This window comes from Taudactylus pleione, unplaced genomic scaffold (genome assembly GCF_031769625.1).
Source record: "Taudactylus pleione unplaced genomic scaffold, aTauple2 ptg000349l, whole genome shotgun sequence".
Taxonomy (NCBI): Eukaryota; Metazoa; Chordata; class Amphibia; order Anura; family Myobatrachidae; genus Taudactylus; species Taudactylus pleione.
Genome location: NW_028284750.1, coordinates 1,488,135 through 1,776,492, shown reverse-complemented (window position 1 = coordinate 1,776,492; position 288,358 = coordinate 1,488,135). Strand labels below are relative to the sequence as shown.

At 43.7% G+C, this 288,358-nt stretch overlaps 1 protein-coding gene across 1 annotated transcript; it reads right to left on the bottom strand.

Moving 5' to 3' along the window:
• Positions 1–101,692: 101,692 nt before the first annotated feature.
• On the bottom strand, positions 101,693–282,894 carry FGF1 (fibroblast growth factor 1). Its single transcript, XM_088444102.1, has 4 exons — positions 282,812–282,894; positions 122,398–122,602; positions 106,770–106,873; positions 101,693–101,887 (listed from the first exon to the last, which is right to left on the bottom strand). Exons 2-4 carry the CDS (start codon positions 122,564–122,566, stop codon positions 101,693–101,695), a joined length of 468 nt encoding a protein of 155 aa, XP_088300228.1. The 5' UTR covers positions 122,567–122,602; positions 282,812–282,894.
• Between the last annotated feature and the right edge of the window lie 5,464 nt (positions 282,895–288,358).

Below are 288,358 nucleotides of genomic sequence, written 5' to 3'. Positions count from 1 at the left end.
ATTGATGCCAAAGCACTTGCATAATGCTCTCCAGAATCTAGAGGTAAACTGTACCCCTCGATCAGAAACAATATCTTTGGGAAACCCATGCAACCTAAAGATTTCTCCAATAAACACTTCCACCAACATAGGTGCTGAGGGTAGTCCTTTTAATGGAACAAAGTGAGCCACCTTGGAGAATCTATCCACCACCACCAGAATAGTATTGAACCCTTGGAATGAAGGTAGATCTGTCACGAAGTCCATGGAAATGTGAGTCCAAGGACAATCAGGCACTGGAAGTAACAACAAAGGGCCTGATGGAGAGTGTGGAGGGATCTTGTGCTGAGCACATATAGGACAGGCTGCCACAAAATCCTTAACATCTTGACGGACCGTCATCCACCAATGCCCCCATAGGATTAATTTCAGAGTTCTGTTGACTCCTGCATGCCCACTAAAACGTGAAGAATGTGCCCACTGAAGCAACTTGGACCGGAATTCAGGTGCTACAAATGTTTTCCCCGGCTGAATCTTGACCTTGTTGGTAAATTCTACAAAGCAAGCAGCGTTTTGAATGGCCTTGTCTTCCTTTAATTCCTCCATTTCAGCAGAACTGAATGCTCGAGTGCATCGACCTTGACATTCTTATTACCCGGCCGGTAGGTAATCACGAGATTAAACCGATCAAAAAATAACGACCACCTAGACTGACGGTAATTTAGACCGGGGTCCGGCACACTGTGACAGGGCCCCTCTCACCTCGAATAAGTGTAGAGAGTAATTTCCCAGATTTGTTCCCCAATCTATGAAACTTATAACTACTGTTTGCTAATCACTTTTCAGAGGTCTGAGGCCCTGATTCACATCCGGAAGCTCTGACAGAGCGCTCACTCTGAATCAGGGCCGTCCCTCTGTTTTTTTTAGAGCGGCCTCCTGGCCGCTCGTATAGCTGTGGGTGACCACCCACAGCTATAGCGAGTGGCCATGATGATGGTCGCGATGGTCAAGACCATCGTGACCATCAGGCTTGCGACGAGACCCTTGTGGTAGGGTCTCATTGCCACAAGCCCTGGAGTGCTTTTGGCTCTAACAGAGCCAAAAGCACTCCCACTGACATCACTTGTGATGTCAGTGGGGCCTGCCCCAGACGGTAGGCGTTCCCATGGGAATGCCTCCGACAGGCCAGCCACGCCCCCGGCCCGCCCACCAAAGGGAGGCGTGCTGTCACTCAACATTGACAGCATGCCCACTTTGGTACGAGACCCAGAGCGACGGTTTGCCCGTCGCTATCTGGGTCTCGCGCATGCGTATCGACCCGCTTGCGAGCGCTCAACGCTTGCGAGCGGGTCTGAATCAGGCCCTGAGTCAGCAAAGCATCAAATTGAGCTTTGCTTTGAAGATAAACTAATCTAAGATGGGAATCAGCAGGGGAAGATTTGTATGTCTGATAGGCAGTCGTTAGGGCCATTTGAGTAGTTTTGTATAACGTAGAGATATCTTTATTATGTTGAGCTACATAGGAGATAATAGCCCCTCGAAGAACAGTCTTGGAGGTTTGCCATAAAAGTAGTGGGTCTGCGATATGCTCTTGATTAGTGAACAAGAAGGTGTTCCACGCAGATTCCAACATCGTACGAAAAGAACGGGAGTTAGACAGATACGCAAGGAATCGCCACAATTTATAGGGCCCCTGAGATGAGTTGAGGGGGAAAGTGACCCATATGAGGGCATGGTCAGATAGATTGATTCAATGTCAGCCCCGTTATCATCAGGGACGAGGGAGTCCGATACCAATAAATAGTCTATCCTGGACAGGGTGTTATGAGCTGCAGAAAGACATGTAAATTGCCTATTTGTGGGATGCAACACTCTCCAAACATCTGCTAAATGCAATTGTTGGGAAATAAAGGGAACCCCTTTAGGGTAATTACGAGTTGAAATTGCATAAGAGGATTCCCTATCCATTGTAGGAGAGGCTACAATATTAAAGTCTCCTCCAATTATTAAACAGGCATCAACATGCATATATAATTTAGTAAGCAGACCTCGAAAAAATGCCCTACTATAAATATTGGGGACATATAAATTGCAAAAAACAGCAAATACCTTCAACAGACACTTCGAATATCACAAAACGACCTTCAGGGTCAGTCACCTCAGAATGAATCATATATTGTAGAGACTTATGTATAAGAGTAACTACACCCCTAGCCTTCGAGTTGTAGGAGGCAAATGAAAGAACACAAAATTGGGACATGTTAAGTTTATCTACTTCTTTTGGAACCAATTGGGTTTCTTGCAATAAGGAAATATCACATCGTAATTTCTTAATGTATGTAAGAATCTTCCGTTTAATGGGTGAATTGATATCACCCACGTTCCATGAGGCTACTTTAAGGTCACCCATATATTAATAGAAGGTTGATAAGAGAAGAAAAGGACAATTCACACCAAGGTGGAAAGTGAAGTCAATAACAAGGGCATATAGCCAAAACCCAATAAGATGGGGGTGGTAGCTATATTGAGAGCCAGGGATAATAATAAAAGCAATAGTAATTGAGAGACAGAGGCAAAAAGACCTCTGTTTGCCATAATGGCCAATAATGGACTTCCAAACAGTTGTATACAATTGTATATTTAGTATACAATAAGTATAAATGTATATTTTTATAAAGATAAGAGAAAAATAAGCATACATAATTCCAATTCGCCCAAACGGGATCAATGACGAATAATATAATATAGTGACGGCACCCCTTACAATAACTACTAGAATGTACAAGAATCTACAAATTACAAACTGTAAGGGGGAAATAGGGAAAAGATGTGGGAGGGGTGGGAAAGGAGGAAGGACAACAAGGAGAAATATTGCAGGCATTTAGATACCGAGACCCCTGGTAATTATCTGGTAATGAGGATCGTATGTAAAGGTAATACCAGGTTTCCCAGTAGCGAATTAGGCCAAGGCATCCTCAAACAATCAGTAGATTACTGCAGTCACAGGATTAGTGTGAAGAGCAATCAGATAAAGGAAGCAAGACATCATATGGGACCAGTCATATCACAAGGGGTTTTCTAGAGAAGAGGCTTGAGCAAGTTCATCGAGGAAGGCAGAAGCATCGTCGACCGCAGTAAAGTCCATAGAACCAGAGTCACCGAAAATCCGAAGACGGGCTGGATACAGTAAGGCAAATTTCCGACCATCATGAATCAGCCTAGCACAAATAGGGGAGAACTGATGTCTAGCTTTAGATAATTTAGCTGAATAATCTTGGAAAAGTCGAAGATGGTGTCCCTCCCACTCCAAATGCTTGACCTTCCTAGATGCAGACCACAAAGCGACTTTGTGCAAAAAGTTTAGGCATCTGAAAATTACAACTCTAGGTCTCTTAGCAAGATTGGCTCGGGTAGGACCGATGCGATGGGCTCTCTCAATAACCATATTAGTGCAGTCGTCAGTGAGCTCCAAAACCACAGGTAAGGTGTCACTAAGAAATTTATATAAGGAGACCCCATGTAATGATTCTGGAATGCCCACAATGTGTAAATTGTTCCTCCTGGAACGATTTTCCAAATCATCCAGCGTGTTGATTATAGGATTTATATAGAGTGGAATACTGTTGTTTAACAGAATGCAGGTCATGAAAACACTCACCCAGCCTTGCTTCAACTGTATCAGTTCTGGTGGAGACCTGAGAGAGCTGTGCCTTGAACTCCTGAACTGCTTCTGCAATCTGTTTTGATTGCTTAGCAGGAAGAGGACGCATGGTGACCTGTATAGCCTGCACAACATCTCCATAGGTGAGAAAGGTAGATGGAGACCCCGGGGGCTGTTGATCATCACTTCCAGGGTTGGTAACAGGAGCAGCAGAAGAGCTGACTGCCGGGGTATCAGCCGCAGCGGCCATATTGGAATCCGCCCTTTCATTCTTTTTTTTTTTCCGGTCATGGTGGGGGAAAAATACCATTCCATGCAGCGGTACAGTGTCCGGAGAGGTTGGGAAGCAGAAGCCGTAAAACAGCTAGAGAAGGGAGATCCCGGCGGAGCTCAGTGTAGCTAGCGTGGGCTGCGGCTGTACATGCAGCTGCTGGAACCGGAAGTCCACAAACACATCTTTAATAAATTTTAAACCCTTTTCACACCATGCCCCACTAACTGCCATCACTGCTCAAGAGCTTGCTTTCTACTTTGAGGACAAGATTAACAAGGTTTATTCTAAAATATTATCCTCTTGCCTAAATATAAAATCCCTTTTTTGCACCCTCTTTATTTGAGCCCACAAATGGAAAGGATGTTTCTCTCCTCTCTTCCCATCCTATGATGTGTTTTATCGCCACCATCCTCTAACAAATCACTTGGTTGCTGCCTTATGTGCACATACTGGCTCCAAGTAATATGTGACATCTCTCTCTTTCTGCTAGTATCTTTCCATTATTATTCAAGTATGTGCTAAATACTTATGTCCTGAAAAAAAAAAAAATTTCCGTCTCTTACTTTTTTATACAGGTTAGCATCTTAGTCAGAAAAAAAAATATAGGTAGAGCGCTGGACAAAAGTGTAATATTTAATATCACTTATAAAAATCACATATAATGAAATAAATGAATACAATAATAATACAATAAAATTATATCACAATAATGGACAAGGAATAAAAATGTATTAAATGCTCAAATCCAGGATCAACTGATTCATATAAATGCTCTAAAATATCAATAAAAGTTCAGAGCTTCTCATATGGTCAAAAGATGGTCTGTTAGTGCAAAGCAGATCAAATGACGGAAATAGCAGTGATTGTTAGTACAAGCAGAGATATATGTAAAAAGCATCTCATATACTTAAGAGTCCACAGTCAGCCAAAAAGCATGTGTATAGCTGCATAAGCACAGTAGGCAAGAGTCCCACACATGTACCTAAACCCAGCAGGTGAGTGAATGGAAATGGCTCATATAGTCAGTCAGGGAACTATATATGGGAACTAAGGGGCTGATCCCAGTAAGTAACTTCAATCCACAACTGTGGATAATCAGGCACTGAAAATATCCAATCCTCATTTATAAGTGCGCCTTTACTCACAGTTCTTCCGGGAGAGAAAAAAATCAACCAGCTGGTTAAAGATCACAAGCTGTCTCTTTACGCGTTTCTCCGCCTCCGTGACAGTCAGCGGCTTCCTCAGAAGTAACTGCACAGTCTGACTTACCCGGTTTTATCATAGGAGTCGGCGCTGTGCTCATGCACCGTAAGTAACAATCCAAGCCTCGTTTTAGAGAGGAATCACATGACTGCTTTCACAAAGCTTTATGCGTCTTCTTCACTCGGGGTTCCTTATATTATTTTAGCACACATGAATAGTTTACTATATATGTTTCAGTGAAACATTCCCGAGGGACACTAAGGTCTAAGGGAACTTAATACAATCAAGTAAATATTATGATGTAAATAATCCATTATAATTCATCATTCCATATGTCCGAATATATTGGACACTATAATATAATGTCAAACATAAGACATACATATATTTGGGCTCAATATACCATCAAAAACTGTTTTTACATGGAGAGGCCTAAACAATTTTATTATAAGAATAAAAGAAAAAATAATAAAAAGTAATAAAAATATATAAATAAATATAATAATAAATAAAAAATAAAAAAAGTTTTTTGAAAAAAATGAATAATTCAATATAAATATTAATATTCAATAATAATAATAGTGAAGACAATATATATATATATATATATATATATAGTATAAACTCAGAAAATTGGAAGAGGGAAATACAATTATATTATAGATATAAAAAAATACATATATAAATAGATAATTAAAGTAAAGTTCAACTCCGACAATATCATTATTAAAAATAAGTTTGATATATAACTAATAAAAAACAATTTTATACTAGTCTTAAAAAAATATATATATATTGAATATAAACTCAATACCATAATTCGACCAATATTTAATTAGTATAATTGTTTTAAAGAACAATAATATAAAAAAAGGGAGAGAGAAGAGAAAGAGGGAGCATATTCATTACATCTGTTATAATATTAGGTCAAACCGGATAGGTAAATATGACATATGAGCAGAGTATAATTATATCTTCAGTATATCCTATAAAAGACACACTAAGGTAATACTATAGATTAGAACCATATCTGGTGAAAAATCATATAGATCAAACATTAACGTCAGATAGACAGTGTCCTCCATCTGAATATCCAAATCTGCAGAAACTATCAACCAATATATGAGCGAAGTGAGGAGGGAAACATAATTTTCTTTAGTCTTTCAGCGTAAACAGTAAGAATTAGTATGGGCATAATACCCTGGCCTAAAGGGACCTTTAGTTAATCATGACATATACCCAAAACTTCCAATCAAATAAGCTACTGTCCAAAGACCAAGCATATCTTCCAAAAGTTTAATTATACATTATTCAACTCCACAGTATCATTCAGACCACCTGGTATCAATGTGCCTAACCTGTAAATCCAGTAAGCTTCTCTTTTACAAAGAGTTCTAAATCTGTCTCCTCCACAACACGTATATTAATCTGTTCTATGGCTTTCACTCTTAGATCTTTCAAATTTAGTTGTTGACACTGTGCCACATATTTAGAGAGAGGATGAGTTTTAATACCTTTAAGAATGTTCCTGCCATGTTCCATGAATCGTGTATGTAATGTCCTAGTAGTTCTTCCCACATATTGTCTGCCAAAGCCACACGTAATGATGTAGACAACATAAGAAGATGAACAATTCATAAATTCTTTGATTTTAAAACATTCTTTAATAATACTAGATGTGAATTCTGTGCTCTTCCTCTGTCTGTAAACATGTGCCACAGGTGGACTTGCCACATCAATGAAAACCTGCTGGTCTCCTGGGGAGCCAAGAATTATCCCCAATTTGATATTTGGTTCTCTTTTAAAATGACTGGAAACTAATTTGGATTTCATATTTTCGGATCTTCTATAGATGATCTGTTCTGTGGGATTGATGTCTTGTTTAAGAAAATCATCAAGTAGAAGGAGTGGAGTATTTTTCTTGATGATTTTCTTAATTTCCCAGGCATGACTATTGTATTGAGTAAAAAAGGATATGGAGTGTTTATTATATTCAGTGGTATCATTATTTCTTTTATTTTCTTGAAGCAGTGTGTATCTATCTACCTTACTTACTTCGATATATGCTTTTTCCTAAATATTTTTAGGATATCCCTGTTCTAACAATGACATCATAAGCTCAGCAGCTTGTTTCTCAAAATTTGCCATTGTTGAACAATTACGTCTGATTTGTAGAAGTTGGCTCTTTGGGATGTTATTTTTCCATCCCTTATTATGCGAACCTCTATAGTTAAGATACTTACTCTGGTACACTGGTTTAACAAAAGTTTCCGTAACCAATATATGATCTCTGACAGAGATGGCAACATCCAAATAACTAATAAAACTTGTGCTGTGAGAAAAGGTGAATTTTAAACCAAAATGATTGTGATTTAAACTATTTGTGAAGGCATGCAGTGATTCTAAGTCCCCTTTCCAAATTATAAAAAGGTCATCTATATAACTGCCATAGAGGACAAGGCTCTCCCCGAACCCCCCCCCCCCCCCACACATGTTGCTCTTCATAGAGCCCCATGTATAGGTTGGCAAAGCTCGGAGCGAACCTCGTCCCCATGGCAGTCCCCAGTGTTTGAAGATAAAACTGTTGATCAAATAGAAAATAATTATGTGATAAAATACATTTAATGAAGTTCAATATAAAGACTCTCAGGTTCTCTTACAATGTATCGTCTTTTCTTAGATAGTAATCCACAGCATTGATGCCCAAATCATGTGGAATATTAGAATAAAGTGATTCTACATCACATGTTAACAGGTGATACTCTGGTTGCCACGTTATTGTATTTATCAGAGTCCTTTATATATGATTCCAATTTAACCACATAGTTCTGTAAAAAATTATCCACAAAAAAGGACAAATTATTAGTAAGTGAACCCACTCCCGAAATGATAGGACGACCTGGGGGTGCAACGAGTGACTTGTGTATTTTCGGTAAAAAATAAAAAGTAGGTGTGATAGGATGCAAATTATACAAAAAGTGAAAAGTTTCCTTAGTTATTACCCTCTGCTCTAGAGCTTCCTCCAACAACATTCTTAGTTGTTTTTGGAAAAGGGCGGTGGGATTGTCACACAACTTCCTATAGACTTGTTCATTATTAAGTTGTCTCAAAGCTTCCGTAACATAATCGACGGTATTAAGAATGACAATCCCACCGCCCTTATCTGCAGGTTTGATGACAGCATCAGACACTTCACAGCCTTTCTCTCTCCAAAATTTAAATTATCTCTTATATGTTTCCTTTCCGCCTGCTCACACATTTCTTTAAACTGGTCCAATGTATCTTTGTCTCAAACAGAGGAGATATAGACACACACATCCAATTTCTTTAGCTGCTAATGGAACAACCCGCACTGCGGTGTACAGGTCCCGGCGGCTGGGGGAGCAGGACAGCGTCTCCGTCTGTGACGGAATAGAGCGAGACTCAATGTGCCAGATAGTGTGACCAATCGGGTGCTCTTTTAGTCAGGATCCTGGGAGTGCCCTCTGACACGTTTCTCGGCCAATTGGAAGGGCCATTTCATCAGAGGCCTTGGTCGCACACGGTAGCTGTATCCAATGCCAGTGTCCAGGGCACCCGTGCATTGTCATTTTGTTGCACTAGCAATGTGATATAGATGCATGTTTTGTGGAAAACTTTGTGGTGAGAAGCATGGTGCGGCTTAGTCGCACAGTTTGTGGATAGGTGTAAGTGGACACACCTGTACTGCTCACAGAAACTTTGTATTCCCTGGGTCATCCTATACTGATTCTCATTCTACCAATCAAACTGTTTCTTCATTTGTTTATCTGGATTTACTTGCTTTCTGCTTCCTCTATTATAGGCCTGTCCAACCTGTGGCTCTCCAGCTGCTTTGTAGCTACAGTACAAGTTCCAGCATGATTTACCAGCTGATCAGTGGGAGGGTATGTTGGGACTTGTAGTTCTGCTATTGGAGGCTGAGTCTACAGCCTCTATACCACATAGAAACAAATACGTTCCTATGGGTTTTAGTATCCTCTCTATGTTCATAGCACACACATTTATCTTCCCCCTTCTGTGTTGGCCTGTACTAACGGAGGTATTTCTGCGGTATCATTTGTATGTCCTCCCAAACTCAATCTTTCAGACACTAATGTGTCTATTCATCAATTATTTTTTGACAAAAAATTTCGAAATCATAATTTCCACATGTAAATCCCCTATTCAGCAATGCATGCACAGTAGCATTAACAGAAGGTATTGTTTTCAGAAACCGATAACAATTCCTCCTTAACATCACTGGGACAGCATGTTACTACTGCGGGCACTATATAAGGGGCACTGCATGATGGGGGACCACTACTGGGTCTGGGGGCACTATATAAGGGGCACTACTGAGGGCACTGTATAGGGGGACCACTACTGGGGAGTTATATAAGGGGCACTGCATAGGGGGGACCACTATTGGGTCTGGGGGCACTACTGGGGGCACTGTATAGGGGGACCACTACTGGGGCATTATATAAGGGGCACTGCATAGGGGGGACCACTACTGGGTCTGGGGGCACTATATAAGGGGCACTACTGGGGGCACTGCATAAGGGGCACTACTACAGGGGACGGTGGTATATAGGGGCCCCCACAAGTTTGTTGCCCAGGGGCCCCCACAGACCTCAATCCGGCCCTGTTTACACCAACCAACAGAAGCTACAGTTCTTTCTGTAGAATTGTCCTGTGTTCCCCATAACCAATCTGTTTTCAAATACTGGTACAGTACATGCATCTAAATACAATATGCACATATCTCAAAGAAGACACAGCAAAAACATTAATTGAACCAATCCTAATCTCCTGATTTTACTATTGCAATTATCTCCTTACTGGTCTGTCCTTAATTACATTTCTATTCCTACAACCATTTTGAATACTTTGCCACTCCCTATATAGTATATATATATACTTTACAGAATCTGATATAAAATACTTCTAACATAGGAAGCCACTAACACAACTGTACCAACATATATAAATTAATTTATTCTCTCTTCCTATCCCTTTGCTCTGCTTCAGATCTGTGCTTCCCATCCTCACTCTCATTCTAATGGTGCGTGCACACGGTACAATATCTATGAACGATATTAACGATAACGATATCGTTCAACGATAAATCATTAATATCGTACATTTTTATGCAGTGAACGACCAACGATGCGCATTCCTGCATGGACGATAACAATATCTATGGCCGTCCGTACATGTTCAGAGATGTGGCAGGATGACTTCACTGAAAGATATCTATCATGGATATCTATCAGTGTGTACACCCAATATCGTTTGTCCTGCACTACAGAAATTTCAAGGGAAATCGTCTAGCGATATCGTTGGTTGTGTACTAAGCCTTGGAGAGTAATAACATCAGGAGGGATAAAGTACAAACCAATCAGCTCCTAACTGTCACTTTACAGGTTGTGTTTGAAAAAAGACAGTTAGGAGCTGATTGGCTGGTACTTTTTCTCTCTCCACTTTATCACTTCCCAAGCCTTAGTACATCTCCCCCTAAGGGGCTTTTTTCATGCTACCTTCAATCTGTTTAATCCCTAATTTATACAACTAAACTAACTTAGCTTCCAAACCCAATACTACCTGATTATGGGCCGTATTCAATTTGAAGCCGATGACGTAATTTTCGCCTGTTTGGATTTTACTCCGTATTCAATTTGGAAGACTTTCCGCCTAGGCGGAAAGTCAATGCAATGTAATAGGCGGAAAAGTTTCGCCTATGAATAGCAGGCGGAAAAAAGTGCAGAATTGGGGTTTTGGGGTGCAGCATTGCGGGAACCCCCGTGCAGCCTTCAGACAGTCCCCCAAAGGTAAACTGTGTCAAAAAAGAAAAACTCTGGGGGGGGTCCCCAAGTATGCCCCAAGTATACCCCAAGTGTTTTTTTGATTGCAGGGGCTTGCGGCAGGTGGATTTTTCACGATTATTAAAACTTAACTTTAGCAACTTTTAAATATGCTGACCCCCATTTTCAAGTACCCCAAATTTGTTGGGATAACTTATTTTCTGGAAAAAATACTCCTGAATACTATTCTGCACCACTTATACAAAAACGCTATTTAGCAGCTATTGAGCTGGTTTAAAAACACCAAATACCTTCAGCAAGCCAAATCGGGGAGTATCATAGTGAACCCCCATGTCAGAGCATCTTTTGGGGGGTGTCAGGCTGATTTCCATAAATCTGACATGACTTTCCGCATGTTCAAGTTTCGCCGGGTCCCGTTTTCGCGTACTTCCATATTGAATATGGGGTAAAGCGGGGCCGGCCGCGATACTTTTCCGCCTACAAAATACGCGATGTAGGCGAAATGTCTGGGAGGCGAAAAAGTATTGCGGATCCGCTGTAATTGAATACGGCTCTATCATTCTTCTACACAGTAGCAAAATGTATTTTTTTTTATTTTTCTATACTCAAACAACCTAATGACCTCATTGCTGTCGAACTAGATTCCACTAAGCACAATGTACAATGTTGGTGCTATATATAAATATTAATGTAACCACGTACAGTTGTTGCCTTCACCCGGATCTCTTGGGAAACATCTCATCAGGGAGCAGATATGTATCTAGAAAAAAACTTTGCTTGTCTCATTCACAGCATATAATAAGAACACAGGTTATATTATGGAAAACCAAGGCAGTATATTTATTTGCAGATGGGGAAAAAAGAGGATAGACAGAAGGGTATGTATGGGGCAGTAAATATTGGCAAAGTCAAGAATGACCGATGATATATAACAGTATTTATAAATACTAATCAGATTCTATGGGGTATATTTACTAAAGTGAGTTTTTAGAAGTGGAGATGCTGCCCATAGCAACCAATCAGATTCTACTTAACATTTAACTAGCACCTTCTGGAAGATAATAGCTAAAATCTAATTGGTTGCTTTGGGCAACATCTCCACTTCTAGAAACTCTCACTTTAGTAAATATACCCCTATGACTTCTTGCTGGCCTCACAACCCAAGAATATGGGACTAGTATAATCATACTTGCCCTACCCTCCCGATTCAGCCGGGAGCCTCTCAAATATCGGGTGCTGCTCCCGGCCACCCGGAAAGGCAAGCAAGCCTCCCGGCGACCCGTCCGCTTCCCCCCATTACAGTGTAAATCCCTGACAGCAGAAGGCCGATGACGCAATTCACGCTGAGTCGCGTCATTGTGGCCTTTCCCCTGCTTCACAATGCCATTAAAAACAGCATTGTGAAGAGGGGGTGGGCCACTATCGCACTGTCATGCCCCAAGCTCCGCCCCCAAAATTGCATCATTTGCCGGCCATGCCCCCTTTCTACCACGACCCGCCCCCCCGCCGAGAATGCCCGACAGCTCCCTCCCGGAAGGAGGGAGCGAGAAGTCGGCAAGTATGAGTATAATATATAAATCTTACATAATTCCACTGAGCTTTATTCAGATGTGTCCACATACATTTATCCTGCTCCGTGCACTACAAGTCGCATTAAGCGTTACACATAATGCGTGAGCGCCATGCAAGTCGGTAGCGTCAAACATCTTTTCATGCAATTTTTTCTCTTAAAATGTGTGTTCGCAAAGCAATGTGAGTAGGCCTTAGATCATCAGAGGTACCCAAACTCCGCCATTACAGTCCAGGATTTAAGGACACAGTATCCATGATTAAATCCAGAGTCACCTGTGATCAAGCATGGATATCTTAAAAGTAAAACGTGAACTGTAATGGTGTAGTTTAGGAACCTCTGCCTTAGATGGATGATACAGAAAGGAGTGATAAATAATCAGAGCACTTTCCAGTCAGGTCTTCATGGGTGATGTCTTGTGAGAAATTCCTGTTCATTAGGTTCCACCCCAGACTGGTCCATTTTTGTGGTCCCTTTCTCCTTCAGCAGGTGAATCCTCGCTGTCCTGGGAACTTGTATTCCCCTAACTATTGCTTGTAGTGCTTGCAGTGATGAAGGCGTCAGCCTCAGCCTCCACTAGAAAGGGAACTACTCTACCCTGCTCATTCAGCAGCAATACAGTAAGATGACGGTTGACTACAGGTTTTATTTTATCTTCCACTATCAATCCTTAAATGCAGGGATGATGGGATACATAAAAATTTTTTCTACAATCAATCACTGGGCATTGTCTCAGACACAAACAGGCTGCCTGACTGTATATGCCTGTCTACTAATCTCCAGATATATGTAACTGGGACTGCCAGAGCTGCATAATAGTTATTATTATTATGACAATTATTATTTATATAGTGCTAACACATTACAGAGCATTATACAGGGAATAGTAAATCATTCATATTAGTCCCCATCTTAAAGGAGTTTATAGTCTTAACACAAACATACTGTACTATGCTGCTAGATTTAAGTGCATTAGCAGATAACAGCACTTCAAAAAGTCCATTCATCTTCATAGGACTGCACTGTGGGCCTGATTCAGAGCCGGACGCTCTGAGCAGAGCGCTCGCTCTGAATCAAGGCCCTCCTACCTAAAAATGGAGCGGCCTCCTGGCCGCTCGCATAGCTGTGGGTGACCACCCACAGCTTATGCGAGCGGCCAAAAAGATGGTCGCGATGGTCAAGACCATCGCGACCATCGGGCTTGCGTCGAGACCCTGCGCTAGGGTCTCGCTGCCGCAAGCCCAGGAGTGTTTTTGCCTCTATCAGAGCCAAAAGCACTCCCACTTACATCACTAGTGATGTCAGTGGGGCCGGCCCCAGACGGTAGGCGTTCCCATGGGAACGCCTCCGTCTGGGCAGCAACGCCCCCGGTACGCCCACCAAAGGGGGCGTGCTGTCACTCACCATCGACAGCACGCCCCCTTTGGTGCGAGACCCATAGCGACAGCTTGGAGCTCCCTCCGTCGTGCGCATGCGCATTAGGGCACCATCGACCCGCTTGCAAGCACTTAGCGCTCGCGAGCGGGTCTGAATTAGGCCCTGTGTACATACTTACTAGGGTTTAAAACACTAGCTTTGTGCCTTTTTTATTTATCATTCATGTGTGCTACATGTAGAAACATCATTGAAATTAATATGCCATTCCTCTGAATAGAGATTCACAGCATAGCTATGGTTTCACAGCAATTAAGTGATCTGTATAGATAACAGTACCTCAGGCTCCTCTTACATCAAGCCAATAACATTGCAGTTAGTGTCTGAAGCTGTTTATAATTGGCTAGGAGCAAAAGGGAATCACAGTCAACACGGTGCACTTTGTTTTCCATAGTTTGGAAGAAAATTGTCGTATGTACAGTATTATATAATAATAGCATTCGATTGCAAGAAATCCCTTTGTTTACAATCATTTCTCGTGGATTACAAATTATGTAATCCGAATGCAGATTGAGTATACCAACTGCTGTTATATTGCATGTGAACCGCATATAAAACGGGATAATACATAGCGTCATAGCGTTTAGATGTGCTTTCGCATTCCATTTGCATATAAAAAGGATATTATGACTGACAAAATGTAGACTAAAATAATAAGAAACCCCTTTCAAAGAGTCCATCGAAGGTGATTACTTACATTAGATTATTATTATTATTATTATTATCCTTTATTTATATGGCGCCACAAGTGTTCCGCAGCGCCTTACATAGTACATAGAACTAATAAGTGAACAAGAAACAAGTAACTTACAGTACATTACAGTGCAGGACAGGGACACAACTTATATACATTGCTGAAATAGTGATTAAAGCACTCACAATAAGCTGCCGGGAGTTGGCGGTCCCGTGTTAGGTGCCCTAATGGGGAGTAGAGAGTAGAAGAAAATGTAAAGAGAAGCACATGAGGGAAGAGGTCCCTGCTCATGAGAGCTTACATTCTAAGGGGAGGGGCAGACAGACAGGCGTGACACAGAAGGGGAAGATAGGAAGGAAAGAGCATGAGGTGGGTTAGGAGGAGTGCTGGAAGGCCTTGATGAAGTAGTGGGTCTTGAGAGCCCGTTTGAAGATTTGTAGAGAGGTGGAGAGTCTGATAGGGAGAGGGAGAGCATTCCAAAGGTAGGGAGCAGCACGGGCAAAATCTCGGATGCGGGAGTGGGAGGAAGTAATCAGTTGGCAAGAGAGGCGGCATGCATTAGTTGAGCGAAGTGGGCGGGTGGGATTGTGAAGGGAGAGAAGGTCAGAAATGTATGCGGGAGAGGATTTGGTGAGGGCTTTGTAGGTGAATGTAAGAACCTTGAATTGGCATCTGAAGGGGAAGGGGAGCCAGTGTAGGGCTTGAAGGAGAGGGGAAGCAGATATAGAACGTCTGGAGAGGAAGATGAGCCGAGCAGCAGCATTGAGAACAGATTGTAGTGGAGAGAGGTGAGAGACTGGGAGGCCAGCTAGGAGAAGGTTACAGTAGTCCAATCTGGATATGACCAGTGAGTGGATGAGGGTTTTAGTGGCATCCTGGGTGAGGAAGGGTCTAATCCTGGAGATATTTTTTAGGTGAAAACGGCAGGACTGCGAGATGTGCTGAATGTGCGGTTTAAAGGAGAGGGAGGAGTCTAGGATAACTCCAAGACAGCGCACTTTGGGGCTAGAGGAGATAGTTGTGCCATCAATAGATAACGAAATTGTGGAAAGTGATGTAGTGGAAGAGGGTGGGAAGATGATCAGCTCAGTCTTAGACATGTTAAGTTTAAGAAAGCGCTGGGACATCCACGAAGAGACAGCAGAGAGACAGTTGGAGATACGGGTAAGGAGCTCAGGGGTGAGCTCAGGGGTGGAAAGGTAAATTTGAGTATCATCTGCATAGAGATGATATTGGAGGTCAAAGGAGTTAATGAGTTCACCTAAAGAGGATGTATATAGGGAGAAAAGGAGAGGTCCAAGAACAGAACCTTGGGGAACTCCTACCTTTAGTGGAAGTGGAGGGGAAGAGGAGTCATGAGAGGACACAGCGAAGGAACGATCAGAGAGGTAGGAGGAAAGCCAGGAGAGGGCAGTTTCACGTAAACCGAGAGAGTAAAGGATTTGCAGGAGGAGAGGGTGGTCTACAGTGTCAAATGCAGCAGAGAGGTCAAGGAGAATGAGCAGAGAGTAGTGACCCTTGGATTTGGCAGCAAGGAGGTCGTTGCTGACTTTCGTGAGGGCAGTTTCCGTGGAGTGGAGAGATCGGAAGCCAGATTGAAATGAGTCAAGGAGGGAGTGGGAGGAAAGAAAGGTGGTAAGGCGGTTGTAGACAATACGCTCAAGGAGTTTGGAAGCAAAAGGGAGAAGAGAGATGGGTCGATAGTTTGAAAGTATGTTAGGATCAAGGGTAGGTTTTTTAAGAATGGGGGAGACAAGAGCATGTTTGAATGCAGAAGGGACAGTGCCAGATGATAGGGAAAGATTAAGGAGGTGAGCCAGATGGGAACAGGCAGAAGGAGACAAGTGGGAGAGGAGACGGGAAGGGATAGGGTCAAGAGGGGAGGTGGAAGGAGGGGAGGACCGGATGAGGGCCAAGACTTCCTCTCCAGAAGCAGGGGAGAAGGATGTCAGAGTTGGTGAGACAGAAGGGGAGGGGTGGTAAGGGCAAGGAGGGAGAGGAGTGCTAAGGGTCTGATGGGATATGATGTCCTCACGTATGGAGTCAATTTTAGATGTAAAGTAGGTGGCAAAGTCGAGGGCAGAGAGCGAGGAGGGAAGGCGAGGAGGGGAAGGGCAGAGTAGGGAGTTGAAAGTGGCAAAGAGACGCCGGGGGTTTGAGGACTGGGAGGAGATGAGGTTCTTGAAATATGTTTGTTTGGAGAGAGACAGGGAAGCACTGTAGGAGGAGAGAATAAATTTGAAATGGAGGAAGTCAGCCTTAGAGCGTGACTTTCTCCACTGACGCTCCGCAATTCTTGAACACTTTTGTAGGTATCTGGTGCATTTGGAATGCCAGGGTTGTGGTGTGGATCTGCGAGGGTGAGTGGTTATTGCTGGAGCAACAGAATCAAGAGCAGAAGTAAGGGAGGAATTGTACAGGGAAGTAGCTTGTTCAGGACAGGAGAGAGAAATGATAGGGGAGAGAAGAGAGTCCAGCAGGGAGGAAAAAGCAACAGTGTCAATAGCCTCAATATTACGCTTAGTAATGGTAGCCTTAGGAGTTAGAGGAGGGCAAGGAGAGAGGGATAGGTTAAAAGAGAGAAGGTGATGGTCAGAGAGGGGGAATGGGCAATTGGAGTAATCAGAAATATCACAACGGTGCGTAAAGACCAGGTCAAGTGAGTGCCCACTCACATGTGAGGGTGAGGAGGTCCATTGGGCGAGACCAAATGAAGAGGTGAGGGTAAGGAGTTTAGCTGCAGAGGATTCTGTGGGAATGTCAATAGGAATATTAAAATCACCTAGGATAATGGAGGGAAGATCTGAGGAGAGAAAGTGAGGGAGCCAGGAAGCGAAGTTGTCAAGGAATTTGGAGGGAGAGCCAGGGGGACGGTAAATGACAGCTACTCTGAGGTTTACTGGTTGGAAGAGTCGTATAGCATGAACCTCAAATGTGGGGAATGTAAGGGATGGTTCAGAGGGTATTAGCTGGTATGAGTAACTGGTGGATAGAAGGACCCCAACTCCACCACCATGGCGACCCCCAGGCCGGGGGGTGTGGGAGAAGGCAAAGCCCCCAGAGGATAGAGCAGCAGGAGAAGTGGTGTCAGAGGGTGAGATCCAAGTTTCAGTGATGGCTAGGAGATTCAGAGAGTTGGAGATAAAAAGGTCATGGGTGGGGACCAGTTTATTACAGACTGACCTGGCGTTCCAGAGGGCACAGGATAGAGAGATAGCATTTGTGGGGGAGATGTGAATGAGATTGTCCGGGTTGCTGTAACGTGGAGGTGAGATTAATTTGGGGGACCGATATGAATAGAGTTTAGTGATGGTGCGGGCACCTGAGCTGGAAAGGGAACCAATAGGAGGTGGGCAGGGAGGGAGATGTGGATGGCAGTGGGGTGAAGTGACAGGGAGAGGAGTGTAGGAGGAGGGTTTGGTGGTGGGGTAGTAGGACAGAGGGGGGGTAGAACAGGAAGAAAGTGGAGTAATGGGTGAGGAGTGAAGAGTAGGCAGACAGAGGAGGGGGGAGAAGGGGAGGAGGAGGTGGAAGAGATAAGGGGGAAAGGATAAAGGTGGAAGCAGGGGGCAGAACAGAGGATTAGGTAGAGACAGAGGGAAGGAGGGAGTTGACGAAAACCTTGTCATGGTGTTTATAAGTAAACAAGAGGAAAGAAATTTGGAAATTTAAATGAGATATGAGTGCAAGAGATTTGTAGGAATGCAAGTAAGAAAACAGTGACGTATCAAAGAACAGTGTATCAATATGTATGCAGATTAACAAGATTGTTATAGGGAGAAATAAAAGTGGGGTTCTAAAGTGTGCAGAATGTGAAAAATAACGCAGATTGTAAGCAGACAGAGGATGTGAGGCTAGGCAAGAGAGCTGAGATAAAGGACAGTGTTTCAAAGTTGATAGATATAAACTGACATGGGGAAAAGTACGATAAGCATTGAATTGTATGCTAGAATCAGTAGGCCAGCATTATTAATAGCATTAGAAGTGTTCTTGCCGTGATTGTACAGGGAGTCCAGTTGTAGTCTGAGTCTTTAGATTGTTGGGGTTTGTTGCGTGATGGACCTTTTTTTCTCCTTCTGTTTTTCCTCGGTTTAACGCAGGTCTAACGCTAGTTATGCACTTAAAAAACTGCACTTAGAAAAAAAAGCTGCACCCAGCCAAGGCTTCCCCAGCCAAACTACTGACACTTATACAGGGAAGCAGGCAAGTGTGGACACTAATTAATGAAAACCCCCAATTGGCCAGCCAGAGAAAGCTAGCAATAAAAATGGCTTAAGTCAACAATGACCACATACCATACATCTAAGGCTACAAATAAATCAAGCATTCACTTTAGTCAATAAACTGAGAGAATCCTTAAAACAATGTAACTATTACAAATCATAAGGCATTAGAAACAAAAGCATAAGGATTCAGTAAAGAATAAGCTAGTTACCTATGATTATAATTAATAAAGGAGGCACAGGAGGTGAAACACTTTGCAGTCACAGTCAACTTCAGTTACCTATGATTATAATTAATAAAGGAGGCACAGGAGGTGAAACACTTTGCAGTCACAGTCAACTTCAGTTACCTATGATTATAATTAATAAAGGAGGCACAGGAGGTGAAACACTTTGCAGTCACAGTCAACTTCAGTTACCTATGATTATAATTAATAAAGGAGGCACAGGAGGTGAAACACTTTGCAGTCACAGTCAACTTCAGTTACCTATGATTATAATTAATAAAGGAGGCACAGGAGGTGAAACACTTTGCAGTCACAGTCAACTTCAGTTACCTATGATTATAATTAATAAAGGAGGCACAGGAGGTGAAACACTTTGCAGTCACAGTCAACTTCAGTTACCTGTAGATTGGGAGAGAGGCGGTGTCAATTCATTCAGGATCAGCAGAAGAATTAACTAATAAAAAATAACGCAGGTCTAACGCTAGTTATGCACTTAAAAAACTGCACTTAGAAAAAAAAGCTGCACCCAGCCAAGGCTTCCCCAGCCAAACTACTGACACTTATACAGGGAAGCAGGCAAGTGTGGACACTAATTAATGAAAACCCCCAATTGGCCAGCCAGAGAAAGCTAGCAATAAAAATGGCTTAAGTCAACAATGACCACATACCATACATCTAAGGCTACAAATAAATCAAGCATTCACTTTAGTCAATAAACTGAGAGAATCCTTAAAACAATGTAACTATTACAAATCATAAGGCATTAGAAACAAAAGCATAAGGATTCAGTAAAGAATAAGCTAGTTACCTATGATTATAATTAATAAAGGAGGCACAGGAGGTGAAACACTTTGCAGTCACAGTCAACTTCAGTTACCTATGATTATAATTAATAAAGGAGGCACAGGAGGTGAAACACTTTGCAGTCACAGTCAACTTCAGTTACCTATGATTATAATTAATAAAGGAGGCACAGGAGGTGAAACACTTTGCAGTCACAGTCAACTTCAGTTACCTATGATTATAATTAATAAAGGAGGCACAGGAGGTGAAACACTTTGCAGTCACAGTCAACTTCAGTTACCTATGATTATAATTAATAAAGGAGGCACAGGAGGTGAAACACTTTGCAGTCACAGTCAACTTCAGTTACCTATGATTATAATTAATAAAGGAGGCACAGGAGGTGAAACACTTTGCAGTCACAGTCAACTTCAGTTACCTATGATTATAATTAATAAAGGAGGCACAGGAGGTGAAACACTTTGCAGTCACAGTCAACTTCAGTTACCTATGATTATAATTAATAAAGGAGGCACAGGAGGTGAAACACTTTGCAGTCACAGTCAACTTCAGTTACCTATGATTATAATTAATAAAGGAGGCACAGGAGGTGAAACACTTTGCAGTCACAGTCAACTTCAGTTACCTATGATTATAATTAATAAAGGAGGCACAGGAGGTGAAACACTTTGCAGTCACAGTCAACTTCAGTTACCTGTAGATTGGGAGAGAGGCGGTGTCAATTCATTCAGGATCAGCAGAAGAATTAACTAATAAAAAATAACGCAGGTCTAACGCTAGTTATGCACTTAAAAAACTGCACTTAGAAAAAAAAGCTGCACCCAGCCAAGGCTTCCCCAGCCAAACTACTGACACTTATACAGGGAAGCAGGCAAGTGTGGACACTAATTAATGAAAACCCCCAATTGGCCAGCCAGAGAAAGCTAGCAATAAAAATGGCTTAAGTCAACAATGACCACATACCATACATCTAAGGCTACAAATAAATCAAGCATTCACTTTAGTCAATAAACTGAGAGAATCCTTAAAACAATGTAACTATTACAAATCATAAGGCATTAGAAACAAAAGCATAAGGATTCAGTAAAGAATAAGCTAGTTACCTATGATTATAATTAATAAAGGAGGCACAGGAGGTGAAACACTTTGCAGTCACAGTCAACTTCAGTTACCTATGATTATAATTAATAAAGGAGGCACAGGAGGTGAAACACTTTGCAGTCACAGTCAACTTCAGTTACCTATGATTATAATTAATAAAGGAGGCACAGGAGGTGAAACACTTTGCAGTCACAGTCAACTTCAGTTACCTATGATTATAATTAATAAAGGAGGCACAGGAGGTGAAACACTTTGCAGTCACAGTCAACTTCAGTTACCTATGATTATAATTAATAAAGGAGGCACAGGAGGTGAAACACTTTGCAGTCACAGTCAACTTCAGTTACCTGTAGATTGGGAGAGAGGCGGTGTCAATTCATTCAGGATCAGCAGAAGAATTAACTAATAAAAAATAACGCAGGTCTAACGCTAGTTATGCACTTAAAAAACTGCACTTAGAAAAAAAAGCTGCACCCAGCCAAGGCTTCCCCAGCCAAACTACTGACACTTATACAGGGAAGCAGGCAAGTGTGGACACTAATTAATGAAAACCCCCAATTGGCCAGCCAGAGAAAGCTAGCAATAAAAATGGCTTAAGTCAACAATGACCACATACCATACATCTAAGGCTACAAATAAATCAAGCATTCACTTTAGTCAATAAACTGAGAGAATCCTTAAAACAATGTAACTATTACAAATCATAAGGCATTAGAAACAAAAGCATAAGGATTCAGTAAAGAATAAGCTAGTTACCTATGATTATAATTAATAAAGGAGGCACAGGAGGTGAAACACTTTGCAGTCACAGTCAACTTCAGTTACCTATGATTATAATTAATAAAGGAGGCACAGGAGGTGAAACACTTTGCAGTCACAGTCAACTTCAGTTACCTATGATTATAATTAATAAAGGAGGCACAGGAGGTGAAACACTTTGCAGTCACAGTCAACTTCAGTTACCTATGATTATAATTAATAAAGGAGGCACAGGAGGTGAAACACTTTGCAGTCACAGTCAACTTCAGTTACCTATGATTATAATTAATAAAGGAGGCACAGGAGGTGAAACACTTTGCAGTCACAGTCAACTTCAGTTACCTATGATTATAATTAATAAAGGAGGCACAGGAGGTGAAACACTTTGCAGTCACAGTCAACTTCAGTTACCTATGATTATAATTAATAAAGGAGGCACAGGAGGTGAAACACTTTGCAGTCACAGTCAACTTCAGTTACCTATGATTATAATTAATAAAGGAGGCACAGGAGGTGAAACACTTTGCAGTCACAGTCAACTTCAGTTACCTGTAGATTGGGAGAGAGGCGGTGTCAATTCATTCAGGATCAGCAGAAGAATTAACTAATAAAAAATAACGCAGGTCTAACGCTAGTTATGCACTTAAAAAACTGCACTTAGAAAAAAAAGCTGCACCCAGCCAAGGCTTCCCCAGCCAAACTACTGACACTTATACAGGGAAGCAGGCAAGTGTGGACACTAATTAATGAAAACCCCCAATTGGCCAGCCAGAGAAAGCTAGCAATAAAAATGGCTTAAGTCAACAATGACCACATACCATACATCTAAGGCTACAAATAAATCAAGCATTCACTTTAGTCAATAAACTGAGAGAATCCTTAAAACAATGTAACTATTACAAATCATAAGGCATTAGAAACAAAAGCATAAGGATTCAGTAAAGAATAAGCTAGTTACCTATGATTATAATTAATAAAGGAGGCACAGGAGGTGAAACACTTTGCAGTCACAGTCAACTTCAGTTACCTATGATTATAATTAATAAAGGAGGCACAGGAGGTGAAACACTTTGCAGTCACAGTCAACTTCAGTTACCTATGATTATAATTAATAAAGGAGGCACAGGAGGTGAAACACTTTGCAGTCACAGTCAACTTCAGTTACCTATGATTATAATTAATAAAGGAGGCACAGGAGGTGAAACACTTTGCAGTCACAGTCAACTTCAGTTACCTATGATTATAATTAATAAAGGAGGCACAGGAGGTGAAACACTTTGCAGTCACAGTCAACTTCAGTTACCTATGATTATAATTAATAAAGGAGGCACAGGAGGTGAAACACTTTGCAGTCACAGTCAACTTCAGTTACCTGTAGATTGGGAGAGAGGCGGTGTCAATTCATTCAGGATCAGCAGAAGAATTAACTAATAAAAAATAACGCAGGTCTAACGCTAGTTATGCACTTAAAAAACTGCACTTAGAAAAAAAAGCTGCACCCAGCCAAGGCTTCCCCAGCCAAACTACTGACACTTATACAGGGAAGCAGGCAAGTGTGGACACTAATTAATGAAAACCCCCAATTGGCCAGCCAGAGAAAGCTAGCAATAAAAATGGCTTAAGTCAACAATGACCACATACCATACATCTAAGGCTACAAATAAATCAAGCATTCACTTTAGTCAATAAACTGAGAGAATCCTTAAAACAATGTAACTATTACAAATCATAAGGCATTAGAAACAAAAGCATAAGGATTCAGTAAAGAATAAGCTAGTTACCTATGATTATAATTAATAAAGGAGGCACAGGAGGTGAAACACTTTGCAGTCACAGTCAACTTCAGTTACCTATGATTATAATTAATAAAGGAGGCACAGGAGGTGAAACACTTTGCAGTCACAGTCAACTTCAGTTACCTATGATTATAATTAATAAAGGAGGCACAGGAGGTGAAACACTTTGCAGTCACAGTCAACTTCAGTTACCTATGATTATAATTAATAAAGGAGGCACAGGAGGTGAAACACTTTGCAGTCACAGTCAACTTCAGTTACCTATGATTATAATTAATAAAGGAGGCACAGGAGGTGAAACACTTTGCAGTCACAGTCAACTTCAGTTACCTATGATTATAATTAATAAAGGAGGCACAGGAGGTGAAACACTTTGCAGTCACAGTCAACTTCAGTTACCTATGATTATAATTAATAAAGGAGGCACAGGAGGTGAAACACTTTGCAGTCACAGTCAACTTCAGTTACCTATGATTATAATTAATAAAGGAGGCACAGGAGGTGAAACACTTTGCAGTCACAGTCAACTTCAGTTACCTATGATTATAATTAATAAAGGAGGCACAGGAGGTGAAACACTTTGCAGTCACAGTCAACTTCAGTTACCTGTAGATTGGGAGAGAGGCGGTGTCAATTCATTCAGGATCAGCAGAAGAATTAACTAATAAAAAATAACGCAGGTCTAACGCTAGTTATGCACTTAAAAAACTGCACTTAGAAAAAAAAGCTGCACCCAGCCAAGGCTTCCCCAGCCAAACTACTGACACTTATACAGGGAAGCAGGCAAGTGTGGACACTAATTAATGAAAACCCCCAATTGGCCAGCCAGAGAAAGCTAGCAATAAAAATGGCTTAAGTCAACAATGACCACATACCATACATCTAAGGCTACAAATAAATCAAGCATTCACTTTAGTCAATAAACTGAGAGAATCCTTAAAACAATGTAACTATTACAAATCATAAGGCATTAGAAACAAAAGCATAAGGATTCAGTAAAGAATAAGCTAGTTACCTATGATTATAATTAATAAAGGAGGCACAGGAGGTGAAACACTTTGCAGTCACAGTCAACTTCAGTTACCTATGATTATAATTAATAAAGGAGGCACAGGAGGTGAAACACTTTGCAGTCACAGTCAACTTCAGTTACCTATGATTATAATTAATAAAGGAGGCACAGGAGGTGAAACACTTTGCAGTCACAGTCAACTTCAGTTACCTATGATTATAATTAATAAAGGAGGCACAGGAGGTGAAACACTTTGCAGTCACAGTCAACTTCAGTTACCTATGATTATAATTAATAAAGGAGGCACAGGAGGTGAAACACTTTGCAGTCACAGTCAACTTCAGTTACCTATGATTATAATTAATAAAGGAGGCACAGGAGGTGAAACACTTTGCAGTCACAGTCAACTTCAGTTACCTATGATTATAATTAATAAAGGAGGCACAGGAGGTGAAACACTTTGCAGTCACAGTCAACTTCAGTTACCTATGATTATAATTAATAAAGGAGGCACAGGAGGTGAAACACTTTGCAGTCACAGTCAACTTCAGTTACCTATGATTATAATTAATAAAGGAGGCACAGGAGGTGAAACACTTTGCAGTCACAGTCAACTTCAGTTACCTATGATTATAATTAATAAAGGAGGCACAGGAGGTGAAACACTTTGCAGTCACAGTCAACTTCAGTTACCTATGATTATAATTAATAAAGGAGGCACAGGAGGTGAAACACTTTGCAGTCACAGTCAACTTCAGTTACCTATGATTATAATTAATAAAGGAGGCACAGGAGGTGAAACACTTTGCAGTCACAGTCAACTTCAGTTACCTATGATTATAATTAATAAAGGAGGCACAGGAGGTGAAACACTTTGCAGTCACAGTCAACTTCAGTTACCTATGATTATAATTAATAAAGGAGGCACAGGAGGTGAAACACTTTGCAGTCACAGTCAACTTCAGTTACCTATGATTATAATTAATAAAGGAGGCACAGGAGGTGAAACACTTTGCAGTCACAGTCAACTTCAGTTACCTATGATTATAATTAATAAAGGAGGCACAGGAGGTGAAACACTTTGCAGTCACAGTCAACTTCAGTTACCTATGATTATAATTAATAAAGGAGGCACAGGAGGTGAAACACTTTGCAGTCACAGTCAACTTCAGTTACCTATGATTATAATTAATAAAGGAGGCACAGGAGGTGAAACACTTTGCAGTCACAGTCAACTTCAGTTACCTGTAGATTGGGAGAGAGGCGGTGTCAATTCATTCAGGATCAGCAGAAGAATTAACTAATAAAAAATAACGCAGGTCTAACGCTAGTTATGCACTTAAAAAACTGCACTTAGAAAAAAAAGCTGCACCCAGCCAAGGCTTCCCAATATTGGGCCTACCCTTTGGCTATTTGTCCATGCTAACCAGCAGTGAGTGTAGTCAAAGATTACTTGAAACAACTTCAAATGTATCCCAGTACGTGTATGTGTATATTTTCATACATAAGCAAATACAGTACACTTAAATAAATAATTTGGGTGGGATGTACTAAGCATCGCATCCGCTATGCGGTACATCCTGCCTCTCATCGGGTACATACCACGGTTGATTACCATGGGGGGGTGATGGGAGGGATCCGATTAGATCCCTTTCAGGGGGAGTATCCCAAAAAGATGCCCATAGGCTTCTATTGGGTAATGCTACCTGAAGATGGCAGTACCCACCGGAACGAACGTGATGCATTCTGGTGCTTAGAACAAATGGGTTATGAGGTAAAACCCCTGAAACTGACATTTTTGGGGGTTTTACCGCATTTTCCCCTTTAGTAATCCCACCTTGGGTCTCACACATTCACCAAATAAGCCATAACACAAGCACTCATTATGAACCAGTAATCAATAATGCTTTGAAATTATACTACTATAGAAAAAGGTATTTTAACTTCAAAAACACCATGTTTATCAAGCTAGCCCTTGGGGTAACCTTGTTGTGTACAGTTTAGGGGTTCAATTCTTCTTGATATTTTTCTTCCAGCAAGGTACCAGTTTAGAGTAGGCATATTTCTGAATGCAGTTTTCACAATCCTTATGTTTCCTAACCTCATCATTCAATACTCAGAATTCCAGAGGACCAATATTTATTCACCGGCCAAGTTTGTCTCTAAAGCTGGGTATATACCTATACAATCCTCAAACTGATCACCTGATTGGGGGAAGGAGCAGGGGAGTGGCTATCCTCCGCTCCCTATAACAGGGGTGTGTTGCCCCAGGTTTCTGTGAGGGACGCCTGTTTCGGAGGACTCAGATTTCCTGGCCTCACAAGTGACTAGGCACCAGCCAGGCTGAAGTAAGGGATTGGTATGATTTGCCGCCCGGCAGAGGTGAAGATCCCGACTGCGCTAAATGTAAACTAACCTAACCCCCCCTAACCCTCCCTTAGGGGTGCCTAACCCTAACCTCCCCCCCGTGCCTAACCCTAACCCCCCTCTAAGTGCCTAAACCTAACCCCCCCTTCCCCGCTGCCTAAACCTAAGTCTATCGGGGGGGTGCCTAACCCTAACCTCCCCCCGGGGGTGCCTAACCCCCCTTCCCCTAGCCTAACCCTCCCGGGGGGCTGCCTAACCCTAATTCTCCCCTGGGAGCCCCTAACCTAACCCTCGCCCGCGGCTGAACGCACCCGGCGCCCGGCTTACCTTCAGTCGTAGGTAAAATGACAGGCGTCAGGATTTCGACGCCTGTCATTAGACCCTTGCCGGAATTAGACAGTCGGGATGCCGATGGTCGGGATTTAGACCATCCGCATCCCGACTGCATACCTGAAGTAAGCTCCAGCTTACACAGCCTGGTCAATGGAGCAATCTCAATGGTTGCAATGGTGATCCGATGTAACGTCTACGGACATATTGTTGAATGGTATTCTACAGCTGCTTCTTTGCAGCTATGCAATACCGTCCATCTCTGAATCAGGCCGTAGGTGTGCTTCCATTCAAAAAGGAAATTCTCTGGTTATAATGGGGGAAATTTAGAAAAAAAATATTCCTGAGTTAATGTAATTAGGTTCTGTCTTTCAGTACGTTGTTTCCAATTTTATAAATGTTCTTTTTATGCTTCCTGCTCTCTTAGCTGGGACAGTCCTGAATCAATGCCGTCTCATGTATCATTGCTAATGCAACTGCAGCTGCTTTGATAGACATGAAAAGCAAAAAGCAGCTATTATTTTAAATACATAGGCCCTCATTCAGAGCCACTCGCTAACGGCAGTACGCTCGTTCCGAGCGATGTTCGCACATCTGCGCATGCGTACAGATCGTTATACGCATGCGCGAACCAGTCAGTGCGGCCGAAATTCATGTGCTCGCAATATAGCGAATGCCTGCTATTTTGAGTGACAGAATGAGGCGTATGTGGGTGGTAACAGGGGAAGGTGCTTGAAAACGGGGAGTGGAGATCAGAACGCAGGCGTGCTTAAAGGTCAAAACGGGCGTTTTATGGGTGTGCATAATTAATACAGCAGCGTCATTGACCACGTCACTGGGTTATTTTATAGCCAGAACTGCTCGCAAGATTGTGGTAGCAAAAACCAACCACAAGAATAGCGAGCAGTTCATACGCTGGTCGATGTACTCGATTAATCTAATAAATAGCGGACATGACGTATGGTGCGAGCGGCCAGGGGGCGTTTTTAACAAATAAACGAGCGTATGTTTTGCTCGCTCGTTCAGACTTAGAGGTGTGAACAGACTGCAATTTGCGAACGGATCATTTGAATAGCCACCCCTTGTTTTTGAACGAACGACCGCAAATAGCGAACGGCTCTGAATCAGGCCCATAGTACTTTTAAATACCATTTAACAATCAATTTGACAAAATGTTAACCAGGTGCATAAGAAGCCATCATTTTTCAGCACTCCATGGATGAAATGAGTTCTCCCTCAGATAAAGCATCTTCTTCCTGTGTCCCCTCTCCCCCTCCTAAGTGACCCTTGTACAGTAACAGCTGCCTCACAGGTGCAAATTATTTGTTACCGACCTGCTCATTCCTACAATGCTTCAAATCTCTGCTTTTGTCCATATGTGTACGTTTTTCTTCCAAAAAGAAACTCTCATTCCTATTTAGAAGCATGTTCAACATCTGGAAGTTATTGGAGCAATATTGAATCTATTCAGTTCAGTACACTAGTGATACTTTGACTGCAAGCTCTTGTAGGCATGTGCGTTTTCATTCCGCCTATTGCACAACACTGTAAACTGGTATATACCATGTGGCACAACTGAACGAAACGTATGCATGGGACCAAACTTGACTGTGACATGTCTCCCAGCTGTGGTGAGCTGGCAGTGATTTGCTATGTTTTAGCTTTAGAAAAGGAAAGACAAATTTCCTGGGTTGTCATTCGCCAGGAAATAAAATGAGACACCAGAAAATTTCAAATTGCTAATATGTCATGGATTATCACACAGCGCACACAGTATTATAACCGATTTTCCTGGAAATCAGATTTATACAGGTACAATAAATCAAATTTTGAAAGACGCATGGGATTTTAATTCTGGTCACTTGTTTTGCAAGTTAAGTGTTATTGTTATTGTGTCACAGGGTCATACTGTAGCTTGTACTTCTACACAGGTTTTATGAAATATTATTTTGTTAATAGAGATGTGTGCGCCCCCTGTGTTTTGGTTTTGCCAAAACCACCTTCGAGTGTTTTGGATTTCTTTAAAAATGTATAAAAACAGCTAAACTCATGTAACTTGTTTGTGTTCCTATAGTATTTAATAACATCAATAACATTCCAGTAACATTTTGACCACCTTACAGCACCTGAAATCATGAGGGAGAGACTTACATGCAATCCAAAACACCAATTTTTAGATCCGAGTTCCAAATTGCGAGAAGAGTCGGAACCAAAGTGACTCCGAACCGGGATTCTAGAACCCCTAAGTTTAACTTGGAACCCCTAAGGTCAGTGTGGTCAGTTTTCTCAAAAACCTAACCCCTCATCTCTCTTGGTTTTTGTTGTGCTTGTGACCCTTTTCTACATTAATAATGACCATATTTACAGCAGGCTTGCCTGCCCTCCCGATTTGGCCGGAAGCCTCCCGATTATCGGGTGCCGTTCCCGGCCCCCCAGGAAGGCAGGCAAGCCTCCCGCAAGCCGCCATCCCTCCCTACCCCCCTGCAGAGCAACTTATAAAGGCACGTGCAGAAGCAGAGACTACCAAAATACAAGCTGACTTTGCACAAAAAAAGGCAGAATTGGAAGCCAGAGCAGCGCACAAAAAGGCAGAAATAGGAGCTTTAGAGAAACAATGTGAGCACGCCACAGCAGTGGTATGGTTAAAGGTTTTGGAACAAGCTGCCAGTGGAAGTGAAGTGGATGCAGAGGATTCTTTTAAGCGCACAAGAGACTACGTCCTAAGCCAAAACAGTGAACCCCTGATTGCTACAAACATTCCTGACAGTGCGGACATTTGTCCAGAACAAAGGGACTCAGATCCCTATGCAACACGCCACATCCAAGGTCAGTACAATGCTCAACCATTTCGTCATCCTGACCCATTTTCACACACCATAGTGCACCAAGGCCCAACACCTCAACAAGCCCAATATACAAATGCCTGGTCACAAACCAATATGCCAGTAAGTCACCAGGTCCCTGGCAACCACATAGTTCCACATGCAGTGAGACCTATGTACTTCAAACTAGCACTTAGGCTGAATGCCTATGCAGCCCCATATCTCCCTATGTGTCTTACCCAGAACACCACAAATAATATGAACAGCACTAGTCAGCCATCAATTCCTTGCCCAAAGTCAGAGAAAACAGACATGTCAGGCTTTGCAAGATACATTGTTCATCGTGAACTTACTAAGACTGGCCTCACTAGGTTTGACGACCAGCCTGAGATCTACAGAGGTTGGAAATGTGCCTTCAGAACCACAATTAGTGATCTTGGCATTACTGCTTCTGAAGAACTAAATCTGCTGATCGTGTGGCTCGGCCCACAGTCTACAGAACGTGTCAAGAGACTCAGATCTGTTCACATTGATAATCCTGCGGCAGGCCTCATTGCTGCTTGGGAAAGGTTAGAATAAAGCTTTGGAAGTCCTGAAGCCATAGAGAATGCTCTGTTAAAACAGCTGCGAGATTTTCCAAAAATATCTGGCAAGGACAATGAGAAATTCCAAGAGCTCAGTGACCTACTCTTTGAGATCCAGCTAGCCAAAACGTATACGCACTTACCTGGCCTCAGTTACCTGGACACAGCTCATGGGGCTTCCAAGCTGCCATATGGTATTCAAGAAAAGTGGACTACACTTGGGTCAAGATACAAAAGGGAAAATTGAGTCTCCTTTCCTCCCTTTTCCTATTTCTGTGAGTTTGTTAGGAACATCGCAGAATCCAAGAATGATCCAAGCTTCTCCTACAGTGAATCAAGTCATCCTGGTTCACCTACTCCCAATTATGACAGTCCATGCTATAACTACAAAAACCACAGAGGTCCAGTGTCAGTGAAAAAGACTGAAATCCTTCCCACACCTGCTTCAGCTTCTGATAAGAGCAGCCAAGGTGAAAGGATTGAAAACCCCAATCACCTGTGTTCCATTCATAAGAAGCCTCATCCCCTCAAGAAATGCAATAGTTTCAGAAATAAACCACTCCAGGAATGCAGGGAGCATCTAAGGAAATTTGGAGTATATTTCAGATGTTGTGCCTCTACTGAGGATTTTGCTAAGGACTGTAAAACCACTTAAGTGCATAGAGTGCTACTGTGAGGACCACATGCAGGCACTTCACCCATCTCAATCCAATCCTACATTGCCTGCACATTTCCCTTCTGCACCAAAGCATGGCGGGGAGAATGCAGATCAAACAGCAAGTCCTACTAATGTATCTTCTTCATGCACTAAAGTCTGTGGGGAAGATCTTTTGACAAGTCTTGTGCAAAGATATGTCTAGTCAATGTATACCCCAAGGGACAGCCAGAAAAGTTTCTAAAGGTGTACTCCATCTTGGATGACCAGAGCAACCGATCACTCACAAGACCAGAACTCTTTGATCTGTTAAACTTAAAGGGAGATGCTTACCCTTACACCTTGGGTTCCTGTAGTGGAATTGCAGAGGTCTCTAGTAGAAGAGCCAGTGGACTGGTTGTAGCTTCTCTCAAGGACAATCTTGAGATACCCTTACCCACACTTGTAACCAGAGTGTAACCAGATACCACCCAACAAAGAGGAGATTTTTACACCAGAGGTCGCTCTTCATCACACTCACCTAAGGCCTATATCCAATGAAATACCAGCCCTCGATAAAAAAGCAGAGATCTTACTTCTGCTCGGTAGAGACATCCTCAGGGTTCATAAAGTACGCCAGCAGATCAATGGACCAAATGATGCTCCGTTTGCCCAACGTCTTGATCTAGGCTGGGTTATTATAGGCAATGTCTGTGTAGACAAGATGAAAATTACCAGGATTTCCTCATTTAAGACAAACATCTTGCCTAATGGTCATTTTCAGCCATGCCCACATCATTACTGGGTGAAAGAAAAGCTGATAAATTGCAGCATGACCGTCAAGATAACATGAACATGGTCCTGTCTTGGGATGACAGTTTTGGATCGACAGTGTTCAGTTCAATGAGTGAGGACAACAAGTTAGCATCTGCAAGAGATGATAAAGAATTTCTCAAGATTTCACTCAGGACGATTCCAACAGCTTGGTAGCACCTTTATCCTTTGGCTTTACAAGAGTGAAACTACCAAACAATCTACAGCAAGCAGTTGCTACATTTTCAACTTTAAAACAAACCCTAAAGAGGAAACCAGAGATGGAGAAACATTTTGTGGATTTCATGCAAAACATATTTGACAGAGATCACGCAGAACCTGCACCACCAGTGAAGGAAGAAGAAGAATGCTGGTACCTTCCATCCTTTGGAGTGTATCACCTGCGGAAACCCAACCAAATTAGAATGGTTTTTGATTCCAGTGCTCAGTATGATGGTGTCTCCCTCAACAACCTGCTCCTTACTGGGCCAAAACTAAACAACAGCCTCATATGAGTGCTAATTTGTTTTAGACAAGAACCTGTTGCAGTAGTAGCTGACATCCAGCAAATGTTCCATTGCTTCATAGTCAGGGAAGACAATCGGAACTACCTGAGGTTCCTGTGACACAAAAACAACAACATTATCAATGAAGTCATAGATTATCGGATGAAGGTGCATGTATTTGACAGTAGCCCCTCTCCTCCAGTAGCAATCTATGGACTCAGGAGAACAGCCCAGGAAGGTTAGAAGGACTATGGATCTGATGCTCGTCATTTTGTTGAAAATAACTTTTATGTTGATGACGGACTAAAATCCTTACCCACAAGTGATGAGGCAATTGATCTTCTTACCAGAACAGAAGAAATGCTTTCTATAGCAAACCTCAGGCTCCACAAGATTATCTCCAACAGCCAGAAGGTAATGGAAGCATTTCCCTCTGATGATCATGCCACCAACTTAAAGGATCTTAATCTTGGTTCTGATGTTCCTCCCATACAATGCAGCCTAGGCTTACTCTGGGACATTAAACAAGACATATTTACATTCCAAGTATCAGCCTATGACAAATCTTTCACCGAATGAGGAGTTTTATCTGTCATAAACAGTATCTATGATCCTCTTGGGTTTGTAGCCCCAGTCACCATCCACGGCAAGATGTTGCTGGACCACAAGTCATCTCTCACCCATGAAGTTTTAGTTACCTTTCTTGCAGAAGTATCTGCTATAATCAATGCAAGACCACTTGTCCCGGTATCCTCAGACCCTGATTCTCCAACCATTCTTACTCCAGCCACTCTTCTTACCCAGAAGATTGGAGCTGCTTCAATTTCTCCTGAAATCTTAGACCACAGTGACATTTATAGGCATCAGTGGAAACAGGTTCAACACCTGTCCAATGTGTTCTGGCATCGCTGGAAGACAGAGTATTTACACATGCTTCAAAGTTGTCACAAATGGCAGATGTCAAAACCCAACCTCCAGATCGGGGACCTTGTTCTTTTGAAGAATAAGGAGGCCCATCGCAATGAATGGCCAATGGGACTTATCACTGAGGTTGTTCCCAGTGACGATGGATAGTTTCATTAGGTGGAGGTCAGAGTGACCAAAGGAGGCTCTCCCCGAGTTTTCCTCCATCCAGTCACTGAACTAGTGCTTCTTCTTCCAAAGAAGATATCATGAAAAGAAGGACTTGGCCACCAGATTCAGCTCATGATGGGAGCATTCTACCACAAACTTCCAGTTATGATATACCATCGACACTTTATTATTTGGATTATACTGTGGGTTGGTGGAAGTGTTTGCAAGTTGCGACTTCCTCAATCCGAAGATGGGTCATTACTTGGATGATGTGATCTACATTTCCCTACTGTTATAGATTACAGGTCCCAAGACCAATTCTGGACTTCATCTAAGGACATTATTATAATGTTTGATTTATTGTGAAAATCTAAAGATTTCAGACGGGGAGTGTCAATGTAAGATCCACCGTCCTTATAATATAGTAAGGGGGGGGAGTTAGGCTCTGATCTGCTTACACATAAAATGCATAGTCTGACAAGCTGTACGTATGATAATAGTAGCGGTCAGTCAATCCCTTTTAAGGTTGTCATACGCAACATATATTAATATTATTGACATATAATTTCTGTGATCCTCCATCCCTCTAGTATGACACGAAGAGGGGGAGAGAAATGCAGAACAAGGGAACTGATTGGGATGTCATATTGCATTTCTATCCCCCTCATTGTGTCTGAAATTTGAATTTCTGCCACTCAAACTTCAAAAAGCAATTAAATTACGATCGTTCAGGATGACACCTTAATGGACTCGTTCCTTGCATAATACAGATATGGTATGCCATCACACCCTGTGGTTAACTGCAGATTCAGCACTCTCACAGAATGAGATTGCTGTCACTCACAAAATGGTGGAGCTGCTAATTCACAGAATTGTGTGCTCATTGGAATACACACATGCAGTCTATGCAACTGAGGTCTGAGCAGTTATGTGGCACACACATATCGTTAAGTGCCCACAATCTTCCCATTCAGTCACCACAATAATCCCACTGGGTTCCAGTATCCTTCTCACTCAATACATCCATCTCATTCATTATACACATTCAGCTCCCTAATTTCTAAAACTATCATACTCTGTCTATGCATGTACACTATCTTCACCTCCATGCTGCTATAACTACCCCAATCCCTACAGCTGTGTGTTCTACCAACTGTGCTAGTCTGCATTCCCTCATTCACACCAATATGTCTTTCCCCATGTGCACCGCCCTGTCTTCCTGCATCAATGCCATTATGTTTCCTTTCATCTGCACCACTGCATTGCCCCCAGCTATGTCATTCTGTATTCCCCTAATCTCTGCCACTCTTTCTTCCTCCATCTGCACCATTCTGTCCCCCCCCAAACCATGCCACTCTGTCCCCTCACAACACACCACTCTGTCTTCCAACCCATCCGCACCAATCTGTCTTCCCCAATCCCTAATGTTGTCTGTTGTCACATTTTCGAGTCAGTATTTCTCATCCAGGCCAATCTGTCTTTACCCATCTGTGCTGCTCTGTCTTCCCGCATCCATGCCACTCTGTACCCCCCATTCATGTAGCTCTGTTCCCCCAAACTGTGCCACTATGTTTCCCCCCCCATGTTTTCTACCAATCTGCATCACTTTGGCTCGCCCCATCTGTACTGCTTAATCTTCCTCTCTCCTCGCCTTTCTAACTGCCCCATCCATACCACTCTGTCTTCTCCCCCCATCCACCATACTCTTGTGTGCATGTGTGTATTCCAATGAGTACACAATTCTGAGAATTAGCAGCTCCACCATTTTGTGAGTGACAGCAATCTCACTCTGTGAGAGTGCTGAATCTGCAGTTAACCACATGGTGTCATGGCATACTATATTTGTATTACGCAAGGAACACGTCCATTAAGGTGTCAGCCTTAATGATTGTAATTTCATTGCTTTTTGAAGTTTGAGTGGCAGAAATTCAATAGGTTTTGTGAAATTTCATGTCTAAGAAGCCTTAATGGGACATGTGAAAACCGTAAGGTTTTTTGTCTATGGAATTTCATTTTGCTTTTTAAAAATGTATTAACTATCAGGGTTTGGAGGAGCAAACCGGGCCACCTGCAGGGGAGAAGGGCTACAAAATGGTACTTTAGCACAGGTGTAGGAAGGCCGGCACGCAGGAGGTGTTTTGGGGATGCACAGGGAGAGACGGCAAAGGGGGCGGGCTGCAGGAGCGCGGGGCAGTGGCAGCAGCAGGGTGCGGACCAGTGGAGCAGTACACAGGGAAATCAGCGGTGCTCACTGGTGCTGGGCATGCATCTGAGAAAATAAGACAGCTGCATGGATGAATCAGTGAGATCCATCTATGCATCTGTGTTAAAATTTGAATTTGTGCAAAAATATAAATTAAAAAAGGGAAATGCCCCCCTCCCCCCATCCTCTAAACACAACCAGCCCCAGGCATTTCACCACCGGTCCTGGTTGTGAAAATACGGAGGACAAATGACGTATGAGTCCCCCTTATTAAGCACAACCAGCACCAGGCAAATCAGAACCAGTCCTGGTTTCCAAAATAAGGGGAACAAACGACGTAGGGGTCCCCCATATTTAGCGCAACAAGCACTGGGCTCTGAGTCGGTCCTGGTTCTGGAAATACATGGGAAAAAATTAGTAGGGTTCCTCTGAAAAAGAGCTTAAAGGCTGCCACCCCCCAGGTGAAGGTTCAGTACAATAAAATAATAAAACAAACGGTCTGTTGTTGTTTTTTTTATATATCTTTTTTACAGGGGTACTATAGGTACCAGCGGGCCATTAATGCCCCTCTTGCTGGTCCTTGTGGTTCTCCAAGTACAAGCATGCGAGGGAGGCTTGCTGGGACCTGTAATACTACTGCAAAAGACAATATTATACTTCTATTTTTTTACACCACATTACACCCAACCTCCAGATCGGGGACCTTGTTCTTTTGAAGAATAAGGAGGCCCATCGCAATGAATGGCCAATGGGACTTATCACTGAGGTTGTTCCCAGTGACGATGGATAGTTTCATTAGGTGGAGGTCAGAGTGACCAAAGGAGGCTCTCCCCGAGTTTTCCTCCATCCAGTCACTGAACTAGTGCTTCTTCTTCCAAAGAAGATATCATGAAAAGAAGGACTTGGCCACCAGATTCAGCTCATGATGGGAGCATTCTACCACAAACTTCCAGTTATGATATACCATCGACACTTTATTATTTGGATTATACTGTGGGTTGGTGGAAGTGTTTGCAAGTTGCGACTTCCTCAATCCGAAGATGGGTCATTACTTGGATGATGTGATCTACATTTCCCTACTGTTATAGATTACAGGTCCCAAGACCAATTCTGGACTTCATCTAAGGACATTATTATAATGTTTGATTTATTGTGAAAATCTAAAGATTTCAGACGGGGAGTGTCAATGTAAGATCCACCGTCCTTATAATATAGTAAGGGGGGGGAGTTAGGCTCTGATCTGCTTACACATAAAATGCATAGTCTGACAAGCTGTACGTATGATAATAGTAGCGGTCAGTCAATCCCTTTTAAGGTTGTCATACGCAACATATATTAATATTATTGACATATAATTTCTGTGATCCTCCATCCCTCTAGTATGACACGAAGAGGGGGAGAGAAATGCAGAACAAGGGAACTGATTGGGATGTCATATTGCATTTCTATCCCCCTCATTGTGTCTGAAATTTGAATTTCTGCCACTCAAACTTCAAAAAGCAATTAAATTACGATCGTTCAGGATGACACCTTAATGGACTCGTTCCTTGCATAATACAGATATGGTATGCCATCACACCCTGTGGTTAACTGCAGATTCAGCACTCTCACAGAATGAGATTGCTGTCACTCACAAAATGGTGGAGCTGCTAATTCACAGAATTGTGTGCTCATTGGAATACACACATGCAGTCTATGCAACTGAGGTCTGAGCAGTTATGTGGCACACACATATCGTTAAGTGCCCACAATCTTCCCATTCAGTCACCACAATAATCCCACTGGGTTCCAGTATCCTTCTCACTCAATACATCCATCTCATTCATTATACACATTCAGCTCCCTAATTTCTAAAACTATCATACTCTGTCTATGCATGTACACTATCTTCACCTCCATGCTGCTATAACTACCCCAATCCCTACAGCTGTGTGTTCTACCAACTGTGCTAGTCTGCATTCCCTCATTCACACCAATATGTCTTTCCCCATGTGCACCGCCCTGTCTTCCTGCATCAATGCCATTATGTTTCCTTTCATCTGCACCACTGCATTGCCCCCAGCTATGTCATTCTGTATTCCCCTAATCTCTGCCACTCTTTCTTCCTCCATCTGCACCATTCTGTCCCCCCCCAAACCATGCCACTCTGTCCCCTCACAACACACCACTCTGTCTTCCAACCCATCCGCACCAATCTGTCTTCCCCAATCCCTACTGTTGTCTGTTCTCACATTTTCGAGTCAGTATTTCTCATCCAGGCCAATCTGTCTTTACCCATCTGTGCTGCTCTGTCTTCCCGCATCCATGCCACTCTGTACCCCCCATTCATGTAGCTCTGTTCCCCCAAACTGTGCCACTATGTTTCCCCCCCCATGTTTTCTACCAATCTGCATCACTTTGGCTCGCCCCATCTGTACTGCTTAATCTTCCTCTCTCCTCGCCTTTCTAACTGCCCCATCCATACCACTCTGTCTTCTCCCCCCATCCACCATACTCTTGTGTGCATGTGTGTATTCCAATGAGCACACAATTCTGAGAATTAGCAGCTCCACCATTTTGTGAGTGACAGCAATCTCACTCTGTGAGAGTGCTGAATCTGCAGTTAACCACATGGTGTCATGGCATACTATATTTGTATTACGCAAGGAACACGTCCATTAAGGTGTCAGCCTTAATGATTGTAATTTCATTGCTTTTTGAAGTTTGAGTGGCAGAAATTCAATAGGTTTTGTGAAATTTCATGTCTAAGAAGCCTTAATGGGACATGTGAAAACCGTAAGGTTTTTTGTCTATGGAATTTCATTTTGCTTTTTAAAAATGTATTAACTATCAGGGTTTGGAGGAGCAAACCGGGCCACCTGCAGGGGAGAAGGGCTACAAAATGGTACTTTAGCACAGGTGTAGGAAGGCCGGCACGCAGGAGGTGTTTTGGGGATGCACAGGGAGAGACGACAAAGGGGGCGGGCTGCAGGAGCGCGGGGCAGTGGCAGCAGCAGGGTGCGGACCAGTGGAGCAGTACACAGGGAAATCAGCGGTGCTCACTGGTGCTGGGCATGCATCTGAGAAAATAAGACAGCTGCATGGATGAATCAGTGAGATCCATCTATGCATCTGTGTTAAAATTTGAATTTGTGCAAAAATATAAATTAAAAAAGGGAAATGCCCCCCTCCCCCCATCCTCTAAACACAACCAGCCCCAGGCATTTCACCACCGGTCCTGGTTGTGAAAATACGGAGGACAAATGACGTATGAGTCCCCCTTATTAAGCACAACCAGCACCAGGCAAATCAGAACCAGTCCTGGTTTCCAAAATAAGGGGAACAAACGACGTAGGGGTCCCCCATATTTAGCGCAACAAGCACTGGGCTCTGAGTCGGTCCTGGTTCTGGAAATACATGGGAAAAAATTAGTAGGGTTCCTCTGAAAAAGAGCTTAAAGGCTGCCACCCCCCAGGTGAAGGTTCAGTACAATAAAATAATAAAACAAACGGTCTGTTGTTGTTTTTTTTATATATCTTTTTTACAGGGGTACTATAGGTACCAGCGGGCCATTAATGCCCCTCTTGCTGGTCCTTGTGGTTCTCCAAGTACAAGCATGCGAGGGAGGCTTGCTGGGACCTGTAATACTACTGCAAAAGACAATATTATACTTCTATTTTTTTACACCACATTACACTATCAACCCAGCACCCACCCCCCTAGGGTTGCCAGGCATAGCCCCGGGCTATCAGCCCTGGAGATGGGGACCCTTTTATTAGCTCCCCAGGGATCCCTGGCCTGGGCCTACTAGCGGTCAGGGTTGATGATTTGGCTACGGGGGCCTGTTGAAAAGACTCCCCTGGCTGTGGCATCAGCCCACCACTAGAAAAAGTCCCGTGCTGGTTCTGGAAAATACAGGAGAACCCTACTTATTTTTTTCCCTGTATTTGCAGAGCCAGGACCGGCTCAGAGCCCAGTGCTGGTTGAGCTGAATACAGGGGAACCCAATGTCATCTGTCCTCCATATTCTGTACAACCAGCACTGGATCACTAAAAGCCCGATGCTGGTTGCTCTTTTTTTTTGGGGGGGGGGGGAAGCATGCTGTTTTTTTTTTACACATGTTAAAAAAAAATATTTACACACAGATGCAAGCTTCACGAGCCTGTATCTGTCGCTGGTGCCAGCTACCTCCCGCAGGTCCTACTGCCTGCTGCTCGCCCCTCCTAGGCCACTAATGGCCGCACTGCCACCTGCTTTCTCCCCCAGAGATATTGAGGGACAGGAATTAAACCACACGAGGAAATATGAGCTTCAGCCCCTCGTAAGAAGGTACTATCTAAATATACCTATTGTGTGATGAACCCTTCTAAGACTGATACTGACACTGGGGTGAGTAAAATGCTTTAGGTGTATCACCATCAGGCAAATTGGCACTTTACTTATATGACTGAGGATTATACGTTTATATTTGGAACAAACAGCTGTTTCTAAAAAACTTTGGGACTTCCATACTTGTTACATGTGATACCAAACGTGGCATTTTTTATGTCGTTTCTGATTTTGTGTGACATACATCTTGTATACCAGTATTAGGTGTTTATATATATATATATATATATATATATATATATATATATTACTTACCTATCACATAACTATATCTTTCTCTATTTATCAACATATTCTAATTTTTATCATACTTATTTTGCTAAATTAATAAATAATATTTTATCCTAAATATTTAGAAGTCCAGGTCATTTTTCCTATATTATTGAGCATGCGCTGGGATTAACCTATTTTTCATATTTGCAATTTGGGTTTGTGTAGTGCCCCCACCCACCTACATTCCTATAACAGTAAATCAGTGTATAGTCTTATATATGCAATAGGACTAGCGCAGCCTCTTCAAATCTTTTTTTTACCCTAAAACAAACACAATATGGCCATGCTCAGATACAGGATGAATGAATAGGAAGAGCCGTAAGTAGACTTTTTGGTGCCCTGTGCCAGAAAGAGCATTGGCGCCCCCCCTATTGTTTAACTAGGGAGATAACAAACCCAAAAAAGGGCCATGTCCTCATGGGGAAGGGCAAGGGAAGATATAGGGGAGGCCAGGAGATGCTGGGGATAAAAATAAGAGGAAGCTACAAGTGAGAATGATATTAAACAGAAAATAGACAGGCCCAAACAGCACCCCCTGCCCTGCGGTGCCCTATGCCATGGCACTAGTTGCACTACCCTAGTTACGGCCCTGTGAAGAGGTGCTGTTTAAATTAAGTAGAGGGAATAGATCTAAAAAAACTACTGCAAGTAGAGGCTAAGTGGATTTCTACTTTAGATACTGTTAGTCCTTGTGGTTTAAATGAAGCATTGAGTCTTAGTTGCTTTTTATAAGCTGAAGCTTCCCGCAGCCTGGCCGGTGCCTGGTCGTGAAAGAGGCCAGGAATCTGCAACCACCGCCCCCTTTTTCGGAAATGGCGACCATGCACACCCCATACTTAACGCCACATGCATCTTGGCCAAGCACATTATAGAATTGTCAATTGTCTGGAGGACTACTACTCCCAGCACAATCAGCTTCCACTTAATAGTGACAGTCTACTATGCTATCAGGTCAGATCCAGCCTGCTGTCACCCCGATACTCTGCTAATATATAGCAAGGTGTAACATAATCCAGTACCAGTGCATCAATGAGTGAAACAAAAGCTGGTAGGAAGTAGATTGTTGTCCATTTAGTTTGAGTGCTCAGCAGTTGTGGAGCCATTCTGCCAAGCGGTAACTGAAAACAGTCATTGATATACAATATGCTCCCCTGGATTATGCCTTCCTTCCTGCTGGAGTTAAAAGATGACATTGTACAGAGACTGCAGCAGATGGGGAACTTGGGAAGTATTCATTTCTACAGCCATTGTGATAATGTAATGTCAAAGCACAGCAAACACTGGTAAAATGAACCCTGAAATAAGAGTGATATAAAATAAAAAGATCACTTAACAGGTAGAACAATGTACATTTTGCTTTAACCTCTTCAGTTTTGGTGCCTGATGTAGTATTGCAATTTCCAGCAGTTATACTATAATTCTACGGATATAAATTTCAAAGGATTTATGATATCAGCTATATTTCCAAAATATGACTTACATCTAGGATGGGGCAGAGGCGTGCAGTAGCTTTTTTTTTTTTTTTTAGTATTCAAGGCTAAAGAGTGCCTTCATCTACTCCCAATAACCATTGCCCTCTAGAAGATTGGTCAGTGTCATGTCAGATGTTACCCTATGTACCTGAGAAGTGAGTGCACTTAATTGCAATTTAATGTCATGTTGGACATATATGTGAGTGTAGGAACTTGCAAAGAATTTGGATCCCTTGACCATATGCAGCAAGCTTAAATGTTTTGATCAAATTCTGAACAAAATCGCCATGCTTTTATTTACTAGTTGCACCCAGATTTGCAATATATTATTGTTACCACCAATAACAAAAGTGTATTTGTTGTGAGAGAGAGAGAGAGAGAGAGTGTGTGTGTGTGTGTGTGTGAGAGAGAGAGAGAGAGAGAGAGAGAGAGAGAGAGAGAGAGAGAGAGAGAGAGAGAGACCACAATTACTTGCTGAGGAGGGAGCCAACTTGTTTGGTGTTATTTATGCATCTCTGGTTATTTTGTTGAGGACAACAGTGGAATCAGCCCCATTCCCCTTCACAATATATTCCCATGTATAGGCAGCATATGGCCATTAGTCTGTCTATACAGGGGGCACAACATCTTCATATGCACCACTGACCCCACTTTGGCTTTTACTGGGTGCCTGATCCATCATGGTCTCACTATCTGCATTATCTCCCCCCCGTGTCTCTCTGTATCTATCACCTTCTGTCTCTGGGGCCTATTCATGATGTTAATGATCGGGGTCCGATCAGACCCAGACAATTAACATTCTGACTCGCCGCGGGAACTGGAGCTATTCATAATTGCTCCGGCGAGGTGACAGCTGATGCGAAATCAGCTGTCCCAGCGAGCGGCTTCACTACTCCTTTTCAGAGCAGTGATGGGACTGCGCATGCGCAACCTGCAGGTCACGCATGCGCACAAGAGCCCCGATGTCTGGCAGAAGGAGCTAGACAGGGGCGGAAGGATCCTAAAGGATGCGATACCGGAGCAGGAGCATTTGCCATCTGAAGAGAAGTCAAGCAGTCAAGCTCCAAAAATATTATATTTTTGGAGCTTGATGAATCCTGTCCCCATGCTAGTGTATAGGGACAGCGGGCCATTCCGCAAAAGGAAAGTAAGAAGGAAATATCTGTGATATCTCCTGCTTTACCTTCTGGATGAATGGCCCGATAACTGTGCATTTTCACCTGCTTTTGTGAAAATTAAGTGATGATGAATAGGCCCCTCTATCTCTGTACTGGACAGTAATTGCTTTTCACAGAAATAAAATTAAAAATAAATCAAGCTTCCTGGCCATCTTGATAATGATAGTTTAGACATGTGTTATCAACAATTCTAATGCAATAAAAATAGAAATTATCAATATTTTTAAAAACAATGTATTTCATGTGACAGATGTTATATCCAATAATTACATAGAATATTTAACTTGTACAGCAGTGTCCCATGTGTATGGACTCAACTCCCGTTCACTACTCCAGAGAAGCTATAGAGGAGACACGGAGAGGCCAGATTGCCAGCCACAAGTTATCTGGCCTTAAGTTAATGATGCTCTTTTATCAGTATCTGTTTCTTCAGTATTATCATACTTCGCAACATTGATAAATAAAAGATCGGGAAAAGGTGCATGGTATCAGTGCCACTGGTCCACAACCCCTGTAACATGAAGTTTTGGGGTGTGGCCACATGCAGGGCAAGGCATTGGAAACAAGAGTGTCCCCAACCTCCCAACCGCCCTCTGGACACTGTGGCCAGGGGCGTATCTGCACCCATATTATCTAATACTTACCTTACCAAGGTCCCGCGTCGGGTGTCTCATCCCTGCACAAAACACCATTAAATGGCCGCTGCTGCCATTTTTCCAGCGTTTTCTGCATGCACAGTGAGGAAATCGACGGGTAAATGGTGGCAGTGCCATTTCCCCGGCAACCTGCACATGCGTAGTAGACTCTGGGCACACTCCAGTGCCCAGAGTCTACTGATGCTGTGTTCGGCGGTCAGACGCGTCAGTCTGTTGCTGGCCGCTGGGGAGACAGGAGGGGGCCCTGGATGGGGAATGAACACAGGCCACCTCCTCTGTAATACACCCCTGACCAGAGCCGGCTCCAGGACTAATAGCGCCCTGTGTTGGCCGAGAGCTCTGTGCTCCTTATCGCGCACGGCGAAATTGGGGGCATGTCCTAATTACCATAGGCCATGCCTCCTTACGTGACATTATCTGAGGGGCGTACCCACATGGCACGCTTCCAAATAACATCAGGCTGGGGGGAGCCTCACTAGCTGGGCTTCCCCAGCCCTCTCATGGCACTGAATGGATGCAACGTGCATGCGCGCAGCATCCATTCAGACTCTGGGTTCCCCAACCCCCCAATTTGAAAACCCGCGGGCCACTTTGGGCCACTGAAATCGGGATGCTGGGGAAGGGTGACCCTCTATGGGTGGCGCCCCTGTTCGACCACTCAGGTCGAACACCCCTAGAGCCGACCCTGCCCCTGACTGTGGCCCATGGGTGGGACAGCAGGCCTGTGGCCGAAAATCAGGACTGTCCTGAGGGAATCAAGACAGTTGGGAGGTATGGTGTTATGGAACTACAAAGCCAAGAGGTCAAGCTGAAATGTATTGCTCCAAAACTGTTGGAAAGCCATAGGTTACAATGGTATATAGCCAGCCATGTTACTGTAAAACACGTGAAACAGTTATCAAAGGGAAAGGCCGTTACTTGTTCTCTATGGCCCAGTGCTGTGTTCTTCTCAGCCCGTTTTAACATTTGCCAGCCATCTCCTGATTACAAGGACTGTATATGCGGGTGATTCAGCAGAGGACGCAGCAGCTATTGCAGCTGCTAACATGTTAGCAGCTGCGAAAGCTGTAATATGGTAATGCAGCAGGAGGCGTCATGCCTCCTGCATGCATTACTTATCCGAGCTGCGTCCAAGGATGCAGCATCAGATAATCTGCAATACCATTGGCCGGCTGAGTGACCCATGAGGTCACACAAGCTGACAGACGGAGATACAACAAAGAGGCCAGGAAATCTCCATCAGCCAATGGAGATCCTGGCCTCTTCCCTCCCCACCAACGGCGGCAACACACCGCCATTTTGGGAAACGGAGGCCTTCGCCACCCACTCCCCGCCCACAAATGGCAGCAGACTGTCAATCACTGACAGTCTTCTGCCGCTGTGTGTGCATTCACGCAGTACCCGTACTGCACATGTTCAGGTCCCGTACATGTCCCGGTTCCGCACATGTCCCGGTCCCGCACATGTACAGGTCCTGCACCTGCGCAGATTCCCGACCATCGGGAATCTGCATTGAGCACTGCACATACTGTACGTGCACTGCTGAATAAGGCCCTATGGGCTCTATTTACTACAATCTGCATTGGTAATGCAGATTGTAGTGTGATATTACCGACCGAATTCGCATTGCGAATTCAGGCAATATCACAGGGATTTACTACAAATCCCTTGCAGGGACAGAGCTTGCGATAAAGCTCTGTCCCTGCGAATCCCCCTCGGAGCCTTATCACGGTATTTTTCACAAAAAATGCCATGATTAAGTGCCCGCGCATGCGTCGACCGGTCGCCGCTGCTACCCCCCACCGGTGCTAAGCCCCGCCCCTGGTACTAAGCCCCACCCCCCGCGATCGCGGACCCCCCAAACAGCCGCTAACTGTTAGTCTATTCCTATCACCATATGCAGCATATGGCCATCCATCCTATGTTTAAAGAATTTTCCTGCAACTGATGTAATATGATTTTTATCCAGCAATTAATCTAACACTACAGCTACAAGTTATTTGACTGAGGTTTACCACTTCTCACTAAGCGCCCGATTCTGGCAACACTCAAGTTGTCTGTACATCCCAAAGGGAATTGTAATACTGAATAATTCCAAATTGTCCTCTAGTTTATAGCTGGATGCTGAAAGCAGATTCCAGTATTCTATATTGTTTCACATTACCAGTAAATCAGCCGAGGAGGATTCCGAAACCCACACTGCTGGTTTTGGAACAGATGGTCCACGGGCTACAGAATGTCCCATTTGGATTCATGTTTATCTAGGAACAAAGCACGCCTTTCAAAGTATGAAAGTAATGACAGGAAGTCCATCGATGAAATGAAACGCCTCATTTCTGGAAGGAAGACATCCCTCTTGGCTATTTTAATAATAAAGCGAGATTGTAGATAGAAAACAGTTCACTAAAACACAACAGACTTTGCTTTCTTTATGGTCATCATGATGCATGGCAGTCGGTAATTACAAATTTTACAACTGCTGCAGAAGAATACACTAAAAAAAAGTATAGAACCATTGAACTGTCGATCTCAACACATATAACCAGTGGCTGCAATATATTCACATTCTGTTAATAAGTGATTAATTGCATCTAGCAGCGGCTTCTATCCTCTTGCATGAGAATGGCTTCTGTTGCCCAAGCTGCACTGCAGTCCGGAGGAGACATTCCCGGGCTGGCTGGGCGCTGGCTAGGAGCCAGGTAGGGCAGACCAATAGGCAGAGGAGCGGTTTCCCACTGGAAACACACTCTCTGCTAATGGCAATCTGGACTGGCAGTCCTAGGGGGAGAGAACACCTGCCACTGGGACTGCCTGTTCTGTGTGTGATTGGCAGGTAGTGCTTCCAATGGAAAGCTACTGCCAGTGAAGCCAGTGCACGAAATCACAGGGGGTGTCAGATTTTACTGGGGAGTTGCAGCCCTGTTGCCCCTAGGTAAAATCTGCAACTGATCACAACCACTGAGTAGTGATTAACAGCACATTCATAATTACACATCCTCATAAAATATACTGAACTGTTTATAATATACATCTTATAAGTTCTATAGCCACAAACATTTAAAATGGGGTTTTTTTGCATAAGCATGTGTTTGAATTTGATAAATTATTCAATTAGTCCGTGTTTTAAATTATAAACCCTATGATGATAGTGGTACATTTTTATTTATTTTAATTCAGCAGTTTATCACAGTGCTTTTGTTTATTTTCTTTTGTGTGTCCATTGAACAGCTACGTATTACTGATGTCTATTAACATTAGGTGGAGAAATACACAAACCTTTTTCCCGCAAAATCTACAAAGTGCAATGTGTACAAATGATTGGTAATCGCGACCATCGCCAGGCCGCACACGCACATGCTGTGGGTGGTCACCGACAGCTGTGCGAGTGGCCTGGAGTCCGGTTAAAAAAAAATAGGGCGCCCTGATTCAGAGCGAGCGCACGCAAATAGAGTGCGCCTCTGAATCAGGGCCTATGTTTGTAACTTTTATATATTTGCTATATTTCTATTACTATATTTATTTCTTTGCTTTGTTATTGTATATAATATGTTCACAATACAATATTTTATAAATGAGAAATATTTTTTTCTCTATTAGTTGTTGAGTTTTGTTATACCTGACAACTGTTCCACAAAACATTTGGCTCTTTCTGAATTTGTTGACTGAATTTCGCATGTTTCATTGGTGGAATTTGATCTTTTGTGTTTCCACATGTGTGTGGCATAATTTCTGTGGGGGTTAATATGTGTTTGGGAGGAGGATTTAGCTGGATTTTTTGTAGGGGGGAGGTGTGGGGCCTAACAAAAATTCTCACACAGGGTGCTAGTAGACCTGGGGCCAATCCAGATTATTAGACTGCCTTTCATTGTTTTGTCCAGTTTGTCCAGTTTGATCAACTAGGAAAGCAGTCGGCTTCACATTGTATGATGTTTTCTGTGGTCCTAGAGCGAGGCTCAGTGAACCTTAGCGATATGTTCCTAAGCCTATGCCAAACGACAAAGCCCGGCAGCACGTGGGTAATGATCCTCCTTCTCTCCCTGGTTGCTGGTTGGATAACTTGTAGAGGGACATGCTATTGGCTGCATGTGTTCCCGCAACTGCGCAGTAGTGTTGTGTCAGTGTTGTGTCTGTGAGTGAGAAGACTGGGAAAGAGTCCGCATACAGAGGCTAAATCAGAAAAAGCAAAGACCAATCAGGCTTACTGGTATATCATCAGTTAAATGGTGTGGCATGTTACTCAAGTGCCCCTGAGGCAATGACATTCAGCATTTTAGGGGTGCCAAAATGAAATTATATCATGCCCCTCAGGGATGTAACTTCATGCCAGGTCCCTGGAAGCAAAATAGATACCGGTGCCCCTCCTTCTGTCTCTCCAGCCCCCCAGTGTCGCTCTAGCTCTAGCCAGCCACCTTCTGTCTCTCCAGCCTCCCAGTATCTCTCCAGCTCTAGCCAGCCACCTTCTGTCTTTACATCCCCCCAGTGTATATCAGCTCTAGCTAGCCCCCTTCTGCCTCTCCAGCCTCCCAGTGTCTTTTTAGCTCGAGCCAGCCCTCTATTATTTCTCCAGCCCCTTAGTGTCTCTTTAGCAGAAGCCAGTCCCCTTCTGTCTCTCCAGTTCTAGACACACTACTTCTGTCTCTCCAGCCCCCTTTTGTCTGTCCAGCCTCCAGTGTCTCTTTAGCTGAAGCCAGCCCCTTTCTGTCTCTCCAGCTCTAGACACACTTTTTTATCTCTCCAGCCCCCTTATGTCTCTCCTGCTCCCCCTGTGTCTCTTTAGCTCTAGCCAGCCTTCTCTTTAGCTCTAGCCAGCCTCAGTCTGTCCAACCCCCCATTTTTTCTCCAGCTCTAGCCAGCCCCTTTTTGTCTCTCCAGCTCCCCCAGTGTCTCTTTAGCTCTAGCCAGCCCCCTTCTATCTACAGCCCCTCAGTGTTACTCCAGCCAGACTCACATTGTCTCTGCAGCTCCAGCCCATGCGTTCCTCCAACTCCATCCTACAAACACTTACCTTGTCCGGTCTTCTCGCTGTACCTGCTTCTTTTGGCGACATGGCTCCGCTGTCTTTCAGCAGTGTGGCACTGCGTGACATCATGACATTGCATCATAAATCTTCAGGCACCGCCTACGGTTGATGCAATAAAGTGTTTTTTGTTTTTATTGCAACTCGCAATAAACAGGACAAACTTTATTGTACCAGCCACCGCTGGTGAACATAGCCCAGTTGGTCTCAGCCTAAGGCTACAGATGACATACCCTCTCTCAGGTGTTACTACAAACCTCCAGCACTGATGACTCATGTTGGGAATCACCCATCAGCTAGCCATTATAAGATCCTGCTCAGTGCACTTTATAGCTATACCTATTTTGGTGTGTTCCCCCTGTAGAAGCAAAATCCCAAAGCTTCAAATTCAGTTTGTTTAACATAATCATCTTTAATTAACAGATCTGCAACATTTTGTTTAATGCTGCAAAGGGACGTACATCTGTAACCCACTGCTAAACATGATAATTTCGCGAAAGGTGCACATAAAGACTCCCTTTAGTAATCCGGGTTACACAAAATGTCATGCAGACTTTAGTATTGTCTGCAAGACATTAATTTAAAGTAAAGAGTTTATATAATTAAATAGGAGTCTAATTGATAATGAAAAGGGTTACAGATTGAAAATTTTTCATATGGTGTACTAATTTATATTTGCATGGATATATATTGTTACTTCAGTAACCTACTGTATGTATTAAGCTAGAATTTAGTTAGATTCACAACTTACATACTCTGATGATAATATTGATTTCTGGGATAGGCCTGCTATGTTTTGGGGTGCTTCTAAAGCCACTATGAGGGGACACATTATTGACTATGTTTCTCAAACAACAAAAAACCTCCTCTCAATATCATAAGTCTGCATAATTCCCTGACTAGTGCAATGCGTGCTTATTTGGAGACTCCTTCTCATGACATGCAGTTGGCATATACCCAAGGTGAGGCAATTGTTAGACAACTTTTTGCTGACACAGGCGCAGCGTGGTTTGACTTTCTCAAAGTTTAAGTACTTTCGTTGGGGCAATAAAACAGGTCAACTATTGGCCAGTATGTCTAAAACAGGGACTCAGAGGAGATTAATCAAAGCAATTAAAGATCCAAATTCCACCCTTGTCGATAGCTCTACCTCCCATATTCTTCAGCACTTTCAGGCCTATTATTATAATTTATTTGATGCCCGTCCATTTGACCAAACTCTTCATGACCGTTTGATGTCTGAAGCGGCCCTCCCCCATTGTCCTTTTCAGATAGTGAAACATTTCAACAAGAAATCACATCACACGAATTAACGCACACAATTTCTAATTTAAAATTACACAAATCACGGGGTCCTGATGGACTCTCCAATGAATACTACAATATACTGCAAGGACATATTGCTCCTGCTTTACTTGAATTATTCAACAATATTCTAAACGGTAACACGGCTCTCCCATACTTTAAATACGCATGTACAGTACTGATCCCTAAGCCGCATCCGGATCTCAAATTAATAGACTCATACAGACCCATAACATTGCTAAATATGGACATTAAGATACTTGACAAAATCATGGCTGTTAGGCTCAAACTTTTGTTGCCTCAGCTACTCACAGAACACCACCTTAGATTTGTCAAAAATGAACAACTGGTGAAAGGGATTAGAACGGCTGTGGTGGCGGTAGTCACTAGCGCATGAAGGGGGGGTTACTAGAGTACCTAGAAACCCCCCCTTCCCGCTGATACATCACAGTAGCTGACCGATATGAGGAGGCAGCTGTGTCAGTAATGCGGCATCTGCCTCCTCATAGCCACACTAAGAGGCTGCCTGGCTCAATCTAGGGGGAGTGCAGCTCCTCCCAAGCAGTTTCCTTGGGGCTTAGAGCTAGACGGGTGATACTGACGCATGCCACTCACTGTCTTCCGCCATTCCACGCTCTCCGAATCTAGCAGCAGGTGTGTACACTGTCAGTGTAAGTGTGTTGCATGTGCGGGGGTGCCGGGGTGGGGAGGGGGAGGTCACGTCTTTAACAAAATTATGTCAGCAGTGTTTATATGCAGAGTTGTGTGTGTTTGTGCATGTGTCTGGGGGTGCTCTAAGGGTTTTAAAGACTCTGGCACACTAGGTAACCATCTAGGTTCACTAATGGCTGTGCCTGGCCTATGCATATCCAATCTACTACATTGAAACAAAAATAAATCCCAACAGACAGTATGTGTCAGGATTCAGCCTGGGATCAGCTGTTACTTACTGTAGCACCGGCATCCCCTCACTAATGGGCGCAGAGAGAAGTCAGGTGCGGCAGTGGGTGACGTGCTGCGTTTTCTCCCCGGGGCCCAGGTGACTTCCACGCAATCCTTCATATTGGAGTTCCTGTGGCAGTGGTCATGGGCCCAGCCATCTTGACTGTATCACCTGATAGGATCCAGGGACGGTTCTTGGGGCGGGCTAACAGGGCCGTCGCCCGGAGCGCTGGCCCCTAGAAGGCGCCGCTGAGTCCCCTCCCCATCAGTGAGCTGGAGGAACCTGTGGTTTCCACTTCTTGCCACAGCTCTCACCCGCGGATGGTGCTTTCTGGAGCGGAGAAAGAAGAAGGCTGCCATTCGGAGGTTGCGCCTGAGCCCACCGCGGCAGTTCCCCACTTCCCTTCCCTCCCCTCCCACAGTGCAGTACCCTTGTGGCATTCTGGGAGTCCCAGAATGCCAGGTGCGGCTGTCGGCCACGACGACGTCACTGAGCGCACAGTGGAGATGGAGGCAACACGCCGGGACATGGAGAGTAGCAGCAGCTTGGCGGCGGTGAGTGTCGGGGAACTTGGATCATTAGATCTAGGGGCGGCGGCGTGCGTAGTACTGCAGGATACACCACCTCCACTCGCTCATCAGCTCCCTCCAATCCCTACTTGTTCAGCAGCCTTGGTTGTGATTACTGCTGCAGCCCCTGGCCCCGCCTGTGCCTGACTCTGATCTTTGGCCCCTGCTGTCAGACTGTGCAAAAAGTATGTATATCTTATCAATCATATCACATTGTATGGGGGCATTACTCTGTGTGGCATATTATGCAAGGGGCATTACTCTGTGTGGCATTACTCTGTGTGGCATATTATGTATGGGGCATTACTCTGTGTGGCATATTATGTATGGGGCATTACTCTGTGTGGCATATGTATGGGGCATTACTCTGTGTAATATATTATGTAAGAGGCATTATCCTGTGTGGCATAATGTGTAAGGGGCATTACCCTGTGCGGCATAATGTGTAAGGGGCATTACCCTGTGCAGCATAATGTGTTATAAGGGGCACTACTACAGAATTGGTATGAAATCCCGGCAGTTGGGATGCCTGCTGTCAATATACCGACAGCAGCATCCCGATGCTCAGGATCATGACAAGGCACAGGTAAGTGTGGTAACAGTCCCCCATTGTGCCCCTAACCCTAACTCTCTGTTGTTGCAACCTAACACTAACTCTCCTCACCCCTTGGTGCCTAAACCTAACCCTCCCCCCTTAGTGTCTAACCCTAACCTCACTCCCCCATGGTGCCTAACCGACCCCCGGGGGTACCTAACCCTAACCTCCCCCTTCCGTACCCTAACCCCCATGATGCCTACATTTAACCCTCCCCCTGCGGCTAAGACCTAACAAACCCTGCTATTCTTATGATCAGCATCCCAGCTGTCGGGATTCCAGCTTTGGCATGTCAACTACTGTTGGTATTACGGTGCCTGTCTTCTGGTTGGGTAGTGGCATTCCGGCGCCAGGATTTCGTCAGCTGGGATGCCGGCTGTATGATTAATAACTACATCCCACTCTACAGAGTGCCATAATGTGTATAAGGAGTACTACTGTATGGAATAACGTGAATGGGCTCTGTGTGGCATGACATACAAACGCTGGTGGTGCCATATTCACAAACTGTGCTGCTGTTCCCAATCACTCCCAGTCTCCCAGAATGCCGGTGGTGCCGGGCGTGACGTCGTCCCCTTCTGCTGGGCATGTTTCCTAAAGTGATGAACAGGGGGAGCATCACAAAGCCACACCCCCTATTGGAGAACGCACTCAGAAAAACACCCTCTTTTGTTTCTGCTGGATTTTTTTTTTTGGGGGGAGGGGGCGCCAATGGGAACTCTCGCCCTGAGCTCCACAAGGTCTAGAACTGGCCCTGATAGGATCTTTATCCAATGGTAGCATTGTCAGTTATCAGCTGACTCTTTCATCCAATGGACAGCTACATAAACAGGACTCCAAGTAACAGGAAGTTGCCTGATCAACTTCACTATTTCCTTAAGGTAAAAAATATCTCTGCGCTAATTATATACAGCTACTCTGTAAAATTCAGGTTAAACTTATAATAGAATGAGCGCTAAAAGTAGTAAATATCGTGTATCACTATATAATTGTGTCACCTGAAAAAAAGAAAGGTTAAACACTTAGGATCGTGGCCAACCTCCACAGGGGGTGTGGCCAGCCTCCACAGAGGCTTGGCTAACTATTGGCTAACTATTAGAGAGTGTATTGGCTGGGCCCCTTTAAAAAAATATATATATGGTACTGCTGTTGCATGCATGATAATGTACCAGATTAATTACAACACTGCATTATAAAATATACACCTTAGTCCTGTGCAGTATAATGTAACCTGATCCCTAGAGGAGGGGGTGGGCCCCCAGGCAGTGGGGCCCACCAGGGGTTTCCCATGTACCCCTGTGGGCCAGTCCGACCCTGTGTACAGGTTGAGTCTCCCATATCCAAATATTCAGAAATATGGAATATTCCGAAATACAGAATTTTTTAGCATGACTGAGATAGTGAAACCTTTGCTCTTTGATGGTTCAATGTACATAAACCTCGTTTAAAGCACAAATTATTAAAAATATTGTATACAATTACCTTCAGGCTTTGCGTATAAGGTGTATATGAAACATAAATGAATTTCATGTATGTACACAAACTTTGTTTGAGCCGCAAAATTATTGGAAATATTGTATAAAATGACCTGCAGGCTGTGTGTATAAGGTGTATATAACACATAAATGCATTCTGTGCTTAGATGTGGGTCCCTTTCCCAAGATATTTCCCCTTCTGCTCCACGGGAGGTTTCTGTCCTCCCTGAGCTCGCCTCAGGACACCTGCGTTATAGTTTGACAGGTGTACCGCCCCAGTCAAACTCCCCACCTGCCACTGTCCCCGGAGCGGGTCCAAATGCAGGGCAATTATTCCAAAATATAGAATATTCAGATATTTTGGATATGGGAAACTCAACCTGTATATATATATATATATATCTATATATACACACACGTACTGTAATGTATGGAAACCCCCCTTTAAAAATCCTGTGTTTGCCCCTAGTAGTGGCGTCCCACAAAGCGTACTTCTCATTCTTCTTGATACAACAAATACCTTTCATACGGTTCTGTGGCTGCATTTGTTTGCCATTCTTCATGTGAGACAATTATATCCCTCTTTTATTGATTTTATCAAGAATCTTTATGCTAGTCCCTCCACTTCCTTATTGATTAATGGCTGCTGTAGCAATCCCATTACTATGTATAGAGGTACTCGACAGGGGTTGCCCCTCCTGCCCCTTTTATTTAACCTTGATCTTTTCCCCTTGCTCAAACTTTTACAGTCTGGTATCTTTTTCCAAGGTATCAAAATTGGCAACAAGGATATTAAGCTCACTGCTTTTGCAGGTGATATTCTGAAATATGTGTCGGATCCCTCGTTGTCCCTTGATCGTATATTTGCTGCTTTAGCCAACTTTGGCTCCATATCAGGTTTCATGGTCAATATTGCTAAGTCGGTAGCGCTTCGCCCGCTTTGGCCCTCTTCTCATGTCACTTTTTCTTATAGCATACCAATTACTTGGGCTATGCAAAATTTCACGTATTTAGGTGTCCAGATTTCAAGGAACCCACATCTTCTCTACAATTTAAAGTTTTCCTCAGTAATCCGATCTTTTTCGGTGGAGTTGGAGGTTGGAAGAATTTATTATTATCTTACTTAGGCAGGGCCGACCTGATTAAAATGGTATCATTCCCAAAACGAATGTATCCTATTCAAGTTCTTCCCTTCCTTCTGTCTAATAAAGACGCACAATTTATTTATTATATTTTTAGGAAATTCATCTGGAACGGGGAGCTCCCACAAATTGGTTTAAATAAGTTACAACAACTCAGGTCTCATGGGGGAAATAATTTTGCTAGTGTACAATTGTATTCTTACGCTGCTCACTTTAGATATGTTAATGACTGGCTGTGGGACCGAGATCTACATGCAATTTTTAGTGGGTAGTGGTCTCATAAGGTTTCTGCACACTCACGATCAGGAAGTCTGGATGGTGTTGCGGGATAACCCTTTGCTTTGGCAAACTAGGGGAACGTGGTGCATTTTTTGGCACAAATTTGGGCTGAACGCGCATAAGTCTTTATACCTCCCCTTTCTTTCCAACTCGGACTTTCAAAATGGTAGGGACTCTTATCTGTTTAACATATGGCGTGCTCAGAGGATGGGTGATATAGGAACACTTGTTAATAAATCCACCAAAAAGCCCCTCACGTTCCAGGAGGCTAGGGAGAGTCATCCCACGTTAGCAGCATACCCTCTTGCATTTTTGCAAGCACAGCACTATATTAGCTCAGATGAGCGGGTATTTTCAACCTTGAATTGGATAACCCACTGGATACATTCGTACGCACCCTATCTCTGACAACAAAAGTAATTTCCATAACTTATACCCTTCTTCATCCCGTATTTATACTTGATAATTCTCTTACAAACCTTGCTCCTTGGCTCTCCCGATTTTCTAATTTAACAGCGGATGATTTTGATCTCATGACAAAGCCTGCACATTGATGCCTTACTCCTCATTTACTGCAATGTTTTTAAATATTCTCCATAGATCCTATTTAGTTTTTTGATAGGGGCCTCGCCAAATTTGAATTAGTTATAAATGCCGTGCTCAATCAGCAGACTTGTACCATTGCCTTTGGGCATGTCCTATGATTTCAGGTTCTTGGCTTCAAGTATGTGCCCACTACATTGCTAACTTGGTTAATTATGTTCCTTATACGCCAGAATGGGCCTTGTTTGGAATACTTCTCCCCCCCAAGCTCGTATTACTCAAGGTAGCAGATGCCTCTCTTATTGGCAATAAGTGAAGCAGCTTGTGAGGCTATTCTACAAACTTGGATAAACCCCCTCCCACCCTCACTTTCTCTTTTTAAAGCCAAGTTACATTACTTGTTTAGAATGAATTGGGTTGAAGTAATTTTGGATAAAAAAAACTGAGAGATTCTTCCTCTAATTCTACCTCTATGCGTTCCCAAATCCATTATAGTTCCAGAACTTGACCTGGTATTTGTTACAACTTGCAGCTAATGACTTTCCAATATGATTCTAACATTGGATCTTTCCTATCAATTATTTTTCACATGTAAATTTGGTGGGCTGTAGAGGAGACGGGGGATGGTGGCAAGCTATCTAGTTTATTTTTTGCTGTCTCTGCAATGATCTGTTGTATCATTTTAATTTTCCCTTGTACGGTAATGATTTAATATATGAAAGAAGACTATCGGTTCATCCCTTTAATATTTGGATGATGTTATAAACCATTTGTACTATTGTACAACTATTTATGATCATTATTTCCATTTTTGTTTTTCTTTTCCATGAACATCTGTAGTTTTGTTCATTACGATGTCTCTAAATGTGACACTTGATGCTTCAATAAAAAAAATGTTTTAAAAAAAATAAATTGTTAGATGTTTGCCGTATACAGTATATTATGACCTTAAATGCATATAGTGTATATGATTGTATTAGGCTGTGTATTTAAGTTCCACAAATTCATTATTTCCTTTCCCTACTTTAACCAATTCCTAATACTATTATTCTTTTATGCAAAACACTGTCTGCCTTTCTTTGTGTCTGTCTGGTAAAACCTTGCCTCTCTGCTGGGGTAAGGTATAGGTAAGAGCTGCTGCTTAAGGACGAATGCCCCACCAAGGTAACTCCAACTTGTACCTACACCACAATATTTTCACCCTTACCACACCGGTCTATTACAAGTGCACTTGTAAGATCCCAAATCTTCATTCAGAATTTGCTCTGCTTTTTTGACCATTCATACAGTAGCTCTTATAATTTGGTGCCTGTTCCTGTTACAGAATTATGTTACCCTCTCTTGTGCCTCGGTATTTACTTTCATTATGTTGGCTCCAACTTATGTTATTAGCTCCTGAACTGTCTGTAGCTGGCCTGCTATGATCCAGATTCATTCCTGCATTGCTGGTCCTGCCATCTTCCAGCTAGAATCCTGAGGAGCTGGCCTGCTACAAACTTACTTCATATCCTGTTTTGCTGGCCTTGTCGTTATTCAGCAAGTGTCCTGCATAACAACACCTGAACTGTCTCATTCTCTGCTCCTGCCTGTCGGATGCCGCAAAGACCAAACTTCCTTGCGGGGATCTCTGGCAAACACTCAGCGCTAGCTTGTGAGTCCACATCCTCCTACACATTGGGGACACCCAACATATTAACCTGGCCTAAAAAAGGGTCTCTTGGAGATTCCTTCGGGTGTTCATAACACATTTTCACATTAAAGTTATCACCAACAAAAAGCCACATTTCTTTGCTTTCAAAACTGTAATACTGTATCTTCATGCAATTTTCTAATTATTTAGCAAAAAGTCAGGGTTTTTGCTGTGACAATAACTTGTGATACCTAATTTGTGGCTAAATGAATCTGCTGCTAAGTATATGGTGAGACTTTGGGCCTGGACGCAGTGTCGATGTTTTCAGTCTGAGCATGTGTCTGCGTCGAGCAGCGCAGACATCCCAGACATCCCAAATTACTGCGCTCAGAGACGCAGTGTAGAAATGGTCGCAGGGTCTGGACATTTCAGTGGGCATTCCTCGGAGGTAACAGAGGGGTGGTGAAATGGACGTGCGCATTAGCATAAGACGCAGCCACATCTGTATACAACTGAGAATCAGGCCCTTTGTATTCTTGAGCTGCTAGAGGAACTTTTGTGTTTCCGTTTGCATATCTCACCTGACCTACTAAATGTTTCTCTCTCCCATTGATCCTATATTTATTAGAGACCTAGGGGTAAATTTACTAAGGTTTGAGTTTGGTCAAGATGACAATCTCGGGTGAGTTTATGCATGTTTTTCATCTCGCAAATTTACTAAAGGCAAACTCTGGTGAGTTTGGGAGAGAGTTCTTTAATCTTACTCTTAAAACTCGTGTGAGATCGCAAACTCGAATCTTCTCACCATCGGGCAAACTCGGAATTACTTTTCATGAAAAAGATGCAGTTTTCAAATTTACAGTACTAAGATTCGAGATTTCAATCAAACTCGGGTGAGATTACAGCCAGTCCTAGTTCCAAAAATTACGGGGAACAAAACGAGTAGGGTTCCCCCATAATTTAGGAACCTGCACCTGGTTTTAAATGTAGGGGGGGAAAAAATGCGTAGGGGTCACCCTATTTTTAAAACCAGCACTGGACCCAAACCGACCGGGGTGTAATGCAACAGCCAGGAGACCCTATTACCGGGTCTCCATGGCCAAAGCATTCTTACCCCAAGCCGGTCAGGCCAAGCCGGGATCTCAGGGGAGGTGGGGACCCCCAAAAAACTGGGTCCCCCTCTCCCAAAACCCCAGGCTTGGTCTGAAACCTGGGGCTCTTACCCACACCCCTAGGCTGTTGGTACGGGGGTAATAAAGTGTAAAATAGTAGAAAACTATTGTATTTAAAGTGGAACTACAGGTGCCAGCATGCCTGACCTTTTGCATTTGTGGAACTACAAGTGCAAGCAAGCGGGCAGGACCCGTACCCCCACTGTAAAATAAATAGTTAAAAAATTACAGTGCACACACATCGCATCTAGTAAAACTTTAATGCATACACCTAACCCACTCACACATACTTATCTCTGTCCACTTCTCCATGAAGCTTCCACAGATGTACCTGGAAAAAAGATCCCGTACTCACCTCAATCCTGGCGCCACTCTCCGTAGCATCCACGGCGGGGTTGGTTATACTTTTTGGGGGGGACCCTATGTCATTTTTTTTAAAAACATGTAACCTTTTTTTTTTACAGGTACAGCACACAGGCAGCCTTTACATATCTCACTGTTATATGCAGGCTGCTAGCTCGGGAAAGTTTTGCAGAGAGAAAACACTGCAATCTCGGGTGAGTAATCTCATCTAAACTTGTAACTCGGGGGAGATATCTCGATGTGCTTCACTTTCAGCTAAACTCACTAAATTTGCAAGATAAAAAATGGGAAAATCACGAAAGACTCGGTGATGCAAATCGAGATAAAAAAAAAAACTCGACCAAACTCGAATCTTAGTAAATTTACCCCTTATACTATTTCTTTACTGATATTTAACAGTTGCATGTTAATTTCTACATGTCATTTGCTATCGTAATGAGCTGTTTTATATTGGTGCAATTGATGTTACACTATATTTAAAAAATAATTGTTGTATAATTAAGGTTCTGTGACAGTTACTCGTTTTCTATTTTTTTAAAATCGCTTCGCTTGCATGAATTTCCTTAGTGCCTATGATCTTCACCTCACCTGTCACCTCCAAGATTTCAATCTGGCTTTGCAGCCTGATTGTATATTTTAAACAGTTATTAATGTCTGTTTTGTTTTTATTTGTATGTGCATTATATTACATTTGTTATATTATGGGCGGAATTCAATTCTCTCCAGCCCCTATCGCGCCCGACGGAGCTATTCTATTCTTGCTCCTGTCGGGTGCGATCAGCTGCCAAGCGCTACACTTCAGCTCGCAGCCCCTGGGGGATGAGAGCTGAAATGTGCGAAAAGTGACATGTTTGGGCACCCAAACATCACTTTTCGCGATCGCACCCAGCACTTTGGTCGGGTTTAGCTGCTTTACGCGGCTAAACCTGACCTCTATGGGCCTGATCAGCGCGAAATTCTGGCACAATTGAATAGCAGCCCGCGATCTCCTGTCACTTTAGACGGGAGATGCGGGCCGCAAAATCAATTCAATTCCGCCCTATGAGTTGGTGCTTAGGTTAGTCAGCGCTCCTATAGTATTTTGTATTTTCTTTTGTTGCTCCATTTAGGTAGCAGCAGATAGGCTGTACTGTACTTTCTTATTCAAAATAGCACCCTTTCTTTGTATGTTTACTGCATAGGGTTCAGTCCTTGTGTACCCATACATATTTTCCGAGGTAAACCTTTCCTCTACCAGTCACTCAGCAGAACCCACCTTGATTGTCTATATTACTCTCATCTGGTACTACCCTCCCTATCCTACTGTTTTAGCTTTGCCATCTCACTCTAGATTGTAAGCTCTGATGTCTCATGTTTACACCCACTTAATCAACCTTATATGTAACATTTTTTAGGCCTTATTATACTGACTGTTCAGCACTGAGACAACTAAGACTGCACTAACACTAATATGTACATTTGCAGGATATTTTTTTTTATTATTTATTTGACATCACATTTAAAAAAAATCATGGTATCAGTACAAATATGGTCACTCAGAAATACAGAGGGGCTGATCATCAGCCGCTGATGCACCGTTGAAGGCAAGTCAGCCACGATTGTGCCTACAACATTGCGTGCACAGAACTAAGGGCCTGATTCAGAGATGTACGCTAACCCGATGGTTAGCTTACATCTCCGATAGTGAGTTGTCTGGGCATGCACAGGACCCATTCTGCGCATGCAATCTCACTCAAAACACCCTCCCAAGCTGCAGCATAATTGACATATCGCCCCCATTTTCTGAGAGGGATGAGGCCAGAGTATGCGCCGGTGGATGCAGATTTCATGACCTCGCAGCTGCCAGTACCAGATCAGGCTTCGGTAAGCTTCAGCTACCGCAGCCTGGCCAAAGGGGCATCCATCGCGACCGATGGCAGTGGCAAACGCAGGATTTTGAAAGGGGGGTTTCCAAATAATTGGTTACAGAACCAGTGACAAAAAAGTCTAACTAGAATAAGTCTGCAACATACACTTTATTGTGTACTGCAAGTGTTTTAATATAAATAACATTAAAGGCATCTGGGCATAAAACTTGCTTATGCACAATGTGTAACAGTATGTACGAACAAAATTTAAAGTACCAGTTTACGCCACACAGTAGTTCCTTATTCATGTTATGACACACATTCGTGCCCCCATATACACAATGCCCAGAGTAGTAGTGCCCCTTGTACAATGCCCACAGTAGTAGTGCCCCTTATACAATGCCCACAGCAGTGATGACCCTTACACAATGCCCCTGGTAGTGATGCCCCCAGTAGTGGTGCCCTTTATGTGGTGCCCACAGTAGCGGCGCCCCTTATCCAAGGCCCCCATTAGTAGTGCCCCCAGTAGTAATGCACCCTATAGTAGTGCCATTAGTAATGCCCCCTGTAGTATTGCCCCCTGTAGTAGTGCCCCATTAGTAGTGCCCCAGTAGTTGTGCCCCCTTTAGTAGTGCCCCAGTAGTAATGTAACCATTATTAATGAACCCAGTAGTAGTGCCCCCTGTAGTAGTACCCCCGGTAGTAATGCCTCCAGTAGTTGTGCTCCCAGTAATAATGCTCCCATTAGTAGTGCCCCGAGTGGTAATGCCCCCTATAGTAGTGCCACAAGTAGTAATGCCCCCCCAGTGGTAGTGCCTCTAAAAAAAAATACAATTACAAATACAAACACAATACTTACCTTAAGCCCCGCTCATGCGTCCGCTGCCGTCCGGTCCAACTGCTCCTTGGATCTATGGGAGAGACGTCATGATGTCTCTCCCATAGTGCTCAATGCGGGAGCTGAAAGCCGGAGCTCAGGAGTGAGCTCGAGCCTCCGACTGCCACTGAGGGGAAGGAGCCGGGTTCCCGCTGGTAACAAAATCTCAGCGGCACATGGAAATAGAGTCTCCCTGCAGCGGCTAAAGGGGGGGTGCAGGTAGATGGAGCAACGGGAAGAGGGGGTTTCTAGGTACTCGGAAACCCCCCTGCATGCGCATATGGATGGTTGCGATGGTGATCCCAGGCTGTGACCTCGGTCGCACCGCTGTGATTGCAGATACAGCAAGGCGGTGTTCGTTTCCTACAGACTCCTCCTTCTGCATTTGAATTAAAGATTGGTGGATGTGCGGCTCTGCAATTCCATCCATCTCTGAATCAGGCCCTAAATAAACAGAGATGTACGAATCTTTCCAAGTAGATTGCCCTTATCCAAATGCATGGTTTGGTACCTGTCATCATCATCATCATCATCATTATCATTAGTTTTTTGCTGGATTTGGATTTGGCTTTGATTTGTCGTCCGGCTTTGGATTTGCCAAACCTGCCGTGACTGGCTTTGGATTTGGATTTTTTACAAAAATTTACCAAAAAAGATAAAATCACATAATTTGGGCTTTTTTTATGTTCCTAGAGTATTATCAACCTCAATAACATTAATTTCCAGTAATTTACAGTCAATTTAGACCACCTCACAGCTTATAATATTGTTTTCACCATTATTGGCCAAAGGTTTCAGTGAGCTGACTGGTTACTAAGCGACAGAGCAAGGCGCAGCGGCACAGACACCACAGTTTAAAGCACATCTATGAAACATTGCCACACAGCAGTGGCAGAAATGAAAAGTAGTGCAAGATGGAATTGTCCTTGGGAAGTGGGGTATGGCCAGCAGAATCACAGTACTTGTATACACAGTGGGCTATGGCCCAAGGAGTCACAGTACTGTATACACAGAGGGGTACTGCCCTAGGAGTCACTATGCTTGTATACACAGTGGGCTAAGGCCCAAGGAGTTACGGTGCTTGTATACATATACATAGAGGGCTACGGCCCAAGGAGTCACGTTGCTTTTATAGACAGTGGGCTACTTCCCAAGGAGTCATGGTGCTTGTATACACTATGGATACCTAATGATCTATACACCCTAAATGTCGCTATTTAGATTTATAAGTCGCACAATAAATAATTGCTTTCCAGACTTTGTGGTTCCAAAGCACAAAAAGATATTATTCAGTAAAAAGCATATAGTTACACGCTGTGATCTAAATACAATTAGTGCAAACAAATTATACAATCACTAGGTACAGTCGAATACATACGCATACGCTCTGGATCCAGATTTCCGGCATCAAAGGTGAAGCCTCCGTCAATAGCAAGAAAATTATGACTAACTATCAGATTCAGAGTGCCTGTTTATGTACCCTTACAGAGATAGGCAATACAATAGAACAAGTTGGCATAATCCCATTGGTTCTTCTTCCTGGTTCTTCTTCCTGGTTCCTCCGTTACAACACAGTTCATAAGTCAGTTTGTATTGTAATAGTTCAGCCTCCAACAGCTGTTTGTGTCTGTTTTCCCACCCAAGAACAAGTCTAAACTGGCTAATAACATTACATTTACAGGGTACATTTCGATGCCTATCTCTCTATGATCCATAATTTGCAGATGCATGTTGCGATTTCCTCGCCGATGGAACCGGAAATCTGCAAATAAACAGTGGTTCAGAATGGCACCAAACACGGTATGTTTATCATGTACTAAACCCTAGATATCAAAATACCTGCATTTCACAATAGATTTGATAACATATAAAACCTTTAATATTTACCTTAATGCTAGGGAACCTTTCTCTGTAAATTTGCAATATGTAAGTGTAAGGATATTAAGAAAAGTCGCTAGTTAGCGTTGTGCATCTACGTGTTTGTGGAGTGCACCGTAGCACGTGTTTTGCAGGGTTGTTCATATTATATGTTTTAGTAAATGTATGTATTTATGTAATGAGGACTTTTAATAGTGTTCTATTGCGTGGGAATCGCACAACGCTAAATAATAACATCGCCGTATGTACTGCTATTGTGTGAGATTCGCTAAAATGGCGCTGGGCGGCCATTCGCAGAATGGCGTCTTGTTGCCATTCGCAACATGGCGTCGTGCAGATTTTAATTTTAACAAATTCTGTCTCAGCCAATCATCTGGCTTCGACAGTCCATCCTTTGATAGCAAACAATACGCTATTACACGCTGGTCTTAAATTTAATTTAGGCTTACACTATGACATAATATTTAATGTTATATTATGGGATGGCGCAAGGTGGTTCTTAAACCATCAATAATGTGTCTCTGGGAGGGACATAAAACTACCCTTATACGCACACCGCGGATCTTGGGAGATCATGGGAAAGATGTGGGGATGCACCTATCCTATAAAGGAAGTATTGAGGGGGAATAGGGACTTACATTATTTAAGATGTTTTAAAATAACATTTAATAACACATTTCATGCATGGCTAAATTTATACATCATCTGATGGTATATTCTAGTTCAGGGTTGTAACGCAGTCCTTCATTTACCTCAGTATTCATATTGTTACTACTGACCACCATCATAATTACTCCCATTCTGAAAAAACAAAATTCTGACCCTAATACTCTCTCAAATTACCATCCTATCTCCCAGCTCCCATGCCCCTCCAAGCTACTTGAGAGACTGTGGCTTTATGTACATCACCAGGTATCATGTTTCTCTTGTCACGGTGTTCATACTGTGTGTGAAGATATGGTGATGGTGTGTTTTTATGAATACCAAGCATTTCACCATGTGTAAGGTCATAACTTCTGGAACTACTCTTCCCAGGTAAAACAAACCTTCAGAACTCGGAGAGAGCCACTATACGCTTTTCTGCCACATATAAAATATACATTATCTACTACACCCGCCTCACACACTTTCTTAACTCACACAACTTATTGGACCCACTTCAGTCCGGCTTTCATTCCCAACACTCCACAGAGACAGCACTGTCTAAGGTAGTAAATGATCTTGTCACTGCCAAGGCTAAAGGCCATTACTCACTCCTAATTCTTCTAGATCTCTCTGCTGCTTTTGACACTGTTGACCACTCTCTTCTTATACAAACACTGCATTCCCTAGGTCTTAAGGACACAGTTCTTTCTTGGTTTTCTTCCTACCTATCTGATTGCTCTTTTACTGTTCGTTTTTCTGATTCTGCCTCCTCTTCGCTACCTCTATCAGTTGGAGTACCGCAAGGCTCTGTCTTAGGTCCTTTACTATTCTCAATCTATACCACCTCTCTTGGAAAACTAATCTGCTCTTTTGGATTTCAGTACCATCTGATGATACTCAAATCTACCTATCCTCTCCAGATTTATCTCCATCTGTATTGGTCCGTGTCACTGAATGTCTTTCTGCATTTCATCTTGGATGTCATCTCGCCACCTGAAAATTAATATTTCTAAAACAGAATTAATTATATTTCCACCGGCCAATAACAGTTACCAACCTGATCTCTCTATCACTGTTGATACCTCAACCATCCACCCCGCCCCACAATCTCGCTGCCTTGGTGTCATCCTTGATTCTGAACTGTCCTTTGTTCCCCATATTCAATCTATCTCAAAATCATGTTACATACATTTAAAAAACATATCCAAAATTCGACCATATCTCACACAAGATACTGCAAAAACTCAAATCCATGCACTTATTATTTCCCGCATTGACTATTGCAATAGCCTCCTTACTGGTCTTCCCAAAAACAGGCTATCACCATTACAATCCATTATGAATGCAGCTGCAAGGCTTATCTTCCTTGCGAAACGTTCTTCTTATGCTGCCCCGCTCTGTCAGTCCCTCCATTGGTTGCCGGTTTTCTACCGTATTCAATAAAAAATACTTTCACTTACACATAAGGCTATTAACCAAACTACACCAACATACATCTCTTCACTCATCTCAAAATATCTCCCAACCCGACCTCTCCGCTCAGCACAAGATCTACGTCTCTCATCCCCATGCATTACTTACTCCCATTCACGGTTACAGGACTTTCTTCGCGCTGCACCCACTCTATGGAATAACCTACCTCGCACAATAAGACTTTCCTCTAGTCTCCAATCCTTCAAGCATTCCCTGAAAACTCACCTCTTCAGGCAAGCTTATCAGATTCCAGAACCTCCTACATAACCTTCATAGCTTCCATATCTAATCACATCCCCTTTTACAGTCCACACACAATCTCACACATCGTCTTTCTCTCACATCTTCATGACATTTGGTCGACATTCCGGTTTGACTGGATCATGCAGCCAACCAAGAAACTGTGCATTCTAGCTGGACCAAAATGCAATATATAGCACCTATCCTTGTGTATCAATGCCTATTTCCCTATAGATTGTAAGCTTGCGAGCAGGGCCTTCCTACCTATATATCTGTCTGTTATTATTCAGTTTTGTTCTATTAATGCTTACAATTGTAAAGCGCAACGGAATATGCTGCGCTATATAAGAAACTGTTAATAAATAAATAAAATAATTTCATTCCTTTGATGTACCTTTTCCTTACATTTTCCACATTTCAACACAGTAGGAACACATTTGGCACATAAGCCAATTACTATGATGACAACCAATATGAGGATCAGGAGTTTACCTATACTAGCAATATTTCCTTGACCCACTCTTCTAGACCGGAGAACCATTTCACTGGGTTCAACCAAGAAACCCATTCTTCTACCTTTTCCTCTACTTCACTGAGGCATTATGGTTCTTCTGAAATTCCCATTTTAACTGCAGAGTTTCATCCATCTTCCGGTCTATCACCTCCTTGGGGTCACTAGTATTGTTTGTGATGAAGGTGCAACACTTTACACCAAATTGGGTGGCCAAAGTTACACAATACCCTCCAGTGACAGCTGTTAAATAATTTAACACTAGTCTATGTTGCATAAGTTCTTACTTATAAGCTTGCAACTCCCTACCTGTATACCTAAACGTGTCATCATACATCTCGGTGATATTATCTATTAATTTAGCAAGATCTTGAATATATCTGAAATTTAGAGTACCCCGAGCACTCCTGGTGGGATCCAATGCTACCAAAACTTGAAAGCCAGTTGTTTCACTAATTAACTCTGTGGCTTTATGTACATCACCAGGTATCATGTTTCTCTTGTCACGGTGTTCATACTGTGTGTGAAGATATGGTGATGGTGTGTTTTTATGAATACCAAGCATTTCACCATGTGTAAGGGTCATAACTTCTGGAACTACTCTTCCCAGGTAAAACAAACCTTCAGAACTCGGAGAGAGCCACTATACGCTTTTCTGCCACATATAAAATATACATTATCGGGGAGAACATAAGGAATAGAATGCATCATGATCATCCAACACATTTCCCTAACAAATGATCCTATCTCAGGCTCTCCCATCTGGCTAACACACGTTTCTGGTTGTATAACCCTGGCACAGCACCCTTCTGGTACTCTACCAACCATTTCTTTGATGTCACTTAGTGTGTACCGATACTGGAAGTGCCTCCCATTTGACCTAATTGTGCGTAACAGTTCAAAATTTATAGACTCATAATCAGCTCTTAGTGAGAAGGTCATCGTCTGGTTATTCCCAGTCACCTCCCAACTTCCTGGTTTATTGGAGTTGGTGATGTTCAAACATAAAAGTGATTTATCCAGTTGGTACTGGTGGAGTTTAAAATGAGGTGGTTTGGTGTTAAGAAATTTTCCATCCAGCTTCTTCCCTTGTTGCAATTCTAAGACCTCAGAGACATTTAATGGAAATGGCACTAACCCTACATTATGCTGTCCTTGGGGCATGTGACAGCACACCCAACAATCAGTTTGGTTTAAAACTTTGCCCACCATGGTATGATAATCCTCTAAAGGATACCCACCCCAATACTGGTTATACTTAGGTTGGCACCGTTGGATGCAATTCTCATCAATTTGGGACCCACAAAACTCACACATACAATAATCCTCAGATGATAGACCTTCACACTGCCTCCGAGATTCCAAAATAACAGATCTCTTAACAGTTACTGTACTGGGTTTGGTCAGATACCGCCCTTGGTGTATGGTTCTCCGATCATGTCATACACGCAGAGGAAACAGAGCAGGCTTTCCTTAATCTTAAGGATAGCCTGACAAGAGCACCTGCCTTAGGAATACCTGATTATGAAAAACCATGTGATTTGTACTGTACGGAAGCTAATGGTTGCGCAGTAAGTGTCCTCACACAAAAACATGGTGATGCCAGTAGGCCCGTAGCATACTACAGTGCACAATTGGACACTGTGGCAAGATCACTCCCAACGTGTTTAAGAAGTGTAGCAGCAATTGCTCTATTGGTCAGTAAGAGTGAGGATGTAGTATTAGGCCATGATATGATTGTCTATACACCCCATGCTGTATCTGCTTTGCTAAATTCTGCCCAAACCAGACATGTCTCCTCAGCTAGATTAACCAAATGGGAACTAGCCCTAATAGCACCTGCAAACATCACCATTAAGCGTTGCAGTACGTTAAACCCAGCAACGTATTTGCCATATGTGCCTCAGGATGCACAAAGGGTGGAGAGAGGTGAGTCGCTGGCGAAAGGTGAGTTCTGCAGGTATATTGATACACATGATTGTATGGAATATTTGAATCTGCGGTCTGAGGGCGCGATCACAGTGTCCCCGCAGGCGCCGTCTAAATAGACGGCACCCGCCCGTGATTGCCCGTCCATTTGTCTTCCCCATTCCCACAGTGCGCTGTTACTCACTTGTTCCCTCCCACCTTACTCCCAGAATGCCGATGCAGCTCCTCCGTGGCATTCTGGGAGTCCCAGAATGCTATGCGCGGCAGCCGCAGACGTCACTGAGTGCAGGATAGAGAAGACCTCTGGGACGGAGCACCGAGAGAAGTGCGGGAAGCAGCAGAGCAGCGCTTGGCGTTGGGTGTGGCGTGTACGACCTCTGAGTCCTCACTGTTCCCCACACCATGGTCAGCAGTCACCAGCTCACTCCCAGCCAGATTCATCTGTCTGCTTAAGCCTTTTCCCAGCCCCAGCAGCAGGCAGCGTTGGGCGTGGTGGTGCCCGAGGTAAGTACATCTATGCGGTTATTTGCTCAGCCACTGCAGTCCCTGACTGACCTCTGCTAAGTTCTGCCACTGCTATGTTTTTTTTTCCCCTACAGAAATTAGCAATAGTGATTGAGTGACAAAGATACAAGATTTAAGGCAGGTGGGAGGAGGGGAGGAGCGGTCAGTGGATTTCATATAGTCATCAATAAAAAAAATATAAATATAACAATAATATAAATGTTTTTATACATTAATAATTTATGTTTAAAAATTCATCTTACGGTTATGCTTATTTTTCCTTTATCAGTGTTTTTTTTCTTAATTGTGTTTTATAAATAATTTAAAAATCAGAATAGATATATAATATGAGGATAATGTGCAAAGAAGTTAGAGAAATAAAAATGGAAGTGGTCCTGGAGTGCAATCTTTTAGAGGAAGTATTGGATAAAATTGTCCTATAGCAACTTAAGTTAGATAGAGGTTAATGCAAGCACAACAAAGCTGGGGAGTATGGAGTTAGTTTCTAATCCTAGACATAAGTATTTTACTTTATTTATTGCATAAACCTCTAACTAACTTGATATAGGAGGACCTATATTTTATATAAAACATAATAAATATTTTTACTTTATATAGGAGTGCACTAAAACAGAGTATAATTTCTTTTTTTTACGTATGATATGCACACTGACTTCATGGTGTGCTGCCAATTGGATATTGTATGTAGATTAGGTCATACTTAGTTTTTTTGTAACTATTTATTTAAATGGTGTTCTTAATGTTACTCCCTTTTTCATTTCTGTTTCCTCCTATAAATCTGATATAAATAAAGTAAACACAGAAATTAAATCTGCAAAGCTGTATTTTTATTTACACAGAAAAAATAAAGCTGCAATTTTAACTTCAAAAATAAATAGAATTGTTAGAATTTAACGAACATTGGTGTACAATATTGCTGCTGTGACGTGAGCTATATAATACACAATGTAAAAATGGAAGGGGGGGGTGCGCCAAAGTATACTTTCGCCCTGAGCTCCACAAAGTCCAGAACCGGCCCTGTGTAGACTACAGGTGTGACCTGACCCCTAGAGCTGACTACCTTCTTCCATCAAAGCATTCACTGCTGCGACGTGAGCAGGTGATGGCTGGAATTGTCCCTCCTGTTGTGGGTGTCCCTTCTGTGGGTATGTCGGTGTTCCCTGGTTTGGCGTTTCCCATTTCCTAGCCTTACAGAACTTACTTATGTGGCCCTCCTGGTTACATCTATAACACCTTCGTAGTTGACGTGTTGTAAAAGGTGGTTGTTGTGTGGATTGGGGAATGATGAAAGATTGTGGTTGTGTATAGGGATAAGGTTTTGGAGGTTGTATGGGATGAGTGTATTGTGTCTGTGTGTTGTAAGAATGCTGCGGTGGTATTTGCATTCCTTCCAGAGCTTGAATACAGACAGCCATTAGTTTCTCGCTCTGCATTTCTCTCTTCCTCAAGATGTTTTTATCATGTTCAGTTGTAGATGCCCTGAGTGTGTCTACTGTAACTCCCCTCCACCCAGGAAGTGAGGTCTGAATCCTGGCTTTTAGAGTGTCCTTAAGACCATCCATAAGCACTGTGATTGTCATTTCTCTGTGATGGGTGTTGTCTTTTATATCCTCTATACCTGTGTATTGGGTAATAGTCTGCAGCGCCCTGGTAAAATAATCTGCTGTAGACTCACTCTCTTTCTGCCTAATCGTGAAGATTTTACTCCAGTTAACAATTAATGGGAAAATACAGCCAATTGGGTGACAATGTGGGTTACATTGTCCTGATTACCTTCATCAGTTATGGGACTATCTCCATCCAATACACAAGCCGTGATAAATTTTTTCACATCGGTATTGTGTGGAAGACATGCCCATAATACCACTCGCCAATCTTTATTGGTTGGCTCATGAGCATTACCTAAATCCTTTACAAATCTCTGGCACTCTGCTAGTTATTTCCTAGGGTTGGGGAAATCTGTAATTATAGAATGTAGTTCTGCTCTTGTCCATGGACAATTCATCGCTACATCCCTTGTGGCCACTACACCATGCGCGTCCGGATTCCCATTGGGAACAGTTATTGTCCGGATGGGATGGATGCCTGCCATAATGCTACCTTTGGCCTGGTCACCTAGTTGAGGGTTCAGCCTACTGCTACTACGTACAGTATGGTAGTAGTAATCTCTGCTACTGTTAAAGCGGGTGTTAATACTTCCTGTACTGGTGGGGCTACCTCCATTTCTGGTACTAGAGGGGCAGCTACCTGTGCTTGCTGTGGTGGTACATTTAACATTTGTGCAACATGGGAAAGAGCGGACATCACAACAAATTCATCATCTGCATCATAAACATGTTCCTTATAGTTACTTAGAAGAGGGTACAAGTTGCATGTTACATTTTTATGGGTTTTTAGATCGACTGTACCTACACCCCCATCCGCATTGGGCGGTGGTGGTGCGCGTGCTCTACTGACATTGCCTTCCACAACACTACATTGCTGTGCATGCGTGCTACTTTGCGGTGCGCACGCAACACTATTTGCGTGCACGCTCCCTTGCATCGTGCATGAGATGCTAGTTTGCATCGCGTGCACATCGCTAAGCCACATGTTCCCTCGTGCTGCCACAACTTCAAGCAATCGTTAAACTTTACCCTTTTCTTCAGAGACTTCACTAAACATATACTGTCTCTGAGATTATTCAGGACCTCCAAATCAAAGCTACCAATCTTAGGAAAAGGTGTTCTACTTTTCTTGGTCATTTTGACCCATATGTCACAGTACGCTGTAGCGTACGCACCATACTTTTTAAACATAACATACCTGGGCAATCATAATGGCCCTTCCATCTGCATGCACATCATCGACCATTACTAGAGATGGCTTTGCACCCATCTGGGAAAAAGCTTAGCAATTTATAGAGAATTTCGACTAGTGAACGATTTTCAGAGAGTAACATCACTCCCTCCCGTTATACCCAGCTGACCCACCTGGCATTACAGTCAGCCTGCACAATGAGGAGCAGACTAACCACCTATTGTAAATTATTCTACATGCGGCCGTAGTAAACCAAGCTTCAGCTGCTCGCACCTTCCCGCTATACCCCACTTTACCACTACGTTATGATCCGTGTGTATACACGAGGAGTAAAGTAACCGCCTAGCGAATTATTTTACTTGTGGTAAATTTAACCCAAGCTTCACCACTAGCTTCCTACTTTGAGTTTACTCCCACTGGTAGCATCTAGAAGTTCCAATAACCCCTAACCTTGCCAGCAGTTTCACTCCCATGACACCCACTTCACAATCACAGTTTATATAACCATGCGGTCCGATCGCAAAGAACCTAACTAATCAATGGACTTTGTGATTAATGGATGTTCAGACCAAGAAACCCCTTAGTTTCTCAATAACCTAAACCACAATGTACCTGCTTTGTACACCCGCCCAGTAGTTTGAGCTGCCCCATCGGGCACCTACTGAGTTTACACTGAGGTTTAACAGACAGTTACCTCCACTTACACTTAGGCTTAACAGACAGTAGCCTCTAATTTGCAATCACACGTTTCAGTTTTTTTTTCCCTTAATATGGCAGTATAATTCAGAGGTTTTAACAAGCAATCACGCTATACATACAATGACCGTTGAAAACGTGGCAGCAATACAGGAAATATGCGTACGCTATTGTGCGACTTCCCCTTTTAATACTAACCTGTATAAATCAAGGAAAACAAACTTTTTTCTTCCTTGTCCCTGAATTCTAATCAGCGCTCCTTGAACTCACACAATAACGGATATCAGTCTCTCAGCATCAAGTGGTAGCAAGTTTTCGAAGGCACAATGCGTTCTTTCCAGCGTATGGTGCCTCCACCCTTTGCTGAGAGATCGACAACTGTGTGTTACCGTGTGAAATGACAGCGTGATCTCACTCTGCAAGCCATCAAATATGAACACCTAATTATCTATACACCCTAAATGTCGCTATTTAGCGATATAAGTCCCACAATAAATAATTGCTTTCCAGACTTTGATTGTGGTTCCAAAGCACAAAAAGATATTATTCACTAAAAAGCATATAGTTACATGCTGCGATCTAAATACAATTAGCGCAAACAAATTATACAAGCGCTAGGTACAGTCGAATACATATGCATACGCTCTGGATCCAGATTTCCAGCATCAAAGGTGAAGCCTCCGTCAATAGCAAGAAAATGATGACTAACTATCAGATTCAGAGTGCCTGTTTATGTACCCTTACAGAGATAGGCAATACAATAGAACAAGTTGGCATAATCCCATTGGTTCTTCTTCCTGGTTCCTCCGTTACAACACAGTTCATAGGTCAGTTTGTTTTGTAATAGTTCAGCCTCCAACAGCTGTTTGTGTCCGCTTTCCCACCCAAGAACAAGTCTAAACTGGCTAATAACATTACATTTACAGGGTACATTTCAATGCCTATCTCTCTATGATCCATAATTTGCAGACGTATGTTTTGCGATTTCCTCGCCGATGGAACCGGAAATCTGCAAATAAACAGTGGTTCAGAATGGCACCAAACACGGTCTGTTTATCATGTACTAAACCCTAGATATCAAAATACCTGCATTTCACAATAGATTTGATAACATATAAAACCTTTAATATTAACCTTAATGCTAGGGAACCTTTCTATGTAAATGTGCAATATGTAAGTGTAAGGATATAAGAAAAGATGCTAGTTAGCGTTGTGTGTCTACGTGTTTGTGGAGTGCACCGTGCACATGTTTTGCAGGGTTGTTCATATTATATGTTTTAAATGTATGTATTTATGTAATGAGGACTTTTAATAGTGTTCTATTGTGTGGGAATCGTATGACACATATAACATAGCCGTATGTACTGATATTGTGTGAGATTCGCTAAAATGGCGCTGGGCGGCCATTCACAAAATGGCGTCTTGTTGCTATTCACAACATGGCGTTGTGCAGATTTTAATTTTAACAGATTCTATCTCAGCCAATCATCTGGCTTCGACAGTCCATCCTTTGATAGCAAACAATACGCTATTACACTCTGGTCTTAAATTTAATTTAGGCTTACACTGTGACATAATATTTAATGTTATATTATGGGATGGCGCAAGGTGGTTCTTAAACCATCAATAATGTGTCTCTGGGAGGAACATAAAACTACTTATATGCACACCGTGGATCTTGGGAGATCATGGGAAAGATGTGGGGATGCACCTAACCTATAAAGGAAGCCTTGTAGGGCATAGAGACTTACATTATTTAAGATGTTGTAAAATAACATTTAATAACACATTTCATGCATGGCTAAATTTATACATCATCTGATGGTATATTCTAGTTCAGGGTTATAACGCAGTCCTTCATTTACCTCAGTATTCATATTGTTACTACTGACCACCATCATAATTTCATTCCTTCGACAACACAGAGGACTAAGGCCCTGATTCAGAGCCGGACGCTCTGACAGAGCGCTCGCTCTGAATCAGAGCCGTCCCTGCTCCTTTTTGGAGTGGCCTCCTGGCCGCTCGCATAGCTGTGGGTGACCACCCACAGCTATAGCGAGCGGCCAAAATGATGGTCGCAATGGTCAAGACCATCGCGACCATCAGGCTTGCGACGAGACCCTTGCGGTAGGGTCTTGCTGCCATAAGCCCTGGAATGCTCTTGGCTCTATCAGAGCCAAAAGCACTCCCACTGACATCACTAATGATGTCAGTGGGGCCGGCCCCAGATGGTAGGCATTCCCATGGGAATGCCTCCGTCTGGGCAGCCACGCCCCCGGCATGCCCACCAAAGGGGGCGTGCTGTCAATCACCATCGACAGCACGCCCCCCTTTAGTGCAAGACTCATAACGACGGCTTCGCCATCATTGTTCGGGTCTCGCGCATGCGCACGACGGAGCCACCTCCATCGTGCGCATGCGCACTTGGGCAACATCGACCCGCTTGTGAGTGCTCAGCGCTCGCGAGCGGGTCTGAATTAAGCCCTAAGGCCCAAAGAGTCACGGTGCTTGTATACACAGAGGGCTAAGGCCCAAGAAGTCACGGTGCTTTTATACACAGAGGGTTACTGCCCAAGGAGTCACAGTGCTTTTAAACACAGAGGGCTACTGCCCAAGGAGTCACAATGCTTGTAGAGTAATAAATAATGTAGTGCTCCACTTATGGTTGAGGCTGCTCCCAAGAGAAATTGCCAATTCTTTTTTTTAGCTGAAAACAGCTACAAACACAACATCTAATTTAATTGGAGCACCGGTACTAAAAAGCTAAATACAACTCGTGATTTTTGTACAAATAAATGTAATATCCATTAATAATTACATAACATGTAGAATATAAAGTTAAAAAAAGCCTTCAATCAAAAGGACATAAATATGGACATATTTTTCAGCAATAACTGTGCAAAATCAACTCACACGGATGAATATCCAATTTAATATTGTTAATTAAAGCAGCTGACTTGATGTAAATGTATCACTAGAAAAAATATTCCAGTAAACCTACAAATGTCACTGGTAGGTATGTACTTACGTTGGCCAGAAACGTATAAATGGGAGCTTGGGAAGATGTATAGTGACTAATTGCTGTGCTCCTGGTCATGTAGGACAGAAGAAATTACCTGACTGCAGCTCCACTTCCAGCTATTCTCCACGTCCTTAGCTCACTGCAAACTTACATTCCCCACATTCGTCAGTGCTATAGGGTACTCACATAAGTCCAGAGACGTGCCACTTGCAGTTGGCCGCCGTAAGATGCAATTAGGGCGGCTGCTCCATCACTGCTGTGTCCTGTTTGTGAGCAAAATAAGATGCAGTAGCCAGCAAAGTTCTTTTTCACCTGCTCCAAAGCAGATGCACAATTTGGCCACCTCAGCCTTGATGTGGAGTGCAAAGGCTGGCAAAATAATATATCAGCTGCTCCAAATGAAAATGCACAGTATAGCCACCTCAGCCTTAACTAGTTTCTCTGTACAGCAAAGTTTCTTCTGAAGAAGCTCCCATTTATACTTTCTGGGCCAAAGCAAGTACATACCTACCAGTGATATTTGTAGGTTTGCCGGAATATTTTTTCTAGTGATACATTTACATCAAGTTAGCTGCTCTAATTAACAATATTAAATTGGATATTCATCCGTGTGAGTTGATTTTGCACAGTTATTGATGAAACATATCATGTCCATATTTATGTCCTTTTGATTGAAGGCTTTTTTAATTTAATATTCTACATGTTATGAAATTATTAATGGATATTAAATTTATTTGTACAAAAACCATGAGTTGTATTTAGCTTTTTGTATCCATAGAGGGCTAAGGCCCAAGGAGTCACGGTGCTTTTATACACAGAGGGCTACTGCCCAAGCAGTCACGGTGCTTGTATACACAGATGGCTATTGCCCAAGGAGTCACAGTGCTTTTATACACAGAGGGCTACTGCCCAAGGAGTCACGGTGCTTGTATACACAGTGGGCTATGGCCCAAGAAGTCACAGTGCTTTTATACACAGAGGGCTACGGCCCAAGGAGTCATGGTGCTTTTATACACAGAGGGCTACTGCCCAAGGAGTCACAGTGTCTGTATATACAGTGAGGTACAGCACCAAAAAATATGATTTTTTAAAATTATTTTAAACTTTTAACTTTCTTGAAAGTTTTGCTTATTTTTTAAACTTTTTTTCTTTGTTTATTTTTTTTTACTTTTTTTTGTACACACAGCCACTTGTGAGTCTCGACACTTTAATCAGCAGAGTTTAGCGCAGCATACATCAGTGTGCAGTGTGCCCCCTATACACAGTCACTTTGCCAGCACAGCCACTTCTACTGTAAGTCTGGACAAAGTCCCTTTAATCAGCAGAGTATAGCGCAGCATACATTAGCGTGCAGTGTGTCCCCTATACAGTCACTTTACCAGCACAGCTACTTGTGAGTCTCTGGACACAGCCACTTAGTCAGCAGAGTATAGCGCAGCATACATGAGCGTGCAGTGTGCTCCCTTATACAATCACTTTGCCAGCACAGCCACTTGTGAGTCCCTATACACAGCCAGTATCACTATCAGCAGAGCAGTGCGCAGCGTGCGGAACGTGGGTGTGAAATTGCGCTGAGTCCCAGTCTCGGCGCCTTATGTAGAGGCGAACTCTCACTGGAATCTGACGTCAGGAGGATGACATTCGGCCTCGCAGTGGGATCCGAGTCAGGTGGGAACACCAGAGCCGCGGCTTGGGTGGACTCGGATCCCCGCTGTTCGGAGCGGTTTGGATTCCACAGAATCCGAACCGCTCATCCCTAATACCAATCCAGTCCTGATGCAGAGATACTTCGTAAATGAGGTGTATTTGCCAGCTCTGCATAGCTTGCAATTCCGTGACATGCAATTACTGAACCCTGTCTATGTGAGAATGCCCCATTACTGCATGGTTATGCCCCCCAGTCGAATATATGACTGTATCCTCCGTACTTCTGTATGCTAAGCTCTGAAGCAAATGCATGTAGTGCAAAAACACACAGGACACGCTCTGCAAGCCAGTGTGCATTCAGCTCTACATCAGCCACAATATTATTAATGTATTCAAACCCATTTATAAGGTTTTTCAGTTTCATATGGGAATTTGCAACTTTCTTATTATAAAACAGCATTCTGGCAGCTGTAAAATAATACTTGCAGAAAACCATAAAGCTGTGTGGCACTGAAAGATCCAACAGGGCTTGATTCACTACTGTACGCAACTGCTATTCCGCACGCAATTGGGTGATTGTTGCATACTGCGCATGCATATGCATCTTAGTGCGCATGTACGAGCTATCTATTGCGATCGGGACTGCGATTGCAGTGCCACGCAGACCCCTCGCAGATTGATTGACAGGAAGCACCATTTGTGGGTGGTGACGGGGGGGGGTTGGTCAGGGAAACGCAGGCGTGCCAGGTGCAGGGGCGTGCATAAATTATCCACTGCGATGCCATATGCAGTGTGAGGTCTCATAGTAGGGATGCAGTTTACATCCCGGCGGACGAGATGCCGGCGGTCGATATAACAACGCCGGCATCCTGCCGCCGTGCAAAATACTGATGCCAGTATCTCCTTACGCATCAGGATACTGGCTTCGGAATCCCGACAGCCGGCACCACGATTATAAGACACCAGACGCAGATAAGTATTAGCCGAGGGGGAGGAGGGGGTTAGACTTAGGCACCCACGGGGGGGGACGACTAATGGTTATGCACCTCCAGGGGGAACTTATGGTTTTGCACCCCACCAGGAGTGTTAGGGTTAGGCACCCCCCAGGGATACTTAGGTTTAGGGTGCGGGGATGGGAGGTTAGGGTTAGGCACCACCGGTATTTCATACCCAGTCCCTCATAGTGTGCATGGTTGTTAGCATTTTCTGAGTAAGATCTGAACTTGTGTAAGTGTGCGTGAGGCTGCGATGGTACCCAGTTTCGCTATTCTGCCTGATTCAGAGCCGCTCGTAAGCGGCCGCTCGTTCGCTCCGAGCGATGTTTGCCCAACTGCGCATGCGTACGGATCGTTATACGCATGCGCGAACCAGTCAGTGCGGCCGAAAATCGTTTGTTCGCTAAATAGCGAATGCCTGCTATTATGAGTGACAGGAGGAGGCGTATGTGGGTGGTAACAGGGGAAGGTGCTTGAAAACGGGGAGTGGAAATCAGAACGCAGGCGTGCCTAAAGGTCAAAACGGGCATTTTAAGGGTGTGCATAATTACTACTGGAGTGTCATTGACCACGTCACTGGGTTATTTTATAGCCAGAACTGCTCGCAAACTTGTGGTAGCAAACACCAGCCCCAAGAATAGCGAGCAGTTCATACGCTGTTCGATGTACTCGATTAATCTAATAAATAGCGGACATGACGTATGGTGCGAGCGGCCAGGGGGCGTCTTTTTCAAAATTACAACCGCAAATTTTGTTCGCTCGTTCAGACATAGAGGTGTCAACAGACCGCAAAGAGCGAACGGTTCATTTGAATAGCCACCCCTTTTCGTTGAATGAACGACTGCAAATAGCGACCGGCTCTGAATCAGGCCCTATGTGTTCTGCTAAGGATGTGTGCAATGTAAAGTGGGCGTCCTTATGTAGTGCTGAGTTTGCTTTGCGATCGCAATGGATTAGCATACTATCGCAGTTGAACTGCGTGTGTACGCAAAATTTCAAACCGTAGTGAATAAGGCCCACATAGACGTTTCCAAGTTTCATTAAAAAATAGAAAAATGCTGCTCTAGGCTGAAATGATAAATCTGTGAAAATATAGATTCAGGCTAGTATATTTTACAATGTTCTTTACATATACAGGTTCAGTTTCTATTTAGATTTGAATGGATATGTTTCAGGAAATGATATACTGTATTATTATAACTTTAGAACTAAACACAATCTAAAAGACATCCTATCATCAAAACATTGCTTATTGAATTACCCTACGTGAAATTGTGGCAGTAAATTTTGGAAATCTCTTTTTCAGTTTTACAAATTAAACAAATAAAAATTTCAGTCTTTGCAAAAGTCTGTATGAATCTTTTTTTTTTTTTACTTTTTCCTTTTGAAAAAAAACAGTTGTAAGCTCTCCCTCCAAACTTACAGAAGATCTCCATTCATTTATTTTTTTACATCAACCCTCTTGTTCCTAATTGGCAGACATGCCAATGTGGGTGACCTCCACATCTTATGAGAAACTCACCCCTGCCTTCGCTGGTAGTGGTAATGTTTCTAGCTTCAACACCCAGGAGACCTTTGCAATTTGAATGAACCCACTGCTCCAACTGGATTACTGTCTTGTGTTGTTCCAAAAACAGGAACCTCAATGGCAGAATATTGCAAATGTTAGCAGGGAAGCAGTATGATGCCCAGAGTTCCCATCATCACTGTCCGAGATGGAAATTATGAAAATGGTATTTCCAAAATAGACTAACATATTATTTTTTACCGGCTGCAAGAGGAGATAGAATGTTGAATAAATACTGTATGTTAGTTGACTACTCTTTTTAATTGCACTTGGCAGAGGGAAATGTATACATTATACATGGTTTCAATTTATCTCTTTGGGCGGGCTGAAAACTAGGCAAATGTAAGTTAGTGCTGTAATAGAGTATGATTAAAAAAACTGTATAGAAGCAATGTAAAGCCAAGCATCCAGAAATATTACTGCACTATACATCCATCTTGTATCATCATCATCATTGTTTACTAAAAATTCCGAAAATCTCACAGTACAGAACACTGGGGAGATTCACATATTCAGAAGCTAAACATACGAAAAGCACATTTTTGCACAAGATTTGATACACCCCCCTCACGTATCTTTTTTTTTTTTTACTGTGATTTAAGCATGTTAGATAAAAGTAAAAAAGTGTACATGAATATTGTACTGACATGTCTGTAACTGTGCTCATGCAAATTAGAAAAATATTAACACACTAGCTGTTGCCTGCAGCTTTGCTTCTGCCAACATTGTTTCTATTTGAGGTGTTCTAGTTGTATTGCTTTGCATAGGGGCTCTGTGGCAGGAGTGGCCCATGTGACCAGCAGCGCTATACAGAATGGTGGCAGCAACACCTTCAGCCATCACTCACACCAATGTCACTATGTGCCCTGTGCACAGACTGCTATGTAGCCTATGCTATTCACCCACCACTCACACCAATGTCACTGTGTGCCCTGTGCACAGACTGCTATGTAGCCTATGTTATTCACCCACCACTCACACCAATGTCACTGTGTGCCCTGTGCACAGACTGCTATGTAGCCTATGTTATTCACCCACCACTCACACCAATGTCACTGTGTGCCCTGTGCACAGACTGCTATGTACCCTATCCTATTCACCCACCACTCACACCAATGTCTCTGTGTGCCCTGTGCACAGACTGCTATGTACCCTATCCTATTCACCCACCACTCACACCAATGTCACTGTGTGCTCTGTGCACAGACTGCTATGTAGCCTATCCTATTCACCCACCACTCACACCAATGTCACTGTGTGCCCTGCGCACAGACTGCTATGTAGCCTATTCTATTCAGCCACCACTCACACCAATGTCACTGTGTGCCCTGCGCACAGACTGCTATGTAGCCTATCCTTTTCACCCACCACTCACACCAATGTCACTGTGTGCCCTGTGCACAAACTGCTATGTAGCCTATGTTATTCACCCACCACTCACACCAATGTCACTGTGTGCCCTGTGCACAGACTGCTATGTAGCCTATCATATTCACCCACCACTCACACCAATGTCACTGTGTGCCCTGTGCACAGACTGCTATGTAGCCTATTCTATTCACCCACCACTCACACCAATGTCACTGTGTGCTCTGTGCACAGACTGCTATGTAGCCTATTCTATTCACCCACCACTCACACCAATGTCACTGTGTGCTCTGTGCACAGACTGCTATGTAGCCTATTCTATTCACCCACCACTCACACCAATGTCACTGTGTGCCCTGTGCACAGACTGCTATGTACCCTATCCTATTCACCCACCACTCACACCAATGTCACTGTGTGCCCTGTGCACAGACTGCTATGTACCCTATCCTATTCACCCACCACTCACACCAATGTCACTGTGTGCTCTGTGCACAGACTGCTATGTAGCCTATCCTATTCACCCACCACTCACACCAATGTCACTGTGTGCCCTGCGCACAGACTGCTATGTAGCCTATTCTATTCACCCACCACTCACACCAATGTCACTGTGTGCCCTGCGCACAGACTGCTATGTAGCCTATCCTATTCACCCACCACTCACACCAATGTCACTGTGTGTTCTGTGCACAGACTGCTATGTACCCTATCCTATTCACCCACTACTCACACCAATGTCACTGTGTGCTCTGTGCACAGACTGCTATGTAGCCTATTCTATTCACCCACCACTCACACCAATGTCACTGTGTGCCCTGTGCACAGACTGCTATGTAGCCTATTCTATTCACCCACCACTCACACCAATGTCACTGTGTGCCCTGTGCACATACTGCTATGTAGCCTATCATATTCACCCACCACTCACACCAATGTCACTGTGTGCCCTGTGCACAGACTGCTATGTAGCCTATTCTATTCACCCACCACTCACACCAATGTCACTGTGTTCTCTGTGCACAGACTGCTATGTAGCCTATTCTATTCACCCACCACTCACACCAATGTCACTGTGTGCCCTGTGCACAGACTGCTATGTAGCCTATTCTATTCACCCACCACTCACACCAATGTCACTGTGTGCCCTGTGCACAGACTGCTATGTAGCCTGTCCTATTCACCCACCACTCACACCAATGTCACTGTGTGCCCTGTGCACAGACTGCTATGTAGCCTATCCTATTCACCCACCACTCACACCAATGTCACTGTGTGCTCTGTGCACAGACTGCTATGTACCCTATCCTATTCACCGACCACTCACACCAATGTCACTGTGTGCCCTGTGCACAGACTGCTATGTAGCCTATCCTATTCACCCACCACTCACACCAATGTCACTGTGTGCCCTGTGCACATACTGCTATGTAGCCTATCCTATTCACCCACCACTCACACCAATGTCACTGTGTGCCCTGCGCACAGACTGCTATGTACCCTATCCTATTCACCCACCACTCACACCAATGTCAATATGTGCCCTGTGCACAGACTACTATGTAGCCTATCTTATTCAAGTGACTGTGGGCCCAAACCACCTCTCCCCCCCACCCCTTACCGGTCACGTGCATGGTGCCAAATCTGTCTCCTGCATTGATGATGTCAATAAATTGTTTTTGTTATTGCTCAGATTTAAAATGACGAATCAATGTTATGTCCACTACAAAATGATGCAGTTTTCATGAAAATCGGTTCAGTAGTTTTTGCGCCAACTTGGAACAAACATAAAAACACAACATTCTTATTTTATTAGTATAGATTATACAATTCTATATAGCTGTTCTGAGCCTTTAATTCCCACCAAGTAAAATTTACCAGTCGTACAGATTGTAATCATTATATTCAGTACTATTACAATCATAGAACAATTCATAATTCAGGATATGACTAATATCCTCATCTCTTACTTTAAAATAATAGTTTCTCCCCTCACTTTCTCCATTATTCCAAAAAAGTGTTCGACTCCCACTTAAATTGATTTAAACCGCTCACTCACAATGCTTTGGTTGGCAACTTTTTCTAACCACCCTATGTGTAAAGAAATTTCTGGCTGCACACAGGCTGTTCCAGTCCCCAGCCGCCTCCTCTCTACCACTCCATGCTAACAGTGATAAAAGTTTGAAATCCAGTTTCCACAATAAAGATCCAAAGACCAATTATTATTTTTTCCAAGCCTAATTTTTTTTTTTTACACAGGTTGCTGCAACATAACTAAGGAAATGGTAATCCCTGTTTCATGATGGGAAAGGTATTTCTGGGATTATTAACAATATAAGTGCCTAAGGTTGGTTTTCGTTGGCACATGAGTAATTCAAAATACATTTTGCCCAGGTTTATTACTAGGATAAAGTTATTGAAAAAAGCATCATGATAAAACAAAGACCTCTCCGGAATTTAATGTGAAGTTTCAAGAAAGTTTCTGTGATGTATTGTAATTAGAACTAACACTTTCAAAACTTTCAGTCCTTGAGGCTGTTTGCGGAGTGAAGAATTTGAAATTCTTTGTAAACTTGGACAAGAAGTAGTTTATTTGCGTGAGCTCTTGAAATGTGGAGGTACTGGGGTGATCCTAATAAGCACTATATGAACTGAGGTACAAAACTCACAGTTAACACCTGGCGCTTGATTGTTAGTAATGTGGTAAATAATAAATTGAATTAATGTTCTATTGCACAGATACATCGCTGCAAAACCTGATTAGTCAGTTGCTAATCTGACATAAAAGCGGAACACCAAATTGTTAAATGAAAAGGTTTGCGCTGCTGTATTGAAAGTGCATTAACCAAAATTGATCAACATATGAAACTTCTCTGAATCAAAAAGACATTTATTAAACACATACAATACTTGACACTTGCAATTGACTGTAGTGATAATCCTAAAAACTCTCTAAAGAGATGGTGACATTGCATCAAAAACAGTAATTGTAAGATGCTCTTGGAATTCCTATAATTGTATTCAATGTACATATAATGGAGCGTACACACGGTCAGATTTGTCAGACTTGTCAGATTTGTCAGATGAACGACTGAACGATTTGAACGATTTTACCAAAGTTTTGAACGATTTGAACGATTTGAATGATTGAACGATTTTTAAATCGTTATCGTTCATATCTGAAGGAAAAATCTGACCGTGTGTATGCACCATAAGAAACAGTAATTATAAAATGCTCTTGGAATTCCTATAATTGTATCCAATGCGGTTTTGGTTCAATTTAGAAGCTCACCGCTGAATAATGCATAACAGTGAATAACTCAAATAGTAAGCTGAACAGGAATTGTCCTTTGATGCTTGAATATCATGCGTGTCAGCGTTTATGCTGGGGCTTGTGGTGCGCCGGAGCTCCTTGATATGCAGCCCACTTAGTGTTGTGGGAGAGAGTGTGTAAGAAGCAAGCACTCCGCATGCAATTGGCAAAAGTTAACTGGGAGTTACAGGATCGGGGTAGTGGTTGTGAGGGAGACACGTACCTGGCCGACACTGCGGTCTTACAGCGGCCTCGTGTCTCCACTGCTGAATTCTTGAAAATACTCCAAGAGGGGAGCGAAACACATCGAAAGGGGTCTCTACACACTGTGACCAGTGCTGTTACTATTTGGATACTTTTCTATTGCCATCACTTGCTCCCGTTTTGATCTTGTATCATATGAGGAAGGTGCCGCTCGTCAGAGCACAGCCAGCCAGAAACCAGGACATTGAGGAGTACAGTGGACTGACCAGCAGTGGAGACACGAGGCTGCTGTAAGACCGAGGTGTCGGCCAGGTACATGTCTCCCTCACAGCCGCTACCCCGATCCTGTTACTACCAAGTGACCTTCGCCAATTGCATGCGGAGTGCTTGCTTCTTACACACTCTCTCCCACAACACTAAGTGGGCTGCATATCAAGGAGCTCCGGCGCACCACAAGCACCAGCATAAACGCTGACACGCATGATATTCAAGCATCAAAGGACAATTCCTGTTCAGCTTACTATTTGAGTTATTCACTGTTATGCATTATTCAGCGGTGAGCTTCTAAATTGAACCAAAACAGCATTGGATACAATTATAGGAATTTCAAGAGCATTTTATAGTTATTGTTTCTTATATGTACATTGGATACAATTATAGGAATTTCAAGAGCATTTTATAATTACTGTTTCTTATATGTACATTGGATACAATTATAGGAATTCCAAGAGCATTTTATAATTACTGTTTCTTATATGTACATTGGATACAATTATAGGAATTCCAAGAGCATTTTATAGTTACTGTTTCTTATATGTACATTGGATACAATTATAGGAATTCCAAGAGCATTTTATAATTACTGTTTCTTATATGTACATTGGATACAATTATAGGAATTCCAAGAGCATCTTACAATTACTGTTTTTGATGCAATGTCACCATCTCTTTAGAGAGTTTTTAGGATTATCACTACAGTCAATTGCAAGTGTGAAGTATTGTATGTGTTTAATAAATGTCTTTTTGATTCAGAGAAGTTTCATATGTGGATCAATTTTGTTTAATGCACTTTCAATACAGCAGCGCAAACCTTTTCATTTAAGTGGGGTGATACTAGCCTTTCTGCTGCCTCAAGCAAAGTATGAAAATGCCCCCCACCTTCACTACCACCAACCCCTGCCCATATCCTTGCAGAGCCAATTCTGATAACAAATTACCACAAATAATGTTGTTTGTGGTAGAAACATGTAAAACATAACAGACCAGCAGTTGTCATTGTCATGTGGATATTAGTATGCTCAGAAGTAATAATGTACCCAGTATGCCTACTAATAGTAATGTCCAGTAATGTGCCCAGTTGCAAGCACATCAATGGTTATAGCCATTAGCATGCCCAGTAAATGCACACAAAAATCCGACCATCTTCTCCACTTTACATAAGCTTCAAAGAGTTCCTTCTGCTTCCTCAGGTAAGGGAGCAGATGGAAAGAACAAGGAAGCAGACAGGGTTCTGTTAATCGCATTGTTAAGGAGGGGACGGGACGAAAGACCTTTTGGTTATATTCTTAACAATAAACAATTAAAAGTCTTTGGGCCAGATTTAGAGATGGACGCATGATCTGCGCAAGCATATAAGTCCCACTAAGCTTCTTTCTCCTCCAAACTAAAACTGACATTAAATCAACAGGGCACATATTTAAAAATTAGGCCATCCAACATACAACCAGCCCTGACATTACGTAGCATTCACATTTAATAAATAAACCAATTTCACCCCAAACAGTCCCACTTACTATAACTAGAAATCACATTTAATAAATAGATGTCTGTCTACACAAACTCAGCACCACATTCAATTGCTAGCATCCAGGTCTGGTGGGAGGGTGTTCGGCGCCCCCTTGCAAACTTTACATTTAAAATTTTTCGACACAGTAGTGTAATCTTATTCACCACACGTAGTGCCCCTGATTCACATTAGACCACATAGTGGTGTCCCTTATTCACATTACACCACATAGTAGTGTCCCTAATTCACGTTACACTGCATGTAGTGCCCGATTCATATTACACCATATAGTGGTGTCCCTTATTCTCATTACACTGCATGTAGTTCCCCTTATTCACATTATACCATATAGTAGTGTCCCTTATTCTCATTACACTTCATATAGTGCCCCTGATTCACATTACACCACATAGTAGTGTCCTTTATTCTCATTACACTGCATGTAGTGCCCGATTCACATTACACCACATAGTAGTGTCCCTTATTCACATTACACTACATATAGTGCCCCTGATTCACATTACACCACACAGTAGTATCCCTTATTCACATTACACCACATAGTAGTGTCCCTAATTCACGTTACACTGCAAGTAGTGCCCGATTCATATTACACCATATAGTAGTGTCCCTTATTCTCATTACACTGCATGTAGTCCCCCTTATTCACTTTACACCACATAGTAGTGTCCCTTATTCTCATTACACTGCATGTAGTGCCCGATTCACATTACACCACATAGTAGTGTCCCTTATTCTCATTACATTGCATGTAGTGCCCCTGATTCACATTACAACACATAGTAGTGTCCCTAATTCACGTTAAACTGCATGTAGTGCCCGATTCACATTACACCACATAGAAGTGTCCCTTATTTACATTACACTGCATGTAGTGCCCCTGATTCACATGACACCACATAGTAGTGTCCCTTATTTACATTACACTGCATGTAGTGCCCCTGTTTCACATTACACCACATAGTAGTGTCCCTTATTCTCATTACACTGCATATAGTGCCCCTGATTCACATTACACCACATAGTAGTGTCCCTTATTCTCATTACACTGCATGTAGTGCCCGATTCACATTACACCACATAGTAGTGTCCCTTATTCTCATTACACTGCATGTAGTGCCCCTGATTCACATTACAACACATAGTAGTGTCCCTAATTCACGTTAAACTGCATGTATTGCCCGATTCACATTACACCACATAGAAGTGTCCCTTATTTACATTACACTGCATGCAGTGCCCCTGATTCACATGACACCACATAGTAGTGTCCCTTATTTACATTACACTGCATGTAGTGCCCCTGATTCACATTACACCACAAAGTAGTGTCCCTTATTTACATTACACTGCACATAGTGCCCCTGATTCACATTACACTACATAGTAGTGTCCCTTATTCACATTACACTGCATGTAGTGCCCGATTCACATTACACCACATAGTAGTGTCCCTTATTCTCATTACACTGCATGTAGTGCCCGATTCACATTACACCACATAGTAGTGTCCCTTATTCACATTACACCACATAGTAGTGTCCCTTATTCACATTACACCACATAGTAGTGTCCCTTATTCACATTACACTGCACATAGTGCCCCTGATTCACATTACACTACATAGTAGTGTCCCTTATTCACATTACACCACAAATAGTCCCCCTGATTCACATTACACCACATAGTAGTGTCCCTTATTCACATTACACCACATAGTAGTGTCCCTTATTCACATTACACCACAAATAGTCCCCCTGATTCACATTACACCACATAGTAGTGTCCCTTATTCACATTACACCACAAATAGTCCCCCTGATTCACATTACACCACATAGTAGTGTCCCTTATTCACATTACACTGCATGTAGTGCCCCTGATTCACATTACACCACATAGTAGTGTCCCTTATTTACATTACACTGCATGTAGTGCCCCTGATTCACATCACACCACATAGTAGTGTCCCTTATTCACATTACACTGCATGTAGTGCCCCTGATTCACATTACACCACATAGTAGTGTCCCTTATTCAGATTACACTGCACGTAGTGCCCCTGATTCATATTACACTAAATAGTAGTGTCCCTGTAATCAGTGGGTTAAATAGTTAATTTCTACATAGGCATATAAGTTACAAACACATATATACCCTTGCTAGGCCTCTTGAGGTTTGAAATGAGATTGTCTTATTACAGTTGCTGTTTTTCCATAGAATGGTCAAATGACCTTTTGGGGTCAAATAAGCCATAAACATTGAGGCCTAGCTCTACCTGTCATTTCTATTGCAACTGTAAGTATAATGAGCCATTCATAGCCTACATGTTCTTATCAGTTAGCTACATTCCATCGTAAGCTATGTAGAGATGCTAAGCATTATGGGTAATTAACAGTGATGTCCAGACTCTATACAAAGGAGCCTTGAAATAGAGTTCATCTCCAGCCATAGTAGGATACGTCATTACTGTATCTCCTTGAGTATATCTTAGTGCTTACAGAGCATGTGCAATAGAGATAAGTTTGGTCAATGCTATGCTGGACCAATGAGTGCTTGATACCTAGTACTGTATGTAACTGATATGGGCTTAATATCCGGCAAGCCAACACCCCAGACTAGGGTATATAAACCAGAGGTACACAAAGGACCCATTAGCTCATGGTAGACCTGAGTCTGCAGTAAGGTGCTGCCAATGTAAATTGAATTATCTGGGCGTTGGAAAATGATGGGCTCCCCAGAGAAGAAGATAAGATGAAGTACATCTTATGCTGAAGATGATGATTTACCGGTGTCATCTGAATACATAGACAAAAGTTGAGTATACAGTATACTTTGTATGTTGTTTGTTAATTGTTTGTTTGTTACTTGTAAATAAAGTGTGTTCATTTGTACTCACTCATATTGGTCACATGTGTGTACTATTTTATTTCGATCAGAACGAAACCCACTGTTATCCACTTGGTGTCAGAAGTGGGATCGGAAGGGTTAATTAGTTTGTGACCAATTGACTGATTCTGTAAAAAAAAAGTGCAAAATGATGTTTTGCTTTTTCTCTGCTGATCTGTATATTGCATTGTGTATGTGTATGATTGTGATTTAGCTGAAATCACATTGTATGTTGTTTTGTCTTTTTCCTTTTAAAAAAAGAAAATTGAGAAAAATGTTTTGCAAGCTTTTGAAACATGTGAAAATTGCAAAAGATAGAGTACAGAAAAAGTTGGTAAAATTTCAGAAATGTGTTAAAAAATCTCGGATTAATCCAACATGTTTAGGGACACCTTTACAATGTAGTGATGTGAGATTTTTAAGAGCAACTGATTTTGAATCAGATGAAGTTTTACGTGAGTATTCTGCTAGTCTGCCTTTAAAAAATTCCTTAGGGAGGAGGAGGGAGTCCTCACAAGCAAGAGATGAGATGTCAGCTAGCGCAGATTTAAGTGCTGATTTATTACACACAGAAAGTGTAGAAATTTGTGAGCTTGAAATACAAAGAGAAGTGTGTGAACTTACGCAGAAAAAACTTGAAACAGAAATTAAGCATTGTATTCACACTACAGTAAATGTGTTTTATCAGATAGAGTACAGAAAAAGTTGGTAAAATTTCAGAAATGTGTTAAAAAATCTCGGATTAATCCAACATGTTTAGGGACGCCTTTACAATGTAGTGATGTGAGATTTTTAAGAGCAACTGATTTTGAATCAGATGAAGTTTTACGTGAGTATTCTGCTAGTCTGCCTTTAAAAAATTCCTTAGGGAGGAGGAGGGAGTCCTCACAAGCAAGAGATGAGATGTCAGCTAGCGCAGATTTAAGTGCTGATTTATTACACACAGAAAGTGTAGAAATTTGTGAGCTTGAAATACAAAGAGAAGTGTGTGAACTTACGCAGAAAAAACTTGAAACAGAAATTAAGCATTGTATTCACACTACAGTAAATGTGTTTTATCAGAGCAGTGTGATGAAAATTTCTGATTTCACAAAATGTGAACAAAATGTTGAAATCCATGAATGCAGGGAATATGTCCAGAAATCAGATTCAAAATTGAATGCAAATGAGGTTTCTGATAACATGCCATTGGTTAGTGATACTCTTAAGGTGAATGATGGTCTGTCTGACTTGTCCAGGAGTGTCCAGTTTGCTATGCAATGTGAACTGATTGAAAAAAAAGATGTGTTTGCATGGCCATTCAGAGGGGTGTCGCTAAGTGAAGGGGTGGTGTTGATGCCTTTTGCCTTGCCCAATGAGACAAAATGCAAGGGGTGGAAGATAGAAGAGATTTCAGTAAATGTCCATGCCCCTGAGACTGAAGACTTCCCCTGTGACAACATTAAATTTACATGGCATGATCAACGTGTCATTGTTGAGTTTAATAATGCAAAAAGTGAACAAGATGTGTTTTCTGATGAAACATCCATTGCAAATGATGTTCATGGTTTACTTGCTCATTGTGAAGGAGGGGTTGGTGGGTACACACTGACCAACCACAAGGGGCATACATGCAGTACAGACACACTGACTGTGGGTTTGTGTAGTGACAAAGGTGCACATTTTGTGTTTGGTAATGAAATTCGCATCCCAGTGTATTTCCTTACAAAGCCTTACCAGCCAAAGGTTTTGAAGCAGCTGAAAGACACAGAGTTGCTAACGACAACGGCAGAAACTCTAATGCTAATTAAGGAGATCAAGGCACTACTGGCTGGCCGAGTGAAATTTAAACCAATGTTTGAACTGTTCATACTGGATTTCTTTATGATCACAGCTCCACGGTGGTGGGGAGATTTCCAAGACAGAGAGCATTATTGATTCATGGACTATGGTGCTATCTGCACCCACACAGGACTTTTGTTGCCCATTGCTGAAGCAAAGCAGCTATCTTTACAAGCTGACAGCCGAAAGCCAGAAGAAGGGGCTAGCGAACTTGTCGCATTTATGACTGTTTTCCAAGTCACTGACAAGACTGGATGCCCTGTAAGTCTTCACACTGAGAAATGGACATTTGACACAGAGTCTATATGTGCTGCTGTCCAAAGCTGGAAGAACGACGTGGCACATGCTGATATACACACCTACAGCTTCAATGGCGTGTGCACAAGTGAACTGAGCATAGAAGATGGTGTGCAATTCACAGCAAATACAGCACTGATGGTGCTAGAACTGTTAAGCCATGACGGAGCTGATGCTGCATTCGAGCAAGCTTAAATCAAAGGGATTCCTTATATCCAAGCCATGGTCAGAGACATTGCAAAAACCTGTTGTGTTTGCCAACAGCTGGAAATGTGACCTACCTTGCTTGCTACTGATAAAGGCCTCATATACTGCGAAATGACTGTACAAGTCTGGCAGTTTCAATTCATCGTTTGCCACCAAGAAGATGGAGGACGAGTGTTGTACTGAACAGCTACAGAACACTGTCATTCAGGAGTGAAGTTGTCTCAAGCAGAGTCATACAAGATAAGAGACTTTCCTGAAGATGTTACACAGACTGACTTGTTGATATTATGGGATGTCCAAGAAGATTCAAGCAGACAAAGACACCCATTTTACAGACACAACATGGAGTATATTGGGGGTTTTCTATGCTTCATACCATTCACAAAACTGACATCAGTATGATTGAATGAGTGAATGTGTTGTTTAGGAAACAGGAATGTTCATATATATATACAATGTTGGGTTTTTAGAGCAGGCTGTATACAGTACATATATATTGATAACCAGTGGGTGGTAAAAGGTGGAATTGTTAAGTACGATATCTGGTGCACAGACACAAACACTTATGATAAGGTTGTTGTGAAGAAATGTTTAGTAGGAAGAGATATAGAGACAGGTAGAATAGATAATTGCTGCAGGATACGTACATGCTTATTTTGTTATGGTTTATCTCACACTGTCTATTTGTTTAAGCCAACAGGTTGATGGTTGGAGCAGGAGGTGAGAGAACGTTGCTGGAGGTGTACCTGAGATGGCGATGGCCTGAGAGTGATTTCTTATACAGGAGAGAGTCCAGGACAACAGAATTATAAGATCTGATAGCACAGCCATTACATACATCTATGTGTATTTAGCAAAACTGAACTTGTGCCTTATATTGGTTGGATCCACACTCACCAATATTCTCAAGACTTTTTCAAGATTTCATTGAACTGATCTGAACTGAACTTTATTTTACTTTACTGATATTAATTATCTTATAAGTAACTGATATATTTGATATAATCATATGTATTATTCACTGTTTTATTAGTGTATTCACATGATATAAAGGAATATATAATGTAGAGAGTTAGAAGTGAAACAAGAGTTCAGTGAGGTTTATTGACAAGCTCTGCAATACAGCCAGAGTGGTCAAGTCCTGAATGGAAATGTTGATTTAGTGTGATTTTATATTATTTGTTATATGTAATCATGATATTAACTTTATTATATTATATGTTGTTACATTGTGTGTTAGGATAAGTAGTGAAAGTACAATGGAGGTTTAGATTATGCAATGCGGAACATGTTCCTTATATTTGATATGTAGAAATAAGGGTGGAATGTAATCAGTGGGTTAAATAGTTAATTTCTACATAGGCATATAAGTTACAAACACATATATACCCTTGCTAGGCCTCTTGAGGTTTGAAATGAGATTGTCTTATTACAGTTGCTGTTTTTCCATAGAATGGTCAAATGACCTTTTGGGGTCAAATAAGCCATAAATATTGAGGCCTAGCTCTACCTGTCATTTCTATTGCAACTGCAAGTATAATGAGCCATTCATAGCCTACATGTTCTTATCAGTTAGCTACATTCCATCGTAAGCTATGTAGAGATGCTAAGCATTATGGGTAATTAACAGTGATGTCCAGACTCTATACAAAGGGGCCTTGAAATAGAGTTCAACTCCAGCCATAGTAGGATACGTCATTACTGTATCTCCTTGAGTATATCTTAGTGCTTACAGAACATGTGCAATAGAGATAAGTTTGGTCAATACTATGCTGGACCAATGAGTGCTTGATACCTAGCACTGTATGTAACTGATATGGGCTTAATATCTGGCAAGCCAACACCCCAGACTAGGGTATATAAACCAGAGGTACACAAAGGACCCATTAGCTCATGGTAGACCTGAGTCTGCAGTAAGGTGCTGCCAATGTAAATTGAATTATCTGGGCATTGGAAAATGATGGGCTCCCCAGAGAAGAAGATAAGATGAAGTACATCTTATGCTGAAGATGATGATTTACCGGTGTCATCTGAATACATAGACAAAAGTTGAGTAAACAGTATACTTTGTATGTTGTTTGTTAATTGTTTGTTTGTTACTTGTAAATAAAGTGTGTTCATTTGTACTCACTCATATTGGTCACATGTGTGTACTGATTAAATAATGATCATGCGCTCCTGGATATGGTTAAAGTTCAGCAGCTTACATATAAGTGGTCAGGTACCTGGCCAATTAACAGTTAATAAGAATAATTTTATAATAATTATTCTCACCATTTTGATTACTTGCATCCAATTAAAGTTATTTTCTAACATACATATATCCAAGGATGTGCACACTGGCAATTACTCAGCCCACTTTTTCCTATATTAAGCTAGAAGGCTTTGGTGATTGACAGATTACACAAGCCAATCAGCATGTAGACATTAGGTTAAAAGGGGAAGCAGTGCACTCCTGAAGCACCTTGACAAAGTCTGAAAGGATGAAACGCGTTGGTGTTTACAACCCGATTGACGTCACCAGCCAGTGAGCGCGGCATTTGGATTCCACAGGAGAGTGGTGGTCAGCCTACAGAAGGTCACAGAATCAATACAAATGGACGCTGCCCCGACGAACCGTGCACTCTGCAAGCAGTAAACGGAGCAGACGCACAGCTGATTTGAAAGCAGCAACCCGGACCCAGCAAACCCCGCATGGCGGAACATAGGGAAACGTAGGGTCAGTTTATTCACCCTGTCATTACCGCCGCACAGTCACTGGCTTACACTGATTTTCAGGACAATCAACCCTTGACAGAAAGAACTTTAAACATCTATTGTGACATTGTATGTATTGAGTGTTCTTTGTTTATTTCACCTCTGCTGGTTTAATTTATTTATTTATTCATAATTATTATTCTATCACATATTTTTCATCCATACAGCGCTTCTTTTATTCTTATTACATGTGTGTACTATTTCATTTAGATCAGAACGAAACCCTCCGTTATCCAGTCCCTTATTCACATTACACCACAAATAGTCCCCCTGATTCACATTACACCACATAGTAGTGTCCCTTATTCACATTACATTGCATGGGCAGCACAGACGGTGTAATTACTACCTCACAGCACTGAGGTCGTTGGTTCGATACCCACTACGGCCCTAACTGTGTTGAGTTTGTATATTCTCCCTGTGCTTGCGTGGGTTTCCCCCGGGTACTGCGGTTTCCTCCCACACTCCAAAAATATAGTGGTAGGTTAATTGGCTCCTAACAAAAAAAATTACCCCTAGTGTGTATGTGTGTGCGCATGTGGTAGGGAATATAGATTGTAAGCTCCACTGGGGCAGGGACTGATGTGAATGTCCGAATATTCTCAGTAAAGCGCTGCGGAATATGTGTGCGCTATATAAATAACTGGAAATAAACATAGTGCCCATGTTTCCCATTACACTGCATATAGTGCCCCTGATTCACATTACACCACATAGTAGTGCCCCTTTTTCACATTACACTGCATTTAGTGTCCCTGATTCACATTACACCACATATAGTCCCCCTGATTCACAGTACACCACATAGTAGCATCCCTTATTCACATTACACTGCACATAGTGCCCCTGATTGACATTACACTGCATAGTAGTGTCCCTTATTCACATTACGACACACAGTAGTGCTCCTTATGCACAGTGCCCACAGTAGTAGTGCCCCTTCCATACACATAAAGCCCATAGTAGTTGTGCCCCTTACACATAATGCTAACAGTAGTAGTGCCCCTTAAACATAATGCCCACAGTAATGGTGCCCCTTTTACACATAGGATCCACAGTAAAGGTGCCCCTTATACACATAATGCTACAGTAATAGTGCCCCTTACACATAATGCCCACAGTAATAGTGCCCCTTACACATAATGCCCACAGTAATCATGCCCCTTACAGATAGTGCCCACAGTAATAATGCCCCTTACACATAATGACACATGGCACTGTACTTACCTGAAGCTCAGTGGGTGCCTGGCAAATGGAGAAGGCGACGACGGCGCCTCTCCAGCTCAACGCCTCCCTGCTGTGCAGGGCTGGCTGACCACATCACGCCAGCCTTGCTAGCACCCAAATTATTTAATAAACTACTCATTAATAAATGAATCTCTCATACTGTGAAATAACTAGCACTAACCTCCCTCACCCTCCTTCCCCACCACCATCACCTCTTCACCATCTTCACCATCCCACCCCTCCTCAGAAAGGTGCTAAAAATGCTGTCTGACAGCAGCAGCAGACCACCACCCACTACATGTCTTTCACAGAGATGACATGCAAGTACACACACAAAGAACATGTTCCACGTGTGACAGCACATACATGTAATGTTTGCACATGACATATATACATATAAATACATCACTGGTATACAGATGTGCTGACTCTGGTGACAGATGTGATCATGTGTGTACACACTCAGAAACTGGGCACACAGGCTGCCCTATAGGCACCCTTCTCCCCCCCCCACCCCCTCAGGTGCCACTTACCCATCTTTCATTCTGGCTTTGGGGGTTCCTCGACCCACATATTCAAAGAGAACCATCACTTGCACTTCTCAGAAGATGGTCCGTCTTACTCGCCCAGATGGTGTTTAACACATCAAAGTGCTTACGGTTGGGTGACTGCTGGGACCTGTAGTCCCACTGTGAAGAACAAGATTAGTACTATAGTTAACCTATTACCCCTGAACCCATTGCCACCAGGGATAGCTGGTTAATCCACAGGAGGGAGGGGACCCTTTTTTCTCTCTGAGGAGTGTCAACCCTAGGCTGACCAGTTTGGGGCTGTACAATGCTTTGGCAGGAAGGCCCCACATTGTGTGTATCTTTGCTGTGGCAGTACCACCCCGGCTGGTTCAGCCCGGTGCTGGTTATAGGAAAATAGGGGGAACCCCATGTCGTTTTATTCCCCCCAATTTTCCTGTACCAGAACGGGCTCAGAGGACCAGGGCTGGTTATGCTTTGGGGGATGGGGACCCCACATGGTTTTTTAACCCTTTAAGAAAGCCTATAGCACAGAGGCACTGCACAGATCAAACATCTATTTTGTTGTTTGCAAACAAAATTCTAGGTAAAAAAAAACCTGTGTTGTATTACTGTTTATGGAAAGCACTTGCGAGTTGGTTCAATGATGTATTGGCTTCTATTTGTGTGTTCAGTCGTGTTTTGCAGATAGAATTGTGTTTTTACACCCTTGTTTGCCTTTAGTAAATCTCTGTGTTTGTAAATCAGTGGAAACTCTCACGGGTATGCAATCTCGGCCAGACACGATTCTTAGTAAATATACCCCTTATAGTGTATCAAGCTTTAAAGCAGGGGTGGGAAGTAAGCAGCCCCCCAGCTGTTGTAAAACTACACATCCCAGCTTGCCCTGCCACAGTTTTGCCGTTTGGCCATGCTAAAACTGTTGCAGGGCATGCTTTAGACATACAGAGAATGTCAACAGCTGATGGTAGGACAACTTTAGGGCTAGGGTTAGGCTAAGATAAGGGTTAGGGTTAGGAACAGCAATACTCACCACTGTTGTGGACACCCGCACACTCTACATGCTGCTCGTCGACATTCACAATGTTTACATTCATATCAACATGTAACATGTCGGCCTCCCAGTAATGCATTCTGAATGTCTTCATTCAGAACATGTTGACATTCAGGTGTCGACATTTTGAATGACAAACTGTACCACAGCCAACCACTGTGTACTTAAAGTAAATATATAAATATCCCCCCAACACTGGTTCTCTTTTATGCGATGTTAACTTGTCTTCAGCAATCAGTTTTAAAATGAAAGATTTATTGATTGACAGTAAGGGGTATATTTACTAAAGTGCAGGTTTTTAGAAGTGGAGATGTTGCCCATAGCAACCAATCAGATTCCACTTAACATTTATGTTGCACCTTCTAGAAGATAATAGCTACAATCTGATTGGTTGCTATGGGCAACATCTCCAATTCTAAAAACGCACACTTTAGTAAATATACCCCTAAATGTCTAAACTCAGAAATCCATAATTAATGTGAATAAACGTCAGACCATTACCTTTTTGTTTCCCTAGAAACTAAATTTTACAGAAATAACATATAAATAAATAGAATAAGTGTTCCTAACGGACCCAGTAACACAATATATTGTATTTGCAATTAATGGATATTTATTTCATAATACAGTTCTATACTTAGCACTAATATATATTATATTTATCCACATGTACAATATAAATATATATTTTAATTAGAGCTTTGATGCAGTAAATGACAGAACATGATGATCTACAGTCACAAAGTATGAGTCAGCATTGGATCATGTTTGCTTGCAGTATGCTTCCATTGATGTGATTTGCTTATTTTTTAGGTTTACACGTTTTTCATTCCATATTTATGTTATATTGTATACCATCATGAACAATTACCTATGATTTAATATAATATATATTCCAGGGACAATTTGCTGCTGGACAGATGCATCTAGGCATATCTCATGTGGTGCAGTGTATGTAGACCTTAGTGCATTACATACTGCATTTGTAAAATTTCATAGTTTATATTATTATTAGGTAATTTTTCTATATTGTAAACCCCCTGAATGAGTATAATTTATAAAGTGAAGAGAATATTAATAGAAAAGATGATCACAACTTATATACACAATAAGAGAACAATTACAAATAGGGACATGTTCTTTAAAACCAGTGTCTTTCCCTGAATAAAAAAATACAACAATAATAATATTGGATTTAAAAAACATAAATGAAGAGAACAGTGAGCGCTGACAGTAGTGTACATATGTGTTGGATTCCATAGCAAATAATCAGATATTAGTTTTGGTCAGTCTAGTGCTGGCTGGTGGCAGTATATTTGCATAGGTAGAATTGCTGTTTACACTTGAGATCCAGAGTATTAATAGTCAGTCTTATTTGCATTCATTAGGTACCTGTGGTTTCCCACTATACCATCTGCTACAGATCTTCTAATGATGCTATTGTAAGATCAAGATTGTGGGGCCTATTCATCATCGAAGGCCGTATACTTAAGTATCCAACTCGTAGCGGGGGAAGCCTGACACCGGAGCAATTCATTATTGCTCCGGTGAGGGGACAACCGCTCCGAAAAACAGCTGTCCCCTCGGTTATATGTAGCTGTGTTACTTACCTCCTCCCCGTCGGCCTGGCTACACATGCATGACCCCAGGTCACGCATGTGCGACCCGAGGTCACGCATGTGCGACCCGAGGTCACGCATGCGCACAGCCACCAGGGAGGTAGTGAGGAGGCGGCGGAGGGATCCGCTCGGATCCCACTTTGCATCTCCGGCACTCCTTCCCATAGGAAGGTGCGGGCTACGAGAACAAGTGCCTTCTGAAGATGACGCTTGTTCTCGGCAGCAAACTCTGAAAACGTTCAGCTTTCAGAGTTTGCTGAATACAAAGGGGGTCCTATTGGACCCCAGATGATGAATGGCCCAGTAACTTAAATATGCGGAAACTAGCGTTTCCGCATAGTTATCGGGCCATTTATCGAATAGGCCCCTATAGCACTTTATAACACAACATAAAAATCTAAATACATCTCCAGTGGCAAATATGCCCTGGTAGTAGATGAATGATAAATTGCATACCAATGTTAAATGTATTTTCATTTTCTAGCTGTTAGGAAAATGCTGTTGAAGATCGGCAGACATCCCATTTGTAGTAGATACACATAAATGTAACAGTTATTTTGGAAGGACCTTATCATATGTATTTTGATGTTTGTGCCCAAACTATGCAAGTACTTATTAGCTGTTCTATCCTATTATAATTTTGTCACTAAGGTCATTAAACAATATGTATTTTAAAGCAGATTTGTTATAAATAACACACATTAGGCCCGTATTCAATTCGAGGCGAAAAGTCGGAACGGTGTCGCCTGTCAAACTTTCAGCTTCCTTCGCCTGCTTCAGAGGTGAAAACTTTTTGTACGCGTCCCCGCTTTTCGCCCTATTCAATTCCAAACCACACGAAAATGGAAAGCGGTGAATGACGGAAAGTCAGAATTGGGGAAGTCAGTATGTACCCCCAAAAAAGATGCACTAACCTAGCGAACCAGTGTAGATGTGTACTAATACCCCTAATAAAAGTGTTTGGGGTACTTAAGTAGTTTAAATAACTTCTTATTAGCATCTATGCAAAAGTGGTGAAGAATGACATAAAGCAGTATTTTTAGGAGACAATAAGTAGTCCAGTCAAATTTGGGGTACTTGAAAATGGTTGCTGGCATATTTAAATTTTCTAAAGTGAGCTTTTAAAAAATGTCAAAAACTCACCTGCAATCCCAAAAATACCTGACCCATCCTTGCAGACCCCCAAGAAGTCTATTTCGCTAGTTTTTATGCTTGTCCCCCCACTTTTTACTCTTTTGCTTCAAAAATTAAAGTGCTTTTTTAGGGTGTTCTTAGGTTTTTTTAATAATTTTTTGTCAAGATTTGGCCTTTGGGGGACTGTGCCAAGGGTTCTGGGTCGTTTCCCCATGTTTGCACCCAAAATAAAGATTTTGCCCTACTTTTCACCTTCTATTCATAGGCGAATCTTTTTCGCCTATTACATTGCATCGAGTTTCCGCTTAGGCGAATTCCGTCTGGAATTGAATTTGGAGATAAGTTCCGACCAGGCGAAAAGCAGCAATAAGTGAAACTTTTTCGCCGATTACGACTTTTCGCCTCTAATGGAATACGGCCCTTAATTGGTATTCTCAGACCACTTACAGCAGCGGTTTTCATCTCCAGTCCTCAACTACCCCCAACAGGCTATGCTTTCAGGATTTGTAAACAGATGATATACTGTAATTACCAACCCAGAAAAATAGAGGGGCCTATTTACTAAACTGTATATGAAGCAGTTTTCTGACGATTTGTGCATTTTTTTAGTATGTGGACTATGCAACATATGACAGAGATATCTGCGATGTTCACTTTCTTTAAAATCACAAAAGCAATAGCACTGGTTTCTATTGGGAATACGAAAATATACCAGGCTCCAAAAATGTAGCTTTCCAGAGTTTGGCCCCATAGCTAACGTAGTCTTTAGATGTCTGCCCATGAGCATATTGCTGGAACTCTACGTTGGCAGCTCTCTGTGACATTGAGAAAACCACTGCTTACAGTAGGAGCAGGGTATTCACTGGGGCTCCAAGCGAAGCCTCAGCTTAATAAACTGACAAGACAAAAACAAAGCACTCCAAAATGTGGTGTATCACTGATATTAATACACTGGCTCCTAAGTCCTAAAAACATGACCTATTGGGGGTACTTGATCACTGGAGTTGAAAACCCATGACTTGCAATATTCAGTTTAGACACTAATTATATTGTTTGTGTTTTTACAACTGTATTATTTACAATCAATAAGAAAGAAACATGTTATTAAGTCTTTACACATCATAACGGGATGTAGTTTGGAAGCCGTCGGTCTAAATGCCGACTGCTGGCTTCCAGACTTTCTAATCCCGACGTGGTACTAATGACAGGCGTCGAAAACTCAATGCCTGTCATTAACCAGACACCGGAAGACCGACGCCCGGCATACCAAACGAAGGTAAGCCGGGCGCCGGCAGCCGCGGGAAGGGGAGGGTTAGGTTTAGGGCTCCCGGCGGGACTTAGGGTTAGGCACCCCCCCCGGGACTGTTAGGTTTAGGCTAGGGGAAGGGGGGTTAGGGTTAGGCACCCCCGGGGGGAGGTTATGGTTAGGCACCCCCCAGGGAGACTTAGGTTTAGGCTGCGGGGAAGGGGAGTTAGGTTTAGGTACTTAGAAGGGGGATTAGGGTTAGGCAATTTGGGGGGAGGTTAGGGTTAGGCACCCCTAAGAGAGGGTTAGGGTTAGTGGGGGGAATTAGGTTAGGGATACTTACCTTAGGGACGATCGGGATTTTCACCCTTGCCGGGCTGCCGCTGTCGGGATTTGAACCGCCAGCTCTGTATCCGGCGGTAATACCTATTACACCTATTAACCTTTTGGGTATTGTTCGCTGTGCAGGTTGGGATAAGATTTATATAACCGTGATTTTCCTATGGTCATAGCAAGTGTGAATACAGGTATAAATAATCGAGGCTGGATTTAAATGCAATTCTGTAAGACTGGGATTTTGGAAGCGCTTGCTGTTGATACACTACTTTGGTCTTTACGCACAATATTATTATTTACAGCAATGCCACAAATAACATGTAACAGTATGAATCAGAAGATAGATTAATCATCTCTAGTCACTAGACACTGGTAATGGTAGGAACAGGATGGCTTTCTGTCCATAGTGAGTCCTAGAACCACGTTTGATTGCCCCATTCTTCTTAATGCCAACAAACCAGTTCAGCTCTGCATACTTCTTTGACTTGTACGTATTGTAGTGATTCTCTTCTAAAGTCTCCAAAAACAGGCATTCCTCATTCAGCGTCATCTTGGGAGAAAAAACAAACAAACCTCAGTTTATTGCTTGTGGGAAAACTAAACTTTGGTGTTATATATAGAGAACTTGGAAGGGAGTGCTGAGTTACAGCTAGAGTCTGGCTAAGCAAATTGTTGCTGTGGTTCAGCATTTGAAACCAATGCTACCTTGGACTTCCTGCTGCGGCACTGTCTGGGATTTATTTAAAATATGCTTTTTTTTGCATTTTTCTTTTACTGTAGGACGTGCTTTCTTCTAATAGACCCACTACTGACAACTGTAATGTTCTTCTCACAATTATTTTTAAGTGTTTTTCATGTGGGTTTTAAATCATTTTCATTGTTACGACATCTTCTAGTATGTACAAACTATACAAAGAAAATTATATATTTCATTTTTTTCAATGTTAGCAATAAAATACGAGTAAGCTGTGTTTGGCTGACAGCATTTATCCAATTTAAGAAATGGCCAGGATGTCTCCTCTTTCTCCAGTCCCCCAGATTCACTAGTTTATAACTGGAAGAACAGCTGGGGAAATATCAGCTGCTAAGGTATTACTGTACATTGAAAAAAATATTAGCTAGACCTGGTCACCCACTAATTTAGTATCCAATTCGTTGTGAGTTGTGGCGGGGATAGCACAGTAACAGAGCAATTCAGCATTGCTAAGGCTGTGGCACAGCTGCTTTGAAAAGCATATCTCCATCGAGCCCTCGAGCTGTCACTTTCGCTGCTAATAAGTAGAGGTCAAAGTTTACACTAAAAGGCAGTGTATGTGTGTATACATGTACTGAGGGCCTGATTCAGGTTGGAAGGCAAGACTGCGGACACACACAACCGGTCGATGTTTGTGTTCTGCACATGCGAATGCATCGTAGTGCGCGTGCGCAAGCCGGCCGCTGTGATCGGGTATGCAAACGCAGCGGACAGTTAGCGGCACAAAGAAATGATTGACAGGAAGTGGCGTTTGGGGTTGGAGAGGGGGATGGTGGAAGGAACACAGGCGCGCCTGTGCATTTGAACGCCGTTACTTGGGTGTGCATAAATTAAGCCCAAGCAATGGCATACGCAGCCAGAGCTCTGCATGGCAAAAGGAAGCTTCGCAGGTAGTGCGGCATGTCAAGCTCACCCACAACTCTGCGTATGGGTCTGATGTTATTTGATGTTAGTAATGTTTTCGCTGACTTGCGGATGTATGTAATGGAAAGTGGTCGGCTTTATGAGCTGGGGGAGTCTTGGTATTGTGCTGTGATCGCAGTGCGATCACATACATTTGCTTATTTTCGCTACGTGCTGTGCATGCAATTGCAGACTTGCGATCCATGCTGAATCAGGCCCTGAGTTTACACATGCAAATAGAGAGGGCTGGAAGAGGCGGCTCTTCGCACTCTAGAACACCTTCCAATAGGAATAGGTCTCTGGGAACTAACGCCTTCTGATTATGGTGTCAGTTCCCGTAAATAAACCCTGAAAACTTTCAGTTTTTGGAGCTTGATGAATATGATGCGGTTACATTGGGGCACTAATGATGCATGGGCCTGTTACTGTTTCTGCATGTGTGACAGGACCTGTTCACCTTGATGAATAAGCCTCTGGACGAGATGTACTAAGCCTGAAATGTGGTCAAAACCCCCGTTTTTAGAATTTTGGCTGCATTCCCATATGTATCAAGCTCTAGAATGCGATACATTCCGGAGCTTAGACCTGATGGGCAACCCCATCTGCAAGTGGTGTTGCCCATTAGAAGTCTATGGGATTCTTTTAGCATTTGCTTTTGAGAGGGATCCAATTGGATCCCTTCCAGTGTCTCCTGCGGCGCATACGTCATTCTGCGCATGCACAGAAGGACACCAGAGGGACATCTCGGTCATAAACCCGGAAGTCCTTTTATTGAAAAGGGCAGCTCTTATCAGGAGAACTGACTTGTGAATTTAAATTGCATTTCTAGGTACATTGGTACATACGCTGGTATGTACCCAATAAGTGGCGGGATGTACAGCATCCATTATGAAATGCTTAGTACATCACAAATGCACCTACTTATCCCATCACACACACACACACACAGGTGCACAATCAGTGCTTAAAGTGGTCCTAGAGAAGTGGTGAAACTCACCCCCTCCCCATGGCTCCTTTTTAATAAAGGGACATCGTGCATGGACAAAAATGGGTGTGTTTTCAAAAGAAAGGGGAGTGGTCACACAATAGTATTCCCAATTTACACCACACAGTAGCACAATCTTATGCTCATTACCCCACGCAGTGCCCCTGATTTACATTACACCACAAACTAGTGTCCCTTATTCCTGTTATGACACACAGTAGTGCCCCTTTTACACAATACCCACAGTAGTGCCCCTTATACACAATGCCCACAGTAGTAGTGCCCCTAATACACACAATGCCCACAGTAGTAGTGTCCCTTATACAATGCACACAGCAGTAGTGCCCCTTATGCAATGCCCACTGTAGTGGTGCCCCTTATGCAATACCCACAGTAGTGGTGCCACTTATGCAATGCCCCCAGCAGTAGTGACACTTATGCAGTGCCCACAGTAGTGGTGCCCCTTATGCCAAGTCCCCAGTAGTAGTGACCATTATGCAGTGCCCCCTATGCAATGCCCCCAGTAGTAGTGCCCTTAGTAGTAGTGCCCCCAGTAGTAGTGCCCCCTGCAGTAATGCCCCAGTAGTAATGCCCCCTGTAGAAGTGCCCCCAATAGTAATGCCTCCTGTAGTAGTGCCCCCAATAGTAATTTCCCCTGTAGTAGTGCCCCCAATAGAAATGCCCCCTGTAGTAGTGCCCCCTGTAGTAGTGCCCCCAATAGTAATGCCCCCTGTGGTAGTGCCGCTTGCAGAAAAAATAAAAATCAATACTTACCTTAAGCCTCCGCTCCTGCATCCTCTGCCGTCTGACAAGTTCCTGCTCCTCGGTACTATGGGAGAGATGTCATGACGTCGGTTCAATTCCCAGCAGCGGGTGCCCGACACTTGAACAGATCCCGGCAGCGGCAGCCCGACAGCGCTGGAAATCCCGATCGTCCCTAGGTAAGTATTAACTAACCTAACTTACCCCCCTAACCCTCCCTTAGGGGTGCCTAACCCTAACCTCCCCCCAAGTGTCTAACCCTAATCCCCCCTCTAAGTGTCTAAACCTAACCCCTCCCCCCTTCCCCGCGGCTTAACCCTAACCTCCCGGGGGCGTGCCTAACCCTAAGTCCCCCCCGGGAGCCCTAAACCTAACACCCCCCCCCCACGGCTGTCCGCTCGCGGCACCCAGCATCCCTTCGATGATCGGGATGCCGGGCGTCGGTCTCCCGGCGTCGGGGAAATGAGCGGCGTCTACATCTAGACGCCGGGCATTTCACTCTCGCCGGGATAGGACAGTCGGGAAGCCAGCTGTCGGTAAAATGTCAGCCGGCTTCCCAATTGCATCCCCTCTCCCATAGTGTACACTGCAGGAGACAGAAATCAGAGCTCGGGAGTGAACTCCGGCCTCCACAGTCGCTGGCGCTGTGGGGAAGGAGCTGGATGCCCACTGGTAACAAAATCTCAGCGGGTGCCCGGCAACTGGAGCCACCCTGCGGCGCCGGGCAGAGGTGGGCTGGAGGAGGCGGAACAGATCTGTTCCCTTCCCCAAAAATTGGGCACATTTGTAGAATAATAACAGCAGGATTTCAAATGCTTTCATTTCCAATGTGGACCCAATGTAATCACTGGCATTGCAATGATTTAACATGTATTGCTAACATTTTGCACTTCTAAAGTTAAACTCAAAAGAATGTGCAAATTAAAATTGTAACAATAAGATCATACATATTTGTGTTATAATGTGTGTCACACCTGCATTGCACAGTAGTGCGTTATTTTGAACACTTCCCGCTCTATTGCGCACATCAATTGAAAATTAGCCTTCATTTATTTTATTATTTCTTAACAGTTATTTATATGGCACGTACATATTAAGATGCACTTTAAAGAGAATAATTTAGTCATTAATAACAGCCCTTTCCTAGAGGAACTTACAATACACGTTCCCTACGACATGTACACACAGAAATGTACATTTTTTGTCAGAAGACAGGTTTTAAAAGTGTGGGAGGAAACAGGAGCACACACAAGACGAACAGATAAACACCACACATGGTGTCTTGGGGATCTATGTACTAAGACTTTGATAAAGTCCCAACCAACCAGCTCCTATCATTTTTCAAACACAGCCTGTAAAGTGACAGTTAGAAGCTGATTGGTTGGTACTTTATCTCCATCCACTTTATCTCTCTCCAAGGCTTAGTACATAGACCCCTTGGTCAGGAACAGAACTCAGGACCCCAGGACAGTGAGGCCACTACACTCTCTATGCCCTATTTGGCCTCCAATCAACCACACTCACAGGTGACAAATTGTATTTTTAAAGGAATTTTTATAGAGATATTTTCCATTTAATCTATTTACAGATCTGGATATTCTAACATAGATACATGGTTTGATAGACATTATAGCTAGCATTGCATAAAAAAATATATGCCCCAGATGCATTACCAGTGCAGCATCATCCCTGGATCCCACCCAGGGGGCTTTTGTCCCACCATACAGATGATATGCCCACATACATGTAGCCTCCTTACACGTTAAACAGCCCTTCTAGTCGTACCATGCCGTGGCGCGACTCGGTAGCGCTGAGAGTCTTTTCACATTTTAAGGGAAAAAGTCTCACGACTTGTAGCGCATGGAAGATAGATTATGTGGACACATCTGTATATCCTTTGGCAGTTTCTTTTTTCCCTTATTTTAGGACCAGCAGAGCGCGACCTGTAGATTGTTCAGAAAAAGGTCATTTAACCCTGGTCAAGCACACCCTAAAAATTCTTCCACCAACACAAATCATCTCACTCACCGATCCGTATAAAAGGCCACTGGCATCCATTGCCAAGTAATTCTCAGTGTCAGCGTTCTTGATGTACACCTCACCGATTCTTTCTGCGCTTAGCTGCAACCTAACTGAAATTAACAGGGAACATTATAGTTAAAAAGGTCATAATAGTGAAAAGTACAAAAAGGACAATAATCAATACATTACATATTGATAATGGTTCCTAGTGTTTAAATTAAGTCCATAATATACTGTAGTTTTCATAATCTACATTTTCTAACTGTGCATTGCATGCCGCTATTTCTTTCATTACTTATTAATGAAAAATATCATTGTACCGGTCTTTTTCTTCTTCTCCTTACTGAGGATGAATCAGGTATTGGATTTTTGTGTTAATCTGGAATTGTATTTGGGATTTACACAATTTCAGATAAGGGGTGGTTATTTGGGGCACCATGTGTAAAATTATAAAATGACCCTACCTATCCCCCACTATGTATACAGCAGTGTCTGTGTGTGCCTGTGTTCATGCTACACTACAACAATTACAATTGCCAAACACTACAATTTTTAAGAACAAATATCTGCTTGTGTAAATTTCCCAAGAATGCAACATTGGGGCCAATTGAAGGAAAATTATGCAGCCATAAAAAGAGTCTCGAAAAATAAAATTAACTCTTAGGGCCATATTCAATTTGGAGCGAAAAGCCATTCTCTGCAAAACTTTTTCGTTGATGACATCATTTTCACTGATTTCACTTATCCCCGTATTCAATTTTAGCGTCTTTTCACCAGTGTGAAAACGCAATGCAATAGGCGAAAAAGTTTCACCCATGAAAACCCGGCGGAAAAAAGGGCAGAATTGCGGTTTTGGGGCGGAGTGGTTTCCGCACCTCTGCACCCCAAAACCGCAATTCTGCACTTTTTTTTGTACACCCCCTTGACCCAACCTGCATCAAAAAACACTTAAAAAACACAAAGGACACCCCAAAAAAGCACTTTGAAAATGTGGGCAAAATAATTCAAAGTGGGGGTATAAATTAAAAAACTAGCGAAATAGCCTTTGGGGGGGGTCTGCAACAGGGCCGGTTCTAGACATTGTGGAGCTCAGGGCGAAAGTTCCCAGTTGCGCCCCCCCCCCCCCCCCAAAAAAAAAAGAACTTTTTTTTTAGATAACATAACATTATGCCACACGCAGTAATGGCCTTTATAACACACGATGCCACACGCAGTAATGCCCTTTATAACACATTATACCACACGCAGTAATAACTAGGGGTGAGCGGGTTCGGATTTCTGAAATCCGAACCCCCCCCGAGCGCCCCCGATCCGAGGCCGATCCGAGTCAGGCTCGACTTTTCCCGCCTGACTCGGATCTGAAATCGATGCAAAACTTCATCATCCCGCCTTCCGAGTCTCGCGGGTTTTGGATCCTATATAAGGTACCCGCGTCAGCGCCATTTTCTCACTCGGCTGTGGACAGTGAAGAGGGAGGGTGGGAGTTAGGGCTGGCTGGGCTGTGTAGTGTAGTGTAGTGTTGTAGTGTAGTGTAGTGCAGTGCAGTGTAATGTTGTGCTGTGCTGTGCTGTGCTGTGCTGCTGTTGTCCATAGGGGCTGTGTCCACTACTTCAAAGTCCATAGGGGCTGGCTGGACTGTGTTGTGCAGTCAGTTGTCCATAGGGGCTGTGTCCACTCCAAAGTCCTGTGCAGTGTCCCAGTCCTAAAGGGGTGCTGTAGTGTTGTCCAGGGGGTGCTCTGTCCATCAGGGGTGCTCCCCCCAAGTGCAAAAAAAAAAAAATATTTTTTCTGTGTTTGTGAATTGTGTGCACTGTGGCTGCACGTGCATCAACAATGGAGCAGCGCCAAGCGTGCGCCTGTGTCCCATAAGTAAAAGGCCGGCTGGCTTGTCCGTTAAAGGGTGCTGTAACCCCCAAAGGGCACTCCAAACAAAATAAAAACATATATTTTTTTGTGTTTGTGTATTGTGTGCGCAGTAGCCGCACGTGCATCAACAAAGTAGTGCCAAGCGTGCGCCTGTGTCCCAATAATAAAGGGCCGGCTGGATTGACCGCTAAAGGGTGCTGTAACCCCCAAAGGGCACTAAAAACAAAATAAAAAAATATTTTCTGTGTTTGTGAATTGTGTAGGCTGTAGCTGCACGTGCATCAACAAAGGAGCAGTGCCAAGCGTGCGCCTGTGTCCCATAAGTAAAGGGCCGGCTGGCTCATTTCTTAAAGGGTGTTGTAACCCACAAAGTGCACTACTCTCCAGCAAAAATAAAAAAATATTTTCTGTGTTTGTGTGCGCCTTAGCCGCACGTATATATCAAATCAATATAACATAAATGGAGGACCAAACTTTCTCCGATAAAAATAAAATAGGGAAAGATCAAGAACCACTTCCTCCTAGTGCTGAAGCTGCTGCCACTAGTCATGACATAGACGATAACATGCCATCAACGTCGTCTGCCAAGGCCGATGCCCAATGTCATAGTAGAGGGCACATACAATCCCAAATGGCAAAGTTCAGGAAAATGACCTTAAAAAAAACATTTAAATCATCTGAAGAGAAACGTAAACTTGCCAATATGCCATTTATGACACGGAGTGGCAAGGAACGGCTAAGGTCTTTCCCTATGTTCATGACTAGTGGTTCAGCTTCACATGACGATGGAAGCCCTCCTCCCGCTAAAAAAATCAAACGAGTTAAGCTGGCAAAAGCACAGCGAAGAACTGTGCGTTCTAAGAAGCTATCACAAATCCCCAAGGAGAGTCCAAGTGTGGTGGCGGTTGCGATGCCTGACCTTCCCAGCACTGGACGGGAAGAGGTGGCTCTTTCCACCATTTGCACGCCCCCTGCAAGTGCTGAAAGGAGCACCTACAGTCCACTTGCTGATATGCAAATTGAAGATGTCACTGTTGAAGTACAACAGGATGAGGATACTGGTGTAGCTGGTGCTGAGGAGGAAGTTGGCGAGGAGGATTCTGATGGTGATGTGGTTTGTTTAAATCAGGCTCCGGGGGAGACAGTTGTTGTCTGTGGGATGAAAAAGACCATCACGGTCATGCCTGGGCAGAAGACCAAACATTCCACCTCTTTGGTCTGGCAATATTTCTATCCAAATCCGGACAACAACTGTCTTGCCATATGTGCCATATGTAAAGGTGAAATAAGTAGGGGTAGGAACGTTAACCACCTAGGAACTTCCTCCCTTATACGGCACCTGCAGCGTATTCATAAAAAGTTACTGTCAAGTTCAGAAACTTTGGCTAAGACCGTAAGCAGTCCAGGGACACCTAAATCCCTTTTTCCTGTTTTATCCAAGGAATCGGTGGATGAGGAGGATGAGGGCGACATCTTGCCTCCGTAGAGCCAGTTTGTGCAGGGACACATTAATTGCCAGCTTGTTTTGTGGGGGCCCAAACGAACCAATCATTTCAGCCACAGTCATGTGGCAGACCCTGGCGCTGAAATGATTGGTTTGTTAAAGTGTGCATGTCCTATTTATACAACCATAAGGGTGGGTGGGAGATTACAAGGACAATTCCATCTTGCACCTCTTTTTTTTCTTTGCAGTATGTACTGTTTGGGGTCTAGTTTTTCATACTGCCATCCTGTCTGCCACTGCAGTGTCACTCCTAGATGGGCCACATGTTTGTGCCGCCCACTTGTGTCGCTTAGCATAGTCATCCAGCTACCTCGGTGCAACCTTTTGGCCATAAAAACAATATTGTGAGGTGTGAGGTGTTCAGAATAGACTGGAAATGAGTGGAAATGAAGGTTATTGAGGTTAATAATTGAATAGGAGCATAAAAACCCACAAATTCTGTGATTTTAGCTGTTTTTATGCTTTTTTTCAAAAAAATACAGATCCAAAACACAAAACCCAGAACCCAAAACACAGAAGGGTGGTTTTGGCAAAACCAATCCAGATCCAAAACATGAAGAAAGATCCAGATCCAAAACACAAAACACGAAAAGTGGCCGGTGCACACCCCTAGTAAAACACACTATGCCACACGCAGTAATGCCCTTTATAACACATTATACCACACGCAGTAATGCCCTTTATAACACATTATGCGACACACAGTAATGCCATGTATAACACATTATGCTATATGCAGTAATAACCTGTATAATACATTGTGCCACACACAGTAATTACCTTTATAATACATTATCCCCAATTCAAATTACACCACACAGTAGTCCCTTATGTTATGACACAAAGTGGTGCCCTTTTACATAATGCCAAAATTTGTGTATCTTATACACAAGGCCCACAGTAGTAGTGCCCCTAATACAATGGCCACAATAGTAGTGCCCCTTATGCAATGCCCACAGCAGTGGTGCCCCTTACACAATGGCCCCAGTAGTGGTGCCCCCCATGCAGTGCCCCCATTAGTAGTACCCCCAGTGGTATTTATTATTATTATTATTATTATCCTTTATTTATATGGCGCCACAAAGGTTCCGCAGCGCCTTACACAGTACATAAATGAGCACACAAGAAAAACAGTTAATAGTAATACAAAACAATGCAGGACAAGGACAAGGTTATAAACTCAGCTGCAAAACACAAGCAGCAGGACATGAGCAACCAGGTGTTAGGTGCCGTTGTGGGGAGTTAGGAGTAAATGATACTATAAGTAGGGGGAGGAGAAACACGTGAGGATGAGGGCCCTGCTCGTGAGAGCTTACATTCTAAAGGGGAAGGGCAGACAGACAGGGGCGACACAGAGGGGTAGATAGTGAAGAAGGAGCATGGAGCAGTGGGTTAGGATATGTGCTGCGGAATGTGTGTGTATAAGATGAACTGATGTTATGTAAAAATTAAGTCATTCATACATCTATCTCTATGATAGAAAATAGACTGTTTGTGTTATTTACATGAGAGATGTACAAAGTAAAGTAGAAGCACTTTAATTTGTGTGTTACATTTTAGCATCTATATACAGCCTGACAAGAAATGCAGCTATTATGGGACTGTCCCGCCATCCTAATACAGTAGTGACTACTTTAGTTCCAGCTGCTGGGTGCTATGCCATGCTCCTGTGAGTGGGTGCATCTCACATGCTAGACCCACTCACAAATGGGTGCAGCCATACATGATGTGGTCCCACAGGATGTTGCAGTACCCGGGCCCAGAATTTCTCTTGGCAGCCCTGGAGGTGACAGACAGAACGAGGAGGGAATGGGGCTTAGTAGTGGGGTAACAAGACCATGGAGGGAGGTGGTTGAGAGTGGAGGTATAGGAGAGGTGGGGGAAAGAAGCAGAGGGTTGGAAGCAGACTGATGAGAGAAAAAAAGGAAGAACAGCAAGTGGAGGAAACAGGAGGGGGAAGAGAGGGATGGATAAAGTAGAGGATTATGTGGACATAGAATATGGGGGTTGTGTGAAGTAAGGGTGTTCATGCTGTGGACAAGGTAATAATTGAGATGTAAACTGGAGTGGAGGCTGTGAGATATAGAGTCAGTGTGGATTAAAGTTGTTAAATGTTCAAAAATACATGTAAAGAACAGTGCTGCTAATGTATGAGCACAGCTCCAAAAGTAATATATAAAGGAGAGGTATGTGAGTAGTGGGTGCAGGAATTAGTTTGTAAACAAATGATTAAAGTGGATAGATGTGACACAATTGGAAAAGGCAATACAAAATGAATGAGGACAAAATTACAATGTACCCGAGCTGATCCAGTCTGAAGTGTTCTGATCAACAAAGATCAATCAACAAGAGCAGCACACAGACAGGGGAGCACTTGCAGTGTCCAAGCAGTGAGTGCAGTAAGTAGTTGCCTGGATATGCATACAGCAGAAGATGTTGATTTTGTTCATTCACATAAGTATGTTGCTTCTTGTTGTTCAGAAATTGTTCTGGTTTTGAGTTTCTTTTCCCTCAGTTTTCCTCCAGTTTAACTCCAGCGTAACTCCGACTTAGTTATCAAATTGTATTTACACTTATAATCAGACCACTTTGAATCTTAACACAGACTATGGCAGCCACCGGCTATGCAACCTGTGGGAGCAGTAATATCTAAAGTTACAAACATGTGTCTCTGTGCTCACTGATTGGGACCCCACCCCGAAAGCTCTAACACACACTAAATTGGGATTCAATAAAGTCTAAGATAAACAATTTGTGAGAAGGGGGGAGGCCAACAAAGATTCACAATACATTCCTAACTTCCTTTAGAAAAATTGCTCTTAGTATAGCAGTAGTTGTAATTTACCCAGTATAAATTTTCAAAACTGTGCTGAGGCAATCACTAAAACAGCATCTGATGGGAGCAGTAGTTGTAATTTACCCAGTATAAATTTTCAAAACTGTGCTGAGGCAATCACTAAAACAGCATCTGTTGCCACCTATAGTAGTTCCCCCAGTAGTAAAGCTCCACAGTAGTAATTCCCCAATTAGTAATGCCCCCTATAGTAGTGCCCACAGTAGTAATGCCCCCATTAGTAGTGCCCACAGTAGTAATGCCCCCATTAGTAGTGCTCCCGAGTAGTAATGCCCCCCATTAGTACTGCCCCCAGTAGTAATGCTCCCCAGTAGTAATGCCCCCCATTAGTAATCCCCCCATTAGTAATGCCCCCATTAGTAATGCTCCCCAGTAGTACTGCCCCCATTAGTAATGCCCCCATTAGTAATCCCCCCATTAGTAATGCCCCCATTAGTAATGCTCCCCAGTAGTAATGCCCCCCATTAGTAATCCCCCCATTAGTAATGCCCCCATTAGTAATGCTCCCCAGTAGTACTGCCCCCATTAGTAATGCCCCCATTAGTAATCCCCCCATTAGTAATGCCCCCATTAGTAATGCCCCCAGTAGTAATGCCCCCCATTAGTAATCCCCCCATTAGTAATGCTCCCCAGTAGTACTGCCCCCCAGTAGTAATGCCCCCATTAGTAATACTCCCCAGTAGTAATGCCCCCATTAGTAATCCCTCCAGTAGTAATGCCCCCCATTAGTAATCCCCCCATTAGTAATTCCCCCAGTAGTAATGCCCCCTATAGAAGTGCCCACTGTAGTAACGTCCCCAGAAATAATGCCCCCGGTAGTTGTGCCCACTAGTAGTAATGCCCCCTATAGTCGTCCCCCCCAGTGCTGGTGCTTCCGACTGTAAGAAAAAAAAAAAAAAACACAATACTTACCTTTAGCCGCGCTCCTGCTTCTGCTTCTGCTGCCGCTGCCTTCTGGTCCGACGGCGGCTCCTAGGATTTATGGGGAGACGTCATGACATCATGACGTCCCTCCCATAGTACTCTCTCTCTGCCGGAAACCGGAGCTCAGGAGTGAGCTCCGGCTTTCGGCTGCCGCTGCAGGGAGGGGGCTGGGTGCCTGCTGATAACAAATATCAGCAGGCAGGCGCCCGGCAAATGCAGCCTACCGGCAGCGGCAGCGGCGGCTGGGGGGGATTGGACCGGCGCATTTTTTTTTTTTTCCCTTTCTGGTTTTTTTTTCGGTGGGGGGGGGGACTCAGTGGCGCCCTCTAGGTGTCGGCGCTCCGGGCGACGGCCCTGTTAGCCCGCACCTAGAACCGCCACTGGTCTGCAAGTATGGGGGAGGTGTTTTTGGCGTTTTTTAATGCTTTCAATATGCTTGCACCCATTTTCATGTACCCCGAATTTGATGGGAATACTTATTTTGGCCAAAGAAAGTTGCTAAATGCTATTCTTCACCCTTCTCCCAAAGACATTAAATAGCTCCTATTGAGACCATTTAAAGACCCCAAATACCTTTAGCAGGGCTATTCGGGGGTACCCATAGTGAACCCCAGAGCATCGTTTGGGTGGTGGCAGGCTGATTTCCCCCAAAATGACAGGATTTTTCGATGATTTAGTTTTCGCCGGGTCCCGTTTTCACCAATTTGGAATTGAATAGAATACGCGGGGACAAGCGTGATAAAACCTCCGATGACGGCGAAAAGTTACGGACTTTTCGCTCCAAAGTGAATATGCCCTTAGCACTAAAAGTCCTGTTTAAAACATTGTTCAGCATTATATATATATATAAGCAAGCTACTGGGCTGCGGCACTTGGAGACTAAGCAATAGATTTTTAATCCCAAACGTCACATAGACAAACCAAAGTTTCGGGGCACACTCGCCCCTTTGTGAAGGTGAATACGTCAAAGGGTCAAGTGTGCCCTGAAAACGGTGGTTTGTCTACGTGACGTTTGGGATTAAAAATCTTTTGCTAAATCTCCTAGTGCCGCAGTCCAGTATATTTATTTATGGTTTGGGTATGGGATCCCGGCAGTCAGAATCCAGACCGTGTAAGTATACCGACACCTGTCGGTAAGTAACCTAACCCTCCCCCTAACTCTCCCTACCTGCTTTATAAAAACCTAACCCTCCCGCCAGTGCTTAAACCCCCACACAGCCTAAACCTAACCCTCCCCCCTGCCTAACTTTAACCCTCCCCCTAGTGCCTAACTCTCCTCCAAACCCCACTATTTACTGTCGGGATGCCGACTCCAGCAGGCGCGTATCTACCGTGAGTGCAGGGGGTGCGGTTGCTATGAGGGCCGCAGCACCTCCAAGGCCTGGTTCCCCCTTCACCCAACTCACCTCAGCGGCATTACAAGGACAGAAGCTGCTGATGATCCGTGGAGGGGAGCCACACCAACTGCCATTTTCAAACGCTGCCAAACATAGATGGCTGGGACTCACTGGCTGTTGGTGTGTCTCCCCTATTTGAATTTTGAACTGCGCTGCAGCCCCACCTCTGGAGCCTCTACTGGTCACAGGCACACTGCAGCCTGTGACTAGGAAGCAGTTTGATGCATGGACCCCTCCTCTGATACATCTCTCACTCACAGATGCTGGGAGGAGGAGTTGATCCCCGGACCACGGCCACGCCTCCTCCCAGCTTCAGTGAGGAGAGATGGAGCAGTGCGCCAGGCTGAAGAGGTAAGGAGTGCGGGGCTGAAGGGCAGGGCGGGGCGACAGGCGGCATAGCTAGACCTATGGGGGCCCGCGGAAATTTTGCTATGGGCCCCCATACCTCTGGTTACGCCCCTGGGTGCCAGGATTCTGACAGGTGTGGGCATTCTAAGCGCAGGCATCCCGACTGTCAAACATTTTTCATGAATGTTACAAGTTGAGTTTTAGAAGTTAATACCACAGATAACTATAATAAACAAAATTATTCAGCGCTTTACAGTATAAATAAAATATTTTTCTATTTTGTTAAAACAAAAAATGTTTCATATGTATTAAAATGCTATTTCTCGCTTAGTCTATAAGGAAAAATCTGCAAAAATAATATTAAGGTCATCCCAAAAGCAATTAATGGCTTTTAGCAGCTCCGCTATTTGTGAGTCATTTATCTGGCATGTACATATAAATACTACATTGGATTATTTTTCTTATTTTCATCTCACCATCACTGAACATTTTACAATAATTTGAAATATTTCAACTATCTGCAACTATTATTAATTAATTTATTTTGCCCTAAGGTCTGTGTTGCGTGCTGCGCAGATATATGTCCCCCATATGATTAAGAAAATAACATTACTGAGCAAAAAGTTCCAAAAACCGTAATAAAAAAGTCAATGCTGCTGTTTAGTAATAATGTCAATATACATTGGCAGTCACTTATATTTCCCCTTCCAGACAAGGGGAGGGATGCATCAATCGATGCATCCCAACACTCTTTGCATGCATGCCGGCGTTAGCAAGGTTTCTCAGCACCCTAGGCAAAACTTCGGCCTACTGGTGCACCCACCACACACACACACATTTTAGCCCCTCGGGTGAAAGTGTGGAGTTGGCGTGTCTTAACAGTTCCAAAGACGCCACTGTCAAATAGAGAAACACCCCCTCAAAAAAAGAAAAAATGAAAAACATTGTGCGCGACATTTGCTGGTATACCCAGGCAAGCTGTATTGTAGTCAGGAGACGATGGATAGATAGAGAGATAGTCTTTTTAAAAACACATTCACTTTTATATGGAATAAGTATGCATATATAGACATTGTAAGTAACACCGATCCTACAAGGCTATGCCATTCCTAATTTGAGATAAATACAATAAATAACCAACTTTTTATCTGAAGAGTGCAGATTTTTAGACACAAACAGCAGGTAACCCCCCCCCCCACACACACATAAAAATATATATATACAGTATATATTATAAGGGCACAGTCGTGCCCTTATATTAAGGCTGCATCTAAAAAAACAGATTTTTCCATAGAGAATTCCAGAGGGGAAGGGGGCAAGGTGTTTAAGGGGCTACACCTCAAAAGCTATTAAATTCCATACTCACCTCCTCCTATGCGTGGATCAGGTCCTCTTCACACAATCCAGGGTCTTGGCAATTCAAAAAAAAAAAAGAGATACCCGGACCCTCGCACATTAGTAGTGTTCTCTATGAACACTACTACCCGAATTACAGCTCCGCCCAGGATTTCAGTACAGAAATCCTGGTGCAGAGAGCTCATTGGCTGACAGAGACGAGCCTTCCGCCTCTCAGCCAATTAGCTGTTCTCACCATTGACTTCAATGGTGAGAACAGAGTGTGCCCTTTTCAAAAATGGTGCCTCAGTGCCATTTTTGAAATTCAAATATGGCCGCCGTGAGCCAATCAAGGCTCGCGACGTCATCGCCCCGCCTTCTCGGTTGGCTTAAATACTGCCAGTGCGAGTTGCCGAGCACTCAGTCGGCGGCGGGGAGGCAGCAGAAAAGACCTGCTGAAGACAGACAGAAGACGCCGCGGAAGCCCTGGATGGGCGACGGACAGGAAAAAGAGCTTAAAGGCTGTCTCCCTTCAGGTGAAGAATCCATAGAAGTCATGGGGGAGCGGCAGCCATGTTGAATAGCTGAAGGCTGCCGCCCCCCAGGTGAAGGTCCCACTAAATAAAATAGTTTAAAAAATGATGTCTGTTTTGTTTCAATATTCTTTTGCAGGGGTGCTATAGGTACCAGCAGGCCCTTAGAGCCCTGCCTGCTGGTACTTGCGGTTCTCCAAGTGCCAGTATGCGGGGGATGCCTGCTGGGACCTGTAGTACTACTGCAAAAGACAATATTTATATATTCATACTAGGGATGTGCAGGCTCGGTTCTACTCGGTTCCGTTCGGTTCTTTTTACCGGATCTTATTGGGTTTCAGCTGTCACGAGTTTTGGATAGCCAATAAGATTCGGTAAAAAGAACCGAACGGAACCGAGTAGAACCGAGCCTGCACATCCCTAATTCATACACAACACATATCAACCCAGCACCCAGGGGTGCTGGGGATAGCCCCGGCCTATCAGCCTGGGCCTGGGGTGCCCTGGAGAGGGGGAACCTCTTAAATGGTGGGGTCCCCAACTCCCTTGGGATCCCCAGCCTGGGCTGACTAGCAGTCAGGGGTGATGCTTCGGCTGGGGGGCCCGGTGAAAGGGCTCCCCTGGCTGTAGCATCACCCCCTGCTAGAAATGGCCCAGTGCTGGTTGCACTAAATACAGGGAACCCCTACATCATTTGTCCCCCGTATTTTGGCAACCTGGACTGGTTCTCAAAAGCCTGGTGCTGGTTGTGCTTCGTAAGGAGGACCCCTACGTCGTTTGTCCCCTGTATGTAGCACAACCAGTACTGGGGCTCCAAAGCCCGGTGCTGGTTGTCTTCTAGGGGGTGGGGCTACGCTTTTTTATTTTTTTTGTAAACATTACATTTTTAACAGATGCGAAGATGGATCTCACTGCTGCATTCGTGCATCTGTGACTTATTGATTTTATTTTCTCAGGTGCATACGCACTACCAGTGAGCCCTCTGTCGCCCACTGAAGCCCCCTTTGCACTGCACCGCTGCTGCCGCTACCCCACGCACCTACAGCCATCTCGCACTCTGCACCTCCCAAACCAACCTCCTGTGTGCTGTCCCCTCTTCCACCTGCATTAGTGTACCATTTTGTCGCCCTTCTCCCCTGCAGGTGGCTTGGTTTGCTCATCCAAATCCTGACAGTTAATACATTTTAAAAAAGCTATGGAATTCCATAAACAAAAAACCTTACGGTTTTTAAGGCTGCTTACTTAGACATGATCTGAAAATTCCCATTAAGGCTGCTTACTTAGACATGATCTGAAAATTCACAAAACCTATTGATTTTCTGCCACTCAAACTTCAAAAAGCAATGAAATTACAATCATTAAGGCTGACGCCTTAATGGACGTGTTCATTGCGCAATACAGATATGGTATGCCATCACACCCCGTGGTTAACTGCAGATTCAGCACTCTCACAGAATGAGATTGCTGTCACTCACAAAATGGTGGAGCTGCTAATTCACAGAATTGTGTGCTCATTGGAATACACACATGCAGTCTATGCAACTGAGGTTTGAGCAGTTATGTGGCTCCCACATCCCAAAAGCAGCTGTCCCCTCGGTTAATATCGCAGCTACAGATGTAGTTGCATTACTTACCTCCTCCCCATCGGCCCAGCTACACATGCGTGACCCGAGGTCACGAATGTGCACAGCCACTGAGGAGGTAGTGAGGAGGCAGTGGAGGGATCCGCTTGGATCCCTCTTCGCATCCCCGGAACTCCTTTCCATAGGCATGGGCGGGGATACGAGAGCAAGCGTCGTCTGAAGATGGCACTTGTTCTCGGCATCACACTCCGCAATCTTTCAGTTTTTCGAAGTTTGTTGAATACCAAGGGAGCCTATCTGACCCCTGATGATGAATGGCCCGGTAACTTAAATATGCGGAAACTAGCGTTTCCGCATAGTTACTGGGCCATCGGGTTGAGGAATAGGCCCCCCAGTAACAATATTATAGATTGCAGCAACTCTGTGACTCTGCCAAGTGTCCCAGAGGCCGAGGGGCAATCGCAATTGTAGCCTGGGGCTACGGGGGCTACGAAGCAAACATCCCAAAAACAAAAAGAACAAAATTGTGTAAAAAGTAAGAAAAAAGTGATGAGTAGAAGACAGACTGAGGCAGCGGGTCCTTGGTGTGTGGGCTCTGAGCTGGCCATACAGTCTCAGGGCACTGATGATGATTGTACAGCCACCCAGGCAGGGGCAGGATCTCTGACAGAGCGGTGCTGCCAAGACCGGCTATAGGGTGTTCTATGTTATGGGCAGGCACTGCACGCAGGGGCAGGGTGAATTCTCCTATCTGCACTGCCGAGATCATGACATCATCCCCGGCGGCACCTTGTTCCCCTCAGTCCCAGACTCTATGAAGGCAGTCGGAGAGAAATGTGGTTCCTCTTCCAGCCAGGCTGCGTCACTGTATCTTCTTCATGGTCCACTGAGTTGCTGCGCCTTAATGAGTCAGACTGGCTCATTATAAAGCCTCCAGCTGCAGGTGCAATGCACTGGCTGCACCGTCACTAGTTCCGACCCTGAACTGGGGGAAGGGGGCACCTGTAATCAAACACGATAAGGAGTGAATCTGGGGTTAATGGGACACTGAAGTGACGCTGCTGCCTGTCATAGTTTGACAGGCTCAGCAATAGTGGATAGCAGCAGAGCGGGGAGAGCGCCTATCCAGCTGGGCATCTCTCTGGTTTGTTTACCCAGCTGAGTCAACTCGCTGGCCCCGAGTGCAGCACTTTGTATCTGGAGCCGGGTAGCGAGCTATATCCCCCTCACCAAGGCAACCTCAGTGGGTCGCCCCCCTCAGATCCGGCACCCTTAGGCAGCTGCCGGCCCTGGGCGTTAGTTACGCCGGTATGCTTGAACAAAATCACAAAGGGCTACTCTCTCAGTAAGAGATGTCCTTTGTGAATGAGGGACTTCCGGGTCTGTGACCCAGAAGTCCCTCTAGTGTCATTCTGCGCATGCACAGAATGACACACCCGCTGCCGGGGATGCTGGGAGGGATCCGATTGCATCCCTCTCACAGCACTCTTCTAATAGAAGCCCATAGGCTTCTATGGGAAAAACAACACATGTTTATATTAGAGATGTGCGCCGACCCTCGTGTTTTGGTTTTGATTTTGGATCTGGATCTCCCCTGGTTTTGGATCTGAATCTGGTTTTGGATTTTTTTCCTTGATGTTTTGTTTTCGTGTTTTGGTTTTGGATCTGGATTTTTTAATAAAAAAATAAAAAAAAAATAGCTAAAATCACATAAAATGTGCCTTTTTTTGTCCCTACAGTATTAATAACCTCAATAACATTTATTTCCACTCATTTCCAGTCAATTTTGGTTACCTCACAGCTCACAATATTGATTTTTTTTCATCTAGTTAAAGGGCCAAAAGGTTGCATCCAGCTTGCTGGCTCAAAACTGATTGAGATAATTATTAATAGAGTTGAGGACTGTGCAAAGAAGATGGTTGGGATACCCTTGAGGATTGAAGGCATGGGCCTTCATAGAGGACAAGTAAGTTGACGGCCTTGCATTATCATGATGACTGCTGGTGGCAGCTACAACATGTGGTTCTTGGCCTTGCTCTCCTGTCATGTGACAGCCCTCCATATTTTCTGCGGTCTTGAAGCAGTGTCACAAGCACCAATAGTGTAGCCAAGGTGCGGTTACAAAATTCATACACGTGCAGTCGTGTGCACACAGAAAAAAAATATACAAAAGACACTATTTTGGGGGGGGGGGGTCCAGAACATGGGCCCAGAGCACAGATTGGTGATGACTGGAGTCGGGCAGCACTAGGTTGCGTTGCTGTATCTTGTGTGGCTAAGCCTAACACGCACACACACACAGAAAATAAATAGACAAAAGACACTATTTTTTGGGGGGGCGGGGGTGGCTTCGGGTCCAAAACTTGGGCACAGAGCACAGATTGATGACGACTGGAGTCGGGCAGCACTAGGTTGCATTGCCAACTTGCTAGATCTTGTGCGGCTAAGCCTAACATGCACAGACACACAGACAATTATTAGAAAAAAAGACAAATTATTTTATTTTTTTTTATGCTCCAGAACTTGGGCCCAGAGCACAGATTGATCCCGACTGGAGTCGGGCAGCACTAGCTTGCAACTTGCGTTGCTGGCTGGATCTTGTTGCGTATTGCGGTTAAGCCTAAAACGCACACACACACAAAACTACAAGACACTTTGATTGATTTTTTTTTTTGACTAGATATTTTTTTTTTATTATTATTTATTTTTTGAGTCCCGAACTTGGGCCCAGATGGACACAGCACCAGCCCAAATGTATCTACAGTTCTGAATCTGCACCAGCCCAGATGGACACAGCAAACATGAAAAACACCAGCCCATGACACAGCAGACAGCACAGACAGCCCAGAAGGATCAGCAACAGCCCAGATGGACACAGCAGACAGCACAGTGACAGCACCAGCCCAGAATGGATCAGCAGTCACCAGCCCAGGACACAGCAGACAGCACCAGCACCTCTCCCAGCCCTACACTACCCACCCTCCCTGTTCAGTCTCCACAGCCGGAGTGAAATGGCGTCCGTCGCGTGGTCCCTTATATACTACATTGATCATAGAGACGAAAGCTCGCGAACCGCGACATTTCAGACTCTATCGTTTTGCCTTGGTTTCGAGATCAGAGTCAGGCGGGAAACTCCGAGCCTGCTTGGATCCGACTCGGTTCTGCTAAATTCAGGTTTGTTCGGATCTCTAGAAACCGAACCAGCTCATCTCTACTTTATATCATATCAGTGTGCTTATACTGTAGGTATTAAATAGTGTATTATATTTTTCCACCTCATGACTGCTTACTATTAAGGTCATCCCTGTCTCTCGTTCCATCCACCACACCATCTGGAAGTATACGCAAGAAGTAACCTCCATTACTGCAATACAGGAGTTTTGGTTTCTTGTAATTTCCCATAGGAAGGTTGAACTTCTCCATCATAGCACTGAAAGTTGTGATATCACCCTCTGCCATCTTTGGGACTTCACCAGGCGAGCTTGGCCTTTATCACTGAAAAACAGGAAACATGAATAAATAATAAAATAAATGTTATAGATCTTATCTTTAACGGGCATATGTATCAAAGCTTGATGTGAGATAAAATTGTGAAATATATATCACCAACCAATCAGCTCCAAACTATCATTTCTTAAACACAACCTGCAAAATGTAGAAGCTGATTGGATGGTGATATATACAGTATCTCACAATTTTATCTCACATCAAGCTTTGATACATATGTCCCTATAACACTACAGTAACTCATGTATTGTTGAGACCCGGCACATTGGTCTTGCTCATTATTTTGGTCAAAAGGGAGAAGTTTTTTGAATTGTGAATGGCCTAGCACAGTGGTCTCCAACCTTTAGATCGCGGGTTACCGGTAGCTCGCGGTCTTTAATTTGGTAGCTCACCTAGCTACAGTAATGCCGAGTCAACTAGGAGGAAGTGATCTCTGACGTGTGCTCCCCGTGGCATCGACCCCATGGGTAGAGCCACAGAGAAGAATGTCAGGTGATTTCCGCAGCCTCTACAGCAATCACCTAACCTGCTTCCCCATGGATCCACCCACGGTGTCTACGCTACAGTGGAGCAAGCGACTCCCGCCCCGCCCTGCCGGAAAATCACACAGCAGCCCTGCCTATATCTTTTGCTCCTCTACTGCACGTGCCGCCATAGAGCTGGTAATTAACAGTGAAATGTGCCTGTGCTTACATTTTATTTACAAACTACAACAATATAACTGTAATAATTACATGCATTGTTGTTTTCTATGAAACATTTTTTTTTTCATTTTCATTACTTTACCTTCATATGTTCGGTTATTAGCCAGATTTTTTTTTTCTACAATTTTAGTAGTTCTTCAGGAGGTTTAATTTTTCTAAAGTAGCTCACACCTCAATTAATGTTGGAGACCCCTGGCCTAGCACTTCAGAATCATTAAACATTCCATGTCTAATGCTGACAAATGCTTGGTCTATTTATGAAGGTGGTAAAAGCCATTTCTCTGTCATGTTCTCTGGAAAAAGGACTTTTCTAACCTTCTGTAAATGCATGAGAAGAATAGCATTGGAGACATTTCTCCAGTGCTCACCTATTTAGCACTGCTTGTGGCCATACCCAAAGATCTCTATGGGGACATCAGATTAACATTATGGAGTATATTTATTATTTACTAAAGGTCAATTTTGACTGTTTGGTTTATTATAGGGATGTGTGCCAATCCCCGTATTTTGGTTTTGGATCTGTATGTCCTTCAAGATTTTGGATCTGGATTTGGATTTATTGAAAAACCACCCTCAAGTGTTTTGGATTTGGATTTTTTTTTTTTTTTAAATAGATAAAAAGTTTTAAAAACAGCTAAAATCATGTAATTTATGCAATCCAAAACCCGAAATTAGGATTTTAAATCCGAATTCCGAATCGAAAAAAGATCAGAACCGCAACCCAAATTTACCCAGATCTCCTCAGGAGATCAGAATCGCGACTCGGATTTAGCCGGATTCACGAAATTCGGGTGGATTCGGATTTCTGGAGAACCGAACCGCAGAATCTCTAGTATATTTATAGGTGATTTTAAGTTCACTTTGGAAATCAGGGATTTACTAAAGGCAAAATGTAGTATAAAATGGACTACAAAACCAAATCTCCACCAAAATCGAACATCGACTAACCATCGGTACTTTCCCATGGATGACTACAGGATCTCCCATTTACTAACAGTTGGATTGGAAATCGAATAAAAATCGACTTCCAATCCGACTTTAAAAGTACCCAAACAATACACCTGCCTAAGACAGGCGAGTTTGGGAGAAGCATGCACAGATCACTATGATCTGTGCATGCTTCTTGGGGTTAAATTGGTTGCTATGGGTAACTACCCATTTGCACTTGTAGAAGCTTAGTTATGAAGTATTAACACTGGATGGTCTGTCCAGCATATATCAATGTGCATGTCTACTCTCCATTCTCAAATTTTATGGAGAGGTAGAATAATCTGAAGAGAAGCACATGTCTTAATGTAACTGCCAGCATTGCTAATTAGGACCCTATCTAATATTTGGACATTGGACTTGGTAACTATTTGTCTGGACTATTATCTACAGCACACAGCTTCATTGATTTATTGGATTTACTAACTATGCCTCCTATTCCATATGGACTAGTCCTATGATTGGTGGATTGGGTGTTGTACCTGCATCTTTATGATTTTATATTCATGTGTACTGATTCCATGTGAATTTTACTGAAGAGATTTTAGTCATATAGGGGTCTATTTACTAAGCAGTGTTAGGAGACAGAGTGAAAAGTGATAAGACAGTGATAAGGTGCCAGCCAATCAGCTCCCAACTGTCATCTCACAGGCTGTGTTTGAAAAATGACAGTTGGGAGCTGATTGGCTGGCACTTTATCACTTTCTTATCACTTTTCACTTTGTCTCCTAACACTGCTTAGTAAATAGACCCCATAATATTTTGTTCAATCCTTTTCTTTTTTTAATTTAATCTTGATTGGAGCGCTGTTATCTTCTTTATCTATTTACTGCTTATTTATTGCCTAATACACCTTTTCCACCAAAATACTGGATCAGCCCCATATGCAGTGGAACTGTTCTGCCGGCGCTTGGAGATGACATCTCCAAGAGCGGGGAAATCCGGATCTATATATATATCTATAGATATATCTATAGATATATATATATATATATATATATACACAGTGTATATATATATATATATATATATATATATATTTTATCTCAGTAGCAATTTATTATTTACATGTATATTAAAATTATTATGACCATTGATTTGTAATGTGCTACAGTATTCCATGGCACAGAACAGTGGTGAGAACTGGACATATATTAGACAAGGACATACAAGGTAGACAGAATAAGTGCAGATGTGTACACAAAGATAGAACGCTGTGCTCAAGGGAGAGCTATCAATCCAGTTATGTGTTTTCCTAAACGTATATGATGTGATTATTGCACTTTTCTCTTTTCATTCATCCAGTCTCTCTTTGTAGCAAGTCCAATAAATCATGATTGTGAACAGCCCTCTGTAAGCCTTTCTCCGTGCTTGTGATGTCTTGTACATAATGATATGTTTCATGAACCAGCCCTGCATGCAAGCATCCATGCACATGCACTGCTACTGTTAGTATGAATAAGGTGATTAACACCATTCTACACCTTGTATTACTGGACTAATAAACCTTAAATAACATGAATTGGTATACTAAATTTCTCTTTTTATTCTGCTGCCCATTGCAGCGCTGTAAGCAAGCATATTCAGCAGCCACGAATGGCGGTGCTATGTTGTATCACTAAGGGATGGGACAGGTCAGACCACATGGTATTTCAGTTAACAAGACAATTATGCCCAGAAAATGTACATTATATAGTTGTCAGATTGTTATGCTGCTAAAGAGTGAACATAACGCATTCAGGATACAGCAGAAAGTAGAATTGATGGTAATCACATCAGAGAATAAAGGCATAAGTGGTGTGCCTAATTAAAAACCTATCCGTCTAATGTACTGTACAAGATGTACAGTACATTAGACGGATAGGGCTGTTGCCATGTAGATTGTTTACTATGATAAACATATGCAGTACTTGAGAGGTTCACAGTCATCCCTTATTGTAGTTTTTAAGATGTGTACATGGAGACACAATCATAGTTTATTTAACATGTAACTGCTATGAGGGAAAGCATGGTCTATAAATGAGTGGCTTTAATGCCAAAAAGACCCACGTAAGAGTTTTCTTAGGTACAATTAATTTCATGGATTGCATTAACATTTTTATTTTACTGTAAATTCAAGTGCAGTGTTTTACTTTCTAGATTTGAAACAAAAAAAATGATGCCTTGTGGAAAATAAGAATTTGCCCAATTGTAAAGACGTTGCAATACAGTACATCTATAAATATTACTGAATGCAACTATAGTAATCATTTCCAAATCTCAGGGCAATGGATACCCATGGGCTGGGCCGCCATCAGGGAAGGACTACCGGGTCCATAGCCCCAGGCCCATAGCCCCAGGCCCGGAGAGAGCAGGGGCCCGCGTGGCAGTGGTGCAGTTATGCACCAGCAGCCAGGGAAAAACAGCGCCGCCGCCGGGGTAGCCAATAACAGCTCGCGGACTAGCAGCCAATCAGGAGTGGTATGCGGCAATGAAATGCCATTGCCGCTGGCACTGTTTTTAGCTGGCTGCCGGTGCATAACTGCACCGCTACCACAGGGACCCTGCTCTCTCTGGACCAGCTGAAGGTAGCCTGGTAAATACATAGGTCCTACTCTAGCCAGCCTTCCCTCCCCTGTGCCTCCCCCTACTCCAGCCTTCCCTGCCCAAAAAGTATAGATGTATAAGAACACATCTGTATGTAAAATGGAAAGTGATTCATTGTCAAACAGATTAGTGCATACCTATGTTCATTGTCCATTATCCAATTTCCACAAATGACCCCTAAATGGATCGGATCAAAGGCAACAACAAACCACTTGCACAGTATGTGAGAATTTTAAAGGATCTGAGGTGTATGCAGTGATGTGCAACAGAAATACAGAATTATTATAAAATAAATGCACAAAATTGGAACATTGCCATTATCCTATTTATTTTCACAGCTAAACTCAGATCCTGTGGATCAAGCCGTGGTTTACACAAGAAACAAACATAGATACAATAAACCAGTCAGCACTTCACATAACCCCAAAGGCAGAACTACCCCCATTGCAGGGGATGCAGAGGCTACAGAGTCAGGTAAGGGAAGGCAGGCACACAGCCCTGCACTCATTGCAATGGGCGTACTTCAGTGTCTGCACCCAGTAGCCTCTGATAGTAAGCACGGTGAAGAAGAAATATGACTTTGCTGAGCATGTGTGGGCCACAAGATCCCTCCAACAAGCTCAGGTAATTAGTACCCACCCCAACTCACCTGTCTGCGGCAACAGCCTCTCTCCCCAGCCCAGCACATGTTGCTGTGTGGTGGGCTGCCATGTGTCTAGGGAAACTGCTGACTCTGAGTTCAGCAGCAGTCGATGTGCGGGGGGAGCAATCCTAATGATCACCCCCCCCCACCCGATCTGCTCCTGGCTGAGGGACACACACTTTAAATTGGAGTCAAAACTTTGCCCGTTTGATCGCAATGCTCTAAGAGGTTCTTGCTTGCCTATTTTTATTTGCCATTTCAGTTGGGCAATAGGAATTATTTAAATATTAATTATTAAATAAAAAAACTTAATAAGTAACGACGGACCTGGTCTAGGTTTATTGCTGACGTATTGAAAAAAATCTGGGTATATTCATCAAAATGTGGAGGCAGGATAAACGTTTTGTAAAGATTCATAAGTTAATTTGTTTCTGTTAGAATAAATCTCTCGTGAGCAATATGACAGGAAAGGTTAGATTGCTGGTTATGTCTATAGCCATATACTGATCCTGTACTTTGCCCTGCTAAAGCAATGTACTCATGTCTTTAAATAGATCTCAAGGCGTGAAATAATATGTTTTTATCTTTAACATAGTATTTTTATATCATACGCTTTATTTCCAGCTTACTGCAATACCACAAGCAATGAGATGTGGGGCCACTTTCCACTCTCTTGGTATCTCCCAGGCCAAAACTTGGTTTGCCTCAAACGTTTTAGTCTTAAGTCTTTGCAATTTTACACTTGGGGGCCATATATAGGGTGGTATTATGCACTTGGCAGGGACATAATGGTTTGCAAAGGAAAAAAGGCAGCCTACCCAAAAATAACATATAATGTCTTTAATTATAGGCCGATGTTCTATATTTTGATGTATTAGTCAGTTCTAAGAGCAACGTGAACCAACAAACATTGGAAAGGAAAGAGAAGAGATCCTACTGCAGGGGTACAATTAGTAAGGAACTGTGGGGCCTCTGCCCTGCATTTAGCAAACTCATTTTTAGGACTTTCCACTACATGTTTATTTTGTTACAAACATTGAAAAAAGTAAAACTAATTAAAATGTAGTATATTCTAAAAGTTTGGAAAGCAAGGTAATTGTGGCATTGATCTCACAGATAAACTATTCCTCATACTGAACAATAATTGTATTGTTTGTATCACTTGCCTCTTAGCTTGCATATTTAGGGCCTGGTTCAGCGGAGAACGCAGGGAAGCTTTGTACGCAGATTCACGCTGTGGGGGAAACTGCGCATATGCCGGAGCCATACTGAACAAGCGATATAGCTTGCAGTTCGGCAGCAGACTGTCAGTGATTGACAGTCGGCAGCTATTTCAGGGTGGGGAGGGGGTGGCGTATCTGAAAACTGATGCGTGTCGCCGCCGTTGTGGGGGAATAACAAGACCAGGATCTCCGTCGGCTAATGGAGATTTCCTGACCTCTTTTCAGCCTCTGCGGCAGCTGGCTTGCACAACCCCATGGGTCTCTTAACCGGCCGATGGCATCGCAGATGATCCGATGTTGCGTTCTAGTAATGCATGACGCCTCCTGCTGCATTATTATTAGAGCTATTGCAGCTGCTATCATGTTAGCAGCGGCAATAGCTAGTGCATCCCCTGCTGAATCAGGCCCTTTTGTTGTTATGTTGTAATACCATGTGCAAAATATATTTAAAAATAAGGTGTAATTGTGACATTATACATTGGTCAGATTGCATCTGTTCAGCTGACTCCCAGACTAAGGGGCACATTTATTTTACATGAAATTCCCCATTTTCTGTTGATCCCCACAAATGCAAAGTATTCCCAGGATTTAATAAGGAGCCACCACAGAAGATAGCTCTGATATCTGCTATGTTTCCGACTGCAAACGCTGATGCATGCCCAGCAAACGGCAATGCATGTGCAGTACACGCGCCAGGTACAAACCCAGGAGCTAAGTTATAGCTCTACAGCAGCTCTACTGGCCACAGCGTGCCATTCCAGATACATTGTAAGCCAAATGCAGGTGCCATGGTCAGCAACGGTGCCACCCACAGGCCCTTTGCCAAGGGCCACTTCATCGCTTGCCAGTAAAGTCCCTGCCACAAGTATAATGGTCTGAAGTTGCTGAGGCTCCTGCCATTATACCAAAATAGTAAAGAATAAAAAACAACACTCACAAAGTTAATTTAAATGAAGCCCTCTTGTACCACCTAATTAGACATAAAATGCGCCATGGTAGACCAATAGGAAATATATTTATTTTCTTTCTTTCTTCTTGAACCGCCATAGTCCAATGAAAAATAAAACATTTTCTTCTGTCTTGGTTCATCATTGTACAAAAGAGAGGAGTAAAAAAACAGAACACTAGGATTGTCCACCCCATAACACCCCTTCACCAATAGCCAATCGCCAGTGCTTTCCAGGTTTGACAACAGAATTGAATCTCTGTTGTTGCACACATTCCTATTGATTTGAACGGCCCATTGAAATCAATGGGGAAAAAAACAGTGGTGATTCCATTATTTCTGATTGCACTTGGATGCCTGAAATGTGTATATTTCAAATGCTGTAAATAAAACGTTGGTGTTTAAGTCAAAATTTGGAGTAACGTTTTCCAGATCTTACTATATAGAAATAATACAAGTTTTTTTCAAGTTTAGTTGCATACTTTGCATTCCTGTTAAAAAGGCGCACATGCAATATTTTAATGTTAGTGGGTAAGGGGCCTAACAAAGCTTCCATACTCAACCTGCACAAGTAAAAAGGGGATATCAGCTGAATACAGTTTTTGGCATCACCAGTGCAAAGTGGGGATAAAATTTGTTTTACCACCAGAGTAACATGCATCATACTGTATGGTTAGTCTATTGATAGCAAATGTACTATTTAAAAAATAGATGATTCATTATTATACCTTGTGGATCACATTTTAATAGTAATCTATGAAGTTAATTATGGTAGGAATTTATTATTTGTCCAATGAAGTAATATTGGCATTCGATTTGCTGATGGCTTTCTTTGCATCCTTGTGGTTCAACACAGTTAAAATTTTGAAATCGCTGAACTTAATTTGCATCTTTTCAAACCCATACAAAATAAAGAGGACATGCTTGATTTGAAGGCTCCGACATCAATATGCTGTAGTGAGACATGATTCGTCATGCCAGGGAATGCATTTCTACTGCTCCAGAGACCAGTGGCAGTGTGCTTCACAGCTGACATTTGGCATTGCACAGTGATCTGTGTGTGGCTGCTTGGCCGTGGAAGATCAATCCATGAAACTCTTGTGCTGACATTGATCCAGAGGCAGTTTTGCATGTTCCGTCCTTCAGCACTTGGCTTTACCATTCTGTTAGCTTGTGTGGCCTTTGCACGTCATGGCTGAGCTGTTAAAGCTTCTACTGTAGACATTTCCAATTCATAATTACAGCACTTGCAGCTGAACCTGGCAGCTGTAGCAGGGCAGAAATGTGACAAACTGACTTGTTGGAAGAGTGGCATCCTATGACAGTGCCATGTTGAAAGTCTCTGAGATCTTCACTGTGTACTTCGAATATTTAACTATTGAGTTTGCATGGGTGTATCCAGGAATATATACACCTGTTAGCAATGGTGAGGCTGAAATGGGCAAAAAACAAAAAAAACTAATTATAATGGTTTTTCACATACATTTGGCCATGTAATGCATCACAACATGGAAATAAGCTACGCGACTAGAATATATTAAGTAGAAGTGAACTCATCTTACAGCAATCAGTGTTGCAATACACATATGCCCCTATACAGTATATGAGTTTGCATTCCCTTAACAGTATATGTGAAATAGCAGGATTGCATTATTCTATGTGCTTGTGTATTTAGGGCTCTATTTACTACAATCCGCATTTTGAATGCAGATTGTAGTGTGTTATTACCAACTGAATTCGCATTGTGAATTCAGGCAATATCACAGGATTTACTAAAAATCCCTTGCAAGGACAGAGCTTGTGATAAAGCTCTATCCCTGCGAATCCCCTCCACACACTTATCATGGTATTTTCGCAAAAAATACTGTGACAAGTGCCGACGCATGTGCCGACCAACCGTAGCTAAGTCCCGCCCCCGCTATTAGCACATACCTGCAGTGATCGGTGCTCCCGTGATGTCCTTTGTGCGACGGTCAGCTGACATCTCATCCTGCACTGGGACCCAATCAGGTGATGACCGGGCACCAGTGCAGGCTGGGAGACCAGCGGACCGGAGGGGAGACCTCACTGGAGCCCCGATCTCCGGTCCCTGGTCTCAGGTAAGTTTTTTTTTTTACAAATTTTTTTTTACAGTGTATCAGCGTGTGGTCTGTAGGCCACACAGCTGATCACTGGGGCCGGCACCGGGCTCTGCTCTGCCCGTTAGAGCAGAGCTGGAGTCCAGTAACCGGGGAAGACCCTGGATAACGCCACCACCAGGTGCCGTTATTATCACAGGGCTTTCCCCGGTATTTATTTTTAGTAACTTTGGCCAGATCACATTTCCCATTACAATTATGGGAAATGCAATCTGCTTACTAAAAATAAGTGATAATTAGGGCTTTGAGTAGAATTTTACGAATTCTACTCCAATTGCCCTTTAGTAACTTTAGGTGAAACTAAAATAATGTGAAAAGGGTGTGAAAACACCCTTTTTCACTTTATTTTAGTAAAAATAATGTTTATAAATAGAGCCCTTAATCATTAGGTTCCGTTTTTTTGCTCTCCCTACTTTTTTCATACATTCCTGAACAGATTCTGTATTGTAATAATGCTTGTAAAGTGACATCTTGTGGTGAATGTGAGTATAGAAATACAACATACTATGTAATGGATGTTACACTAGGGGATATATTTACTAAAGTGCAGGTTTTTAGAATTGGAGATGTTGCCCATAGCAACAAAATCAGATTCTACTTAATATTTATCTAGCACCTTCTAGAAGATAATAGCTAGAATCTAATTGGTTGCTATGGGCAACATCTCCACTTCGAAAAACCCGCACTTTAGTAAATATACCCCTAGGTGTCAAAAAGTCTAAAAGCCCTGTTTCAGGCTTTACATACAAGATTTAAGAATCTTTATTTAATTTTAGAATTAAAATGGAATTATGTGGGTATTCTTACTGTTGATCAGCACAATGTATTGTAGTGTACTGTGTAATATAAAAATAATTACTGTATAGCCTTTGTTGATTAATTTTAATATTAAAAAGATATTTTATTACATAAAGTAATACCTATTTTTCTAGGACAACCCTATATATGCCATGTTGCCATCAGAAGTGACATAATTCACTTACTGGGGTCCATCTGTGTACAAATAAAGCATTTAATTGATTTCAAAATAAAGTCACCTGTCTGCGAGAGGTTACACAGTTGGGTAGTACAATAACATCAAATGAAAATAAAACTTAAATTTGAAATTGCTGTTCACCTACAATCTTCATTTAGTCTGCATGGGTGAAAATTGCAGTGCCTGATGTGGTAGAGACTTACCATATAGACTCACAGCTTTAATTGCAGCTAATTGTGTTTATACCAGAAAGTAAAACAAGCTGAGACAAATTGGGAACTCAAAGAGGCCCTGGAAAAAATTCAGAAAATGGCCTCAAGTGATGGGATTAAATAAAATGTAGGCAGAACACAACACAATTGACATCGTACATAGCACCTCACCTGGGCTTGTGATGTCACTAATAGGACCCTGGAGGACTGTCAACATGTGGTATGGTCCGATGAGGCACAGTTCCAGTTGTGGCACAGACCCATGAGGCCATGGACCCCAGTTGTCAGCAAGGCACCGTTCAGGCTGGTGGTGAATCCATAATAGTGTGTGGTCGGTTCATGTGGTATGGGTTGGATTCTCCTGAATATGTCATTGACCGGTAACCACTATGTTGCATTGCTTGATGACCATTTGCAGCCTTCATGGACTACATGTACCCCGAAACAATGGAATATTGCAGCAGGATAATGCACCATGGTTTGAGGAGCAATGATATGGACACCTTGTTCGCCCGACATGAACCCAATCAAGCATTTATGGGATGTGGTGGAGAGGTCCATTCGCACCCAAGATCCTGCACCTACTAAATATCAGGAAGAATATGTGGGAAGCTCTACAGATGGCATAGGTCAACAGCTCTCCAGATGTTTTTCATCCACTTGTATAATCGATGCTACATTGGGTTCCTGCACTTTCCCGGGCTAGAGGGGTTCCTACATGATACTAAGCATCTACTGTATCCCATGACTTTTGACACTTTAGTGTCATTATACTCCAAAGGAGGGAATATTAATGAGTAATCTTCAGTTATTGTGAAATAAATTTCAGAAACAGGAATTACATCACATAATCTCTATAAGGATCTCTCTGAAATTATATTTAATTATAAGTGAATTCCTAATGTTATTAGGAGAGGGGACAGTTCTATTACCAGTCTCTGGTAAGCTACAGAGGTTGAATTCCTCAGAGCAGAAGGGTGCAGGGAAGGACGTGACTTGAAATCTCTGTCCACGGCACAGATCAGTCTGAATGGGTGGAAACCTGGACGCTCTGCTACAATACAGACAGCCTGCACTCTGTCTAACCTATCAGTCCAGTGTCAGACCACTCCTAGGTCAGGGCTGCTCCTCCAAATGGTTCAGAAGATACTACCTCGCACTTCACTGCCCCATAAATCTATTTTGATTAAATTGTGCAACAACATAAAATGTGAAAAATGCCAATTGGGGTTCATACCTTTATTAGTCAGTGTCGCAAAACCCTTTGCTTTTTAAATTATCAGAACTGATCTTGATGAAAGCTACACCTATAGCAGCCCCGGTTCCTGTGGAACTTGATATGGTCACCAATACTTTGTTTTCCCCAGGACCTATTATTAAATGGTAGGAAGGACTACAGATTTACCTGAGAGCACACCTTATAGGTACCAGGCCATCAGGGACAGATGATGCACCAATAGGAGACTGATATAGTAGGTACTGTATGCAGCAGGACTACAGTATCAACACACAGACATACCTCCCAACTGTCCCACATCCAGCGGGACAGTCCCGTTTTTCTGGGACTGACCCACTGTCCCACCCACGGGCCGCAGTGTCCCACGGTCTGGTGGAAAGTTGGGGAGAGCACAAACCGCTGCTCTGCTACACAGAGCAACGGGTGTGCAGGAGGAGAACCGATGCCCCCATAAAAATCCTACATTTTCCCCTTCAGGTAATGGCAATGTTCAGCGAAGACATGTGAATGGAATTGCAGACTGTGCAGATATGTCTGTACAAATTTGCTTTCAATTTTCTTTTACTTGGCAGCAGGGGCGTATCTATAATGGCTGCAGGGTGTGCGGGGCATACGGGCCCCTGGGTCCAAGGGGCCCACACCGCTCACCCAGCACCCATATTTTTAATACAGTAAGTAAAATCGGGGGAAAAAGACTGCCCCACTATTTACCTGGTGACCTGCGCATGTGCAGTAGACTCTGGGTACAGACTAGTGCTCAAACTCTACTGCTGCGGCGCCGCTCTCACCGGAGAGAGAGGAGGGGGCCTCACATGGAGACTGCACACGGGCCCCCTCCTCTCTTGATACGCCCCTGCTTGGCAGTGAGAAGCCTTGGAGCCATCTTAGCACAAACTTTTGTCATGTTAATATCTTAATGAAAACCTTGCCTAACAGTGTCTTTGCTGATGGTTACCATTTCTGCTATCATTTGGATGCTGAGTCGACGGTCAATTCGAACAATTTTCTCAGTTTTTTTCCACATTTTCATTTGTTTTAGATATGCAAGGCCTTCCGGGATGTTCGTTATCTTCGACATCCTCACATCCGTCACAAAATCATTTGTGCCACTCACTCAAACACATGTGCATGTGACACAATCTGCCCTGTAAGCCTCGGTTAGTATTCGGAAAGATTCAATGGGCGTTTAGTTCAAATTAACTAAAAATGTTAAGTTACCACGTTGCTCTACATTTGAACTAAGCAGTTGTACGAGGCACAGGAAAAACACAACTTCATCAAATGCTGTGTTTCATCAAACTATCTGTGAGAGAGGGGTGAAACTTGCAAAGTCGTTTTGGGATCATCCAAGGTCAATTTTCCCCCACTTCCTTTTAACTCATGCAGTATAGTTTATTTTTTACAAGGACAATCTGTTTATTTAATAGCCACACCTCTTACTCCTGATTGCAGACAGAGCCGGCCCTAGGCATAGGCAAACTAGGCAATTGCCTAGGGCATTTGGAATGCTTAGGGGCATGCATTCCAAGCCTAGGGCAAGCTTATCTGGACAGTGACAGGACCAGGATGGATGGACAATCCTGGCAGCTCTGCTCTGGCTTCCCTACCACGATCGTTGCACTCAGCTCCGATCGGACGGCAGCTCATGCAGCTGGCAATAGCGGGAGCAGGAAGCAGCAGGCAGGCAGTGAGATGAAAGCGCTGCTGAAAGACCCCTGAGGACTCTGCCGCAGAAGACCTATGCATGGAGGATTCCCCCCCTGCCCTCAGTGAAAAGGATCGCGGAAACCAAAAGGCACTCACCAGAGAGAAGAACCCAGAGGACCCCGGAGGGGAAGAGCTACCTGGTGAAATGTATCACCCCTGACAGCGGCGAAGCCAGAGGACATGGCCACTTGCAGAGGGAAGACTGAGGAGAGCAGCACCTGTGAGACCTCCTGGTTTATTTTCAAATCAATATGCAGGCTGGTGTTCCATATTAGAAATCCTATGGCTGGTAGGGGAGTGTAGTTGCTGTACCTTTTGTAGGGAAGTTGGTGAAATTCCCTAGTGTTTAATACATCCGCAGGGGTAGAGTGAATAAAACTTTCCTAGTTGGTAGTATTCCTCTTAGGTTGGCCCCTAGTCTGTAGGGCAGGATAGTGCCACCCTAGTGATTTTAAGGGAACTTAGGAGTGACAGAGAAAGGATCAGCAATACTGGCTGATCGGGCAGCGGCAGAACCAGGATGGACGGACGGCACCGGCGGCTCTGCTCTGGCTGCCCTACCGTGATTGGAGATTGTGTATAAGGAGCGCTACTGCATTATGGCATTATGTGTACAAGGTGCACTACTGTGTGGAGTACGGTGTATAAAGGGCATTACTGTGTGGTGTAATGTGAATACAGAACAATACAATATGGTGTAATGTGAATAACGGACACTACTGTGTGGTGTAATGTAAATAAGGGGCACTACTGTGAGGCATAATGTGTATAAGGTAAAGGGATACTACTGTGTAGTGTTGAGGGAATAAGGGACACTACGTATCGTGTAATGTGAATAGGGGACACTACATGCGCAGTAAGAAAACATCGGCCAAGTGCGTGCGTTCCCTCTTTTGCGTTCCTTGCTGAATCAGGCCCACTATTCTGTGATGTAGTGGGAATAAAGTTGCACTTCTATGAGGCGCAATTTTATATTGGTGGTACTTTGTGTGACCACGCCCCTTCCCAGCAAGACAACACCCCTTTGACGCTGGCACAGGGCATCAAAATGTCTAGTTACAGCTCTGTGGATGAGGATTGCTATGGGTGAGGGGTGATGGATGTTGCTTGCTGCTGCTGTGACCTATGCTGCTAGGTGATAAGTGCTGTGCTGGGAGAGGGGTGCTGGGTCAGAGACATAACTATAGGCAGTGTTAGGGGGCACCAGCCAAAATCTTGGTTAGGGCATGAGATGCTTAGGGTGGTTCTGATTCCAGATATATCTTTACTAATGAGGGATATAGTTGGTGCAATTACGATATAGCTGGTGCACACTGATCTTGATGATGGGTATCAGACTGACCATAGGTACCAGGGTGGTCTGCTTGCAAAGATGCGTACAACTCTATATACAGACAAAAGATTTGCCTGCAGTGCTGACTTACTGTATGTTCAAATCTACAGCTACAGATAAATAGTACCACATGTAAGGTAATGCCAGCAAAGCAGAAGTAAGTATTCAGCCAGATGACATGTCAGCAGAAGATTGGTAAGCAGCAGTCTGTTGTAGAGGTGTGCAGAATAATGAACAGTACAGGCGGGTGATGGGAACGAAAGGCGCTGCAGCCAATTAGAGGTCGCAGGCATTAGTCAGACAGTAAGCAGAATAGTTGGGACCACAGGGAAAAATTTGATTCAGGCAACTATAAGACTAAGTCGGGGTTGCCAGCAGGAATCAGATAACAGGCAGCAAACAGGATGCAGAAAAGCACAAAACGGCAGGAGCATGTGAGAGCTATAATTGGCAAGGTACAGTATGTGTTGAACAACAGGCTATTTAATGTAGCTGGCACTAAAGAGAACCAATAAGGGCCGGTCCCCAGGTGACATAAATGACCACAAACAAATTGAGATCCCTTCCCAATGTATATCTAACCAACTACGGGCCGTATTCAGTTTGAGGCGTTAATTTGAAAGACTTTCCGCCTAGGCGTTAAGTCAATGCAATGTAATAGGCGTTAAAGTATCGCCTATGAATGGCAGGCGTTAAAAAGAGCAGAATTTGGGTTTTGGGGTGCAACATTTCAGGAACCCCCATGCAGCCTTCAGACAGTCCGCCTAAGGTAATCTGTGGCAAAAAAATTTAAAATAAAATTAAAGGCACCCCTAAAATGGACTTTGAAAAAGGGGGGTAAAAAAAAAAGTTGGGGGACAAAGTTAAAAAATAGCAAACTTGACTCTGGGGGGGTCCCTAAGTATGCCCCAAGTGTTTTTTTCATTGCAGCTGTTTGCGGCAGGAGGTCTTTCACGTTTTTTTCAACTCACTTTAGTGAGATTAAAATATGCTGACCCCCATTTTCAAGTACCCCAAACCTGATGGGCATAGTTATTTTCCCCCAAAAAATCTTCTAAATGCTCTTCTGCAGCACTTTCTTCAAAGCCGCATTTATTCGCATTCGTTCGTGGGTCGTGTATTCGGTTGTTTTTTTTGCCAAGTACGTGGATTACTGCGGAGACCAGCGCCAGGATAGAGGTAAGTATGATATTTTTCTTTGCAGGGCCATGTTTTTTGGATATTCTACGTGGAAAAGGGGACCGAACATCTAGTATAGGTAAGTATGTGTGAATGGGTAGGTGTGTGTAATAAACTTATACTGGACACGGTGTGTGTGTTTTGCATTTTTTTAACTATTTATTTTACAGTGAAATTACAGGTGCCGCATGTCTGCTGGCACTTGTAGTTCCACAAGTGCAAAATGGCAGGCATGCTGGCACTTGTAGTTCCACTGTAAAGTACAATAGTGTTACATTATTTGGCCCCCCTATTACGCCCATACCCACCAAGCAAGGAGTATGGGGAAGAGCCCCAGGCTTCAGCGTAAGCCTGTGGTGCTCGGGAGAGGGGGGACCCTCTTTTGGGGGGTCCCCGACTCCCCCAAGATCACCGGCTTGCGCTGACCGACTTGGGGTGTAATGCTTTGGACCTGGAGCCCCGGTGATTTGGTCTCCGGGCTGTGGCATTACACCCCGGTCGATTGGGTCTGGTGCTGGTCTTAAATATAGGGGGTACCCCAGGACGTTTTTGCCCCCTATATTTAAAACCAGCACTAGTCCCTGCAGTCTGGTATTGGTTTCTAAAATACGGTGGAACCCTACACATTTTGTTCCCCGTATTTTTAGAAATCACCACTGGCTGGCAAGCCTGGGGCTGGTTTGGTTTTTTTGGGCGGGGACCTTATGTCATATTTTTTGTAAATTTTTACAAATTTTTTTAACAGGTAAAAAAAAACGTGAATTTTTGGGAAATATTCTAGGGACCCCCTAAAGATGTGTAGACATGGGGTATCACTATGGGTACCCCAAATTTTATCTCCTGAAGGAAGTCGGGATTTCTAATAGCCGCGCCAAGAAAAAAACTATTTAAAAACCTGTCTTTCTTTTGCAGGCCAAAACAGGGGTACCCATAGTGATCCCCCATCTCTGGACATCTTTAGGGGGGTCCCAGGCATATTTCCCGAAAATTCACGAATTTTTTTCGTAAATGGGGGTCAAGGGTCATTTTAAAAAAACAGTGATAATTTTTTAATTAACTATAGCAAGTGAAATAAAGTTTAGTTTTGGGGTTTAGGGGTGCAGGCTTATAAAAATTAGCCTGTACTTTTGGGAATGCCCCCTTAAAACGAAATGTTGCTAAAAAAATGTAAAAAAAAAATCGAGACACCCCAAAAAAAATAAAAAAAATTTGGGGTGGCAAAAAAAAAAATGCAAAACAAAAAGCCAAACTAACGAAATTAATACTGGTGGGGTCCCCAAGTATGTGGCAGGTGTTTTTTTTATTGTGCAGAGTAGCGGCAGATGTATTTTTGCACAATTTATAAAATTACCTTTAGGGACTTAAAAATATGCTAGTACCCATTTTCATGTACCCCAAATTTGATGGGACCACTTTAAAAAAAAAAAAAAAAAGCTAAATGCTCTTCTGCATCACTTCTTCAATGTCGGGAAAAAAACACCAGCCGCGGCTATTTAAAAACCCCGACTTTCTTCTGCAGGCAAAATTGGGGGTACCCATAGTGATCCCCGAGGTCTGGACATCTTTAGGGGGGTCCTACAATTTTATCCAAAAAATTCCCGTTTGTTTTCGCCGATCAAAGTATCGCTGAGTGCCGTTTTCACCTAGTTTCAAATTGAATACGGGGATACGCGGGCATGCGCGTGATACTTTAACGCCTGGAAAATAGGCGAAGCCTGCGTTAAGTCCGGGCCGCGTTAAGTTAACGCGGCTCGGCTCAAATTGAATATGGGCCTACATACCTTAACATACATTGTACATGGTCCTGTATTGTACATATGAAACCAACTAATAAAATGTTCCTGCTCAAATGGTTGAATTACATGTGGCATGCGTTTTGAAAAATACAAACAAAGTTGCACACTCAATATATTGTATAATAACTAAGGGCCTGATTCAGAGCCGGATGCTATTTGCGCTCGCTCGTTCAGAAAAAAGGGGTGGCTATTCAAATGAACAGTTCGCTCTCTGCGGTCTGTTCACGCCTCTATGTCTGAACGAGCGAACAAAACTTGCGGCCGTTTTTTGGAAAACTACGCCCCCTGGCCGCTCGCATCCTACGTCATGTCCGCTATTTATTTGATTAATCGAGTACATCGACCAGCGTATGAACTGCTCGCTATTCTTGTGGTTGGTTTTTCCTACCGCAATCTTGCGAGCAGTTCTGATTATAAAATAACCCAGTGACGTGGTCAATGACGCTGCTGTATTAATTAGGCACACCCATAAAACGCCCGTTTTGACCTTTAAGCACCCCTGCGTTCTGATCTCCACTCCCCGTTTTCAAGCACCTTCCCCTGTTACCACCCACATACGCCTCCTCCTGTCACTCAAAATACAGGCATTTGCTATTTAGCGAACAAACGATTTTCGGCCGCACTGACTGGTTCGCGCATGCGTATTACGATCCGTACGCATGCACAGTTGTGCAAACATCGCTCGGAACGAACGATCGGCCGCTTACGAGCGGCTCTGAATCAGGCCCTAAGTCCATTACACTCGGTCCTCGAGAGCTACTAACAGTTCACGTTTTCCAGATCACCTAGCTGATGCACAGGTGTATTCATTACTCAGAAACACATTTGAAAAGATCCACAGGTGGAGTTAATCATTACACTTGTGATTCTGTGAGGAGACCTGGAAAACAAGCACTGTTGGTAGCTCTCGAGGACCAGGGTTGGCTACCCCTGGACTAGTGTATATGGCAAAAGGTCAAAGAGCTTCATGGTTTACAGAGATAGAGCCTGGGATGAATTGCCAATAAATGTACAATTAATGTAAAATGCTAATTAAAAATGTTCACTTTCTAGTAACATAAATATAACTTTTGCCATTATTTCTTGTAGTACCACATCAGAAAACACCAATGTAAAATGTATAACAAATCAGGCAACTCCTAATTGTAAAATGACCAACAAGGAATGGGATTTAGTTATGTGACTGCCGGTCACAATGCCGACTGCTGAGTGCCGGCAAAGGATTCATGATAGGTGTCAAAATACCGACGCCTATCATAATGAAAATTTGGTCTTTTAGACATCTATCATCGTGCAAACATGCTGGTCAACCTGATGATATCGTCAGGCTCAGCATGTTTCCAGATGATGGATGACCCTGCACTGAACGTCTGCTCGTTCAGTGCAGGCACATCACACGACTGACAAACAACTGCACGATTACAATGTCGTAATCGTGCAGTCGTTTTCAGATCTTGTAGTGGATGCCCCCCATTAGTTTCTTGGGTTTTCAAAGACATATTTACAGAAAATCACTGTCAGTGGTACAGTCCGGAAGCATTCATACAGTACCTAACATGTGAGTGTGTCACTATTACCAGCCGGAATAAGGTGTTTCTATTAACATACACTATTTTCAGGAAGTAATGATGCCAGTCTGCTGGTTTATCTTGTGGATTTCTTATTTAAACAATCTTTCTCTTTGATACAATTTTAGTCTATTTAATCACGTCCTTTTTTAGACTTGTTCAATGAATACGTTTAAAAAAGAAAAAAGAAATTGTACTAAATTGAATAGCCGATAGAAAGCAGAACTTGGTCCACCACAACAATAACAAGTTACCAGGCGGGAGAATGGACATAATGGGCCATATGTAATAGGGTGACAGTTTAGAAAATGTGAGAGTTTTGCAGTAAACTCTCACATTGGTTCAGTCTTATCTTCAAAATGGGAAAACATCTGGATGAGAATTTAAATGCGAGCTTGCATGTTCTCGGACTCTATTACATTGTGAGAGTATATTTATGTTATTATGGGGCATATTTATCACATTTAATGCGCTGTAGATGTGACAATAATGCTGATAATCACAAAGCAAAAATGAAGATTTTGCAATTCTCATCCTTGGGTGCCAGGACAGAGGGTTACCCCACAAACTTGTTTTGATACATATGCCCCTATGACTGAATCCGGAACCTAGAAAAAAAAGCATTCCAATTATATATTCCCAGTAACAAATGCTAAGTGGGATACATGTTTTATTAAATGTCACAAGATATGCCTGTAACAATACACCTCAGCTGGGCTGGGGAAGTGACCAGTGCTGCAACTGCCTCCTCCAACAGTTAATATGTTAAAAGCAGAGTGGGTGGGTGGGAGTAAAAACCACATCCTTTATGTAGCCCACCTTTGGAAGAGGAAGCTACATAGACTGGCCTCACTTATCCTGGCCAATTTCTAGGAACTGAGAAGGTCATGAAGGTTGTACATTTCTGGTAAATGCATTAAACACTGGCGGAAGATACAACCTCTGTTTACTTTCGAGATCATATTAAAGCTGAAGGCAAACCCCCCATTCTGCAATGATATATTTAGAGAGATTAGATAATATAATATTGTGGATACTGTACATCTCTGTTGTTAAGTGCCCTGGCTGGAAAACAGTTACACAAAGATACTTGTTATGCACCATGGGTACAAAACAACTTTTGTTGTTTTATCTTTAGTGGTTAGCAGCTTCAGTGCTCCAGCCAAGGGGAGAGTCGCTGTAGGTGGTAGCACTGCTTTGAGGATTTGTTTCAGCTTTTCATTTAGGTCAGAATTAACAATTACAGAATTATTAAATCAGAAGTAGCAGTCATCTTCTCTTTTATTTATCCACGTGTCTTATTTGTTCTTTTCCGAGTCGTACTCTTTCATAATCTACCCACTCTAAGGGGCCTATTCATTAAACCTAAAAATTTGATGGAGATAATTAGGTTTAGAAATTGCATGGAGTTCTACCTAATTATAGGTGGAATTCATCATTCCACCTCTCCATAAGTATCTATTCCGAAAAGCTGTCATTTTTGCGATGACAGCTTTTCGGGAAATAGATACTTTTCCCTGCCTACACTACCTTATCGCATCTGGAAACAGTGCTGCGCATGCGCTGTTACGTCTGTAAAACCAGCGCATGCGCAGCACTGCCTACAGATGCGTTAAGTTTGTGTACCCCCCCGACCCCTCCCCCCACCGCTCACCCCCCCCGACTTACCTGTCCGTGCAGCAGCCTCCGGCCCCGTCCTGCTGGTCTGTCATGTGCTTTCCCAGCAGACCACATGACAGATTTGAAAAAAAATATATATATATTTTTCTAAACTTTCTTGTGCTCTGCTGGGGAGCACACATGTCCGACCAGCCTCCGGAGCCTGAGGACGGAGCAGAGCGCTGGAGGGACTCGTCGGGGGACCTGCACACGTGGATACAGGTAATGGAGCTTACACACGGTCAGATTTGTCAGACTTGTCAGATTTGTCAGATGAACGACTGAACGATTAAACGATTTGAACGATTTGGACGATTTGACCAAAGTTTTGAACGATTTGAACGATTTGAACGATTGAACGATTTTTGACTGCATTAAAATGAATAGAATCGTCCAAGTCTGACTGCAAACCCATCAGATGTCAGATATCGTTATCTGACAAACGGGAACGCGCATCGTTGATCGTCCGTCGTTCAGGCATGTCAGATATGAACGATTTTCCTTCAGATATGAACGACTGAACGATTTTTAAATCGTTATCGTTCATATCTGAAGGAAAAATCTGATCGTGTGTATGCACCATAATGGAGCGTACACACGGTCAGATTTGTCAGACTTGTCAGATTTGTCAGATGAACGATTGAACGATTAAACGATCTGAACGATTTGAACGATTTTACCAAAGTTTTGAACGATTTGAGCGATTTGAACGATTGAACGATTTTTGACTGCATTAAAATGAATGGAATCGTCCAAGTCTGACTGCAAACCCATCAGATGTCAGATATCGTTATCTGACAAACGGAAACGCGCATCGTTGATCGTCCATCGTTCAGGCATGTCAGATATGAACGATTTTCCTTCAGATATGAACGACTGAACGATTTTTAAATCGTTATCGTCCATATCTGAAGAAAAAATCTGATCGTGTGTATGCACCATAAGTCGATTCTGCTATTCGCCACCTCACAGTGGCGAATAGTAACTGCATCAAATTCCGAAAATTCATAATTTTCGGAATTTGATGAATACCACAATTTCCACATCCCCATAATGTATGGGGAGTGTGGAAATTAATGCAGGGGAACTTAGCTAAGTCTGTTCATGAATACCAAAATAACGTTATTTAAGGAAAATGTCCTTAAAAACGCTATTTTAGTGTTGATGAATAGGCACCTTGGTTTGATAGAGTTAACATTATGTTCTGTATGTTTGCCCGCCATCTTGTAATATCGGCAGCTATCTTGTACCATTTTGTGCTAAATGTTATTCATGAACCTATTTCACTGTCAGCTATATGACTTGCAAGAGACAATAAATATTTAGAAATCCTTAGATCAGAGACTCTCACTCACTTAGCTGGCTGTTTCTGAGAAGCATCTCTAGGATAGGACTGCGTGCATATTCCAATGCCAGGCTGTGCATCCCCCAAGAACAACTTGTAGATGTAGCCTTCAGCTTCTTATCTTACTGCTAGGCAGAATATCTAGTAGGTGGGGTTTTAGAGACTTTTACCAACTGCTACCAAAGTGCTATAAAATGTAACTGAACAAATACACTGCAGAGAATATCTTAACCCACCCCTTGCCTGTGTGTTTTTATTCTCTCCGATCTGGACATAAACAACTGATTCCTGACACATATACAGAGCTCTCTTTGGGCCCAGTGAGGTCCAAAGAACCAGATTCCACAAGGTATATTTACTAAAATTAGAGATTTTAGAAGTGGAGATGTTACCCATAGCAACCAATCAGATTCTAGCTATTATCTTCCAAAAGGTGCCAGATAAATGTAAAGTAGAATCTGTTTGGTTGCTATGGGCAACATCTCTCCTAAAAACTCTCACTTTAGTAAATATACCTGTCAGGTTGCAGCCTATTGTTACGCACCTCAGCGTAACAACCTTAGGCTTCCCCTAACCTTGAGTGGTCAGATACCAGGTGCGACGGTGAGTGACGCACTAAAGATTATTCCTGGGGTCTGCTAGGACATCCATGTGCTCGCTCCGTGATTTGGTTCCTGCGGTCACCGTCATGGGCGCAGCCATGACAGTCTACATCACCTGATTGCCCTTTAACCAACTGTAGCATTGGTTGCTGTCAGCTGACACTGTCCTCCGAAGTGTCATCATCATGTGCCAGTTCTGCATCTTAAAGCCCAGTACATCGCCCAAGTGCACAACTTCCAGTATCATTCTTCTGTGCTTTCCCTGTGATAGTGTTCTTCCATTTCCCACTTGTGCCAGATACCTGACCAAAGGGCCGCAACCTGCTTCTGGGTGCAGCTTAAGCCCAAATCCCGCTTGGAGATGTCACTGGTGAACACCTCCCAGTAAGTTAGACTCCGCGCCTTTGGTCAGGTCTAGCCAATATTCGATACTTGTGGATGAGGAAGGCATATGTCCAGGCCCCTCACCTCAGATTCCTTTCTCAACCTGGGTCACATCTTCTAATCCCTCTACAGGGGACCACCACAGCCAGAATGTGACAATACCCCTAAGGACCTGATTTATGAAGAGACAAAGAGCTCTAAAATGAGTTTGTTCTCTAGCATTTGTAAATGTTTGTAACCTGATCTATTAAATACCAGTAACTCTTGCTCACACTGACAAAAGGTCTGCCGAACAAAACTTGCTACAGTATTTATCAAGTATAGTGGTGGACTATACTGACTAAGGGTCTGTTCAGAGATGCACGCAAGCCCGGTGGTTTGCGTACCTCTCCACATGTGCAGGAACAGCTCTGCATATGTGCAGAACAGGTCTTGCATCGTCACACGCTGTGCCCCCAAGAGCAGAAGCATGGTTGGCCTGTGTTTCCAGAAAGAGTGGGTGTCGACCTGTTTTCTTCGAGGGCCAGGGTGTGCGTCTTCCGACTCCCTGGCCCATGCTTAGCAGGTACAATAATTGCCCATTCTGAGCAAACTGTACTGCAGCCTTCGCAACACAGCCATCAAACACAACACTCGGATCACAGATGCTGACAGGAGGTGTCTTTCCTACAGATGCCTCCTGCTACATTAGAATTATTAGTTGGACGGTATTGTGCTATATATATATATATATATATATATATGTGTGTGTGTGTATGTATATACTGTATAATATATTTTTTTTTTTAACTAGGGATGTGCAGGCTCGGATTAGTTCGGATTTTCCCGCCAAATTCGTAATTTTCATGCCAAAAATCAGGTCTCAGAAAGAGGCAAAACGTCATCTTTCATGGACAAACATCATCATTTCTGGACAACAGTCCATGAAAGATGATGATTGTCCATGAAAGATGACATTTTGCCTCTTTCTGAGATTCACTTTTTTGGTGGGAAAAATCTGAATTTGGCAGGAAAATCCGAACTAATCCGAGCCTGCACATCTCTACTTTTAATGTTCTAACAGTAGTACTGAATGCTTCACGTATGTGCTCAGGCTCCGTGAATGCTCTGTAGGGTAGAACTGGGGCTTCCAGAGTGATACATGGTCAGTAGCGGCTCTAGGCCCGGGCAAGCCGGGCCTTCGCCCGGAGTGCCATTGTATCCAGCGGGTGCTAGAAACACCTGCCCTCCCTCCTGGCGCTATCATTACTATGTAACTTCAGGGGGAGGGAGCGGAGGAGGGAAGGGGCGGCAACACAGGACGGCGCGGGGCGCAGCAAAGCCTAGCACCGGCCCTGTACATGGTCATTTATGCTTATTAGCAACTGCAATAAATTATTGCTGGATTCAAAGAAAAGTACTATTTTAAAGCAACAAAATTATTCTTTAAGTGATCATGCAGTCAGCTTGTGGTGGTTTCCTCTCCCATACTAATCACATAATGATACATTTTACTTATAAGCTTATTATAAGTATAATGCTCTATATCTCAAAATCTATATAATAAGCGAGAAAGCGTATCTGTCTGTCAATCAGTCACGGCCAGAGTTTTGGACCTAGCTCAACCAAATTTGTCAGGGTGCTGTAGTTTGACCAGGATTAGGTTTTTGTCTATGTTTGAACTTCATCAGGGCCATACACTGTCACACAATCCCTAAATTCTTACATTCTTACATTACACAGGTTTTAGGGCTGGCTATAGTGGAAATTGACAGTCTGCCAAAAACCTGTGTAAAAGCTACAAAAGTATCCTTTTAACTTTAACCGTTATGACTTAAGGCACACGGAATGCTGTAGGCAACGATACAATCTCGGTAACGATTTTCATTGAACTCCTGAACACTCCCGGACAAACTATATTGTGCATGCCCTGGAACAATTGTACAAACGATATAGATGGGTAGTTAATGACTGCAAATCGTTGACAATATATCATTTAGCAGCAAACAACCTCACAATGCATTTTCTGTCTCCCCGTCGGCTGGCACAAAATGGTGGAGGGGAGTGGCCAGGAAAAGTGACTACAAATCGTTCATCATTCATAAAATCATTCGTCTTGCGTACACATGGAACGATGGGCAGTGGCGTAACTAGGGTATTTGGAGCCCAGGGCAAATTTGAAAAGGGAGCCCCCCCCCAACATTCCGATATGTGCGCGCACCTTTGGGCGTGGTCACTTAAAAATGGGGTGTGTCAACATGACACACCCCTTTATTTTCACGCTGAACATTCCTATGCATATGCACCTTAACCCTAGTAGTACCCCTTATACAGTACCCCCAGTATGCAGTTGTGGTCCCTCTTATGCAGGCCCATAGTAGTGCCCCTAATACAGTATCTCCAGTAGTGGTCCCCCTTATACAGCCCCCAATTAGTTCCCCTTACTCAGTGCCCCCAGTAGTGGTCCCCCTTATGCAGGCACCCAGTAGTGATCCCCCCTATCTAGTGCCCCCTGCAGTGGTCCCCGCAGTGGTCCCCGCAGTGCCACTAGCAGTAAGCCCCTTATATAGTGCCCCCAGCAGTAGTCCCCCCCCCCTCCCATGCAGTGCCCCCAGTAGTGGTCCCCCTGATGCAGGCTCTCAGTAGTGACCCCCCCCTATCCAGTGGTCCCTGTAGTGGTCTATCCTGTTATTGCCCCCAGTTGTGGTCCCCCCAGTGCAGTGCCCCTAGTAGTAGGCCCCTTTTATAATGCCCCTAGTAGTAGTTCCCCCCCCCAAGTAGTGGTCCCCAGTTGAGGTTCCCCCTCCCGATTAAGTGCCCCCTGTAATAGCCCCTCCCAGTAGAGGTCCTCCCAATAATGGTGCCCCCAGTAATAGCCCCTCCCCAGTAGAGTTCCTCCCAGACATCATCTTTCTTACAAAGACAGTGGGCTTGTGGCTGCCTATGCTTTTGGCTGTATATGCTCCCGCATGGCGCATCCCGTGCGCGGGACTGTATGAACATATTCACCTGTATGCGGAGCTGTGTGCATCAGTACAGCCGGGCCACCCCTATCCGTACGCACTTGCATCAGCCTTATAGTTGGTGATAAAAGATCTGTCTGCAAACAGGGGAATTTACGCATCCACACAAGTGTGCATGGACCGCAGTTCTGACGACACTGAACGCTGCCTGAATGACAATGCTACGCTGCAGCCTAGTTACGAACCCGCCAAAATGTGTCTCCCATATTTATACATAAGTATATACTGGGGTTTTGTAGCAAGCAGAGTGTGAAAAAATATGAGAACACTCAGTAAGCGGGCACAGACTCAACTCAGCATCAGGTGCAATTCAACAACCAACAAACATGTCTCACATCATATAACCCCTTTTCCATCAGTACAACAGCCAACATACAGGTCTCACATCATATAACCCCTTTTCCAGTAGTACAACAGCCAACATGTATGTCAGGCTCCTAATACTGGTGCCCCCAGTAATAGCCCCCCCCAGTAGAGGTCCTCCTAATAATGGTGCCCCCAGTAATAGCCCCCCCAGTAGAGGTCCTCCTAATAATGGTGCCCCCAGTAATAGCCCCCCCAGTAGAGGTCCTCCTAATAATGGTGCCCCCAGTAATAGCCCCCCCAGTAGAGGTCCTCTTAATAATGGTGCCCCCAGTAGTAGCCACCCCCCCCCGTTGTGCCCCCACCCCAGTAGAGGTCCCCCCAGTGGTAGCCACCCCCATTGTGCCCCCCCAGTAGTGCTGACAGGTTTTTAAAAATATATATATAAAAACTTACTTACCTGAATCCACGCTGCTGCTGTTGCTGCTCCTCCAGGCCGCGACGCCGCTCCCGCTGCCGCCAGCCAGTCCTCCCGGGCTGGCGCGCTCAGCATAATGGGACAGACGTCATAACGTCTGTCCCATTACCCACTGCAGGAGCCGGACGGAAGGGCAAGCACCCCGCTCGCTCTGCCCTAGTTATGCCACTGACGATGGGTGTCAAATCGTGAAAGACAGGTCGTGATCTTTCTGCATGTTCAAAAGATTACAGACTCTGACCAACAACCAGCAGGAGAAGGCATCATTATCGTGCCTACACACTGTAGATTTTAACCTATTTGTCGTTCCAATTGGTTGAAAACGGAAGTATTGTGTAAAATATTGTGCCATGTGTAGCCACCTTTATGCAAGTTCATATTAAATCCAGAGTTAGTTCTTTTATAGAGTGACCATATATATTAGTTAGCCCTCTGTGTTTTCATGCAAGGGCATAACTAGAACTTTGTGGGCCACATAGCAAAAACTTAAAAGGGCTCCCCCAGAGGTAAAAAAAAACACATACATTTGCTCCCACACAGAGCCCATTCATGTTATTCCACTCAGTAGTACTCCTTATACACATTATGCCACACAGTAGTAGTGCCCCTTATACATTATGCCACACAGTTATATCCCCTACACTACACAGTATTGCCCCTTACACAGTATACCACACAGTAATGCCCTTTACAGATTATGCAACATAATAGTAGCCCATATAACACATTATTCCACACAATAGCAATGCCCCTTATAACATTATGCCACACAGTAATGCCCCTTACACATTATGCCCCCCCAGCAACTCACTGTCACAACCCGGGCTTGTTACTCCTGCCGTTGGGTCACTTACCACTCCTGTGGCCATCCAGCTCGCTTCCCGAACTCGGTCCGTGCGTCCCGTCATGCCCGTGAGACGCAGGCTCCATTATTTCTGTCCTGCTAGGCCGCAGCTTACATTCAGCCAGCCCCGGAATACTGCTGTCCCAATCACCTGATCAATCCGGCCAATCACCAGCCAGTCTGTCAGCCAGAACCATCTGAAGCTGCTCACCCAATCCTGGCTAACCCCGGGGGTATATATTCCAGCTGCTGACTCTCAGTCATTGCCAGTACAATGTCTAGCTCAGTCCTTACTGAGTGAAGCTTAGCTGTGCTCCGTTTACAGTCATTGTTATCCTGCTGGTGGAGTTCTCTTGCTGCACTAACTTCCTATGCCATTCTATTCCTCTGTAATCAGCATCTCAAATTGAACAGGTACTTCCATCTTGTTCCAGTGTCCTGAATCCATGCTACATCTGTGCAAAACATACAAATGTCTACTCAGGTATATCAGCTGTTCCTGGTTCCATGCCAGATTATTCTACAGCTACCATCCATTCCGGTGTTCGGTCTGTATCCAGTCCTGTCATCTCAGAGTGCTCAAAGACTAAAGAGAAAACCCAGTCCAAGCCTGGTAAATACTCCTGCCAATATCTGCAACTCAAGTGTCCTGGACTACAGATTAAAGTAAGAAGAGTGCTTTTATTAATATCAAGTAACAACCCAGTTCAGCCTGGTAAATATGCTGCTACAGTCTTCTCTGCTACATACATCATATCATTAAAAACATCAACGTCCCTGCTGGTCTAGTGGGTACGAACGGCATCTCTCTGCCGAGACCCGCGTTTGATTCCCGGTCAGGGAAGCATCTATTCATATGTCAAGAGGTCTCCTCAGGCCTACCAGCTTTGCATATACACTTCCCACTACTCAAATAGACATCTACCTGACCCCGGTTCCGCAAACAAATACAACCGTGTCCCTCCAGCAGTCTCTTGCCTCTCCTTGTGTGCCAACAGCAGTCAGCAGGTGTGGATTTGGTGCCGGGCCGCCAGCTAATTACAGCTGGCGCACCGGCAGGCAGCAGCAGACATGGACAGACAGCCTCAGCACAATTTGAATCTGGCACTGTTCACTAGACAATCAGTTCGCGGAACGGCAGCCAATCAGGAGTCGCCACTGCTGATTGGCTGCCGGTCCATGAGCTCTGATTGCCTCGTGACCGTCGGCGCTGTCTCTCCTTGTCTTCCTGCCAGTGCACCAGCTGTAATCAGCTGGCGGGCTGGCACCAAATCAACACCGCTGACACCTGGGCCCCCCTCAGCAGCCCTGATTGGACCGGCCCACCTTGAGGGAGTGACTGGGTGCAGGGGGAGCGGCAGGCCACAGAAGCAGCTTGGGCACCATAGCAGCCGTACTCATTAAACCCATGGTAGTTACGTCAGTCAGGAGCCACCACTGCCTTTTTACGATGAATGGAATGGGGTTGTAGGCGAGGAGAATGTAAACAAATAAAAGGCTACAGGTGTACTTCAGGGTCCAGTCCTCAATCTGGGCAATGCTGGGAATACCAGCTAATATATTCAGAAACTCAACAGTGTAAGGAAATATAATCTACATATAAGTTGAACGATTACTTGCTACTGTGCATGTGCGAAAAGTCTACAAAACCCTTACTGCACACACGTGAACCAGTGTGTGCCATGGTATATGCGTTTGCATTTGTGTAGGGTGTAATACTTTCCGAGACTATGGAACTGGTGGGATATCAGCGAATTCTCTGGTAAATTTAAAGGAGCAAACACTTATACTGTACTGTAAAGCTGGTTTTGATTTAGCTGATTGTCGATTTAAGTTTAGCGGTGGACTTGCCGAAATCCTGCTAGTTCCGTAATCTTGGAAACATTACATTACATAACCCCATAGTGTGTTGACTTTTACATAATATATACATTTTGAAAAAAATAATCTATTTATTTTTTTATTGTTTATCTTTATTTTTTTCTAGCCAGGTCTCATATGTGTATATATACTTTTGTTAATAAACGTAATACTATTTAAAAAGACAAGCGTATGTGAGGGGCTAGGAAGAGGGTATTGGAAAGCAGGGGCTGCAGGGTGAATCTTTGGCTAGGGTGACTAGTAACCTTACACTGGCCTTTTGTACGACTTTGAATTTTACATATTTGCTCCAACTTGCGTATGCTAAACTACAGAGCATGCAGTGTTTGACAATTAGACAGATCCATCCCCAAAATGCAACTTTGAATCAGCCCCTTACTGCGGTTTGTGCAGTTGGTCTCTGTGTTCAGCCTCATTTCAGCCCAATGCCTAACAAAAGTAATTGCTTTCTTTGTACATGTCATACATTACGTCTTCACAGAGGCACCATTGTTAGTGAGAGCGACCTGGACAAAACTGCATTCTTGTCACATGGCACCTTTAAAATATAATAAGTTCTTCCCATAATGTAATGGGTTCCGACGTATCCTATAGCTTAGTCTGCCAGTATGGATATGCTGTACCAGTCACATAATTTACATTGGTCTTCTTTACAGGTGCGGTTTGGTGCACTGCATTGCAATGTAACTTTGATGAAGAGGAGAATTCACGCGTGGCAGCAGGTTCACGCTTTCTACAGCGATTCCATTAAAATGTTCTTCAATGATTGTGAGGCATATAATAGAAAACCCTTTTATTTGTGTGACCGTGCTAGGAAAAGGATATAGAGGGTTGATTGATATATGTTTTTAATTAGAGTTGTCTCCTTCCTTTAAAAATAAAATCTTGACACTTATTAACGTAAACTGTTGTTTGCACATTAGTCATTCTAACTAAAGTTTGTTTTGATTTATTGAGCAAATTGAACTTGATTTATTGTTGAAAGTAAATAGACAACACGTAATAATTACAATGGTGCAAGATTGATTTTGGTACTTACCGATAAATCCCTTTCTCCGATTCCACAGGCGACACTGGAGCCTCAGTACAATGGGTATAGGAGTGTGTTAACCGGGAGCTGGCACCTTTAAATAAAAAACTACTGGTAGCTAGCTCCTCCCCCTCTATACCCCCCCAGGTCAGTCTAAAAACAACTGTGCCCGAGTGGAGCTGGATAGAGAAGGAGACAGAAAAGCTACATTAATCACATATACATAAGAAAAACAACATATACATGAATTCAAGGACAGGTCAGTCAGACAACACGCAGCGTCTGAACCTGTAAAACAGGAACAATGCAGGTAGAACAGCGTAGGGAGGGTGTCCAGTGTCCCCTGTGGAATCGGAGAAAGGGATTTATCGGTAAGTACCAAAATCCTATTTTCTCCTTCATCCACCAGGGGACACTGGAGCCTCAGTACAATGGGGACGTCCCAGAGCTTACATCCTGGGTGGGAGAGCGCTGAGAGCCCTGCAACACCGCACAGCCAAACTCTGAAGCGGAGGCCACAAAAGTATTAAAACAATAGAATCGTAGGAAGGTATGCGTGCCTGACCAAGTGGCTGCTCTACAAAGCTGGTTTAAGGAAACCCCGCGAGCAGCCGCCCATGAAGGACCTACCGAGCATGTAGAATGCGCCGTAATAGGACCCGGTGGTTGTTTGGAAGCCACCACGTATGCTTGCCTAATAGTGAAGCGAATCCATCTAGAAATCATCTGTTTAGAGGCCGGCCAACCTGGACGGGCCACATAAAACCAAATGAACAAAACATCTGATTTATGGAGGGAGGCAGTCCTGTCAACGTAAATCCGGAGTGCTCTGGCTACATCCAAGGATCTTGAATTGGAAGAGTCATCCTTAAACACCGGAACCACGATAGGCTGGTTTATATGAAAAGATAAAAAATTATATCTTTAGAGCCCGCACAGGAAAAAACAGACAAAAAACAATCATAAGAACATCTCTAATGTATATAATATACTAGATTGGGATGGGGTAATATTTTCCTGTCCAAACCAACTTGTACACCAATCCTAATATCCAAAACTGGAGATAGATTACATTTTTGAGTTGGCGGTGCTCCCCTGAGTCAGAGTAATGCAAGATATATGAAAGTATATAGAAAAAAGAAGACTCTTGGTTGGGGGCACTCGAAATGTTGTATCAATAGTAAGAACTAATGATACTAAAACTTAACTTTTAATTATCAGAATTTTAAAACACTAGATACTCAACAATACAATACATACACCATACAACACAAAATCTTCCACTCAACCGCTCAGGTAAGTGGGACAGGTGATGCACGTGACACCAATAATTGATGTGAAAAAGATAAGCTAATAAATCTACGTTCAGGCGAATATTATTCTTTGTTAGAATGAATCAGCAAATTGTGATTATCAAATACTATTTATGGATTCTCCTACAATTGCATATGACTAATCAGTTGCTCACATAAATGGGCATGCAAAAATCACCATAGCATACGTTTAGCACAACAGTACATTGAAGTGTCAAGTTGGCGTATGTGTAAAGCCAGTATACCAAATAATAGCTAAAAGTTATCCCAAGATTTCTGCAACAGGTTTTCTGAATGAATATCAATCTGATACTATCTATTTAGCAAAAGGTCATAGTAATATACACGTCGTGCTTTTCAGAATGCTATACACAGATTGCTTACTGTGTATAAATGACTGGCTGTAAAGTTGCCTAGAACATGATATTTAAGTGTAATTACAACAGACATTTAGTCACTGTGTCACCTAGATCAGGGAATAAAATACATGTGGTTATCATAGGGCAAACCATTGCACAGCCAGTCTTATATGAAAAGCTGTCACCACTTTTGGAAGAAAAGCCCTTTGAGTACGCAGCTCCGCCCTATCTTCATGGAAAATAAGATAAGGAGGACGGCAGGATAAAGCACTGAGTTCTGACACACGCCTTGCCGAAGCGAGTGCCAAAAGCAGAACCACCTTCCACTCTCTGTAATGGCTCAAAGGTATCAGACTGGAGGAAGGCCAACACCAAATTCAAATCCCATGGTGCCATGGGAGGCACAAAAGGAGGTTGAATCCTCACAACTCCTTGGAGAAAAGTCTGTATATCCGTGAGCAAAGCCAATTTTGTCTGAAAGAAAATGGACAACGCGGATACCTGTACCTTTAGTGAACCAAGATGAAGGCCTGCTGTGAGACCAGCCTGAAGAAAAAGAAGGAGACGTGATACCTTAAAGACTGACGGAGGAGAATTAAGTCTCTTACACCAAGCCACATATGTCTTCCATATGCGGTAGTAATGTTGAGAGGTGACTTCTTTCCTAGCCCGAATCATTGTGGGAATCATACTAGATGGAATACCCTTTTTTCTGAGGACGGCCCTTTCAGTAGCCAGGCCGTCAAACGAAGCCGCCTTAAGTCGCAATAAACAAATGGGCCCTGAAGAAGGAGGTCGTCCTGAAGAGGCAGTTGCCACGGCTCGTCTATTAACAGATTCTGTATCTGGGAGTACCACGCTCGTCTGGGCCAATCTGGTGCTATCAGAAGCACCTTGATCCCTTCTTGCTTGATTCTTTGAAGCAGACGCGGAATGAGCGGAAACGGAGGGAATAGGTAGACGTAATTAAACTTTCACGGAGCAGTCAGTGTGTCCACTGCAGCTGCTCGTGAGTCCCTTGTTCTGGAGTAGTAAACTGGTAGTTGGTGGTTTAACCTTGACGCCATAAGGTCGGCTTGAGGATAGCCCCACCTCAGAGTTAGTTGCTGGAACACCTGAGGATTGAGTGACCATTGCCCTGGATGAACATCCTGCCGACTGAGGTAGTCGGCCTCCCAGTTTTCTACTCCTGGGATGAAGATCGCAGAAATCGCTACTGCAAATTCCTCTGCCCAAAGCAGAATCCTTGTTACCTCCCTCATGGCGGCTCTGCTTTTTGTGCCACCCTGCCTGTTTATATACGCCACTGCAGTGGCGTTGTCCGACTGAACTCTGATTGCCTGCCCCTCCAGCAGCGGATGCGCCAGCTGGAGACCATAAAATACCGCTCTCAACTCTATGATATTATGGGCAATCTGGATTCCTGCTGCATCCAGTGCCCCTGAAAATGCTTTCCCAGAGTCACTGCTCCCCAGCCCCTCAGGCTTGCATCCGTGGTGAGGAGGGTCCAATCCCACACCGCAAACCTTTTCCCCGCCAGCAGGTGGGGAAGGTTCAGCCACCAAATCAGAGATGTTCGAGTCTGAGGCGCCAGGAGAACTCTCTGATGGAGAAAGAGGTGGGATCCTGACCACTGGGAGAGGAGATCCAGTTGAAAAGGCCGGGCGTGAAATCTTGCATACTGAATCGCCTCGAAAACCGCTACAATCTTCCCAAGAAGGCAGATATAGAGATGTACAGACACTCGGCGATGTTTTAAGACCAGGCGAACCATATGCTGAATGGAGGCAGCCTTGTCTTGAGGCAGGAAAACTCTTTGCTGCGCTGTGTAGGGATCAGGGAGGACTTTTTGAAATTTAGTTTCCAACCGTGTTGCAGGAGAATGCTCTGAGTTAAGCGAATGTCCCTTAACAGCCGAGCTTCCGAAGAGGCCTTTATCAATAGATCGTCTAAGTATGGAACAATGACGACTCCCTGACCATGCAGTAGAGCCTTCATTGCCGCCATAACTTTTGTGAATACTCTTGGGGCCGCCGAAAGTCCGAAAGGTAGGGCCTGGAATTGAAAATGCGACTCTAGGACCGCAAAATGAAGAAAGGCCTGATGGGGGGGCCAGATTGGGATGTGGAGATAAGCGTCCTTTATGTCTAAGGACACCAGAAACTCGTTCATGTCGAGACCTGCTATAACGGATTGGAGAGATTCCATCTTGAATTTGAAAACTCGAAGATGAGTGTTTAAATCCTTAAGATTGAGTATGGGCCTCATGGAGCCATCCGGTTTGGGTACCACAAACAGGCTGGAATAAAACCCTTGACCTCTCGGAACATTCACTATTACCTGAGACAATAAAAAAATTTGTATTGTCTCCTGAATTTCTCCTCGTTTTTCTGCAACCAGAGGTAAACCGGTTCTGAAAAAACGAGAAGGAGGTTGGACCCTGAAGTCCAATTTCAGGCCGTTCCTTGAAATGTAAAAGACGCGCCACAACCCTGGGATCCCCCAAATGAGAAGGAAGGGCGTCATGCGGCAGGCTTGGCAGCTGCCTTGTCCTGCTGAGTGTTGGAGGCGGCTGATGCTGAAGCTCTACCTCGGCCTCTGGAACCTCTTGAGAAGGCTGGACCTCCTCTGGAACGCCCTCTAAATCTTCCAGAGGCATGAAAGGATCGAAAGGAGGGACCTGTTAAAGGTCTTCTAGTAGGAGGAGGAGCTGCAGATGGTAGGTAAGTGGATTTCCCACCTGTAGCTTGTGAGATCCACTTATCTAACTCCGATCCGAAAGGTACCTCCCCAGTAAAGGGAAGGGCCTCTACCGCTCTCTTGGACACTGCATCTGCTTGCCATTGATGCAGCCACAAAGCCCTTTTAGCAGATATAGCTAATGCTGAAGATCTGGCGGATAGATTACAAATGTCCTTAGACGCTTCCCCGAGGAAGGCAGCCGACTCTGCAATCTGTTCGGCTAACTGAATTAAGTCGTCAGTTTGCGTACCTGTCTTAATCCCCTCAGCCAGCTGCAGCGCCCAGGCTTCAATGGCCTTATTTACCCAACAACTAACTAGTGCTGGACGCATCAAAACCCCTGCAACTGTATACAAGGATTTCAATGTGTGTTCCATCTTCCTATCCGAGGTTTCCTTTAGGGAAACCGCGCCAGGCACCGTAACCACCATTTTCTTAGAAAGACGGGCTACTGACGAGTCCACTGCTGGAGGAGTTTCACATAATCTCCTACTGTCAGGTGGAAAAGGGTAATAAGTAAGGATGTGCAGGCTTGGACAGGCCCGAACCCGCACGCCGAGCCCGGACCCCCCCTCCAAAAAAAAAAGGGAACCCACAAAGAGGCAAAACGCCACCCCGCACGGACAAACACCACCACCCCCGAACTTTGTCCAGGGATGACGATGCCCATCCACGCAAGATGACGCCCCACCTCCCCCGAGCCCCCCCGGAGGGAAAAATCCAAACCCGGCGCGCAAACCCGAACCCATCCGAGCCCGCACACCCCTAGTAATAAGACAGATATTTCTTAGAAAATTGAAATTTTTTGTCTGGGTGTTTCCATGCGGAAGAAAGAATCTCATCCAGCTCTTCTGATGCTGGAAAGGTAACAAACTGTTTAAATCTTTTACCGAACATAGATGGTTTTTCAGTAACCTCTAAATCCTCTACATTCAACACCTGGTGTACTGCTGAAATTAAAGCATTCACGCCCTGAGATGCAGTTTCGGGGTCCTCAGGAATGTAAGTTTCCTCTTCCTGAACTTCGCCCTCTTCAGTGTCCTGCAACTCCTCATCTGACTCATCCCAGTGCAAGGGATTATGAATCAATCTCCTACTAAGGACCTGAGCAGGAGAAGAAGAAGCAGGTGGGGCCTGGGACATTGCTTTTGTAAGTCCCTCAACAGATCTGGCCAGTGAGCGAGCCCAATCTGGTTCAGCTGTTGTTTGTCTCAGCCTCTCCCTGTCCTTACAAGCTGCTTCCAGCTCTGATGACAGATTTGATATAACTGCAGTCAATTGATCAGACCACCTAGGCTGGACTACAAGATCAGTATCTTGAAGTAAAAACACTTTATCACACAGTAAGGAAGTATTAGACTGTCCCTGTGTGAATTTTTCACCACAAGCCTTACATGAAAAAGACTTTGTGCAGATTTAGACCCCTTGGTAGACATGTCTCTAGTACAGACACCACACCCACACACACAGAGAAAAGGACAGTAATGCAATAACAGATTATACAATCACACTACACAGAGACCCTGCTGAAAGGGGCACAGAGGGAGATAAACTATAATGTTTGCAGCTCTAACAGAATAGTGCTGATAACAAGAATAAAACTGCAAGTGCTGATACACAGAGTACTAGCCTGACTCCTGACACAGCACTCTCTCCACCCTGTAGTGCATGTAAAATGGCCACCAGCGTCCTTCTGGAAGCGCTGAGGCTGCTGGGAGGCAGGAGCACACTGTGAATGCCCGCCTAAATACTTGTCCTGGCTCCTCTGCTAACCAGGGAGCCAGGGAACACTAACCTTATTCCTGCCTGTGCTGCCGGCGGCGGGCATATGCTACTGGGTCCCGCGATGTGCTCTGCATGCAGCGCGTCTTTGGGTATCCAAGAGACTGAGGTCTCTGTAGCAGGAGACCTCAGCGCAAACCGCATGCAGCAGCTGTGAGGATCTCCCCGGCAGCTCCCTCGCGCAGACAGGCAGGGGCAGTAGGCTGCCTGTCTGTCCTCATGCTGATAGAGATCATATTTTCAGAGCCCTAAGGAGGCTTACGTCCAGCTCCCAGGGCACATTTTTTAGACTGACCTGGGGGGGGTATAGAGGGGGAGGAGATAGCTACCAGTAGTTTTTTATTTAAAGGTGCCAGGTCCCGGTTAACACACTCCTATACCCCATTGTACTGAGGCTCCAGTGTCCCCTGGTGGATGAAGGAGAAATAATATTACTAACAATACCATCTATATAATGATTACAAACTTTGCTCGCTTTATCCAGTTGTATTTAATAATAAATACTCATATAAAAAAGGAATGCATTGAAACTGCAAAATGTAGTAAAGTGATCATAAAGAGATTAAATTTCAGTGCTACATAGATAAATTACCAATGATCACATACAGAAAAAGGGATAAAATGGCCTTCAACAGCCTTACAAAGGTTCATATATATATATATATATATATATATATATTTTATACTAGCAACCCGTCCCAGCTTCGCATGAGAGCAATTTCATCTCGCCACAGCCCCCTGCATCTTATAACAACTTCCGCCATGTCACCACAATTCCCTGCATCTCACCACAGTCCCCTGCTTCTCACTACTGTTCCCTGCATCTCACAACAGTCTCCTGCTTCTCACTACTGTTCCCTGCATTTCACCACAGCATCCTACATTTCAGCACCTCCCCTTGAATCTCACGACAGCCCCCTGCATCTCACAACAGCCTCCTGTTTCTTACTTCTGCCCCCTGCATCTCACAACAGCCTCCTGCTTCTTACTGCTGCCCCCTGCATCTCACAACAGCCTTCTGCTTCTTACTGCTGCCCCCTGCATCTCACAACAGCATCCTGCTTACTGCTGCCCCCTGCATCTCACAACAGCCTCCTGCTTCTTACTGCTGCCCCCTGCATCTCACAACAGCCTCCTGCTTCTTACTGCTGCCCCCTGCATCTCACAACAGCCTCCTGCTTCTTACTGCTGCCCCCTGCATCTCACAACAGTCTCCTGCTCCTCACTACTGCCCCCTGCATCCAGGGCTGCCATCAGAAATCGTGGGGCCCGGTACTGACAAAATAGGCAGGGCCCCCCTGGGGGATGGTGCAGAGGTGGGCGGAGCTGTGTATAGTGTGGGTGGAGTTACACTGTGGGGTGGGACGTCAATTGGTGATTGAACCAGTTTAAAAATTCTCAAAGTTTGGGGTCGGGAAGGAAGGATGGATGTGGGGACACATGGCTGGGAAGCCTTGACTGGGAGGGCCCAGAAAAGGCTGAGCTGGGGGTGCACAGGGCAAGGAAGGCTGGACCTTAATTGGGGGGCACAGGACAGGGAAAGCTGGCTGGACTAGAGGGGTCGGGGCAGGGAAGGCTAGGTGTACTAGGGGGAGGCACAGGGCAGGTAAGGCTGGACTGGGAAGGGGGGACAAGGCAGAAAAGACTGGCTGCATTAGAGGGCACAGGGCAGGGAAAGATGGCTTGTTTAGAGGGCACAGGGCAGAAAAGGCTGGCTGGACTGGGGGGGCACAAGGCAGAGAAGGCTGTCTGGACAAGGGGAGCACAGGGCAGGCAAAGGCTGGCTGGAGTAGAGGGTTAGGGTAGGGAAGGCCAGCTGCACTAGGTGGAGGGGCATAAGGCAGGGACTTGAGTCCTAAATTGTTTGTCAGCATCAGCGGGGCCCGGGAGACAGCAGCGCAGATATACAATGGCAGCCTGGAAGAAACGGCGCAGCGCTGCCGGCGGTCTTTCAAATATGGCGTTGGCCGCGAGCCAATCACAGCTCGCGTACCAGCAGCCAATCAGTAGCGGCCATCGCGGCCACTCCTGACTGGCCGCCGGTCCGCGAGCTGTAATGCTCGCGGATGGTTCCATGTTTCAAATACCGTCGGCGGCGCTGCGCTGTTTCTCCCAGGCTGCCTAAGCCTGATTCTTCACATCTTCTGCCCTGCTGTCACCGGGCCCCCGCTCTCTCCGGGCCTGGGACTCCAGGCCCGGCAGACCCCCCCTGATCGCGGCCCTGCCTGCATCTCACCATAGCATCCTATATTTCACACAACCCCTTGCATCTCATCACAGCCCCTGCTCCTCAATCTTACTTCTTACCACAGCCACCTGCGTCACACCACAGGCCGCTGCATCTCACCACAACCACCTGCTTCTCGCTCATGCCCCAGCATCTCACCAGTGTCACCACAACCCCCCGCTGCTGCAGGCCTGCAGCTGGCTGGGACCCAGCCACTGGGATGTGGTGGGAAGGGCAGAAGGACCATGGTCAAAGATTTGTATTGCAGCTACCATAAGCATTATAAGCAGCAAGCCCCCGGGCCGGGGCACCTGTGCATATTTCCGCAGCCTCCATGCGCACCCCTCCTCAGCTGCCGAACATGGCGATGAGCAATGTCCTCTTTGCACAATGTACCCTGGGCTTCCTGTTGAGCTTCCTCGCCATGTTGCTCCTGTCCGAGAACAGCGCTGACTTCCTGTTCACCAAGGGCATGCGGCTGAGTGGGAACATCATGCTGCACGGGGAGCACTTCATGGTGGAGGAGTGTTGGCCGGAGTACGTCTGCAGGTACAGCATAGGGATGGACATCGGAATCCGATGGTTACTAGCCATACATTTTTTTGTTCTGATGGCAGTGTTTTTAACATTGAATGCGGGGAAGCAATGTCACCTCGCCCCCTGCATCTCATAACAACTTATGCCATGTCACCACAGTCCCGTACATCTCACAACAGCCTCCTGTTTTTTACTCCTGCTCTCCTGCCCCCTGCATCTCACAATAGCCTCCTGCTTCTCACTACTGTCCCTTGCATTTCACCACAGCATCCGCTATTTCACCACAGCCCCTTGCATCTCACCACAGGCTCCTGCTTCTTACCACAGCCACCTGCATTACACCACAGCCCACTGCATCTCACCACAACCTCCTGCATCTCACCAGTGTCACCACAATCCCCCACTGCTGCTAGCCTGCAGCTGCCTGAGAATCAGCCACTGGGATGTGATGGGAAGGGCAGAAGGACCATGGATGAGAGATTTGTATTGCAGCTACCTTAAGCATTATCAGCAGCATGTCTCCAAGGTTGGGCCACCTGTGCATATTACCGCAGCCTCCATGAACACCCCTCCCCAGCTGCCGAATATGGCGATGAGCAATATCCTCTTTGCACAATGTATTCTGTATTTCATGGACTTCCTGTTGAGCCTCCTCGCTGTGGTGCCCCTGTCCGACAACAACACTGACTTACATGTGAGGTGCCTCCTGTTCACCGAGGGTATGTGGCTGAGCGGGAATATCACGCTGGAGAGGGAGCATTTCACAGTGGAGGAGTGTTGGCCTGAGTCCACCTGCAGGTTCAGCGTAGGGATGGACATCTAAATCCAACGGTTACTAACCATTAATGTTTGTGTTTCGATGGTAGTGTTTTTACTATTTGAAGGTGGCAGTCCGATGTCTGCCACCATAAAATAGATATAATTTCATGGTGTTCCGATGGTTGTTTGTTACTATTAAATTCCTGATATCTATGCCTCCCCCTGGCTACTGTGACTGCATCAGGGCATCTTCATGGGTTCGTTGGAGGCTGTCTCTCACACTCTGGGCCTGATAGAGCAAGTAATTCTGTACCTGGACAAACCATGTTACAATGCAAGGGGTGCATACTGTACTTTTTTTTGCATGTGGGACAAATACTGGCTGCTTTTGCATGTTACCTACAAATGCTGAACAGCTCTATTTTTAAACTTGAATTCCAATTTCAGTTTGGACCCCCTCCCCCAAATCTTAATTTCTCTGCACATTTTAAATCTGTCCCACCTAAAGTACAGCATGGCTTTACCAAGATGCACAGTTACTTGCTCTTTCTTACTCTATTCCCAAATCTGAATCAGGCCCTCTGTCTGCCTCAGATGTGATCCTGCTCCAGTCCCTGACTCCCTCCCTTCTGTAAACCACTGCTAAGCAACAGGGCACATTGCTAGCTCTGATAGGCTCTCACTTTGCTGTTTCAGTACTATGGGCAGGTATCGTACTTCAACTTTTTGTGAGATTAGATTTTTTCCTTGACTGCTATACTAAGGGCCTGATTCAGCAAGCAACGCAAGTGAGAGAATGCACGGTGCAAGCCAATGTTTGCGATCAGCGCATACATCGCATTTTGCATGCGCGAACAGGTTGCTGAGTATGGTAAGGGCTCTCTCAGAGTACGCCCACAGAGACCACAGACACCTTTGATGTTGATTGACAGGAAGTGCCATTTGTGGGTGGTGACAGGGGGGTGGTCGGCCGAACGCAGGCGTGTCTGTGCATTCGCACGTCGTTACAGAGGCGTGCATAAATTTATCTCAGCGGTGCCACACGCAGCTGTGCGCCTCTCTGCATGCAGGAATCTCTCAAGTCCTGTGGCAGGGTCAGGTCTACCCTTAGCTTACATGCAGCTTCGATGACACTCGATGTTCCCGATGTTTATGCTGTCAATCACGGCATAGGTGGGCAGCATGTTTTGCTGGGTGTCTGCTTCTTGTGCTGCGGTCTCCGTGCATATGCATTGATTAGCATATTCTTGCAACGTCTAAATTTAGACGCCTGTAATTTTTTTGACGCCGGGAGACCGGCGCCTGGCATCCCGTTCGAAAGGATGCCGGGCGGCGCCAGCGGACAGCCGCGGGGGGGGGAGGGTTAGGTTTAGAGCCCCCTAGGGGAACTTAGGGTTAGGCACCTCCCCGGGAGGGTTAGGGTTAGGCTAGGGGGAGGGAGGGTTAGGGTTAGGCACCCCCCCCAGGGGACTTAGGTTTAGGCAGCGGGGAAGGGGGGCTAGGTTTAGGTACTTATTAGGGTTAGGCACAGGGGGGGAGGTTAGGGTTAGTCACCCCTAAGGAGGATTAGGGTTAGGGGGGTTAGGTTAGTAGATACTTACCTTAGGACGATCGGGATTTCCAGCGCTGTCGGGCTTCCGCTTCAGGGCTCTGCTGTTTTATCGGGCTGCCGGGATTCGAACTCCCGGCCATGCGGCCACCGGGATATCATACGCTACACGCCTACGACATAGACCGACACACCGACGGCATGGTTCTCTTGTATGCATTCTCATTGTTGCCGCTAAGTTACAACCCAGAAATGCCGAGATGTGTACGACGTACATTTGCAACGCATGTGTAGTAGACAAAAAACTGCCACAGTAGATGTGGCCCATTCGAAGTTGCGCATGAATCAGGCCCAGAATGTTATACCTGCATAATAGGTTTCTGAGGATTCAACACATTTTAACCCTTAATACCTCTTGCCCTTATTCAGTATTGTTTAATTTATAAAGGGCCATATTTATCACAATTCACATCTCAGATGCAGATGTGATAAATTTGCCAGGATTCACAATGCAATATTTGAATACATCGCACGGGGTTGGGTATGAAATACCGGCAGTAGGGATGCCTACTGTCAAAATGCCAACAGCGGCATCCAGATGCTTGGTATCCCGACAGGGGTCAGGTAAGTATACTAACTCTCCCCTAACCCTCCCTTCTTGCACCCTAACGAGTATCGCTGGCAGTAGCCATTGTTGAGGCTCTCCTGTGATGCATGTTATAAAGGATAGCAGCTGCCTCTCAGGATAGCAATAGCCAAAGGTTGGGAGAGGAAAATAACGTTTAATACTCAAAAAAATAATTTCTTTTTCAATTTTTTTTTTTTCGTTTTTCTATATGTTACTTTTTAATGTAGTATTTATATATAGTATATACAATGTATATCTGAAGTCAGGGGTTCGAGTTAAGTAGGCATATGTATCATTTGGCGGGCCCACCGACATTTTAATGGTGAATTGGGTGGAAAATTGTTTCTATTGCCACAATAATCCCTTCGTCACTTAACCCCACTGCTTCTGAGGGTTTTCTCACACCTGTGCTGAGCCTTTCTGAGCTGGTCACATCTCAACATCAATAGCAGTCATTTATTTGTGCAGCACTCACATAAAGTATACCTTGTTTTTTTCAGAAGATTTTCAGAATAGCATTAGTTTGTTTATACTGTATTTCCTCACACTGCAAAGAATAATTACCCAAAATCCTAAAAAGGTGCATTCTAATTGAAATTGCAGGAATGTGAACTAAAAGCAAATGTACATATTTTTATTTCTAACCACCCTCAAGAAATACTTTGTGGTTCTTGCTTCATCATTAATTTATCTTTCCAGATTTTCAAAATTAAAATATTGTCTGGTGATCACCAGGAAATACCCACTAAGGGGCCTCACAATTTAAACAAGGTGACTCCCCTCTTTCAGATGAAGGTTACCCTAAATTTATTAAAGTCATTATGGGGTAGATCCTCCCTCATCCCTGAACTTATTGATGATTTGTGCAGTGTATGGTATGTAATCATTATGCCGACACCATTATGTCGACATGGTCTGAATGTCGACATTCAGTATGATCAGAATGTCGGCATTCTACACGTTGACATCCAAAATGTTGACACATGGTTTTAGAGTTAGGGATAGACTTCAATTAGTGCTGGGGCTAGTTTAGGGTTATGCTGCAATTAAGGTTAGGTTTAGAGTTATGCTTAGCTTTAAATTCCATTGTCAATATTCATAATGTCGACATTCTGTGAATGTTGACATGTCAGTGTCAACATTATGAATGACAACATGTTGAATGTTAACATATTGCACATGTCGACCATATTGACATTATGCTGACATCGTGCTGAATGTTGACATAATATATCACACCCCAGTGTACATAAATGATAGCCAGGGAATAACTTCCCAGGGGGTTGATGAAAGGAATGAGTAGATAGAGAGCTTTTAGTGCTTCCCGTCATTGCCCAGCACTTTACATTTGCCAGCAGTGTTTTGGTGTGAGGGGGATGGACATGATGATGTTACCACACCTCTGACATGCTGAGTTACCAAACTTCTCCATGGTACCAGCAGAAGATACAAGCCCTTTGGGGGAGTTTTTCCTCCATTTGAACTCTTGCAGTGCTTAGTTCAAGTAGATCTTATCCTTAGCTCTTTGAATGCATATTGCAGAAGAGTCCTCTTGTCCTTAGCACTGAAGGGATTAATACCCAGGGTGGAAGCAATAAAGTGTTTGGTTTTTTTGTTGTTGCTTTACAAAAGGCAATTTAATTTTGATTTTTTTTTTTTAAACATTGCAATCCACCAGTTTTTTTAAATCAACAGATCAAACAAAAAAACTGAAAAACACCAGGAAACCGATCAAAAAGACTCAAATATTTTAGACATGGTTGCCATTGTCAGTGTTTTGAGTATAATGTTTGTAAATAGCTGCCTGGTTTTACAGTTCATTGCTTAAATGCAGCCTCAAAAATACACTTATGGATATATCTTATTGTACATACAACTTAAACTATAAAATACAGATATGTTAAAGTCATCAACAACAACTAAAAGGCGCCTGAGGATGCAATCAGACACATGTGAAATAGTTTCTCGGAGATCTATAACTATAAGTTAGGAGTACCATTAGATGTGGGCTGGATGTCTACTGTTTGTAGTCAAACACTTGCTCAATACAGAAAGTCTAGGAATAATGTTATGACTCATGAACCACCTTCTCTGGTAGAAGTGGTTTGTGGTTGCTGTAGACTCAGTCGAACCTAGACAAAATCTTGTGGCAAGAAATAAGAGGATCAGTTACCATTATCACAGAAGCAGTAAATCATGGACACTTCATCTTTTTTTTCCTAAAATCTCAGTTATCGGCAATAGTAGGAATAATGGACATTTTCAAAAGTATTTAGCAGTATATTTTACTCATTCCACATTTGATGTAAAAAAATCTGACTGGTTTTGAATTTGGCGTTAGATCCTAGGTTAGTCCTGCCAAACGTGCACCACCTGCAAAGTGTTTAGCTACCCATTGTCCCAGCTCTATTGATAGACTATAAAATTTCAAATTTATAAATACAAATCTGAAATGGCCACTTCCCAGAACGGTAAACCAATGTGTTACAGAATAATCGCATTGCCAAAACTATTAGTATTAAAAATATTAATCTCTGTGAAACAGCCTGCCCTCTGTAAAATTTGATTTGCATTAAATTGTTCTGAAACTTTGGAAACAGTGGGATAATAGCAGCAGAGAGCAGTATAGGATGTATGTGCACTCTTTTTTGTGTATTAAACCATTGGAAATGCCAGTTGTTTGTCCATATATACAGAATACACAACAGTCTACCTGGCTACAATCCCAATTATCTATTTGATAAACATATTTCATAGCTAGAATAGTCAAGTTAAAGACATATTCTAATATAGCAATACATACACATTAGAAATATTGAGGCTTTTAATATAAAGTTCAACTTTATCTAGAGACAATTATAGGGCAGTATAATCATAATATGGGAAAGCTTCGGTAGAATTCCATCTTCTACTTGGCAAGTGCATTGCTAGGACCAACATCATTTCAAAAGTAAAGGTGGGAGACAGATTCATAGGATAACCATTTAGACAGTGCATTACCCCCTGTACTCCCTGACATGGAGGAAGTCTGAGAAAGAAACCCATATAACATTTGTTTTTGGCCACTAGTGTAGTGCTCTAAAAGTCTGTCTAATCTTTAGAAGCCTGTCTAATCTTTAGAAGCTTGTCAAAGCTTATTCACTACCATAATGATTGTAAATGTAAAAATGTCTGACTGACAATACACCTGTCAAATAATGAAGCAAATAAGATATAACTTTTTTTCACTGAGTGGATGTAATAAATGAAATGAAAGTCAGTCACATTCAAACTTTTCAATACATTAATTCAGAAATACGGATCCAGGAACCTATCAAAGTACTTCTTGGACGACTCTTTTTCAAAACAACCAGTAATCCTTACTTTCAGGGCAAAACACATAGGGATAAACCAAATATTTCACCTTTTTCATTCCTGCATCACAAACAAATGACTAGAACAGATAGTGATAATGCTATGACACGATCTCTAAAGACTTAGCTCTTGAAAAACCATAAGAAAGAATGCCTTTGTTAGAGCTAACATCGGCTCTTTTCTCTGTGAGAAGCTCAGATTCAGGGAAAGCAGTAGATTTCTTTCTTTTGGAACCTACGCTGTGGTTTTTCCTTTCCATCAAGAACAAAACGGAATAAAACAGGAAGTAGAGAGTAGAATAATATGTCATTCAAGCCGCCATTATCCCTCTCTGGCACTTGTTGTGTTTGGGGCTCTTTATCAACAGTTGGACAGAACAATATTATATTCTGCTTCCTGCCTCTGGAAGTCATTCCATTCCATCTTCCCTGGGGACACATTGAGCAGCCAGTAGAGGTTTTACGGAGGAACTATTTTAATCCCCGGATAACCCCTCTGAGGCCAGGCAGGTATGCAATGCATTGCAACACAATCGCTGGTGGCAAACTAGTTGAATTTCCCGAGACATTATTTTGTTGAAAATGACAGTGATTCTAGACGTATTTGTACTGTGCACAACACAGTACAGTACTGAAATATTGAAGGATGACAAATAAAAATGATGCATTTTACAAAAGGTTGCAACGTTTAGACTTACTAACAAGTGGAACAAAATAGGTAAAAAGAAGGTACCCAACCTCCATGTTACTCATGAGGAGAATCCAATGGAAAACTTCAGCTCCAGTTGAATACCTTTTCTAGACAAACTGGAGCTGAAGGAAAATCTTACAAAGAACCTGCAGAAACCAAAAATAAATTACAAAGCAAACTAATCCATAAAGAAATAAAACACATAGGGATCTATACAACGATAAGCAGTGATACGTAACATTTACAATCGGCAGTGCCTGAAATTCCGTCAGCACATCATAGCAAACCATTCGCGTTGCCACCCAGCCGCAAGTGGCGATTTGACTGAGATATATACTATTCTGATAGGGTACGCAATGTCCCCTATACATTTTTGTGCCCGCCATGCACTGCAGAGAGCATTTTTGTGACCGCCATACTCTACAGAGAACATTTTGTGACTGCCATATAATACAGAGAGCATATGAATGACCTCCATATAATGCAGAGAGCACTGACTGTAATACAGACTGCATGTGAAGTACTGCCATATAATACAGAGAGCATTAAAGTGACCGACCTATAGAGTTAATCAGCCAGTGAATGAACACTACCAGTGAATGAACAAGTATGCATAGTAATAATACTGGCACACGACTCAATACAGTTTTAAGTTGGATCTTCTTTGTACACCATCCCCTTAAATATAAGAATTCCCTTAACTGTTCGTTCACTAGACGATTCACCCTAATACATGGAATGGCCTCCATATATGATACAGAGAGCATGTGAATGACCCCCATATACTGTATAATACATAGAGCATGTGAATGACCACCATATAATACAGAGAGCATGTGAATGACCACTATATAATATAGACAGCATGTGAATGACAGCCATTTAATACAGAGAGCATGTGAATGACCACTATATAATATAAACAGCATGTGAATGACAGCCATTTAATACAGAGAGCATGTGAATGACCACCATATAATATAGACAGCATGTGAATGACCATATAATATAGACACCTTGTGAATGACCACCATATAATACAGAGAGCATGTGAGAATATGTGAATGATGACCATATAATACAGACAGCATGTGAATGACCACTAAACAAAGTAGTTTTGAAACGCCCACACAATATTATCCCCTCATCCTAAAACAAATCCCTCCTAAAAAAAATTAACTACTTCAGGATGATTATAGCAGCCCCATTCACCATAACTGACCACTTCCCATATAAACATTCTGTTATCCCCATAAGTAATCCAATTCACAGTCATTACTTTATCTTCCTCTGTCTAATAATAAACCCTTCATGTTAATTAAACCCCAAAAAAGCATTAACCCCTTCATCTTAACTCATCCTCATGATAAAATACACACACACAACTTACTCCCATATACAGGGAGTTCAGAAAGTCCCCCCGCAGTGACTGTGGGCCTGATTCAGCAAGGAACGCAGTTGCTAATACGCATGCAATCAGTAGATTAATTCGCACTGCGCATGTATATGCATCGCAGCGCGTGTGTGCAAGACAGACACTGTGGTCAGAACTGCATACACAGAGGCTACGCAGACTCATGACAGAGTGATTGACAGGAAGTGTTGTTTGTGGGTGGTGACGGGGGGAGGTCAGGCGAATGCAGGCGTGCCAGTGCGTTTCAACGCCGTTGCATGGGCGGGCATAAATTATCCACTGCGATACCAGATGCCTCCTGAGGTCTCATAGCGTGCGCAGAAGTTAGCAATTCCTGAGTGAAGTCTGACATGCCTCAACTGTGCGTCTGGGTCTGATGTTACTTGATGTTACCGATTGTTTTGCTATGTTGGCTAAGTGTACGGATGTGAATAAGGGGAAATGGGCGTCCTTTTGTCAGGCTGCATTCGCAATATGAATGCAAATTTTAAATATCACCGCTGATATTAGCAATGCAATTGCGTGCGTATAAGTAGAATAGCGATCCGTTAAGCAGTGGCGGAACTCCCGGAGACAATGGAGTAATTTGCTGCCGGGCGTCAGCCCTGAAGGGGACACCTGGCTCCATTGTCCCCGGGAGCTGCATGGAGAGGGAGCGCCGCTGATCGGCGCTCCACCTCCATTGGTGTAACTACGGAGGGTGCAAGGGGTGCAGTCGCACCCCTGCACCCGCCATTTGCCGGGCGCCCGCTGAGTGTGTTCAACTACAGGGTGCTCATTACTGGGGGCAACTACAAGGGGCCTCACTACTGGGGGCAACTACAGGGGCCTCACTACTGGGGGTAACTACAGGGGTCTCACTACTGGGGGTAACTACAGGGGTCTCACTACTGGGGGCAACTACAGGGGCCTCACTACTGGGGGCAACTACAGGGGCCTCACTACTGGGGGCAACTACAAGGGGCCTCACTACTGGGGGCAACTACCGGGGGCTCACTACTGGAGGCAACTACAAGGGGCCTCACTACTGGGGGCAACTACCGGGGGCTCACTACTGGATGTACTGCATAGGGGGACCATTACTGGGGAGCACTACATAGGCGGACCACTACTGTGATCATTATATAAAAGGAACTGCATAAGGGGGGCGGCGGCAGCTGGCATAGGTGCTGGGGGGTGGTACATTTTAGCTTGGGGGGGGCACCAACATTTATCTGGCCTCCGGGCACCTGGGATGAAGTTACGCCACTGGTGTTAAGTGTGTGATTGTCACAAAATTAGCACACAGTCACTGCGGAGGGGTTTTCCAAATTCCCTGTAGTACAAACCAATTACCTCTCCCCACACACACTTCCCTTCCCATCCCCCCACCTTACCTGTTGCTGTTCAACTTCTGTTCTCACTTTGAATCTCTCATGAGGCTACTGCTGCTGATCTCCACAGTTCAGAGGAGCATGTGATGGTCTCCTCCAATCAAAGCACAGCACATGCTCCTCTGAGACCTCTACAGAGTCTCATGGGATTTAGCCAGTAATGCAGTGTCCCGTCCTCTGCATGTAGCTGCAGGGCTCCATTAGCCCTGGGCTCCCGCAGCCTGGGTTGGTTGACAGGTAGGCCCCCCGAGTTACATGGTACATGGCGGTGACTGCCAGGCTCCGGCTACCAGTCTGTTTGCTTAGTCAGTGGCAGGCAGATGACGGGCCCCCTGGGATTACTAGGCTCCAGTTGCCCGCCTGTACTGCCTTGCAGGTAATCCGGATCTGCTTGAAATAATGACTAATGCAATAATGTTGGTTATACATCCAGCAGCACCCTGACAGCTCTCAACAGGCATCAGAGGTTCAGAGGGCACTTTGAAAAGGGGGCGTGGGACCAGGCCATCCACTGTCCCGCCTGCATAATCTATCCTGCAGCACCCTGCCACCCCCCCCGACAGCTGTCAACAGGCATCAGAGGCACTGTACAGATCGGGCACTTTGAAAGGGGTTGTGGGACTTGTTCTGCCTGTACAAACCATCCAACTGCACACTGCTCCCCACTGACCACTCTCCACGAGCATCACAGTAGAGATCAGGCACTTTGAAGGGCGTGTGGGACCAAGCTTAGTAAACAGACCACATTATCACTGTATTAATAAATGCATTGTTGTTTTTCTATGAAAAATGTGGTGATCAGCCAGCTTTTAGATTTTAAAAAATAAAATGTTGCTCTTCAAGATGTCTCATTTTTCTCAAGTAGCTCCCACCCCAATTAAGGTTGGAGACCAATGGTCTAGAAAATATTTCTCAGCATTATCTGAGGTGTACCAAGTGCAGTGCTACCTGGACGACGACAAGCCTGCTCATTACTTGCCTCAGTGGTACAGTCCCTGGTCAGTGTAGAGTGTCCTGGCTCCCTTTTGTGGTCTTTCAGCTCTCTCTAATGCTGGACGGAACAATAGCCAAGAGAAGAAAAAACAGAAGTGCCTATGAGGGATGTGGGTGAGTTCAACGTAGCTGTATATGTGATGGAGTCAGTGGATGGGGGGTTGTATAGATACCAGTGAAAAGGAGGAGCTGTCTGGCCTGCCCAAGGTGCTTTAAAAAGTCTAGGTACAGCTCTTTGTTTTCTCATTGATAGATATGTAATGTAAAGGTGTATCGCATAACGATGTGCTCACGATCCGACATCGTGCAAGATTTCCCTTGAAAACTCTCCTCAGCAGCTCTGCACACGATTTGGTGTTTGCAGTGTCCAATCTTCAAACGATCTATCATGCATCCAGACTCTCCAGTGCATTGTGTCCCAGATTGGCAGATCTGCCCTACAGCACCAGCGGGGACACGCATCGCATCGTGATCGTGAGTGGGGACTCACGATTTGGGCATATTTTACACGAGCTGTCGTTCCGATGCGTCGGAATCGGTCAGATCGTGTAATATATCGCTATGTATTTTACAAAGCATTTTACACTATTTAAGAAAATAACCTAGAACTTGCACTGAAGTTGACTTTATGATTCCTAAACCTCTGCCTCTATAGACACATGAGAATATGCTGTTTTTGTGAATGATATGTTTTTATGTACCTATTGAGGGAAATTCAACTGTGGTTTTTATGTGAGATTTTAAAACTGACACAGATCGCATGTGGCTTGTGGTTTCAAGACTGAAAAGCCAAACTGCTCGCGACACGTGGCAGCTTGCAAACACCTAGACAAAACCACATGCGGTTTAGGCTAAATTGCAGGGAAAAGGAATTTTTTTTTTTTTTGAAAGGACATTTTTTTTTGGTGACCCAATTAACTATAAATCTGGGGGCGCAAATTAATTTATGAATATATTAAAGTGGCAATATTAATCTATAATTATAAAAAAGGGGCAACGCTATTATTTTATGATGCACACTTATGGAACTACAAGTGTCCAATATGTCTATTGTGTCTTATGTTATGTTCTGAATGGTAAGAGAGCTCAAACTGCATGTATTTTGTGTGGTTTGTTTTGCAAACGGCATGCTCATAAGTTGTATGCTTTGTATAATTGCCATGTGATAAAACAGGACATGTGTTTGTAAATAAAGCTCTTTATACATATATACATATGTTGCACACAATATAGGCATACCACATATCATTTTAATCAGCATAATCTGCTTGTGTGTTCTTTTCACACCACTTTGCGAATAATACATTTTAAGGGGAAAAGGAGCACAAAAAGACACTCAGCGTTACCTAGTCGCACCACAGCATGTTTAACGTGCAAGGAGGCTAGAGGTTTGTGGACACATTATATATATATATATATAATATATATATATATATATATATATTATATATATATATATATTATACACAAAAGGCGGCACTCACAGGTCTTGCAGAAAAGAACAGACACAGTCTATATATACTTTTCTGCAAGACCTGTGGGTGCCACCTTTTGCTTCAGGGCCATAACTAGGGTGGTGCAACATGTGCCACGGTACAGGGCACCTGAGGACAGTGGGCGCTGTTTGGGCCTGTCAATTTTCTGTTTATAATCATTCTCACTTGTAGCTTTTCTTTTATCGCTGGCATCCCCTGGATGCCCCTATCTCACAGCAGGGGCATCTTAAGAGAGGAGGGTGCACTTGCACACGGGGCCCCCTCCTCTCTCCCCGGTGGCCGGCAGCCGACTGATGTGACTGGCCAGTCACCGGAGCATTTATAGACTGGAGTCTACGGCGCATGCGCAGAACACCGGAAAAATGGCCGCGGCGGCCATTTTCCAGTGTTCTGAGCAGCGCTGACACCCGACGCGGGACCACAGACAGGTAAGTTTGGACCCGGGGGCCCTTGTGCCCCGCACACACTGCACCCATTATAGATACGCCACTGTCTCACATGTTCTCAAACTCGGTTCTCAGGACCCCAAACAGTACATGTTTTCCAGGTCTCCTCACAGAATCGCAAGTGATATAATTAGCTCCACCTGTGGACCTTTTAAAATGCGACAATGAGTAATGTCTACACTTGTGCACCTGCTGGGTGACCTGGAAAACATGACCTGTGTGGGGTCCTGAGGACCGAGTTTGAGAACCACTGCCCTATCTCATCTCCTCCCTGACCAACTCCCTCTCCAACTGTGCACCTTCAGTCACATCCTCTTTTATTTAAGACACACTTTTCAAAATACCCAGGACTGAAACCTATCACATGGCAGACAGACACCTTACACATGGAGCTATCTGTCCCACAATTTCAGATGGGAGCATTGTGTATCATCACTGCAGCCATTGAATTCACTCTGTATTTGACAGCGAGACCTGGACAACAGTGGTACAACAGGATCGGTACCCCTTCATCATTGTATGGGACAAATCAGATTTGTTCTTTCCGACCCAGGGCACCAAAAAGTCTAGTTACGGCTCTGTTTTGCTTATGTTGTATTGGAGTACAAGTTTACTCTGGAGGGTACCAGAGCAGGTGCATTATATATATTGTGGATTTACCCCCATAGCATTGATGTATGTAAATGATGCAGGTAGTTTTTCAATGATCCATCAGAGTTCACTGGGAACAATGGCCCTCATTCAGAGCCGTACGCTCTGAGCAGAGCGCACGCTCTGAATGAGGGCCGGCCTCCATGAAAATGGAGCGTCCTCCTGGACGCTCGTATAGCTGTGGGTCACCACCCACAGGCTATACGAGCGTGCATTTTGATGGGCACGATGGTCGTGACCATCACGACCATCGAAACTGCGAGCCGGAGCCTGCGGTTGAGGTTTTCAACCGCAAGCTCCGGAGTGATTTTGGCTCTATCAGAGCCAAAATCACTCCCACTGACATCACTAGTGATGTCAGTGGGCCGGCTTCTGACGGGAGACGTTCCCATGGGAACGCCCCCGTTAGGGTGGCAAGCCCACGGCACGCCTATCAAAGGGGGCGTGCTGTCAATCAACATCGACAGCACGCCCCCTTTGATCAGACACAACGAGCGAAGGACTTTCCTTCGCTCGTCGCGTCTGGCGCATGCGCACGACGGAGATCCCTCCGTCGTGCACATGCTCAGTCCAGAACATCGACCCACTTGCGAGCGGACAGCCGCTCGCGAGTGGGTCTGAATCAGGCCCAATGTTTTACTCAAACAACTTTTATTAACAAAACCGTCAAATTCATATACTGTATTGTATACACGTAAAACAGGTCTAGCGTCAGTGAAAGTATTTAACTTACCACTTCCTGATGTGTTTAGGCCAGACATTTATTAGGGCAATGTTTTTAATAGTAACACACCCAGATTAAATTAGTAAATAAACTCCATAGCTCTGATTTGCCACTGGGAAAAAATATTTTGGGGCTGATTCAGAGTTGGAGCAAAGCAAATAAAAGGAGTAACCAAGCAATGGGGGATGTCGTCAGGAACAATTCAAGGGGCGGGCTAACAGGGTCGTCGCACGCCGCTGAGTCCCGAGCAAAAAAAAAAAGAAGACAGTTTCTAAGAGATATCCTCCTTTTACTTGTATTGGAGGCGGCCGCGGCAGCGGGTCTTATCAGCTGCAGCCGCTGCCCGCTATTCCCTACCCTACTGTGGATCATGTGGCTACCTGTCACGGATCTCTGCTGTAATACCAGCGCAGGCGCCCGTTGTCATCTCTCCTCCCCTGCTCTAGATGCTAGCTGCAGGGCTGCCTGTCACTGACCTCCGGTGTAATATCAGCACAGGCACCTGTTCCCAGATCTCCTCCCCTCCTCTAGGAGCCAGCTGCTGGGCATTGTGAGACTGTGACTGTGGGATGTATTGTTATGCAAATGTGTAACCGTATATGAATATATGTGTACCTATGGATATGAGTGTATGTGTGCATATAGGGTTCCGGACTATAGATAGAAGGTAAAAAGGTCGACAATGTCTAGATAGACACCAGATGTTAGACAGTCAATAGGTCGACTGGGACAAAAGTGACAAAAGGTTGACACACTAAAGGTCGACATGTAAAAATGCCTACATGTACAAATGGTCGACATGGTCCAAAGGACGCCACAAAAAAAATGTTGACACATTATATGTTTTTTAGGGTTAGGTTTTGGGTTATGCACTGACCAGAGGATTAGGGTTAGGCACTTACCCCAACAATTAGGGTTAGGCACCAGGAGTAAGGGTTAGGCACTTACCAGAGGGTTAGGCACTAGAAGGGATGGTTAGGGTCAGTCACCTACCCCGGCACCAGTAAGGAGGGTTAGGGTTAGGCACAAGAGGAGGATTAGGGTGAAGATTAGGGCTAGAAAACAAAAATAAATATGTGTTGACAATTTTTGTGTTGGCCACTTGTACATGTCGACTTCCTTACATGTCGACATTTTGCGTGTCGACCTTTTGTCCCAGTCGACCTCTTGACTGTCTAACATCTGGTGTCTATCTAGACATTGTCTACCTTTTTACTGTCTATCTGTTAATCCACACCCTTGCATATATGTAGCTATTTATATGTGTATTTGGTATCTATATAAGAGTGTATGGGTCTCTGTATATATGTTCCAACAGTATGTATGTTTATCTTGTTTTTGTTTCTAGATATATGTGTACCTATAGATATGAGTGCATGCATGTACCTATGTATATGTGTATCTGTATATGGATGAGTGTCTGTTTGATGTATGTATGTATGTACTTATGTGTATCTGTATATGAGTATCTGTATATATATGTGTATCTGGTAACTGTATATGGATATATGAGTGTCTATGTGTTCTTGTATGTACCCAAGGGCGTATTTATAATGGGTGCAGGGTGTGCGGTGAACACGGGCCCCTGGGTCCAGGGGGGGCCCGCACCGCACACCCTGCACCCATCCTTTTATTTTATATACTTACCTCTCTGATGTCCCACAGAGCAACGCTATTGAAAATCACCTGGAAAATGGTTGCCACACCATATTCCCGGTGAACTGCGCATGCGCAGTAGACTCCGGGCACACTCTAGTGCTGGTAGTCTTCTGCTGTCTTCACTCCTGTCCGGGGCCCCCTCCTGTCTACCCCCCTGTATGTACATATGTTTATATGTATTGGTATATGAATATATGAGTGTCTACTGTATGCGTGCATGTATTTACCTATGTATATATGGATAAATGAGTGTGCACCTATGTATACGTGTATCTGTATATGGATATATGGGCATCTATGTGTGCATGTAATTACCTATATATGTGTATCTGTAAATATGGATATAAGAGTCTCTGTATGTATGTGTATCTATATATATATATATATATATATATATATATATATATATATATATATATGCAAAATATGGGCTAAGCCCAAAGGTGTTCTGTATGTATGGAGTTCTTATGTAGATAAGTCTTTCCATCTATAATCACGATAACACGTTGGCAGCTCTATGTTCTTTAGGTGGACCGTTGTTGTGAAGTCTCAAAGGTTTAGGAAATATATTTAGGTGAGAACATGAGCCCTATAGTATAGTATGATTCAAACGTTTTTTTGGCACACCGCAATATAATTTAATGGGTATGGCTGCCGGTTCGATTCCCGTCAGCGGCAGCGCGACAAGAGCAGAGTTAGAAGCAGCGGAAGCCCGACAGCGCTGGAAATCCCGATCGTGGATAGGTAAGTATCCACTAAACTAACCTAACCCCCCTTAACCCTAACCCTCCTTAGGGGTGCCTAACCCTAACTTCCCCCCCAAGTGCCTAACCCTAATCCCCCCTCTAAGTGCCTAACCCTAACCACCCCCTTCCCCGCTGCCTAAACCTAAGTCCCCCGGGGGGGTGCCTAACCCTAAGTCCCCCCCGGGGGTGCCTAACCCTAACTCTCCCTCCCCCTAGCCTAACCCTAACCCTCCCGGGGGGGTGCCTAACCCTAAGTCCCCCCGGGAGCCCTAAACCTAACCCTCCCCCCCCCGCGGCTGTCCACTCGCGGCGCCCGGCATCACTACAATCGGGATGCCTGGCGCCGGTCTCCCGGCATCGGGGAAATGCGGGCCTCTACATCTAGACTCCCAGCATTTCACCCTTGCCGGGATATGACAGTCGGGAAGCCGGCTGCCGGTATTTAGGCAGTCGGCTTCCCGATTGCTTCCCATTTAATGGGTACCGTATAAACCTAATAAATAGGCATGTGGTATTGTGTCTCCTGGCTCCTCACAGTCAGCATCTTTGCCGTGTATGGAATATTAAGTTAATGAACATTGAATAATATATCCAAAATCTTTGCCAACGAAAGATAGGAGTATTCATAACAACCAATAAGATTTTATTTTCTTTCCAGTGCAGTTTTGAGAGTATGCCCTCACATTGTCAACAGCCAATCGTCTCTGGCATGACAGGAAGCCTCAATTCGAACTTCGGAACATGGAGATTTGTCTTAACAAGGCAATGCCACCCCACACACACAGTGCGTCCCTCAGACCACGTGTAATATATTTTTATTTTTTTAACCTAACCCATTTCTCTATTCCCACTAGTATACATTTAGTACACACATATTATATTCTACCCACTACATTCTTCATATCAGACACCCACAATAAAAACTGTCCTACATCTTTGTCTATCCGCAGCAGATGACAGTAGCGTACTGTAGCTTAGGGGATCAGTAATGTAGTGTAAGGTATAGAAGGGCCAGTTATATAGTGTATAGAGAGGTCAGTAATTTAGTGTAGGGTATAGAGTGGTCACTAATATAGGGTATAGAGAGGTCAGTAATGAAGTGTAGGGTATAGAGGGGTCAGTAATGTAGTGTAAGATGTAGAGGGGTCAGTAATGTAGTGTAGGGTATAAAGGGGTCAGTAATGTAGTGTAGGATGTAGAAGGGGTCAGTAATGTAGTGTAGGGTATAGAGGGGTCAGTAATGTAGTGTAGGGTATAGGGGGGTCAGTAATGTAGTGTAGGATGTAGAGGGGTCAGTAATGTAGTGTAGGGTATAGAGTGGTCAGTAGTGTAGGGTATAGAGGGGTCAGTAATGTAGTGTTGGGTATAGAGGGGTCAGTAATGTAGTGTAGGGTGTAGAGGGGTCAGTAATGTGGTGTAGGGTATAGAGGGGTCAGTAATGTAGTGTAGGGTATAGAGGGGTCAGTAATGTAGTGTAGGGTATAGGGGGGTCAGTAATGTAGTGTAGGATGTAGAGGGGTCAGTAATGTAGTGTAGGGTATAGAGGGGTCAGTAGTGTAGGGTATAGAGGGGTCAGTAATGTAGTGTAGGGTATAGAGGGGTCAGTAATGTAGTGTTGGGTATAGAGGGGTCAGTAATGTAGTGTAGGGTGTAGAGGGGTCAGTAATGTGGTGTAGGGTATAGAGGGGTCAGTAATGTAGTATAGGGTATAGACCGGTCAGTACTGTAGGGTATAGAGGAGTCAGTAATGTAGTGTTGGGTATAGAGGGGTCAGTAATGTAGTGTAGGGTATAGAGGGGTCAGTGATGTAATGTAGGATGTAGAGGGGTCAGTAATGTAGTGTAGGGTATAGAGGGGTCAGTAATGTAGTGTTGGGTATAGAGGGGTCAGTAATGTGGTGTAGGGTATAGAGGGGTCAGTAATGTAGTGTTGGGTATAGAGGGGTCAGTAATGTAGTGTAGGGTGTAGAGGGGTCACTAATGTGGTGTAGGGTATAGAGGGGTCAGTAATGTAGTATAGGGTATAGACCGGTCAGTACTGTAGGGTAAATCCCTGTGATATTGCCTGAATTCGCAATGCGAATTCAGTCGATAATATTACACTACAATCTGCATTCAATATGCGGATTGTAGTAAATAGAGCCCTTAATCACTCTTCAGCTGGGTACACACTGGAAGATATATTGGGAGATCAATTGATCGGCCAATATATCTGGTGCCCATCGGCCAGTGTGTACCAGCGATATATCTGAGAATGACGTAGTTCACAGACATATTGCATCGGCTGTGCTGCACAGCCGATAGTATATATATCTGTCCATCGTGCTGTGTGTGCGAACGACCAGCCGACCGCAGGCAGATGATGGTTGTTCAGTGTGTATGAACAACCCTCATCTGCAGATATATCTTTTACATGTGTATCCAGCTTTACACCACGGTCTCCATACACCCATCCCACCTATCCCTCTAGTTATTGTGACACTTTCACACCATCAATTATGTAGACCTCATAGTCAATATGACATACTCCCACATTGTATTGGCAAATGTACATTACATTTAAATCGAAGATACATACCTATACTCCTATAGCTCTTACTCACACATATACCTCACATAATAATCCTGTATACACATTGCTATATTTTTTTTTACAATTTTAACTAATTATATATATATATATATATATATATATATATATATATATATAAAGTCCTTTGAATTCAGCACTCCTGCTGTATAAAGCTCCGTACCTGGGTGCCACAGTCAATGTGATATACAAGCCTTTAGGTAGTACTACAAACGCACAAACCAAACTTGGCACTCCAGGATTTTTATAAGGAAAATCAATAAATATGCATCAACGTTTCTGGGCTGCGCAGAGCCCTGTCCTCAGGATGAATACATGGCAACGTTAATGCATATTTATTGAGAAAAAGTTTTCCTTATAAAAAGCCTGTAGTACTACCTAAAGGCTTGTATATGTACAGTCAGGTCCATAAATATTGGGACATTGACAGAATTTTCAGATTTTGGCCTCTATTCACCACCACAATGGTTTTGAAATGAAACAAATAAGATGTGCTTTAACTGCAGACTTTCAGATTTAATTTGAGGGTAATTACATCCAAATCGGGTGAACAGTGTAGGAATTACAACAGTTTCAATATGTGCCTCCCACTTTTTAAGGGGCCAAAAGTAATGGGACTATCAACTCAAAAGCTATTTCATGGACAGGTGTGGGCTATTCCCTCATTATTTCATTATCAATTAAGCAGATAAAAGGTCTGGAGTTGATTCTAGGTGTGACATTTGCATTTGGAATCAGTTGCTGTCAACTCTCAATATGAGATCCAAAGAGCTGTCACTATCAGTGAAACAAGCCATCATTAGGCTGAAAAATCAAAACAAACCCCTCAGAGAGATAGCAAAAACATTAGGTGTGGCCAAATCAACTGTTTGGAACATTCTTAAAAAGAAAGAACGCACCGGAGAGCTCAGCAACACCAAAAGACCCGGAAGACCACGGAAAACAACTGTGGTGGATGACAAAAGAATTATTTCCCTGGTGAAGAAAAACCCCTTTACAACAGTTGGCCAAATCAAGAACACTCTCCAGGAGGTAGATGTATATGTGTCAAAGTCAACAATCAAGAGAAGACTTCACAAGAGTGAATATAGAGGGTTCACCACAAGATGCAAACCATTGGTGAGCCACAAAAACAGGAAGACCAGATTAGAGTTTGCCAAACAACATCTAAAAAAGCCATTACAGTCCTGGAACAACATCCTATGGACAGATGAGACAAAGATCAACTTGTACCAGAGTGATGGGAAGAGAAGAGAAGGAAAGGAACTGCTCATGATCCAAAACATACCACCTCATCAGTGAAGCATGGTGGTGGTAGTGTCATGGCGTGGGCATGTATGGCTGCCAATGGAACTGGTTCCCTTGCATTTATTGATGATGTGACTGCTGACAAAAGCAACAGAATGAATTCTGAAGTGTTTCGGGCAATATTATATGCTCATATTCAGTCAAATGCTTCAGAACTCATTGGACGACGCTTCACAGTGCAGATGGACAATGACCCAAAGCATACTGCAAAAGCAACCAAAGAGTTTTTTAAGGCTAAAAAGTGGAATGTTATGCAATGGCCAAGTCAATCCCCTGACCTGAATCTGATTGAGCATGCATTTCACTTGATGAAGACAAAACTGAAGGGAAAATGTCCCAAGAACAAGCAGGAACTGAAGACATTTGCAGTAGAGGCCTGACAGAGCATCACCATGGATGAAACCCAGCGGGGGTGATGTCTATGCGTTCCAGACTTCAGGCTGTAATTGCCTGCAAAGTATTTGCAACAAAGTATTAAAAAGTGAAAGTCAGATTTAGGATTGTTTAGTTTGTCCCATTACTTTTGGCCCCTTAAAAAGTGGGAGGCACATATAGAAACCGTTGTAATTCCTACACCGTTCACCTGATTTGGATGTAATTACCCTCAAATTAAATCTGAAAGTCTGTAGTTAAATCACATCTTGTTTGTTTCATTTCAAAGCCATTGTGGTGGTGAATAGAGGCCAAAATATGAAAATTCTGTCAATGTCCCAATACTTATGGACCTGACTGTATGTTTGTATGTATTGTGACACAGTCAGATTAGGGGTTCCCTCTCCTGGGTAGAAGGACTCCCTTTCTTACACACACCCACAGCAGCAGGGAAACAGCACACCAGTCTGGATGCGAGTACAAGCTGGTCGGCGCCAGTCTTTATTGTACAATGTCAGAAATAACATAAAGAAAACATAAACATAAATCCTAGTTCTGTCGGGGCTCAAACTTCACAAGTGGTTCCCTCACTACCAAAACCTGGCAGGGCCTAATGCCCTCACCAGCAACAAAGGCACAGCACAACACTCACGGATAGGTTTCAAGTGTCTCTGAGCAAACTCCCTGTCTGCTCTCCCAGGTGAGACACTCAGCCCTAAACACACTAGGCTTATATTGGCCACTCTCAGGTGGAAACCCTAACAAGCCTGTTACCAGGCTGCGAGAACCAAAACCTGGAGTGGCCGTGGGTGGAGCCCTCCCTCTCCTCTCACCCACAACCCCCAGGTCCCAAACCGGCTTTTCAAAAAGCCGAGACTCAAGCCTGCTACACTGCAGACTTTCTCCTGGGGGTTTAAAACACATAAGACAGGAATCTGGGACAAATGTACCTGCCACAGACCACTTTACCAGTGATCCTATCACATATCCCCCCCCTTTGTTTCAACCTGTGGGGCGGAACAACTGAAGCCCCCAAACAATGAACGCATGACAACGCGTCAGCATTGGCCAGCTGGCTTCCTGGCCTGTGTTCCACTGAAAATTTTTAAGTTTGTAACGCCAAGAACCATCTCGTAATTCTCGCATTACTGTCCTTATTTTCAGACATCCACTTCAAAGGGGCATGGTCAGTGATCAATTTGAACTTTCTTCCAACCAAGTAGTACCTGAGAGCCTCTAATGCCCACTTTATGGCCAATGCCTCCTTCTCCACTGTGGCATAGTTTCTCTCATGTACATTCAACTTTCTACTTAGATAGAAAATAGGGTGTTCCTCACCCTCCTTGTTCTGGGACAGGACCGCTCCTATACCTACTTCTGATGCATCGGTTTGTACTATGAATTCCCTTTCAAAATTAGGAGTCATCAGGACTGGTTGGGAACACAACGCTACTTTCAACTCCTGAACAGCTTTCTCTGCCTCAGGACTCCATTCTACCATGACTTTTTGTTGCCTTTGGTCAGGTCAGTCAGTGGGACTGCCATGGTGGCAAAGTTGGGTATAAACCTCCTGTAGTACCCCGTAATTCCCAAGAAGGCTCTCACCTGCTTCTTATTCAGAGGCCGTGGCCAGTTTTGTATGGCATCAACCTTATTGAGCTGAGGCTTTATCAGGCCTCTGAAAATGGTGTATCCCAGATATTTTACTTCTTCCATGCCTAGACAACACTTTTTTGGGTTGGCTGTCAAACCTGCCTTAAAGATGGAGTCCAACACTGCTTGTACCCTGGGTAAGTGAGACTGCCAATCAGGACTATGAATGACCACGTCATCCAGATAAGCAGCCGCATACCGTCTATGGGGCCTTAGAATCCTGTCCATCATTCTTTGGAAGGTAGCAGGTGACCCATGTAGCCCGAAGGGCAACATCTTGTACTGAAACAAGCCCTCTGGCGCTGAAAAAGCTGTCTTTTGTTTGGCGCTCTCGGTTAACGGTACTTGCCAATACCCTTTGGTTAGGTCAAGAGTGGTTAAATACCTTGCCGTCCCTAGTCTCTCAATCAGTTCATCCACTCTTGGCATCGGGTAGGCATCGAATTTTGAAACACTGTTCAACTTTCGGAAGTCATTGCAGAAACGCACACTCCCGTCGGGCTTTGGAATCAACACAATGGGACTTGACCATTCACTATGTGATTCTTCAATAACCCCTAACTCTAGCATATTTTTAATTTCTTTCGACACCGATTCTCTTTGTGCTTCTGGTAACCTATAGGGCTTTAGATTAACTTTAACCCCTGGGTCAGTGATTATGTCATGTTTAATGACCGAGGTTTTCCCAGGTACGTCAGAGAACAGCACCCTATTTCTGATCAGAAACTCCTTGACCTCTTGTTGTTGAATTGCCGACAGGGTTTTTGCCACTGTCACTTCGGGAACTAAGGGCCCTGGATTTGCTGGAGGGGCTCGGATGGCCGACAGTACCGTTCTATCTTTCCAGGGCTTTAACAGATTTATATGGTATATCTGTTCCGGCTTTCTTTTCCCCGGCTGGTAAACTTTGTAATTGACCTGTCCCACTCTTTCTAAGATTTCAAAGGGCCCTTGCCATTTAGCCAAAAGTTTATTTTCCACAGTGGGAACCAACACTAACACTCTGTCCCCAGGAGCAAAGCTGCGTAACCGGGCATTGCGGTTGTATACCCTCTGCTGTGCCTGTTGAGCCTGTTCCAGGTGCTCTCTCACTATCGGCACTACCGCAGCAATTCTCTCCTGCATTTGAGAAACATACTCAATCACCGTTTTGTAAGGACTAGACTGCCCCTCCCATGTCTCTTTGGCAATGTCTAGTAACCCCCTTGGGTGTCTCCCATACAACAAGTCGAAGGGTAAAAACCCGGTGGAGGACTGGGGAACCTCTCTTATGGCCAACACTAAATACGGCAATAAGTAATCCCAATCCCTACCATCCTTGTCGACCACTTTCCTAAGCATGTGTTTTAACGTCTTGTTAAACCTCTCGACCAGCCCATCGGTTTGGGGGTGATAAACCGAAGTTCTTAACTGTTCAATTTTGAACAGGCGGCATAACTCTTTCATGACTTTTGACATAAACGGTGTACCCTGGTCAGTTAGTATCTCCTTGGGTATACCCAGCCTGCTAAAGACATGAACTAGCTCTCTGGCAATGGTCTTGGTTGACGTATTGCGCAACGGGATCGCTTCCGGGTACCTGGTAGCGTAATCCATTATGACCAGAATATACTGGTGTCCCCTGGCAGACTTCATTAAGGGTCCAACCAAATCCATCGCTATTCTTTCAAACGGCACCTCTATAATAGGCAATGGAACTAGTGGACCCTTAAAATGTGCCTGGGAGCATGATACTGACACTCAGGGCAGGATGAGCAAAAGTCAGACACCTCTTTATGAAGCCCGGGCCAGAAAAACCTCTGCATTATTCGCTCAGTGGTTTTCTCTACCCCTAGATGGCCTGCCGTTATATGACCATGGGCCAGATCCAACACTGTTCTTCTGTAGGCTTTGGGAACTATTAGTTGTTCCACAATATCTTCCCCCTTCTTAGTCACCTGATATAACAAATCCTGACACATTGCCATGTGGGGATAGGACAAAGGACTATCAGGGTCTACGGGTTTACCATCAACTACTTTTACATTCTCCCTGGCTTTTACCAAAGTAGGGTCATTCAACTGCTCCACGGCAAAGACCTCTCTTCTGACCTCTAAATCAGGCAGACGATCACCTGGCCCAACAACACTTCCCACCTCAATGGGAGGCACATCAGTTGGCGGGCCACCGTCACGCTCCGCATTCTCTAGTTCGCCAATCATAGTAGAAAAAGGGAATAACTCTGACTCAGAAGAAACTCCCTCCTCCACTACATCGACAACCTTTTCAAATGGATCGGGGTTGTTCACCTCTGGAACAAAACGGCTTTCCCACAACTTCCAGAAGTGAGCAAAGTCTCTCCCCAATATTGCATCGTACACCAGACCATGCACCAAACCCACAGAAACTATAGCAGAGCCACATGGTGTCTCGATGTTCACCTCGGCAGTAACATAATATCGAGTATCCCCATGTATGCAGGTCACACCAACAGTTTTCCCCTTACGCCTCAAGGGGTTCACCAGCTCAGCTTTTATAAGTGTCACCAAGCTACCAGAGTCTAACAGTGCCTCTACTCGGTTGCCATCTACAGTGAGTACACACATGTGCTTATCAGTCTCAGCCTGCCAGTCAGCCGTACAGGCTGTCTGTGCAAATAAAAGCCCCCTGCGGTAGACATGAGCAGTATCACATTGCATAGGTTCAGTTGTAAGTGAACAATTAGCAGCAATATGGCCGAAGCCACCACATCGGAAACACTGAGTCATATTAATGTCTAGTCGTTTACGGGGCAAGAACCTTCCTGGCCTGGCAGGCCTGTCTCCAGGTTCTACACCCTCAGTCTTAGGTACATTCCACCGCCCAGCACCCTTCTCCCCTGGAACAGTCTTACCAGTGTCTGTGGGAGCTCGCCGGTGCGCCATCGGGGCTCGGTGGGGCATACTCATCAGCTCCTCAGCCGCCACATACCTCTCCACCAGCTCGACCAACTGGTCCACGGACTTAGGGTCTGCATGGCTCACCCACTTGCGCAGAGTCACAGGTAATGACCGCAGGTACCGATCCATCACGACCCTTTCCACGATCTGTGGTCGCGTCAGCGTCTCGGGCTGTAGCCATTTTGAGGACAGATGGACGAGGTCATGCATCTGTGAACGTGGAGGCTTGTCCATATGGAACTCCCAGCGGTGGACCCGTTGGGCACGAACAAAGGTGGTGACTCCCAAGCGAGTTAGGATCTCCTGTTTTAGTTTTTTATAGTCCTTGGCATCAGCCAGGCATAAGTCGAAATAGGCCTTTTGTGGCTCCCCAGACAAAAAAGGTGCCACCAGACTTGCCCACTGCTCCTTGGGCCAGCTCTCCCTTTAGGCCGTTCTTTCAAATGCGGCGAGATAGGCCTCCACATCATCGCCCGAAGTCATCTTTTGGAGGAAGTGACTGGCTCGTATGGAGTGAGCGGTGGTGGGAGGACCAGTAGTAACATCTCTGGGCCGGACGACCAGGTGCTGTACCACCTCTCTTATGGCCTGGCTGTTTTCCGCTAAGGCCTGGCGGGTTTCCTCGATGGCGACCTGTTGTTGCCTCTGGGCTGTCTCCAAGGCCAACAGTTGCACCCTGGTGGATTCCTGCTGAGCCCTGGTAGATTCCTACTGAGCTGCTGTAGCTTCCTGCTGAGCCCTGGTAGATTCCTGCTGAGCTGCTGTAGCTTGGAGCAAGGCCTTAACAATTTCCTCCATTTTGTCCTGGGGTGTAGGTTGGAAGCTGAACCTTTCCTCTCTGAGCATTGGCTGACGCCTCCTCTATGGGACTCCAAGGACACAGCGTTATTTCCACACTCACAAATTGGGTGTCTGTCCCTTTAATTTTTAAACGGAAAGTTTTCCTCTCACTGCAACTTCAGTGTGTGTGGTTGCCCGCATTCTCCACCATATTGTGACACAGTCAGATTAGGGGTTCCCTCTCCTGGGTAGAAGGACTCCCTTTCTTACACACACCCACAGCAGCAGGGAAGCAGCACACCAGTCTGGATGCAAGTACAAGCTGGTCGGCGCCAGTCTTTATTGTACAATGTCAGAAATAACATAAAGAAAACATAAACATAAATCCTAGCCCTGTCGTGGCTCTAACTTCACAAGTGGTTCCCTCACTACCAGAACCTGGCAGGGCCTAATGCCCTCACCAGCAACAAAGGCACAGCACAACACTCACGGATAGGTTTCAAGTGTCTCTGAGCAAACTCCCTGTCTGCTCTCCCAGGTGAGACACTCAGCCCTAAACACACTAGGCTTATATTGGCCACTCTCAGGTGGAAACCCTAACAAGCCTGTTACCAGGCTGCGAGAACCAAAACCTGGAGTGGCTGTGGGTGGAGCCCTCCCTCACCTCTCACCCACAGCCCCCAGGTCCCAAACCGGCTTTTCAAAAAGCCGAGACTCAAGCCTGCTACACTGCAGACTTTCTCCTGGGGGTTTAAAACACATAAGACAGGAATCTGGGACAAATGTACCTGCCACAGACCACTTTACCAGTGATCCTATCACAGTATGTATATAATTTATTGTGGTGAGAGGGGTTGTCTCTCACCTGAATTGCCCACATTTCTGTGGGATCAGCTCTTTCTAAGGGAGCCTGGAGTGACGCCTGTGGGTTCTGCATTAGCAGTGGAGGTGTAGAATTCCAGGTTGTCACAGTGGGAGAAGAAAACAAGACCTGCACATTCTACAGCTGCAAAAGAATATGGAACTCCATGTTTTCACAGCTGCACATGCCCAGCTGCAACTAATCACTGGAGCACAGGAAGGGTTTAAAACTTTCACACACCTGATGCTCCTTGCTCCTGATGCTGGACAAACTGGCCAGGCGATAAGCTGGGGGGGGGGGTGGTTATTATTAGGGTGCCGGGACCTGGAGGGTCCAAAGACATTAGCACAAGGAGTGCTGAGAGATTTACTTTTATGTTGTTTGCTTATTTCCTGTTACGTGCCTGTCTGTGTGTCCAGGCCTAAACTCACTTATATGCTAAGGTGCAGTGTCAGCTGCTATTAAAGAGCCACTGCTTTACCACAAATACCTGAATGTCTGGAATCCTCATTTCAATACCCGTGTTACAATATATATATATATATCTATATATATATATATATATATATATATATATATGCAAAATATTGGCTAAGCCCAAAGGTGTTCTGTATGTATGGAGTTCTTATGTAGATAAGTCTTTCCATCTATAATCACGATAACACGTGGGCAGCGGTATGCTCTTTAGGTGGACCGTTGTTGTGAAGTCTCAAAGGTTTATGAAATATATTTAGGTGAGAACATGAGCCCTATAGTATAGTATGATTCAAACGTTTTTTGGCACACAGCAATATAATTTAATGGGAATGGGTATGAAATACCGCCGGCCGCACGGCTGCCGGTTCGATTCCCGTCAGCGGCAGCACGACAAGAGCAGAGTTAGAAGCAGCAGAAGCCCGACAGCGCTGGAAATCCCGATCGTGGATAGGTAAGTATCCACTAACCTAACCCCCCTAACCCTAACCCTCCTTAGGGGTGCCTAACCCTAACTTCCCCCCCAAGTGCCTAACCCTAATCCCCCCTCTAAGTGCCTAACCCTAACCACCCCCTTCCCCGCTGCCTAAACCTAAGTCCCCTGGGGGGGTGCCTAACCCTAACTCTCCCTCCCCCTAGCCTAACCCTAACCCTCCCGGGGGGGTGCCTAACCCTAAGTCCCCCCGGGAGCCCTAAACCTAACCCTCCCCCCCGCGGCTGTCCACTCGCGGCGCCCGGCATCACTACAATCGGGATGCCTGGCGCCGGTCTCCCGGCATTGGGGAAATGTGGGCCTCTACATCTAGACTCCCAGCATTTCACCCTTGCCGGGATATGACAGTCGGGAAGCCGGCTGCCGGTATTTAGGCAGTCGGCTTCCCGATTGCTTCCCATTTAATGGGTACCGTATAAACCTAATAAATAGGCATGTGGTATTGTGTCTCCTGGATCCTCACAGTCAGCATCTTTGGCGTGTATGGAATATTAAGTTAATGAACAATGAATAATATATCCAAAATCTTTGCCAACGAAAGATAGGAGTATTCATAACAACCAATAAGATTTTATTTTCTTTCCAGTGCAGTTTTGAGAGTATGCCCTCACATTGTCGACAGCCAATCGTCTCTGGCATGACAGGAAGCCTCGATTCGAACTTCGGAACATGGAGATTTGTCTTAACAAGGCAATGCCACCCCACACACACAGTGCGTCCCTCAGACCACATGTAAAATATTTTTATTTTTTTAACCTAACCCATTTCTCTATTCCCACTAGTATACATTTAGTACACACATATTATATTCTACCCACTACATTCTTCATATCAGACACCCACAATAAAAACTGTCCTACATCTTTGTCTATCCGCAGCAGATGACAGTAGCGTACTGTAGCTTATGGGATCAGTAATGTAGTGTAAGGTATAGAAGGGCCAGTTATATAGTGTATAGAGAGGTCAGTAATTTAGTGTAGGGTATAGAGTGGTCACTAATATAGGGTATAGAGAGGTCAGTAAAGAAGTGTAGGATATAGAGGGGTCAGTAATGTAGTGTAAGATGTAGAGAGGTCAGTAATGTAGTGTAGGGTATAGAGGGGTCAGTAATGTAGTGTAAGATGTAGAGAGGTCAGTAATGTAGTGTAGGGTATAGAGGGGTCAGTAATGTAGTGTAGGATGTAGAGGGTACAGTACTGTAGGGTATAGAGGGGTCAGTAATGTAGTGTAGGGTATAGAGGGGTCAGTAATGTAGTGTAGGATGTAGAAGGGGTCAGTAATGTAGTGTAGGGTATAGAGGGGTCAGTAATGTAGTGTAGGGTATAGGGGGGTCAGTAATGTAGTGTAGGATGTAGAGGGGTCAGTAATGTAGTGTAGGGTATAAAGGGGTCAGTAGTGTAGGGTATAGAGGGGTCAGTAATGTGGTGTAGGGTATAGAGGGGTCAGTAATGTAGTGTTGGGTATAGAGGGGTCAGTAATGTAGTGTAGGGTGTAGAGGGGTCAGTAATGTGGTGTAGGGTATAGAGGGGTCAGTAATGTAGTATAGGGTATAGACCGGTCAGTACTGTAGGGTATAGAGGAGTCAGTAATGTAGTGTAGGGTATAGGGGGGTCAGTAATGTGGTGTAGGATGTAGAGGGGTCAGTAATGTAGTGTAGGGTATAGAGTGGTCAGTAATGTAGTGTAGAGTATAGAGAGGTCAGTAATGTAGTGTAGGGTATAGAGTGGTCAGTAATGTAGTGTAGAGTATAGAGAGGTCAGTAATGTAGTGTAGGGTATAGGGGGGTCAGTAATGTGGTGTAGGATGTAGAGGGATCAGTAATGTAGTGTAGGGTATAGAGTGGTCAGTAATGTAGTGTAGGGTATAGAGGGGTCAGTAATGTAGTGTAAGGTATAGAGGGGTCAGTAATGTGGTGTAGGGTATAGAGGGGTCAGTAATGTAGTGTAGGGTATAGAGGTTTCAGTAATGTAGTGCATGGTATAGAGGGGTCAGTAATGTAGTGTAGGGTATAGAGGGGTCAGTAATGTAGTGTAGGGTGTAGAGTGGTCAGTAATGTGGTGTAGGGTATAGAGGGGTCAGTAATGTAGTGTAGGATGTAGAGGGGTCAGTAATGTAGTGTAGGATGTAGAGGGGTCAATACTGTAGGGTATAGAGGGGTCAGTAATGTAGTGTAGGGTATAGAGGGGTCAGTAATGTAGTGTAGGATGTAGGGGGGTCAGTAATGTAGTTTAGGGTATAGAGTGGTCAGTAATGTAGTGTAGGATGTAGAGGGGTCAGTAATGTAGTGTAGGGTATAGAGGGGTCAGTAATGTAGTGTAGGGTATAGAGGGGTCAGTAATGTAGTGTAAGGTATGGAGTTGTCAGTAATGTGGTGTAGTGTATAGAGGGGTCAGTAATGTAGTGTAGGGTATAGAGTGGTCAGTAATGTGGTGTAGGGTATAGAGGGGTCAGTAATGTAGTGTTGGGTATAGAGGGGTCAGTAATGTAGTGTAGGGTGTAGAGGGGTCAGTAATGTGGTGTAGGGTATAGGGGGGTCAGTAATTTAGTATAGGGTATAGACAGGTCAGTACTGTAGGGTATAGAGGAGTCAGTAATGTAGTGTAGAGTATAGAGAGGTCAGTAATGTAGTGTAGGGGGGTGGCACAAAAGTAAATTTTCACCCTGGGCTCCGCTTGGTCTTGAACCGGCCCTGGATGTAGTTAGCGAGGGTCCTGCTGCTGGATGCAGCATGGCCCCCACCATTGCTCCCCGGATCGGCAAGTGTGTATGCACTTGCCGATGCCGGTTTCCCCGCCGGTTTCCCCGCCAGTGTTTTTACACTGCAATTTAGAGTTCAGATACAACAAGCCCCTAAATCTCTCTTCAAGTTTTAAATCTGCATCTCATACAATGCAACTTGGTTTTGGCAAGGTGGAAATTTGCTCTTTTTCATTGTATTTCCCCCAACTCTAAATCTGCCCCATTATATCTAAGAACCAAAATCACCTAGTATTAATTAATTTAGGAATGAGTGGTATATAATACTATACATATTTGTGTTCTTCTGTAAATCAATTATTCACCTTCATTGGCATAATGCAGAATACAATGTAACATACTGCACTGTTCAGCTACATGCACATTTATCACAGTAGCCTCCAACTTACACATGATGGGGTCGAGTTTGTGCTGCAAGGTCAAACGCAGGATTTTTAAGGGGGGATTTCTATATATATATATATATATATATATATATTCTGTATATAGTATATAATATCTATATACACACAGATTCCTGTCATGTGTATTTTAAACCCCCAGGAAAAGTCTGTTTTACCAAGCAGATTTGAGTGTCGGCTTTTTTTGGTAAAAGCCAGATAATGGGTCCTGCGGGTGTGGGTGTGAGAGAGAAGGGAGCGCTCCATCCACAGGGCCGCTTCAGGTGTTGGGCTTTTCAGCCTGAGACCAGGCTAATTAATGATTACACCTGGAAGTGGCTCATAAGAGCTGTGTAGAGTTTTGATGCAGTGTCTCACACACCCTGGGGAGAACAGACATTGAGGTTTTGTTCTGAGACACTGTGACATTGGTATGTACTATGTTTGTGGTAAGGCACAGGCCCTGCCACATGTAGAGAGGGAGTTACCTGTCTAATTAGAGCCCAGACGGGCTAGGGTTTATTTTTATGTTTTGTTTGTTTGATTATTGGTTTAAAAACTGGTGCCGACCAGCTTGCACGAAAATCCATGACTATTGCTGTTCCCTGGCTGTTGTGTGTAAGGAGGCGTCCGTCTACCCCAGGAGAGGGACCCCTACCCCGATCATATTACAATTGGGGGAGAATGCGGGCATTGCACACTGGAAATTGCAGCAAGAGGGAAAAATCTACATTTAAAATTTAAAGTGACAGACACCAATTTGTTGTGTTGGATATCAACTCGTGTTCTGTGAAGTCCATGAAGGTGGCGTCGACAGATGCTTAGAGAAGCCAGGTTTTTCTACAAACCTACACCTAAAGACAACATTGAGGACATTGTTAAGGCCTTGCTCCAATCTAACAAAACTCTGCAAGAGGCTATTAAAGCCCAACAGGAAGCTACCAGAGCTCAGCAGGAAAATACCAGAACTCAGCAAGTAGCCATAGAGGAAACCCGCCAGGCCTTAAAAGACGTGGTACAACAGCTAGTAGTCCCATCTGGAGATGCTTCCACTGGACTTCCAAATGACACTTGCTCCATACGGGCCAGCCACTTTCTGCAAAAGATGACAGAGAGTGATAATGTGGAAGTGTATCTTACGGCCTTTAAGAGAACCGCAGAAAGGGAGAGTTGGCCCAAGGAACAGTGGGCAAGTCTTATGGCACCCTTCCTGTCTGGAGAACCACAAAAGGCCTACTATGACTTGTGCCTGGCTGATGCCAAGGACTATGCAAAGCTAAAACGGGAGATCCTAACTCGCTTGGGAGTCACCTCATTTGTTCGGGCCCAACGAGTCCACTGCTGGGAGTTCCAAATGGAAAGCCTCCATGCTCACAGATGCATGACCTCGTCCATCCAACCACAAAATGGCTACAGCCCGAGACGCTGACAGGACCGCAGATCGTGGAAAGAGTCGTGATGGACTGGTATCTGCGATCACTACCTGCATCTCTGCGCAAGTGGGTGAGCCATGCAGACCCTAAGTCCGTAGACAAGTTAGTCGGACTGGTGGAGAGGTATGTGGCGGCTGAGGAACTGTTGAGTGTGTCCCACCGGGCCCCGATTCCGCAACGGCAATCTTCTGTGACTACTGGTAAAACTGTTCCAGGGGAGAAGGGTGCAGGGCGGTGGAATGAACTTAAGACTGTGGGTTTGGAACCTGGGGATAGGCCAGCCAGGCCAGGAGATTCTTATCCCATAAGAGACTTGATAATAATATGTTACAATGTTTTCGATGTAGTGAATTGGGCCATATTGCTGCTAATTGTCTACTCACCTCTGAACCTATGCAATGTGATATTGCTTATGTCCGTCGCAGAATGTCTTTCTTTGCACAGCCTGCCTGTACTGCTGACCGACAGGCTGAGACAGATAAGCAAATGTGTAAGGTTACTGTAGAAGACAATCAAGTAGCGGCTCTGTTAGATTCTGGCAGCCTGGTAACACTTATGAGGGCTGAACTGGTGAACCCCTTAAAGCTCAAGGGAAAAGCTGTTGGTGTGACCTGCATACATGGGGATACTCGGTATTATGTTACTGCGGAAGTGAACATAGAAACACAGTGTGGTTCCGCTATAGTCTCTGTCGGTTTGGTGCATGGCTTGACGTATGATATAATGTTGGGGAGAGACTTTGCTCACTTCTGGAAGTTGTGAGAAAGCCGATTTGTTACCGTAGTAAATAACCCCAACCCATATGAGAAGGTTGCTGATGCAGTAGTAAGGGAAGTTTCTTCTAGCATGATTGGTGAACCAGACAATACTGAGGTGAGAAGTGTTGTTAAGCCAGTTGATCGTCTGTCTGATCTATGAGGTCAGAAAAGAGATCTTTGCAGTGGAGCAGTTAAATGACCCTACTCTGGTAAAAACAAGGGAAAATGTAAAAGTGATTTGTGGTAAATTCAAATACCCTGATAGTCCATTGTCATGTCCTTACATGGCAGTACGCCAGGATTTTTTGTACGGGAGACATCCAAGGGGATTATCTGACATTGCCAAGGAGACATGGGAGGGGAAGTCCAGTTCCTATAAAACTGTCATTGAGCCTATACCATGTAAATCTTATTAAACCTTGGAAGAATAGAGCAGCTCTGTCAGCCGCCCCAGCCCCTCCAGTAAACCCAGGACCTTTGGTTCCTGAAGTGACAATAGCTAAAACCCTGTTGACCATTCAACAACAAGAAGTTAAGGAATTTCTTATCAGAAAATCGTGTTTTGTTCTCAGATGTACTGGGCAAAACCACAGTCATTAAACATGACATAATCACTGACCCGATGGTTAAGATTAATCTAAAGCCCTGTAGGTTACCAGAAGCCCAAAGAGAATCAGTGTCTAACGAAATTAACAAAATGTTGGAACTGGGGGTAATTGAAAAATCGCATAGTGAGTGGTCAAGTCCCATTGTGCTTATTCCAAAGCCTGATGGGAGTGTACGTTTCGGCAACAATTTCCGAAAAATTAACAGGGTGTCAAAGTTCGATACCTACCCAATTCCAAGGGTGGATGAACTAATTGAAGGGCTAGGAACAGCCAGGTATTTAACCACTCTAGACTTAACGAAAGAGTATTGGCAAGTGCCGTTAACTGAGGTGCCAAAGAAAAGACAGCTTTTTCGACACCAGAACGGTTGTTCCAATACAAGATGTTGCCCTTTGGGTTATGTGGGGCACCGGCTACCTTCCAAAGGATGATGGACAGAATTCTAAGACCCCATAAACGGAATGCTGCTGCTTGTCTAGGTGATGTAGTCATTCATAATCCTGATTGGCAGTCTCATTTGCCCAGAGTACAAGCAGTGTTGGACTCCATCTATAGGGCAGGGTTGACAGCCAACCCAAAGAAATGTTGCCTAGGGATGGAAGAAGTAAAGTATCTTGGTTACACCGTTGGCAGAGGTTTAATAAAGCCACAGCTTAATAACAAGGTGGTTCTTGACGTTACAAATTTTAAAGTTCACAGTAGAACACAGGCCAGGAAGCCAGCTGGCCAATGCAGGTGCTTTGTCACACGTCCATTGTTTGGGGGCTGCAGTCGTTCTGCCCATAGGTCGAAACAGAGAGGGGGGATATGTGATAGAGGCACTGGAGAAGTTGGGGATGGCATGTATGTGTGTCCCAGATTCCTGTCATATGTATTTTAAACCCCCGGTAAAAGTCTGTTTTACCAAGCAGATTTGAGTGTTGGCTTTTGGTAAAAGACGGATAATGGGTCCTGGGGGTGTGGGTGTGAGAGAGAAGGGAGGGCTCCATCCACAGGGCTGCTATAGGTGTTGGGCTTTTCATCCTGAGACCAGGCTAATTAATGATTACACCTGGAAGTGGCTCATAAGAGCTGTGTAGAGTTTTGATGCAGTGTCTCACACACCCTGGGGAGAACAGACATTGAGGTTTTGTTCTGAGACACTGTGACATTGGTATGTACTATGTATGTGGTAAGGCAGTAGGCCCTGCCACATGTAGAGAGGGAGTTACCTGTCTAGTTAGAGCCCAGATGGGCTAGGGTTTATATTTATGTTTTGTTTGTTTGATTATTGGTGCCACACAATAAAAATTGTTGCCGACCAGCTTGCACGAAAACCCACGACTACTGCTGTTTCCTGGCTGCTGTGTGTAAAGAGGAGTCCATCTACCCCAGGAGAGGGACCCCTACCCCAATCATATTATAATATATATATATATATATATATATATTGTGACACAGTTAGGTTAGGGGGTCCCTCTCCTGGGTAGAGGACTCCTTCCTTACACACACACACAGCAGCAGGGAAGCAGCACACCAGTCTGGATGCAAGTACAAGCTGGTCGGCGCCATTCTTTATTGTACAATGTCAGAAACATAAAGAAAACATAAATATAAATCCTAGCCCTGTCGGGGCACTAACTTCACAGGTAGTTCCCTCACTACCAGAACCTGGCAGGGCCTAATGCCCTCGCCAGCAACAAAAGCTCAGCACAACACTCACGGTTAGGTTTCCAAGTGTCTCTGAGCAAACTCCCTGCCTGCTCTCCCAGGTGAGACCATCAGCCCTAAACAAACTAGGCTTATATTGGCCACTCTCAGGTGGAAAACTAACATTCCTGTTACCAGGCTGCGAGAACCAAAACCTGGAGTGGCCGTGGGTGGAGCCCTCCCTCTCCTCTCACGCACAACCCCCAGGTCCCAAAACCGGCTTTTCAAAAAGCCGAAACTCAAGCCTGCTACACTGCAGACTTTCTCCTGGGGGTTTAAAACACAAAAGACAGGAATCTGGGACAAATGTACCTGCCACAGACCACTTTACCAGTGATCCTATCACAATATACATACACACACATGCACACACACACACAAGCATATATATTATATATACACATGCATATAGGTATGCACACACATACATGTGTCACACAATTTACACACACTAGACACACACACATACATTACACATACACTTACCTGGCAGCAGTTGCGAGTCGTAGAGATGGGGACGGGACCTGGCGCTGTCATTAGGCTCCTCCCCCTAGTGGCAAAATGCCGTTATTTGCGTGGTAATCGGGAGGGGGCGGGGCCAACTGACGTGATTCTAATGGAACTGCATCATATTGGCTCCGCCTCCTGATTGACCCCCAAAATCACTGAATTTTGCCGCGAGGAGGTGGGGCTTAATAATATGGTGCTCTCTCGACTGTCAGGGGGGTTTCTGGGTACTCAGAAACCCCCCTGCGTGCGCTACTGTGCTGGGAGCAAAGCAAAAAAAGCAAGTAACTTTATATCTGCACAAACCAAGTTGCACTTTAATGGCTATTTCACACACAAAGGATTTGTCTGTTCGGAAAAAAACTGTCATTTTTTTTCCCGTGGATCAGTCACTTTCACAAACAACGGTTTTGTGCCGTGTGTGATGTTATTGCCATGTGTGATGTTAATGTCGTGTGTGATGTTAATGCTGTGTGTTTTCACTCTCTTTTCAATCTTTAAACTGAAGACCGTGGACGCCAGCCGTCCTAGGCATTGGTTATCTCGGCTATAACATGGCGACCGTACCATGTTCGTGCAGTGTGAAAGCCCTAATGTATTTGTAACTTCCACTGAAATTAAATAACGGAAAAACAATGTCCGTTTTTTTTGCCAGATGGACAAATCCGTCGTGTGTGAAATAGCCCTAAGGGGTGCAAATACATTTTGCATGTATGGTAGATACTGGCAAAGTTTATATGTAGCGCACAAATACTGGAAAGCTTTATTTTACACAAATCTAAATCTCTCTGTCCATTTTACATCTTTACCACCCGCAGGGCCACCTACATGGGCATATTAACAATGGGTGCAGGGTGTGCAGTACACACGGGCCCCCGAGCCAGGCGGGCCCCGTGGCACTCACCCTGCACCCAGCATCTATCTGACACAGTTTCTCTAAGTGTGCTATTTTATTTAGGTAAAGAAATAGCCTTACTGCATCAGTGCATGGCATTTGGCTCCGCCCCCAGGCTGTGGCTGGCTGGTGTTTAGCTCCGCCCTCTGCCTCCCTCAGTCTGTCACCTAGGGGTCTATTTACTAAGCCTTGGCTGGAGATAAAGTGAACGGAGATAAAGTCCCAACCAATTAGTTCCTAACTGCCATGTCACAGGCTGTGTTTCAAAAATGACAGTTAGGAGTTGACTGGTTGGGACTTTATCTCCATTCACTTTATCTCCATCCAAGGCTTAGTAAATAGACCCCTTACTCTGCAGGCTACGAATGTCCAGTGTTTGGCCCCGCCTCCCACAGTCTGTAGGCCACTCACTCTTAAGCTTCGGCTGGCCGGTGTTTGGCTCCGGTTCCAGCCGCCAACAGTCTGTCTGTCACTCACTCTGCAGGCTCCGACTAGCTGGTGCTTAGCTCCGCCCCCCACTTCCATAAACCTGCTACTCAGTTATTCTCCTCCTCTACCGTCTGCCAGAACTTTTAATAATGCAGATGACAACACACAACATTTGTATTAATACTACTATTACTATTTTTACACAGTGGGCGGAATTCAATTGATTACGCGGTCCGGATCTCCCGTCTAAAGTGACAGGAGATCGTGGGCCGCTGTTCAATTACTGCCGTTTTTCGCGCTGATCGCACCCATAGAGGTCAGGTTTAGCCGCGTAAAGCAGCTAAACCTGACCAAAGTGCTGGGCGCGACCGCACCACCTGGGGCTGCGAACTGAAATGTAGCGCTGTCAGCTAATCGTGCCCGACAGGAGCAAGAATTGAATAGCTCCGTCGGGCGTGATGGGGGCAGGAATCACACAGGGCTGTCACACACCGCCCTGTGTGTGACAGCCTGACCCTATAACTGTACATTAGAGAAAAGAGTAGTTCGACAAGCTGTTGCATTAGTGAGGAACACAAGCGCTGTCTGCTAGCCACCAGCCATAGCAATATAACCACTGTAACAATGACCAGACTAAAATAAAATGATACCTCATGATGATATTAACTTTTTTATTACATCCATGGGTTTCATATATTATAAACACTGATTAAAATGTTATTAATAAACAATATAGTTGTTGTCTTGTCTTATTTGTGTTTTACAGTATGTATAGGTATTATAGTTTACACACTGTCTGACTAGCACTACAAAGAGCGGGGACCTGATACCAACTGGCCTGGGTTAGTGTGACAGGGTTATATTTATCATATTACATAACTATATGAAGTTACTAAATAGTTTACTGCTCCTTTGAGTGGTTCCTCACATTCTCCTGAACAGCAGTGATTGAATTGTGGGTCAGGCCGCACACTGTCAAACATGCAGCCTGATTGGATGACCCACGATCTTATGACCCCAAGGCTCCTCCTTCACTGAAAACTCTTCCTGTCTTCATCATCCCTCTTGGGACAGAAGCTTTCAGCTTTGTTACCTGAATGAAGGGTGGCAGCCATTTTCTGCTGGTTCCAGCCTTATAAGGAGGACAGTGACCTGACAGGACCTGCAGCTTCACACTCAAGACTCAGCTTCAGGTCATTATCTAGTCTAGACTACACTTTTGGTCATAAAGGTTTGTTTGGACAAATTTCAAATTAGAACTACATGCATAATAATTTATATAAAAATAAACCCTCATACAATTAATGCTATATTCACTCATGAATTACCTATACAATAATCTGATTCCACAGAAAGATATGCATTTCACTATGGTAATTATAATTAACTAGTTTATATGTCTAATAAAACATATACATTGAAAAAACGACTCAGTGGGTTAGCTAAGTTATCCATTGAACATGCAGAAGCCAGGTCTCTAGACATATCAGATGCAATAGATGTATTTGATAATGAGAAAGCTCATAAGAAGAAAATCTAAACTCTATGGGGCCTATTCATTAAACCTAAAAATTCTCTGGAGATAATTAGCTTTAGAACTCGCATGGAGTTCTAGCTAATTATAGGTGGAATTCATCATTCCACCTCTCCATAAGTATCTATTCCGAAAAGCTGTCATTTTTGCGATGACAGCTTTTTGGGAAATAGATACTTTTCCCTGCCTACACTAACTTATCGCATCTGCGCTGTTACATCTGTAAAACCAGCGCATGCGCAGCACTGCCTACAGATGCGTTAAGTTTGTGTGGCGAATAGTAACTGCATCAAATTCCGAAAATTGATAATTTTCGGAATTTGATGAATACCACAATTTCCACATCCCCATACTAATGTATGGGGAGTGTGGAAATTAACACAGGGGAACTTAACAAGGAGATATCTGTGATATCTCCTGTGCTAAGTGGCTACATAAATACCAAAATAACGTTATTTAAGGAAAATGTCCTTCAAAACGTTATTTTAGTGTTGATGAATAGGCCCCTGTATGTTGTTGTTTAATAAATTAGTGTTTATCTGAAAATTTGAGTCATGGTGATTAATGGGGGCTCACCACTGGACTTTGCTCACAGGTCCACTCATTTCTAAAAATGCCCCTGGCCACATGGTTTTGCCCAGGTGCACAGTTATATCCCTTTTACAACAGAGCAAAAATCTGGGTTTTTGCTGGGTCTACCCGGGTCGCAGCTCAGTGTAAAAGGGTCTCTGAAAAATAACCCGGGTCAAGTGACCCTGCAATCCAACCCAGGTAGCTACCAGGGTTGGACCCAGGATGGACCTTTGTAATGGTGCAGTGTAAACGGCGCAACCCGGGTTATCCGACTGGGGTCATGTCTAAAATGAGCTGATTGGTGTCTGTGGAGCAGTCCCAGGTTCAGTGTGAATGGGGCTGACCTGAGAATAACCCAGATCAATGGTGTTGTGTAAACTCTGTCTGACCTGGGTTGGAACCAAGTCTGAAAACCCAGGTTGGATACAGGTTTTTGGCGGAAAAGAGGTATTAATTGCATTTCTTGGCTTTGCTCAAAACTCAGCCCTGGGGAAATCCAAATAGATGTGAGTTTGCAAGTGTGAATGTGTCTCATGAAACTCATACACTTTGCTCTTTCCTGATAATCACGCAATCCAATTGAAATACTACTTGCAGTGCGGGTGTGCGAATTACCTATTGCATGCGATTTGGGAGAAATGCATGAAAAAGTGAGGAGACCATCCTGGACACCCAAAATAATAATAATAATAATAATAATTTTATTTATATAGCGCTTTTCTCCTAAAGGGCTCAAAGTTCTTTACATTTACAGTTCAAAATACAAAATAAGCTTAAATAAGGGACATTAGTGAAATGTTTGGGTGAATAGGTGAGTCTTGAGTCTATTTTTGAAGGATTCTAGAGTGGAGGCCTCTCAAACTGTGCGGGGAAGTGAGTTCCAAAAGGTTGGAGCCACAAAACTGAAAGCTCGACTCCCAGACGAATTCCGTGAGATTCTAGGGACTGTTAATAGTCCTTCGTCAACGGATCGCAGTAATCGAGTAAGGAATCAGAAGCTGCTTCAGGTACCCTGGGCCATGGTCATGAAGGGCTTTGTAAGTTATTAATCCAATCTTGAAAGCAATTCGCCATGTGACAGGCAGCCAGTGAAGGGAGTAGAGAATGGGTGTTATGTGGCTGGAACGGGGCTGGTTGGTTAATAGCCTGGCAGCTGCGTTTTGTACCATCTGCAAGTGATGTAATTATTTTGCTGGGAGATCGAGGTAGAGGGCGTTGCAGTAGTCTAGGCGTGATGATATAAATGCATGTATGACTTTAGGCAGATCTTCTGAGGGAATTAAGGCCCTCATTCAGAGGCGGTCGGAGGATGCAAGCGGTCGCTCAGAAACTGGGCGGCAACTTGCGTCCTGACCGGCCGCCTCTGTTTCGGTCGTTAGGCTGTTAGCTCTAACGACCGCTAGGGTGATGGTCGCGATGGTCATAGACCATCGCGACCATCGGGGCTTACGACGAGACCCTAGGGTAGGGTCTCACTTGTCGTAAGCCCCGGAGAGCTTCTGGCTCTGTCAGAGCCGGAAGCTCTCCACTGATATCACTAGTGATGTCAGTGGTGCCTCCCCCAAATGGCAGGCGTTCCCATGGGAACGCCTCCGTTTGGGCTGACACCCCCCCAGCCCGCCTTCCAAACGGGGCGAGCTGTCAATCAACATCGACAGCTCGCCCCCTCACGCATGCGCACGAAGGAGCCGGCTGAATGAAGCCCTAAGTGCTTGATTCTGGCTATGTTCCTCAGATGAAAGAATGAGGATTTGATTGTGGCTGATACCTGATGTTTAAGTGTCAAGCCACTATCCAGGATCATTTCGTTAGTAGGACGGTATAAAAGAATGTTAGTGGGCAAAAGGAAAGTACTGGAGGTTTTTAAATGGTATAAAAAGGCTGATTTGTGCTTTTTAAAACAAAAATGATAAAAAGCAAACTTTTTTCATTTAATCTCAAACGAGTTAAATGAAAAATGCAAAGAAGTAGGAAAAAAGGTGATTTATGATAATTTGAGGTCACTTTTAAATAAAAAAAAAAAAAAAATGTATAAAAAGTAATAATTTTTTAATTTAAAAATATACTGTAATTAAATTTGGGGTGCCTAAACTAACCGGAAAAATTGATTTTGGGTAATCTGAGCCCATTTTTTTTAAACACCCAAAATGACATGTATTTATTAGTCCAATTAAGCTAATTGAAAACTTCTAAATGCCTAATTAATCATTAGGGGGGTCTGTCTATGGCAGTGGTTCTCAAACTCGGTCCTCAGGACCCCACACAGTTTACGTTTTACAGGTCACTTTGCGGGAGCACAGATGTAATCATTACTCATTGACACATTTTAAAAGATCCACAGGTGGAGTTAATTATTTCACTTGTGATTCTGTGAGGAGACCTGGAAAACATGCACTGTTTGGGGTCCTGAGGACAGAGTTTGAGAATCTGTGGTCTATGGGGTTCTGCACTGTGGCCCGACACTTTTACCTTAAAATAAAGATTTTCCCTACCATCTCACACCTTCGGGGAGGTGTGGACAAAAAAACTCGAGTTTCCTCAGAAAAGAAAAACGAGTTTGAGATTAGATTGCAAATGCAATTTGAAGTGTGAGTTTATCCTGAAAACAGCTTACACAAGCCAACTTGCACCTACAGTCAGGTGCATAAATATTGGGACATTGACAGAATTTTCATATTTTGGCCTCTATTCACCACCACAATGGCTTTGAAATGAAACAGACAATATGTGCTTTAACTGCAGACTTTCAGATTTAATTTGAGGGTAATTACATCCAAATCAGGTGAACGGTGTAGGAATTACAACGGTTTCTATATGTGCCTCCCACTTTTTAAGGGGCCAAAAGTAATGGGACTATCAACTCAAAAGCTATTTCATCGACAGGTGTGGGCTATTCCCTTATTATTATGGGACTATCAACTCAAAAGCTATTTCATCGACAGGTGTGGGCTATTCCCTTACTATTTCATTATCAATTAAGCAGGTAAAAGGTCTGGAGTTGATTCTAGGTGTGACATTTGCATTTGGAATCAGTTGCTGTCGACTCTCAATATGAGATCCAAAGAGCTGTCACTATCAGTGAAGCAAGCCATCATTAGGCTGAAAAATCAAAACAAACCCATCAGAGAGATAACAAAAACATTAGGTGTGGCCAAATCAACTGTTAAAAAGAAAGAATGCACCGGAGAACTCAGCAACACCAAAAGACCCGGAAGACCACAGAAAACAACTGTGGTGGATGACAGAAGAATTATTTCCCTGGTGAAGAAAAACCCCTTCCAAATCAAGAACGCTTTCCAGGAGGTAGGTGTATATGTGTCAAAGTCAACAATCAAGAGAAGACTTCACAAGAGTGAATATAGAGGGTTCACCACAAGATGTAAACCATTGGTGAGCCTCAAAAACAGGAAGACCAGATTAGAGTTTGCCAAACAACATCTAAAAAAGCCATTACAGTTCTGGAACAACATCCTATAGACAGATGAGACAAAGATCAACTTGCAGTGATGGGAAGAGAAGAGTATGGAGAAGGAAAGGAACTGCTCATGATCCAAAACATACCACCTCATCAGTGAAGCATGGTGGTGGTAGTGTTATGGCGTGGGCATGTATGGCTGCCAATGGAACTGGTTCCCTTGTATTTATTGATGATGTGACTGCTGACAAAAGCAGCAGAATTAATTCTGAAGTGTTTCGGGCAATATTATATGCTCATATTCAGTCAAATGCTTCAGAACTCATTGGACGGCGCTTCAGTGCAGATGGACAATGACCCGAAGCATACTGCAAAAGCAACCAAAGAGTTTTTTAAGGCTAAAAAGTGGAATGTTATGCAATGGCCAAGTCAATCCCCTGACGTGAATCCGATTGAGCATGCATTTCACTTGATGAAGACAAAACTGAAGGGAAAATGCCCCAAGAACAAGCAGGAACTGAAGACATTTGCAGTAGAGGCCTGGCAGAGCATCACCAGGGATGAAACACAGCGTCTGGTGATGTCTATGCGTTCCAGACTTCAGGCTGTAATTGCCTGCAAAGGATTTGCAACAAAGTATTAAAAAGTGAAAGTTAGATTTAGGATTGTTTAGTTTGTTCCATTTCTTTTGGTCCCTTAAAAAGTGGGAGGCACATATAGAAACCGTTGTAATTCCTACACCGTTCACCTGATTTGGATGTAATTACCCTCAAATTAAATCTGAAAGTCTGCAGTTAAAGCACATCTTGTTTGTTTCATTTCAAAGCCATTGTGGTGGTGAATAGAGGCCAAAATATGAAAATTCTGTCAATGTCCCAATATTTATGCACCTGACTGCTAATTGGTTTGCCCCAATAATGTTCCTTGTCATTGCAATGCAGACCCACCTCTAAACTTGGCTGCTCGTGTCTCTTCGGAATAGTGATGTTCTTGTTTTGGAGTTGACTCACCACACAGCTGCTTCACCTGGTTGCTAAGAATAACATAAAAATTATTCATGTATTCTAATAAGTGAGAAAATAATAAAATACTACATAAAGTGCAAAAATGTTTTTCTCTTTTTTAAGTTCAATGTTTTTTTTGTTTTTTTTTACCTAAGCTACCTACTCAATTTTACCTATTTAAATTGGTTGTTGACACTTTACACAGTGGTTGTATCCATCTTGTATCCATCCATTACTGTAACTATTACTTATGAGAATTTATCCAATAAGTGACGGGCAGTGCCAGAACAGGGCTTTAATGCGCCCTGTGCCAGCCCCTCCACCTGTAAGTACACTCCATGCAGCTGTATACATGGCAGAGTACCTGCCTGTCATGCCCTAAGGATGCTACGGGTGGCACTGCCGCGGCGTTATTGGAACCCTGCTAACCAGAAGCAAGGGCCATGGGGTAGCAGTGTTGCCACCCACAGAGCCCTGTGCAGCACCCCAGTTGCACAAGCCTAGATATGGTCCTGTTAAAAGGTACCTCATGACTAGATTGAGGTTTTGACCTTTTTGATTTCTAGCAAATTGATGGGTTGGTTAGCACACAAAATGGATGCCCCCACTCTGTGTATATGACAGGTAAACTTGAATAATCATATAAAGTCTTTCAGTGAAGTTGGAAATCAGTAAAATCCATGACTTATTTCCACTAATCAAATTTTGACTTCCCTGGTGATGTAATCTCGTTACAAGAGGCGATTTAAAAAAAAAATTTGACCAAAGGAAAGAAAAACAAAACAATAAAAAAATATAAAATTAATTTATTAGAATTATAAGAAAAATACCTAAATAAAATAAATAAGCTTCTGAATAGAAATTATGTTGATTCTACTTTGAATATTTCTCCATCAACATGAATGACACCTCTTTCTCCAATCCTAGGTTGCAAACAGATTCTCCACAGAAATAAAAATGCCTAAGGCTTGCTCTGAACAGGGACAATCTTTCTGTGAAATTTAGGCCCAGATATATCAATGAGTGATATACTTTTTATCACTGTGTACCTTTCTTAAATGGTGCACCTAACTGTCATGTGTTTGAAGAATGACAGTTAGGAGCTGATTGGTTGGAGCACCATGTAAGATTACTAAGAAGGAGGGATGGGCGCCAACCCCCATGTTTTGGTTTTGGATCTGTATTTTTTCCTAAAAAATCCTAAAAACAGCTAAAATCACATCATTTGGTCCTGTTTTTGTTCCTACAGTATTATGAACCTCAATAACATTAATTTCCACTCGTTTCCAGTAAATTTTGACCACCTCACAATATTGTTTTCATCCAGTTTAGGCCCATAATTTGCACCAATCTAGCTGGCTGTCTAAGCTGAGTGGCAGCAGTGGGTGGCACAAACATGTGGCAGTTCAACTTCAAACAAGGCACATAAGGAGACATATGTTTTCATTAATCAAGAGGCCTGAGGGAGATGGAGTATGTATGTAGTAGAAGGCCGAGTTGATTCATAGTAAATTTAAGTTTTGGATTCCAAAGCAAATTTATGAAGGAGGGAGGTGGGGAGTCATTTTGAAAGAATATTTGACTCATTCACATCAGTCCTTGCCCCAGTTGAGCTCTTCTGGTGGTGCAGTATTTTTTTTTAATGAAAGGGGCATACAGGAGATGCTGTATGTGGCAGCACACAAAATGGAAGCTCTGAACAGGAAGGGGGCAGAGGGATTTTTAAAGTCTGGTACTAAACACCTTTGCGCTTCTGGGATTAAGGATGGTAAGGCTGGGAGGGAAGGAGAGAGAACATCTCCAGATACCATTACAAAATAGCCTTTCCATTTGGTGTTTGAGTTGCATTTGACCAAACATGGCTGTTATGATCAAGGAAAACCAAGCCCACCAGGTTGGTATCTACATATCAAGGTTGAAAAATGGCATAAGAGTATTTTACAAGTATACCTATTTGTGATATTAGTTGAAATAAATACAGTATGAAACTATAAAAAAAAAGTAAGAGTCAGAGCAGCGGCACAAAAGCATGGCAGTTTAAAAAAATATAGGATATCTATTAAACTTTTGCAACACAGCAGTGGCAGTTTCATAAACTATAAAATTTAAAATGTCAGGCAGCATTGCCCCAAACAGCACATAATGCAAATAAAAGAGGTGCAAGATGGAACTGTCCTTGGGCCCTTCCACCAACCCTTATGTTGTATATAGGACATGCACAATTTAACAAACCAATCACTTCAGCGACAGGGACTGCCAATTGTAGCTGAAGCGATTGGTTTGTTTGGGCCCCCACAAAATGAGCTACCAATGGGCAGCTGACATTGCTGGCAATAATCTCTACGTGCACAAACTGGCTTTACAGAGGCAAGATGTTGACGCCATCATCACCCGATTCCTCACCTACATCATCTTCACACAATATTAATTTGTCCAAGCTGGAATCCACTATTACAGCTTCAGGTGCCTCTGTAATTTTTTTATGTAATTGGCTTCCTCGTGAAATTTGTAGTTCATTTTGATGATCATCATCTTTTCCACATTTTGTGGAAGTAGCCTCCTACGCCGATCGCTGACAAGGTTCCCGGCTCTGCTGAGGATGGACAGCTTTGTGCAAGGGCCTCCAAATTGCCTTTTTTTTCCTGCTAAGTAGTGAAATGGACTGTCTGACATGCCTATTTGGATGCTATCATTAAAATAGTCCTCAACCATTCTTTAAATGGTGACCATATCAGATGGAGTCACTGTAGAGGTCTCATTAATTGTAGGCAATTATTTTAGACCTGACAAGATGTCAAAACTTTACTGTGTTGGCTCATCTGCATCACGAGTGGGTCTTTTTTGGGAAAGTTTAGTTTTTTCCTGGCAGCCGCACTTCCTGGAGAAACTGAAGGAGGAGCCATCGCTGCATCATGTGCCGCTTGAGCTGGCAATTTGCTTACCAACAGCTCTTTGCATCTCTTCAAATCTGTGTCCATTGGGAAGAAAGACACAACATATGACTTAAACCTAGGAACGAGCACGGTCACCAAAATGTACTCCTCCGATTGGAAGATCCTGACAACCCTTGGATCCTCGCGAAGCAAATAAAGGACTTGATCTACAAATCCGACATACTTAGTGGAATCGCTTCATGTCAGCTCCTCCTTCAGTTTCTCAAGCTGCTTTTCCAACAGTTTAATGAGGGGAATTACCTGACTCAAGCTGGCAGTGTCTGAACTCACTTCACAGGTGACTACTTCAAAAGGTTTCAGCACTCTGAACAACATGGATAGTATTTTTCAGTGAACTTGAGTATGGTACAGTCCCCCTCCTCTTCCTATGTCATACTTCGTTGTGTAGCTCTGGATGTCTTTTTCTGTTCCTCCATCCGTTCAAGCATAGGTGGAGTTCATCCTCGCAACTACCTCATGCTTCAGCTGGTGACAGGGCAAATTCAACATTTGTTGCAGGTGCTGCAATCTGCTACATGCACCTTCTGAATAGTGAAAATGCCCAGACATTTTGCGGGCCACGGAGAGCATCTCCTGCATGGGCGTCATTTTAAAAAAAAAAAAATTGCACTACCAAGTTAATAATGTGAGCAAAACATGGGACATGATAGAATTCACTCAGCTGTAATGCTCTCATAAAATCACAAATCCCGAGGAGAGTCCAAGCGGGGTAAGCCATTTTGCAATGAATTCCCTGAGTTTTTCTAAGAGGATGGCAGCAGTATGTAACCAGTTATACAAAGAGTAGCCTGCCTCTGAATAAGCTGCTTTGCTTAGATTCTGCTGCTGCTGTTGGTGCTGCTGAAGGAAATACACCCTCCCAGTGGGCTGTTACAGTCATCTTGCGTTTGCCCTGTTCCACTTGGCCACATATCTGTGGTTAAGTGGACAGTGGGTACAATGGCATTTTGGAGGAAACTAATTAAGTTTTTTTAACGTTCCTGTACAGGCTGGGAATTGCTTTTCTAGTGAAGTGGAGCCTAGGTGGGATTTGGTAGTGGGGACAGAAGACCTCAAGTAACCATCTAAAACCCACTGCACTAATGGTGGATATCGGATGCACATCTAATGCCAGCATTGATGTTATGGCGTCAATGATCCGCTGTGCAACTGGGTGACTGCTGTCATACAACTGGGTGACTGCTGTCATACTTGCTCTCTCTTGCAAAGGATTGTTTAACAGTCAATTATATTTATAACTACTAGTAGTAGTCTTCCTGGTCTCCTTCTGGGATGAAGATCCACTCCCAGAATGCGTAGCGCTCAAAGATTCTTCTGAGGAATCCAGGATAGGAGAGGACTGAGTTAGCCTTATCAAATTGGATGTAGGACTACTTCCAATCATGATTGAGGATATTGTTGATGAAGGTGTTGGTGAAATTGAGAGGTGCTTGGACCTAGCAGAGAGAAGGGAGCTATCTGACATTGGACTGCTTGTTGTTACTTTTTTAGCCAAAGTTTCTGAATTTTGCAAACTCAGATGGATGCGCTGTAGTTGACTTAACAGGGAGGAGGTTCCTAGATGGTTAGGGTCCATACCTCTACTTACTCTGGCAGGACAACGGGTACAGATGGCTTGAAAATTGTTGTCCGGGTGTTGGTTAAAATGATTTCACACATAAGTGGATTTTTTTTGTTTTATGCCCAAGCATGACAATTGGCTTTCCTTATCATTGGCAAAAACTGTTCCACTGTAGCCTAATTTACACAAACAACATCCTCATCAGCATCCTTATAAGCATCAGCTACACAAATATCCTCCTCATCCTGGTGCACTTCCATAGAAGCATCCTCAATTTCTATGTCAGCATGTTGACTTGTGCTGCTCATCCCCACATTTGCAGAGGATGCACAATTGGTGAAAGGAGGCTACTCTTCGAGTACAGTTTTGGAAAATACAGGCTCACATATGACACCCACCAACACACTTAGACTTTCCTCAGGGGATTTGTGACATTTCTGAGTGCACAATTGGTTCCTGTGACTTAACAATTTTAATTTTTTTAAAACATCTACAGCAGGGGTGGGGAACCTTTTTTCTGCCGAGGTCCATTTTGATGTATATAACATTATTCGTGGGCCTGGTGCAGACCACGTCCTCTCCATGTGATGTCACATGGGGCAGGGCCACAATCGCCGGTGATTACAGCAATGTCCGGAGCATCCTCAGTATGCTCTGGGGAGCTGTTAGGGCAGCGGTGTTACTGTCTGCAGCATTCTAAGGACACTCCAGGTGACACTTGCTGCAGGGTGCCATTCTAGGCACCCTACTAGCCAGATGAGGCTAGCAGAAAAAAGCTCTGAGTGCCAGACCAAACTATTCCGTTGGCCTTATATGGCCCCCGGGCCTGAGGCTCCCCATCCCTGGTCTACAGGGAGAAGGGCTTACATCATCATAAGAGGCAGAACCACCAGTCATTAGCCTTTCCTTGCCACTTTGTGTGGCGAAAGGCATATTGCCAATTTTATGTCTTTCTGCAGCTAACTTTCCTTTTGATGTTTTTTTTACCACTGTAAAAGATTGGTTCTTTGATTTTAGATGCCCTGATTTAAACCCTATATGCCCTTGGGCATCAGCTTTAGTAGATGATGTAGACGGACTAGTATCATGACTGGTGGCACTGGCAACAACTCCAGCACTAGTATGTGGTTCCTGCTCTCCTCTCAACTGATCATTCTCCATATCAACAAACACGAATGAAGTGGGGTACAGCACACACGTCAATTTGTACCAATTTTAGATATTACACTGCGGGATCAATGACCTACAGTGTCAGAATATTTTTTATGAAAAATAATAAGACACTGTGCTACCACTTACAGTGTCACAAGATTTTTTATGAGTAAAACACTGTGCTACCACTTAGTGTCACAATATTTTTTATGAATAAGAATAACACACTGCGCTACTACACAGTGTTACAATATTTTTTATGAATAAGAAAAGAATAACACAATGTGCTACCACTTACAGTGTCACAATATTTTTTATGAATAAGAATAACACACTGCGCTACCACACAGTGTTACAATATTTTTTATGAATAAGAAAAGAATAACACAATGCGCTACCACTTACAGTGTCACAATATTTTTTATGAATAAGAAAATAATAACACACTGTGCTACCACTTACAGTGTCACAATATTTTTTATGAATAAGCAAATAATAACACACTGTGCTATCACTTAGAGCATCACAATATTTTTTATGAATAAGAATAACACACTGCGATACGACTTATAGTGTCACAATATGTGGATGATAAACTGTGGTCTGACCGGCAGTGTCACCAAACAATAATAGCGTAGCTAGCACACACACAAAAAAACTGAAAAAACAATAATTTTTAAAAAAAATTGTGGAATGCTAATTTTATTTAACTTTTATTTTTTTTACACTGGGGAAGAGCACCCCTGAATGAAGCAGCAGCCCATTGATGAACAACACAGCACCCCTTTATGGATAACAAAGCACCCCTGTGGAGTGCAGACGGACCACCTGCAGAGTCACAAATACGTGGATGATAAACTGTGGTCTGGCCGTCAGTTTCACAGAACAATATTTTTTTACACTGGGAAAGAGAACCTCTGTATGAGGCAGCAGCCCCTTGGTGAGCAACACAGCACCTCTTTATGGACCACAATTAGGGGTGAGCGGGTTCGGATTTCTGAAATCCGAACCCCCCCGAGCCCCCCCGATCCGAGGCCGATCCGAGTCAGGCTCGACTTTTCCCACCTGACTCAGATCTGAAATCGAGGCAAAACATCATCATCCCGCCTTCCGGGTCTCGGGGGTTTTGGATCCTATATTAAGGTACCCGCATCGGCGCCATTTTCTCACTCGGCTGTGGACAGTGAAGAGGGAGGGTGGGAGTTAGGGCTGGCTGGGCTGTGTAGTGTTGTAGTGTAGTGTAGTGCAGTGTAGTGTTGTGCTGTGCTGCTGTTATCCATAAGGCTGTGTCCACTAGATCAAAGTCCATAGGGGCTGGCTGGACTGTGTTGTGCAGTCAGATGTCCATAGGGGCTGTGTCCACTGTGTCCACTCCAAAGTCCTGTGCAGTGTCCCAGTCCTAAAGGGGTGCTGTAGTGTTGTCCAGGGGGTGCTCTGTCCGTCAGGGGTGCTCCCCCCAAGTGCTAAAAAAAAAATATTTTTTCTGTGTTTGTGAATTGTGTGCACTGTGGCTGCACGTGCATCAACGAAGGAGCAGCGCCAAGCGTGCGCCTGTGTCCCATAAGTAAAAGGCCGGCTGGCTTGTCCGTTAAAGGGTGCTGTAACCTCCAAAGGGCACTCCAAACAAAATAAAAAAATATATTTTTTTGTGTTTGTGAATTGTGTGCGCAGTAGCCGCACGTGCATCAACAAAGTAGTGGCAAGCATGCGCCTGTGTCCCATAAATAAAGGGCCAGCTGGATTGACCGCTAAAGGGTGCTGTAACCCCCAAAGGGCACTCCAAAAAAAATAAAAATATATATTTTTTTGTGTTTGTGAATTGTGTGCGCAGTAGCCGCACATGCATCAACAAAGTAGTGGCAAGCATGCGCCTGTGTCCCATAAATAAAGGGCCAGCTGGATTGACCGCTAAAGGGTGCTGTAACCCCCAAAGGGCACTCCAAAAAAAATAAAAATATATATTTTTTTGTGTTTGTGAATTGTGTGCGCAGTAGCCGCACATGCATCAACAAAGTAGTGCCAAGCGTGCGCCTGTGTCCCATAAGTAAAAGGCCAGCTGGCTAGTCCGTTAAAGGGTGCTGTAACCCCCAAAGGGCACTCCAAACAAAATAAAAATATATTATTTTTTGTGTTTGTGAATTGTGTGCGCAGTAGCAGCACGTGTATCAACAAAGTAGTGGCAAGCATGCGCCTGTGTCCCATAAATAAAGGGCCAGCTGGATTGACCGCTAAAGGGTGCTGTAACCTCCAAAGGGCACTCCAAACAAAATAAAAAAATATATTTTTTTGTGTTTGTGAATTGTGTGCGCAGTAGCCGCACGTGCATCAACAAAGTAGTGGCAAGCATGCGCCTGTGTCCCATAAATAAAGGGCCAGCTGGATTGACCGCTAAAGGGTGCTGTAACCCCCAAAGGGCACTCCAAAAAAAATAAAAATATATATTTTTTTGTGTTTGTGAATTGTGTGCGCAGTAGCCGCACATGCATCAACAAAGTAGTGCCAAGCGTGCGCCTGTGTCCCATAAGTAAAAGGCCGGCTGGCTAGTCCGTTAAAGGGTGCTGTAACCCCCAAAGGGCACTCCAAACAAAATAAAAATATATTATTTTTTGTGTTTGTGAATTGTGTGCGCAGTAGCAGCACGTGTATCAACAAAGTAGTGCCAAGCGTGCGCCTGTGTCCCATAAATAAAGGGCCGGCTGGATTGACCACTAAAGGGTGCTGTAACCCCCAAAGGGCACTCCAAACAAAATTAAAAAAAAAATTCTGTGTTTGTGAATTGTGTGCACTGTGGCTGCACGTGTATCAACGAAGGAGCAGCGCCAAGCGTGCGCCTGTGTCCCATAAGTAAAAGGCCGGCTGGCTTGTCCGTTAAAGGGTGCTGTAACCCCCAACGGGAACTCCAAACAAAATAAAAATATATATTATTTTGTGTTTGTGAATTGTGTGCGCAGTAGCCGCACGTGCATCAACAAAGTAGTGCCAAGCGTGCACCTGTGTCCCATAAGTAAAGGGCCGGCTGGCTCATTCCTTAAAGGGTGGTGTAACCCACAAAATGCACTAGTCTCCAACAAAAAAAAAAAATTATTTTCTGTGTTTGTGTGCGCCTTAGCCGCACGTATATTTCAATATAACATAAATGGAGGACCAAACTTTCTCCGATAAAAATAAAATAGTGAAAGATCAAGAACCACTTCCTCCTAGTGCTGAAGCTGCTGCCACTAGTCATGACATAGACGATAACATGCCATCAACGTCGTCTGCCAAGGCCGATGCCCAATGTCATAGTAGAGGGCACATACAATCCCAAATGGCAAAGTTCAGGAAAATGACCTTGAAAAATCATTTAAATCATCTGAAGTGAAACGTAAACTTGCCAATATGCCATTTACGACACGGAGTGGCAAGGAATGGCTAAGGTCTTTCCCTATGTTCATGACTAGTGGTTCAGCTTCACATTACGATGGAAGCCCTCCTCCCACTAAAAAAATCAAAAGAGTTAACAGAAACTTTGGCTAAGACCGTAAGCAGTCCAGGGACACCTAAATCCCGTTGTCCTGTTGTATACAAGCGCCTGCAAACCACACCGTCAACTCCCTCCTCGTCAATTTCCTCCTTAGTCAGGATCGGAAGTAGTCCTGCAGGCCATGTCACTGGCATGACTGACTCTCCTATCCCGGATTCCTCCGGAGGATCCTGCATTGCTACGCCTCCTGCTGCCGCTGCTGCTGTTGCTGCTGCTGCTGCGAGTCGTTCATCATCCCAGAGAGGAAGTAGGAACACCACTACTTTTACTAAACAATTGAACCTCCAACAGTCCTTAGCGAGGAGGATGAAGTACGACAGCAGTCATCCTGAAGCAAAACGTATAACTGAGGCCTTGACTGCTATGTTGGTGTTAGACGTGCGTCCGGTATCCGCCATTAGTGCAGTGGGATTTAGACAATTGATGGAGGTAGTGTGTCCCTGGTTCCAAATCCCGTCTAGATTCCACTTCACTAGGCAGGCGATACCGAGACTGTACAGAAACGTCAGAAAAAGTGTCCTCAGTGTCCTGAAAAATGCCGTTGTACCCAATGTCCACTTAACCACGGACATGTGGACAAGTGGAACAGGGCAGACTAAGGACTATATGACTGTGACAGCCCACTGGGTAGATGTATCACCTTACGCAGCAACAGCGTCACCAGTAGCAGCATCTCAGAAACGCCAGCTCGTTCCAAGGCAGGCTACGCTGTGTATCACCGGTTTCAGTAAGAGGCACACCGCCGACAACCTCTTAGAGAAACTGAGGAAATCATCGCCCAGTGGCTTACCCCACTTAGACTCTCCTGGGGATTTGTGATATCTGACAACACCACCAATATTGTGCGGGCATTACATCTGGGCAAATTCCAGCACGTCCCATGTTTTGCTCACACAATAAACTTGGTGGTGCAGAATTTTCTGAAAAGCGACAGGGGCGTGCAGGAGACGCTTTGGGTGGCCCTAAAAATTTCTGGCCACTTTCGCCATTCAGCGACTGCGTGCCAAAGACTGGAGCGCCAGCAAACACTCTTGAACCTGCCCCGCCATCACCTGAAGCAAGAGGTTGTGACGCGGTGGAACTCAACCCTCTATATGCTTCAGAGGATGGAGGAGCAGCAAAAGGCCATTCAAGCCTATACATCCGCCTATGACATAGGCACAGGAGGGGGTATGCACCTGACTCAAGCGCAGTGGAAAATGATTTCCGTGTTGTGCAAGGTTCTCCAGCCCTTCGAACTTGCCACACGTGACGTCAGTTCAGACACTGCAATCTTGAGTATCATCACTGCCATCATTCCCCTCATCAGGCTTTTGCAGAAGCAGCTGGAGAAAGTGAAGGAGGAGCTAAGACGGAGCAATTCCGCTCGGCATGTGGGACTTGTGGATGAAGCCCTTCATTCGCTTTGCCAGGATTCCAGGGTGGTCAATCTGTTGAAATCAGACCACTACATTTTGGCCACCGTGCTCGATCCTAGGTTTAAAGCCTATGTGGTGTCTCTCTTTCCGGCCGACACAAGCCTGCAAAGGTGCAAAGACCTGCTAGTGAACACACTGGCAGCTGAAGCAGAATGTGACACGTCAACAGCTCCTTCATTTTCTCCCGCAACTGGGGCTGCCAGGAAAAAACTTAGGTATCCTAAGCAACCCGCTGGCGGTGATGCAGGGCAGGCAGGACCAAGTTTGGACATCTGGTCCGGACTGAAGGACCTGGCAACAATTTCTGACATGTCTACTGTCACTACATATGATACTGTCACCATTGACAGAATGGTGGAGGATTACATCGGTGACAGCATCCAAGTAGGCATGTCAGACAGTCCATACCTGTACTGGCAGGAAAAAGAGGCAATTTGGAGGCCCCTGTACAAACTGGCTCTATTTTACCTGAGTTGCCCCCCCTCCAGTGTGTACTCCGAAAGAGTGTTTAGTGCAGCCGGGAACCTTGTCAGCGAAAGGCGTAGGAGGTTGCTTCCACAAAATGTGGAGAAGGTGATGTTCATAAAAATGAATTATCAACTCTTCCAGGGAGACCAGCCTCCAGAACGTACAGAGGGACCTGTGGTGGTGGATTCCAGTGGGGACAAGTTAATACTCTGTGAGGATGAGTATGTACACAACACTGAAGAGGGTGAGGAATCGGTGGATGAGGAGGATGAGGACGACATCTTGCCTCCGTAGAGCCAGTTTGTGCAGGGACAGATTAATTGCCAGCTTGTTTTGTGGGGGCCCAAACGAACCAATTATTTCAGCCACAGTTGTGTGGCAGACCCTGGCGCTGAAATGATTGGTTTGTTAAAGTGTGCATGTCCTGTTTATACAACATAAGGGTGGGTGGGAGGGCCCAAGGACAATTCCATCTTGCACCTCTTTTTTTTCTTTGCATTATGTACAGTTTGGGGCCTAGTTTTTCAAACTGCCATCCTGTCTGCCACTGCAGTGTCACTCCTAGATGGGTCACGTGTTTGTTCCACCCACTCGTGTCGCTTAGCATAGTCATCCAGCTACCTCGGTGCAACCTTTTGGACATAAAAACACTATTGTGAGGTGTTCAGAATAGACTGGAAATTAGTGGAAATTAAGGTTATTGAGGTTAATAATAGCATAGGAGCAGAAAAACCAATTTTAGCTGTTTTTATGCTTTTTTTAAAAAAAATACAGATCCAAAACACAAAACCCAGAACCCAAAACACGGAAGGGTGGTTTTGGCAAAACCAATCCAGATCCAAAACACGAAGAAAGATCCAGATCCAAAACCAAAACACAAAACGTGGCCGGTGCACACCCCTAACCACAATACATTCCTGCGGAAAGCAGACGGACGGCTGCAGAGTCACAAATAAGTGGTTGATAAACTGCAGTGTGGCCGGCAGTGTCACCAAACAATAATAGCGTAGCTAGCACACACAAACAAAATAATGAAAAAAAAAGATCTTTTTATTTTTTTGTGGAATGATAATTATTAATTTTAACTTTTTTTTTTTTTACACAGAAAAGCACCCCTGGATGACACAGCACCCCTTTATGAACTGCAGCCGTAGCCCTTGATTGGCAGGACAACAGTAACACAGCAGTACCCCCCACCTTATGTACTGCAGCCCCAGAACGACAACAGAGCAAGTCTGTTCTGTACACTCTCCACAACCGGCGTGAAAATGGCACTGATCCAAAATCCACGAGAATCAGACAGCGGGATAATGACATTTTGCCTCATTTTGTCTTCCGAGTTAGGTGGAAAACCTGAGCCGCACTCGGATCTGACTCGGAATTGCTATGTTCGAGTGGATCCGGTTCTCTGAGAACCGGATCCACTCATCTCTAGTAAGAAGTGATAACAAGAATATCACTCGTTTGAAAAATAACAGTTGGGAGCTAATTAGTTGGAGCACCATATAAGATTAGTAACAAATGATAATAAGAATATCACTCAAATCTGGGCCTTTGTTTGAAAAACACAGCATTAAAAACATATCAACTCTTTTATAAGAAAAGGTGAATATGATATTTGATAAACCACAACAAACCTTGTCATTTTTATGAAAATACAACACAATGTGCGTTTCTTAAATTAATAATTAAAGGTACATTAACAAAAATTTGTATGAATCTGGCAAAAGAACTTAGCACAGTATGACATCCCACACAATTATATAGAACATATTTCAAAAACCAATACTGTATACTGTACTTTTCTTATTGTAAAACTTTCCATAATCTCCTTCTACCACAAGGTGGCAATGTCATACTATACAATTAGGTTATAACGCAGTCAATTTTGCATCAAAACTTTTATGGAGGGGACTTCAATTAAGTGCATTAAGATTTTACAGCTGGTCAATTTAACGTGCATATCACAAGCTATTTTCAGCATGTCTGCTTCCGTGACCCTTGTTATTCAATTAAAAAATGCCTAACGCAGCACAAGCACGGTAATTCTACACTGCATAACTTAGGGGAACTGCATGAAAAAGTGAGGTAGTCATCCTGAACCCCAGAAAGTGGCAAATAACGATGAATAACAGTACAGAAGGCTATAAGTGGCCAAAAGCAAAGTATTTGTGGTTTTTAAAAGGTGTCAGATGGCTGATTTTTACCTTTTTTATTATCAATTGAAAAATTATAGTAAGCAAGTGTTTTTACCAAATTTAAGCCTCTAGAATATGTGTGTACAGAAAAATGTCTATAGTATTGTGAATTTTTAATAGTTTTTAAGCAAGTTTAAAAAAATTGGGAATAAAAAAAAACATCTATACCACACCCTAAAATACATGTCCCACATAATTAAACTCATTTTTAAGCTTTTTATAGAGAATTAACTGAATAGTAATTTTTGGCCAAATGATGGTAATTAAATGCATGATTATTCATTGGGAGGGTGTACCACAGGTTCTGCACAGAGCCCCGACATTTGTATGTTAAAATAAAGATCTTTCCATACTTACACCTGCTCTAGGCCTGCGACTTAAAAGCCATGCTAACTCCCATTGAGATCCATTTTAAAGTAACACAGATTTTCTAATAGAATAGCAAAAAGTCGTGGCCGCAGGTTTTTTTCGCCATGTAAAGCAATTTTAGGCTAACTCACGGCTAATTAAATAAGGTCCCATGTGTTGCACATTGCAGGTCGTACTTGCCGACATTTGCCTTTTCCTCCCTGGGAAAAGCAGGTGGGAGGTGTTGGGGGTGGGACCGGACAGGTCGCGTAATTAAGCCCCGCCCCCTAGTGCCAATTTGCCGAGAACGGCACATATTTAAATAAGGAGGAGTGGAAAAACAACGAGATTCTGATGGTGTCATTAGGTCACACCCCCTACTCGCAGACCCGCGGTCCGCAAGAAAATGTTCCTTATTCTGCCCACTTCACTAGGAAGTGGACAGAATGTGGTTGCAGTGCCTACCCTTCGTGGGGTGCGGGGGAAAAACCCAAAAAATCAGGAGCCTCTCGTGACTTCCGGGAGGGTAAGCATGTACTGTATGTTGCAGGTAATCAATTAGATGAAAATTAAACTCATGGGTCTAAAGGTAAGATTTCAGCTATGTAGAAACTAGATTTAAAGCCGAAATGTTTTAAAGGCAAAACCAGGACTCACAGGGTATGTCATTTGGGTCATAGGGTCTGATTCAGCACAGGACGCAAAGATTCAATTCCATCCTTGCAATCATAGTAATGCAGCAGGGGCGTCATGCCTCCTGCATGCACCACTTATCTGAGCTGCATCCGGGGACCCATGGGGGTCACACAAGCCGACCGCCGCAGATACAACAAAGAGGCCAGGAAATCTCCATCAGCCGATGGAGATCCAGAGGCTGTCGCCGCCCCCTCCCACCCACAAATGGCAGCAGACTGTCAATCCCAGGCAGTCTGCTGCCGGACTGCGTTCGCACATGCAGGACCACTACTGCACATGCACAGTACAGATCCTGCACATGAGCAAATCGGCAAACATTAGAGATGTACATAAACCATCGGGATCAAGTCCTGTGTTCTAATTTCCGTCTTTTTGTTTAAAAACCATTGGGCCAAATGTAATAGCCTCTGGGAAGTCGAAGGAGCTTCTGGATTTAACGAGCAAACTCAAATGCTTAATCGCTCACATTGGAGGCTAATGCATGTGCTTGTGCAAGTTTCCATGGTGTGACCAATGGTTTCAGCGTTCTAAAGATGTTCAAAGTGGGCATTGTGTCGACATTCAGAATGTTAATACCAGAATATTGACATGTCAACAATGAAAATACTGACAAGACATAATGATACAATTTACATAATGCTGACATTCGGAATATCGACAGGCACAATGACAACTGTGCATATTAGTGTTAGGTTTAGGCTGCGGTTAGGGGTAGGATTGAAATATGCTAAAAACGCTATGTAGACATTCTAGAAGTGTCAACATTATGTCCAAGTTGACATTGTGAATGTCGGCATTCAGACCGTGTCAAACTTCTGAATGTTGACATTTGTACCATACCCCGATAAGCCTCTTTCGCCAGTGATAAGGCTGTTTTATTCCCAGGAGATGATATCCCCAATTGCTGCAATTTACCACAATGCCAGTAGCAGAAGTCCTTTGTAAATGTTACTGGACAGGAGATGTTACTGTTAACATACCACTAGATAAATACAAAGATTTAAAAGTACAGATTTCCATCTGCACTGCGCAATACCTGTTACTCTTTACCATGTAAAAGCTTTCACATGTGAATCATCCTGCTGTCAGGTGTTATGGAAGCAATGTTATCTCCAGCAGTAACCCTTTTAGGGTGAAGTAAAAGCCCTACTGATGGCACAAACACCAGTGTTTTTACATTTTGGCAACTCTCAGTGATTGAGGGGTCTATTCATCATCACTTCATTTTCACAAAAGCAGGTGAATATGCACAGTTATCGGGCCATTCATCAAGAAGGTAAAGCAGGAGATATCACAGCTATATTTCCTACTTACCTTCCTCTTGTGGAATGGCCCGCTGTCCCCATACACTCCTGCTCCGGGATTGCAACCCGCTCCTTCCCTATGGGAAGAAAGTCCGGGTTGCGATGAAGGATCCTTTCATATCCCTCTGCCCCTGTCCGGCTTCTTCAGCCGTATGTCGGGGCTCTTGTGCGCATGCGTGACCTGTAGGTTGCGCATGCGCAGTCCCATCACTGCTCCGACAGTGAAGCCGCTCGCGGGGACAGCTGATTTCGCACCAGCTGTCACCGCGCCGGAGCAATGACATCATAAATAGGTCCCTATGTCACTTTGTATGGAACAAATATGCACCTGACTTTTTTTTAAAAAAGTGGGGAAAATTCACGACAAGCATAGATAGAATGTAACCCTTGTAACACACCTTTATTTGGAAGTGGGAATGCTATTTATACATACTGCTGCTGGAAGATGAGAGCCAGGACATAATGATCTCAGGGCAGAACACAGGATGATGCTAACAGATACTATACAAACAGAATCCTCCCTTGGCTGTCCACAATATTAGAAGAGTTGCTCTAACAATAACATTTTTTTGTACTGTACTTTTTACAGGACTATTTGTATAGTAATCTCTACTTGTGATATCTATGGAATTCTGCTGCCTTTTGCCAACATCCCATTACAGTCACACTGTAGGCTCATATTTGGCTATTGCTTCCTATTGATGATCACATATTACATTCTGTAGAGCCGCTGTATATTGCAAAGTTCCTATTGGAACTGCACAAGCTATGAGTGTGATTATGTGTGTGAGTGTCTGTATGTGTACTCTAGTTATGGCATAAGAGCAGGGCTAATTTACAGAAAAGAAAAAATAGAGACACTGTCGGGTGCACTCCAGAGCGAATATAGAAAAAGCAAGGCTCCACTAATAGTTACATTTTTATTTATTATTATTCTTTCATTATTCTATCATTTTATTGCATCTTGATTAATAAAAAATAACCTTTATTGTTTCTATTAAAACTATAATACCGTATATAGTTATAAGAAAGAGAAAAATAATAAAAGTGTAGGCAGTAGGAAAAAGTGTTTTAAAAAAAAATCCCGATTATACCTTTGGGTCACTTGTTAGTGTTATAAATAATCACTTAGGGTTATAGAAACTGAATGGATTTGTCTGCTTTATCAATCCCAGTATTTGAGGTTTATTATTAACCAATGCAGAACAAATTATCAGTGTTGTAAATCATTTGCAACATTTATTTAATTGTTGCCAGTGAATCAAAATGTTTCTGTGTGTTTGATACATCGCGACTGTTCTTAATCAGGCTGTATGAAGGGTATTTTTTACCAGCTCAGGCAATGATTCACTAGCCAGTATACTGATAGTATATGTAAACCACTAAACGCCGTTCACCCTATGTCAGGTAATTATTTATTCCAAAGTATAATTCCCATGTGGAGGTTAGAGCAGTCTTTTCAGGCAATTTAACAGTATTGTTTAATTATAGCACTGCTGTGCGATAATTTATTATATGGCTCAAAGCAAAAGTGCTGTTAGCCTGCTGCATCGTATCTCTAACGTAATACATATGGTGCTGATCATCACTGCTCCGATGCAGCTGAATTTTGGAATCATGTCAATGCAATAGGACAATCATACGGCGGACAATTTGGCAATATTTATGACACGTTTTTTAACAACTCTATTAGGACATATTTGTCCTTGTGACCCAGGGGTCTCAGGCGCCAATGTGTGTGGCTGAGACGACACGGGGTGAGGCAATGGTGTGGCTGAGAGATGACACAGGGATGGAGGTGATGGTGTGACTGATAGACGGCATTGGGGGGAGGCGATGGTGTGGTTGAGAGACGACATGGGGAGGCGATGGTGTGTCTAAGAGATGACACAGGGATGTAGGTGATGGTGTGGCTGAGAGACGATGCAGGGGGAGGCGATGGTGTGGCTGAGAGACGACATAGGGGGAGGCGATGGTGTGGCTAAGAGATGACGCAGGGGTGGAGGTGATTGTGTGGGGGGGAGGTGATGGTGTGACTGAGAGACGACGCAGGGGGAGGCGATGGTGTGGCTGAGAGACGACATGAGGGGAAGGCGATGGTGTGCTGAGAGACGACGCGGGGGAAAGGAAGGTACACAGGGGGAAAGAGTGTGGTTGAACCGCTGTTGTATGATGATGACCTTCTTAATATTCCTACACAAACAGGTATCTTCCGGACCATGTGATCTACATGAATAGTGAATACCGACTGAAGACGCCGTCTGCCCAGGGAGTATACATTTCTTTAGAGGTTTCACATTGTGAGAAACCACCGTATCGGTAAGGTGTATATGGAATGGAAAGGAATGTTCCCAGTGATGAGAAATGGGTGGCGTGTCATGTTGGCACGCCCTATTTTCAGTGGCCACTTCGGTATGTGACCAAGCCCATTTTTGCCACGCGCCTTAGGCTTGCAAATATATTTTAATATGTGTTAGTGTGTGTGGGTGTGGCGCCATTCTGCAACTTGCCCTGGGCTCAAAACACCGTAGTTACATCACTGCTCAGAGGTGGATGCAGTGTCGCTGTTGGATGCAGTGAAGCAATTTTTGGCTAATGTGCCAAAGCCACACTGCGCACGTGCAGCGATGGGTTTGCGACAGCGATCATACATGGAATATTTTGCAAAGTGAGTGACAGGTAGTCAGCATTTGGGAGAGATAACAGGGTGGCTACAAAAACACAGGCTTGTAGGAAGATTTTCTGGACATGCCCTAGTGAGTTTCTGCAAATTTGTGTGCAGCTGTAGAGGCCCCTCAGTCTTAGGTGAGATTAACATTATGAGACAGCACATGGTTGCTCAGGTTGCTGATGTGCCACCAATGTTTAGTCTTTTGTGCGCAAGCAGCAGGTTTGAGACGTCAGAGGTGGGTGTCTCTATGCTCAGCTGAACTATTAGCATATTTCCCCAGAACCACTGTGTAGGGAATCGCAGTCAAAATGGTATTAGGGTGCACCCCTGAATCAGGCCCTCTGTCATGATGAGCTCCCATATGCAATCACTGACAGACATAGGTCATTGAATGTAGGGCCTGATTCAGAGGCGCTCACAAAAAGCGAGCGCTCGCTCTGAATCAGGGTGGCCGCTTTTTTTTTTACCTGGCCTGCTGGCCGCTCGCTAAGCTGTGGGTGACCACCCACAGCTTTTGAGAGCGGCCAGGTGATGGTCACGATGATCGTGACCATAAGGCTTGCGACGAGACCCTTGTGGTAGGGTCTCGTCTGCCGAATGCCCCAGTGAGCTTCTGGCTCTAATAGATGAGTGATGTCAGTAGGGCCGCCCACAAACTGCAGGCATTCCTTCAGGAACGCCTCCGTTTGGTCAGCCACCCCCCCCCCTCCCCACCTACAAAACGGGGTGAGCTGTTGATCAACGTCGACAGCCGCCCCGTTTTGTTGCGAGCCCTGGAGTGAGTTCTCGCTCGCTGCGGGGTTCACTCGCGTGCGCACTGCCCACCCATGGACCCGCTTCTGAGCGTATAGTGCTTGCGAGCGGGTCTGACTGAGGCCCATAGTCTGAATAGGGAGCATATCCCCTCTCTTGTCCATACTCCATGATGTAGTGTATATCAAATCTGCAAAGACAGAATTGTAGGAAGGATGATCATTGGCGCTGAGAGGGAAGGGGGGAGTGTATACTATTTACCAGGACCAGCTGGAGGGGCCCAGATCAGTAGCACATATGGCAGGGAGAGAGCGGAGACTACTGCTGCTCAGTGTCGGCAATCTCTCTTCCCAACGGGTCCAGGGAGGCTGCTGCCACTGAGCAGCAGCAATCTCCTCTCTCCCTGCAAGTGTTACAGGCTGACCGCCAACCCCAACCTCCTTGATCTTCCCACTGGTGAAAGGGGATAAATCTGCTCCCTTTCCCAGCAGAAGTGGCGCTGTACATAGTTATTTTTTAAAACAAATTAGGGAGGGGGTATCATGGCTACACCTCCACAATTCATCTACCCCCCTCACAGCAATGGAGCCCATCACTGCTCTCGACTGCCTAAGGGTGGCAGCTGACTCATTTCATCCTGCACTTATTCCTGCAGGTAATAACTGCAGAACACAGCAGTGACTGGAGCTTTGTGGGGTAGACGTAGGAGCAAATTAGGCGAAGAGTCAAGTCACAACTTCATCTCTATCAACTACCAGGATGGCTGCCCGACAACATACAGTCGTACGCTAACAATTATATACAAAAGCATAGTGGCAAGAAAAGTAGGGAGGAATTTGGGATTTACTAAATGCTGGTTTTCCAAATGGATATGAAATTGCTACATATCTCCACACATTGCTGCCAATTTTGCGCTTCACAATGCTGTATTTATTATCCAGCATTTTTATGTGCATTCTTTCTTGAATAGAATTATCCTAATACTTGTAAGGTTATACCCAGGAAAATTAAGTTATTAAAATGTATATAATTAGTTATTAATTATGAGAAGTTATTAAATAATTAAAATAGAATATTTGCTTTAAATATATGATATCAATACAAGGAAAGCTCATAAGACAGCTTTTACATTAGCGACCTAGGGGCATATTCAATTAGCCGCGAAAAGTCCCATATTTTTCGCATGCTGCACTTTTCGCCGACATAGCTGGTTTTCAATGCGAAAAAGGATTGCGCTCATCCCAGCTTATCTCCGTATTCAATTAAAAACTCTAACATGCGAAAAGTACTGTCAGATTTGGGGAAATCAGCCTGACACCCCCCAAAACTTGCACTGACATTGGGGATCACTATAAGTCCCCCCGAATAGCCCTGCTGAAGGTATTTGGGGTACTTAATTAATCTCAATAGCTGCTATTTAGCGTCTTTGCATAAGTGGTGAAGAATAGCATTTAGCAGTTTTTTTTGTGAGAAATAAGTAGTCCCAGCAAATTTGGGGTACATGAAAATGGGTGCTAGCATATTTTAAAGTTGCTAAAGCGAAGTTTTAAAAAATGTAAAAAAATCTACCTGCCGCAAACACCTGCAAACTTAAAGACACCTGGGACATACTTAGGGACCCCCCTGTAGTCTATTTCTCTAGTTTTTAAGTTTGTCTCCCAACTTTGGACTTTTTCGCCCCCAAAATGAAAGTAGTTTTTTGGGTTGATCTAAAGAATTTTTTTTACTTTTTTTGATGCAGTTTACCTTTGGAGGACTGTCCCAAGGGTACAGGGGGGTTTTCCTAAGTTTGCACCCCAAAACCCCAATTCTGAACTTTTTTTCGACTGCTATTCATAGGCGAATCTTTTTAGCCTATTCCAATGCATTGACTTTCCGCACCAGCAAAAAGCCCTTGGAATTGAATACGGGGATAAGTTTCCGCAGACGAAATGACGTCATCCGCGATGATGTCATCCGCGGATTTGGACTTATCACGGCTAATTGAATACGGCCCCTATGTTTCCGTCAATTGTAAAAACTATTTTTCTTTTTTGTTCACTCAGTAAAACTGAGAGCCCACGACTAGGCCTTCCCCTCCACTGCGCATGGGCAACCAGCTAGCTGTATCATGCATGGACATATTTATACTGGAATGGTGTAGTTTTCCTGGCCTACATTTTATTGTTACATCGTGGTAATAAGGCAAATTTCCTATTACACTGATAGAAAAAAAGCCTTAATAATATCATAAACTGATAAACAGGCTGCTCAAGGAACAGCCTATAGAAAGTTTATTAACTATAAATATTATATATTACAGCCTTTAGACATCAAGACAAAATCAATCTTGTCCCTGATCTACCCTTACCCCATCACAATCCATCCAGAAATTACCACCCTTGTGCAAAACCCCTCTAGTTTTACGGGATACACATTTGGACTGTCCCACCAATATCAGTGGGTAAATAATCACCTAAATACAAACATGATATTAAAACATACTTACAAACTTTGGAAGGCTGAGCTCCAGGAGGTTGGAAATTCCAAGAGTGGACAAATATGTTATACAGTAGTTAACATGAGAAACGTATGATTCAGAACCTCCTGATACCGAGCGATATTCAGGCACACAGATGTAAAGGATTTGTATTGGTTGAAGGGCAAGGTAACTAAAATAAATATTTTTGTGAATAGAATACTGTAATATATTCTTTGAGACCTTGTTTAAATGTGAGAATATATTTGAATAAAAAGAGAAAAGTAAGCACCAGCCCTTTACTGCATTCTATGCTTAAAGAATGAGGGAACCCGAATAAACATTATTTTCCTCGTGCCTGAATCAGAAACAAGAATCAGTGGCATCACAAGGGGGTTGTGGGCCGCACATGGGTGTCACCCACCGAGTGATAATACCAAAGTGCCGACTGCTCCTTAGTGACAGGAGCCGGGTGCTGCACTGTAGCATTACGTGCTCCACTCTGCTCCTGACACAGTGAGGGAGCCAGCACTGCACACAGAGTAGTCCCTGGGGGCAGTCCGCACCTCTGAATCCCCCACGGAGTGATTAACACAGAGGTTTGGGCTGCAAGGCCACGCCCCTATCCATGAGGCCACACCCCCTACCCGCGGGAGGGACACCACTGACAAGAATCCTCTATAAGGAATGGTTTTCTTTTGATTTAATCTAGACATGTTTCTTATTGAACCTACAGAAGTGTCCACATACACCTTACTTCCTTGCGCGTTAAACAGCCCTTCTAGGCGTGCCATGCCGTGGCGTGACTCGGTAGCTCTGAGCGTCTTTTCATGCGCTGACAATGTACTGTAGCATTTCGCATACAAATAAATCCGCTGTAGCACACAGAATATAGACATGCTACATATCATTTTAATCAACAGAAGCTGCATGTGCGTCCTACTCGCTTTACAATTTAGACGCATTTGAAGGTAAATAGTTGCACAAAAATACACTCGTTGCTACTGAGTCGCGCATCATTCACACGTTATGTTTAACGTGACTTATAGCACACGCAGGTAAGATTTCACATTCCACACATTTAATAAGCACAGGCTTCAAATACATTGCCACTTTGATTGTATTTTAGCATTTGGGGCACAAACTGCACCTGAAACGTTTATCAGCAGTACATACAAAATAATAGAATGCAATTAAAACTAATGTGCAAAAAAAATCCAGTGGTTGTGAGCCCTTTAACAGGTGACCCCAATAATTAAAAATTGCTTTACTGGAATTTTGTCATTCCAAGTTTAAAAGGGCCCTCAATATTCTCTCCCACAAAAGGTCACAGCAGCCATGTATCCAGGTAGTACTGTATGACACCTGATTAAGCTCCTGAGCACTACCTATTAAACAAAAGGGTCACGGGAAAATGACCTTCAACTAATAAATAAAAGTTAAAACCGAGCATTATAAAATTAATATTAATTTGTAACTGTGGAATGTGGATAGAAAAAATGTTTTGCAGGGCTCTCTTAATTATAAAAACAAAACACTAACACACTTTGAAAGCACTCACGATGAAACACAGGGCCCCATTTTACAACTCATTTTATTACCAGCTGCATATTTAATTTAGTATCGCAGTTATACTAATGAATATGCCATTGTTTTTCAAAATGACTTACCCCTCTGGTGAGGTCCAAAGATGTCCCCATCCTCGGCGGCACCCTTCGTTCTGTTGGTGGCAATGACGGGCTGCTGTGTCATACGGGAAGGCCAGTCTGCACATGCGAACACTTTTACCTGACAAGGACACAGCAAAGCCTGGAAGGCTTCACTCGAGCCAGAAAGGCTCTCCCCATCTATATATGGTGTAAGTGACACAGTGACAAACGGCGGTAATCTTAGTTTATCACTGTTTGTTAAATATATAATGGAGGACATAAGGCTTGATTCATTACGGATCGCAACTGCAACAGCATACACAGATCGGTCGATGGTGCATACTGCGAATGCATATGCATCGCTGTGTGCTTGCGCCTGCCAGTATTGTGATCGCACTGCGATCACGTACACAGATACAAAGCCGTCGCAGAGTGAGTGACGGGATGACAGCATTGGGGGGTGGTGACGGGGGAGTGGTTGGAGAAACGCAGGCGTGTGTGTCTGTTCGAACGCCATTTCCTGGACATGCATAAATTAGCCACTGCGACGGCATTCGCAGCTTGAGTACTCACTGCGTGCGACAAGAGTTGCAATTCTGAGACAGGTCAGAGCTGCTGTAATTCTACTTGAGGGGCCGATGTTACTGAATGTTACCGATGAATACGTGAGGTCTTACTGATGTGTGAAACAGCTATTTCAGACCACTTGCCCAGAGACTTCTATATGCAACTGTTGTAAATATACTGTATGTTCCTTGGTGACTTTGGTAACGGTGGGGGTGACAAAAACCCTGGAGGAGTTGTCAAGAGGAGATATTTATCCCCCAGATTCCTAGCTTCTGAGCAGGGGTGTATCTAGGGGTCCAAGCGCCCCTGGCAAACTAAGGGATTGACGCCCCCCTCCAAGGACTGCTTCTACTAAAAAAAAAAAAAACACACACTGGGAGTAGTTTAATTCACACATGTGAAGAAATAGGGAGAGTATAATTTTTATTTCTCTTTGTAATATATATATCTTTTATAGAACTTACTCCATTGCAAACCACTATATATAAATTTATTTATGCAAAAAAACACAGGAAAAGCTTAAAAACATTTAATCAAAAACAAACAAAATGCATTATGGGTAACATAATTTGCATATATTCATATTGGGCTATCTATACTGCATTATGCTTTTTAACAATTGATACCTACACTCCACCTTTAATTTACTGGGATGATAGATCTTTCATATTTTCCCACATAAGAATGAAGACAGTCCATATGGATCATGTCTTATTCCCAACACAGGGTTAGCAACCACCTAAAAAGATTATAGCCAGTCCCCCAAAATGAGGAAAACATAAATTTATTACACTTACACTGGGGGTAGTTCAATTTACATGCCTGTAGGAATAGGGAGACAATATATATATATATATATATATATATATATATTATTTTTTTCAGTTACAACACTTACTATATGAAAAGCACTGTTTATTAATTTCTATATGTCAACAACACAGGAAAAGAGGGCATCAATAACAAACAAGATGCATTGTGGGCAAGATAATTTGCATATATGCAAATTACCTTGCGAATAGAGCCTTGTGATTGATGTCTTGCTTGCACTCTTTTCCTGCACAGATGACATATTGGAATTAGTGAGTGGTGATTGGTATGTGTTGGGTATTGTGGGGGATGAAATATATTAGGGATAAAAATAAAAGAAATCTCCCTAATTTTAAATGTTTCTGATATAAAGGGACATATAAGAAGGCTAATACATAGTGACAATGAATGGAGAACACTGGTAAGAGTAGAGGAAACAGAACGAGTGCAGGCCACTGCTAAGAGCAGAGGAGACAGGAGATCACCTGCTAGTGATGTCCGGCTGCGGCGCCACTGGCAAGGGCCATCCAGGCCAATAGGAAGATACGCCCCTGCTTCTAACCACCTGGGAGAGGTTGAGAAAAGGTGGGTCAGTTTCTCTAGTCTGTCTCTTACTGCCTAGGGAGCAGGTTGAGGCCTGCAGAGAGAGGGAAAGACAATTGCTTGTGATTGTAAATGGTGTCTTGTGAGTTGGACTATAGGGCCTTCCACCTTGAGAGAGGGAATTGTATGTTAGTTAGAGACGATGTTTGTGTTTTTTTTTTATTTTGTGCTCTTAAATAAAACTAGCTTTGGTTACTTGTACCAAGGCCCTAGTCTGGTGTACCCCTAATTGGTATGCAAGGTACTGCTGCTTACCCCATTAGACAGCAACCCCAAGCTGATCTTGCAAATATAATATATATTTTCATTCTAATTTATTAATTCTTATAGATAGTTATAACTTTTTAAAATTATCCCCACTGTTCTCAAATAATGTCAGAGAGTGGCAAATTTACCCAAGGGCAAAAACCCCTGTGGCCGGTAAGAATCACCGCATGGTAGGGCTTCATGCATATAGCTAAGATGACGGTTACAGCAGTAGATTAATATTCATAAAAGCAACAATAACAAAAAACAAACTTTTTTTTGATGACCAATATTGGCAAAACATTTTCTATTTTATTTTACATATTTTATTCTATTATATCAGTTATTTTTTTTCTGAGTGGAATAGAATTCCCATGTCTCAGTTTAACTGAAAGCCTCACTAGTTTTTTAATAGCCCATATATCAGCCGTACACAACAATTATTTAAACCTTACTGTTTCAGGCTAGTATCACCAAAATTTTAATGACAGCAGTAATAGTTATTTTTATCCGTGTGATAAGTGGCAATAAAAGAAACAAACAATAAAAACACTTCACTTTATGTTCTTAAATAGGCCTCATTGTCTGGTTGTGATATAAGCCATAATATTGTAGGTAAATGATTAGCAACTTTGTCTAATTTTTTCTTTTTTTTTCTTTTTTATATTTGTAACTACATTTTGTATCTATATATTTTATCATATGTAATTCCTCTAGCAAATATATTTTCAAATATACGCATTGTTTTTTTTATAATTAAAAGCTAGCTTCAGTCAAATACTAATTTGAAGCTAACATTACCGCTTTCTCCACAAGTTGCAGAACCTTGGCTTTCTCGAGCAACAGTTTAGAAGTATTTAGCCCCACCAACTCAGAATTAATATCCTTTGTTCTTTTTTAACACAGAAGCTGAATATACTGAAGGGTAAGTTTACTAAGCGTCAGTTTTTCAGGAGTTTTGAAATCCCTGCACATTGCCAGAAAATTGAAGCACCAAACCACTGTATTTACTGTATTTACTATTCAGCGGCTTTCATGGGGTTTTGTAAAACACAGTCGATGTGCATCTGTTTTATGTCAGATTTGTGGGTGATTTTATAAAGAGATTTTGACCAAACTACAGTAACATAAAATGATGAAAAACTGACGCAATTATCCAGCCAATTGAAGAAGAGGAATCGCAATACAATTATTGTGTATTGAAAAGGTCAGAAACTGTAATGCTGGCCATACACTAGCACAATTTCGGACCGTTTACACGATTTTAGACGCGTCGTACAATGAATTGTACGTACAATGAATTGTGTGAAAATCGTGTAGTATTTAGGTAGGAATACGATCAGATGTGCGCTCGCGCTGCTGTTTTATCGTATCTTATGATCAGACGTGCAGCCCATATTATCCGTCGTGATTGTATGCAGATCATGCCATGTTTTTGCACATGCGATGCATTGTGCGTCATTTAAATCTAATATGATCGCATGTTTTTGGTGAGGCACACGATCGATCGTATCACGGCCAGACGTATAGGGGCGAGTGATCGTATGTCAACGTATGTTCATCGTGTGTGAAAAAAGCACCAAATCGTGTGGCCGGGACTGCCAGGGAGCTCAAGGGAAAACGTATGATGAATCGCATCTTATGCTGGTCGTACTAGTGTATGGCCAGCATTATGTACATTGATGATTCTCATATGAGGGAAATATTCACTTATTAATATATGATCAAAAAATATTATGAGATCAGTATTATTTATTAATTATATTAAAGGGGCGATATAAATAATTGTTAGTTTTTATTTAAAATGTATTATAATGATGGGAAAAGGATTTATTATTTTATGGCTATGTCAATTATACCCCCAGCATAAAATAATTAATGCTTCCCTTATTATATTTTTTTAATACTAACTAATAAATACTTAGTATTGTCCCTTTTAATAAAATTTATAATTAAGTTTGCTCTCTTAATAAAATGAAACAATAATTTTCCCACTACAGTATATCAATGTAACTCATTTTACAATACAAAGTAATTGTTTTCATTGTATTGTGATTCCTCTGCTTCTGGTTGACCAGATAGCTTCAAAATCATGCTGTTAGAGCTAGCTCGCCTGTCACAACCACCTCATTTATTCGGACGGCTTGTCGGCATTTTTCATGAGCTTCTAGTAAATACGGGGTTTCTATACTTGGAATGTTAAAAACATAATTGACGGTCATTTAGTCCCAATCCCCCCCCCATATGGAGCCGCCATTCACAACATTTATCCTGCAATTTCCAGCAATTATCTCCCCATCCTGCCGGAGATTTAGATACTATTCCAGGGGTGCGGGGGGGGGGCTCCCCAAAAATTCAGAAGTCTCACACAACTTCCATGAGAGTAGGTAAGTATGCAGTGCAGATCCTGCGCATTTGCTGATCGGCAACCATCGGAGTACTCAAGCTACATCTCTATGCTTTCTCTATTATCCCTACACTATTGTAAGGTGAAAGTATGTACCTTGCTATGCCTGATATACGCCTGGAGCAATTCTTATTTTTTTGAGCTGTGCACATCTTTAATTTTCACTCATGTATGCATTTATTTACGTGCACCTTTTCACTGCATATATTCTCAGAACATATGCATCCGACACTAAATAAACGCATTCATGCATATACAGAATGTGTGTGCGTCTCTGAACACAGGTAGATAATACCAAATACTGTACTGTCATGTTTGTTTAGAAATGAATAACACATTCTAGGCTAAGTACTACTTGTGACCACTAGGTGGTACTACAGAGATCTCTCTGAAGAGCATAAAAGTGCTTCAGTGTTACCGTTGCTGAATATAGAATTGATAAATTGTATTCGCATAAGTCTATGCGTGCAGGTTGCCAGTGCACTTTAAGAAGAAGCAAATTTATTGCAGCAGTTATAGTCCCTTGCCACAGCTTGTTTAGCCGGACAATTGTGATTATTAGTCACAGGAACTGATTAGAACAGGGGTGGCCAATCAGTCAAAGGCAAAGGGCCCAAATATATCTGTAGGTATGTCAAAGAGCCAAGATCATGTGCACACCAAAGGCGCACATGCAAAATGGGGCGTGGTGAGCTAGGGCACGCCCCTGGTATGATGTTTGTCGGAGCATGTAAAAGTGCATGGACACAATCACCGTAGAGGTAACTATTAAAGGGAAAGAAAAAGCCAGAACAATATAAAAAAACATTGAAAAAAAAACAGATCTACATAAAATACACTGAAAAAGCAACATAAACTAAAAATACATTGGAAAAAACCCCCAAAAAACCTCCCACCAGATTCACATAATACAATCTACCCCCCAGAGTCACTCTAGCCTCTCCATGTATCACTGCAGTTCCCCTCATGTGTCACTTCAGCCCCTCATGTGTCAAAACAGCAGCCCCTCCATGTGTCACTCCAGCAACCCCCCATGTGTCACTCCAGTAGACCCTCATGTGCCACTCCAGTCCCCCCACATGTCACAAATAAAATGAAAAAACAAATAAAAAAACCCACAGCTCTTACCCTGTTGCGACTGTCTGTGTCACGTAGGTAGGCTCGCATCTGCGACCGTGTCCTCCTCGTGGCCTCAGGTTCAGTCACAAGTTGAGCTCCGCCTCATGTTTGCGACGTGACATCACCACATCGCCCATACATGCCTCCAAAGCGGAGCAAACTGTTGCAACAAAGGACGAGCCTCTTCTGAACAGCTGCACGCCTATCAGAGGAGGCAGTCAGTGTCAGGGGAGCCGGCTGGGGAGCCACATTAGAACAGGTTGGCCACCGCTGGATTAGAACATCTCCCTGAGTCTATGCTAATTTCTGCACATTAATGCAAACTTTGTTTTATACTTTGCTTGAGAAAATAGGCTGATCATTATGTGGGGCTAGGTTCTTGGCAACTGTACACTAATGTGTTCAATGTCTTTCACAGCTGCTGTATTTGGTAGTCTTGTAAAAATATAACCACACACTACATAGGCATAGTGAAAAATATTTAAAATATATGTTATTTATTTGTTTAGTTTATTGCTTTGTTTGTAGGTGGCTTAGAACTGGTTGGTACTTTATCTCTTTCCACTTTATCTCTCTCCTCCATAGTCAGACCATGGATTTGTGCCTGCCTGGGGCCGTATTCCTTGTGCATGCTTGACCCCTGGTGCAGTATATGCACTGATAATGATGATGGCAGTCAGATGCTATTGTACTTCTGATTGGATGAGAGATTCATGATCCCTTCCACTGATAGTATATAAAGTATTAGGGGTCTATTCACTATGGCTTGGAGAGAGATAAAATGGAGAAAGATAAGTCCCAACCAATCAGCTCCTAACTGTCAGTTTACAGACTGTGTTTGAAAAATGACACTTAGGGGCTGATTGGCTGGGACGTATATTTCTACATTTTATCTGTCTCCAAGGCTTAGTGAATAGACCCCTTAGTGCGGCTGCTGTGGTCTATTCGCAGTATTTATATGATATTGGCATTCGGTCCGTCACAGGAAAGCAGATTCCCATTTCTATAAGTGTTATATTATTTCAGGTGCATTTTGTAAGTAAAATACTTCCAGCTCTACATCATCCAATTGTATGTAGAGATAACGTGTGCACTTTGTATGTCAAGCTGATTTTCAGTCACTTATTTTTTTTATGAAAACATAAGCTACACCTGACTTCCTGTATATAGTAACTGTATATCTGCAGTTTCTATAACAGTACTGCTTACATTTCTGCAATATGTAGCACACATATCAGTATATGATGCATACTAAGCTACACCTGACTTCCTGTATATAGTAACTGTATATCTGCAGTTTCTATAACAGTACTGCTTACATTTCTGCAATATGTAGCACACATATCTGTATATGATGCATACTAAGCTACACCTGACTTCCTATATATAATAACTGTATATCTGCAGTTTCTATAACAGTACTGCTTACATTTCTGCAATATCTAGCACACATATCTGTATATGATGCATACTAAGCTACACCTGACTTCCTGTATATAATAACTGTATATCTGCAGTTTCTATAACAGTACTGCTTACATTTCTGCAATATCTAGCACACATATCAGTATATGATGCATACTAAGCTACACCTGACTTCCTGTATATAATAACTGTATATCTGCAGTTTCTATAACAGTACTGCTTACATTTCTGCAATATCTAGCACACATATCTGTATATGATGCATACTAAGCTACACCTGACTTCCTGTATATAATAACTGTATATCTGCAGTTTCTATAACAGTACTGCTTACATTTCTGCAATATCTAGCACACATATCAGTATATGATGCATACTAAGCTACACCTGACTTCCTGTATATAGTAACTGTATATCTGCAGTTTCTATAACAGTACTGCTTACATTTCTGCAATATCTAGCACACATATCTGTATATGATGCATACTAAGCTACACCTGACTTCCTGTATATAATAACTGTATATCTGCAGTTTCTATAACAGTACTGCTTACATTTCTGCAATATCTAGCACACATATCTGTATATGATGCATACTAAGCTACACCTGACTTCCTGTATATAATAACTGTATATCTGCAGTTTCTATAACAGTAATGCTTACATTTCTGCAATATGTAGCACACATATCAGTATATGATGCATACTAAGCTACACCTGACTTCCTGTATATAGTAACTGTATATCTGCAATTTCTATAACAGTACTGCTTACATTTCTGCAATATCTAGCACACATATCAGTATATGATGCATACTAAGCTACACCTGACTTCCTGTATATAATAACTGTATATCTGCAGTTTCTATAACAGTACTGCTTACATTTCTGCAATATGTAGCACACATATCAGTATATGATGCATACTAAGCTACACCTGACTTCCTGTATATAATAACTGTATATCTGCAGTTTCTATAACAGTACTGCTTACATTTCTGCAATATCTAGCACACATATCTGTATATGATGCATACTAAGCTACACCTGACTTCCTGTATATAATAACTGTATATCTGCAGTTTCTATAACAGTACTGCTTACATTTCTGCAATATCTAGCACACATATCTGTATATGATGCATACTAAGCTACACCTGACTTCCTGTATATAATAACTGTATATCTGCAGTTTCTATAACAGTAATGCTTACATTTCTGCAATATGTAGCACACATATCAGTATATGATGCATACTAAGCTACACCTGACTTCCTGTATATAGTAACTGTATATCTGCAATTTCTATAACAGTACTGCTTACATTTCTGCAATATGTAGCACACATATCTGTATATGATGCATACTAAGCTACACCTGACTTCCTGTATATAATAACTGTATATCTGCAGTTTCTATAACAGTACTGCTTACATTTCTGCAATATCTAGCACACATATCTGTATATGATGCATACTAAGCTACACCTGACTTCCTGTATATAATAACTGTATATCTGCAGTTTCTATAACAGTACTGCTTACATTTCTGCAATATCTAGCACACATATCAGTATATGATGCATACTAAGCTACACCTGACTTCCTGTATATAGTAACTGTATATCTGCAGTTTCTATAACAGTACTGCTTACATTTCTGCAATATCTAGCACACATATCTGTATATGATGCATACTAAGCTACACCTGACTTCCTGTATATAATAACTGTATATCTGCAGTTTCTATAACAGTACTGCTTACATTTCTGCAATATCTAGCACACATATCTGTATATGATGCATACTAAGCTACACCTGACTTCCTGTATATAATAACTGTATATCTGCAGTTTCTATAACAGTAATGCTTACATTTCTGCAATATGTAGCACACATATCAGTATATGATGCATACTAAGCTACACCTGACTTCCTGTATATAGTAACTGTATATCTGCAATTTCTATAACAGTACTGCTTACATTTCTGCAATATCTAGCACACATATCAGTATATGATGCATACTAAGCTACACCTGACTTCCTGTATATAATAACTGTATATCTGCAGTTTCTATAACAGTACTGCTTACATTTCTGCAATATGTAGCACACATATCAGTATATGATGCATACTAAGCTACACCTGACTTCCTGTATATAATAACTGTATATCTGCAGTTTCTATAACAGTACTGCTTACATTTCTGCAATATCTAGCACACATATCTGTATATGATGCATACTAAGCTACACCTGACTTCCTGTATATAATAACTGTATATCTGCAGTTTCTATAACAGTACTGCTTACATTTCTGCAATATCTAGCACACATATCTGTATATGATGCATACTAAGCTACACCTGACTTCCTGTATATAATAACTGTATATCTGCAGTTTCTATAACAGTAATGCTTACATTTCTGCAATATGTAGCACACATATCAGTATATGATGCATACTAAGCTACACCTGACTTCCTGTATATAGTAACTGTATATCTGCAATTTCTATAACAGTACTGCTTACATTTCTGCAATATCTAGCACACATATCAGTATATGATGCATACTAAGCTACACCTGACTTCCTGTATATAATAACTGTATATCTGCAGTTTCTATAACAGTACTGCTTACATTTCTGCAATATGTAGCACACATATCAGTATATGATGCATACTAAGCTACACCTGACTTCCTGTATATAATAACTGTATATCTGCAGTTTCTATAACAGTACTGCTTACATTTCTGCAATATCTAGCACACATATCAGTATATGATGCATACTAAGCTACACCTGACTTCCTGTATATAATAACTGTATATCTGCAGTTTCTATAACAGTACTGCTTACATTTCTGCAATATGTAGCACACATATCAGTATATGATGCATACTAAGCTACACCTGACTTCCTGTATATAGTAACTGTATATCTGCAATTTCTATAACAGTACTGCTTACATTTCTGCAATATCTAGCACACATATCTGTATATGATGCATACTAAGCTACACCTGACTTCCTGTATATAATAACTGTATATCTGCAGTTTCTATAACAGTACTGCTTACATTTCTGCAATATGTAGCACACATATCAGTATATGATGCATACTAAGCTACACCTGACTTCCTGTATATAGTAACTGTATATCTGCAATTTCTATAACAGTACTGCTTACATTTCTGCAATATCTAGCACACATATCAGTATATGATGCATACTAAGCTACACCTGACTTCCTGTATATAATAACTGTATATCTGCAGTTTCTATAACAGTACTGCTTACATTTCTGCAATATCTAGCACACATATCAGTATATGATGCATACTAAGCTACACCTGACTTCCTGTATATAATAACTGTATATCTGCAGTTTCTATAACAGTACTGCTTACATTTCTGCAATATCTAGCACACATATCAGTATATGATGCATACTAAGCTACACCTGACTTCCTGTATATAATAACTGTATATCTGCAGTTTCTATAACAGTACTGCTTACATTTCTGCAATATGTAGCACACATATCAGTATATGATGCATACTAAGCTACACCTGACTTCCTGTATATAATAACTGTATATCTGCAGTTTCTATAACAGTACTGCTTACATTTCTGCAATATGTAGCACACATATCAGTATATGATGCATACTAAGCTACACCTGACTTCCTGTATATAATAACTGTATATCTGCAGTTTCTATAACAGTACTGCTTACATTTCTGCAATATGTAGCACACATATCAGTATATGATGCATACTAAGCTACACCTGACTTCCTGTATATAATAACTGTATATCTGCAGTTTCTATAACAGTACTGCTTACATTTCTGCAATATCTAGCACACATATCAGTATATGATGCATACTAAGCTACACCTGACTTCCTGTATATAATAACTGTATATCTGCAGTTTCTATAACAGTACTGCTTACATTTCTGCAATATCTAGCACACATATCAGTATATGATGCATACTAAGCTACAACTGACTTCCTGTATATAATATCTGTATATCTGCAGTTTCTATAACAGTAATGCTTACATTTCTGCAATATCTAGCACACGTATCAGTATATGATGCATACTAAGCTACAACTGACTTCCTGTATATAATAACTGTATATCTGCAGTTTCTATAACAGTACTGCTTACATTTCTGCAATATCTAGCACACATATCAGTATATGATGCATACTAAGCTACACCTGACTTCCTATATATAATAACTCATACATGCCTACTCTCCCGGGAATCGCGGGAGGCTCCCGATTTTTCGGGTAACCACCCGCGATCCCGGAAGAGTAGGCATATCTCCCGCATCCCGCCCACTTCCTAGTGAAGTGGGCAGGATGGGGAGATTTTACCTGAAATTATCGGGTCCGCCGGGAAGGGGCGGGGCTAAATTAGGCAAATCACGTCATTTAGCCCCGCCCCCTCCTCACGGACCCGTGAATAGCGTGGGTTTTATGTAAAGGGGGCGGGGCCTAATGCCGCCTATCACCTGGCCCCGCCCCCCGAAGAGGAGAGCAGCAGGTCCCCTCCTGCTGCTCCCGGAAAGCTGCTTAGCAATGTAGGTAAGTATGTAATAACTGTATATCTGCAGTTTCTATAACAGTACTGCTTACATTTCTGCAATATCTAGCACACATATCAGTATATGATGCATACTAAGCTACAACTGACTTCCTGTATATAATATCTGTATATCTGCAGTTTCTATAACAGTAATGCTTACATTTCTGCAATATCTAGCACACGTATCAGTATATGATGCATACTAAGCTACAACTGACTTCCTGTATATAATAACTGTATATCTGCAGTTTCTATAACAGTACTGCTTACATTTCTGCAATATCTAGCACACATATCAGTATATGATGCATACTAAGCTACACCTGACTTCCTATATATAATAACTCATACATGCCTACTCTCCCGGGAATCGCGGGAGGCTCCCGATTTTTCGGGTAACCACCCGCGATCCCGGAAGAGTAGGCATATCTCCCGCATCCCGCCCACTTCCTAGTGAAGTGGGCAGGATGGGGAGATTTTACCTGAAATTATCGGGTCCGCCGGGAAGGGGCGGGGCTAAATTAGGCAAATCACGTCATTTAGCCCCGCCCCCTCCTCACGGACCCGTGAATAGCGTGGGTTTTATGTAAAGGGGGCGGGGCCTAATGCCGCCTATCACCTGGCCCCGCCCCCCGAAGAGGAGAGCAGCAGGTCCCCTCCTGCTGCTCCCGGAAAGCTGCTTAGCAATGTAGGTAAGTATGTAATAACTGTATATCTGCAGTTTCTATAACAGTACTGCTTACATTTCTGCAATATCTAGCACACATATCAGTATATGATGCATACTAAGCTACACCTGACTTCCTATATATAATAACTGTATATCTGCAGTTTCTATAACAGTACTGCTTACATTTCTGCAATATGTAGCACACATATCTGTATATGATGCATACTAAGCTACACCTGACTTCCTGTATATAATAACTGTATATCTGCAGTTTCTATAACAGTACTGCTTACATTTCTGCAACATCTAGCACACATATCAGTATATGATGCATACTAAGCTACACCTGACTTCCTGTATATAATAACTGTATATCTGCAGTTTCTATAACAGTACTGCTTACATTTCTGCAATATGTAGCACACATATCAGTATATGATGCATACTAAGCTACACCTGACTTCCTGTATATAATAACTGTATATCTGCAGTTTCTATAACAGTACTGCTTACATTTCTGCAATATCTAGCACACATATCAGTATATGATGCATACTAAGCTACAACTGACTTCCTGTATATAATATCTGTATATCTGCAGTTTCTATAACAGTAATGCTTACATTTCTGCAATATCTAGCACACGTATCAGTATATGATGCATACTAAGCTACAACTGACTTCCTGTATATAATAACTGTATATCTGCAGTTTCTATAACAGTACTGCTTACATTTCTGCAATATCTAGCACACGTATCAGTATATGATGCATACTAAGCTACACCTGACTTCCTATATATAATAACTCATACATGCCTACTCTCCCGGGAATCGCGGGAGGCTCCCGATTTTTCGGGTAACCACCCGCGATCCCGGAAGAGTAGGCATATCTCCCGCATCCCGCCCACTTCCTAGTGAAGTGGGCAGGATGGGGAGATTTTACCTGAAATTATCGGGTCCGCCGGGAAGGGGCGGGGCTAAATTAGGCAAATCACGTCATTTAGCCCCGCCCCCTCCTCACGGACCCGTGAATAGCGTGGGTTTTCTGTAAAGGGGGCGGGGCCTAATGCCGCCTATCGTCTGGCCCCGCCCCCCGAAGAGGAGAGCAGCAGGTCCCCTCCTGCTGCTCCCGGAAAGCTGCTCAGCAATGTAGGTAAGTATGTAATAACTGTATATCTGCAGTTTCTATAACAGTACTGCTTACATTTCTGCAATATCTAGCACACATATCAGTATATGATGCATACTAAGCTACACCTGACTTCCTATATATAATAACTGTATATCTGCAGTTTCTATAACAGTACTGCTTACATTTCTGCAATATGTAGCACACATATCTGTATATGATGCATACTAAGCTACACCTGACTTCCTGTATATAATAACTGTATATCTGCAGTTTCTATAACAGTACTGCTTACATTTCTGCAACATCTAGCACACATATCAGTATATGATGCATACTAAGCTACACCTGACTTCCTGTATATAATAACTGTATATCTGCAGTTTCTATAACAGTACTGCTTACATTTCTGCAATATGTAGCACACATATCAGTATATGATGCATACTAAGCTACACCTGACTTCCTGTATATAATAACTGTATATCTGCAGTTTCTATAACAGTACTGCTTACATTTCTGCAATATCTAGCACACATATCAGTATATGATGCATACTAAGCTACAACTGACTTCCTGTATATAATATCTGTATATCTGCAGTTTCTATAACAGTAATGCTTACATTTCTGCAATATCTAGCACACGTATCAGTATATGATGCATACTAAGCTACAACTGACTTCCTGTATATAATAACTGTATATCTGCAGTTTCTATAACAGTACTGCTTACATTTCTGCAATATCTAGCACACGTATCAGTATATGATGCATACTAAGCTACACCTGACTTCCTATATATAATAACTCATACATGCCTACTCTCCCGGGAATCGCGGGAGGCTCCCGATTTTTCGGGTAACCACCCGCGATCCCGGAAGAGTAGGCATATCTCCCGCATCCCGCCCACTTCCTAGTGAAGTGGGCAGGATGGGGAGATTTTACCTGAAATTATCGGGTCCGCCGGGAAGGGGCGGGGCTAAATTAGGCAAATCACGTCATTTAGCCCCGCCCCCTCCTCACGGACCCGTGAATAGCGTGGGTTTTCTGTAAAGGGGGCGGGGCCTAATGCCGCCTATCGTCTGGCCCCGCCCCCCGAAGAGGAGAGCAGCAGGTCCCCTCCTGCTGCTCCCGGAAAGCTGCTCAGCAATGTAGGTAAGTATGTAATAACTGTATATCTGCAGTTTCTATAACAGTACTGCTTACATTTCTGCAATATCTAGCACACATATCAGTATATGATGCATACTAAGCTACACCTGACTGCCTATATATAATAACTGTATATCTGCAGTTTCTATAACAGTACTGCTTACATTTCTGCAATATGTAGCACACATATCAGTATATGATGCATACTAAGCTACACCTGACTTCCTGTATATAATAACTGTATATCTGCAGTTTCTATAACAGTACTGCTTACATTTCTGCAATATGTAGCACACATATCAGTATATGATGCATACTAAGCTACACCTGACTTCCTGTATATAATAACTGTATATCTGCAGTTTCTATAACAGTACTGCTTACATTTCTGCAATATGTAGCACACATATCAGTATATGATGCATACTAAGCTACACCTGACTTCCTATATATAATAACTGTATATCTGCAGTTTCTATAACAGTACTGCTTACATTTCTGCAATATCTAGCGCACATATCAGTATATGATGCATACTAAGCTACACCTGACTTCCTATATATAATAACTGTATATCTGCAGTTTCTATAACAGTACTGCTTACATTTCTGCAATATCTAGCACACATATCAGTATATGATGCATACTAAGCTACACCTGACTTCCTGTATATAATAACTGTATATCTGCAGTTTCTATAACAGTACTGCTTACATTTCTGCAATATCTAGCACACATATCAGTATATGATGCATACTAAGCTACAGATGGCCGAGAATGTTCTCTCATTAGACTCACTGTAAAAAGTAATAATTTTAAAAGCATAAGGACAAACAGAAACAAGTTAGATAAAATATTACAGATTTAGGGGTCTATTCATGAAGCAGTAAAGTGTCCTGTTTATCTGAAAACATGGCACTTCTCTGCTTCGTGCTATTCATAGAGCAAGGTACAGTACCGTGGGAGAAGCTTATTGCTTCTCCAGCGGAACACCCGCTCTTGCATCACCATACATTTATACGGTGAGTGTGCTAGCACCGCATTCGCCATCTCAGGAAGGCATAAACAGTGCTGTTAGGGGAGAAGAGCAGCGATGAGCAGCGGTCTTTCAGCCATCGCCCTGTTCTCTCCGCCCCCTTTTCTGGCAGCAGCCAATCAGAGGAGCCCATGGCATATGCAGGGTCACCTCCTGTTGACTGCTGGCTGCCCCGGTGCCCCCGCTCTGTCCCTACACCTGCCGGCAATGCAGCTAAAGTCCACAGGGCCCCCTCGCTATAACCCTACACTCGCCGGTCAATCAGAAAGAGGCACAGAAGGGATTGCATGCGATTACGCAGGACCCATTCTGTACACTCGTAGAATGGGTCCTGCGCATGTGAAGATTCCCGATAATAGTGAATCTGCGTTCAGCATTGTACTTGCATGCAATACTGAATTAGCCCCATGGTCTCCAATGTAAGCGATTATGCTCACATTATGGAGTTCACAACCACTCCAGTGACATGCCTGCGACACTCTGTGCGTCCGCAAAGCCACCTCTGTGTCACCAGCCAGTCACTGCCCAGGAATGTTCAATACAATACTAAATTATAACTGGTCGTCTTAGTGTAGCAGTATTTGCCAATTCAGAGCTGCCCAATGATCCAAAATGATCACAGACTTTATTTTGTATATGCTCTTCTTCAAAATTATAGATTTAGGGGTATAGTTACTAAAGTGCAGGTTTTTAGAAGTGGAGATGTTGCCCATAGCAACCAACCGATTCTAACTATTATCTTCCAGAAGGTGCTAGATAAATGTTAAGTAGAATCTGATTGGTTGCCATGGGTAACATCTCCACTCCTAAAAACCTGCACTTTAGTAAATATGTCCCTTAGTGTAGGTTAGCATTATAGGATATGACCAATGTTTACAAAAATATATGAAAAATTTCTTATTAGATACATGCTTCTCTTTTTCTTTAGGGGAAAAAAGCAACAAGCGCCAAAAGTGAATATATTCCAATAAAAACGTTAAATACAATGTGTGAACAGCTACCCACCACCTGGGAGTATGCCACCACTCCCAAACGGCACAAGATGTGTCAATAACTGCAAAAGAAAAAGTATAGGTGGAACGGCGCTAGAAACACATGATCACCATTAATTAATACATAAAATGTAGAGCATTTCTTAAAAATATATAATGAAGAATGTATGTACTGTATAAATGAACAAAGTGTCAATAACATGTACTAAATACCAATATTCAACACTCTATAGAAGCCGTAGTCTGAAACATGGGTAGTGTATATACAGTACTACCTTCACATAAAGTACAATAGAAGAGTTTGTGGCAGAACAATGATGGTGTCTGCAGGGACGGTTCTAGGGGCGGGCTAACAGGGCCGTCGCCCGGAGCGCCGGCGCCTAGAGAGCGCCGCTGAGTCCCCTCCCCATCTGTGAGCTGGAGGGACCTGCGGTTGCCGCTTCTTGTGCCCCAGCTCTCATCCGCAGATGCCGGTCCCCGCCTGCCGGAGCACAGCCATCTTACTGCCTGACAGCCTGCTGCCTGAGCCCATTGCGGCGGGTCACTTCCCTTACCTCCCCTCCCACAGTGCAGAACCCCCGTGGCATTCTGGGAGTCCCAGAATGCTATGCGCCATAGACATCACTGAGCACAGGGGAGAGAGGACCGCCGGGATGGACCGCAAACAGAAGCACGGGCAGCAGCAGAGCTTGGCGTTGGGTGTGACCAGGGGCTGGCTGGCAACTTTTAGCCTGGGGGGCAAATGCATGCAGGCGGCCCTGGCAGAGGAGTAGCATGTAGCCAGGGTGTCCGAAGAATATGCGTGCTTCGGCGCCCCCCCCTCAAGTGTTCCAGGGAGGAGGCGGGTCCATATGGGATTAATGTAAGGTAAAAATAAAGATTAGGGCAGCCCCCTGTCGTAGTGCCCATATGCAGTGCCCCCGTGTGCCACAGGAGAGAACACCCTTATGCAGGCCTCCAGTAGTGCCCCCAGTAGTAGTCCCCCCCTTGTAGTGCCCCCAGTAGTAGTAGTCCCCCCCTTTGTAGTGCCCCTAGTAGTAGTAGTCCCCCCCTTTGCAGTGCCCCCAGTAGTAGTAGTCCCCCCCTTTGTAGTGCCCCCATTAGTAGTAGTCCCCCCCCTTGTAGTGCCCCCAGTAGTAGTAGTCCCCCCCTGTAGTGCCCCCAGTAGTAGTCCCCCCCTTGTAGTGTCCCCAGTAGTAGTAGTCCCCCCCTTGTAGTGTCCCCAGTAGTAGTAGTCCCCAGTAGTAGTAGTCCCCTCCCCCTTGTAGTGCCCCCAGTAGTAGTAGTCCCCCCCTTGTAGTGTCCCCAGTAGTAGTAGTCCCCCACCCCCCTTGTAGTGCCCCCAGTAGTAGTAGTCCCCTTATAGTGCCCCCAGTAGTAGTCCCCAGTAGTAGTAGTCCCCTCCCCCTTGTAGTGCCCCCAGTAGTAGTAGTCCCCCACCCCCCTTGTAGTGCCCCCAGTAGTAGTAGTCCTCCCCTTTATAGTGCCCCCAGTAGTGCCAGACACCCCCCCAGTAGACACACATAATATAAAAAACAAAATAAAAAAAACACTTACCTGAATCCCCGCTCCCGCCGCCGCCATCTGCTCCTCCGTCTGTGCTCCCGGGCCGGGCCGCTCTGCATTATAGGAGAGACGTCATATGACATCACTGCGGGAGCCGGAATATGGAGCGGCTCCCGCAGTGGGCGCAGCAGCAGCAGCAGCTAATGAGAGTCTGACAGACTCTCATTGGCGGCTGCTTACAACAAACACACAGCTGCCGGAGCCGGCGGCTGTGTGTTTGTCAGTGTAACTCCGTCCGGTCAGCGCTACACACGCGGTGCAGTCTGTGTCACAGTGACACAGACTGCACCGGCCCGCGGCCCACATGACGCTGCGGCCCGGAGGGCACATGGCACCCTGCCCCCCGGCCCAGCCCGCCACTGGGTGTGACGCGTCTGACTCCTGAGTCCTCACACCATGGTCACCAGCTCACTACCAGCCGGATCCATCTATCAGCCTTGTCCCGGCCCCAGCAGCAGGTGATGATGTCACTGAGTCGCAAGGGAGAGGCAGTGAACCCACCAGGACATGAAGAGCAGCAACAGCATGGCGGCGGTGACTCCGGTGAGTGTCATTTGATGTAGGGGCATGGCGGCAGCACCCGTAGTACTGCAGGATACTCCCACCGCCTCCTCTTACTCATCAGCTCCCTCCAGTCCCTGCTTGTTCAACAGCCCCCAGGCTGTGATTACTGCTGCAGCCCTTGGGTACCTGCCTGTGCCTGACTGATCTATGGCCCCTGCTGTCAGACTGTGTGCAAAAAGTTTTGTATGGGGCATTACTCTGTGATACATTATGTATGGGGCATTACTCTGCATGGCATATTGTGTAAGGGGCATTACTCTGTGATACATTATGTGTGGGGCATTACTCTGCATGGCATATTGTGTAAGGGGCATTACTCTGTGATACATTATGTGTGGGGCATTACTCTGAATGGCATATTGTGTAAGGGATATTACTCTGTGATACATTATGTATGGGGCATTACTCTGAATGGCATATTGTGTAAGGGGCATTACTCTGTGATACATTATGTATGGGGCATTACTCTGCATGGCATATTGTGTAAGGGGCATTACTCTGTGATACATTATGTATGGGGCATTACTCTGCATGGAATATTGTGTAAGGGGCATTAATCTGTGTGGCATATTGTGTACGGGGCATTACTCTGTGTGGCATATTGTGTACAGGGCATTACTCTGGCATATGGCATAGTGTAAGGGGCATTAACTTGTGTGGCATACTGTGTTATAAAGGGCACTACTATGGAATTGGTATGAAATCCGGCAGTTGGGATGCCTGCTGTCAATATACTGACAGCAGCACCCTGATGCTCAGGATCCTGACAAGGATCAGGTAAGTATGGTAACCGTCCCCCATTGTGCCCCTAACCCTAACTCTCTGTTGTTGCATCCTAACACTAACCTTCCCCACCCCTTGGTGCCTAAACCTAACCCACCCCCTTAGTGTCTAACCCTAACCTCCCCCCCCCCCCATGGTCCCTAAACCACCCCCAGGGAGTACTACTGTGTGGAATATCTTGAATGGGCTCTGTGTGGCATGACATACAAACGCTGGCGGTACCATATTCACAAACTGTGCTGCTGTTCCCAAACACTCCCAGTCTCCTTGAAAGCTGGTGGTGCTGCGCCTGATGTAATCGCGCATGGCAGTGCATCTGCCTTCTGCTGGGCGTGTTTACTAAAGGGATGAACAGGGGGCGTGTCACAAAGTTGTTTTTTTTGGGGGGGGGGCGCCAATGGGAACTCTCGCCCTAAACTCCACAAGGGCTAGAACCGGCCCTGGGTGTCTGCTCAAATTATGAATGTCTCACTCCAAAGGTAAGTATAATGGTGTCAAAAGAATGTTCACATATAACATAGATCACTGGGTACCCATAGATCAATTATCCCAAGGAGAAATGGGTATTAGGTAGGAAAAATTATCTCACCAACCGTGTCTGAGATGTCAAGCTTGCGGCTGGTCTGTGCCGATGACACAGCGGAGATGTCATTCCTGCTCTCTGGCTATCTACCGGAGCTGTCTGCCTGTCAGCAGCGATTATCCAGGTAAGGATGCGGGTTCAACCTGAATGCATACGGCTGAGTCGCAGCTGGAGGATACCGTGAAGTGGGTAGCAGTCCTGATTCAGACGCGTGTCTGCGTTGTAAGGATGTCAATAGGTCTGACCTGGTGGCACGGTGAGTCACTGCTCCAGTGCACTGGCTGGCCGCAGTGAATGCTTCCCTCTCCAGGTCCGTGATGCTGCGTCGGCCGGGTACAAATGGCTGACTCGCAGCTGGGAAGTGCTGTGAAATGAAGGTAGTCCCGGTGCAAATAATTGCCAATAGTGGAGCAGAGGAGTTCCGTATAAAGAATCAGTCCAAAGGCTAAGTAAGCTGAGCAACAGTGTGTCAAAGTAGTGAAAAAAGTTTCTGTAAATCCTTAACGCGTTTCACTGCATGCAGCAGCTTTTTGAAAAGGTACATCATTCTTCAAAATGTACTAGACAATGTTTTTGTTAGTTTAATAATGATAGACCACAGATTTTCTGGCAACCGATGGTTTGGCACTTCTTTTAAATCCAGACAGATTTTCCATGCAAGGGCACTGCGCGCACATAGCTCAAGTGTCATTGGGTATGGCTTCCGAGAACAGTAAAAATGTCAGTGGTGGTGTTATGCCTTCCGAGGACAGAGCAAGTGATAGTGCAAGCGGCAGTGGTGCGGTTATGGCCTCGGAGGACAGTTCAGTTAATATTAAACTGTAGCATTTATTGCTTTAGAAATGCACTGAATGTGCATGATTAGTAGGTCTGAGATGTATTTAACGTTACCTCCGTTAGTCCGGCAAAGCGGATAATCCGGCACAATGCTGGAACCAAGAGTGCTGTAAAATCGGTGTTGTACCTGTACAATTTAATTTATACCCCCCAAAATTCTTTATGTTCATTTAGATTAAAATCTCACACTGACATGTCTGTTTGGATATTTTAAATCATTTTAGTAATGATATTAATAAAAACTGACAATTTAAACAATAAAGGGATTATAGTGCTTATATTTAATTTTATTTTACCACAAGCTTGGAAACTTGCATACAGCTGGATGCTGGGATACCAGCCAGGTTCTTCTTACTGGAAAGCCCCATTTGTAAAGGTATTTACAAATTATTGAACATGTGCTTTTTTCATTATTGGTATTCTATGAATGTACAATGTCAGCCCAATATGGGGCCTGTGTACTAAGCCTTGGAGAGAGCTAAAGTGGATGGAGATAAATTACCAACCCATCAGCTCCTGTCGCTTAATAGGCTGTGTTTGAAAAACGACAGGAGCTGATTGGTTGGTATTTTATCTCAGTCCACTATAACTCTCTCCAAGGCTTGGTACATGTACCCCTATATCTCTATCTCGCCGAATTATCTCAATTTCACGATAAGGGTGTAGCAGAGTCTTCAGTTACTGGTGAATTTTAGACCAGCTAACTTTCTCAAGATCAAGGTGCTGGGCATAACAAGAAAAAAATTACTCTTGTCTGGAATTCCCTTGGAATAGATGTATTAACCATATGTGCTTTAAAGTGTGGTGCTTCATATTATTAAATAGCACCAGGTAGGTTCTCTATGTACTGGTAGATTCCTAAGAGAGCTGCCTTCTCTTGGCTCCTCAGAGCTATCCATTCCCCAGAAGCATTCAGAAACTTTGTGCGACTTTCTCCGCTAGCGTTTGGTCATGATAGGACCAGTATTGGCCTTTATCCATGGAGACACTTTTGGGTAAAAATATACTATATGGGATGCAAATTTAAGTGAATTATTCTTTATGGTAACGCCCCTTGTTCTTAACCAGATTCTGCAACTGAGGATTCAAGCGTAGGGAATAGTGGCCACCACCAGGAGCATGTATTTTAAGACCAGCCCCATCGAAGTCAAACTATCATGTTAACCAGATAAGGCTTAAAAGAGGGAGCCTGAGGACCTAGTTCATATTCTACCTTCTACTTAATTAATGAATATTTTTATAATATTTGAGAGGTACTCACAGCGACACATCAAGACTAGCTGTCACCTGGAGTCTCAACCAAAAGGAAAAGTGTCTATAAAGGTGTCTTCTACTTCTAGAACCCTACTGAGAAGAAATGGCATGCTCACAACGAGGGGCGCAACCAAGAAGAAAAATCATCTAGATTGAGAGATTGGGCCTTGTGGATTCATGACAGCAAGGAGCAGTTTAGGCACCTGCTATGAAAAAGCACCACTGGTAATGAGCAGGTGCCCGGTGTGAAACAAATGCTCTATGAAAGTCATTTAGAAATACGGGAAAAACAAAATGAACAGCGTGCAAGGCATTTATCTATGGAATAGGCATGTACCTATGTGGCACTTTACAATTAGAAATGTGTGGTTCGGTTTTGCTGAAAACCGAACACACATAAACTTTGCTGTTCCTAGTAGAACCGTGTCTCGACTTTGGTAAGTTCTCGGGTTTTAGATGTTTTTATCAATTTTAAAGTATACCAAAACCAAAACAGAAAATATATAAAACACTTGAGGGTGGTTTTTCCAAAACCATAACATTTGAGGGTAGTTTTACAAACACCATGCACATCTCTAATTACAATAAAGGTGCGTATCCACTACATGAGAGTGGAACGACTGTACGATTACAACATTGTAATCGTGCAATCATTCATCATCCTGTGCAGTGGATATTGTGCTCACACTGAACGATATGTCGTTCAGTGCAGACACCCTCCCTCATCCCCGAACATGCACAACCTGTCGATATCGACAGGTTGGCCTGCACGTGCAGGCAATGACAAATGGCGACAACGACCAGCGGGAACGCGCATCGCTGGTCATTTGAGATTTTACTGCACGATTAATTAACGATTAATGAGAGACTGAATGATTACAATGTCGTAATCATTAAATCGCTCATTATTCTTCTCTAGTGGATATGCGCCTTAAGTCATCGGCAGAGTGCCACTAGCACACAATCTATAGCTTCCACTCTGAAGTGAATGCTGAGAAAATGTCACTAAAGACGCAGATGCTTTTACCAATCCACAAATATATATAATAGATATAACCATATCTAGTATACACCGCATTTCAAAAGGTTCCAGATGAAGTATACTGTACCACTTGACACAGAAAAGAAAATCTAAACAAAAAAGTGAACCTGTATATAACTAATCTGTGCTTTTATTTTTCTAAACCTCAAAATACATTTTTTGAGGTTCTTGCTTTGGCACCAAACAGCAAGTAGGACACTACACATCCATGTTTATAATAAAAAAAATCACATGAAAATGATTCTGCATTTTTAATTTGCACTGTCTTGAAGGAAATGCATGTGTAGGAATAATATGGGTAGTCCAACAAGGCATATGATCTATAAACCCAAACAATATACCGCATCACGCTAAGGGACTCTTACGTTTATTTGAACCATGATTGAGTAAATCTGGGCATTATAACTTCTCCCACCCCTAGAAAACGTAACGCTTTCTGTAATGTAGGGTCTAATGAGCCACATCATTTAATAGAGGTCACTAGATTTTTTCAAAAGAGGAGGTCCCATAGTTTCTTTGAGTCAGCATGGGGGAGATCTGGGCATTATAATACTCCTCCCCATATCTGGACTGCTTAATGGTTTCTGTAATGTTGGGTACTACAGTCTGATTATCACATGTGAGGGGCCAAATCATTTGAAATATGGAACGTCACTGTGACAAATAAGGGTAATCCTGAGTAGAGTGAAGGCAGAAGATAAACAAAATGACTGTGTAGGAGTGGAGTGGGTTAAATCTCCTAGGCTGTAGGTGGATCATGTGATAATAAGGGCCTATGGGTTTTTAGGGTTGTAGGTTTTAGCAGGGATATTAGAGTTTGTTGGAGGCGGAGTCAGCCTCTTTTGTTCTTGTCTTGAGAGTGGGTAAGTGCTCTTACCTTAGCTTTGTGTCGGTGAACAGGCTTTTTATCCATTTTTTTCTGCTTCTCCCTTGTTGTTCTTCTTCTCTTCTGTCCTGCATCCTACCCCTTTTACTCTCTTTTCTGTCTCTTTGCTCTCACTCCTCACACAACGACCCCCCCCGCAATGGCGGCAGAGGTCAGGCGCGGCTGTGCTGCGAAGCCGCGAGCGGGGGTCAGGCGCGGTGGCTTAGAGCCGCGAGCAGCATGTAAAGAGCCCACGGGCAGGCAGAGCCGCCGCAATGAGTTGTAGATTCCACAGGGGGGCGCGCGCCCCATTAGAGGGGGTGAAAACAGTAGGGCTAGTGCTCGGAGATCATCCCCGCAGTTCAGGCAATGAGGGAGGAGAGATGCCTGGCCCTGTCAGTAGTGTAAGGGCTAGGTCAGGCAGGGAGTCTGGTGGCCATTACAGGGCAGTGGGAGCATATATAAGAGGGGAGGGCTGGGAGACCACATGGAGGATGATTGGCAGGCTGTGCACAACTCTGATAGCAGCAGCCTGTCAAGTCCTGTTGTACAGCCCGAATCCACTGCTGCTGGTCAGCACTCAGCATGCAGAAGTGGGAGGAGCATTCCTACGGTTGTAGTTTCTGGTTGTGCGGATATCCAGTCCAGTAGTGGGGTTCCTAGTCAGGCTTTTGACCCTGCAGCGTTTGCGGCCATGATGTCATCTATGGCATCTGCATTTGCTCCCATGGTAGCGGCATTTGGTCCTAACTATGCAGCTAGAGCAGGGGTCGATCAAGGGCAGCGTTCAGTTCCTGCTACTCTGGGGCTTGCTGTAAATTAGTACATGCATGCTTGCAGGGCCATGGGCTCCGCTGCGGCTCAGTTGGCGGCAGGACCGGAGATGTCTGTGGCGCGTACTGCTGTGTCTTCTCCTGTCGTGTTGGCTGGGTCCGGAGTTTCGGCTCCGGGGCCGGCTTTACTGTCTTTTTCAGATGCTGTTGATGGCGAGGCTATGGAGCAGGATGACAGTGTCGAGGAAGCTTCATCATCGGCCGTTTCCAGGGGTGACCAGGCTGGGTTGTCAGGTGACAAGTTTTTGATGATGATGTTTCTGATTCTGCCTCCTCTTCCTCCTCTGTCTCGGAGTTGTCATCGTCCTCTTCCTCTTTGGCTTCTTCTGCCAGCAGCACGACAAAGGCGCGGAAGATGGCTGCTAGATATGCACGGTGAGAGGCTGCTAGGCGTGATAAGCGGGCCAAGTGGCGGGGTAAGGGGAACAGTTTGCGTAAGTCCAGGAAGCGTCAGGTTCAGCCAGGTGTGGTGCATTGCGACAATACAGCAGTATTGCGGGGTTTGCGCACTTGTTGCAAGAAGAAAATCAAGAAGGGCGATTACGTGGACATGTTTATCTTAACTGAGCAAGCCAAAAAAGATTTTAAAACAGCTAAAGGTAAAGGCGGTGTGGGGGTGGAAGCCTTTCGCTCTTATGATAACTGGCTTGCTGGGTTTTGCATATTTGCAGCATGCTACTTGAAAGACCGCCCCAGGGGAGCACCTGAATGTTATACGGTATATCCACCTGATTCTCGGAATGCAGCGTAAATCAAGGGGCAACACCTGGAGGGCCTATAATGAAGAGTTTAGGCGCAAGCAGGACGGATCCAAATGCTTAGATTTCGGTTGCAAGGACGCGGGCGTGTGGCTTGACGTCAAACAACCACCTAAAGCGGAGCGGAGGAGTCTTGGGTAGGCGGGGATACTAATAGGGGGGGCTGGTGCGTGGTGCCCAGGTTTTGATCTCTCCCCGGGGCACTGGCAGACGGGCCCCGAGCGGCTTTCCGCGCAGACGCCTTTTAAAGGTAAATGTTTCGCCTTTAATAATGCCACCTGTCCCCAGGGTCAGCAGTGTCGTTTTCGACACCTTTGCTTGCGTTGTAATGGATCGCACCCGCCTCTAATTGCTTCCGGTTGTCTGTCCAACAGGGATCCAGGTCAGGGGGAGGAGCTATTCCCAAAGCCAGAGGTAGCACAGGCGCTAAATAGGGCCCCAACCCATATCCGTTTGGATGCTATGTCCAAATGGCTAGGGTGGTACCCTAATAGACAAAACACTGAATTTTTGTTTTTCGATTTCAAGTTGGGTTTTTGTTTAACCATTATAGGCGAAGTTCGAGTTGGTTCCCCAAGAAATTTACAATCTGCTCGAATTTTTCCTGAAGTCCTTCAGTCAAAGATCAAGAAAGAGGTTCAGAAAACTCGAGGAAAATTTTGGCTGATCCAGCATCTGTCTTATCCATCGGGGTCCTCGGTTAATGATGCCATACCTCCTGAACACTGTTCAGTGAGGTATCAGTCTTTTGATGATGCTCTCAGTATCGTTAGGGCATATGGACACGGGCCTTCATGGCTAAGATGGAGTTTGAGTCAGCCTTTCGTTTGCTCCCTTTGCACCCTGACTCGTTCAGGTTCATGGGTTTTCGCATTGGGGGGCAATACTTCATAGACAAGTGCTTGCCTATGGGGTGTTCTATTTCCTGCCATTTTTTTTAAAATGTAGCACCTTCCTTCATTGGTGCGTGGAGTTTTCGTGTGGGGGTCATGGGATAGCGCACTATCTCGGTTTCTATGCGTGGGGCGCGCTGGTTCAGAGTGTTGTAGTGAGTTACTTGGTTCCATGAGAGCGCTCTTTTTTCATTTTGGAGTACCAATGGCAGACGAAAAGACAGAGGGACCGCTCTCATGTTTGTCATTTTTAGGTATCGAGTTTGACAAATTGCGAAAATCCATTTCAGAGTGTTTGGTTGTGCGCAAAATTTGTCTTCGGCAGGCCCAATCGCTTTGGGTTGTATGAACTTTGCCTGCAGAGTAATACCCATGGGTAGGGTTTTTTGCCGAAAGTTAGAGAGGGCCACAGCGGGGGTTTCCAGACCACACCATTTGATCCACTTATCATTAGAAATAAAAAGAGACCTGGAAGTTTGGGTTTCTTTTCTGTCGGATTTTAATGGGGTCAGGATCTGGTTATCCCCTCTTGTGGACAACGTGGATTTGCAGCTTTTTTCCTGAAGCAGCAGGATCTTCGGGGTTCGGTTGCTACCTGAGGGGATCCTGGTGCATTGCAACTTGGCCGGAGGAGTGGGTTCGTACAGGTTTGACAAGAGATATGCTGCTCTTGGAGTTGTTCCCAATAATGGTGGCCTTGGAGGTCTGGGGCGAGCGCATCTGCAATCGCAGCATTTTGTTCAGATGTGACAATCTGGGTGAGGTGCATGCGATTAACAGTCAGAGAGCGAAGTCTTTGCTGGTTTTGCGTGTGCTAGCGCAGCTGGTGCTTGCCTGTTTATGTCACAATGTGTTGTTTCGAGCTCAACATGTACCCGAGGTTGACAACGGGATTGCGGACGCACTATCCAGATGTCAATGGGGTAGGTTTCGTACATTGGCTCCTTATGCAGAAGATGATGGTGTGCTGTGCCCCTCTTATGTTTGACAGGTTATCACGCCGCCATTTGCCTTTTGAAAAAAACCCTGTATAGGGGAGAAATGTGTCAAGGATCCAGTGAACTGCCGTCAATTCCACACACCTGCCGAACACTCTCCACATCCGTGTATAGCCTGGGACATTTTGCTTACACGGCTTCTAGCGGCTGAGTGTCGCTTCATCCACGAGCGGCTGTGCCTCTGCACTCCTCAGGTCAGGCGCGTGCAGCCAGATCAGTGCCCCTCTTCTCTCCCTGGAGCCCGTATATCGCGGTGAGCTCTCCCTATACGGACTCCTGCCTCCATCACCCACAGTGTGGTCAGGAGCCGCTGGAGTGGCGTGATCCAGTTTTACATCACTGCTGGTGCATTTCTTCTCTGGGAACCCACGACGGGGTAAGGAGTTGAGAAGTCCGTTTTTACAGCTTTGGGATCAGAGAGCCTCCGTGCCACTGGACTAGTTACATACCAATTTATATTACACTTTTGCTGAGGGGCTGATTTCGACATTTACATATGGTGATTATCATTTTTTAATGCCCTTGGTTATGTGATATTGGAACTTTATTTGGATTATCACTTACATCAGCAATTATTCATTTTGCATCTGATCATAGACGATCATACCGATCAGCTAATCCATTCAGACTGTCTCCATTCACATTTACAGGGGTATTCAATTTGGAGCGAAAAGTTCAGCATCGGCGATAAATTATCGCCGATGACGTCATTTTCGCTGATTTCAATTATCCCCGTATTCAATTTCAAAGACTTTTCGCATGTTTTACATGGCGAAAAAAAAGCGCAGAATTGGGGTTTAGGGGTGCAGGCTTAAAGAAAATAGCCTGCACCCCTGGGAGTGACATTTAAAAAAAACTGTCAAAAAAAGTTTTTAAAAAAAATCGGGACCCCTCAAAAAAATAATAAAAAAATTTGGGGTGAAAAGAAAGTGTTTAAAAATAGGGAAATAGGTTCAGGGCTATTCTGCAAGTATGCGGCAGGTGTTTTCTAGAATAGGTTATTGGCGGCAGGTGCATTTTTGCAGAATTTTTAAAAAAGTACTTTAGGGACTTAAAAATATGCTAGTACCCATTTTCATGTACCCCAAATTTGATGGGACCACTTAAAAAAACTAAAAAAATAGCCTAAGTGCTCTTCTGCATCACTTCTTCAATGTCGGGAAAAAAACACCTGCCGCGGCTATTTAAAACCCCCGACTTTCTTTTGCAGTCTAAAACGGGGGTACCCATAGTGATCCCCCATATCTGGACAGCTTTAGGGGGGTCCTACAATTTATTCCAGATAAATCCCGTTTTATTTTGCCGATCCTGTTTCGCCGGCTAAAGCGGACACGCGCCCGATACTTTATCCCCAGAAAAGCTCTGATGTGGAGCGAAAACTCCAGCACGGACTTTTCGCTCCAAATTGAATACAGCTGTTAGTGTGATATTGGGAATATTTGGATACATTATCTCAATCTAGTTACCAATGGAACTCGATTATATTAATTTGTCATAACTGGTTACAAGCTTGTTATTGGGAATATTTGGACACATTATCTCTAACTAGATACCAATGCAATTCGATTTTATTTATTTGCCATAATTGGTGACAAACTTGCTAATTGCTTATTGTTCATGATGTTATGTGTATGTGTTTATTTTTCTTGAACTGCAGTTCATATTATATGTTTAATAAATGTTATATTCATATTTATATTTAATTGGAATTGTGTTATATGTATCAACACCAGCGCAGACACCTTCTTTCTTTTTTCTCTTCTTGTGTGAGGGTATATTGCAGGAATCCCTCTGGTGTCAGCTGCAGGTGTTTACAACAGACAGCGTTTGAACAGTTAGCGCACCATATTTGTTCTTTTATCACGCCGACTTGGAGAGGTTAGGAGAACTGTCTATTGCCCCAGGCACCCTCAAGGCTTACCGTCGGTCTTGGAAAGAGTGGGAAGTTTTTTCCCGTAGACAAGGGCTTGGCGGTAAGGGTCAGCATCAATTGATGCTTTCTTTTATATGGCAGCTGTACGTATCTGGCAGGTCAAGAGCAGTAGTCTCACGGTACCTGGCAGGTATTTCTTTTTTCTCCAAAATGAAAGGAATTCCTGACCTTACAAGGAGTTTTGTTATCACAGAGGCCTTGAAAGATTGGGTGTGCGCTGCGCTGGTGCCCCCTGATATAAGACGTCCCATAGATATTTCCTTGTTACCGTCTATCCTGGGAGTGGTCGCGAACATAGTGGTTTCCGGTTTCGAGAAGCTTTTGTTTGTTAGCTTTTTCCATGGTTTTTCATGGTGCTTTCCGGGTTTCAGAATTGGTTGCTCCCTCCAAGTGGAGGGATTCAACTATGCTTCGTTCAGATGTGAAGGTGGGTGAGAGGTCCTTGCTGTGCAGATTGCGTCGCTCTAAGACTGATCAGCTAGGCAGGGGTCGCTGGATAACATTGGTTCCCTCGGTGGATTGTCGAATTTGTCCGGTCGGCTTGGCCACTCGTTATGCATCGGTTAGACCCTCATCATCCGAGGGTTCATGGCTGATGCATTGCGATGGGCTTCCACTGACGAAATTTCAGTTTAGCTGGATGCTGCGGTGATGTCTTTGCAGCGTGGCCCTCTCACCAGGGGAGTTCGGCACGCATTCGTTTTGAACTGGTGCTGCCACTTCCGTCACCTCTGCGGGATTTCCTGAGTCAGAGATTCAGGCTCTGGGCTGGTGGAAATCGGCCACTTATAAGCGTTACATTCTACCAAATCGTTGAAATTTAATGTTGGGCATGCATGCTACATATGGTTTGTTGTGTTGTGCTGTGTGTTTATGAAGTGTCATTGCTGGTCTTGTTTGTTTTTCCCCTGTCTTTCCAACTCGGGGATTAGCTACTCGCCATTGATTTCAGTGGGAGTCTGGAGAGTTTTGACGATTTTTTATTACCTGATCTGACGGACTTTATTCGGCTATTTGGTTAATAATTATAATTATATGTCCCTCAGCAGGTTTTCACGTTTTCTCTCCGGTGAAGTTCATTTGTGTTATCCCAAAACTCCTTTCCCAACCCCCTCCGCCTTTGTATTGTTTGTAACTTCTCCTCTTGTGTCTTTATGTCGCTCAAATTGGCACAGAAGCTTGTTGATCTTTAAAGATTCAAATCAATTTTTTTTTTTGGCAGATCCTCACTAATATGTTGCCCGTTAGATATACATTCTCGAATATGCTAGGGTATTACAATAAACTTTAATCTTTTCTTTAAGTGTTTTCCCTCATTTTAGGAGTGGTTATTGATGACTGTACTGTCTGGATTGTTGGCCATTCATTTGTTTTTTGGGCGGCTAAGCTCATGACTGTGCAGGAGGCGCTGTTTTTTCCAGGATCTGGTGCAGTTAGATGGCTAGGGGTTAAGGTATGTTGTGGGAGAGCCTTAAGCCTAAACTCTTGCAGCAGGTTCAGCGGTATGGCTTACCGGGAGTCTTGGTGATACATCTAGGCAGAGCCGAATTAAGGTCTGTGGGGGCCCCTCGGCAACAAACATGTGGGGGCCCCTATCAATAAAAGTTGACATTTTTTTTTTATATATATATATAATATATATATATATATATATATTTTTTTTTTTTAACACATGTATATGTTATATATATATATATATATATATATATATATATATATATAAAAGACTGTGGTGCCAGCAATTGAAATTCCAATCAACACATATAATTTTTATATATATATATATATATATATATATATATATATAAAAAATTATTACACACACATATATGCACACACATATACACACACATACATACTGTGTGTATATATATATATATATAATATATATATATATATATATGTGTGTGTGTGTGTTATTTTTTTTATTATTTTTTTAACACACACACTCCCCTCATTCACCAATTACCTCCCTCCTCTGTCATGCACCAAGGACACCCCAGCAGCACCCAATCATACATTCATCACCAACACACAGTCCAGACACAACCCTCATCATTCAATATCATCACCCACCATCATATACTGCACTAAAAACACACTAACATTACCCTCCTACATTAAAAATACACAGACACCCCCCTCCTACATTAAAAACACACAGACACCCCCCTCCTACATTAAAAATACACAGACACCCCCTCCTACATTAAAAATACACAGACACCCCCCCCTCCAGCATTAAAAATACACAGACACCCCCCTCCTACCCTAAAAACACAGAGACATTCCCCTCCTACCCTACCAGCAACGAGGCACCCCCCTACCTTCCGGCTGCAGTGTGCTGCTTGTGCTCCCTCCATGGTGTCCACTGACCTGAGCAGAGGAAGCAGGTCCCGGGCCCCGACCACCTTGTGTGTGGGCGGAGAAGAAATAAGCCGATAGCTAGCCCGGTCAGTTTGAAAAGGGGTGGAGCCAAATTGTTGGAGGGGCGGGGCCTAATTGCGGGTTGCGGCACCGTTAATAAACCATTTTTTTAAATGGTTTATGGGGATGTGGCTGGGGTCTGTGTGTGGGGGCCCCCTATGTGTGGGGGCCCCAGGACGACCGCCCCTGTCACCCTGCCATTAATCCGGCCCTGCATCTAGGCAGGAATGATCTGGTCAAAGGACATCTCTGGAGTTAAGGCATGCGGTGGTGGATGATTTGGGTCAGATTATGATGGCATGGCCATCTTGCAAAATAGTCTGGTCTTTCATGGTCCCTAGATAGGTTTGGCGTGGTGTGGTTGATGGCAGAGCCATTAATGAAGCCAGGAAAAAGGTGAACTTGGTTGTTTCAAAATTTGTCTTGAGAAATGGCGGGGCGTGGTCAAACATCCTAGGATCAGGTTCAGGTATACTTACTTTTTTCGGTCTGACGGAGTACATTTAGCCAAGGAAGGTTTGGTTCTTTTTCTTGAGGATGTTTGAGGTTGTGGTTTCTGTGTGTTAGTTCTATGGTGGCGGTGCAAGGTTTCTTTTAGCAGAACCTTGCTTTTGGCGGGAAAGAACGTCAGGTTACCTATTAGCGCTGTGAATATTGGTTTACTCTTTGTTTTGCTCACCTTCATTGACTGTTTATGTCTGCTGGACCACCCTGCCGGGGGCAGCATCATCACCTGATCGGGTGGGTAGTCAAGGTAGAAGGCTTGAGTGTATGTGTTGTGGTTAGAGTGTTTATAGTGTTAGGCTTGGGCTGTTCCTAGCCATTCTTTCTTTGCCACCATATTTAAATGAATTGAATTAATTTTGGTAACTAATTTCATTATCTGTTATTTAAATAAAATAGCTAACAAATTCTGCCAAATACAAGACTCTGTGTCTTTATTTTAATTGAGTATGTTTTATTGTCACTGATTCACACGCGGGTCAATCCTCAGACAATGGGAGGTTTATGAGTAGAATGTACCCTCCTCCCCATCCCTGGATTTCTAATGGCTTTCTGTAGTCAGGGTTGGTGCCACTATTCAACAGCTTTAGGCAGCTGCCTCACTGGAGGGTGCCGGGACACACTTAAATTACACAAGTTCCGGGGCTGAGGGGCCGGCTTCATACACGCACTGTCACACTCAGTCTGGCAGTCTCTTGAGTACCTCAGCTTAGATACATTCATACCGTGGCAGCAAATGAATCCACAATGTTTAATCCTGGCAAAGTTTAACATACATAGATTGCAAACAGCACAGTCCCCCTTCTGTCCGGGAATGCGACTCCAGCCCCGGCAATTTCCCTCGATGACATGGTTTTCAATGTTGGGCTGCAAAGTGATTTCAGGGGGTGATTCAGCAGATGCAGTGACAGGAATCACGCAGATTCCCGATTATCGAGAATCTGCGCATGCGCCTTTCCCAAACTGCGCATGTGCAGCACGCAGTCCAACTGTGATTGACAGTCTGCTTGCGTTTCTAGGCAGGGAGGGGCGGCGAAAATAGATGCGTATAATCGTCGTTGGGAGGGAGTGAAGAGGCCAAGATCTCCGTCGTCTGATGGAGATTTCCTGGCCTCTATTACTCATCTGTGGCAGCATGGTCGCCAAAGGGATCGCAGATGATCAGTAATGTATGCAGGAGGCTGGAAGTATTACAGCTATCGCAGCTGCTAGCATGTTAGTATCTGCGATAGCATATCCGTCCACAGGCCCGCCAACAGCCGTGCCGGGCCCGGGGAAAAAGGGACGTGGCCTAATCACGATGGCGTGGCCACGCCCCCTTATGTAAAACAAAAAAAGAAAAAATTTAAGTTTTGCAACATCACGAGGGAGGCGCTGTGTGCCCCCTCAGCCCGGTGCATAATCAAGGGGGGCACGCGATCAACTTGATCGCTCCCCCCAAAAGCATAGGAGACTGCTGTGGCTGCTTCTTAGCAACCGAGAGCAGTCTTCCAGTGCAGCCCAGCACAAAGCAGCGTGTGATGGGCTGCTGTGATGTAAGAGGGGGGAGTGGTGCCCTACCCGGGTCCCCGCCAGGCCCCTCACACAAGCCCGGGTGTGGGTAATTAGTACCCCCTCCCCCCCGCCTGTCTCGGCGCCCCTGTCTGTCCACAGCTGAATCACTCCCTCTGTTCTGCAGTGATTTCTCAAAGGAAGCTATACTGATTTCTGTTCTGTAAGTCAGTCTGCTCCTGATATACCCCATTCCAAAGAGTATGAGAATACGCCTGCCTACACTGTCAATTACTCCTAATTTGCAGAGTTATCCATATTATAGGCGAGAACAATGTAAAATAATAAAGGCTACAGGTGTACTTCAGGGTCCAGTCTTCAACTCGGGCAACGTCGGGTATCTCAGCTAGTATTATATATATTAACAACAAATGTATGTGTGTGTTGTGTGTCAGTGAGTGTAATGGCACTGTAGACAGTACACTTATACCCCTTTTACACCAGAGCAAAAACCTGGGTTTTTGCTGGGTCTACCCGGGTCGCAGCTCAGTGTAAAAGGGTCCCTGAAAAATAACCCAGGTCAAGTGACCCAGCAATCCAACCCAGGTAGCTACCAGGGTTGGACCCAGGATGGACCAGGGTAATGGCGTAGTGTAAACGGTGCAACCCGGGTTATCTGTCCTGGGTCATGCCTAAAATGAGCTGATTGGTGGTTGTGGAGCATTCACCTCCCACTTTTTATGATCTCACAGGTTTAGCAGGGCAGACCTGTGTTCAGTGTGAACAGGGCTGACCTAGGAGTAACCCAGATCGAAGGTGCAGTGTAAATGGGTCTGACCTGGGTCTGACCAGGGTTGGAACCATGTCCAAAAACCCAGGTCGGACCTGGGTTTTAGGTGGAAAAGAGGTATTATTGACACACAACATAAATTTGTAACAACAAAATGTATATGTGTGTTGTGTCAGTATTATGTAATAGTGCTGTAAACAGTATATAATATGTATCAACAACAAATATGTTTTGTATGGCATTGGTTAAATATATACCAGTAGCAGAGGTGTATGCTACAGGGCAGAACATAAATAATAATAATGATAATATAAATTGGGAGGGGGAGGCAGTAGGCAGAAGTTTTGCCTAAGGTGCCTAGAAACCTTGCACTGGCCCTGTCTTTAGTATACGGTGACCTTGTCTCCTGTTCATACATGATTCCAGGCAATAACTTATAATGGGTCAAATCCTTGAAAAGGGGGATTTAATTAACCAATCTCAATTTAAATAAGAACTCATCAATTAGTTTTGTTTAATTCCTGTGCAAATATTAAAGAAAGATGAGATATGATAAAACAATGATTACTTGGTTGCGACTGCTCCTGAATGGAGAACTGGCACTGCACAATTTCTCATTCCAAATTTTCTAATATATTAAAATAATAATAAAAAATAAATATATGTACTAGTCTAGTTTTTGCATTAAATTGTTATTGCATTTATTTCAATAGGACTTTGTGTCTGCCCTCTGCTCTATATGAGGAAATAATGTCATGAAAACTCTTTTTGACAAGTTGAGTAGCTGAATAACATGAAGCTAAACAAATGATTGTGTTTTCGTATGTACACAAGTGACCATGTAACTGAATAGGTCCTTATGTGTAAAGCTGCATACACACACAACGATTGAGTTAATGAACGATTTTAGTAAACGATTTTCTACCTTGAAAAAATGAACTAAAATCGTTTACTAAAGTTGTTCATTTACTATGTTCATTTAAATGTAATGAACGATTTTTAGGAACTACAAACGATTTTTGCATATTAACTTAATGAAAATCGTTGAGTTGACAAGTCTGACTGAACTACAAACTACAAACGTGAACGCGCATGAACAATAATCGTTCATCGTTTGACTCAGAAAGTGAACGATTTTTTTCAAACGATTATCGTTAAACAATATCGTTTAACGATAATCGTTCAAAAAATCGTTGTGTGTGTATGCACCTTAATGGAGCGTACACACGGTCAGATTTGTCAGATGAACGACTGAACGATTAAACGATTTGAACGATTTGGACGATTTGACCAAAGTTTTGAACGATTTGAACGATTTGAACGATTGAACGATTTTTGACTGCATTAAAATGAATGGAATCGTCCAAGTCTGACTGCAAACCCATCAGATGTCAGATATCGTTATCTGACAAACGGGAACGCGCATCGTTGATCGTCCATCGTTCAGGCATGTCAGATATGAACGATTTTCCATCAGATATGAACGACTGAACGATTTTTAAATCGTTATCGTCCATATCTGAAGAAAAAATCTGATCGTGTGTATGCACCATTAGTCCTTATTTACATTATGTAACTATACAAAACCATTAAACACAAATAAACACAAGCACTTGATATGGTTTTACGCATTGACCAGTGCGATGTTCTATTGCACAGCATTGTATATTTTCAGTATACAAAAACCGTCAGTGGGAAGCGTTGTGTTGTATTGTTCACACAGTCAGAAATGCATAACATCCAGTGGAAAAGTGCACAAATGTAAATGAGACCTAAGGGCTTATAGGAAACAATGGCTTTTATTACATCATTTAAAGCTAACATGCGGCAGTGTAATCTCACACAGTTGATTACTGTTCTATTAAAAAGAATGAGTCAGCTAGGCAGGAGCAGCCAGCATCACTGGGACATGTTCTGCTAATGGAAAATTATCTCCTGCTCATCTTGTTTTAGATTTGCTGCACCCACAATGCCAAATCTTCCATATCTCCGTCAGTATTCCATCTGCACTTTCTGTCACTGTAGGTTGCGTACATTTATTACTAGATGTTATATTTCAGTGGCAAACGCAGGATTTGTAGAGGGGGGGTTTCCAAATGCTTGAGTTTAGAGTGAGTGTGGTCAATCCATGAAAAGAGCATAATTACCACTTATCCAGCTTTAATATGCGTCATACATAGTGTATTGTGTGTCATAATTCCAGCATATACAGGATCACAGTAAGCCATTAGATGCGGCAGTAAGCCATCCTGCCTGAGCTAGATGTTTTATTTTAGATGTGAGCACCATTCCAGAGCATTGGAGCAAGACCAGGAGTCTGTAGGAGCAGCAGAAGAACCTGGACATATATGTAAATATTGGGCTCTATAGCAGTGCATCTCTAACAGTGCATGTTTTCCAAATCCCCTAATTGGTGCACAGGTGTATATATCACTGGCTGATACATGTTACAAGATCCACAGGTGGTGCTATTTATTTAATTAATGATACTGAGAAGAACATGCAGCGCTAGTAAAATTCCATTATATTACTATTTCTATTGTGGTCATGGTGTGGGCTGGAGAAGGGGGTTTCCAGGCAGACGGAAACCCCCCCTGCTTTTACCTATGTATTTATTTATTGACAGTTACTTATATAGCACCATGTTCCCTTGTGCTTTACAATTGAGAATAGTTTAAATCAATACTGAGTAATAACAGTCATAGAGGCAAGAGGGCCCTGCACGCATGCAGGCTTACAATCTATAGGGAAATAGGCATTGATACACAAGAATAAATGCTACATATTGCATATTGGTCTGCCAGATTGCAGAGGTTCTGGTGGGCTGTATGATGCAGTCACACAGGCATTGGCACAAGTTTAATGGGTGCAGGGTGCACCCTACACCCATATCTAATTATACTTATCTCTCTGGAGTCCTGCATCTGCTGGTTCTGCAGCCAGAGATCCCAGGGAAAATGGTGCAGCAGCCATTTTCACTGTGATTTGCGCCTACACAGTAGAGAAGTCTTTGGGAAAATTGCACAGGCGCCATGGTCCCAGAGACCTGCGTATGCACAATAGACTATAACACAAATCCAGAGTCTACTGCGCTAACAGAAAAGAGGAGGCTGCATAAGGGCCCCATCCTCTCTTAAACAGCCCCTGCACACAGTAATGTTGGCCTGGGGTCAGCGGAATGTGAAAGTGAAGAGAGAAACTATGTAAAGTTATTTGTGGATTGTGTAGAGAGTATGTAATTGGATAGGATAGCTTATGGACTTACCTGCCGACTTTCTGTCTGCTCCCTCCGGGAGGGAGCAGCCAGATCGCCAGGGCGGGGGGGGCGTGGCCTGGACAAGGAGGAGTGGCCGGGTGGGTGACAGCACTTGTGGGCATGGAGGGGGCGGGGTCACTCGATTGCGTCAGTTTGGCCCCGCCCCACTACACAATGCCGATAAAATAGGCATTGTGAAGCAGGGGGCGGGGCCAAAATGATGCGAATTGCGTCACCGGGGTGATTGCGGTTGGGATAGGAGGGGTGGGCAGCAGCCGGGAGAATTGCCTGCCTTCCCGGGAGCAGCACACGATTTTCGGGAGGCTCCCGACCAAATCGGGAGGGTAGGCAAGTATGCTTATGGAGGATATGGAATTTGATAAGCTTGTCTAAAGAAGTCAGTTTCCGGGGAATGCTTGAAAGTTTGGAGATTAGAGGAGAGTCTTATTGTGCGTGGGAGAGCTTCCTACAGAGTGGGTGCAGCCCAAAAAAAGTTTTGTAACCGTAAATTTGAGCAGGTGATGCGTGTGGATGAGAGATGCAGATCTTACGCAAAGCAAGAGAGACCGAGCTAAGATATATTTTATAGATAAGTGAAGAGATTTATGTTGGTGTAGTTTGGTGAAAAGTCTTATATGTAAGTAAAAGTATCTACTGTAATTATTATCTGTGGTACAAGGCTTAATTTAAACGATAATTAAAAGAAAATGAAAACACAATAATATGCACCTTGTTATGTTCAGATGATACCTTCTCTTATAGAAATGAATCACACCTTCCACTAGTATATGCCAAATATGCCAATGTGTGTTAGGCTGGCACTGTGAGATAATTGCATCGGTTAATTTGGTGCTTTTAATAATCTTAAAATAGGCACACACTGGAACGACGGGCATTCGTTCCGACATCGGAACGAATGCCTGTCAACAGTGTTTATGCATCCACACTGGACGACTTTAATGAATGACGTAACGATCACCGTTACGTCATTAATTAACAATGCATTGTCTGCTAGCGATATCGCTAGGTTTGATGTGCAGCACACCTGGTGACTATCGATAGCGACTGTGGGAGCATGCAATCCTGTGTACACACTGAGTGATGTAGGCGAAATGTCATTACGAAAGGGCATATAGTCCCGACATCACTCCAGTGTGTATCCAGCTTTATTCTGTTCTGTTGATCCATCGAGAGCACCTGTCTGGCAACCCCACAAAATACTGTTTTTATTTACAATTGTCACAGCTGCACACAGGGGTTAGTAATACCCAAACCCTAGGGATCTGGGCATGAAGACCTCACAGTTTTACTAGTTGGGAGGCATGGTTTCCATCTTAAAATGTAGAACTTGTCCCCATTTAATCTGGAGAAAGAAGATGAGAGTTGCCACACACAAGACATTGCCAACAGGGTCAGATAAAGCCATCGGGGGCCCTGGGACACTTAAGGCAGATGGCTTGCCCCCACTTCTCCCACTCTTGACAGCACGGCCCCCCTGGCTGTGCCTGCTTCGTGCCCCCTCACCTTCATGTGCAGTGCAGGTCCTATCTGCAGGGGGGCAGACTCCAGAGCCTCCTCTCTAACAGACTTCAGACTTCCCAACCCAGCAGCCGCGCTGCTGCTGGGAGAACAGCTGCTGACAGGCTGGCGGCATAGGCTGGAGACGAGAAAAATCATCCCTGGACAGAACCACCAGAGCTGGGGCGGAGCAGCTCTGGCTGGGAGGTGGCCCCCTGAGAGTATCCTGCCCACCCCAACTCATTGTCCGGCCCCACTGCAGTGTGCTCTGGCCAGGTGGGCCCTCTGAGAGATGGATTCAGGGAGAGCAAGATGAGGGTCTTTTTTCAGCAATAAATATTAAGTACATTTTTAGTAAGTAATGGATCCTAAACACCATCTTGCGACCAAACCAAGGAAGCATTCTAGAACACCCCTATCAGTGCACTACACTCCTGTTCTATGAAAAAATTCATATTCTGCTTAGCCTCTATTCGGCCGGCGCATGCTTCACCAAAGGCTAACCCCCTCCAGAAGAATTTGCGATATAGTAGCCCATGGGTCAGAGGGTCCCAAACCCAGTCCTCAAGGGACTCTAACAGTCCAGGTTTTAAGGATATCTATGCTTGGCCAGAGGTGACTTAATTATTACCTCAGTCAATTTGATTTAACCACCTATGCTCCATCATGGATAGCTCTAAAACCTGAACTGTTGGGTGCCTTGAGGACCGTGTTTGGGAACCTCTGTCATAGGCTACTTTATGATAACGCTATCCAGCAGCACAGCACACCCCATAGCAACCTATGGGAACTGTATTTGCGGACGAATATGGACGGGCCGCGACGGATATCAGAGATATCTGCAGCGGTCCATCCATAGTACATCTGGGGGATCCTTAATATTTTTGGGTACCCCCACAAATATTTAATGATAAATAGGCCCCTTAGCGTTAGACTGACCAGTGAGTTAGGATTCAGTACCCTGTTTATAGGTAATCTGGTTCCCTTTATTAGAACCCTATCCATGATTGCTACTGCACTTTATGGACTAACATCCAGTTATTTACAGATAGACCCATGCAGACTAATATAATCTCATCCCAAGTTGCGGAAAATCCCATGCTAAAATTGTTCGAGTACCCCACTCCTAGCTTGTGTAGATTTGTCCTGCCCTTACCATGATACATCATTTCATTCAAATACATTTTTCTTGCCAAGATTTGGAAATGTTTACATATATATTTGTTACAAATGTTCATATTGCTACAGCCTTATTTTTGAGTTTAACAAAAAGAAAACACATTTTCTGTGTCTAGAGTTATATTGGGATCTTTTTGTTATTGTGGTTTTACATTTTAGCCACCAAAAATTACACCTTCTTCAACAAAGACCACAAACACTTCCAGATCTGTTACATGTGTATATGTCCTTTATATCCAATGTGATAAAAATACACACATATTTATTAATGAAATACAAAGGTAAGTGTAAAGCTGCGTATCCTCTCAGAACTTGACCACCTATATATTAATAGTTGATTTTTATTTTTTCAATGTTTACATATAGATACAGTAATCATTATTTCTTTTTTTGTATTCTAATTTTTTTTGTTTCCTAGTTAATGTATTTATTAAGAAATTTTGATATATTTATATATTTTTATATGTTGTGTCCTTTGTGTGTCAACACCACTTAAATTTTCTAAATATAGATATTTTTATATGCAGCCAATAGAGTGGATATAGATCTAATAACTAAACCAATATTTATTCTACTTTATTTTATCTATTACCCTATTTATTAATTCCCCATAGTATTTTGATGAAAGTGCGGTTGCCTATACGGGAACAGTGACTTTGCAAGCGAAGGCACTGGATTTGGGATACGCCCGGATAGAAGGTGATTTATGAATTGGACCTAAAGGTATAAAAGAGATGGAGGCACCATACACTCACCATCCTGAGGAAGCCTATTTACATAGGTGAAATGCGTAGATGATTGTGAGAGGGGGAGAAGAAACGCTTGCAGTGCGTCATTGGTCCTCGAAGTTTGCCGGCAAACTACCTCCATCAACAGAACCATCACCGGATTCAGTCCAGAACGGTGAGATTGTTCCTTTTTTTCACTGACGATTCAGTATTATTGAAAGCGGACTACACCCGGGATGAGTCCATTAATTTGAAGACGACTACTATATTCCATCACTTGTATATGCATCTCAGATACATTTGATTAAGTAAAGACAGAGTAAAACGCTCAGAGGCGTATTTGCTAAACTCAATTTATTTAGAATTGCACTGTCTCATGTTATATGTTGTTTGTTTGTACCGGTATTTACCAGTTTTATGCTATATATGGATTACCATTGTTTTACACATTAAGGCCCTCATTCAGAGCCGTACGCTCTGAGCAGAGCGCACGCTCTGAATGAGGGCCGGGCTCCATGAAAATGGAGCGTCCTCCTGGACGCTCGTATAGCTGTGGGTCACCACCCACAGGCTATACGAGCGTGCATTGTGATGGCCGCGATGGTCGTGACCATCGCGACCATCGAAATTGCGAGCCGGAGCCTGCGGTTGAGGTTTTCAACCGCAAGCTCCGGAGTGATTTTGGCTCTATCAGAGCCAAAATCACTCCCACTGACATCACTAGTGATGTCAGTGGGCCGGCTTTTGACGGGAGGCGTTCCCGTGGGAACGCCCCCATCAGGGAGGCACGCCCTCGGCACGCCCACCAAAGGGGGCGTGCTGTCAATCAACATTGACAGCACGCCCCCTTTGATCGGACACAACGAGCGAAGGACTTTCCTTCGCTCGTCGCGTCTGGCGCATGCGCACGACGGAGCTCCCTCCGTCATGCGCATGCTCAGTCCATAACATCGACCCACTTGCGAGCGGACAGCCGCTCGCGAGTGGGTCTGAATCAGGCCCTAAATTCCTTTTTATTTCATTTATTTTGTGATTTTGTGTATTACATACTATATAGTTGATATGAGAAGCGCCAGAGGTTTTGTTTTCTATCTATCTATTTAGGGAAGGCGAGCCCCTAATAATTTTTTCCTCACAGGCAGCATCTCATTCGACTCTGAGACACTAGCGCTACCTTCATCACTTTTTCTTTTGTTGCAAAACAATCGCTCATTTATATCTGCAAGTGGATACGTGGCATAAGAATGCATTACTTAGTAGCAAGTATTGTGATCTTACATAAAATAATCCTCTTGTATTGTGTGCAAATAGGTAAATGAGACCTACAGTACTGTACATTCTCCCTCTTCTTATTTGAAATCAGCTAACAATTGAATGCATGGAACTATCTATAATAGATTAGAAGTCTTATTAAAAGTGAATGAAATAAATGTATTTTCTTTAATTAATTAAATATTTATTATTGTCTTATTAAAAAGGAATCCAATTAACATAAAACTGCATCCCCTGCTACGACATCTCTGTTTCATGAATATAATAGACATAGGTATTAGATGATCTTGGTGCAGGCATTTTGATAAATGATGCATTTGTGATTGCATCCACTTTACCTAGTCCCTGTCCCTGTGTCAGGCCATAATCCAGTTCTACAGCACCCAAATGATGTCATACTGCCCCGGACATTAAGTCGCACTACAAAACAAACAAAACCAGAAACAGGATATTTTATGTATGTATATCTTATTATGTAAATTTAAAAACTATAATGCTGTGAGTCTATTTCTTGCTTTGTTTGCATTATTTTAGGGATAGTATTCAATGTGATATGGTTTGTCAAGTTTTTCTCCCATAATATAGTCAGTTTATTTATAATGAACTCTGGGCCTGATTCAGAGCCGGACGCTATTTGCGGACGCTCGTTCTAAAAAAGGGGCCGGATATTTAAATTGAGCGCTCGCTCTTTGCGGTGTGTTGACGCCTCTATGTCTGAGCGAGCGTCCAAAAAATGCGCTCGCTATTTTGTAAAGACGCCCCTTTGCCGTTCGTATCACACATCATCTCCGGTATTTATTAGATTAATCGGGAACATCGAAAGGCATCAGAACTGCTCGCAGTGCTTGTGGTTGGATTTTCTTCCCGCTATCACTGCGAGCAGTTCAGGCTAAAAGACAACCAAGTGACATGGTCGATGACGCTCCTTTACTAATTATGCACTCCCATTAAACGCCCTTTTGACCGTTAGGCACGCCTGCGTTCGGATCTCCACTCCCCCGTTTTCAAGCACCTTCCCCTGTTACCACCCACAAACGGTACATTCTGTCACTCAAATTAGCAGCCCCTCGCTGTTTTACGAGCGCACGATTTCCGACCGCAATGACTGGTTTGCGCATGCGCATTACGACCCATACGCATGCGCAGTTGTGCGAACATAGCTCAGAGCGAACGAACGGCCGCTTACGAGCGGGTCTGAATCAGGCCCTCTGTGCAGGTCTGCTGAGACCCAACAACTCACTACAATGTAAAATGAGCTCTCCAGTATAGCTCCACTCATACACTACTCATACACTACATTAAAAGGAGAATTATTAGGGATGGAACCCCTGGCCACAGCGCCTGTCCATGGATGTTGGGTCCCGGGAGTGTAAATACAGAAGTGGAGGAGCTGCTGACTAAACAGTCAGATTGGATGGGTACGGGATGCAGGTGCTCGGGATCCCGGTGGTCAGAATCCTGATGCCAGCATCCCGACAGGCTTATAATACCGACACTTGTTGATTGGTATCCTGCCAAGGAGCAAAAGCAATGATAAGGGATGCAAACCACTTAGAACTGCCAGTCTAACTTAGAAAGCTGAAAGTGCTGACAATCTAACAAGAACTACCAGTTTGCCAGGGCTGCCAAAACTACAGAGGAAACTGCCATTTGCAACAAGAAGTCGGATTTTGCCAGATAGTAAGATCAGGTAAGAGGTGCCAGGTTCTAGGCTGGAGGTCCAGATGGAGTGTAGGTCCAGTCCAGAGGTTGTACAGTCCAATCCAATTTTGGAGGGTGTCGAGGTCCTGTCCAACCTTTCAGAGAGAGACCAGTTTTTTGCAGTGTTCAGAACCTTTTTTTCAGATGCCTCTTTTTATTACTAATTTCACATTTTTAAGGTCTCCCAAGTGTCCAGAAGTCCATCACATGTGAATGACTACATGAAAAATGTGAGACATATAACGTATGCCTACCAGCTTTACTGTGAAGCGTCTTAATAATTCACCAGTGTCATTGTAATTGTTTTCATTACGAATTCTTTTATTGGGCCTGATTCAGAGTTGCACGCAAGCCCAGTCTGCGTTTGGAATGTTTTGTGTTTCACATGCATCAGGACCAAGCATACACAGCAAAGAGCAACTAAAGGCATCTGAGTTGTATCTCCTTTTGCATCTTAATGGGTGTAATTGGGCGACAACTGGGCCTTCACACATAGGCCATGTGTTCTGTGCACGTATCAAAGGAGAAACTACAACTCAGGCAGAGTTGTACGTATACAGAGATCCATCTGATTTTGGAATGATCTTTTGTATCAAATATATGAGGTTGGTGCAAATACCACTGTGATAGTGATAACGTCTACTCTCCTAAACAGATGGACGGGGCAGTGCAGCCGCATAGATGTATACGTGTGAAGATCCCTATTTATTTCTGAGCACTTGCGCTTGCATGCAGCTCCGTGCAATTCTTTTAAAACAGACTGGTCTCTGCATAGACCACAGTTCTGTCAACATAATACACAGGATCCTTCCACAATACTTACTTCTGTTCAACTCTGCATTTGCCCCACTGTATGTTAGAAGGGGATGTAGCTAGTATGCTGGCCGTTGAAAGCCGTACCCGGCACTAAAGATAGGCGGCGAAATCCCGACGCCAGTCTACATCCCGACACCAGAATCTCGTCAGCCGTCATCCCGAACAAAGGTACACTGGGGCATCTTAGCTGCTAGCCGTGTGGGGAGGGAGGGTTAGGTTTAGGCACCATGGGGGGGGCGGTTTGCACCACTGGGGGGGTTAGGCACTAAGGGGTACGGTTAGATTTATGCACCAAGGGGGGAGAGTTAGGTTTAGGCACTAATGGGGAGGGGCAGGGTTCGGGGTGGGGAGGGTTAGGGGGAGAAGGTTAGAATATTTAACTGACCTCTGTCGAGATACCAAGCACCGGGATGCCGCTGTCTGCATTTTGGCAGCAGGCATCCCGACTGCCGGTATTTCATACTCAACCCGTTAGAAGTGCAGGTTCTACCTCTTTGCTGCATAATTCTGCAATTTGCTGGAGTATGTTTGGTTAAAGCCAAAATGACAACCACAAATCACGGCATTATACCGTGAGAGGGTGGGGCTCCTATTGTGATCAGTCAGGTGGGGTTTTTAGGTACTCAGAAACCCTGTGTACGCCACTGAAGAGCTGAAACTGGTCTGTACATTGCATGGTTTTTCTCAACAGAAAAACATACAAAGTTTTTCTTATACAGATGTGTCCTTTCTCATCTAGTCTCAATATGCCATGCAGTGTGATATGACTGGAGTGAGTGAGCCACCAGGTCTCGTGCAACTCTGCTAGCGTCGGGTGTATTTCTTTGCCAAAAATGAATCTAAGTCGCAATGCAGTACCAAAAAACAGTGCTGATTAATGTAATACTTGTATATCTGTGTGCAACGGAGAATGAAAATGGAACTTGGTGTGGAAAGAAGCTGCGGCCATTGCATCATAGCACTTCGTATGCTGATTCAGAGACTCAGTCGCACATAGATACAAGTGTCACATATCAAATTAATCAGCACAATTTGCTGGTGCTAGTCGCATTGCAATTAGACAAATTAGGCAAAAAGAAGCAAAAAAGACGCCCAGTGCTAGCAGACCTCACAGGCAGCGGCGGACTGGGCTGGGGGGTCTCGGTGCCATCTTACCTGCTGCCGCACGCTGCATACACATGTAGCTGCAGGGCCGTCCCTCTTTTACTGTCTGCCTACCCTCCAAATTGACCCCTTTCATCAGGTACAAAATGCTCTGCTCCTTGACTTCTCACCTAATTTATGATTGCAGCCACCTGTGTTGAACTAGTCAATTGATGAGAAGGGTGTTTCCACACAGGTGGCTGCAATCATCAATTATGAGGGAAGTCCAGGAGCAGAGCATTTTGTACTTAATGGAACGACTCATGTTGGAGGGTCTCTGTCTGTGCCACTGTCACTGGCCGCCCCGGCTTGGAGAAGCTCAGCACTGGGGTGGGGGCAGGGCTGTTGCCTGATGACTCCTCGGATTGCTCAACCAGTGATCCGAGGAGTCTCACGTAAGTTGAACAGTCTCCTCGGATCACTGGCTGAAAGATCCAAGTAGTCATCAGGCAGCTCCGCCCCCACCGCCCATCAGCAGTCAGCAGTATTGCAGCTGCTTGTGGAATAGTGAGTGTGACACATGCAGCAACCTCCAGCAACACAGCACTGCAGCAGACTCAGAGGAGCAAGCTGCCAGCAAGCAGGACTCTCTCTGAGTCTGTGAAGAACACTGGAGACTGCTAAAGGCATTTTTTTTCTAGTTGGCCTTGTAGGTTCAGCCTGGTGGAGAGGGGGAACACAAAATGTGGGATAGGGTTGGGGAGAAGAGTGGGGGATGAGAGAGCACAGGGCGGGATGGGAGATGGGGGAGCACAGTGTGGGATGGGGATGTGAGAGCACAGTGTGGGATGAGAGATGGGGGAGTACAGTGTGGGATGGGATGTGAGAGCACAGTGTAGGATGGGGGATGTGAGAGCACAGTGTGGGATGGGAGATGGGGGAGCACAGTGTGGGATGGGATGTGAGAGCACAGTGTAGGATGGGGGATGGGAGAGCACAGTGTAGGATGGGGGATGGGAGAGCACAGTGTAGGATGGAAGAGCAAGGTGTGGGATGGGGGATGGGAGAGCACATTGTGGGATGAGGTATGAGAGAGTATAGTGTTAGATGGGGGAGCACAATGGGATATGGAAGCACAGTGTGGAATGGGGAGCATATGTGTATGTGTGTGAGTAAAATAAATAAATAAAATAATAAATATATGCAAATACAAAGTAGCTGATACCAGCCCAGATGCTGCTTAGGTTAAGTCTGTCGAGAATCAAGTAGCCGGCAGAGTCAAGCCAGCGCAGAGAGGCAAGAGAGGATGGAGCACATGACGAGCTGAGGAGTGGTGCTAACCCCTGCGGAGAAGGTCCAGCGTAGAGGATAACCCTCTGAGCCTGCCAAGGTCAGGGCCGCCGACAGCCACACCGGGCCCAGGTGACAGGGGGCGTGGCCTAACTGTGGGAGGCGTGGCCACGCTCCCTTAGAGAAAAAATATAAACAATTTTTGCGCGCACTGAAGAGGTTGGCGCTGTGTGCCCCTTAGCCCAGCGCACAGCCAATAGGGGTGCGATCAGAGTGATTGCTCCCCCCATAGGCACAGGAGACTGCTCCGGCTGCTGCTTTAGCAGCCACGAGCAGTCTCCCAGTGCAGCCCAGCACACAGCAGTGTGTGCTGGGCTGCTGCGACGTAAGAGGGAGGGGGAGCGGTGCCGGGCCCCTCCAACAAACCCGGGCCTGGGTAATTAGTACCTGCCTCCCCTCTCGACGCCCCTGGCCAAGGTCGGCAGAGCAGGTAAGGTCCAAGCGGGACACACACACATATTAGTCCCCCCCCATAGATAAGCCGGGGCCACATGCTTGTGTAAGCCCCCCAGCCTGAATGTTGCCAACCAGCCTCTGCTCACGGGACCAGGAGCGCCAAGAGGGGCTGTCTGGGATTACTGCAGCAAAGACGAGTAAGGTTACATCAGTGACTGGAAAATGCATGGGTTTACATAGATTTTTAACACTGGTGGGTATGCCTTAACAGTCCTTTTTTTAGCATTGCACATTAGTTAGAAAGGGCCTCATTCACAGATACCCACTGTCCGCGTACTGAAATAAATGCGTATTATCATCTGAATTCAAAGTCAGCCGCACCGACACCACCCACCTGCTGGTGACAGTAGTCATCATACATTTGTACCAGCCCTATCCTTGGTGCGAAAGACCCAACTGAAGTTGGACAGATCTCTGCATACGCTCACCTCTGAATGTATCAACACGCCAATGGCAAACCTATCCACTTCTTGCCACCCAGTGACACTGAGTTGCATGTGGACATATGAGAGATACACTGTATGCCTGTACTTGCTCTAAGTGGCGTATGTAAGCCCAGACACATTCGCAATCTGCTGAAAAAAAATCATGAGATACGTACGCAGACAGAATTACTGGCTACTCTGAATTAGGCCCTATTTGATGTTGGTATTGTAGATCGCAGGTCAATGTAAAACCTGTTTCTTTAGAAAATTACAATTATTGCACAATTATTTAATGTGTCATTTATTTACAATGCAAGGACACATTATTGCATATTGCTATTGGCTGTAGTATAATTTTCACAAGGTCTGTATTAAACCCTCAGTACTCTGATGTATGAGTGACAGGAGGTAATCTATGGGTAATCATCCTGTATTTATTATGTTTACTCTCTGTGATTATGAATGGTATTTTATTTTTTGTGATGTAATGTATTGGTAATTGCATATAGATTTCTCCATTTAATGGGAGCTAGTATTAGTTATGCCAGTTATGGATGGGTATCATGTTTTTATGGTGACCCGCATATCAGCCCACAGCAACCTGATCCTGGGCCACTCAGATTTGGTGTGATAGCTTTTGGTGGGGGAAAAAGTGAGAGGACTGTCTACTAATCACCTGCTCTTTCTAGCCAATCTGGTGCCATGGCAGTCACCAAGCTCTTCCTTCAGCGTTTCAACATTTATCTTTAGTTTGATTTAAACCTTTTTTCTTTTGATCTGACACCAGCTTTGGAGAAAAGGAAACCACTGACAGATGTTCTTGAACATAGTAGGCTCCAAAGCAGCCAATATTGCCTCATCAAATACATTCTTTAGGCATTTCTGTCAGTGCAGAACACTTCATGTAATTAACTTCCTTCTACCTCAGTCCGGCTGCCTCTGGGGTGACAGGCTTCTGGTTTTTTTTTTTTGCAAGTTTCTCAATTGTGAAGGAGTCATCTCTTAAGTTGACCCATACGCAATAAGCAAGAATGGAGTCATGCAACAGTAACTTGGGGTACCCACATTTCTTTCATATTTTCAATGAAGGTGAAGAAACCACTGACAGTCCATCATGGAACAGGGGTAAGGGGTATATAAATGATGCAGTATTACTGCAGGTACCAGGTAAGGAGTGAAAAAATGTTGGTAGTCTTCCTACTTCTCCGACATTTGTATTCTCATTGTCAGTCACCACACTACTTGCAAAATGGATGCAGGAGAAAGTGGACAATGGTAGGGGGCCTATGAAGGAAAAGAGTCTAAAGCAGTGGTTACCGTGCAGTAGAGGAGCTATAGATATAGGCAGGGCTGCTGTGTGATTTTCCGGCAGGGCTGGGCGAGAGACAACGTGGGTGGAACCACGTCGGATGATTGCTGTAGAGGCTACGGCAGTCACCTGTAGTGCATGCCTGTGGTTCCACCCTTGGCGTAGATACCATGGGGGAGTGAGCGTCAGAGGGCACTTCTTCCTAGTAGACTCTGCAGTACTGCAGCTAGGTGAGCTACCAAAATAAAGACCGCAACCTACAGGTGGGAGACCACTGATGTAAAGGAAGGGAATGGGAGGAGGAAAATGCTGTTGGGGAAAGATGGGCTGTGCAGCAACAGGACCTCTGCTGTAATAAGGGGGGCAAACCTGTGCTGGTTGTCATGGATGTGGTTACATTTTGAAAATAAAAAATAAAAATCCACAAAAGCTGTTCCAAACCACCCTAGTGCCAGTAGTTGCTAGTGTTATCAATTGGACCTCCATGACACGCAACTATGTTTCCTAAATAGTCTCCAGCGTAATGGCTGCAGGGCCTATAAGAACAGAACAAAACTTAAGAAAAAATGTCTTCTAAAGAAAATGTAAACTTTTTTTTTTTTAAATTCACTGAGTTTAAAGGTGCTTAATATGTTCGTGCACTTCTTTTCTTTTCTGCGATCACCGCTGCCTATATTTCTCTCGTATGACGCGTTTGCTGACACTACGTGTTAATTATTCACACCCTTAAGTTGGTGTAAAGACACCCAGCCACGCCTGTGCTAGTGCAAGCACACCCCGTTTACACAGACCAGCCCCAGTCACCACCCACAGACGCCCCGTTCTGTCACTCAAACTAGCGCTCTGGCAATATGCAGAGAGTGATCATCTCCCGGTTCGCGCACTGCGACTTATACGCATGCGCAGTTTGCAACAATCGTCTGGCTGCGAGCGATCACAGCCTAGCGAACAGGTCTGAATCGGGCCCTGTATTCCAAATCTTGGGTCAGACCCGGGACTTAGGTGGAAAAGAGGTATTAGAGCCTCAGATACTGTATAATTCCTATCAAAGTTGCATTTTTTTATTCATTCAGCAATTTATCAATTAAATTATATTGCATTTATTGATAAGTGTACAAATAGGCACTTATGCTTTATTTTATGCTATTACCATGTGTAAAAGTTTGTGCACGATCAATTCTAAAGTGAAACCCTGAAAACAAGCATCATCTCAAACATTATTTAAGTATGCACACTCCCCAATGTAAGGTGCCTGAAAGGATCTGAAAATGAAGCAGGCAGATGCCATAATGTATACCTAGCAATGATTACAATTCTATTGCAATAACATGTACACATTTAAGGAATGTTGCCGTCTTTAAATTAATTTTGATGGTCAGTATGAAAGGAATCTGTAGTGTGTTTTCTGTTTTTTCAATTACCATAACTCGGCATAGAGAAACAGCCAGGAAAGAACAAATGGGACTATTAATAAAAAGACAAAGAACTATATTGCTTGATGTTGATGACTGATCTTCCCTACCACATCAAATGGGTGATGATGACAATAGGTGACAATAATGCCACTGACAACTTTTGTGTTTGCACAGAAAACTCTATTTCACAAATATTGTGGCACTACTTGGAGTAAAACATTTTTTATTTTAATTTTTTATTAGAATTGAAAAATATTTCATTAATGTTATTATATTTATTGTTACCTATTTAGTCACTTTTAGGACTGTGTTTGGGTCAGGGGAAGAACTATGAGAGACAATGGAGGTGCTTGCCGCTGGGCTCCAGCTCTGAAGGGGGCACCTCCTCCATTGTCCACAATATATTCACCCCACTTAGGGCTATAATTATGTAATTATTATTATAATTATACCGTCACGGCCGCCCAATACATGGTACCTCTTCCCTGCACCTGAGAAGCCACCATACACTAGTGGAGAGCTCTATGTCAGACCATCAGCTGCCACCTTCGTATATCTATAGACTGTCTGCATGCAAATTTCTACTTTACAGTTCAGCGGCTGTGACAGGGGGGCAACAAATTCTATCTTGCCTCCGGGCATCTGGGATGAACTTACACCACTGGTTTGGGTGGTGCAGAGACCTGCCCTGCAAATCAGTAAATTAACTCTTTCAGCTCTGGGCCAGTATTGCTGAGCCAGTTGAGTAACACCCAGCTGCCTTGGAAAGTGATAAGTGATATCCAGGGCCTGATTCAGAGATGTATGCAAACCCGATGGTGTGAGATCTGTACATGCACAGATGCAGAACTGCGCATGTACGGATCTCGTTCTGTGATTGCTCGCAGTGCCCCATAAGTCGCAGCATGATTGACATGCTGCTGCCGTTTGGGGTGTGGATTTGTAGGGACGGCCAGCATTCTGGAAAACGAGGTGTGTCAGACCCATTTTCAAGGAGTGCTGAGGCCAGTGTCTACGTCTTCTGGCACAGCTCCCCTGCCCTGGCCGCATGAAAACACCGCCCATCCTGAGTAACCTGAGCGCTACTCAGTTGGCCGATGTTCACACAGATGATCCGATGCTGAGTCTTTACACAAGACGACTCCTGTGGCATTATCATATTATTGCACAGTCGCTGTGAAAGTCGCAGTGGCTGTGCAATAGCGTCTATCTCTGAATCAGGCCCTCGCATCCTTACGAAACATTGGGTTTTTGTATCAAGCAGTGAAAAGCATGGTGAAGAGGACCAGTGGAGAAGTTGCCCATAGCAACTAATCAGCTCCTACATATTATTTTATAGACTATACTTGATAAACGCTACTTAAAAGCGGATTAGTTTGCTATGGGCAACGTCTCCACTGATCCACTCCTCCACTCTTTTCACTGCTCTAATTTCAGCTCCTCCTCATAACAACCCACAATCTTTGCCCTATATGGTCAACAATAATATTTTAGTGCATATTGCCTAGTAACATCACACATCTGTGATTAATGGGGAGATTAATAAAGCTTGGATAAAGATAAAATTGGAGATAAAGAGCACCAACCAATCAGCTCCTAACAGTCATTTTTCAAACACAGCCTGTAACGTGACAGTTAGGAGCTGATTGGTTGGTACTATTTGTCTCCAATTTTATCTCTCTCCAAGCTTTATTACATCTCCCCTTCAGCCAATAGTGAAGCAGCCTAAGCAGGTTTTCATGTGAATGTGCATTTAGCTTATACCACTGATCAATCAAAGCCACCACAGATAGGAAATAGTTCTGATATGCAACCTTGTCCTTTTAAATATTACGTACTATACTATCCCCCAGCACCCACTAACATAGGTTAGCAATGTGCTATTATTTAAAAAATACACAAACAAAATGTAAGATGCAGCCTGCATTATAAATCTACCACACCCATAACAGGCAATTTCCTTAAGTGTACAGTCGTATTTATAATTAGCCATTCAAGTGCTGATCACCTACCTGTAGCAGAACAGCTTAAAGGCTCTTAAAACTGTAAATATGTAGATTCCGGGTGGGATGATATGTTCTGGCAAAGCAGACAGAGACAGGAGGGGTGGGGCAGTGCTATCAGCAGGTCTATCCTGTGTTGTCATGCTGCCATTTCTCTGGAAAAAGCTCTCGCCTTTACAGATTGTGCATTACTGCTGTGTGAAGTGAGCCACAGGCTAGGCATGCACATAAAGTAATGTATGTTAAGCGTTACACAATAAAAGTGGAATAGACCAGCCAGGTTAAGAGAAAACTGTTGTAATACAATGACTTCAGTCATACTTGGATCATACTTGCCTACATTTGCAGGTCCCTCTCTGGTAGAGGGAGGTCCAGGTGGGTGTGGTAAGCGTATAAAAATAATTAGCTACAAGTCAGTGAAATACCTGCGTCGACGTGTTTGGAATATTTGAACAGAAGAGTGTAAAAGCCGGATTCATATTAAATGTACACATAAAGCCGGATCCACACTAAATGTACACATAAAGCCGGATTCATACAATATATACTAAAAGCCGCTTCCACACTGTACACACTAAGGGCCTGATTCAGAGCCGGACGCTATTTGCGCTCGCTCGTTCAGAAAAAGGGGCTGGCTATTTAAATTGAGCGCTCGCTCTTTGCGGTCTGTTGACGCCTCTATGTCTGAGCGAGCGAACGAAACATGCGCTCGCTATTTTTTAAAGACGCCCCCTGGCCGCTCGCATCCTATGTCATCTCCGCTATTTATTAGATTAATCGAGTACATCAACAGGCGTCTGAACTGCTCGCAGTGCTTGTGGTTAGATTTTTCTACCGCCTGCCTTGCTGGGCGTGCACTGGATTTGCACATGCTGGGAGCGAGCGAACGCATCTGGCGAGAGGGTCTGAATGAGCTCCTTTAGTTTGTATCCAGATATTTGTGTAGATCCAGGTGTGTGTATTTAAATTTAGAGTGGATCCTGCTTTTTAAAATGAATTCATTGAAATCTACTGGATCCTTCTTTCACCCACACCCTATTACAGTGTTTCTCAATCTCGGTCCTCTCAGAAACCCAAACAGTTCATGTTTCCAGGTCACCCAGCAGGTGCACAGGTGTATTCATTACTCACTAAAGCATTTTAACCACTTGCCTGGCATGGTCGCATCAGATGCGACCACACCAGACTGGGCTTTCTCTGACATGGTCGCATCTGATGCGACAAATCAGAAAACCCACTAGGCCGCTGCGGGAAGCATCTTCCCGCATCTGCCTATATCAGAGGGACCTCCTCGGTTCCCCCTAGTTTGTGTCCCGATCACTGCTGGCCACAGTGATTGGGCACCCGGCATCATCCCCCTCTCAGTGCGGCTGCAAGGTCAGCTGTGACTTACAGAGAAGCAGCAGCCGCGGCTCCTTGGCTGCTGTATCTGCACTAGAAGCAGACAGCATATTTATTGGCGCCGCCTCTGCTCTCTGCCCCCCATGTGCCCGATCACTGCAGTGTCTACTGAGTGAATGTGTGCATATATCATACTTGCCTACTTTTGAAAACTACTTTCAGGGAGATTGTAGATGGTAGTAGAATGCGCAGCGCGCCACAGAGGGTGCGTGACCAGCTCCGCCCAAAGGGTGTGTCTAGCTCCACCTATGGGCGTATCTATTACCACTCAGGGGTGTGTCCTGCAGTGGAAGTTGAAACTATAGTACTATGAGCAGCATGCTGCCAGAGCAGGTTTGTGTATGGGTAGTAACTAAGAACATATGAAAACATGGAATTTTTACATCAGGAATATTAAAGTCATAAGCATAAAATAATATGTATGTGTGTTTGCAGTAGATTACAACCACAACTCTGCTATAAACATCATCTGATATCAGATCATATAAGCCTAAAGTTTGACATGTGGATGACTACACCAAAATGTCTATTTAACTTAGCTCCTATATAATTATCAGCACTGAATCTATTTATTCCAGAGTTCCACTCGCTACCAGGAGCTGGCTGGCATTTTTTAGCCCGGGGAAAATACAAACAAGTGGTCCTGGTTTTCTACAAGTGCTCAACAAAAAACAACAGTTGGTTACACATTAGACGATGTGCAAATGATGCAATGGACGTCCCGATTTCCTTTGAACTCTCAGACAAACGATCTAGTACATACACACTACAATCTTCAAAACGACCGAGCTATATATCTTGCATCATTAGATCGTTAACTATTTAACATTAACATATTGCCTGGCCGTCCGGTAGTGCGTACACACTGCACAATTTGTGGGAAATTGTTGACGCATGTATGGCAGATCTGAAGATGTGAAGGACGAGGCGGGAGTGCGCATAGTGCATACACACTAGACGATTTGAACAATATGGCATTCTAATCTGTTGGACAATGACAAATAGTTTAAAAAATCATCTAGTGTGTACCCAGCTTTACACCTGTGATCTAACAGCAGTCTGTACAACCAGGAACTCGGGTGTACCTATCCAAAGTCAGCAGAATAACAGCATATGAAAAAGGGGTCCCGGGAAATGGAAGTCTTGCCTAAGTCATTGCAAGTGTGGTTATCTGATACATGCCCCCTCTCCTACTCGTTCAAAATTAGTTACCAGATCTGACATCTCCTTCTTACCCAGTTTAAAATCAGACCCTAGATTTGACATCCTCCCCCAATTATGATCATAACCCAGACCTGACAACCCCCCACCTCAATTATTATCATACCCCAGACCTGACAACCCCCACCTCAATTATGATCATACCCCACACTTGACAAACCCCTCCCTCATTTGGAAACATACCCCAGTCCTGATAATTTATAACATGTCCCAGAAGTGTCCACCCTCATACCTGACAACCCCCCCTTCTCCCTCAACTAATAGCATGTCCCAGAAATGTCCTTCCCTTACCTGCCCCCCCTCCCCCTTTAGCCTCAATTAAAATCATATTCCAAGTGCCTTAAATCTGATAAAAAATTAAATTTTAAATGAGAGCTCAGATCTATGGAGGCAGCCCAATACTCACCATCCTACTGCTGCTGTGGTCCGACTCCTCCCTCCAATCTCTCTGACTCCAGGCCCTGGCTCTCTCCCAGAGTCTATATGGGCGCTTGCACTGCAGTTTTCACTAATTGATGAATAGCGCCAGCCATCCACCAATCAGGCTGAATCAGAATTTACTAATGCGACTGTGATTGGTGGATGGCCAGTGCCATCCACCAATCTGTATGCTAGCAGCCTGCACTGCAGTGTATTGAGGTCGAGCAGAATGTAAAACTGCGTGTCTGGAATGTGGAAATGGCCTCGGGAGGCAGGCAGAGAATGCTTTTTGGATTCTGTGATCGTGGCCGGGAAGCATCCTCTGCCTGACTCCGGTGGAGAGATGTCTCCTGCCCAGCCCGCGCTCTACTTACTTTTATCTTTTAAAGGGGGGTGACCACTACAATATCTGAAAACGACCGCACAATTACGACATTGTAATCGTTCAGTCGTTTGTCAGTTGTGTGATGAGATTGCACTGAACGAGCAGACGTTCAGTGCAGGGTCATCATTCATCTGCAAACATGCTGAACCTGACGATATCGTTAGGTTGACCAACATGTTTGAAAGATGATAGATGTCTAAAGGAGCAGCGGGCACGAGCATCGCTGGTCGTTTTAGACACTTTTGCAAACGGTTTGCAAACGATCGAATGATCGTTATCGTTCAACTTAATCGTCTAGTGGTTAACCCCCTCTAGAGAGGATGCTTCCACTGCCAGTCCCTGCCATCATGAGTGACAGTAAGACAGGGACAGGGCTAGGCGGCCACCGCTACTTGCAACCCTGCGGTGGCTGGCTTATCGTATTAAGCAAAGTGATGTCATACGTCGTGATGTCCTCGTGCACGGCACCTGCTTCCGCCACAGTGCATAGTTCGACAGGGCAGTGGGGAAAACCGGGGGATTTTTCATACTTTCCGGGGTAGTGGGAGCTCCCAGCTTCTAGTTGGAGGTTCCCGCAGAATGAGGGAGGGAAGGCAAGTATGATATATATATATATAAAGTCAGAAATCCACTGCACTCGCCACTCCTAGATCTGGGGTGCAGACCTGCACTCGCCATTCCCAGGACTGGGGTGCAAGTGGCCTGTGACCACATTGCTTAAATAAATAAAAACAGAAAACCCAGCACTCACCAATTTTTATTAACCTTTTGTGATCATAGCTTTCCCATGCACCCTATGTGCAAACTCTTTTATATTAACCTGTGTCAGCTGTCTTTTTGGTAGTGTGATAGAAGCTATGTCAGGTGACTGCCTTGCCTTTAAAAGCCATTAGCTGGCAGGTGAGCTTTAAACCAGGTAACATTTTTTCAGTCTAAACTATGTGATAGCAGCTAACAGGTTTCCCTCAGTGTGATGGATAGTGTAGGACCTGCAGAAAGTGGGGTCCCGTGATGTGGGCTGCGGGCTTAAATGCATTGATCAATCCATGAACTAAATCCCCATTATTTATTTACTTATTTATACATCATTGTGAGTGTTTAAACATGGTGAGTGCTGGGTTTTCTGTTTTTATTTATTTAAGCAATGTGGTCACAGGCCACTTGCACCCCAGTCCTGGGAATGGCGAGTGCAGGTCTGCACCCCAAATCTAGGAGTGGCGAGTGCAGTGGATTTCTGACTTTGTTTATGCGGTTAATTTTTATTAACCTTTTGTGATCATAGCTTTCCCATGCACCCTATGTGCAAACTCGTTTATATTAACCTGTGTCAGCTGTCTTTTTGGTAGTGTGATAGAAGCTATGTCAGGTGACTGCCTTGCCTTTAAAAGCCATTAGCTGGCAGGTGAGCTTTAAACCAGGTAACATTTTTTCAGTCTAAACTATGTGATAGCAGCTAACAGGTTTCCCTCAGTGTGATGGATAGTGTAGGACCTGCAGAAAGTGGGGTCCCGTGATGTGGGCTGCGGGCTTAAATGCATTGATCAATCCATGAACTAAATCCCCATTATTTATTTACTTATTTATACATCATTGTGAGTGTTTAAACATGGTGAGTGCTGGGTTTTCTGTTTTTATTTATTTAAGCAATGTGGTCACAGGCCACTTGCACCCCAGTCCTGGGAATGGCGAGTGCAGGTCTGCACCCCAAATCTAGGAGTGGCGAGTGCAGTGGATTTCTGACTTTGTTTATGCGGTTAATTTTTATTAACCTTTTGTGATCATAGCTTTCCCATGCACCCTATGTGCAAACTCGTTTATATTAACCTGTGTCAGCTGTCTTTTTGGTAGTGTGATAGAAGCTATGTCAGGTGACTGCCTTGCCTTTAAAAGCCATTAGCTGGCAGGTGAGCTTTAAACCAGGTAACATTTTTTCAGTCTAAACTATGTGATAGCAGCTAACAGGTTTCCATCAGTGTGACGGATAGTGTAGGACCTGCAGAAAGTGGGGTCCCGTGATGTGGGCTGCGGGCTTAAATGCATTGATCAATCCATGAACTAAATCCCCATTATTTATTTACTTATTTATACATCATTGTGAGTGTTTAAACATGGTGAGTGCTGGGTTTTCT

Excerpts from the sequence above, each read along its gene's own strand:
- FGF1 (XM_088444102.1), bottom strand. The coding sequence starts at position 122,566 with ATGGCAGAGGGTGATATCACAACTTTCAGTGCTATGATGGAGAAGTTC. Across the intron at positions 106,874-122,397 it reads AGACAGGGATGACCTTAATA|TTAGGTTGCAGCTAAGCGCA; the intron begins GTAAGCAGTCAT and ends TGTTAATTTCAG. Across the intron at positions 101,888-106,769 it reads GTGGCCTTTTATACGGATCG|ATGACGCTGAATGAGGAATG; the intron begins GTGAGTGAGATG and ends TTTTCTCCCAAG.